This window comes from Dromaius novaehollandiae, chromosome 2, assembly GCF_036370855.1.
Source record: "Dromaius novaehollandiae isolate bDroNov1 chromosome 2, bDroNov1.hap1, whole genome shotgun sequence".
Taxonomy (NCBI): Eukaryota; Metazoa; Chordata; class Aves; order Casuariiformes; family Dromaiidae; genus Dromaius; species Dromaius novaehollandiae.
The window spans coordinates 161,077,666-161,335,918 of record NC_088099.1 but is presented as its reverse complement, the minus strand read 5'-3'; the positions used below and the strand labels follow the sequence as shown (position 1 = coordinate 161,335,918).

Genomic DNA, 258,253 nt, shown 5'->3' with positions numbered 1-258,253 from the left:
TTCTGGGGTTATTTTAGCTTTCCCTTCTTCTTGTCAGCATTTTGAGGCAGATGGGATTATATAGACTTTCACTCAATCTGAGGCAAAGGAGAAGAAAGGCGTGCCCAGGAACAAGGCCGCGAACCTATGCTCTCAGAAGATAAGTTGGTTGAGGCCCAGAAGTAGACGTCTACCTTGATTCAAGAGCAGGGAGCGAGCAGCTGCCCTGAGGCTGTGAGTGACTTCTTCACAAGCCTGGGAACACTCAACCGAAGCTGAGGAAACAGCAAATGCTCTTCTCCTTACACCAAGAAATAAAATGGGTTCATGGGCTCTGGCAGTATTTCTTTCCTTTTGCATGGCTTCGGTCCACCTCCCTTTAATCACACCTGAAATTGCTGAGTCCCTGAGCAATTACTGGGCTGCATACATTCAGGACATGCTTCCCAAAAGGAGTTTGGATGATGAAGATGCATGATTCATGATACTGATGGTGCGGAGACAGGCACAACACAGGAATGGATAAGGAAGAGGATAAGATTCCCGCATATGATACAGGGCACTTCAGGCTGCGTTAGGTACTTCTTGTTTCTAAGCACCGGACTACTGCATCTCCCACGATCATTAAAAAGTATAGCTGTCATTTCTTTTTTAAAGGGAAAGCTAAAAATGCAAACCGTACATTCATTGGCCCTGAAAAACATCCAGTTTTACCAAGATGGTTGCACCTATCATTCACCGGTTGGAAATCATTTTGACATTAACAGCATTGTTAGACAGATGCCAAAAACGAAAACTCACTACCATGTTCCATAAAGTCATTTTCAAGTCCTACCCTAACACTGTCATAATACCCACTATTAATTTGACAGGGGAGAAATTTGTTGACTCAAAGTCCAGAAGGGACCAACTTGACTTTGGATGTCATAGATTCAGGACTTTGGGGACTGATTCCAATGATTCATGGGCTTTTCTCACTCTGCCCTTTTTTGGTTTAACTATTCTTTTCTACTGAGTCATGAGGTGTAGCCTGTAAGTTTGCAAAGCTAAGGATTATTATTTATGGCCTATCATAAGAAGGTTTCAGTTCCTAAGTAGCGCCTTCAGGCTGCAATACTGTGGGAATTATTTCAGCTGTAGGGAAGCTGCCTCTCCATTTTCTCTGGGGCCTTTAGGCTCTGCATGGGATGTTTTCCATTGCTGCCACTCAGTCTGACTCACTGAACTCTACTGAGTCCATCACAACATGGCACACATGTCTCCGACTTGTCCTTTGAGGACCCCATAGAAAACTCTGTCAGAATGAACAGCACGTGTGCCCAGTTTTGAAGGAGAAATGAGTCTGAAGCAAAAGCCACCACTTACTGACCGTCCTTGTTCTAGCTTAATCCAGAGAGCCCTTTCTGCTGTCTCTTTCCATCTGTTTTGTTTGCCTTTTTAGCCTCAAATGCATCTCTCTGGCATGACATCCTTGGTCTGACTGGCTGCACTCCTAGCACCTCACAGAGCAGGAAACAGGAAAACATGGTGCTCTGTGCCATGCCTGAGGCACCACAACGCCCTTGGGGGCAGAGTTTCCCTCTCTATTTTCAGTTACTCCGAGTCATTCCAGGTAGTGGAGGTGAAAGGTCTCCTGGGAAAGCCACGTTTCTCTTTGCACGGTGGGGATTATTGTCCCCATCTTAAGAAAAGATCTCTGACCTATTTGAGGCATCGAGGTGGCTGCCGAGACTATAAACGAAGTGGCCAGTTTAGGAAAGCTTTCACATGTTAGAAGCGTCATTCGTGGTGTGCTGGGTCAGGGTCCTTGAGATGCAGCTGTGCAGCTCGTGACACTATGGGGTACGTGTCCAGCCTGCGTCCTGCTGGGTAGCAGTGATGGAGTGCAGCTTCTGGCAGGAGACCTCCTTGGCAGGGAACCACTGCAACATCTCTCCTTCCTCAGGATCCCGGGCTTACTCCTTTCAGAGCAGGGGAGGTCCTGGGCTGAGAGCAACGCCATGGCATTGAGCCTCCAGCGAGCAGACTCAGGAGCTTCAGAAGGGGAATGGGAGGGGGAGGAAGGCAAGGGAATGTTGTTACACTGTTAGCATCCTCTAAAGCAAGTCTGGTTGCTGCTACTGCTGCTGGTGAGAGGGGATGTCTGTGAAATCAGTTAAACCTGATGGGATAAAATGGTTGACAACAGCAGAAAAATCCCAACAACAGTTACTGCCCTCAGATATCCCCTGGCAGAAGCAGTAACACATCTCTCCAGGGCTCTACTCCTGCTGTCCCACTCTGTTGTTTTTTCTGTGTTCATTCTCCTATGGCATAGACAGGTCAATCCTGTTCCTTCATCCTTGGAGAAAAAAAATCAGCCTTGCCTACATGACAGGGGAGCTTGAACCAATCCCGTGTGTGCAGTTATCTCAGCAACCTTCGTGACCTGATTATTTCAGAAGACCTCTCCAGTTTTGTTTTGCTTTTTAACCTCAACTCGTATCATCTGCAAATGTAGCTCCAGCATGCCGCTGCCTAAAACAGGAAGATTTTGAATGACACCAGGCCAGATTTACAAGCTCCACTCCATGGTGAGAGTGGATAACCCTCTATTAAGGATAACTCTCCTATCACATGGCCATCCACACTGCGGAATTTAATCTGGGCTAAATTCCCATCTCATTTGAGCAAATCTCACGTGAGATAGTGCCAAAAGCCTTTCTAGAGTCGAGATCAAATCATATCAGAGCAACTTCATTTTCTTCTATGGCATATACTCTATCTCCCATATCCTCTAGATCTGTCACAGATCTGGTGGTTTTTTTAATCATTGTTTATTTTTAACAAACATGTGCTTAGTGTTGCTATTCTCCTTCTGATATTGAAGTGTTCAAAATAGTCTTTCTCATTTGTTGTATCAGTATCTAGGTGCTGTATCAGTTTCTAGGTGCTGAAATTAGACTGATTGATTCGTAATTCTCTGGGTCTTCCTTTTCCTCTGCCTCGGCATAGATCTGCGTCTGCAGTCATCTGTCTTTCTTAAGCCTCACGTGTTCCTCAAGGTAGAGGCTAGTTGGGCCCAGAGAGTTCTCTGATTTGAACAAAAACCAGTCTTATCAAAATACTCTTTTAGCTTCCCTTTTGCTTATTGTAGGCTGAATTCTTCCATCCCCGTCAGTGGTGTTAGTGTATTAGTCATTAGCTCATAGCTGTTTCAGTGATGACTAATATGTGAGAAACATTAACCACTTCAGCCTTCCAGGCATTATCTGCTTTCTTGCTAAGTAGAGGACCAGCTTCTTCCTTCATCTTCTTTGCTGTGATGAAATATTAATAGAACTCTTTTTGTTACCTTTCATGTCCCTTGCTAGTTGTAGCCCATTTTGTGCTTTGGCCTTTCTGATTTTGTCCCTACATGCTCCAGCAATTCTTTTATATGCATCTTTAGTAAATTGACCTAGTTTCCACTTCTTGCATGTCCTCATCGACCAGCTGTCTGATGTGTGCAATTGCCAGCCATTACCAGCACAGGCTGCGTTTCACCTCCAGTCTGGAGCTTGGGGGGACCAGAATCCATTACCAACTCCTTTTCACCAGGATGAGGCTACTAAGAAGAAAATATTGTAGGAACATTGTTTCTGCAAGCAAAATGAAGAGTAACCTCAGTATTATGCGCGGTTGGAGAAGGGGGTGTCTAAGAAAGAGTTGCTGTGTCATCAAATGGCAAAAGCTATCAGCCCTCTGTATTCAGTTACCAATGTCACTTAATTACACACTTTCCCTGAAAACTGGGACATTCTGAATTGGAACAGGGTATTGAATGGTCTCAGACATATACTAATGCGCAGAAATCCCCTCACAGCTTTCGTAAAAATACTCCTCTAGAATAAGCCAAAATGGCAGCACACACTCACCAAAGTGCCCAAAGCCTACATTTCTTTTGCCATCTCCCCAGGAAGCGCTCACAGGAGCTGCACACGCATGTTAAGGGGTAGCTGTTTCCACTATATTTTGCCATGGAGAAGCATGGTGAAGACAGTGCCGGAGTGAATTATCTGTCGTTTGAGTTATTGTCATGAACGATAAAACAGATGTTTCATACGCATGAACTTTTCCTGATCTTGGTCTGCAGGCTGGCTAGATAATGTGAAATGCTACTACAGCATGGAACAAGGAGTTGTAGTGGGCATATAAATCCCAAATCTAACTTCTGATGATATAATTTTTTCCATGGTTTATCCCTTAAACTGCATGTGCTAGTCCTCGTACATCCAACAGCATTTCTGTACCCATTCTCAGCTGGAAGTGAGACTTTTGGCAATTTATTTGGAAAACTCAATAAAATGTATACTCCTGCTTCCTCAGCTAACTCTAAGCCCACCTCCCCTTAGTCTGCTGGGGGTCTCCGGAAGCTTTCTGGGCATGATTGTTTCTGTTCCCTACTCCCAGGTGAGCACATTTACTCTTACACCTACCATTAGCATGCCCTAGGCTTTATAAGAGAAAATCCATCAAACACTTTGCACTGCCCCAGAGACACAAAGCAGCTATAAACCAGGCAGAAGCAGTTTATAAGTGCTCTGCCTCCCCAAAGCAACATAAAGGAGTTGGAGTACCCTGGAGAATCGAGTCTTTATAGACTAGGTTTTGTTGCATGAAAGGCAGAACTCTTAAAATCACAGACATAATGCTCAAAGGGGTTTTAGGAGATCATCTAGTCCAACTGCTTACGCTGAGGTGGGCTCAAGGTTAGAGGTAGGTCAGAACTGATGATGTTTGCTTAAGTTTTTTTTTTAAAAAAATGAAGGTGATTTCACAAGACATCTGTGGAGACTGATTTGCACCAGCACACGCAGGAGGGTTAAGGCCTCAGAGAGATTTGCACACCAAATCCTCAGCCTATTCCGTTTGCTGTATGATTTTCATACCTACTGCACAGTGGCTGACAAGAACCAACTTTTAGGACTCAAAAACTCTGGGGCTTGCCACACTATGTGGGACTGTGACCCCATACTTGGGAACCAGGCAAAGCTTGTCTCTGGCAGCAATGGTTGGGGAGAACGATGCTTCATTGACAGCTGCCTTTCCAATGAGCCAGAGGCCATGTAGCAGAGCTGAATATCCCCGTGTGCTTATGGGTTGATCTAAGATCAGCCTTAGATTATGAGATTACCATATTCCCTCAGCGCAAACAGAATGAAATGCGACACAGGTTTGGTATAAATGACTCTGATCTTTAGCAATTCCTTGCAGCACTTCCTCACATTCACCCTACTAATCATGAGGTTAGGGAAATACTGCTATAAAGATGTGGTAATGATTTGGATCGGGGCACAAGCGGTAAAATACTGCTCTGTTTTAGGAAAAACTGTCATCATCCCATAAATATGGTGTATCTGCAGAGTCTCTGCCTTAGCACATGCGGACCACAGAGAGGAAATTATGTTACATCATCATATTGTCATGTGCAGTTGGCAGGAATGCTGGGTGCCGTTCCTTCGCTCAAAGTTCAGATGAGAGGAACAAGGGAAAAGAAACAAGTTATAGGTATAGATGTACCAAGGTAGAAGGTTTTTTTAAAAAAAAAAAAACCCTACTTTTTCATCTGAAATAGATGGTATGATGAGGGAAACATAAGCCCTTCTTCCCCCAGTTTCACCAAAGTTCCTAACATGATCATGGCCTTCACATGGAGTTTATCCATGTGCTGAAATGATTTGCTGGGTCGTGTCCTAAAGAAAGCAGAGCCTTTTGGTTTTCTTTACCATATGAAATAAAAGTAATTGCAATATATGCCACAGCACTGTATTCAGTTTGGCCCTATATCTGCTCACATCAAAGCCCTCAGCAATGTGAGTAGGGGAAGATGTGTAAGACCACAAAAAGTGGAATTCATCCCATTTGCCATTGTAGGAGGTAGACCTGAACTAGCTGTCTGGGCTCCCATCACAGCCAGCTGAGTCAATGGAGCTTATGGTTCAGTTTATCCAGCCACATATAGGTGTGTGCTCTACAAGGACATGAACCCTCAGCTCCACCGGCTGTACTGAACGGCTCTCCAGCGACCACAATGGGAACCTGGAGTTGTTTGGTCAGGTATAGATTCACTGCGGAGATTTACACAGAGTGAGATCAACCCCACCTCACTGACTTTTATGGAATCCACAGAAGTCACTCTTCCATGGAACTGCATTTTTTTTTATTATTTTTGGTAGGAAATTCGGTACATGGTGAAAATGCAGCACTGATAGATGTGCAATAGTAGATGCGTTACCACACTGGGGTCTGAGGGACCAGCCATGTTTGACATGCTGGATTGCCATCATTAATGTAGAGAAAGGTGTCAAAAAGAGCAGAGAAAAATGGGAGAGTGAGAGCTCTTTTTCCTGCTTCATAATTTTTTATTGAACAGTGAGATATGTTTTATTAAACAGTGAGATGCACACAGTAATGCAATGGGTCTGAAATCTCTGTACAGCATCACGTAGGTAGATTTACCTTGTCCATTACCAGCAGCAGAAAGCAGGGCTATTTCTGTAGGTTTTAAGGCCATCTTGGCTTGTCTGAATTGCAGTCACAGTTGTCTCAATTGCAGTGAATTGGAAGTCACAGAATATCATCCATTGCCTGTAATGCGCTCTTGCTAAACGTCATGTTGAAAAGCATCCAGCCGTGCTGGGAGACAGCAAGAAACTGAGCTTCCACCACTCCTCTGGGTGATTTGTTCCAGCGATTTAATCAGTCTCCCTAAGGAGATACTGATAGTATTTGTGCCTAACTTAAGTTTGTCTCATTTTAACTGCTAGCCATTCTTTCAAGTGCAGCTTTTCTTATTTTTCATTTTCTACACGCCACCAAGTATTACCTCATTCTTCTTTTCTAATAACCTATGGAAACCACATTCTTCAAATCTCTCATTGTGAGATGTTTTCTTCCAGCTCTTTAGTTTTTTCTGTGGCTTTTCTCTGCTTCCTGTACAATTTTTTAGCAATTTTTCAAAACATAGTTGTCAGGCCAGGATATAGTATTCTGGTACACACAGCTGCTACAAACATAGGTAGAAATCACATCCCTTCTCTGACTCACTTTCTTCCTCTGAGTACGTCTGATGATCACATCAGCAATGCCATTTCACTCCGCATTATTCCAAAGGTTCAAGTTCATCTGTGTATCGAGGCTCATCCCTGCTTCGAGGATGCAGGTACAGTCTTCCTTCATCCCATCGGTCCTTCATCCCATCTGTGTTTCTTTGCACTCACCTCTGCTCAACTACTTGAATGGGTCCAACCCACAAAATGTTTCATCACCCTTTTCCTATTGCTTTGTCACAGGATAATTTACCTGTCAATCTTTGTGTCACTGGGAAACTTCAGATTCAATCCCAACATCCCTAATAAAAAATTTGGAAGGGGGTAGGATTTTGACCAATCCCTGTGAAATCCACCAGAAGCTCTATGGCTTGATAAAGTCTTCCCATCAAAAAAAAAATAAAATAAAATAAAAAGGTGAGCTGTCAGTTAAGTGATTATTTAATCCATTCAACAATGTGTTTCAGTGTTGTAAGGAGAATATTTTATTTATTTATTTATAGAATATTATGTGGTACTAAAACTCTTACAAAGAAAATCTCAAATATGTTCAAGCTATGCATTCCCTTTAATCAGTAGGTTTAATAGCATAAGCAAAAGATCAGTTTTGTCTGATAAGAGCTATTGTCCATATTAACATATCAGTAGTCATTAATTATAGTCCTAACCTTTAACCTTTTTATTGATTTATGAACATGTCTCCTACTTGATATGAAGGTCTGGCTGGCCTTCAGCCTATCTTTGGAACGTCATGTTTGTCCTCAGCAAATCCTGGCATGGAATTAACATTTTTCCAGTCATCTGTAATTTCCCCGAAACTGTGAGATTAAAATGAAACATCAGGGAACCAGAGATCACATCAGCTTCACTTTTAAGGTGCCTGAGTCAAAGCTATCCAGACCTGCTGATCCTAAAAAGAGTTGTTTCATGTTCTGCTGTACCAATAAAAGGCTCAGAAAGTAGTTTATCACCCTCATGTGTTATTAGTGTATCATCCTGCTTGCCCCCACAAACAGATTAGAAGCATGCTACTTTTAGTGTTACTAGGATTTAATTTGTTCCTGACACACTTTAAAAAAGACTTCTTTCTTCCTGTCTTTGGTCTTGTCAGATCTGGCTTCTATCTGATGTCTTTAGCTTCCTTTACCAATTGCCTAATTAGAGAGAAATCATAAAACACATTTCCATTCTTCTCCTTTGTTATATGCTGTTATTTTGAAATTATTTCTGATTGCTGTCTTTACTTGTCAAAGGGTCTTTTAACTAAAACTTTTTTTTTCTGATCATCTAAACACATTCTTCATAAATGAAGTCCAATTGTTATTCCTAATAACACTTCTTCTTTATTCTAGTGCACTTTTAGAGCTTTTTTTGTTGCAAGCCACAATCTTATAGGTAAACCTCATTACTTCCATTTCTACCACCAGTAACACTGCACAAGCGACAAAAAGAGTTGGAAACTTCAGCAGGAGAGTCCCAGTGTACAGACAGACTTCACTTACAAGTGCCAAAACAACACCACAAAAAAAAAAAAAAAAAAAAAAATCAGTGCAATTAACGTATCTACATGTGTGTTAAAGCACTTGCCAGGGGGTGACAGGGCAGTACACAGGGCACCCGTTTGGTCAGTGGGAGAATTAAGGCACAGGCTGACCTCTGCCAGCGCTTGCTGTTTGGCCACTGTCATTTTTTCCTCTTTGCTTTGTCCTTTGATTATGAACAGATAATTATAAATGCACTGTATAGCAGAGATCTACGCCCAAGCAAAGTCCAGCGGAGGTTGCAGATGCAACAACGAATCTGGTGTTCTTGACTATTTAAGGGTTTGATTTGCAGTGAAATAGCTTTCTTTTGCTTATTTCTGCCTGTTTGTTTGCTTTTTTAATACCCCATTTCCCACGGATTCGGGGTTATTGTTGTTTTTCTTAGTGAGGGAAGAAAGAAGCTTTCTTTTCATGTATTTGTGTTTGTTTGCTTGCTTTTTTAATGCGCGGCTCTCATGGATTTCTCCGTTTTTCGTGGGAAGAGAAGAACCCCACCACGCAGCACATCGGTGTCCTCAGCAGGCATCAGCAGCACAGCGTGAACCGCCAGCCTTCAGCACCGCAGCGCTGGGCGAGACCGAGCTGGCATCAACCACGGGCAGGAAGAGCCCCTCAGCCGGAGCGAGCCAGGTGTTGCGGCGTGCCGGGGAGCTGAGGCTCATGTGGTTGCAGAGAGATCTTGTCTTTCTCTTGCTGCCTCGTACTTTCACATCTCTGAAATGTATCCAGTACGTTTTGACTGCAAATGTGCCGGTGCTGGTGGGGGCCCCGCTCTGCAGAGCATAAATGCATGTGGTCACACATCCATGCTCCAGCATTGCAGCAGGCTCACAGAGTTTTCTGAAGAAACACACATGAAGGAAGAATGATGATCTTTATGAATTAATGCAACTCAAATGGATTCGTTTGGCATTGCATATAATGAAAGAAAAAGGCAAATCTCTGGATCCCAGACTTCCTTCCAGTGAAACTGCAAAGGGCAGCAGACAGCAAGAGTCTTGCTGCATTTCTCAAAAAGATTAAAATAATTCAGAAAGTCTGACAAATGGCTCTACATCTCTCCTCGTGTCACAACAAGGTCATGGTAAATAATTTTATTGCTCAATTCTTGTGCTACGTCACCGTCATGACTGTTTCTGAGCGTGTTGTGACATACCAGCTGTGAAGGCGATGCAGGAGACACAGGGAGCAAAGGAGGGAAAAATAATTTCCCCCCTGGGAAGCTACTGAAATTTGTGAAGGATTCCCTTGCAGATGATGGGATTACTCCTGGCAAGGCACATCCTCCTCCACAAAGCAATCATTGGGTAATCTTTTGGGAGCTGAGTGACACCAGCTGTGCCCTTCGACTCTGCAACACATTAGGAAACTATTAGAAACTCTGATTTCTGTAGTCATTCAAATTAATTACAGATTGAGCATTTTCATAGGAAATGTATACTCATGGCTGTATTTTCTGGCAGTCCTCAGCATTTTGTAAATGGGTCTTATCCTGAAAATGCTGGAAAAAAAGCTTGCATTGGAAATTCTGCTGAAAAGTTGCAAACAAGTCATCACCTCAAAGCCCCTTGACTGTTTCTTAATTTTTTTTGCTGAGGTCACTTGCTAACTCCTGGCACAGGGCTATTATCCTGTGTAGATGATTTCACTTGGCAGGATTCAAAATACGCATGGCACCGGCACAGGTCAGCATGACCTAATGGTTGACCCTAACCTCTCAGCAATGTACTTGCCTGTTTCCAGTCCTCCTTAGGGAATCTCAGGTGATACCTTGACACTGTCACATGACATACCCAAAATATGCTTTCAGGTCTCCTCCCTTGATATCCACATTGTCTAAATACTAGTTTTCACGTGGGCTTTCTTTTAGAGTTAACTAACTCCTCCTCCAATGCAAAACCTGGCTTGGTTCAGCTCGAAGATCCTTCACAATAAGCAGGATGGGTAAGACCACAGTGTTTATGGCTCCCACTGGCCTTCTCAGTCCTCCAACCCACGTGGTCCTCTGAGGCATGCAATATGTATCCCCAGTTTCATGACCTCAAGGCACCACTCAGATTGTTGCAGAGCAGCTCACACATTGTTTCGGACATTGGAACCAAAAATAACATATTTAAATTGGTAATTACATCTTAGGTCTACAGGGCACCTGATGCCCGGAAGAGACCAGTGCCAAGGGCTACATAGGTGCCAGCTCTGAACGATGTGGATACAAGATGTTCTGCACCATTTGGCTGTGGGCCCATGATCACCCCCTGAAATGTATATATTTAACAGTATAGATGTAGCCTGAAGTGTCCTTGACTTGGCTATGTAACTTGTAAAGTCTTCCTACTTAACTTCTCTGTGTCCAGCCCTCTGGGCTTAAGAAAGAGATTTTACCTTTCTGCTCCTCCTAAACTATTGAAGTTCTCCAGCTTTTAAGTTGACATATCCAAACAGGATGCCTCAATCCATATTTAATGCACCCAGATGACTGAATTGATTTTTTCACTAAGTATCCCCCCAGCACTGTAAATATACCATTTTCCATAAATGGTTAAAAAAAAAAAAAAGAATACCCATCAAACCTCCAAAAATAAAGAAATGACTGTTATTATCACAATGTGTAATGGGAATGTTATTTGAGATGCGTCATACCCTTTACATACTGCAAGAAGCATCCACTGGTGCTTGAATCCCATCACTTCCCTTGGAAAACAATCATGAAATCAAACCACAAACCTTACATTTAAATAACACTGCAGGCCTGGCTGCAACCCATGACAGTAATGAAAATTCTTAATTTAGGTCTCCAGTCCACCCCTGATTCCCTCCACATTGTTTAACTGTTACAGCATATGGCTCATTTTGTACTTACAGTGAGATCTCTCAGGGACTGAAGAGTCTCTCTAGACCCGAGCAGTCTGGAGGAGGTGAAAAAGCTTTTATCTTAGTTCTTGAACTTTATTACTTCTGTGGATTTCAGAGTTATCCTTAACATTATTTAAATACTGCATTCTTGGTAGTAGAATCTGATTTTTTTTTTTTTTTAATATTTGGTTAATTCAAGTGCAGTCTAAAAAAGGCAACGTCTTTAGCAAAATTGCTTTTTCTCCTATCACTATAAGATTGTCAGAAGTATGATGGTCTTCAAAGATAAGGCGTTGAACCAAATTCTTAGAAGACAAGGCTTCTGGGTTACTGGGTGACTTTGGACAATCACTTAGGTCCAGATTTAGCCCATCTAACTTTTGATTCCAGACTTTTTTATTGTCAAAGGAGGAGAAAGAAAGAAAGAAAAAGGGAGCAGAGACTTTCAGAGAGAGACTCATCCCACATGATATGAGAATTGCTCAGGTGGCTGACTTTCTTCTTTGATAGCTGAGGGAAACTAGACCAGCCGTGTTCCTGCCTGCGGTGCATCAGTCAAGTACATAAGCTAACTAGGATGTATTTTGACACAAGTCTCCGTGCAGCAAAGCGTGAGCTTGTCAATGCTGGGCTTTGTGCAAAGGGGAGCACTGAGGAAAGATTCACGAGCAAGCATGAGATGCTATGACCACAGCAGCTCAGCCAGACAGGTGCCCATATGATATGATATTCCTGTGGCCCTTGAACTCACACTGAGGGCAGGTCTTCCAGATCCACTGGCCCATGTGAAATGGCTTCACTGGACACTAGATCACATCAGTAATAAGGCCTGAGAAATTCTGAGTGCCAGTCTTTCTGCAGTAGAAGAACTGGGTTTGTCCAGCATCCAGCACACGAGGGTCTGCTCCATGTGCTATAATTGAACCACACCTTCATGTGAAAGATTGTCCAAAAGAGTGCTTAAAGGGTGGTTCTATATATTTTTTGAGACTAAGGCAATAGCTTGGTTCACACAGCCAACCTTCCCTATGCAGAAGTACGGCCTGCCTTGAATTCCCTTTGCGGGTTCTCCAAGGCTTGTAACACTGTCCTTGAGGGACCTCCTGAAGAGGAGTGCTGGTTGGCAGGAACCAAAACTATACTAGGATGTGTGCTGGCAATTAGACCATAAGCATGACCATGGGACAGCAGTTAAGCCTGTTTCCCTATTTTAATACTACAGATGTAGCTGTATGGACAAGTCTGAATGCAGCTGGATGTTCCTAAATCTGATGAATGCCTGCAAGTTAGCACAGATATTAAAAAACCAAGAAGGTCATACTTTATTAAGACCTCATGTTATTTCATGAGGCAGTGTTATTTCATGGCAGTTTGAGGCCCACATTTTTAAAAGACATAAGACAAAAAGAAGCTGGTTTGCCAAGAACAGATGTGTTCATTACCAGTCCATATATGTATCACAGATGTCTGTGAGGCAAAAAGCTATTGCTGCCCTGCAGCAGCACAGATAATTTATGTTCTTCTTCCACAGCTAACTGTTCTTCCATGATCACAAAATATTTCCTTCTCTTTCCTTCTTGGCTCTTCCCTCCCCCCCTAAAAAAGGCATTGGTTGGGATGCTTGGTGGGATGCAGGAATGTTTGTTATGCTGAAAAAGGGGACTGTGTTGGCTAATGGTTGATGTGTGGAGTGTAACTTTCATGTAGCTTGTCATCTTTAAACATTTACCAGCTGCTCCTCGCACAGGATGCTGGTAAGCACACAACAAAGGCTGTGGTGCTGAAATATTTTTCATTCTGGGATTTAGAGCGTCTCCTCTCTTAGGGCAGGATATAATAAAAATTAACCAATGCCTCATTAGGAAATGTTCAGCTCAAGTGGGAAGGCAAGCAGTGTTTTTGAACTGAACTGAGCCGCTGCGACAGGGTAGCTGAGAGATGCTCCTTTGCCATCTTCTCAGTGAAAGGGACTGAGCTGAAATGTAGACTCCAGGTTCAAAACTAGAATCAACATTGCCAGTTTGCATTTCTGAGATAAAACTAACAGGGACTAAAACAGGTAATGTCTTCCAAAATAAAAATCACTGAAGTATAGCAAAAGTACCCGCCTCGTCATGAGACAGGAGGTCCAACACAGACCAAGTGACGGAAAGCACTATAGGATCTAAACAGTTTTGCGCTTTAGCATTTTTTCTCATGAGGAGACCAGCTAAGGGCAAACCTTCTGTGTCCGCCTTTTATTCTTGGTTCTGTGGCATTGTTTGCTAGGGCTGGGATGGAGAGGTTTTATTGTTCTTGGGTTTCAATTTATTCAGGCAAGTTACTCATCTGTGATTAATTATATTTCTTATAATGCCACGGACATGATGTTCTAGAATATTTTTTCTGTACTGGTGTTCTTTTTTTTTTTTTTTTTTTTCTTTCCTGTGTGCTGAAGATGAATTACCCCTATAAAATCCTGGCTGGGATCTCATAGTTCTTATTTCAGACAAGCATTTATTAATCACAGTAATTTGCTCAGGAACCAGAGACAAAATTACACTTTGCTAAATATCATATATACCCAGAAAAGAAAAAAAAAGATACAGCTCCAAGGCCTGCACTGTTGGCCATGCTCCAAACACAGCTCTATAGTAATACAGTATCCCTGGGACACCATGTAGGATCAGTATGTGACAATAAACAGAGTCTCTCTCTGATAAACTTTCAGTTCCTCAGCAACACCCCCAGTCCCACCATTCACGCAAAAACCACAAGGCAAGGCCAGCATTAAAACTGCTCAGCACTCAGAATTTGGGGATGTTTTCATTTGCCTTCTAGAGTTTTATACAGACAGATTTTTTTGCCTTTTCAATCAAATCATGAGGGTTAGAAATGTTGTTTTAGTTAAAAAGAAAAGGCAAATCCTTGCAGAATCACATGACTTCCAAAACCGGCTTGTGAAGAAAAACAAGTCACAGGCCTTTTAATGAAATGATTCTCCTTCCATTTTTATTCTTATCCGTTGCCAGTTCATCTAATCCTATAACATCTCTTGCAAAATATTAATGACGAGAGAGAGAGGGAAAGAGAGAGAGAGAGCGCTCATCAGTTTGACCACAAAAATGGTGAGATGTCCAGGATAAGCTAATCATAGCCACATTCCGGTCAATGGAAAAAGATAGGGACGGGGGATTCAGCCAACTTCTTTTTTACACCTATCTTAGTTTGAGCATAATTTCCCTCTGGGATTGACTAAAGAGGGGGCCTAGCTCATTCTTCAGAATACATGCATAACAGATGCATAATCTAATTATTTTAGATGACCTGAATTCTACTCTAAATGCCTTCAACAGGGCCTCCGGAAGCCATCGAGCGCCTTGCTGTACAAAAGTGATCTGGGAAAATCCCAGCCTTTGCAAGAGGCCAGAACAGAAACCATACATGAAAGAACGATTCAAAATAGCCTTGAAGTGGGGCGTAAGCAATGCGCGTCCTCTGTGCGAGGCTGAATTCTGCCGTTGCATCGCTGTCCTGAACCTCGGACGATGCAGCCCGCTGGGAAACAGGGCTAAAATATTTCAGTTATGAAATTAGTTCCTGTGACACATGGACATCTTAGAAAAGCCAGACTCTTAGGGAATAGTACTGGAAGGGGACAGCATGCATAGGATGAAAACATCTCTAAGATGTAATGTTGATCTTCTATCCTGTGCAAACAATTTCTACTTAGAGTACACATATGTATGGATATCTTTGGAAAATAGTACCATTTTTACAAATACACAAAAGCTCTGCAGAGGACCTTCAGCTCCATCTTCACCCCAACCTCCCCCAGCCCAATGCTTAGGTATAATGAGAACATACACTTGCTTTTGTCACGCAAAGCCAAGCGATGCCGTGCCATAACAACGCGTAGTAATGGGTACTTCCGCTGCTATTGTTATGGTGGGACAGACACAGAAGCACCATGGTGAAAGGGCTCAATCCTAATTGCCTTGAAACTGGGTCTAGAGGGAACAGTTTCCTGACTAAACCTGCTGTGCTAATTATAGTCCTCTAAAATGAACATGAACTTTGACCCGCGTTTGCAGACATAGCTGGAGGACAGTCCTTGGCCCGGATCCAGGGACAACCTCCAGACGGGTGGGTCCCGGCACTCATGAATCACCACAAAAGCAGATCCTCCATGTGTCCATTGAATGGGATGAAAAAAAATGCTGCCTGAACAAAGAGGTTATGAATAAAAATCCCTAAAGCAAACAGCGTGGGTGGAAATGCACAAAGACCAAAAATGGCAAATGGACCTTTTGACAGTAAATTTGTCTAGCAAAACCTGGAACATAAAGATTGTTTCATAATTATGATACTAAACTGGAACAAAGGGAATCCAAGTTGGGACTTCAGACACTTTTAAAAATATTTTTGTTAAGTCACTGAGTCAGTTCTTTAGAGCCAATTAAGACCTTTGAAGAACTGGGCCACGGATCTCTCTCTCTCTCTCTCTCTCTCTCTCTCTCTCTCTCTCTCTCTCTCTCTCTTTCTCTCTCTGCAAAATGGACAACTTATACTTCTCTGTATGCCTTGTTTTTTGCAGGCTCCCTTCTCCCCCAGTCTTGTAACCACATGAAATAAAAATATGTAGACATAGATTTACATTTGCATTCATCAGCTTGTAAATACTGATTATCATGACACTCCAGGATTCAAAATAAAGAGAAAAATATTAATAATGCTTTAGGGAAGCCATTTAAATATGTCAATGTTTAAATTTAATTTCCTGGATATTTCAGAGGTAGCAAAGGGAGCTGAGCTTTCTTGGCTCCTCCGTGATTATCACACAACCCACAACAGTAGTTCAGCCGATTTTTTTTAGATCCACATACTTTTACTGAGATTCTATATTTGAAGGATAAATGGGAATTACCTTATTTAAAAAATTTGACTGTAAGAATAATATCCTAAAGGGAATGGATGAAAGAACAGAGTGCAGGTTTGGTGGCTGGCAGGGCATAAGAAATGTGGCTCTCATTTAGGTCAGCAGTGATGTGTAAAGACACTGAAAGTACCCCATAAATAAGTGGACAGATAGGCTGATAGATGCATAAAATATTGAGTGGGGGTTAAATCGTCTTCTGATTCCTCTCGTTTACTCATACTTTACATCCCCTTCTGCCATATCAGTCCTGGCTCTGAAACAAAATGTGTTGATGTGATTTATAATAACACTGTATTGATATAGTATTAAACACAGTCTGCATAATTACTCCTGTGTTTAACAAAACATTTGCAGTGAAATTCAGCTCAGAAGCACTACCTTATTATATTGTTCTGAAACAGAGTCAAAGATTTTATTGAAAGACAGTCAAAGAAACCCTGAACTGATAGCTAGCATCAGACTAGTTTTCTTGAATTTCTAATTTTGGCTTGTGACAGTATACCTCAGCCTTTAAAATGCTGTGGCCAGCTCTTCTTTTCACTTGATTTTGCTATTGCATTTGTATTTCCTTTTTTTATCATCTCAGTTATTCTCCTATTATGTAATGAATACATTATTTTGATTTGATTTATCAATTTATTAATGCAATAGGACCTAAGGGCTGACACTCCCTAGCACTCTTCCTTTTTCTATTGGCCCATCTCTAAAGATATTGTACAACATCAGAAATATAGGATGCCAGAAGGAAGACATTTTTTTGCTAAAATTTATGATGCTTTCTAAGCTGAGGTGTGCTTTGGAAACATGTGGTAATTAACGCTGATATTCTGGACCTTCTCTTCTCTCCATTGTGCTTCCTGCATGAAATATTTTCAGCACTGACACCTTTTTCCAGCCATGGGCTAAGTCCCAGGTTCTTCTTATCTGGCACCAAATATGGTCTACATAGACAATGTGAACATCTAGATCCAAGCTACTTATCCAGGCTCCTTTTATAGACAGTGGTGAGAAACAGGTACACCTGTAGCTCAGTTTCTGAAGCCAAAAACTGGCCAAGTCAGTCTTAGCCAGGAGCTAAGGCTGACCTATGAGAGATGTCAGATGCTGATGTCTCAGTCTGATAAGATAAATCCCTCTGCCGGTATCATTTCACGGAGTTGTTTCTTACTTTTTCCTGATACACAGACAACCCTTTCAGAAGTCAATAGTACCATTGTAAGATGGCAAGACATGTAAATCACAAAAATTGGGAAAATAAGGAAAAATATCCTCAGCCAGTCCCTTGGGGGGGGGGGGGGGAGAAGAAGAAGGAAAATCATCACTAAAATCATTCACAAGGATCTTGGGGAATGGAAGGAATTTTATAAAGGAGGATTTATAAATAGGCCTATTCCTGCCCTGCAACCACTCACAAGTCCTGTTTAGTCCTCCCTCTAAGACTGGCAACAACTTGCAGAAGGCAGTGTAACCAAGGTTGCATGGCAGATGCATGGTCAGTCACAGTGTTAAGAAGAGTAGGCTTTTCACTAACTAGGGTTTTCAAAAACATCCAGTTTCACATGTGTTGTTGAACCCCTTTAGGTACATCTAAAAATCCTAAGACTGATGTAGAATCATGCATTATAGATTATTTGATTCCAGCCAGAAGTAACTAATGGGATGTGCTAAGTTAAAATGGGACTCTGCTTTAAAAGTTCCCTGCCTTCAGCCTTCAGTAGAGGGGCTTGATCATTTTGTTAGCAGCCTCCAAAGCAAACCTCAATTCCAAAACTGTAATTGCCAGCAAAATTTGTCAGGGCCCTACCACTGAAAACACAGAAGATCAGAGAGTATTTGATTTATCAATGCACTATATCAGGTATATCTGACTGTGATTCGAGATTTTGCAAAATATTGAGCCAAAAGGGGATTACTGTCATCTATTCAAGTAATTGGATGACTAGGGGAGAGATCCAGAAATGGATCTTGTTTTTAGTAACAGGTTCTCTGAACTTGGCAGTGTAAAAAGCTGGAGAAAAGGGAATGTTCGGCTTCCAGGTTTCCAGGTTATGTTAGTCACACTGGAATGAATAACTCTTAAAATACCTTCTTGCAAAAATACAAATTTAACTTAGGTAAAAAATGAAAACTTTTTCACTAGTGTTAGCACCAAACATAGGCCAGAATAAATTTTTTACATCCTGCGTTTAGCACATGAGAAGCACACAAGGCACAGGTAGCCTGTCCAGTACCTGTGTTTTCTGGGTTAGAGAACAAAAGGAACATGCTGCCATAGGCTCGATGGAATTTCCATCCCAGCAGACCAGAAACTCATGTTTTCTCATCTTAACGAGAGAGAAAAAACGATCACATGTCTTGGAATTATGAAACTGTGGTTGAATTTCCAAGAAAGCTTAGCAGCTGTGATTCAGCCAAACGCCCGAAGCCAGGAATCGTGGTGTATGCACATTTGAGGAGAAGGAGAGAGTGTCTGGGATGCTTGTGGCGAGGAACATCTTCAGGCTCAGAGGTCAGAGGGGCTGCTCGGACAGCGAGACAGGCTACTCTGCAGTGTCGGGGAAAGAAATGTGGAACCGGGTCTCCCACCACAGAAACTACAGAGAAGACTACTCAGAGATGGACATTTCACAAAACCAAACAAAACCCCCTCAGTATTTCAGAACTGACTGATGTTGATGAGCTGTCAGACAAATTGGGAACCCTGAACTGTGAGGGTTAAATCTGGACAAAATTACAAGTAGCAAGAGCTATTCCCTCCTCAGGAATGCCCTGCCCAAAGCAAACAAATGACAACCTGTGGAACCCCTTTGTTCTGAGCTGCATCCGCATTTCCAAGTACAGCAAGTTTATCTGTGATATTTTCTGCTCCGCACTCATGGAGCAAGAGGAAAATTACATTAGCAGGCACAGTATAGGCATGTTGCTCCCACCCACTGAGCTAGAAACATGACACCTACCAATTCTGTTGTCTGACCTGCAACACGCAGAACACAGCAACTGGTACCCATCAACACTGCGATCGTTTCTTAAAAGGCTCCAGCAAAAGCTACTCCTAATCTTTTGCAACTTACAGGGGAAAAAGAAGGGATGTTTTTAAGAAATGTCTGATCTTAGCAAATCAAGCCATTTTCTGTAATAACCCACTTCTTTCCATTACCTACACTGGTTATATCTCTACTAGTGAATTAAAGGAGGCTGGGACCAATCTCAGGCCCTGAGTATGCCTTGTGTCCTTGTAGATAAGCTCTCCTGGCCTGGGGAGCAGAGTGGCTCTAGCCACACTGGTAGGGTCCTCGGTGCGTGCTGTTCCTTGCACAGTGTTTGGATGTATGTTAATTTGCAAGCGTCAAACCAGCCAGGGAATATGCTATGGTTTAAACTGGACAGCCACAGGGCATCATCCCAGCCCTGTTCAGTTGACTAGTACAGACTTTGCCATAGTGGCCATCTGCGCCTCACTTTAGGTGCCCTCAATCGCACTATACTGCCTGCCTAAAGTCAGCCCTGGGATGATCCCAGTTTCCATCAGTCCAAACCACCCATGCAGGGCAGAGCCCTTAGCTGTGCTAATGATGGTGTGAGCATGACCAGACACCCTCCACCACCACCCCGCCAGATCCTCAGCTGAATAACTTGCAGTTTGTTTCCACCTCCCTGACTGGGGAAAATGCCCTCCTACTTCTAGGAAAAGAGAAATGTCCCTTTAAAAAATCCACCTTTCTCCTCTGCTCTCCTCTTCTCTGCTCTTCTCTTCTCTTCTCTTCTCTTTTTTTCTCCCCCCTTTTTTTTTTGTTCCTGAAATTTTGGGGAGATGACCTTGGGAGGACCAGGATAAATGATATTTGCAACTTACTCTGTGAGCACATGCTGAATAAACAGTTGGGTTTTTTTGTTTTTTGTTTTTTGTTTTTTTTATGTGCTGAATACTTGCAGCTCTTTTTGCCTCCACACAGAAAACAACACTTTGGGCCTGGAGTATTCAAGTGCCCCCATACATATTAGGACCTTCCCTTACACTTCTAGTGATAAGTCTTGATTAACGGGATTGACTCTCTAGCAGAAAAGTGCCCTGGGCTAAACGTTTCGCTAATGCAGTGTCATGGCTTTTGGTGGGATGTGAGTTCAGCTCAGACTATAGCATGGAGACATGTCCATGCCAGTGTGAGTTTTCCGCTGGAGGATCTCAGCCTAGTTGTGAGTTGCTTATTCAGAGCTGGGAGCTGCTTCTTTGAACCCGAGACTTTGCAAGCAAAGCTTTGAACATGCTGTAGCTCTTCAGCATTAAAAAACGTATCAAGCAACCAGGTACTATAAAATAATCTGTAGCATCAACAACAGCTGCAATATCTTCCCTGGATCTGGGCTCAGATCATTAAAAAATACTTGGTCAGTGCATTCTTTTTCACACTATTGATGCAAAGAAAAGTGCCAAGCTTCTAAATGTCAGACTATTGCTAAACTCTGTGGACTTTAGGAGCTGCAAGTGGAGGAAAGGATCTTTCTCTTGCTTTCCACACATCCTCCTCCTCCCCGCATGTTTCCTCCAAGGATCTGGGACCAGATCTTGTTGCATGTCTGTCCGTGATGGTGCAAAGTGGTGCTGGATCTCCCCTTGTCCCACCTTGCTCCCCTGTGGTACGAGGCCTCCTACCCTTATGCATCTTCTGTGCAACAAACATTTGTAGTTATAGCTTACAGGCTACAACTGTACCAGTAAATTTAACAGTGAGGGGAGAAAATCCAGGGCACTTCATCTTGACTGTCTGTTATGTTGAATTATTAGAAAGGTCTTGGTCATGTTTCTGCCTCAAACTGAAAGTCTCCCTGCCTATTCCCAGGCATCGTTTAGCAATTAGCACAGCCCAGGAGCCATTTTCAGTAGATTTATTGTAAACAGCTTCCCTGTTTGGGAAGTAAACAAATGTAAAAGTATAGTTATGGGCCAGTCTGTGCCAGCTGGCCTCAAGACTATGTACGTTTAGCTTACTAGTATTGGCATAGTGCCAGAAGAATAGGACCAGGCCATGCCTAAAGGACCAGTTCTGCAAATAATGAGGAGCATCATATACCCATTATGTATAAGGGGTATATATAAAAATACCCATTATTGCAAGCATTTAGCTCCGTGATGCTATAGCACAGCAGTGCATCAGCCATCAGTGGCCTGTTCTCAGGGCAGCATGTGGCTGTATGGGCAACTTGTCCCATTTTTTTTCCACGGACTTCCCCCACCCCAAGTCACTTCAGGAAATATTTGAAATTTGCATTTTCTATGGTGTTTGCTGTTCTTTGGAAGAGCTTTTCTAGTCAAAGTAAAGGTTTACAGAGCTTCTCAGGCTGAAACCTCCTGCCACAGCCTTAATGGTAGAACCGTGACTAGGACCTCCACCACGAAGTCTCCTCAAACAGCCAGGGGTTTTTACAAGAAGGAGCACTTTGCCATTTCTTTCTCTTTCTCTGTCTTTTTGTGAAGCAGTTGGTTATAGCAGTGCTTTATTTGTCTTCACTGAGGAACCTTTAATCCCAAAGAACTCCAGAATGGTAGCTTGAGGCTTTTCAGACCTTTGAGTTTTTGGAAACAGAGGGAAAAAAGAGAAAGAAAGCTTCAGCTCTTCGTCTGAAGACTCTGTCTGACTCACCAGCTACTGGACAACAAGCTGGAAAGTTTTAAGCTCTCCTGACAGTTTTGGACATTAATAACTGAGGTGATATACACTTTTCTGAGGCTGCCAACAACCTCATCTATCACAAGCTTTAGACAGGAATCTGTAAATGATATTTTTATATCACTTAATGCTTCTTCTGCAGAGGACATTTTGCTCATTGTCAGAACTACTGGAATTATTCGCAAGAAGTCCCTGCAAAGTGGTGGGAACCAGCACAGGGAACTTGGCAGGGGTCTGTGGGAGATGACTTGCTCCACAGTCCTTCTCTGCTCATCCCAGTGCTGGTGCAGAGCCTCCCAGACCTGTAAGTGGGTTGTGCTGAGGAAACTCCTGCCGCAGAGCCATGCACCCAGGTGCTGTCTAGCAGAAAGACTGAGAGACCTTTTTCTACTAGGTGCTGTCAAAGTTTCCCACTAGCTACTGATGTTAACTGGTGTTTGGGGATTTCAAAGATAAGGACTCTTGTCTCAGCTCCCAGTGGCTGCAAGTTATTTCTATATTAATTATGCCTGCCATTTGTCTGCAGGGATTCTTCCAAAGCTGTGATAAAAATGGCTTTTCTAACATAGCGCAAACCCAGCAGGTTGAGATCACAGCTGAAGACAGAGCGCCCAGGGAAGTCTGCAGACATGGGGGACAAAACAAACGTATGAGTAGATCTGATGCCCTCTGACTGTGAGAGCTATGCAGATGCTGATGCGCAAGCCCACAGAGCAGTATTTGAGCCGTAAGTGGCACGGTAACGGTAACGTCTAACAGATGGTACCTTCTAAAAGCAGTGTAGAGTTCATCAATCATGGGGACCTGTTTGCACGGTATATGTTTTACTGAGGTGAGAAGAGATTGTGTATAGATAAAATGTATTTCTTCTAGCAGAGCCTAGCGCACTCTTCCCATCCAGGGTTTGCTGGGAGTGCTCACCTTGGGCTCTTGTTTCAATGGCTCTAGCAAATGTCCAGAAACATGCATGTCAGCCAAGCACTGCGCTGGAAGGGTGACATAGCAAATGGCTCATTATTTATGTCTCCCTGTGTGACTGCAGCAGTATTTCTGTGGCTTCCATGATGTCCCAGGCTTGGGCACTGCTGGGGGGGGTCACTCTGAAGAGGGAGTCTCAGTGCCACCGGGCCCGGCCATGCTCAGGTTCTTGCAAGGTGCCAACACCTGAGTTAGCGACCGTTGTGATCTGATATTGCCCCTTTTCCCTCTTGCACTGGTTCTGCCACTCCTTAGTCAATGGGGTGATGGGGGCTTTGGGGTTATACCCAGCTATTTCTAAATGCTCACGCGTGCGCCATCTCTCTCAGTAGCTTGGCAGCTGGGCTTGGGGGCCTGGCAATGCCAGCACATTTATTCCCCCTTCCCTGCCCGTTGCCCTCCTCAGCGAAGGCTTTGACTTGAAATCAGGCAGAGCTTTGCACTGATTTCAGTGGGAAGAGGCCTCAGCTCTGTTTGACCCTCTGTTTTCTTTTAAAAAGTACTCAAAACACAAATTCAGGCTGCTTTGAGGGCCAGACACTTTCTTGGCCAACTGCAAGAAGCCTTCCTGATCTGGCGGCAGGGCAGTGGTCAGAATTGCACTTGGATGAGTTGTTCTCCAACAGCATCTCCAATGTATTAGGCAAAAAAGTCTTTTCGTTTAAGGTCAGCTGTGATGCAAGCGTTTTCTATTGCAACATACTTTCTTCCACAGACATATTTATTATTTGGATGGGTGCAAATGATGAGTGTTGTGTCTCAGATGCCACTGATTTGTTTGTTTGTTTTTTTTCCTATACTATCACCATCAGATTTTATCTACTGCCCCTAAATGTTGCTCTCTGGGGCTGTGAATCAGCCCCTTTGCAAAGAACAAGATTCTTTCTCATTTAATTAGCACTAAGCTAATTCCTCAGGCACTTTTTAACCATATGTAAACACTATTCATCTCAAGTTTTTTTCTCTCTATTTTATTTTTCTATTCAAAGTGATCATAAACTGTGAATTAAATGTCATTAAATATAAAAGTGGAATAGCTCCAAGCGCCCTGCAGCCCTAGCACAATGGCAAAGAAGTGCAGTGCAACTGCAAAGTTACAAACCAGTAAAGGTTTTCTATTAGGGTTTAGTGCAGCTGAGGACAGCATCGCCACACAAGCCAAAATGACTGGGGCCTGGCTTCCTTGCGAAGTGCCAGTCACCTGGGGAGAAGAGGAGAACCTTGCTGTGACTTTGCAGTGCATCCTGGCTGCTGGCTGTGCACCAGAGGCTCAGCTCACGGGCAAAATGCAGGAGAAAAGCGGCGTGAAAGGCATATGGACAATGTGAAGAAACAGGATAGAGCAGGAATGAATAATTAGGGGTTAAAAAGAAGAGAAAAAGCAGCTGCAGAGGAGGAAGTGGGGGCAGAAATGATGCCGTACACTGGAAAACCTCAGCAGGCCAAGGAAAGGCTACAGATACAGTGCAGGACACGTCCAGGACAGCATTTCCTGCTCACTCGGGGCTGTGACTAAACCAGTATCAGCTGGGGAATGTGGATTTTCTTGCAACATTTCTATACTGGCAGAAGCCCTGCGATTATAGAGAAAAGGGGCTTTTTCTGGAGTTGTATGAACAATATATGCACAGCAGTGCTTTTTCACTAGTATAGGGTGATTTGTGTAAAGGGGCTGGCTGCCCACCTTTACTGGATAGTTGTTTCTTGCATTGCCATACTTCAAAACCTACCTGTGCTTCCACTCCAGTCCCTCTTCCTGCCAAGATGGAACAGAAAAAGAAATAAAGTCAAGCAACTGATAGCAGAAACCCAGGTAAGGGCTGCAACTCTCCCAGCCGGTCCTGGATTTGAGCAAGTACCTTGCAGAGCAGCAAGCAAGGCATGCTGAAGCTCAAGAGCCTGCTGAAAAACTGTAAGAGGTTCTTAGCTTCTGTGACTTGGGAAAGTTATAGCAGATGTTTATTATACTTGCCTAGCTGTAAAATAGGGATAATAAAAACTCTCTCCCTTCCCCTGCAGGAAGGAAAAAGAAGTAAATGCTCCATATTACAAGCTATAATGAAAAAAGATGGATTTTTTTGTCTGTGAAAAATACAGAAAATCCCTATGGTTGCACAGTTTCTGGAGCTACAGAGCACTCACCTTCCCTCAGTTTCCGCTGTTGGGCATTAAATGCAGTAGCTGCCCTTGAGATCATGCTGCACAACCTCTGGTGGACTGGTGCCATCTTAGCACCATATTAACCGATTTCAAGGTGAGGACCATCAGACAAGGAGGCCCACATATCCTAGCAGCTAGTGAGGGCAGCAGGAGCAGAGAAGGAATAGCTGAAGGAGGTGAAACGCTGATGCCTGCCCTGGGTCGCCAAGAGGTTCTTGTGAAGGGGGACATGAGGACCTCTGTCAGACCCAGCCTGATCAGCCAGAGGGACCCACATGCACACAAGAACAGTGAGAATAATAACAGAGAATAAATAGAATAAATTTCACCCAAAAGAAAAGTTTGTGGATTAAGGTAGCAGGTTAGATTTGCCTGGACAGATCCCAGGCACCCGATCCTTAGGAATCACCTGCTAAATACAGCTTTCGTATCACATCTCTACTTCATCGAAGCCTCATTGAGTCCTGGTCTGAGGCTCAACAGCCTTACTGAGAGCTAAGCATCGGCCACAAGGCCTGTTTTTAACATGCTAAAATAACCCTAAGGGGGAAGAAAAGGGGTGTAAAGCTAGAACCAGATTCCAGGATGGATTCTTTTTTTTTTTTTTTTTTAATTTTGGTAGAAAATGACTTCTCAGAGAAACTGCTGCTATAGGAGGGAGGGAGTTTATGGCATCTTGGCAAAGTAATACTCCATTCCCTCATAAAACACAGTCATTGCTCTGAGTGCAACTGGTATAAATCAGAGTAACTTACTGACTTTGGCTATGCTGGCATTTCTTACTTCAGCTGAAAAGTAGGCCTACAGCTTTTGATAGAAAGATCAATGCAAAATTTAAGAGCTTCAGCCCTTGTTCAGTCGTTTATTACTAGGCATGAATGGAGAGCAAAGTGACACGCAAGTGATCTGAAGGAAATACGTCTGTCAGGGTTTAACTGCTGTCTCTGCCTGTCAGCCCTTTGCTGCCTTTGAAAGCAGCCAGGCTCATGACTGTATGTTTGACTGTGTTGGCTGACTTGGAAACAATTTGTCAAGCTGATCCTTTAAGTGGCTCCATGGGAGTCTATCATCTCCTGAAGTTATTCTTCCCCTAGGATTCCCATAGATCTACACACACCCATTGCTTCATGATGCCAAAGGGCTTCAGTACTTGGCTCATGGTGCAAGTACTCACAAACCAAGAGGATGGAACAAAAACTGGAGTAAAAAAAGCCAGTGCATTAGAGTCAGAGAGGCTGGGTTTTCAGCAACAACTCTGGATGGCCTGGAAAAATCTTGTTTGATGCTTGCATCACAGGTAGCCACTTAACAAGTTATCTCTCAAAAAAGTATTGCCCCACAAGAGTTAAAAGACAGGTCAATGGAGGTAATAATGTGCTTAGTTCCTATTAGTTTCAGTCTGTGTTAGGCACTTAAGTAACTTTGTGAATTTGCACCAGTCATCCCACTCCTGGGAGAAGATGATACAGGACTCTCTTTCACACATTTTGAGGAGCGAGTAAGGAATTGACTGCCTCCTTTCCGGGTGCTTAAAAAGCTTTATTCACTGTGACTGAGTTTTGCCATAAGTTCAGAGCAAGCTCTTCGGATCCAGAATAAACTCCTGCCTTACCTAGAAGTTCTGCTCTTGAGGTACCTCGACAAAATCTGTTAAACAAAAGACTTTTCACTGAAAATCCAACTATTTGTTTTAATTGATGTATTTGAACAATTATTATTGTCCAAATGTAATTGTTTTTATGAGATGTTTGAAATCAAAATGGTAGCCTTCCTGTTGTTGATGTTTTATTGGTTTTATTTTTCCTTCTAATTTTTTTCAAAAATAAGAAAAAGATTTCAGATTATTCCATCTCAATTTTTGTTGTTTGTTTTTTAACTTTGAACCTGATTTGATCCTTAGCCTTTTAATACAGGGTGCTCCATTTGCTTTGCTATGGAAAGGCAATAACACTCTGTTCCATTTACTGATGCAGAACTGGAATGACATGAATGCACTTTTTGCACATGAGGTGTCGATCTGTGGGGGATGAACTGAGAATCAACATCAAGTCTCTTTCCTCTTCATCTTGGACTCTCAAGTCACTTTACACTGCTTAACACATGCAGACAATATCACTACTCTCGTTCAACGGATGGTGGGGGCACATGTAAAATGCTGATGTAAGCTGGTTGTGGCTCCACTGACTCGTTATTTATTGTGGTTGCAAATGTGGTTCACTATATAGGTATGTAGTACTTCTGTATGTGAGTACATATGTGATAATAAAAGTCAGTCATGAAAAATATTAGCTAACCCCCAAAACTTGCAGGTTATGTACATGAAACAAAAAGAATAGGCCAACTTCTTTTGATCTATTTTGCTAAAACATCACAATCTTCACTAGAAAAGCTAAGCAAAAGGGTAAATTCTCCCTTCACAGGCAAGAAGGAATACAAACTGTTGCTAATTGCAATGGTACTTTTCGATGTGAATATCCATGCACTATGAGAGAGCCAAGACTCCTTAATGAGCACTGACCATTGCACAGATGTTGGGTGGGGTTTGCAAAGCCATAATAGGAACTGGGCATCCAAATCCCCTGCAAGTTAGGATGATGTGACATACAAAATTCCTTAGTCAGCTTTGAAAAACAGCTGTAACATATAAAAATATCCATTCCTGGCTGCTTTGATACAATAGCCTAAAAGATACTGTCAGCTTCACTGACTTTTCCTCACTAGCCTTTCTAGAGATTGTTTGCCTAGGAAGCAGCCAGGATAAGCTACAGAGGCATTGCCTCTCTTAGCGTGATAGCAGAACACACGAGGAACAGCTGTAGGGAAAAGGAGATCTAAACACAACAATAAATACCAGCTTTTGTAATGACTCAAAATCTGCGCAGTGAAATGTGGTATTTTCCAAACTCAACCATATGGCCAGCCTCCTAAGGTCTGAATAAGTTTGGCAAGAATCCTGATGCAAAACTGTCTTACTCTCCTTGATGGCACATCAGATCTCAGCTGAAGTTCACTGAGTTTCAGCCACTGCTGGAACCAAAGGGTCTTTCCTGGGCAGCTGGAAAACTAAAAGAGGGAGCTCACATTATCGTGACCAAGGGCCACACTAGAAGATTCACACCTGTAGAGGCAGGAACTAGTGACCTCGCAGCTTTGGGCCAGATCAATGTCATGGAAATAGAAAGTTAAAAGCATTGACTATCACACTTCCTATTAACCTGATTCTCTCACCACCTGAAACTTATATAAAAATCCCTGCTAGGAGGGTGTCTCTATGTTTCAAAGACCAAATGGACCATGTGGAGGAACTCTGGCTTTATGATCATGTTTATTTTTCTAGTTTCATATAGGGAAGAGCTATGGTCCATAAATTCATAATTACTACTATATAAGCCACTGCTATATACTGTAGCTGGAGCAAGTTAGAGAGTATATGAGCCTGTCATATAACACAGAGCCTTGGCTGTGATGCTGTTACGGTGAAAGACCAAGTCGTTAAATTTAGCCAAGAGAATTATATGATGTGGTTGCCTGCAAAAGCAGGAAAACAACCTCGATGTTCCAGCTGTATGTGTGAAGTTCTTATGAAAACAATTAATGTTCCAGCTTTGCCATTTAGTCAGTTGGTTTTTTCCAACTCTGCATGGTAAAATCTTTCCAATGCAATACATTTTTTCTTGCCTAATATCTCCTGTGCAAAAGAATCACACAAAATACTATAGTCTAAACATTCAAGCCTTAAACTATGACATAACTCAGCTCTGTATACTGAAGGGTTCTGATGGCTTTTCCCTCTAAAAGGGTTCAGACGAAATGACTTAACTGGCATTAACTTGGTTTGTGCGTGTGTGTGTTCATAAGGTAGTTTCAAAGGATGTTTCACTTTCGATAAATTGTAGGTATTTCCAGTGGGAGGGAGGAAAGCAGGGTTCTAGTCAACATGCCTTTGTGCATTGTTTCACTACCACATCACTGAAGTCTTTGGTATTTCAGATTAAAGCACAATGACCTAAATAGTCTGAGAATGTATTTTTCTTACTTGCTAAGAGTTATACCTTACATGGGAGCAGAGTTGGCCTCAGTATCACTAAGTCTCCTGGCCTCTCTCTGTCAACCCACACTTGCTCTGTGCTACTTAAGCCTCCTTGTTGGAACTGACTGGGTTATTCCTCCCAGTGGGGTTCCCTGTGAGGAAGAGTAGCAAAGTCAGGATGGGAATCAGATGCACATTCAAACACTGGGTCACTTGTGCTGCTGCAAATGTCAGTGGTAACAACATTTTGGGCTTCAAAGATGTTTCGGCTTAAGGACCCAGGATGGAAGATGGAAGAAACATGGAATTAGATGAATACATGGGAAAGGGATCATGTGAGTGCTCTTCTCTATCAAAATGAAAGGAACTTGGTGGGGAGAGGGATTAAAAGAGGTACAAAGAAAGGACAGGATAAGCAACAGGGATGAGTAGGATACAGAGAGATATGGAAGGGGCATTTTCTTTTTAAAGGAGGAAATGAAACAGATGGCAATAGAAAGGAGCTCAAGGGCTCCTAGGAAACCCAGAGAGATATGGGATGGACCAAAGAGCTGCGTCTGGTGCAATGGGGTGGATTTGAGAGACAGCCACTAACGAAAACAGGATGTTTTACAAAATTTCATGCTTAAAAAGGGCTTTTTTTTTTTTTTTTTTTTTTTTAACCAAACTGACAGACAAGCTGAATACCTTAGGAGGGGTGACCTAAAAATCCATTCATACATACATACCTACCAAGTTTACCAGACAGATGAGACTGTAATTAGGAGGCTATTAGGCCACACTGTAATATTTAGCTCAAAATTAAAACCTTTTTTCAAATTCCAGAGGCATACCTTGGCTCAAGCTAGAGCTGAGCAGTGAGTGGGGAAAGATATATTTGGTTGTTCACAGACATGAGTCAGTACTGAAACCTTTTAAATCTGTGCTCTGATTACCAGCTCTATGGGCAGCTGATTAATATTGGGGTTGCTGGGCATAATAGTTCTCAGTGATACTCAGTTTTGTACATTACATTTTGTGCTGTATGATATTGTGATGCAGAAGACAGTAGGTTCACAGTATTATGAAAGGACCATCAGTGAAGTTTAGCTGAGCATTACTTTACATTTCCGTTTGGATTTTTTTTTTTTTTTTTTTTTTTTTATGATTAACATGTGAAGATTTAAAAGGCAATTGAGATTAATTACTTCTTGGGGAACTGTTCTGTTTGGAACGACACTACCAAATTCAGTGCATACAGCAGGGAAAGAACTTTTCATATGCATTTATATTGTAAATATGCACCTATATAAAATAATAAAAATGTATATTTAGAATTTACTAGGATTTAAATGATTTAGATATTATATTTAGTACCCTGATGTCCAAACAATAGCTTTTTAAGGTCTCTTTAACAGAAGTTTTGGGATATTGGGTTAATTCATTGAAATTGTTGGTCCCATGGCCCATTTTTCCCCTAAAGTGATTATTTGACTCAGTGCAATAATACAGCCTGGCATAGAGCTATACTAAGCTCATTTTCTGCAGACAATAGCTCATTTAACATCAGTATTTCACAGGGATTTGGCTAGTATTCTGGAGAATTTGATTTCTTGGAACAATACAGTGCAGGAATGAAGAACGTTAGCTGACAGAATGTCGCTTGTGCGTGGAATGAAAAATGGGAGAACCATTATATACAGCAAAGTGACCTAAACTTCGGACTTTCAGACAAGTTAAAATGCATTTGTATAATGGTTTAAAGAAGTGACAACATATTTGATGATTAATTAAAAATATATGTACAACAATAAAGATTCACCAAACTTTTAGAGTAAAGCTAAGGAGGAACAGGGTGCTGATACCATGGATATTAGATGATAGAGCTGGAGACTCATGCTATTTTAATACAGCTTACTGTTATAAGAATTACAAAAAGCTGTAGCTCAGCTCTGGGTCTTCCCAGGGCAGGAGATTTGTACATGACTGTGTGTATATATGGACACATGTATAATCATACCTGTTAGTAAGAGAAGGGGTTTTGGCAGGGTGCATTCAGTTTTAAATAGAATCTGTCAGAGTTCAATTTCCAGGAGCAGTCTCAAAAGAGGAAAAGGTAAACCCAGACTTGGCCGAGGAATCGCAACTGTTCTATCTATAATTACTGCAAAGAAAGCACACACTGTTGAGCTATATGATTAAGATCTGGGCTTTTAAAAAGTTCTTAAATCTTCTCTTTTTTCATTATGAGTTAGCTATTGTATATAAAGATAACAATGCTGGAAAACATAATTTCATTTCCCCGGCTTTGCTTTTTTGTATTTAATTAGTCAACAAGGTTCTGTGTTCTTCTGTTCTTTTTATTGTTTATTGAACAGGATGTGAGTATAAGAACTAAGAGTTACATGCACAGCTTTTCTCTGAGCAAGGTAAAATCTTTGGAAACCTGGATAAATGGCAGACAGCAGTAACTGTTCATTCACTGGCAAAGGTCCCAGGCAGCAAACAAAAACTTATGGATTATTTTATCAAATCATTTCATCACTGCACAAAAAATCTGCATCCTACTGAAATCAGTGGGAATTTTCCCTCTGGCTTCATGCAGCTTTGATTTCACTCCTTGTTCTCAAGTATCATGAACATGTGTGATATTCTGTTGTGCAAGTTATTGTGGCCATATGCTGCTGATTGAGGATTATCTGTTCCCAAATGATCCCAGCATTGGACTAACCACTTAACCCAAACTACCTTCAGAGCTATTAAAGATACCCCACAGTGCACTTTTCCTTACAATTCCAAAATGTTTCTGTATCACACCTTCCCCCTTCAGAAAAGATGGATGCTCCAAAGACAGCATATTCTGAAGCTTAATTAACATGTTTTGTATCATCTGTGTTTTGCCTTATCGTCTCATTCATACTTTCAAAGGTGACCACGAGCAGAGTATAGTATGTGCATGAGTCTTTCTGACCTCATGCGAACACACCCAAAGCACACTCACGAGTCCCTTCTTATGTCGGTCGTCCTGGATCCAGCCCCTCCACACTTGGACACGATTTAATTCTCTCTAGAATGCAAAGTCATGCTCCCACTCCTATCGGCAGCTGGTGATAGGATGAATAAGAAAAAGCAACAAATCAGATTAGCCAATGTAAGCCCCGTCAGCGGCGAGACTTCTCAGAGTTTCAGTGCATGCCTTTTTCTGGCTGGTGGTACTGCAGGTAGTAGTACAGCCGTTTGGGCATTTGCAAGAAATAAAGTCCGAGTACTTTAGTTTTGGTTTTGCAGTTTTTATTGATACTTCATTTTACAAATTACAGTTTCTTTTGGCCAAAAATAATAGCTCTTGGGCTTATTTTGTGCTATATTAGCAGTATACTTGAGATGCATATATCCTTAACTGTACTGCGCAAAGTCTACTTGTTCAGAAAGTACACTAAAGGAAGCAACTGTGTTCAGCTGGTGTGACACTGCTGCATGGACATACAACTGCATGACTAACCCACCCAATAGCATTTCTATCTGCTGTAAGCCACCTTTTCTCCCACGGGCTGGCTTGGTGTCTCCTGGGAGCTAAGCCTTGCACTGGGGGCTTCGCTAGGGCTGTTTTCTGCAGGTTTCTCTCCATTACTTGCACTTCCTGAAAAAACAATATAATTAGGATTAAAATAAATACAATATCTTTGATGCAGCAAGCTAGAAGGTATGTATTTTGTCAATGACACTTTAACAAGAGCCTTCTTATGCAGCTATAAATGTTCAGGAAGTTATTTTCCTCAGTTTGCAGTCCACTTGCAAACTGCTTTAGGGCAATGACAGATCACCTAATGCTAATTAATAATCATGCTTCCAGCAGGCTTCAAATAACCGCTACTGGAATGCATAAGAGTTTGCACAACACCTGTGCAAGACTTATTTTCTTTTTGGTGTGGGCTCATGACCCTTTCCTAAGAGGTAGGAAGTACAGGAAGCATTAATTTTTGTCTGTGTCTGGAACACATAAAGCCTCATGTACCCACCTCTGATCCAGCTCTTCTTCCTTATTCTTTACCTTTTTTGCTTTTAGTCTTCCACCCTATTTCAGAAGTGCAGTTGCCTCAACAAGACAATAGTGTGCCAAGAAAGTGTACCAATGGTGTTTATTTAATGGATCCTAGCCAGAGTGCTCTAACTGCTGCATATATGTCCCTCATACTAAAGGAATCTGTTTTCTAGAGAAGATTTCCAAAAAGAAGGTGTGAATAAAATGAGTAAAAGATGAATCCTAACCACAACATTCCTGATTCTGTCTTGACTCAGATCTGAACTATGAACACTGTTGCTTTGTTTGGACTCTTGTATGGCTACACATCATGTCTCTAAGCTAATGAAGGACATTTTCAGCTTTGCTAGCCTTTGAATTCTCTAAGCCTACAGGTGAGGTCCATTCTGGCTTAGACACACAAAATATGCTTAAATATCAGAATTTAGGCATGCAAGATTTCACCTTGCAGTCATTAAAGATATATTCTTCTCCCTGGCAACAATGCTGTTTGCCAAAGCACTTATTTTAGGAGGGTTGGTTTAGTTTAGATACAAGTTAGATGACTAAGTGATGTGGACTGTATCCTAGTCTACCTGTTTGAGGTGCAGTGTCCTCATACAGGGATTCACTGTTACAGAGTGCAATCAACTATGTTATATAAGGGGAATTTTAGCATTCAGACATGCTGTGTGAATGTCCATAAACATTCCGGAGCTTTTGTTTTTAACTGCATTTCATGTTGTTAACACATTCCCTGGAAAAAGCCATCCACAGCTTTTTCCACAATGGCCACTCTTCTTGTTTCTGGTTTTGATGATCCCCATGGAAACCATCATGAATCAGAATATAAAGCATGTCTTTGAATTCACACTGAAAAGCAACCAGTCAAACACCATTTCCTAAATCCAAGGCTTCCCAAGCACCATCACGTGCATAACCCCCCCAGCAACTGCCCCCCAAAATGCCTACTTTACAAGATGATTTCAAACAAAATTGCAACAGGTTTATAAATCACTTGTAACAAAAGAGATTCAGACTTTTCCTCATACTTTGTAAAGGCACGGCCAGTAAATACCATGAACAATCATTGCATTTATGAAATGACTTTTGATAAATTATCTTCGGTTATGACCATATACATTTCAATTATATGCCAAGTAGGAATGATGCTACATTCCATCATTAAATATTATAGTTTGATCATGTACTGAAACATGTACTTCACCTTGGACAATATTTTTATTTCATGGAAAGAAAATTACAGGTAATAGTTCAGCTGGATATATACATGACAGCTTCTAGATCCTGCAGTGAATAACCTAAAAGATATGCAACTTCAGCTGTCCAAGTGTTTCTAAATATTAGAGGCTTTATTTCAGAATTTTATTTTCAGTATATGTTAGATTGGATCTCACAGTAGCTGACTGATGAATAGTTCCCCCTCAGGATGGAGTGCCAGGCGCGTCAGCCAGAAAGGGTTTGCAAGATTGTTCTCTCAAGTCTATCATCCAGCATCAAGCAAGGATCCCATATGACTACCTGGCAGCTCTCCATAACAGACTGAGTCTGAAGCAGTCAGAGCCGCACTGCTTGAGCTCGGACGGGAGGTACAGCAAGCTACCCCAGGTGCAGGAAGGTATATGAGCCAACCAGTAACATGATGCACAGTAACTATTTTTTTTAAACAATCTGAAGATTTTAATCCCCTCGACTAAACAGTCTTGGACACATCCTAAATACCCACTTGTCTATTCCTGTTGCATGTGATTTTGGGGAAAAATGTAAGTGATGGACTTATACTGTTGGACTGAAACTGCTTTGGCGTGAACTTCAGCACCACCTTCTTTCAAAAGGAAATTGTGTTAGGGTGTTTTGCCATCAGAACCTGGAGTTCATATAATCCTTCTAGAAGAAATGATGGACATTAGGAATCTGAAATTCAGAGTGGACTAGGAGTGCTATCAAGGGACCCACAGCAGGAGTTTCTATAAGTCCTAAGCCTAATGTCTGGAGCAGAAATGGGTCCTGTGTGATATCTATTTAAGCAAAAGTCATATGAGAAGTTTCAGTATTCCAAGCTAAGATTGAAGACAACTGTAGAGGCAAGGTGACAATCCAATGTTGCTATGAGATGGAATTTTACAGAAGTGAACTGTGTAGCTGCATTACCATGGTGCTGAGCCCAAGCAAATACTGGCTTGGAGAGCAGGCAGGGTGAACTCACTTCTGCTTGCAGAATAACATGTTGACATATCCCTTCTAAAACCTCTCCTTATTAATCTATAAATCTCATACTGTATGGCTTGTTTTCCAACACTTGACTCATTTTTTCAGCTCTTTCAGTAGATTTCTCTCTCTCTCTCTCAGTTTTTATATTTAGTCCTAAGTTTTTGTTTTTGGCTACTGTCAAGGACAGGATATTGAGCTAGACAGACCTTTGGACTGACCCATACATGAATGTTGTGTTCCTATGCCAACTTGGATAGTTTTAAAACTTCTCCATCTCAAAAACGGTCTCCTCATGGTAGATGTTTTCCCACCTTTTTCCAGGATTTCCTATACATGCTGGGTGTAGTCTCTGTCCGTGGTGCTCAGTCAAGAGCCAATCTGCCAGTGCTGTGATTTCAACTCAGGATGGAATTATACAGCCACAGTTCTGTAAGATTAAGTCCTGAAAGATCTGGAAGCTATACCCAGGACTGTTTAAATATAAGAACATATGTCTGCAAACTAAAAATGTCTTAACCAGCAGAAAGACAGCAGAAGGAACAAAATGTCTGCTTAGAACTTGAAAGACACTGAAGGGTACCAAAGAACTGATAGAAAGGCCTACAGAAAAACCTTTAGTCCACTTTTGGAGAAAGTCCCTGAGTACTGATTCAGGCAATCTCTCAAACAAAAGCACTGATGCTTTTGTTTGTATCAGAACCACCAACTTGATGGCTCTGAGCTCTAAGGCATATATAGTCTCATGTCAGTTAAAGATCAGCTTCAGTCCATTTGAGGTGGTCTGCCAGAGATAGCCTGTATACCTTGGCTTCTTAGAGAGTAAACTTTATTTCCAGATATGCAACTTCATACAAAGCAGAAAAGGCCTGGACTGTGTCCAGTGTGAAAATGAAATGAGTCCTTATGCATTCTGTAGAACATAAAAGACTATCTGCTGTAAAAGATGTATGTTTAATGCAACTGTTCTTGCATCCTGTCAGTCTCAAGGCAGTCCTAACTATTTATCCTGAACAGTGCGAGATGTTTCATCTGTGAAAAGCATTTTTCCACACTGATATAAGTGTAATGTTGATAGGATCACACATAAAGGGAAATGTTGAACAGAGAAATTAGGTCTTATTTAATGACAGAAGAGACTCTGCTTACCTGTGGATGCTTTCAGTCTTCTGATATAATCAGACCAAAAGGAACAGTCTGCTTTTTTCAGTCCTTTAAGAGTTGGCAAAGAAACGGTGAACTCCTTGTAGTTATCACCATCGTCATTTGGCAGGAACTTAGGCCAGGGGGGCATCACCCCAGACATTCTTCTTGAGAAGCTATGAGGGTAATTTGGATTTCTAAGGGAACAGCAGAAGTGATTATTAGAAAACAATGACACAAACAATAAAATGCAGAAGGAGATTGGATGGGTCAAGGTAATGCATATTCAGTCTCTCTGACCATTAGGGTTCAAATTCAGCCCAGACTGATAAATTCTTCAGTATGTCTCACCTGACAGCCTGGTTCACTTCCTAAGCACTCACACAAAGCCTGTTTTGGTACACGTTCATCAACTACTTTAGCACTCTCAGCTCCAGAGCAACCAGAATTTCTCCAAAGAGCACAGAAAGTCACAGTACCCGCACTAGCTTCCTACAGACACTCCTTGTTCACAGGCATGGCCACAGCACAGTAAAGTTGAGGATTATTCTCAGAGCAGTTGGCAAAGGGTGCAGTATTTCTTCATGTGTTTTCCACTTTATCCGGGGAATAAAGCAAGTCGCAGACCAGACACTTCAGATTTGGGGCCCTAGAACTAAGCTCTGAAAACAACACCGAGGCTTGGTAGCCTCCATATATTTATGTGGTACTTGCAGGTGCTCCACAGAGATAAAATTCCTATTATTTCTAGCTAAGCCTCATACCATGAATCTTCAGTATCTGCTTGAAAACTTGGTCAGGCCTTTCTAACACTGTTGACAAAAGTCCTCTCTGTAGGAGTATAACTTACTGGAGTAAATGGAGACTACTTGAGTGAGGACAGAATCTGGCCTACATTCATTCTAATCCTCCAAACCTCCCCAACCGTAGCAATTCTTAAATGTCACATACTTACCCAGATTTTACAAAATTGGAGATATACTGCATAATTTGTAAGGAAAGGCTCTTTTCTTCCGGAGTAAATTGTTCTTCATACTTCGGGTAGAATGGCAGTCCAAATGCATACTGAACATCCAGCAAGAGCTCCAAAGCTGAACTAAAAAATATTTATATAAACATAATTCAAATCTTCATCATTTATTTGTTTGGGGGAGAAGGGGAACTAATTTAATTAAAAGAATAAAGCAGAATTTTAAATAATTAATGACCATTAATCAGATGGTTATGAGCTCTGGGGCTTCTTAAATCAGAACATAAAAGAAGAACAAGTGAAAACAAGGAGAATTTGCCATTAAGTCAGTGAAGGATTTTTAGCAATTTTTATGAGAGGGAATTGTGGAAGACAACAGGGCAGATTTGCTGAATTAACTGGGCAGATAAGAAACAGTGATAGAGGAAAAAAAAGCCACTTGGTTATTGCTTAAATGATTATTGAGTTTTTCACAGATTTTTCACTAAGATGAAATTCAGAAAAGATGAACAGAAGTAAATGGTGACATGGAATCTGGCAGCCATGTCGGAAGGCTAATTAAGATTTATTTCAAAGACTTGGAATAAAATACTGGCCTCTCTTGAAGGCAATTGGAGTTTTTCCGTTAACTTCAGTGGGGCCAGAATTCTGCCCCAAGTCTTTGGATAAGGAGAGATGTAATAGGAGATGTTTATGAAGATTTCTCTTAGACATAGTTTCAATCTAATTTCTTTGTTGGCTGAGTGGTTTTGGTTCCTGTAGTGTGTTCTCCCCAAGTTTTGTACGGCAGTCAAATCAAAGCAGACTTGAGAAAATTCCTTAGATCAGATTTAAGAACAATTGTTGTTTACTTCTATGTAACACTGAACACATATAATAAGAAATATTTCAACAATTCAGGGAGAAGACTGGGCAGGCAAGACAACAAGCCTTGTGGGACCCAGCAGTGAAGGTTATGCATATTAAAATATTGAAATTCCTAACATATCGAAGTCCTGCAGAAAAACAGATTAAATGTCAGGTATCATCTACTAATAAAAACATAACAAAACTGTGCTCACAACCGTGAACAAGACATTTCTGGTCTGCACTCCAGTTGTGTTTTACGTATCCCTTATTCAGACAAAGGTCCTACTGACTTGGTTAAATGCTGGTAACATCAAGGCAGACAGCAAGAGGGGACCTGAGAGAAGGAGCAGATGCCTGTGAGGGAGGGACAAATGAGTCCCAGATCCACCCAGCAAGATTGCATCTTCAGGGGTTGCAAAGGTTGTTGTTGAAAGGTGGCACAACTGAAACTATTTTATATCTTTGGACATGAAATGCAGCAGCACTGATATGACCCAGATGCTGTCTATAATTGAACAAAGCTTATATTTCAAATCATCATGGGCAGGTGGAATGAAAGCAAGATGACTCCTTTACATTTTAGGAGTGGTGGCACTACCCTCTCTCCAAAGCCTCTATTTTGAAAAACAAACACACAGCCTTCTAAATGAAATACATCTTTGGTTGTATTTTCCTTAGTCTTATCATAATACCTTAGTAATACTTTGTATCTGGAAAGTGAATTATTCACAGATTATTCACCATAAAAATGTAGAACTGAAACAAGATTAAAGCATATTTTTTCTTCCTCAAATGTTTATACAAGGATTAAGCAAGATCATAGTTTAATAATTTTGCTTTAAAAATAATTTGCTTGGCCCAGTACATTACAGCAATGCTTGGTGTAAGCACTGCAGCAAAAGCACTATATACTTAAAGGAGCTATTATGTTTTTAATGTATAGTCACTCTGGAGCAGAATAGATTATATAAAATTTGTTAAGATGCAGTGAAGGGATAAATGTACTCATTTAAAGAAATCACAGTAGGGGTGAATTTGGCTCTAAATCACAAGTGAGCTGGGACCCAGTGAGGGCTTGTCCCAAGTTGAGACTGTCTTCTCAGCCCTTTTTCTTCTAGAGGTGAAATCTGCCATGCTCATAGCCCAGACTACCATTCAGCAAACTCCTAAACTGAGATCTCATTAGGACTGAAATTATTCACACAAATGTAATGGGTTTGGAAAGAGGTGCAAAGTGGTACAACATTTTATAATTTCATGGGCTGCTTTCAATATTGCTGGTTGATGATACTACACCCTGGCCAGTGACTATCAGCAGTAAGAGGATGGGGAAGAAAATGTAAAGTGCAGAGGTACACATATGTCTGCAGAGATCAGCAGTGTACAACTGTGAAAGATCTAGATGGTAGCTAGAGGGAAAACATCAGGGGAACTTTTCCTTCTTTTCCTTCAGACTCTGACCATCATCCACTACTGCCAGAGAGGACTGCAAAGTGGCTAGAAATACCCAAACCAGGATTTTGGAGCCTTGTGGGAGCTCTGACGAGACAGAGTCCATAGCTCATAGTAGCACCAGCTAGTGACACCGTTTTCACTGGAAGAAAAGAAGAGTGGGAAGAAAGAAGGGAGCAACAGATCAGCATGTAAGCATGCTGTTGTACGCAGCTGAGTACTGCACGGAGGGGTTTTTCTATGCTGAGCTGCTCCCCACTGCACTCCCGATACCCCAGAGTGCCATGTAAGCACTGCATTAGTGTCAACTCTACATGGGGAAATGCAGAGCCCAACAACTTCTGGGGCTTCAGAGGACAGTCTGATAAAAAGGAGGACTGCAGAGATAATGACAACAAGGATTTTTTTTTTTTTTAAGGAAGAAAAATAATATTGACTAACTTCCCCTAAAGCAGTCCTTTTCAAGCAACAGACCAGTTAAATAAATGTCTGGTGAATGTAGTTACCTGTAAGGATTAAATTGTGGCTCCAGAGACTTCATGGGGCTAGGACTTCATGCAAGGGTGTTGCTTCAAATCTTCTGTGCATACTATTTTAAATTTAGGATGTCAACATTTTTAGAAACAGATTGATAGGTCTTCTTATGTGACAGGTTGACAGACTTGTAAACTAAGCCATGGAAAAGCTAAGAGCCAGATCCTACCATTTTGCTCACACTAAGTGAGCTCACTTTGAATGACATCTAGTACTTGACTTCAGAGGGAGTAATTACTGGAGGTCAGTTATCCAATGTACAGAAAAACAGGTGATAAAATCAGAAATTTTGTGGAAAGCATAGAAAAATTTAACTGCAGACCCTGAACTATCACTTACTGGGAATTTTCAGTATACAGTGCCAATACATTTAATTTGAAAGGTATCGGTTCTGAGGAAATTTTCCTTATGCCTAAAATGGAATTACCATTTAAAATGTTTCCAAGAAAAAAAGAGAGAAAGGTATTTCTTAGCCATTAGATACTCCACTTCGCTCTCTCTAGAACTCTGGCTACTTTTGCATATAAAAAAAGAACAGCTTCAACAGGGAAGACTAAAAGATGAGAAGCTCAGCATTTAGAGCAAATACCCAGGTTACGGGTGATTTGGTTCAAATTCTTGTTCCAAATTAAACAAAGCATAGATATAAACCTAGATTTCCCACAGTCAGAGTGAATTTCTTAACCACAAACTTTTGGAACAGTTAAAAAAAAAATCCTTATAATTTTTGTTTGCAAAATGGAATTGACATTACTAACTACCACGGCACTCAGAACAGGAGAAAAAGATCTGACAGACCACCGTGCTACTCTACATTAAGACTAAATGCATAATTTACAGCTGGAGCTGCAGAGACCTCACATTGTGATTCATTGTGTATTAGGACACAGATCTCATTCTGAACTTTGTCCTTGTTCTGGATCTGGCTAATTCTTTCATACTGGAAAATCACTGTGGATGATTAATGACAGACTATGGCCTATCACTTCTCTTTCTTTTTTCTTCTTCTTTTTTTTTTTTAAATAGTCCTTATTCTCATGATCAAACAGTTCCACTAATCTCAAAACCTTTTGAGTCACAATTTCATCTATTTTTTGTTTGTTTAATGCAGCTCTGGGTTCTTCTTAAAAAATCCATCACACACAGATACAAGCCAATGTAAATTAACATCGTAACTCAAAGGGCATCCTAAGCAACATGAAAATACCTAACTGCCCACTACTAATCAATCATTTAATTTTTAAAATAAACCTAACTCTGGCCAGAGTTAACCTAGAGCTACCAGTAAACTAGTGGGGGGGAAAAAAAGGCAAGCTGAAGAAGAATTAATCTAAGTCATAAGCAAACATACCAAATGGATGTTTACTTGCCATTGTCTTTTTAGCGGTATTGACCAATGATAATAAATATCTTAGTCCTCATAAAGTAGAGATAACTATTAATAGAATACTTTTCTAAAATATATGATTAGAACAGGAAACACATGTATAGCCACATGTTTCCATTTTTTGTGCTTTTAAGTTTTTTTACTGATAGCTAGAACCACAAAAATAGAAATTTAAACCTAGTAAAGAATCTGACACCACAACTTAAACAGTATGTGGGAGGAAATTAACTGATATTTTCGCTTCAAAATTCATTCCATCTTCATCTGCACAAACAATTTTGGCCATTTTTTTCATATTCCTTTACACACTCTTGTATATACTCATTATATTGCCCATTTCATGACATAAGCATCCCCTTTTTTCCCAAGGTGTACTGTTTTGGGCTTCTGTTTTTTATAAAAAAAGACTGATGTCTTTAAAGCAAATACAGACTAGCAGCCATATTCTTCAAGCCACAGCTTGCAAAACCTTGGCCCTCATATGATCTTCAGTTTACCCCAGCTTTGACTAGAGTTGTTGGCCAAAAAACCCACTGTCTTCTGTGATATCAAGCCAGGGCTCTACCTAGAGCTAGGCATAGCAAAAAAAAATTCCTAAACATACAACTTTAGAGGCTCAAGTTACCACCCTGAAGACACTGGCGTTGTTAGTCATAAATGCTCTACAGGGCAACTCCTTCCTTCTTTGATGCCTGCACAAACCTTTCACTTCGGTTAAAATATTGCAACCCATACTTCAGACGACAAAAAAGTCTTTTTTTCAGCTGCACTCATTATCTGAGAAGTGTAAAAGAAACAGTATGCTCAAGCTCACATTACTCACTGAACTCAGCAGATACTGGTGATCTGCAACAGATCTGTGAGACAAGAAAAACATTAATCCTTTAAATTTAAACTTTTATGAGCATTACTGTGCTCATTCTAATTAACTTTGTGAAAGGGTTGGTGGTAGAGGTGGGATCATGGTTTAGTTTTGGGTTCTCCACCTCATGTTCAAGACCCTGTTCAGTGTCTCCTAGGCAAGGACAGGCCTATCACTATGTAACTAGGAAAACAAAACAAAACACCTATCCATCAAGATTTAGCTTTGGGAAGAAGATGTCACTCTCACACTGACCGGATTGAACAGCCTTTGGCAAAATCCAGGCTCACTGGAGTTGATGATAAAACTGCTGCGCATTTCACTGGGGGTAGGACTTGATCACATTTATGATGCCACGCATCTGCCAGATCTTGCAGCCCTTTTTTACATTCATTTTCAATACATAAATTAAAATTTTTTTTTTTACAAGAAATGTTGAAAATAACAATGTGGTTGCTTGTACACATATCTGAATTCTTCACATTAACACCAGCAGATTTGCAGAGTGAGATCAAGGATCCAAGCCTCTTAAGAGGCACTATATCAGCAGTGCTGTGGGAGAGCGGCAGCCTTCCAGCACTGTAATGCACTTTGCCTGGACTATGACGTTCATTTGGATGATAAGCAAAAATATATATAAAAAAATTAAATATAACCTCACATCTTAGGAAAGGAAATGGTACGTGATTACAGCGAGAAAAAAATCAAAGCAATGACCAGATATTTATAGAAACCTAATGAGCCAGTGTAAGGCCTTGCGTGACCTCTACAGCTCTAGGGATGCGTTTGGCTCATTGTGTCTCCTCACATTACAAAGTTCTGCCAAACAAATGGGAAAAAGCATGTGAAAAACAGATGAACACTTTTCTTTCTTTCTTCTTTTCAGGAAAATCAGGATATATGGAAAAAGCTTAACTCCTAATGGGATTAAACTGCCAAGTTTATCCACCTTTGTACCAAAAAAGCCCTATAGATATATTTGACTTGCCAAAGTATCCTAGCGTTTTTTTGTGTCCTTTCCACTTGGTTTACTCCCAATACACACAATGTTCTACTTTGTATAATGGCTGTGCCAACTGAAGAAAATAAAACTGAAGTAGCAGACAATAAATTCAAGAACCTGAAAGCTCACATTAACTGAAAAAAAAAAATCACAGATTTTAATGCAGGAAGGAACCACTGTTAGCATCTCATCGGAACTCCTAAATAACACAAAATACACAACTTTATCAGGGAATTATTTCATTAAAAACCTAACAATAGGCATGTTGACGCTTGAGTGTATTTTTTTTTTTTTTAGCAGAAATTCATCCATTCATTCAGTGCATCTACTCTGGGGCTGAATGAATGGATGAATTTCCTTAAAAATGTGATTTGCCTATCCAAAGCCCAGAGCACCAAGCAAGGTATCTCTTTGTGCATACCTGCTAGATTACGGAAACGGCCTGACTATTGCAAGATATGTATTTTCAAAAGTTGCTTTGTATTTTTCTAGGTCTTTCAACTGAATTTTGGTTAACTTAAAGCTGATTTCTGCTTCTTCTGAGCTTGGTACTTTGCTTTACTACATTTGCGACTAATTTCCAAGATCTGAAAAATCTGCTGAAAGATAAAGGTCCCTAAACCACTCTATGGGAAATAAAAACAAATCATGTAGACCTCAAGCCTTCAGCAGCAGAGAAAATGGCTGAAGACTTGAAAATGGCATAATGGGTTGAATCCATGGGAATGTTGTTTCATAGCTGCAGCTCATAATGAAATAAATAAGGCCACAGGGACGAGAGGCAAGTCTAACAAGAACAACAAAACAAGAACTTTTAGGAGATGAGAGGGAGTACAGCTTTATAGAGAAAAGCGACAAGCTTTTGCTGCAGCAAGTGTATGCTACATAAGGTGATTACGGTGTTTGACCAGCTATGGAAGCAACGTCCATCCTATCACTCCTGTTACCACCTCTCCGGTGCCTCACCTTCCCTCTGTGTTTAGATGAGTTTCTTTGAAGGCCTGAGGCATAACTTTCTGTCCATCTCCACAGCACTGTGTTCACAGCATGGCCCCCCCCCAGCCTGCAGGGCTGTTGGTACTCAAGGGCTAACAACAGCCAGGGGAAGAGCCTCAACTTGACAGCATGTGGAAGCCAGATTAGAGAGCCAGAGTACCCTTCCAGGGATGTTGTTATTACAAAAGCAAAAGTGTAAAAAAAACTCCCTTAATTAAAGGGATATTAAGGAGAGGTCATACAGTCAGAATCTCTGTTATTAGCATAGCATATCTAATAAATAGAAAATGAAAATGCATATTTGAATGGGTTTATACACAAGCTTTTTTTTTTTTTTATGTATAAGTCAGATGTTCTTGCCCTCAGAGTTACAGGAATCATATAATGTGTTACGGAAATACAGTCAGCTATGTGCGCTTTGGCATGGAGCGGTCACTTAACAACTCACGGCAACATAGACAAGAGCGTATAAAGAGCCAGGAGGGAAAGAAGAATTCAACTGAAATGACTCAAAATAGACAGCAACTCATTAATCTTGGGGGAATCTGCCACACTTGACAAAAGCTATACCAAAGCAATTGTCACAAATGTTAATGACTGTAAGATACCCTCTCTTTAAGTCTCAGTTTAGACTTTGTCAATGACGTTAACGATGCTTTGCTGCCCTATTGCAGCAGATGATCTGATCCGCTCAGCAAACAAAACACTGAATTTTATCTATCATCTTTAAGAAAGCACATTTGGCGCCACAGTAGGACTTGGAAACTATGCTGAGGCACAGCTACATAGAAATACAAATGAAAGCAGAGCTACTTCATCTGTCTTTAACATGTGAAATCACCCAGAAATCTCTTTAGGGGTTAACAAGGAGAATCTTTGTACAGCTAACAATATTACCCTTGTCAAAACATACTTCTCCTATCACATATTTCTTTACTGTAACTAAAGCTATGCTCTAGCCCTCCACACTAATCCTAACCAATGCTGAGCAGTCACATTCCTCCTGCATTGTTTAGAGTAACTGTTTACTCCAAGGCCTAAGTGTTCTGAAAATGAGAGTGAGGAAATGGCATCTGGGTTATATATGTTTTTGCTGCAGATCATTAATGCAGGAGCTGGCTATGCATCACGCTCCTTACTCAAATAGGAACTGAAGACTAAAGCAGACACAGCACCATGCCAAGCTTGAGAGAAAGCTACCACGTGGAAGGAGGATATTCGCTTACTCTCTGCAAGTTCCATTTATCTACATTTATCTATGTATTTATCTATCATGGCTTTATAAGATTTTTCACATATGTTGTGAACGTCGATATAGAGCGGTCTTTTTAATCTTATCCCTGTAACTATACATGTCTGGATGGGTGTGTGCATCCATTTTAGAAACATCCAGCAGTCACACAAACTTTTGCTAATTGATGTGTACTGGAAAAATTCATCCCTGATTATCAGTTTTTTGTCGACTTTGCATCTTTGCAGTTGGGTCTGTCTTTACTGGCTGACTTCCCCCTCACTTTGTGTATTTTGCGGTGAGTAAGTAAGGGACTGCTCCATGTGAAACAAGAGGAAATGCCAGTATTTCCACATCTCTGCGTTTTAACTCTCTGTTCTTCTGTGACCCATGTGGGGAGACACACATAAAGGAGGAGAGATGTGATAGAGCAGAAATCACAGAATGTATCACTATCCTGTGTAACAGGCTAATTAGTGAATGGCCATTTCCACAGTCAGAATTTTTTATCTAACAGTAAACAGTCTTCCATTGCTGTAGTTATCTGAACACAGTATTTTCAATACTCCTGTGAGGCTGAGAAATAGTAGTTAATAGTAGCTATTATAGATAATATATAATTATCATCATCTTTATCATACAGATAAGAAGCACAAAGAGGTAAAGGCCCATATCCCATTTAAACTGAGATCTTAAGAATTTAGACACAAAGACCAAAAATTGTGATTTTTGTTCTTACCTTACCCTAATGCCATAATGGACATAATGCCATAGAAGCTTAGATTTTCCGTATCTCAGCAAACCCAGAAATGTTTCAATCTCAAAAGGGCCGAGAAGTTAATTTTCTATCTTCTGCCTATGCATGACCAGGAGTATCTAACGAGGTGTTCCTCCAGTTATATTGCACTGAGGGTATCTGATCTAGTATGTGTATCCCATATATACCCATTATGTGCAAAACATACTGTAGGCTGTTGCATTTAGCAACCCACAGAAATGTCTGTCATAGATAAGTACTACATACACTATTACTGCTCTGGAGAAGTGAGGAGAGATAAGTAGCACGAGCACAGGAGAAATCTTTAATGGGACAAGATAGAAGAGCAAATTCTCATCAATTCAAGGCCTCCAAACCAGTGACTATGAGTTGTATGAGTACTTATTTTAACTACTTTCAAATAAGATCTTATCAGAGATGACTGGGTCACCACCATTCTCCAGAGCAAGACAAAACTTGCTAGCTAATTTGAGAACACGTCTTTTCTTTTTATGCAGCTGGATTTTTGGCATAGCACAGCTCTGCTCTATTTGGAGCCTTGTAAAAGTCACTTATCTGAGCACAGTGGTAGTCAAACAGAGCACTGTGAACATTCCCGCTGGAACTGCCAACGAAATAATGGCTCCCCTAGGATCAAGTTCTTCTCAGCTTAAAAGAAAGTGAGTCTGTGTTACTGCAACATAATGGCCTTCATCTGTAACCTAGATCTTGGCTGCTTTTTTTCAAATGCTTTTTCACTATGCTATCAGGGGAAAAAAGAAACAAAAAAAACCCTAATAGTTTGTAGGCAACTTCACAGTATCAAATGGTGTCTGTAAGAATGCACTGTCCCTTCCCTGAGCTCTTCCAAACAATCTCAGCAGCTCATCTCTTCAGAGAAAACCTGAGAAAAAGGAGAGTCCCATAAGTCTTTTTTGGACAGGACAGGAAGCAGGGGGCAGACACTGTTCCTTCATACAGAAACATTTAGCAGATACTTCAAGTTAAGTATCTCTTACATGCCTTGCTGCCCGACTGTGTGCAGCTTTAGGACAGGGGTTGCTTCCTCTACAGTCTCTGATTGTCCTGGCTTTGAGAGTAAGGAACCAGGAGCTACCGCGGTATCTCACGTAGCAGCACAAAGTGCTAACCACTGCGTGGAAACTAGTGGCTCATCCTGACTTCTGGGAGGGGTTGTGTCTAAAATAAAACCAAGGAAGGTCAGCTTAATACTCTGTGGCTACCAGCTTGTTCTAGGCCCTGCAGAACAAGCCATTTACATCTGTCACTGGCGTTTTGGCCTTTCTCTCACTTAAAATATGATGCAACTTCTCCCACTGAAAATTTTTCAAGCAAGCTGCTAACATGAAGGATGACATAGATCCTGAGTTTCCAAATACTCACTTTCATAAATATTTTTCCTCCCATGAGACAGTCTCCTGGCTGATCAGAAGTTACAGTGCTGGAGGAAGGAATAAATCCCAGATCCTGTCCACACTGAAGACCAGTCAGTATAATTGTGCTACAACTGCACTGACTTCAAAAGGGGGCAGTGTTAAATTACGGTTGAGTTGTTAGAAAATTTTACCCCATTTACCTTAAGAACTATTGACTCCTGATGACTTAAAACACATTCTGGTCCTTTGCAGAAGATTTATCAGATACAGAGAAGAAATCTAAATCCCTATCTGGAACTGGCAAAGGTAGGTAAGTTGGCTGAAAAGGGAAACCTACTTTAGACATCTAACTCGAGGTGGCTCAGTTCAAAAACAAGTATTCCTATACAGTCAACAGGGAGAAGTAACTTATCAGAGAACAACTCTTCCCCTGGCCAATCTGAACTGTCCATTTGAGATACCTACATCTAACCACTTACTCCACAAGAAGCCCAAAAGGACAGCTCTGTTTTTGCAAACCCTAAATCCAAGAAATGCAATAAAACACATCTCCTTACCTGCTCTGTGAGGAGCTTTCAGGTACGTGGTACATGAAGACATTTCCTCTGGAGTCAGCAGCCCAGTGACTGGCCATGTTTATGATGGGACATGTGATAAACTGGTCACTGATAAAAAAGGAGGAGCAGGGAACGGACATAGTCACATAACAAAAAAAAAAAAAAAAAAAAAAAAAAAAAAAAAAGAAAGAGGCAAAGAGGCAACAAATAGGACTCTCTCTGTATTGATAGATGACTTTAAATCTTCCAAAACAGCACATATTTCCATCTTCAAAGTGCAAACCACATTCACCTCCTATAAGATCTGTACAGCTTAAAATCCATTAAAATTTATCTACAATTGCTTTTTATAGAGTGTTGAACAATGGCAATGATACGAAGTACACAGGATTTGGCATGTAAGGAGCAATCTGGCCAAAAAACAGTCCTTTCTCCCCTCTTGCCGTTAGTTTATGCAGGCCTAGGCCTGTATAAAACTCCTATTCTGGAATTAGCAGGTTGCAATAACATATAGTAAAAGGACTTAGGTATTTCCTGGGTTAAGGTTCAATAATATCACTTCTGCCTCTGGATCAGCGTGATTTTGGACAATTTCCAGAGCTGGGAGAAGGAAGAGACCTCTTTTCCAGATGTCCTGCAGGGCATCTGTCTGCCAGAGCTCAGCAGTACAGAACAGCCAGTGCAGCTGTCTGGGAGAGAAAGGTTAAACAAGAAGGGTACAGAGAGATAGTTAAATGATCGATTTATCACCGGGTACTGCAAAGCAAAGGTATGAGTGAAGGGATACACCACAAGGAAGCAAATATATCCAGACCTTCCGAGCTGCCATTGCCTCAAGAAGAGGTGCTGGGAGTCTGGAACGGGGGTGAGCACTAGCTGGGAAGAGTACAAGGAGTTCAAGAGGGGCAGCCACACAGTAGGACACTTTACTGCAAAATATGTTACTACGACCCAGGCAGTATTATATATATATACACACATACATCACCACCCCACGTTTTACATGTGCCCAAGGACTCAACACACTCCCTGGGTGTTTATATATCCATAACTATGTGAATACATGCAAACGTATCTGCTACGGAAGTGGAACGTTTCAATTCTGAATCTAGCGAACCTGAAACGCTAGCTGTTCCTTCAAATTTGGTTGGTAAAAAAAAGAATGACTGATGGCAAGAAACAACAGTGTCAGAGAAGCATAAAAACATGTTACTTTATTTAACTATTATGGTTATGAAAGCCACTACTGGGGCAGCTATCTTTGTGCAGCAGAGTTTATTTTAAGCCCATTTCCGAGACCACAAGCTATGGGCTGACTGACCACAATGCTCTTTGACAGTTATGGTTGACAACACCCATATGAAATGAAAGTTGCTGTTCTTCACATACCTACCAGCATGAGGCTTACAAGAGCAGATGGACTTTGAAAAGTCGGGAGTCTGCTGAGAGCATTAGTGCTCAAGAAATGCTGTGGGATAAATTCACCACTGAAAACTGTTTCTCAGTTGGCAGTACAGGGGAAAAAAGTCAACTATTTGGGGGAAATTAAAAACAAAAATAGTAACCATAAAAATGAAATGTCTGTTTCTTATAGGCACAGAATACTGCCCCCTTCCCCCCTCAAAAAAAGAAAGAAAGGAAAAAAAAAAAAGAAAAGTGAAACTTTATATCTGGAAAAAAATATCAGAGAATTGAAGCTAAAACAATTTTAAAAGTAGAAATGCTTTAAAACCGCACAATGAATATAGTTTATAACAACCACTTATGGCGCTCTATCATTCTTTATAAGCTTTTTAAAAATTGAGCAACTAATGAGAATTTCATAACATAAAACTTTTCTTGGGTTAAATATTTATGCTGGTGGTAGGTTTTTGTTAAAAAAAGAAAAAAACAAAAAGACAGAACTCTTCTCTCTTCCTACTGTGTAATATTGATGTAAGTAACTAATTGTGTAATTGCTGACTCCCTTCTCTGCTGGAGCTGGAGTCATTTTCAAAGTGATTAAAGCAAGGCATTATCATCAGTTGTCCTGGCTTCATTTCTGAGCCTTCTGCTTGCTCGTGGTGAGTCTTTAAGCCAACCACTTCTCTCTCTAGGGGAGTTGTTTGCTTCATAGGGGAAATAAGCAGGTAATTCTTATGCCCATAAGGATGCTGTGGGCTGCTCACAGGCTGAGTCAGAAGGGATATTCGTACACTGCAGTCCTGCTGCAGACAGGCGACATGCTAGCTGTCGTAGGTCTGTGAAAGTCAGAGCTAGCGTTCGCACCACGCAGAGCTCTGCAATGAACATGGGTGACAGAACGTGACAGCCCGGTGCTGTGATGGATCCTTACAGAGGTATCTCTGGATGGGAAGAAGGGTTAAAACTTAATCCCTTCAGTGCTTTATTATGGTTTAAAACCTCACTGAGCTGACCAAAAAATTACAGTCCCCATGGTTATCAGTGATGATGAAAAGAGATTCAAGATGAGTCCTAACTTTAGCTTTCATGCCCATAAACCACTGTGCTTTCAAGTTTTTTTTTTTTTAATACCAGAAGCCACAGGTGGTACCATCAGACACTGCAGTGACTGGTAGCCTGTGGTTGGGACAGGCTACGAGACGGAGCAAATGCAGCATGGTGCTAGACTTGATAAATGGCATGCAGCTCAACCCACAGCCTTCTTGCTTGTTTACTCCATGACCTCAACACAGCAGCACACCTGGACCACCCAGAAACATTCCCCAAACAGATTTGGTCACTGCTGTCTTGGATTGGACTTTTCTAAGGGAATCTTGGCTCCTTTTCTTTCCCTGCTCCCTGAGGCTCTCCTGGAGCAACAGCCTGTGACTCTAATGAAGGCCAAAGGGCTACTGAAAGCAGCAGCTCATCTCTAATGTCTCACAGACAGGCCCACAGTGGGGCAGAAAACTGCGGTGCTGAGAATGCAGATACCACAAGCTCGTAGCTACGACATCTCTTGTCAAAACAGGAGTGAAACAGCTTGGGTGGCACGCTAGGAAAACTCAGACTAGCAGGTTATAAAACAAACCACCTTGGAAATAGAAAGAGTTTTCAAAACAAAAATGCACATTAAGCAGAGGCAAGAAATGGGAAAGCGTTTTTTAATTTGTTTTCTGAAAATGTATTCCACTTAAACACTCAGCCCCAGATTTTGCATGGAGGCAGTGAAGAGGAGGAAAGGAGATTTCATCTCAGTTTTCCTCCTTTCACAGAAATGGGCACAGCCTCCAGACATCTCTCTCCACTCAAGCTACGAGAGCGCACTGGCTCCCAGGGCAGGAGAGAGCAAAATCGACAGCCTTCTCTGTAGACCAAACAGCATATCAAAGCCACCACGTGACCCAGGCTAAAGATACCAGCCAGTCTCTGTGGCCTACCGTAGGTGCCCAGCTTTGGTGTTATGATTGCTGTGGAGCCTTGTTTCAACAGGGCAATGAACTACTCATACTGACCGCTATCCAGAACTGCTGGACCTGAAGGCATACCCAGTTAACGGAGAGAGAGATCATGAGGTCCAAGTTATGCACATATAACAACTGGTCTGAACATGGCCCTAGCCAGGGACTCAATCCCACTGCTCATCCTCCTCCTCCTGATGGAAGACTGCCAATATTTCAATTCAAAGTATGGGAGTGTATAAACAAGAGGCTAAGCATCTGCTAACATTTCGTCACATTACAACTATTTCCACTGGATGAGGCTGGGAGGCCTTGGGAGTCTACGGTGTGTCCTAATGGATAAAGCAGGGGGCAAGAGCTGGAAATCATGTTTTCTCAGCTCCACCATAAGATTTTATGTTCCTACTGAAGTACTCTACAGCTTGATTCTGTTTTCTCTCACCATGGAAAACCACACACGAGGGGAGTAAAATACTGATTTGGTGACTTTATACACAAATGATTACACGCAAATGCAGAAATAAGCCTAAGGGGATTCTTCTGCCATAGGTTATTTCTTTGTAAAATAGAGATCAGCTGTGCACAGAACTGGGTTGAGAGCCACTTTGCCGAACATTTGCAAATGCTTCAGTTTTCCACTGGAGACTCACCTGTAGAAAGCCTGACATTAGGAAGAAATGTATTTTCCAGATTTGATAATATAAAACTTCTTATAATTGCTGAAATCAGTGTTTTCAAACTTGACCATCTAAAGCTAGCAAGTACCTAAATAACCATTTAAAAATAATTTAAAACTACTTAATTTCAAGGTTTCAGTATTTCTGCAATCTGCAAGAGTGGCTGCAAGGTCTCCAAATTTCTGACAGCTAGGAAAAGTATCTAACCATACAATTAGCAGCTGTCTTTGAACAAAAGTCAGTCTATTAGTTCTTCTGTTGTCACAGGGATGAGAAGGCTCAAGCAATAGTTGATGCAGAGTGTGCAAACAATCAAGACATCTTTGCTATGAAAGAGTATCCAGAAAAATATTAGTAGTTTGCTAATTCAAACATTTAAGAAGACAAAGGTCATTTCAATTTTTGTTTACTACTGACATTGGAAACTTCATGGAAAATGAAATTGTGTTCTTGTTGTTGCTCATTTTCTGCTCATTTGCATAAGAACATCTCCAGCTTTTCAGAATATAAATGTACACTTGAGATAAGCAAAGTAAACCTTGCTTAACCCCCGTCACATGGTTCTAATAAGATGAATTGCTTACCGGGTGGCATTTTCCAAAGCCCTAGAAAAGGATGAATAATCATCGGTTGAGTGTTCGAGGGAGTAATACCATGTAGCTGCATCTTCAAGGAACACGTTGGATTCTTCTCCTCCTAGAGAATTTTGCAAAGCCTGATAAAAGGCTGTTTTGCTGTTGCCTCTTCCTTGACTTTCTTCAAATTTCTGAGAGCAAAACACATGGAATTTACAAACAACAAAAGATGCATTTTTTTTCTGGAGCAATATAGGTTCAGATCTCCCTCTGCTGGAACGAGTCCTCTCTACTACAATCTCTGATCCCTAGGGGAAGAAGTAGGGCACAATCCTATTCCTGCTTTCCCAAGACAATCAGGACAAGCAGGATTGGCTTCCTCAAAATGTATTATAGGACTGACTCCCTAAGTTGCTAAGTCAAAAGCACAGATACAGTGCTGTGTGGATGTGGCTCTAATACTACAGAAACTTGGCTGGCTCTTACAGAGGTAGTCTTGGTGTCTTTGCATTGTAGTTCCCCAACGTGGTTGTGCCCAGTGCTGTCTTTCTGATAAGCTCTCTGCAGAAAAGCTAAAGGGGAGAGAGGGCATAGAAGATATTGCTCCTTTCCTTTGGAAATTCCAGAAAGCTAATAGACCATAACTTTGTTTCATGGCTATATCCCTCTGTGACTCTTCTGAAAAGGTCTATGAAAAATGTGGCTGCCCTAAAGCCTGTATGTAAGTCCCTTCTGGAATGACACCTGCCTTAGCCCAAGAAGAGTAAATCTCTTCTCCAAATCCCAAATCAGGTAACAGCCCCAATCTTCAAACTTCACAACCCTTTCCTTGCCTTTCAGACAAACCTACAGTGAAATGCCCTTTTCCCGAGGTCTTCTGCAGATGGAAACCTTTCCTGACAAAAAGGCATTTCACCCACAGCACTGAGCCCATGCCACTGCAGAATTACTGAGAGAGACCATCTCTTACCCCAGTCTGTTTACCTGATCCTATTTTTAATGAAGGTAAAGTCTGCTAGATTTTTTCAACGTATCTTTCTTTGAGAAAGCTTTTTTATTTTATCCTTTCAGATTTTTCACACTTTTTTTTCCAGACAGAATTTATTCCAGGTTTGGACACAGAGCAACTTCATGAAAAAAAAAAAAAAAAAAAACCAACCCTGGAACCTCAGCTTTCCTGTGGATCAAGTCCCTTCTAAAGATGGCAACTTACAGGTACACACTGGCTGAGACTTTGTATTTGAATTCCAGAGAGAAAGATCTAATAAACTGCCTGTATTATTTTGGGCAACCAGTCTGAAACAAAATAGATCAGTGTCCACTCAGTCAAGTTACTATAGATGCTTTTTGAATATATTATTTTGATGGCCCGCAGCTGGTTTTCATCACCCAGCTAGAAGAAACACAACCCTACACAGAAAGTACAAAGAGAATAATTACTTTTCAACAGATGCACAGAAATGAAAGATGGAAAGTAAGTCCCTTTCTGCTGAGGCCTAGGCCTGTCCTTACTTATGTACTCTAATGCTTTGCACAGTTCAATTAAATGACTTTACAAGGGATTTCAAAATACTACCAAATATCGCAAGGTCCCAAGAAATCTTGGCAATTTTCCTTGTATTTGTAATGAATTCTTCTTTAGCTAGATTTTGGCTCATACAAAGTGAAAACAGTCATGTCGTGCTAGTGTTAGTAAAATGGCAGTATTCGAAAAACGTCTGCAACTCACGCATGACACGTCATTTCATATGCACAAACGCCACATACGAAACTGCAGAGCACACTTGCCTGCGAAATCACTCAGTGTGCACACAGCAAGGCCACGCATATTTTTCTTCAAGAAATGGAAATTATCATTGAAGACCTGACTGAAAATTCACTGAATGCAGAAGCAATCTTTCCACTGGCTTCAGCAGACTTCAGGTCTCCACTAAGCAGTAGCATTGCTGCTCTCTAACCATCTGATGAAATCTCTTGTTCGTTGACTGATGCTGGTGGCTTTAGCCAGCAAATATGGTTAAGAAGAGAAGCTTTTCTGTATCACAACAGAGCCCAAGCTCTTAAGTGTAGAGTGTCCTGCAATGCTTTCATTTTCTTTTTGTCAGTGGATTTGGTACTTTATTCTACACCTGCCATGGATACTTGAAAGATAGAAATAGAGAAAGACAGAGAGAAATAAACCTCAGGGGACTGATCGTGTACCTAGGAACTGATTCTTCACACTCTCTTCAACTAGCAAGCGTCACATAATCGTGACTTTTGAAAAACCAAACGAAGGCAATAGTTCCTCATACAACGCAGAGTTGTGGACTAGTTCTGCAGATGAAATTTCACAAGCAAATTTATGGAAGAAAAGAAAAGAAAAAACAGTTGATGGTTTTTAAATACAGAGAGACTGATTCAGGTTAGGAAGTCCCTGAGCTGCAATGCTAGAGGCTCGAGAGCATGTGGCAGAAGCATCGCATTTACTTGCCCTATTCTTACAAGCATCCACTCTTAGCCGCTGCTGAAAACAACATTCTGCGTTAAATGGGCCTTTGATCTGACTCAGTGCGGTCGCTCTTAGGTTTTTTTATTGTGCTTAGGTACTAGTTTCTGTGATCTTCAAAATGCCCCCCAGATCCTGGTGACCTTTCTCAGCAATCACTGATAATAGACTGCGGACCCCATGAAGTGCTAAGTCAGCTAAAGGAGGACTGAATAGGCAGAGCTGGATGAAAAATAGCACTAGCATTTGTCAGATATTTTGAGATTATCATTCCCACCAAGCACAGAAATCCCACATTGGCAAAAATTCTGAAACATTATGTTTCAAGAGTCGTTTTGACTGCAATATGATATAATTTAAACATCTGACATTAACATGATAGTACAAATAAAGGTGATAAAGTGAAAATAAAGCCCATGAAACATTACAAAGAAAAAGCATTTTAATTTTTCAGAAACTGATTCAATTTGACCATTTTTCCATGTCTAATTAGAAAATATATTTCAATTCCATTATAAAATATATGACCAAGGGACATTTTCCAAATAGCAGTAGACACAGCAGCTGCTGCTGCATTAATAAAAACAGCTGCACATTATTTTTTAAAAAATCTACATTCTGTTAACTTTTTAAAGAGTTATGAGCAACCGACCTCAGAGTTACAGTGGGTTTTTCAACATGTTTTAGAAAGTAGGTGAGAAAGTAATTAAAGACAGCAGGCACACTGCTTTCCACTGCTCTGGTGATGCAAAGCCTTAACGGCTTTTGATAATATTCACAAGAGAAGGAGAAAGACCCCACTAGCAGTTCAGCAGAGGGCTTTCAATGATTCCAGCTAAGCTGCAAGATGAAACGAAGGGCGGATATCAGCCTGTTCTCCTCAGTGATGACATTTAACAGGACGTTGCACCCCAGGTCATTACAGTTAATATACATAGCTGCATACAACAGATGGCAGCTATGAGTAACTTTACCCATAAAAAAATTAACTGACTTTACTGTGGTGGAGGTGGAGATCTGGTCTGTATGGATCCAGTTGCTTACAAGGGATAAATAGATTATATTTCTATCTATCCGCTCCCCCCATGTCCCTGTTCCGGGCTCTACAGCCAGATAGATTTGTACTAAGAAGATAAAGAAAGAAAGGAAACACAGAAAGTGTAACTTTAATCTACTAACTAAAAAGAAAATTAACAATCCTTGCAATGCAGAGATTACCTAGTAGACCCAGAACGTATTGGTGGATATAAAAATCTCTCCACTGCCATACATGTATATACCGACAAACACACATACAGATCAGAATGAATGAATCTGTATATATTTAATGCCAATGGGAACCATTAGATCCTCCCACCTGAGCATCACATATAACACAGCAATAAAATTTTGCCCAGTTGGAAATTGAAATCAACAATTTTGGAGGTTTCTGCTCAGCTGCCCTAATCTATGACTGCTCAAAGCTAATATCCTGAAAGCCTGCCCTGGGAACTGTGGTAACAGGTTCAGCCTTAACAGCACCATATGCCACATAATAGTGCATTATGAAAGTCTTATCAAGCATAAGCACAGGCTTGTAGTGGCAGCACAGAGACACCCTGCACAGCCAAACACCAGTAAGCCCCACAGAGCAACACGGTGCAAACTGGATTTACCACCTCCAAGGCTGGATGCAGTCTGGAGGTTTTAGCCCCACTCATAAGACTTGACTGCTAAGAGTTTGTAAAACTGGCATGGGGCTCTAGTTCGAGGTGGTAAGATTTGCATCCTGTCTCAAGCAGCCTTGCATCTGCATGGCTAAAAGCATCTCCTCACCATTTACAGAACCAGAATTAAGAGAGCAAGCCCAGGCAGGATTACCTGAATTTGCTAGCACACATATTCCCAGTAACTGGGGGAACTGGCCAACAGGACCCAAGTTTTTTCCATCTCCCACACTCTGCATCTGGAGTCTGCATGGCTGGCTACACTGGAATCTGTTGTTCTGCATGAGATGGAAAAGAAGGACTTTGCCAGCTTTGCACACTTGCCACAGGACCCTTTAGCTGTGCCATTTATCTACCCAAGTACCTACATGGTTCTTCTCACTACAGAACTGGAATATATCCACAGTCACAGGTGGATTTTCTCCTTGTTGCAATATTGATAAGAGAAGATAGTTTTGCCCTTGGAAAGGTTTGGTCCCCTTTTTACAGGCTACGTTAAACAACTGGTGGCAGTCAGAAGCAATCTGAGAACTATATCTTGGTTCCCTGAGTTCAGCTTAATGCTCTGTCTACCAGCCAAGCCATCCCACCTTCCTCAGAATATGAGTGAAAACAGCTTTGGATTTTCCTGAACAGATGCAAGCCAGATCCACTTCAAGAGAAACCTTTAAATTAATAAGAGAGAAGGGGGAGATGCAGCACGGGTTCTCTCAAAACCTTCTTCTAGGTTGATTGTGGGAAATGGAAAGGAGCATTAGCCCACAGCACGATCCCTCGTGACATTCTGATGGAGGAAACAGGGCACAGACTTCTCGGTAACAACCACCACCCATACTGGTTTCTGCAACTGGGGTTAAATACGCCTGTGGCCTACTCAGGACTTCATCAGCTGAGTTTGATTGCAACCACACATCGTCACACCTATGATGCACCAATGCTCTTTGGCACCTGGAAAATGCATTTTTTTAAACAGTTTAATGAAGGAGGTAGTACTAAGATTTCCCAGCAATTAATATACTAGGTGCTCGGACAAGGAAGAAAACAGGAATTTTTAACCTTGCAGCACATCTTTAAGGAAACAACCTAGGACAGCAAGATGGACGATTCAAAGCAATCGTATTCCCTCAAGCCCCCGAAACCTAACGACACAGGAAGGAAGAAATAATAGGAAAATATGAATGAAAAAAGTACCAGGTTTCAGTGATAACATGAAAATGGCTTAAGGAAGTCAAAAGGTAGAAAACTAAATATAACTACCTACCACGAATATTAAGAATTTTCTGGAAAAGAAATTGGATTTATAGCAGTAGCACCAAGTGAGGTTCCTAGGTACTATTATAATGCCTAAAAAAGAAGTATTCTTCCAACTAAAGATAGTTAAAGATCCCCCTTGCCAAGGGAGATCAGAGGATCTCCAACACCAGGAGATTTTAAAACAGCTCTCTCAGGTTAAGGTAGATGTAACCATTTTTCAGGCATACAGTAACTTTTTGAATCTCCTTCCAACCATATTTTCTGAAAGCCTGTAAATAAAGAAGTTATTCCGTATTTTCTTTTTTTAAAGGCATCATTTTACTGTAAAGCTGTCAATTGCAAGTGTTTTTCCTTCTCATTTCAACCCGACGGAGCTGGCTGCTCACACTTGTGGGTTTCATTGACATCATGGTTTGCTGCATGGAACTTCTTCAGCTCCGTTTTACACTCCACTGTAGCATATGGAAGTAGTGGCAAGAGAAAGAATTTCACTTCCTAATCTTCATCACATGACTTGTACTACGGTTACTATGGTTTATTCCCCTCTTACAGGAACTGGATCATTATCTGCAGCTCTGCTGAATCAGAGTCCATTTCCCATACCTGATTTCCACTTCTAATTGATCGCAAAAGAGAAGGAGAATACATGAAAAAGAGCAGAAAAATTCTGATGGAGACTAAAGCAATATCAAATTTAAATGAGCCTTCTTTCAAAGGGGTCATTTTCTCATTAATTCTGAAGTGAAATGGTCTTTGCGTTACTGGCTACCACAAAGAGAGCATGGCTTTTTACTGCCTCCTAAGAGATGAGATCTCCACGTTTACAGAAAGATAGCAACAGACCTGCAGCTCACTTATCTAACCCTCAAAATAGTTCCTGCTATCTTAGAGTCTCCTGTTGACACCATTATCATACATCTGAGCACTCTGCAACATGCAATTTAATTCAGCAATGTTAAATGGGGAAGTGCTTTTGTTCCTATTGTAGAGCTGGGCAACTGAAGTAGAAGAGGTTGATATGCTGAAGAACAGACAGTGCCACAGGGTCCACAAGAAGATATAAATACCCTCCAGGAAGATCTTTATGCTTTTGAGGACTTTTATATCCAAAGCATAGCACAAAAACTTCACTTCAGCAGGTTATTCCCTGAAACATGAGCTTATTAACCCTAGCTCATAGACCAGGCAAATACTGTTCTTAGTCATACCTAGTCCTTGTTCAGAGGCATCTTTACAAGAAGGAGTACTTCTTACAGACTTGGAGAAAACTGGTTGGTACAGAAATAGTTAGCATGGAAAAGACTAAGCCCTGCTCCACAGTGAAGATCCTATCAGTGAAGTTTAATATGACCTTGCTTTTTTCTTAGTAGGGCACATCTGAGATTGCAATACTAAAAGGATTGAAAAGCCAGTAAAATGTGGTGCTGTGTACTAATGCAGGCTAAATCACTGTTGATCTCTCACCTCTTCATATCTCCCCCAGCAGTGTTAATCAATAGGTATGATAATTCCATTAATCAGCCAAAACAGGACTGGCTGATGATGGAGAATACCCCTGTGTATTTGTATGGAGTATAATTCACACACTGTAGAAGTCAAAAAGAATCTGTCCAGCCAGCAAAGAATTACTATATATATAATTTTATATATATGAAATAACAGCAATAGCATCAATTCCTTAACAGTGTGTCTCTTCCTACCTTAATTGCCTTAGCTCTGCTGATCAACCCATCTTGCTGAGCACTTCCAATAAGCAGATCAGCTTTTCGAAGCTGAGGACGCTGCAGGGCTTTAGCTAAAGGTTCCTGAAGGTAAATTCCATCCATCACTGGACCCCAGTACTGGAATGGTCCACTTATGGCTAGGAGCTAGGTTAGCAAAGAAGCAATAATAATGCAATTCAGTTAGCTTACCCTGGTCATTTCCAATTTACTTATGTTTCAGAGAACTGAACTGATGGCTTTAAAGAGGACAAGTGATCAGTTAACCTAAGAGCAAACTCAATTGGCAGGAAGCAATGCTTTAGCTGTCAGTCTCAATAGATGAATCAAGAGTTGAGCTGGACAAAAGAATGGATGGCCCTATTAGTCGTAAAAATGTTATTTTAAATTAGGGATTGGCTCAATGCTGTGCCTGACTGGAAAATGTATTGCCAGTAGGTGTTTTCCTCTGCTGGTAAAGAATCCATCTCCAAAACTGTTTGTACTGCAGCTTTCACAAGCTCAGTGTTGAGTCAAAACACTGATATCCCTTCCCACTTCCTTTTCTGCAAAAAAGTTACTATCAAAGCTACAGCGAGCCAATTCTCCTTAAGCATAGCATCCTCTGGCAGTAAAGAGAGGATTGAAAGAAGCCAAAAACTATATTTAGAACCATTTTAGAAGATACGATCAAAGCAGTGTTAAGAGATTTTAATCTAAAGAAGAATCAAGCTGCACATATTTTAGGCCAGAGTTTGGTGCATCGTGGACATTAGCATCATTCCACCAAAGCCATCATGGGTCCTCTTTCACAAGGATTCAGCCCCCAATTTATTTTTCAAGCTTTCTCCCAGCTTCCTATCTGTGGAAATTGCTTTTTAGTTCCTTGCGTAATGACATGTACATTGCTATGGCATACCTTAGTCTGCGCATCATTGAGGACACGAGCAGGCAACTGGCGAAGGCAGGTTACAATTTCTTCACTGGTGGATGAAGGGCATCCCAAATCCTCAGCCAGGACTGCCGCTTGGGTCTGTGCTCTCTTCTCAGTAATGATGGATGCTGGAGAAAAAGCTGAACCTCCCTGGAAAAGAAAGGCTCTCAGTCAATACATCCTGTCAAAATACCTGGTCCCCTAGTGCAGGTGAAAAAGGATGAGAAGCAAAATCTAGTCAGTCACTGAATGTGAAAAAAACTGGTGTTTTAAAAATAGGGAGCAAGTTCTAATGCTACAAGTGAGGCGAGAGGAGGAGAGGTTTAGCTGTTTCTCAGCTCTCCAGCTGACATTTTGGAAAACCTCTGAAACACCTCTATGTTAGGTCTATAACCAAGTCACAAATCATCCATGAAACAGCCTTCTGAAAACCTTGCTGGAAGAAGACACAAACATTCAGGCATAAAAAAGGTGCTGTGAGGCACATCATGGAATGAAGACCTCACTTTACAGGAGGAGACCAAAGAGTCTGGCTTGCTTAACTTTGAAAAACAAGGATTGACAGTGGACATGATCTTTATGAATGAATCAATGAAGAGCTATTCATGCCTTAGGACAACACTTGTACAAGGCCAAATGAGCACTACTAATCATACTGACTATGAATACATTTAGGCTAGAAATTCTAAGATAGCTAATCCAAAGAGAAGTAAGGGCCTGGAACAGCTATGAGCAGAAGCAGTGGAAACAAAAGCCTAACCCATTTTAATCTGGGTCTTGAGAAGTTTATTAATTGTGGTATATGAAATGCTATCAGCAATACCTGTAAACTGGACACAGTGACCAGGACCCATCTAGTTCTGAGTTTCCATGAATTTATTATTTACTTTATTCAGACAATGATCATGGCTTTCACTGAGCTATAATATACACTGATTATTGTGGTGTGCACTCCAAACTTCACATGTGGGCACAGGGCATGCTTCCAGACCTTACCCACTTCTTATTGCCAGCAGTGTTTTATATCTCAGCATCCCAGAGTTAGCTACGCTTATTGAAAATGATCTTGGGTTCTTTACTAGCACTGCTGCTGATGTAAAAACAGAAAGAACTGAGCTTGATTTTCACAACTTAGGCTGAAGTTCTAGGATTAAAAATTAATGGCAGAGAAATCCTACTTTGTAATTTAAAACTAGATATGGAGTTTAAGTTGCAAAAAATTAACCAAAACCGGAGCATGTCAAAATCAGAGCACCCACTACAGTCCAATCACTATACCAAACTCCTTTCCCATCTTTCCTGCAGCTGTGGCAGCATTGGAAGTGACTTCATCAAGAAAAGATGGTTATTGTTGAATAAAAAACACAAGAACTACTTATTTAAAATGCAGATAAATTAGCATAAATCTGATAAGATCTGACCTAGAACAGAAAGGCTGGAATAGCTGTGACATGGTTCAAATGACTAATTTCCAAACATTTACATCAGTTTACTATAATAACTGCTAAGATTAGCTTCCTTCTTCTAAAAAAAAAAAAAAAAAAAAAAAAAAAAAGAAGAAAAAAAAAGTAGGTGCATGATATGAAAGACCCTGATCTATTGAACTGATAAACTTACTTCAAACTGAACTTACACAAGGCATAACTATAAGCCTGAAAAAAAACCAAAAAGAGGAGCGAGTTAAAAAGAAATAGAAAACAAAAAGCAAACCCTCAATTTGAAATTGACTCAAAACTTTGAGCCTGGGGAACTCTGTGCAGCCCTGGCAAGCACCCAGGACATTTTTTTTTAATATATTTCCAACAAGTGAACTCATTGATACTAATAGCACACCGTTTCTCACGACTGGAGAAATCAGTTTCCAAAAATAATTAGAAAGAAGTTATTGTCTGGATGCAGAGACAGTCTTTTTAGCTTTCTCTCTGTAGAGCTTCCAGTGTCACTACCTTCCTGTAAAGTTTCTCTTCATTTGTTAGGGTTCTGGGAAACAGATCACAGCACAGTTATTTCTTAGCTTAATAACTGAGTTACAGGGTGGTTGCAGATAAGCAAAAGAGAGAGCCAAGATTGTTAATCCCAGAGCACCAAAAAAGCATCATCTCCAGTTTTAAGAGGGCAGAAGAAATAAAGAAAAAGAAATAAACAGCCCTTGGTATTACTCCTCTGTTCACCCTCAATTAGATGAGAGCTTGAGTGAGTAATGGGCTTTATCCTCATGTGGGCTTGTGGTGGCCTATTTTGTGTTTGCAAGGCACGGTATTTGCCTGCTGCGGACTAAGTGCGCTGACTCAGTTGTTCATGAGAGAGAAAGAAAAATATCCTTGATGAGAGCATCTCTGTGCGTGTCTCCACACAATGCAGAATGAGAACGCTGCCTTTTTGCCTCGGCCTTTGGAAGAGCATATTCACCAGAGCTGGGATGGGGGAGGCTAGGAAAAGGAAAACACTTTCCCCACATCGGCTCCACCAGACGAGTAGCCTCCTGGCTCTTCACTTGGAGCAAGGAATCGGGGTGCCACCTTGGAGTAGCAGAGAAATTAGATCTAGGATCGTGCAACACTACTACCTTTCAACCTTGCAAGCTTATTTCTTAACACTAGATCTGGAGGTGCTCAGTATCCTTTATCAAGTATCCAGTACCGCTGAGTGACGTGCATAACAAAATACAAACTATCAGAGGCTTCAGTTTCCCAAACTCTAAAAGTGGAAGAAGTTGCCTAATTAGAAGACTGAGTTTGATAGGGAAACAGAACATTAAGATCAGATGACACACGCGGTCACAAAATTTTCTGGGACCAGTGAAAGCATTTTAAGGTATGCTTAGTTCTGAGTGCATCTCATCCCAGGCATTTGAAAACCCATGCAAAATTTCCCTACCCCATTAGATCTCTGTGGACCAAAAGTCTGCCTTGGGTCAAGGTACTGAGTCAAATGGCAAGTGCAAAAGGGTCTGAATAGAAGCGTCCCACAAGCCCCCTCTGCAGGGAGAAAAGGCTGGACAGCCAGATTTTCATGTCATTGGACCTGACGCGCATAAGCTGGCTTTAGATATGGTTCAAGCCCTAAGAATAAGAGAAAGACTCAAAACTTCTGCAGATGTATTTCAGGGGTAGGGAGAGGAAGGAGACAAGAGACAGAGGGCTTGTTCGGAGCCTTGTTCTAGCTGCGGATATTTTATCTTCTTTGTATGATTGATTACAAGAGGCTTATTCACTCTACTTTTTTTCTACTTATTTCTTCTGTTTTCCATGGTAGTAGCCACTTCCTCAGTCTGTTTTTTTTGATAACATCTGCATTCAGGAAGCATGTCTTGCATTTGGGCTTTGAAAGTGATGTGAAGTCCAGTACTGTTACTCATATTTAATTTTGGGGAGGGACTGGAAGTGGGTGGTAGAGGAACTTAGGACATTATTCAAGGAGTTTAGAAGAAATAGCTTTATGTTCCCTTCCCTCAGTGCATCTGCAATTTTTTCCAAGCTTTGGAAACAAGGCTTCTCTTACCACAGAAATTAGGCAAGCAAAACTGCACAAGTTCTGCATTTCTCAAATTCACACCACAATCCAGGCTCATTGTTTTATCATCATCACCACAAAACTCAGGAACAAATAAATGAGAGCAGAAGCTGGATACTGCCCAGAATTAAGTTTCTTCCTTTTTGAGCCAGTAGTTTTCATATTATACAGAAATCTTCCCTAAATACCATAGCCACATTAGTAGGCAGGCTCAGAACATGTAGAGGATAACATAGTCGGACTCAGCATTTCTGTTGGTGTCTTTCCCCATAGAAGCTGTAATTTCTTTATGAGATTAGTCTCAGTAACCAGTAATGCATGAGTTGTGTGCTTTAAAAAATAGGGCTGTTTAGACAGATGAGTAGAGGGACTGTTCATTTCCATTAAATGACACTCATTACCACCAACACGACAGAATCATGAATCAGGAAACCAAAAATCATGAGATCAGCTCAAAAATACACACTGTGTTCATTTTGTTAGTCCTCTCTTTTTTAATTCTTCAAGAATCCTCCTCTACCTATAAACACGAGAGCTATAAATTACTTTTTGAAACAGCTGAGATCTTCACAAAGTCTTGCAGGTTTTTTTTTTAGAAAACAAACCTCTAAACAATACAAGATCTATTATAAAATCATTAAAGTTAGCAATCCTGGGGGTTTGCCACAGGGTACTTTTATCTGACCGTCATTTAAAAGAGGGCTTACATGAAACTCGAGCCACATGTACTTCTCGTTTCAGTTGTCCTCCTGGATCGACTGCTGTCATCAGAGGAAATTCTGATTACTTTTTTGACAATGACCCATACGACAGCATTCAGTATCAAACTGCTGAGACGTAGCTGCAGCCGAGCTGTGCAATCCAGAATAGCAATATTACATTCTTCCTCAAAATTTACAGGAATAGGGAGAATACAGCAACAAATGTGGGCAACTGTAGCTAGTGTAACAAGTGATGGTATTGAAAAAGGAAGGTTAAGCTTTCAGTACTGTTTAGATCAGAGACCAGCAGCTTTTCAAGCATTTCTTCTCTTTTCAAAATCAGAGGTTAAGCTAGCCAGTAGACATTTAGAAGCTAGGAAATGTAGCAGCTCACAATGCTCAGAAGCTCATGAATGATAATTGGTATTATATGAAGATGAATTCTAGCTTTGATATTAAGCTGTGGTCAGCTGAGTTGAGCCTCAGACCTCTTGTAAACTCTCCCGGGATACCCTGCCTCCCAGACCTGCACAGATACTATCCCAAATCTCTCACAGCTCGTTGGTCACATCTAACTGTATTCTCATCTAGGCAAACCCAGTTTTCCACTTCAGATGTCTCATGGTGCAGAAACTTTTAGTTAAATAGCACCCCTTGCTGTGATTCCAATGAGATGATAAATAAGAATGTACAGACTATTACTGCAGGCTGTGCCTCTGTCTCCTGACACATCTGGAAAAGACTACTGCCGTATGTGCTGCAGTGCTAAATCTCTTTTAATTCCTCTGAAAACTCATTTCTGCAAAGCTTTTCAAAAATGATTCACCAGAGATCTAATGATTAGAAACTTTACTGCAATTACTTTTTAATCACCCACTCTCTGTAAACACAAAACCTTCTTCCTCTCACATCACGATCTCTTGTTTTTCCAACCTGACTTGAAACTGCAAACCCTACTTGAACCACGTTCATCTCTTCGACGCATGTACTCCCTCAAGTTAACACAGGTCAGACAGCTATAAGGTTGCAGAATCCTTCTGAAGCAGGCATTTTGTTTGCCGAAAAAACACCAGAGACAATAGAAATAGCGATGATAATATCACCCTAAAAGTGAGATTGGGATACACCTAGTGAAAATCCAATCATCAAACCAACGAAATGTCCCAGCGCTTCTACTTTTCCAAATAAGACAAGCTGTAAAACAATATGTTATTTGTTAAATATAGTGTTCCTGGGTACCCAGGCATTCTCCAGGCTCAGATGCATCCAGTTAACAGCCAGAAGTATCTGTTAGACCATCTCGTTTGATCTCCAGGACAGCCAAGGTCCTTCCTGACTGCTGAGCTCAACTGCTTCCTATCACTTACAACAAGGCTTGAGTTTGGCTAAAATCTGATCTCACATAAAGCATCTAAGACAATGAGAACACATTCAGAGACACTGAGAAATGCGGAATGCAATCTCTTTTTTGCATTTGTGACTAAAGATAATCACTCCACGGACAGAAAATGGTACCTTATTTCTGTTTGAAGATGTCTTCAGTTTCAATGGTTATTTCTTTTGCTACCAGATTAGAGAGACTGTTTACATCCTGCTTTTTTCTCTCTGTAAAAATAAATATGCTGCAAATAGGTAACCAATAAATCTTCTTTCCATAAAGCTCGAAAGATTGCTCTCTAAAAGGCTAGATTTAAAATATTTTCAGAAGGTAATTATTATTATTCTTCATTTTCAGCCTTCTTATTTCTTGCAAAATGGCATTTCAGTGTCCTGCATTTCTTTTCCTTAGATGTCTAATTCTGCATGATGGCAAGTGCTCCAGAGTCATGAAGTTCACAAAACATCCAGATTGCAAGGCTATACCTGAAGACATTAATGTCATTTTTCAAATCTTTTAGATGTGGTCTGCCTGCAAGAACAGAGGAGTAAAAACCTTTGGGACCAACTCAAGAAGTTTCTATGACATGTAAGGCAGACTTGTGGCAAACACTAATGCACTAAGTGAGATAGGGAACCAACAGGTCTGTCCAGCAAGGCGAAGCAAGACTGAGATATAAATGGCTTTTCCTCCATAATCTACTAGAACTGTAATTTCCAGATAAAAATGGGGAAACAGAGTATCTTTCTTCCATCAACAATAATGCTTTGAAGAAGTAAAATTTATTTTTGTACACTATTCTTGGCAAATCCTTCTTTGCTATAACCAGAGGCAGCCCTGCAAGTGCAATGTTTCTCTCCCTCAAGTGACTCATTAAGGGTCTGTGTCAGGTTAGTAATTTAAATAACAGGATATGAATACTTCTAAGACAATATATAAAGCCCTACTGAATTCACTGCAAAACTTTCTTCCATTTAGATACAAACTTTATCTAATCAGTTACATTATCAATTAAAACAAGTTATCAGCTGAATGCTCTCAAAGGGTAAACTGGCTCCCATCATTGCACAGGGTAAAATATCCACCAGAAACAGGCAGAAATGATGCAGAAAGGGACAGTTTTATTTACCTCCCCTCACTGCAAACTCATCTGTTCCTCTGTAAGCATGGTACAAGCAGGGGATCAGGTTTGGCTTAGGTTTGTTTTTTTCCACTGGAGCATGTTCTCTCAGGAAAACCCAACCTCTTTGGTGTGCTCTTCTGATCCACTCTTTCCTGCTTTAGTCTGAGACCTGCCCCACTTGTCAGCGCCTCTCAGGATGTAACCTTAGCTCTTATAAAGGCACAAAGATGGCCTCAGGCAGGTATTAGTGAGACGGGTTATGGAAATACAGAGTTCTGCCCCTGCATATTCCCATGTTTGGTATGGACATCCCCCACCCCGAGAGCTTTCAGGAATTCAACAGACGTTTTACCTCAAATTGGCGAATGATGTTAATGAACGTGCACACCACGTCTCTGTGACTTGAAGAAAGCAGTAACGTCCTAAAACCCAAAGTCTAACCGGTGGGGATAATTATGCAGCTTTACGATAGAACCAGCTCCTCAGAGCACTGGATACAACATTGTCTTGGCTTTGGGTTATAAACTCAATTGCTAATTGCAAATAAACATATAAAAATTCCTCCTCTAAGTACCATAGCCCCAAATTTGGGGACCACTCTGGGAATTTAATCGCTGTCCCTGGTTCCAATAGCTCTTATATAACAGCTCCCACACTTGTCAACTTTTAGCCTTCCATCAGCAAACATTATTTTACATTATGTTGCTCATTGCATTGAACATCTACTCACAGTTACTCTGGTGTGAAGTCAGCTTGTCATTGTGGTTTTTCTTTTTTTAATCATATAAAGTGACTCACATGATTTTTTCAGAATACATCTTGATCATAAAAGCAAAGGGCAAACTTCCATAAATCCCTTCAACTGCTGCATTTATATCCCCACTGCAGTTTTCCTAAGTGGCTTTGGTCAGGTTATTTAACAGGTCAGTATCTTGTTCTCACCATCTCAGACACTGAGATGAGAGATCCTGTGGCTATTTTATTGCTTTGCACAATACTGATGTGAAAATATGCTTCATAGACAGGCTTTCAATCCAGTGTCTTTCATGGCTGATACTGAACATGCAACACTGAATTATCTGCAAGCAGCTGTGCTTTGAGGTGCAGAGTAAAAATATAATCTTGAATTCCCATTCAAGCTTAGTAAGATTGGAAGACAGTGTCGTGCCTCTCCTTGCCTGCCTGAAAAACTAGCAAAATTATGTAAAAAAACATCTGGGGACTAAACTTTACTGGAAAAATAAATAAGTAAATAAAGGAGAGAGAGAATATTTTTCTGTGTAGCTAACGTAAAACACTTTTACATTACGTTACATTTTATTTTGCTCAATTTTTATATCTGATCAAACCAACCCTGATGCAAAATGTTTCGAACTTCCTTGTTTTCCTCAGTCCATAGATAAAGTGTCTCAAGCAGTCACTTGCAACAGGAACCTCATCTGTTGCAAACACTTTGAGCCTTCCTTATTTCTCAGAGAGGAAGTGTGTGGCCTGTTTGGCAAATGCTGTTCTACATGACAGCGTGAACTTCACAACACACTCATTCGACCGGCTGCTCCTCGACCTGATCAGCCAAACCTTGCTGGCAGCATGCAAGCTGCATTATGACTACTGCTTTTTTGGAGAAATACTGCAAGCTGGAATACCATACCTAGCATTTAAAGGTAATCATTACTCTGATACATTTTAGATTATCTGCCTACTGGATTTCAATCCTTATTTATTTAAACGGGAGTTTTATTCCATTAACAACTACCAAATTCAGGCTGTGTGTTTGAAGTAGGTAGGTAGAAAGGCAGAAATAGAAAAGCCTGCCTGGAGCCTTTTCGTAAGGACTGGTGTCAAACATAACAGGGACAAGAAGTCAAGTATTTCTACTGAAAGCTCACATTAAGAGAGATGCATAGGACCTTGTGCTGAAGCAAACCTGCAGTTCACTATAAGCCAGGATACGAGAAATGCCACAGACAGCGTGGTGGGCTTTTTACTCAAAGTGTTAGAAGGTTGCATAATGTGGTATTTCTGTGCTGTTTTGTCGGGCTTAGATTTTGCATGCCTCTGTGAATTAGCCTGATTACAAGATTGCATTGTTCTTTCTATATGCAGAGATACCAGTGCCTAAAAGCTGAAAGGATGTACATTTTGATTACTGAGGAACACAAGGTAAATTCATGGAAAAAAAATACAATTTGTGAAAACTAAGCTGCCTTTTTTCCCCAAATAAATAAATAACAGGCTGCTGATGCTTTTAATTTCCGAACTAAAAGAGACAGCTGCATTACCTGTGAACTAAATTCTAAGACCTTGAAAGTATAGATGTTAATAGCAGGCAACAAAAATGAAATAATGTATGACGTATGATGCATGATAGATTTCCTAATTTCACTATCTAGTGTTCCCTGCAGAACGGGTTTACTCAGGTTCTTATTTTGCCTTTTTATTTTTACTTATATTTGATTTATATTTACTAATTCTCAATCATTTTGAATATAAATTTAAAAAGTTCTTACAAAGCAATGGAATTTCCTACGTATCATGCCATTTAAATGCTCCAGAAGTACGTTTTCCGAAAGAACAGACTCTGTGAGGGGAAAGTATTGCTACATGTTGTGAATGTAGGAACGGAAGGTGTAAAATTGTACCACAGGGTTTCAGGACCCACAATTTAGGTCAGCGAAATTCCAGCCTTGAGAGGTGACAGGTTCACATCTGCCGAAAGCTCTACCACTGACAAGCAGCACAGGAGGCAGGACCGGGGCTGTAGACATTTTCTCACCTTTCTTTTGGAAGGAAAAATCACTAAAAGCAAAGATCACTAAAACCCACTAGTTCTGCATTTGCAAACAGTTACGGCTGCCGTGACCTGCTTTCAAACAGCATATGCACAAATGGAAAGGGGAGGGGAAAAAGGGTTAGAGTTGGGAGGACTGAAAATGCAGTCTTAATGGTTAAATTCAAATTTTCACGCCAGCCTGAGGAGGTGGCCTGCGAGCGGGAAAGGTCACCCTCACACCTGCAGGCAGGGCTGTGCTTGGTTGCAGCCCTTCAATGCAGCAATTCCTCTGACATTAAACAGCAGCTGCACTCCTTCATGCAGGATTTTGGGTCCCTAAGAAAAGGTAAGCTTAGAGTCTATCAGCTCTCCTTGGTTCTTCGCAAATAACCCTCAGTGAACCATTTTGTTTGGTTCTGGCACAACTATCCACTCATACAACAGAGGGATGCAACCTCTACTCATCTCCCAATAGCCAAATTTAAGCGAGATGCAATGCCTGGAATAGATTCTCCATTTCTAAAAGAATGTCATCTATAAAACTGTCGTTGTTCCGCTATTCACTTAAATGATAAAAAAAAAATCTGCTCAGCCACAAGATGCTCTACAGCTTCCTGTAAGTCTATTTTTGCAGAATATCTCAAAATTCAAGAAAACCACCATACAGTTTGTCGTATAATGATGCAATGAATTTGTACTGTGCTGCCAACACTCTACTACGCACAAAGCTCTACTAAGCACAAACTACTTAAACTGTAAATTGTACTGCGTACTTAAGAGGCATGTGCATCACAGTTTAATATCGTTAGAAACACAGTATTAATTCATATACTGTTACCTAAAGCAGTGATATATCATTGCCAGGGAGGACTTTGAAAGAGTCTTCTATCTCCTCCCAAACAAAACTTCCTGTTTCTGCCATTTCCATCCCATTTTCAATGTCTGGGAGAAGAGCTGTACCTCACAGCATTCACTCTACTACCTTTGACTGGACTATAGGCACCGTTACTCTGCCCAAATGCATAATGACCATCGTCCTTGGTGAGGAAACTAGGTCTGACGTCTGTCATTTTCCTTTTGATCACTTTGGATACGTGAATCAACAGCATCAGTCAAAGCTTTCCATTCCCTTATTTTTTACTGAAAACTTCTGCCCTCAGTCTAGATAACTTCTTGAGATCTTTGCCACCTTCGAGATTTTATGCCATCAACTATATTACGCAACATTAAACTTAGCATGGAAAATGTTATGAGACAACTGTCACGCTAGTGACATCAAAGCCCAAAATGGCACTGCTCTTCACTATTACTGTAAGTCATTTATAACATTTTTGTTTTCCGTAAGTCAGATTCTTCCACCTTTAAAATAACAGCACTGAGCCACAGTCCTCCTTTTGACTTCAGAGGTCTACTAGGAGAAAAAGCTCACATAAAGCAACAGTTTCTATGATAGACATTTGCCAGACTAATTTCTTTTTCTCTGAAGAAATATACATTCAAGTAGGTACGTGCCTATTTTCCAGCACTTAACCCTTCTGAACTATAGAGCAAGCGGTTTAATTCCAAAGTGTGTATAAGTGAACGTTCAAAAACACTTCACATTTCTAAAGCAATATTGAGGTTTTAGACACCTGAATACCATCTAGACAAATGAAGGTACCTCGCTCAAATGTGCCATCCTTTTAGAAGTCTGCAAGTGCAAAATAGAATTTTCAGAAGTCTTTCCATCGTGTATAAACCCTACGTCTCACTTTCCAAAGTGACTTGGGGGCATTCAAAAATTGTATCCGCTGTATCTCCAGAGTAGGAGAAAAGCCGGAGAAAAGCCCTTGACAACGTTCTGCCACAATTCTGATCACTAGTAAGATGACTCGACCTCCCAGCCATAGAATAGCCAGATCCAGCGTAAAGGAGCACGTAGAGGTACACCTGTTTGCTTGAGGTTTGAGGTATTTTTGTTGTTGTTGTTGTTGGGTTTTTTTTTTTTTTTTTTGGTGGCTGATCTTTTAAGCTCTGTGGAGATCTCTATTGCCATGCCTAAGAAATTTTGCTAGCTAATTTGAATAGTAGCCAGGAATGTCTACAACAGCAGTAGCCAAAGTATTGGCTACAGTAATCCTATACCTATACTTCTTACTCTTGGTGGGTACAACTGGGAAAAATATTGCAGAAGTGAAAATTAGAAACTTAGGTGTATTTAAACGGAGAATGATTTGGCATCTTCTATCAAGAGAGATCCTTTCATTCACAAGTGAATACCTAAATAGTTTATTTAAATTTAAGGTTCATTTTTATTCTGCTTCTAAACTTCTTATATTAGACAAAGACAGAATTTTTGTGAAAGCCGAGTTCTGGCACTTGTCAGAAAGACGCTGGTGCAGATGCACACTACAGATGTGTCACAACCTAGTTCCTGAATATAGATAGTGAAAAAAGATAATATGCCAGTGGAATAGGGACTTCTAGAAAAGAGCCTTTATGACCAGAGCTAGGGAGCATGAAAACTGGATGATGTGGAGTCACACTGAAGTTTGCATTACCATTTGTAAGAAAATGCAAGAAAATCAGCGCTAAGAGAGCGATTCTCTTTCTCTTGAACTGTATTTTATTCTGTAGGAGATCTCACTAAGCTCACTGTAAGATGTAGAAAGTTTATAGTATTTTGCATGAGTTCAATTCCAACAATCTTATTCCAAAGGACAATTCTGTAATAGAGTCTCACTGATTGCAGCAGAACTGCTCAAGTCAGCACGCAGATTAGCATTGTCAGGCTAACCTATTGTAAGTAAAGAGAAGCATCTGAAAGGGAGCAATCATCTTTGAAATACTTAAGCTAGAAAAGACTGAGAGATATATATTGTATCTGAGTTCAGAGTTTTGTAAATACTCATATGATGCTGCTAGAGTATCTGTTATCATTTTCCCACGGCAACTACCAGAAAAATATACTAAAAAATTATCAGCTATTAGGTAATAGCATCACGTTATTTTGCTTTAACGTACAATTTTCAACAGGTAGCGCTTATTCACTTCTGCCTCTGAAAATATACAGCAGAAGGGTTTTGCTCTCTGCTGCCTATCAGGGAGAATTAGGAAGAGCACAGTAAAGCCAAAAGAAGGAACTTTCCCCTGCCAATAATTAGTTCCAGGATTGTCTAATGCAGCATTTCTTGCACATCCTTCATAACTTTGAGAAAGACTAGATCCTGAAGAAATTGGACCACTGGCTTGATGCAGTAAAAGTGCTGTGAGATCAAACACTTTTTGAGGCAAGGTGTTACTTTTTTTTTTTTTTTCTCTCATCACCCACATTCTCCAAGTTCCCAACTACATCAGAAGAAAACCATCAAACAGCAGTCTTAGTATTCAGCAATAAAACAACATAATACACACAGAGCTGAAAAACAGATTTGTCAACCTAACTAACTTCTTTGTAGCCTCAGAACTCCAAATGTTAAGAATTTCTTTTTGTGTATAAAATGACTGTACAGGCAGGGCTTTGCTGTGACTTCCTATTGTGCTGGGGCACTGGTAATGGAAACTTTTACTACATTACGTTCTTCTGAGCAACTTCCCTAGCTGTGGTTTTCTGCTATTCCCCTGATAAAAGCACCAAAGTGGTGAGAGTTTAGCAAATATGTAAAACTCACATGAATTTGAAACAAGAGCTTTCAAAAGCAAAACTACATAAAATTGAAGGCACCAAAACTGGGTCATTTTTTACGTGTTGGCACAGCAGGTGTTATTCTAAAGTTTAAATTCAATGTCTTCTTTGATTTAGTTCTGAAGAGCTTCGACAGAATTAGAGAGAGCAATGGGAAATACTATGAAAACGCCGCGAGCCTCAGCAGAAACAAGTGTGTCGAGCCAAACGGGTAAGCATGCATTTAATTTCTTCCAAAAGAAAAAGATGTTCAAAATATATGGTACACTAATGCATGAATCTTTCTTCATCCATCTGATGTAAAAAAAAAGCGAGCATGTGACTTTGCTGTGGGAGAAAGAGGGCATCCTGTAGACAATGTTTATTTTTAGGCATGTTCTAGCTCTTTTTCCCAGAAGTAATTTAATTAAAAAACAAATGTTAAGACTATTACTTGCTAATACCCCTTGAAAGACATTTCCTTCCAATTCAGAAAGCACTGACATACTTTGGAAACAGAAATACTGTATTTTGATGTATTTTCACGTGATACTTTATACAAACTTGTTCTTGTATTTTGATTTTGCTCAGTTTTAAGGTTAATGACCTTAATGATGTTTTGATTACACTGATCCTGAGGTCCACTTTTAGACACCTGCATTTATACCAACTTTCCACATTACTAGAGTTATCGGTAAAGGTTATACAAGACAACACACTTCATAAACTCAAGCTAACAAAAGAGGATCTAACACGTCTGTCCTATGCACCCACACATGAGAAAATCAGCTGGCAAGACCCCCGTAGTCTGGTAGAGATCATGTGTCTGAGTGGGAAGGGAAAAAATTCATTGACCTGCTACTCCGAACTGCAAATGAGTAGGTGGAGAGTAAGCACAGCCGTAGCCCTTATGTTGCAATGTGACGGTCTACTGGTACAAGGGCAGCACTGACTCCCCAAAAGTGCAGAATAGAAATTGGAGGGGAGGGGGGGAGGGGGGGGGAGAAGGGAAGAGATGTTAATCAAAATCTTGGATTTTTCCATAACAGATAGTCCAGTTACTCTGCTCTCTTTTAAGAGGATAGGAAAACAGTTTAGTTTCATTAGTGCTGGAAGGAAATCCAGCCCTGCTTCTAGCATCGCCAAGGACAGCCCTATAGCCTAGGTTCTAATAAAGCACAGACTGAACACTGTTAATGGCTGCTCGGAGGCACAACATGAACTGCCCATTTATTTATTCACAAGAAGTGTGCCGACGCTGATTTTCCCAGAAACGCCATCACGAATATCATAGTCATCAAAACAGAAGTACGCTTCTGCTCAAAGTGGGACCTTACGATGAGCTGGGGTGTGAGAGAAAGCTGCCGGGCTGTGTGTGAACTGCGCAGAGTTCACACACATGCTAACAGGCAGGATTTAGTAGGCTTAAAATCAACAGCTTCCCTTGCAATGGCGTAAGTAGAATATATGTCTAAAAGATACCTCAGCAAAGGTTGATAGCACAGAGATCTCAATGGGAGACTGCCTACGTGGGATTTCCAGGTTCGATCCACTTGCCCACTCCTACGTGTCTAGCACCTCTAGCGAGATGCTCTGTCACATCCTGCTTGACCTCCAGCTGCCATTCCAGAAGGGAACAAGGCTCCCATAGGTAGACCAGCGGCTCTGCCTGGGCCACAGGGATGTCCCAGACACTCTTGCACAGCTAAAATTGTACTGGATACCTATGTTCAAGCATCTGAAGACAGATTTAAATGCCAACATAGCTCTTTCATGTTTAACTCTTAGTCCGTCAGCATCTTTCATATGGTTTAACCATTGCTTAATTAAATTTAGGGATCCGAGCATCAATATTGTCATTTAAATCTAGTGAAAACAGATATTTGAAAAGGAACATAGTACTAAAAGCATGTATTGGGGTTAATCCAATGAGTTTGTAACTATCTGCCTTCCTGAGCAGATCAAACTCCAAGTCATACTACCAAACACCAAAAGTTTTCCCCCAGGCCAGAAACAGCCACCTTTACTGCAAGTCAGCTGGAGGATCCAATCCACAGACTCACAGCATTCCAGGCAATTATTGGGAAAAGCAGGTTTTATCCTGGCTCATTTCAGTAAGACAGAAAAGCAGTGAGAGAATAAAGTGAAAGGCTGCAACAGAAGGGCAAAGAAAGAAGACACAAAAGGAAAGAGGAAAGCAGATAATTGCATTCTGCATGCTAGGTCTGCAGTACGAATGCGTTTAATTGTCAGATCCTGATAAGCCTTTCGTGCTGCCCAAGAGCTGCATTGAATACATATAGCCTTATGCTTTCTCTTAGCTCTAGTGCACCAAGCTCAGTCCTGATAAAAGGAACAGTGCACTAGCTTCATTTCCCCAAGAGATACTTGGACTCCAAATATGACAGTACTCCAACTGAGAGCACGCTGCATGGGCATCCCTGACCTAATTTAGGTACAGATAACAGGGTAGCTACAGAAGCAAGGGGTTATCAGGAGTTGAAAGCCCTCCCACTCGTCTTTCCTCCCTTGGGACCCAAGTGAGGGTTAATCCTTACTGAGATGCACGTGGCTGCACCTGCGTAACTCTCAGTCCCCAAACTGGCTGCTTTAGATCTAATTTGGGTACAACAACACTACAGTGCAGCCACACCTTACGGCTGCGGCACAGACACCCTCCCAGACATGTGCAAGTGCCCTCCTCTTCCTCTCCAGGATGTGCCATGCAAGAAATCAAAAGTACTTTTGTAGAAAATAGAGCGGGGATGGTGCAGGGAGGTGAGCTTTGAGCAGGCTGCTCATTCCCACCCCAGACAGGGTCCACAGCAGTGCACAGCTTGTTCCTTGAGAGCAATGCACAGCCCGGGCTGGGTTTGGCTGCTCTGCCCATGGTCTCCCCCCACCTCTAACAGTGCTTCACAGTCCATTTCTGTCCTCTGAATGAGTCATTTGAAGCATGCAATATTCAGTCTCACACCTTGCAAGGCATCCAGGGATGTGAGTACCTGAAACTAGCCTGTATTTCATGTTCAGCTTTTACTCCTAAAAAAGAAAAAAAAAATCTAATTCAGTGGAAATAACCGTACTTAGATTTTTCCACACTAACTTTTGAGCTGTTCCATTTTAGAAGTAACCTACACACTCAAACTGTGGAGGAGAGGTTGCATTAAGAGTATTTCAGTCTTTTTTTCTTTTTCTTTATAAAGCTACTTAAAAGTGTGAGGTGCTCATCAGATCAGATCTATCAGATCACTGTGAGATTTGGATGTGGAGAAAGAGGGTAGTTTGTTTAGTCCCTGTTTTGAAGCTTCAGTATCTGAAAGGAGATAGTCTGGGTTTTGCAAGATGTTGTAGAGTGTGGCAGGGTTTTTTTTACATGACCAGAAAAACCAGTGAGGTTTCATTTAAATGCCAGTTAAAATGAGGTCTTGTTATTTGTGAAGTGGGAGGGTTGAAAGCTTTTGGGTAGTACAAAAGCCCTTTACTTTCTTTCTAAGTACACACACTTTCAGAGGTAACGTTTGCATGGATGTGGCAGCCAACATTACAATTAATTCTCTCCTTTTCAGAACTATAAACTAACATGCAAAATTGAAACAAGAGCAAAAATAAAGATGAAAGTGTAAGCAAAGTAACTACGGATGCTCCTAAGCAGAGAAAAAGTCACGTACCCCCCAATGCATAACGAAATGCAAACCACCGTGTAAAGCAAGGAAGGATGGCAGAAAAGCATTTGCTTTCCACTCTCTCAGTATGGAAACAAAACATTTTTTATATAACAGCATTGCTAAAGCCATTTTCACTAAGCTAAATCTATGTGAAGAAATTGCGTTCCACGTAGACCTGCTCTCTAACAATTTGCAATGAGAATTTAGGGAATGGCATTTTATCTTTACTCTGCAGGTCTTTCACACCGTACTTTATGGCATTTATTTCTTGTAGCCCCAAAAAAAGGTTTTGCTTTGTTGAAAATCATTCAGCACCAATACTTAGGTCTCATAAGCCTTTGCTACTAGGCAGTTTCACAGACAGAAATGTTTCTTAATTTTTAGTGCACATTTTCCTTACTGTTTATATTATCATTATGACCGCTGTAAGGATAACTACATGTGCTATCCTCCTCTTGACAATATTTCTTTTCTGCACGCTTGCATGTTTCCTTCAGCTTTCCATCGTTATCCATATATCAATGTGTGTTATTTACAAGGCCATAAGACACCGAGGCTGAAAACACAGGCCCAGTCTCAGCCTTCATTCTGGATGGTGCACCTAGATTCCACTAAAAAAAAAGACAATCTGAAGATGAATCTATATTAAACAAACCTAGTAAGAGATATAGATATGTGTCTATCTCCCTGGGTAATTTCTTTCTCTACTCCCCTGAAGCCATTTCTATTTTTGCACACGTTGAGCTGCACTGAGTGGACAAATATGGAGAGCTGACCACCACTGCAAACGCCCCGGTATATGGTATGACTAGCAAACAGCATGCGGTTCCTGCTCGAGGTACAGGGAAAGCACTGTCCCCCCTTGTGCTGGTAGATGGTGGTCCCACATGTAGAGGACTGGTATCCACTTGCAGCAAGAAATTTAGGCAGTGTTTTGCACGATCCTTCTTGCCAGAAGTTCTGCCAAAGAGCTCAAAATAGCCAGTGTTGTGCGTGGTGAACCTCCCATCTCAGCATTTTCTGCAGATTCCCAGCAAATGAAAAACTCTTGAATGCTCCATAGTTCCCGTCTTGTCCAAGTGATGGACAGGACGGGGACTATAAAGTGTTCAAGCACCCTCAACCCCTCAGGAAGTCACCCAAGTGACTTAGCATGTGTCCTATACCGGGCTGCAAGCCTCAAACATAGGACTCTACCCTCAGGTCCCCGCTGAGGGCTGCAGACAGCTCCACACCACAAAGAGCTTCGACTCACCGCAAGTTACACTTTTCTCTATAAGGCCATACTCAAAACCTTGAGAGGTCTACAATTAGAGAGATAACCAACACGGATGTTCAGCAGCATGTACGCTGTGCATCAATCTGACGTGCCCATGGTCAGGATTCAGGGCCTTACCTCAGAGCAGACAGAGCAAATGGAGGACTCATACCTCAGAGGAGTGCATTGGCTTATTGGCTATTCTTCAGTCATACACATTTTCTCCAGGAATTCTAATCTTTAAGTAAAGATACTGAAATATGAACCCCACTCATAAGCATGACTTCCCTAGGCCCCACCGGTGATATTTAACTGAGGAATTCTTGATCAGCAAGAATATCTGGCAGCTGAATTCTCACTAAAGCTTTAATTTCCATGCAATTCTCAGCTGATATAAAAGGCCTCCCCCCCTCCAAATTGCAGTTGTGTACAAATTCATTTAACCTCTCTTGTGGAAATGAAGATAAGAGGCATCATGTGCCATCTTTAGGACAGTTTCTATATAAGCGTGGAGATCAAATCTCACTGGCTGTTCATTAAGCTAATTTACAAAGCCGATGGGAAATGAACAATAACAAGCAATAATGACTTTTCTCATTGCCCTTAATCTAAACTACTTTAATATCTTTGAAAAATATCAGTGATGTTAAATGATGGAATGACTCAACACACATCTTCCTTTTCTTAAATGGAATGCATCAGCACTGCTCAAAATCGTAGCTGAAGACATTTAGACAATGGTATTAATCAGACTGGGTTACTTCCTAATACTACGGACACTTACTCATTTTGCTAGTTTCAGACTATGTTCTTTAAATATGGTAATTACTAGAAAAGAAATGTAAAATCACTTGCTTCTAATTAATCAAAAGCCTTTTTTTATTTCTAATATCTTTACCCTCTTCTTAAAAGCTATAGGCTCTTGAGGTTTACAGACTGACACTTCAGAGTGGTGTTTTTTTCAGATATGACCTACTATATAAAATATAACCAATAAAAGAAAAAACCCTACTTTAGAACTTTATCATTTTTAAGTGTCTTTTCCTTTCTTCTTTAACAGGTCAGGAGAGTGATTTCCTTGCTGTCCTCTATGATTATCCCTCAGCAGACATAAGCCAACCTATATTTCATGTAGGAGAAAAACTACGTGTGCTATCAGAGTAAGTTGATCCAATTTTTAAATTAGGTTTTATTATAACTGATGCGAGACTATGTTTCATGCATCTGGCACCAGGTGGATGCTGTGAATTTCATTTCTCTTGAACAAAGTGCTTCTTTTCAGTCTCCAAACTCTCTGTGGGAGATGAAGGCACACAACAGTTCCTATGCTTGAGCCATGAGATGGTCCATGTATAAACGTCAATGAAAGGCTCCTAAAAGCCTTGCTACATCCTGTGGATGAAGTCTATGAGAGCATGTACAAGAATGCTTCAGTTTTGTACAGGTTTTTGAGTATTTAAGCAAAATGAAACTAGTTTGGAGTCTGCAAGGAAAGATATTTAGCCACAGTATAAATATCCCTAGAGCTTAAGGATCTGAGATTATAGATTCTTCTTTGATCCTTGGATTCCCCTGACATGGTTGTAGAAGGTGGATTCAGATTCTACTCAAAATTAGGATTCAAACCCAAATTCTGCTTTGAAAAATGATTTTGAGAAAGTATCTTCTAATTTTAGTGGAAAACATAGAGCAAGAGCAAAAATAGTCCAAGTCAAGTAAAAAAAGAAAAATAATTCTGGGTTTCCCTGCATCAGCTGTGTGTATGGGCATATCTCTTTCTCTCTCATCCTTTCTCCCAAACAACTCCTTTGTTATCATCTCTTTCAGACATCTCCCTAATTAAAAAGGAAAGCAATAGAATTGCTTCTTCCCTTTTTTATTATTAAATGAGTCTGCATTTTTGGGGTGGGAGAGGGGGAGGGGAAAAAGAGAGAATGAACATTTTCTCAAAGATTTCCCAACCAGTTCCACTCAAAACTTTTACGAGCCCCAAAAGGAAGTAGTCTTAAGAGTATTAGTTCAGCCTGACCATAAGCATAATGCACATACTGCCACATACAAGAACAAGCACTTCCCTTGAAAAAACTGAAGACAGCAACCCTGGTATTCTTCTATGCACAACATGTATCAGTGCACAATCACCCCCATGGGCACTGTTTGCACAGCTTAAACAGAAATGAGGGATTTCGCTTCTGTAGCTTTGGCAGACCAGATGGTCTCAAGGGGAGACCAGACACATCCATAACAGAGAAAACCATTGAGGGTTTCTAAATTCACAGAAAACTTATTTAACCAGGGAAGTCTCAGAGCTTCAAATAGCTGGAGGACAGGAGTACTCAAGAGAAGCATCACAGATGCTTGGTGAATTCTCAGGCTCTTCTCAAGGCCCCTATGACCTAGTATGACCACTGCCAGCAACAAGGTGCTGGGCTATATGGAGCATGGGTCTGACCCAGAATGCCTGCACTTGCATTCTGCTGACAGTGTCCTCTCACTGCCTCCCCTAAACCTACAGGTCACAAGACTGTGACACTACCACTAGCTGAACTTTTTGCTGATGGAGCGCTTCCCTAAACCAGGGGAATTCTTCACTAGTAATATCCAGATATTTAAACCATGCTACAGCTTGTGTAATTCATAAAACATCGTACAATAATTGCCTTAGCATGGAAACTCCAGTTCAAAGCCCATCTCCTAACCTTCACCAGCTAAGGGCCCTCATAAAACCATATAAGTACATATGCCTGTATCAGTGGGAATTAAATGCATTATATGTTATATGCATACAGTATAGTATGATCTACTGGACATACAACTTATTCTGAAAGAACCAGGTTTTTGCAACAGCAGTTATTATCACATTCATCTGTTGTGCAGCATCAAGCGCTTCTCCCGATAGTAAAGGAGGGCCAAAGCAAGCCTTAATGGAACTCTCCTCTCCCTGCTTTGAATCAGCCCATGCAAAGACAAGGCACTCCAATGCCTCATGCAAGTAGGCATGGTTTGTCCTAAATGAAGGGCCTGTTCTCCCCTCCTGGGGTATGCATTAAAGTTAATAGGAACTTTTTGCATACAGACTCCTACTGCATGCAAGCTGTAGGTATAACATTTCTCAAGTCATTGAAGGAAACAAAATGCAGTGGAAGAACAGAACAGCACGGCAGGTATGATTAGAGCACAAGCGACTGGGAAGTACCATGGAGAGTCCAGTATTAGCACGCAGCATGCCCTCATCTTATAACTGTAGATTTTTAGCCCTCTACCAAAGCAATTATTTGTGGGAATTGAGGTTTTCAGGGAATACTGCTCACACCATACACTCTCTTGCAAGTGTAAGGTATTGGTGACAACCACATCCATAAATCATGCCAGCAACATAATATGTGGAATCTATGCAGAATATAGAACTATTCCCAGATATTTCTTGACTGCTGCAGGCTGGCAGCATTAGGTAAGTGCTCTCGCTCCAGTTTCTCAATCTCCACACTTGTCAGGCACTGTTCATGACCAGAGGAACAACTGGATCTAACTGGAACTGGTAGGGGATTACACTAGGTGACCTCCCAGCCTACGTGTTTCTGTGGCTCCTAGCCTCAGATGGATGTGCTGGTTTGGATTTTTTTTTAATCAGCACAGGTATTTTTCAGAGTTAGAAATATTACAGTTTGGAAGGAGGGGGGAAAGCTAAGTTTTTCAGTTTTTTTTGTTCTTAGAATTCTTGGTTCTGCTTGGGACAGTTGTGGGAAAAAAACAACTTAAACTTATAGATTATTCCGTGTCAGCTGGGAACCCACAGACAAAACTTGTGGCGCCCTGAAATTTCCAGCTCTGAACTGCTGAGAGTATTTTTCCCTCAGCATACACATTCTGGACCACAGCCCCAGCTGGTATAACTCCAGTAGTATAACTTAACTGTTTTCAACTTAGCTGTTTTGACATACTCCGAGAATCTGGTCTGCAGTCTGGAGATTATCTGGGAGCATTTATATGAATGCTCTTTCTGTGAAGATTCAAACACAAGACACTATTATTTGGATTCAAACTCCTACAGGAAGAGGTGGAGAAAACCTATCAGTCATCGTAGTTCAACACTGCCATAACCCTTCCATTAATCATTTAATGTTTTGCTGCATCCCTGTGAAAATTCTTACTCCCGTGGTCTTCCAAGACACTCAGAAGCTAAATCCAATACTCAATATCACAGTTAGAACCTAAGACCTATCAAGGAAAGAAAGCATGTGTCTAGTCACCTAGTTTCAGCTACAAGGCCTTTTCTTTTTTATTGGAGTCTGTTCAGCAACTCACTGAAGACAAGGGAAAGAGCACATGGTGAATCAGTTCCATTAGACTGAAAATACGTTTCCAGACAGACAGCATTCATTTTCTGAGCATCTCTACCCTGACATTACAGGAGTCACTACAGTGCCGTCTAGACACTGCACACTGAGACATAAGCTAGCTATCTTGGACAGCAGTAGTAGTCTAGCTGTGGGAAGACAGAGCACAGCATGGTTTAACCACTTGAGTATTTACCCTTCCTCTTTTAACTACAGAAAGATATTTTACTACTTACGCCATTTAAACGGAACAAATATATCTTACTTCTGTGTCCAAATTTAATCCTAACATAAGTTTAGCAAAGAAACTTTGCTAAACGAAACAACTTTGGGTTCATCTCCGAATATGTAGATTCAAGAATGCACCCAGAAGGTTACAGGCTAACCTGTGTGTCTTAACTCATTTCTAAAATGAGGGCAAGCTCTGAAACCACATATTACAATATCCATTTTCTTGCTTTCACACAGTGAAGGAGGCTGGTGGAGAGTCCATTCCCTCACAACAGGTCGAGAAAATTATATTCCAGGAAAATATGTAGCAAAGGTTTACCATGGGTAAGTGCATTCTTTTCCTACAGCCTTTCAACCCAAGGTACATGTGTTTCCCTGGTTAGAGTTACTTATTGTCATAATCAAAATGATGCTAACAGTAACCAGACAGACAGAAATTATAATTAGTAATAGCAATAAGTATCCACATCTCTGATCCCTTGAAATATGACAACATGAAATCCACATCTATGTTTAAAAGATATACACACACATATATATTTGAAAGGGAAAAATCCTAGTTTTAAATGCCTAGATATGTTTAAAAAAAGCAGCTCTAATGTAATGCAAAATATTTAAAATACTTTCACTCCTTGGGCTGATCTCTAACTTGAAAACACTGATAAAGAGACCCTATTTACAAAGAGCTTTTAGTATTTACAAAGAATAAAATTAAACCTAGACTTTTTATGAAGACCAACTAGAACAAAACTGAATCACTTATGAATGTAAACTCTCACACTGGAAGAGCTAAGGAAGGTTCAGAGGTTTGTTGTTGCCCTAGACGCCAGTCAGGAAAAACATTAAAGCACACACTTAAAATCTTTCTGGAAAAGGTTTTAATACCTGTTTAATTTTAAGCATAGGAACTGTGAACTTCTGTGGGATTTATGCAAGTGCTTAAATTTTAATATGCTTCTATACCCACCTGCAACAGAGATGCTTTCCCAAATGCGGAGCACAGACATGGTAACAAAAAGCTACTGTGTGAAATTTTCCCAAGACTCAGCCCTGACCATTTTGCCAATGGCAGACTGAATCAAATACACAAGAACATCTTTATTTTTGAAGTGCCAATAACTCCAACACCAGCACAGCAAGCTCAGTTACATCATTACTCACTAACTGGGCCAAAATAAAGCAATTTACCAAGTTATGAATATCCCATACCTAATTCACTTAGAAGACTGCACTGCAGCCTAGAATAAGCAGAACAACTGTATTTTAAGTCTAGATTAATAAAAGTGGTTAACATGACAAAAAGTTCACATTTCATCTCAGAGACCATATTTCGCAGCAGCAGACTTTCGGTATGCCTGGTCCATAACAACACACCAAACGCAGAGATGCTTTAGCCAACTCTGAGACGGTTCCCAAACCAACTCGATGGCATGCCCTCACATCATCAGCTTCTGGGACTCAAGCCACTGTCTGGAGGTTTTATCACATCAATCCAGACAGAGCAGCTCCCTGGGAGCTAGGTAACAGATCTCTAATGCCATAGACATGCCATCCATATGTCATATGGACATGTCCCCAACATCTCAGATCAAGGCAGCTTGAAAAGTTTTGTCTTCCCTAATAAGTCCAAACCTTATTCACTCTTCTCCTCCTCTTAGCCTCAAAAAAGTTAATGAAAATCCATACATGAAAAAGGAGAGCATGATTTTCTCCATAAGCTAAGGAAACATGCCTGGAAATAGTTGAGAGAATAACTACAGAAAGCCACAGTGTTATTTTTGCAGTCACTTTCCTGGCTAGTGCTGCACTTTCAGGACCACATGCTGCTCTCTGTGTCAATGGTGTCCAAATTTCAGGATTTGTTTTTTCCTGCTTCACAGCTGGTTGTTTGAAGGGCTGGGGAGAGAAAAAGCAGAGGAACTTCTACAGCTTCCCAACACCAAGGTCGGCTCCTTCATGATCAGAGAAAGTGAAACTAGGAAAGGTGAGAAAAATACGATTTTCTTCCCTCTTGATCTTGGGCATTAACACTTTTGCAACTTGTCATTCTCCTCCTGTCTCACTTCATATGCATCAGTTCAGAAACGTAAAAGATATGTAGTGAGATGTCAAAGTCACCCAGTACAGTATGCTGGCCTTCATCAGTCACCTACACAACGAGCAGTGCTGGAAACGAGGTTAGCGATGGCCATGGAAAGTTCCACAGGCATCAGCACAAACAAGACCCAGTTGTTTAAACATTATTATTTACTTTGGTCTCATGCAAAACTTATTAGGCAGTGGTGTTTTCGAAAAGGAGGAAAAGTCGCAGTTTTGCCTCCATCCACAAAAGATTGGCTGAAGAAGGTATAAAATACACACAAAGCAGTGGGGGTGGCTGATAAGTGCATTTCCCATGTAAGCAGGTGGTTCTTGTATTTATTTTTCAAAAATGATGCATTTTCTATTTTAACTATTTTTCCCACCATTTTTCCAAACTAGATTGAGCTAGCAAATCAGTTTGCCCATCCCAAAAACACACATAGTCACATTTACTCTTTGCCAATATATCAACACCTTTCAGCCTAAGCCAAAACAATTCTGATTTATGTTGCTACATGGGAATTGTACTGGTCACACTTTACACTTTCAATCTCCCATTGCACACTATGATAACTTTGCTTTTCCTGAAGCACCATAATGCTTCCTAATTTAATGGTATTGCAGTTAGAAGGGAACCCTAAATGATCTGATCCGATCTCTTGTATACCACGAGCCAATGAGTTTCAAGTAATATCTTTATTAAATTCAAAGAAGTTTAGACTCAATGCTCAATCCTTACCAATGATGCATAATCGTTTTAGAGAAGCAAGCAAACAGGAAAATCCAAGGTGTCAGCTCCTGCCAGAACTGCATTATCAGCTATCAACTACTGCATTATTGGGAGCTGATTAAATGAGACTCCAGCAGATGAGTCTGGTCCCCCACTTCAGAGAAAAGCAAACAACTTCTGTAGAGGCCTAGGTCCCTTACAACCTTTCAAAAAAATCCCACCTCAGCAAGAATAAAAGAACAGACACCAAAAAAAATATCACTATCCAAGGCCCTGACCCTGGACCCTTGGCTCCCTCCATTATACTTGAGGTGTAGAAATCAGAACGGCCACTCAGTTTGTTAAGATATTTCTGGGACCTTTTGGAACATGGCACCACACCTTAAAGATATGCTGGTTTTGTTCACTGTTCTCTCTCTAGAATTAGAGCCTAACTTTGATGCAACTTAGTTCTCCTGTTTCTGCAGGATTATATTCATTGTCAGTGCGGCACAGGCAAGTGAAGCATTACAGGATCTTCCGCCTTCCAAATAACTGGTATTACATCTCTCCACGGCAAACCTTTCAGTGCCTTGAAGACCTTGTGAATCACTACTCAGGTAAAAGCAATTGCAACTGCAGAAATATATATATTTTCCATAAGCAACTGTAAAACTATATATCAAGGGTCCACAACACAAATTATTGAGTATGTCTGAGACTTTCAACTACTACCACAGAACAAGTAATGGAAATAACTTTTGCTTTATGTCTTTGACTTCATTTTTGATCCTGATCACAAATATTTTACCTCAACTGTACAACTGAAATCAACCCGAGAACTCAGCTAAATAGAGACAGATAGGCTATGTATGCTGATATTGCATATCAAAGCGCATGCCCTAATGGCCACGTCATTAGACCTGTTCCCTAGCACTACTGACCCAAACCAAATAGCACTTTCCTAGACAATGTTCAAGTAGAACAATGTTCAAGTCACATAACCATTATTTGCAGCAGATAATTCTCAGACATTGTTAGTTAGCTAGTCCTTATTGCTTTCAATTAATAAGCCTGGATTTTATCAGTATAATTTAGCTGAAGAGATTCAAAGCTGTTAGCTCAAAGCTAGATTCAGATGTCATTTATACTGATAGTAGTCCAGTGGGTGACACCTATTTTAATGACAATATTTCAGATTTCTGGAAATGTAATCTGTGTAAGATGACTTGGCAAACAAGTGGCTGCAATTACAGAATATGAAAATGAGAAAATTTTAAAATGAAAGAGGAATGAGGACTGCAGTAAGCTTATTGCATAAAAGTTACAAGATAACAATGGGTTCTGTGCTTTAATTACTAACAGGTACTCTGTAATTTAAAAAGTGTAAAGCCACCATATTTGCATATTTCATTGGTAAATGAAATAGCCTCTTAGCCAAAGAGCAGTCTGAGAAACTGGTGGGGGGAGAAATCACTTTCAAGACATGCATGTTATCTGAGGAGATAAAAAGAAAGTTAAATCCAGTGATGAAAACAGAGGAGTGAGAATTTGGATAGGATATTTTTCTTTTTTTCCCTCCTTTTCTGTACATAAAAATAATAATAAAGCTTTACAATTCTGAAAAAATTAACAGTTTTCACATTAATGTTGTAAATGTAAGAGCAGATGTAGTAAGATTTAGCTTTCCTCCTGCCCCCACCATGAGATGCTGCAGAATTTCACTCTGAAATAAGTCTAAAACATCAGGTATAAAACATCAGCATTCCGCAATGATGTTCTCTATTTGTGCAGTAGAATATATGCAGTGTAAAGTGGCAGCAAAATAGGTGCACATACAGTCCACTCTGAGAGGCTGCATCCTGCATCTATTTTGTACTCTGTTTGCATGGCTGAGAGGATGGAAAGCAAAAGCAGAACTCACTAAGGACTCAGGAAACTTGGCTTTAAGTCCCTGCTCTGTCAAACTTCCTCCTAGACTTGAGGCAAGTCACTTCATCTCTCTGCGTCTCAGTTCCTCACTTGGTGCTGTGGAAAATACAACCCATGTTAAATCAAAGGGCAAAGGAATGAGGAAAGGAAAAAGCTGATCCTATGTCCTACTGTCCAAGTTGAGGACACCCTTTTCATTGACTACATCTGTGTTTATTGACTACATCTGTGCTTATTAGAGCATAACCCCCAGGAAGAAAAACAATGGATAACTACGGGTAAGGATTAACTTTGCACGGTTATTTCCCTGTCCAGAAGTTGCTGATGGTCTCTGCTGCGTCCTTACAACGCCTTGTCTCACCCAGTGCACTAACAACGGTGTTATGAGCCAAGTTCCTCCTGTGGTGATGCGGAACAAAAACTTCAACTGGAGAAGCATACACAGGTACCACATGCAACGCACACCATCAAAAACAACTTTTTTTTCTTTCCAACCTCCTATATACTTGTACTTACCGCACAGGAGAAACAGCAATTTGCTTCTCCAAGCAGTTTTAACTGGTTTAAGACCAGTTTTAAAACTAAGTCAAAACCTCAAAGCTGCTGATACCGTTCTAACGCATGAGAACTAGGATGTCCAGCTGTCCAGTGAACTGAAAATCTCAGTGGTCTAACTTTGAAAAAAATAAGAAGTATAGTTATATCATTTCTCCTACCCAGCTAAGTCTATGGGCACACAGCAGTTCAACTGGGACTTGTGTCCACAGAAACCTCTCCATCAAGGGGCAGGACTACGAGGCAGGCCATAATGCCTACAATCAGATCCACCACTAACGGTATACTAGTGTGCTACGGCTCCAGCTTGTTCAAATGATGTCCATCCACCTCCAAAGCAGCACAGGTGTAATGAATACACTGTCCCAGCATAAATCTTTCCTGTTTCTCTCCTTTAATATAGCCCAGTTCACGGTTTGTGAGATATCATGACTGCAACTAGAGAAAATAGGTGAGGTTTCAGAAACTGGGTGAAACAACTACTATCAGAAATACAAGCACCTCTTGTTTCTGAAGTGTAAGCTTGCCTCTATTAACTGCTTACTCTTCTTTCACAAAGTATATTCATTTTCTTACAAATGTAAGAAAATTTTGCATGGTATTGAAGCTATTTTTCCTATAGGTTGAGAAGACAGACAAAAAAGTATATAGATGTTATTTCCCTTTTCAGATGCACAAAAATATTTAGATAGTGCAGTTGCACTAGTGGTTTTGGAAAAATCACTAAGAGACAGAAGTGTTTGGTGATTTATGAGCCAGGAATTTTTTTTTTTTATATATAGCAAAGTTAACCTTGTTCCATTTAATAATTTTTTATATTACAATAATAGGCTCAGGTTAAGTAACTGAAACATTAAGCAAGCTTTGTTCTTTTAAAGGCTGGAGGTGACTGAAGATACTGAAAGCACGCTGGCAGCAATAGATGATTCTTGTCTCAGCTATGGCCTAAGGGAAAGTATCGCTTCCTACCTCTCCTTAGCAGGGGATGACAACTCTTCTTTTGCAAGTGCCAGAAAGAAGAAAACCCAGTCTCTTATATACACAGGAAGCAAACGTAAGAGTACCCTTCACTTGCCAACTACGTACTATGAAGACTGAACCTAAGACAATCTGAAAAAAAAAGAACTGAAGAGTTAGAAAAAACCCAGAGCATCCTGTGGTCCTGCAGTCCTTTGACAGCTGAGAAACACAAGCACACCAGCTGAAGACCAAATGCTGGCTATGCTTTTGCACTTCCTCTTCTGAATGTTGACCAGAGACCTTTTCTAGGGTCAGCTCAGCCACAGCATAGGCTGGGAACAGGCCTGGTGTACCTGAAATTAGAACCTGCTCTCAAACAAGATGAACGGAGAGAGACTCTTAGAAAAGAGCAAACAAAGCAGGGACTCTTCAGTATGGATGATGTCCACCACTGTACACAGGCGACTGTGTCGGGAAGGACTAGCTAGAACTTAAGACCTTAGTTTAAGTCTTACTCCAGTATTATCCACTGAAAAACACCTTCACAGCACCTCCCCACACTGAGAAGTGGAGCTTCTTTATTCTCAATATAGAATCATTTTCTGATGCAATATCACTGAAAATGAAAGTCCTCAATAAACCCAAGAAAATATCTAATATCTAGCATCCAAGGAAGATCGCATGATATCAAGTCTATACTGCCGTTTTTACCTTCTTGGGAGAAAAAAATAAAATAAAATCACTGGTTTTTCAAGTGACTTGTAATTGTGCTGCTCATAGTGGCCAGCTGTGTCAAAGAGGTCCAAAACCTACTAACAGACTTAACTCACTGAGAAGAGCAGTTCCTATTTAGCTGTGAGGTGAGAGTAAAGGCATATCCAAATGCAGAACTCAGCTGCTCATAGTCTAGCAGTTATTTAGAGAACAAATTTTTTTTTTAACAGAAATGTAAAAAGTGGTAATATCACACCTTACTGCCAAGGTAGGCTTGCACAGGTGCAATCTTTTATGTGTAGGACACCAGATTTTAGTATCACCTCCTGAAGACACCCAATATTTATGTATAATATTTATATTAATATTGACTTTTTTAATAATTGAACTATAGAGTAAATTAGCAAGAGCAGATATTACAGAGTTTTCTGCATTTCTTGTCTGAAGCAAGTTATATTAAACAGCAACAAAACATTTCATTAAATTGCTTTAGTGATTTGTAAATTGATTGCCTTAAATTTCACAGATCAGAGCGTTTTTTTCATATATCTGTATCATTTACCAATCTATACAGAAGCAGATAGCATGGTCCTTTGAACTGGATTTGCGACTGCCTTCTAAATCAAGTAGTCGCTCCCATTCAGGAGTGTAAAATGCGGCAGACTATGTACCTGAATGGAGATCTTTTTGATCAAATATTCTGTTGCACAGATTACAGTAACAAAGTGTAGACACAGAGGGAATTGGGTTTATATATATATATATATGTATATATATATATATGTATACATATATATATAAATACGCACACACATATATTTCCTGTAAATACCTCTTAACACAAATCTGTGTGCTCTTTAGATCTTACAACAGATCATTTACACTAGCAATGGAAATTCAGAGGTGAAACCAGTTCACAGCCTGCTTAAATATAGTTTGGAACTTTAAAGTGTGAATGTAATTTGGCTCACAGACATTGAACACAACAAAGCAAAATGAACTCAGGAACTCTAGGTGTTTGTATAATCTAATAATTGCTACTGATTGTTAATTTGTTATTATGGTGACTGCATTTTAACCAATGAAATATATATGCAGAGCATTATAGATTTCTAAATCATGACTTGTATTTATTCATTAAAATGATATGTTAGCTTTATCTGAATTTTGTTTTGTCTTTATCAAACCAAAAACCTAGCATATAGGAAATCTATTATAAACAGCCAGTCTTGCAATGATACTACTGGAACATATCTTTGCCAGGATATGGCAGCAGAATCCAAGAGCCAAAGCAACTAGATGACACTTAGAATACTTTAGTTTCCACTCTATAGAAAGGGGATATGACACATTTTGATGAAGACAGATTAGATTTTTAACTAATTTTTTTTTGGCTAGAAATGAAATAGAACTATAAGATTAGGACCTTCGGTAACCCTCTGTAGCAGTTGTGTTTACATACAGCCTAGATGCATGTCTAGATATACATCTAGCAGCAACGTCCAGTAGCTCTATAAAGCTGTATGCTACAATTTCTCTGCAACTATGTGACTGGAAGTGTCAGTCTTATGACCAGAATGCATGTGCTCATTATTTTCCAAATGTCAGTCTAGTAACATAATAAAGCATATGTTATTTGTACTAATCACATACTTTAGGACAGTTGCACTCATGTCACAATCGAAACACATATAGCATTATTTTAAAATATATATAACCTATATTTTGACTGCATGATGAACATTTACATGACCACACTGTGAAGGAGAGACATTTGGTCAAAAGGCTGGCACAGAGCAAGCTGTGGACTACTAGAACGGTTCACTTGGGCTCCTTCTCTTGGCGATGGTACCCTTGAAAAATGTGGTAGGAGGGAAGGACATTAGCTAGGGGAAATATCTGGACAGCTAAGTCACTTGTGGAATAATTAAAAATGGGAATGATGGAATAATTAAAAATGGGAATGAAAGGGATCCTGTGGAGTTTTCTTCTTTACCCCCTTGCTCTAGGGAGGATCAATGTCACCTAAAGCACTCCTGATGTACCTTTAGCATCTTCCAAAAACTGTCAGCGATGATGTTAGGGTGGCAGGCAGATGACTGGGCTGCTGACTAGGTCCTGGCCTGAGATTAAGATAATAAGACACAAGAAAGTCCAGCACATGACATGAGAAACTGCTGGAGGTAACACCACAAGGTGCGAAGGTTAAAAAAGTTATGGATAGGGCTTGGATGGCTGGATTCCACAGATGGTTAAGGGGAAGTTATGTGGGAAACAGCCAGACTTCACAAATAACTGAAAGAGTATATTGGGGACCTTTTGGGAAGTACAGTCCTGCAAGGCCAACAGCACCTACATAATTCTATAAAAGTCTGATATTACCTAGGAAATAATAACAGAAATACCAAAGTTGGGTAGGGATGAGGCAAAACTGGGACCAATGGAGAAAATGTAATTAGAAGTGGTCGGTTTGTTTGGGAGGGGATGAGGCTGGTAAAGAATAAAAAAGAGTAGGGGAAAAGGAGGGAGAAAGGGAATATAGAGTTTAGCTCATCATCTGACTGGGAAGATCTGGGGTCCCTGTCAGGCAGCCCTGCACCCGATTGCTGAAGTTTTAGTGAACAATAAGCCTGCTGTTTCCGGCGTACATGTGTCTGACCTGCTTCAGTGGGCAGGAGGGACCTGGCGTGTCTTCCCCAGCATTGGTGGGGGAAGCCTGGGAGTTCTCTTCCCAACAACGACGTGGAAGGCCTAGCACCTAACACACCATCCCTCCTCAGCCTCCCACAACAGAGGCAACCCATTCCACTAATCATTCCCTTTGCCGCTAGAAAGCTTTTTTTTCCCTAATATCTAAATAATCTATCAGGTCCATAATCAAACACAGAGTTCAAAAAAGGCTAACAACTATTAATTTGGCACTTTTAGAAATAGTACCTGGAGCTTGAGTGAGTCAGGTGCTTACATCCTATTTTGAGTAATGATGGATGCTCCCAAATGCCTAAGTCCCATAGTAAGTCAACAGTCCCCATCTATATCAAAGTTGCATTCGCATATAAATCAATCAAAAGATGAAGTCAATCGCTGTGCTGCTGCTGTTAATTGGGTTTAAGCCAGGATTATACTCTCTGAGCTGAATTCTTTTTTTGGTCACACTAGGGAAATATAAAATGAGCTAGAAAAAAGTTCCCCATCATAGTTTTGCTATGACTTAGCAGAATCTATTTTCAAATCTGTTCAAAGCAAAATCTGTTACAGAGCAGATAAAGGAATTCGGAGGCATTTCGCTATTTTAGGTGTACTTCTCATAGGCAAGCTTCATAAATCACACAGCTCTGCATGTTAAGAGACAATACCAGTTTTTTCGGTGCGAGGCAAAGACCCAAAGAAGTAGCACAAAATTAACCATTGCAGAAAAGCTATACTGCTTCATTGGATTTTCATTTAGGAAAGCTATATCTCTCATATATTCTCAGTTTCAGGATTCTTTGTCTGTGGTGCAACTGATTTTTTACAGTAAGATTGGGAGTACCCATGATAATTCTGATCTTGGAATGAAAATACGCAACGTTCCTTTACAGGGGGTCTACCTGAGAAGTCTGAGTAAGCTAACAGTTTCATACTGCATCACTACATGAAAAAACTAAACAAACAAACCAACCAACCAAAAAGTACCCCAAACAAAAAGAGACTGTGCTAATTTTTGAGCCACTGATATTACTGATTACTTTTTATTTTTCCAGTGTGTGTCACAAGAGAACCAGAATCCAGCATGACACTGTATGCATAAACTCTTAACATTGCTTTGAAACAAATGGGGATCCTGCTTTTGCTGAGACAGTACTCTGCACAGATTCAGGAAGAAAATTATTGTTACAAACATCAAATTAGTGAGAAGAATTGATGTACCTGCCTGCTCATTGCACTTGCCACCATTTCCCATGATTCTGTATTTTGCTGTAGGGGAGAAGTTCAAATCTTATTTTAAAGGAAGAAAAGATGTAATGTGGAACTACAGTCCAGCAGCAATGATGGACAAAGAAGTTCTTGCATCTCCTGTTCAGCAATTGCTCAACTGCTAAATTGCACTGTAACCTGTTACAATTTTTGCAAGGCCACAGCCAAAACCATTTCAGTGAAAGGGGTTCTGACTTCAGATAAAAAGTACAACAGAACCGTACCCAGAGAGAAAAGGAGTAATTTGCTGGTATACCTGCAAATTAACTGCTATCACAAGAGCTGAGTAAAACTCTGGAAACTGAGGGAGGAGCTGGCACTTGTAATGATGAATGACACCATTACAATACAGAAACCAACAACTATTTAGCAGTACATTTCAACAAATTCCCTTGCCTTCCCCACTAGGAGTGATGCGATTAAAATAACTTTATTAAGCGATGGAGATGAAAAAGGCAAGATGTATTTCCTGGAACAAGGACACACTGAAGAGCAGTCAGACAGTCAATAGACATACCATTATTTTCAAGGCAAGATTTTATTTAACTGGGTCCTGGGCTTTCTGGCCTAAGAGTTTCTTTCTTTTGCTCATATTACCAAATAAACAGTGCTAGTAGAGAGATCATTCTGTCCAAGCACAATTTCCTCCAGATACATAAACCTCTGCTGAAGTTTAAGCCTCACTTCAGAGCACATTACACTCATCCGAGGCTGCAAAGTTCAGCAGTAGTATCAAGGCTCCCAGAGCTGACCTAAAAGTCCTCAATGATTGATAGGAAGGGGTGTAAGAATAGGGATAACTTGGGGCAACTGTGAAAGGGTCCAAGCTGACAGCAAAGCAGCCCTTGGTAAATGAACTTTTGACTCTTTGAAACTTGCTTTTTCTTCTAAATGAAAGTTGTCATGAGATCAGATAAAAAGAGTGGATACTTTAAACAGGCGGATGTTTGGCTCATCAGTGCTAGTCTAAAAACTGCTGATCAACAATTGTATTTCTGGAATGGAAACTAACCTGCTGTACCTATAAGTTATGAAACAAGGTTATTTATATAACACACGAAAAACCACAGTGACGAAAAACAGATTCCTAATATGACTAAATCAATGACTGAGGTGGATCTGTTGTACAACCCTGTGAAGCACCTAACTCCTGAAGGAAATAATCTCAGGTGAGATGAAAATAGCTTTAGCTATAACAATCACATTAGTGCTATGAAGAGATGGAGGAAGTAAAACCAGCACCCATACTCTACAACTTCCCTTAATTCTGTAACAACATCCTTTCATTAATATCTTCTATTGACAAACAAAACAAAAGGAACAGGACCTACCATCAATAAGATCCTCTTGAAGAGATCCTTATCTGCCGTCTCAGTGAGCAGGTGAATGCTTGCAATGTCTGCCCCATTGCGGTCAGCTCCTAAAGAAACCTGGCTAGGATCTCCTCCAAAACTAGCGATGTTCTGCTGCACCCACTTCAGAGCTGCCAATTGATCCAAAAGGCCTGCATTTCCCCTCACCTCAGGAGAGCCTGTTGTGGGAGATTAAAAATAAGTAAATACAAATGAATCTTAAATGAAACAAACCTGTAAACATCTTAAGTTTTTGTTTAATTGCTACGGTTTTAGCAGCTCTTGCAGCTGAACCTTGATAAAACTGGCACCAGAGTTTAAAAGTCTGAAGTAGCCTCTTCCAGGATCATCCCTTTACAGATAGAGCCTATTTCAGTTTTTACAATTCCAAGCATTTAAAAGAGCTAGTATTCAATGCTCTGTGCCTTCTTTGGTTAGGATACAGTTCATGTGCCATTAACACCCACTACCATTTTTTTCTGGTGAAAGCAAGGGACAACAGATGTCAGAATAGCAAACACGGAATCTGAATTTGTGTGCCAAGCAAAGTGATCAGGAATGGGGCGGTGACCATGAACACTTATTCACCAAGTCCCTGAAATAAGTGGATATTGTGCCAGACTTCACTACCCAGACAACCACGAGATTTAGTTATTGTTAATTATATACCGTATGCAAGCCAAAGTAAAGGACTCCATGGTCTATATCAATACCTGCAAAAAATAATCTGCACCCATACATGGAGCTAGAATGCAGCTAAAAACAATTAAACATTAATCTGCTCAATTTCCAAAACTTTCAAAAACATCTGATCATCCCTTTCTCTCATTTTTTCCAGGAGGTAATACATCTTCTACCAGCCAATATCCTAGTAAGAGTTTGGCTAAAAATGAAGTTAAACAGACTCACATTCCTGAGGTCTGAACCTACGATTTATTGGCAAAGACTGAAAGGTTCACAGTATTCATTCAAAATCTATCCCAGTTTTGAAACAAAAAGATGCAATGTGGGAATTATGATAAATTCCTTTTTTCTAGGTCCTTCTGTTGTGCACTTCCCTCCAAATCAGGCATACTTTTTCCACTCATACTGCTTGGACTTGGACAAAGCCCGAAACAGCAGTTTCATGTTGGACCCTCTGTACTTAACTGAGATTCACTGAATGTCTTGCTCTCAAGGGTACAGCTTATACTGACACTATTTGATTTTGGCCCCTGGCACAGTGAGGTTCACAGTGGTGAACCTGTCCCATCCACTACCCAACAATGCATCTCCTGTCCTTTGCCTCTGCTGCATTAACAGCAAGCAAGAGAGGAGTTGGGAGCAGGCATTGAGTCTTCTCCCTTTTGTTTCTCCACCCATTACCAGTCCACAGGCGACATCAAGACAGGAATATCCCAGATCCACTGAAAACAGGAATTTTACACTTCACTTGAATAGATTCAAGATTTCACCTTCTCCATGACAATATGTATCAGTATCCTGAGCTGCTTTAGGAAGAGCATTGCCACCAGGTCGAGGGAGATGATTCTTCTCCTCTACTCAGCACTGGTGAGGCTGCATCGGGAGTGCTGTGTCCAGTTCTGGGCTCCCCAGTAGGAGAGAGGCATGGACCTGCTGGAGCGAGTCCAGCAAAGGGCCACAAAGATGATTAAGGGAGTGGAGCATCTCTCACATGAGGAAAGGCTGAGAGAGCTGGGACTGTCCACCTGGGACAAAAGAAGGCTCAAGGAGGATTTTATCAGTGTTTATAAATATCTGAAGGGAGGGTGTAAAGAGCATGGGGCTCAACTCATCTCAATGGTGCCCAGTGACAGGATAAGAGTCATCGGGCACAAATGCAAACACAAGAAATTCCACTTCAGCACAAGAAAACACTTTGTCACTGTGAGTGTGGTTGAACACTGGAATAGGTTGTCCAGAGAGGCTGTGAAGTCTGTTCTTGGAGATATTCAAAACCTGACAGACACGATCCTGGGCAACCTGCTCCAGCTGACCTTGTTTGAGTAGAGGGGGTTGGACCAGATGATCCCCAGAGGTCTCTCCCAAGCCTAACTATTCTGTCATTCTATAATATAAAGATGGTGAGATGCAGCAGTTTAACAACTATCACTCTGCAGGAACTTTTCTTTTAAGCCCCGTGACATACTGGTAATGTATTTCATTACAAATCCAGATGAAGATAATAAAAATACAAGAGATGACAGTTCATAAAAAATAAAATTAATTGTTCTTCCAGCTACAACAATTTTAGAGGTCGGAAAAAAAGGAAAAGACATTTTTGTCTGGTCCTAAAAGCATCAGTTTGCCTCTTTCTGCTGAAGCAAAGTCACAAGTGTTGTGTTTCCTTTTTACACATAGGATTTTTCTGACTTGGTTAACTTAGGCAGAGCTCTGAGACCTCTAGCAGTAATAAGATGTGTACTGGTTCAGATGATAACAGTGATAGTTTATAATGTAATTCTTTTCCAATTCAACCTTTTTAAAATAAGAAAAGAGCATTTCAACAAAGGCCAGATTCATTTGCCTGAAGACATCTGTCAAGGTACCTACAATTAGGACCCTGAATGCAAGGGACCTATATACTCAAAGGAATGAGAGGGACGAGAAATGAGGGATTCAGTCCCCAAGGGTGGACTAAATCACACCTCTGGAGGGTCCCAACAGTCTGCACTGACTATAGAAAACACTCCTAACTTCGAAGCTTCATTTGGACACCTGGCAGGACATATGAATCCAGGCTCATGTATCGATAAGTTGTGGCAATGAAATTCTTTTTATTTATTAAAAAAAAAAATTATTGTGCTTGCCAAATTCATTCAAATATTTCTCTGGAGTACACCTACTTGCATTTTTCTGCTTCCTACATTTCTGTTACATTTAAGCTGTCTGACCAAACATATAAAAGTCACATCACCTTGGATTTCTTCACACACATTTACATATATTATCTTATAATGTATAATCTCTCACATATATCCTTTGAAATTGAACTAGGTCTAATTGATAACAAGATTTGAATTATGTGGCACCATACTCTCTTTTTTCCCCATGAAAAATGAAAAATATTTAACTGTGTATTCCCCATGCTCAGTTATCATCACTGAAAAGAGTGCTTTCTTTTCAACATTAGCCAGCAGTAACCCGGTATTTCAAATGATAGGAGACTAATGCCAAGAGCATCTAATGATGAAAACCCCCTAGGAAAGCTTGAATTTGTATTAACAAAAGCAAAAACAAGTAATTTCAACACAGCCCCCAAGAAAGGAAGATAAAGTGATTATTTGCTCTCTACTTTTTTTAATCCACAATAAGCTGTTCATTTTTAATGATTTAAAATACTCTACATTCAAAACTAGAACACTTCCAAAACAAAGCAGAAAAGCCAGGAATAGAAACATAGCTGAAACTATTTGTTTCTTCCATTGCCAAGACCAAATAGTATGCTTTTAAAGTAAGGGTAAGCTCAGAAACTGGGGAAGACAGCAAATAGTGGAATAAAAAAGCTGCCACTTTGTGGACTACTAGGTCCGTCCCAGACAAAGAGCGATAGCAAACATGCATCCCGTATTCATCCATATACCTACAGTAATAAACTACCGAGGTATCACAGTGACTGATTTAAGAAGCAGAACAGAATATAGAGGAGACCATGTTATTGATAGTCTCACTATCAATATGTGATGTGTGGCATCACAATAACCACCACTACAACTGTCCTTCCAGCAGGACAGACAAGAATTAAACAGGCCTGGAAACTTCAACCTGCTGCCGATAGCTGTAGTTGCAGCTGATCAAGTGAAGCAATGAAGCAAAAACTTTCCCTGCCTTAGTTTTTATTGAGCTTGTTCTGCACACTGTGGTCAGTTCCCAGAGCTCTCAATCCAGCAATAAATCCACCCTGCATTGTTGAAAAGGAAAACTCATTTTAAGAATTTGCTTCAAGCCTCATAAGAGCTCCCTGGAGCAAGTGAAATCCATGTAAATGCTTTAGCCACAGGATGTGCTTTGCTACCAGTACACTGGACAACAAGACAGAGGAGGGAAATATATCCGGTTCCTTTTGTCCTGGCAAAAAACACAGCCAGGACAATGTACCAAGTTAGGGAAAAGATGCATGCACTAACATTCACAGTAGTTAGACCAAAAAATGCATGTCTGCCAGAAATCTTTTGTACTACTTGGGCAATAGCCCTGGATATAAATGTCATAAGCAGACTTTCTGTAGAAAAAGATCACATTCCTGGGGACCAGAGGAAAATGAAAAGAAATTGTTGTTCGGAATGAAGAAAACAATGTCAAGCATACACATTTTTTTTATTCTTAAACTGAAGAAGCAGAAAAGTGCTGAATTTAAGGATGCAAATCATTCTGCTTCATACGACTTCATGTATTCTCTTAGAGGAATTGGGCCTAACAATGTGACTGTCTTCTCTACACTCTTGCTCTCCAAATAACTGGCAACCCCCCTTAACTTTTTGTGGGTGCCAGAAAGTGCCCTATTTTGCAACTTGAATGGATGACAGCAAATTAAATTAGACAACCAGTACCTTCAGCAGAAGGAATTTTAACTCCCTGCAAAAGGCCTGTCAACATGAGATACCAAAACAACTGCAGGGAAAAAAAAATTGGTTTCACTACCATTCCTCCACAAAATTCTCTATTTAACCCCTTCATTTACAATTTTTCAATTTATGACAAGTCGGCGTCAAAAGATTCAACACTTTGCTTTGTTGGGCAATGAAATTGATATTGCTTATTGGCTCATAACCTTTCTTTGCCACTTCAGGGCCTTTAACATTCCTGGTCCTAATGCACCCACCATCCCAAGGATGAAATACTGCTCCCTTTGAAATTGATGGCAAAATTCCCATCAATTTCCAAAGGACTAAGACTTTCAGCAAGAAGGAAAACATCCCTAGAGTATCAGTAAGGTTTTGGGTTGAGACAGGAGTGTGGCATTGAAAGACTTTTTAGGGCTTTCCATTGATGTGATATTTTATCCTGCTCCAATGTCTCTTGCTAAGAATTTCCCTTCTTCCTCCAGGTCCCTTTGGAGCAGTGGGACTTTCCCACGCATACAGATGATACTGGAAAAGAGGCCAGAAAAGACTGCAGTTGTCCCTGGCTTCAGCTCAGCAGTGCAAAGAAAGAGGAGAAGGTCCCTGAATTCTCCCTTCCCAACACACTGCTCAAAGCTGCTGTAACTAACCATCTCTACCTGGAGGTTTGCAGCTACTTACAGTGAATTGCATTGACTCATGCACTGACTTTCAGGACATGAGTTCCCACAAAAATGAGGTTGGAAAGTTCATCCTGATCCGTAAATTATGTCAAACCATACGATAAATAATGCTATATAAGATTCAGCCCAGCCAGCAGTTTCCATTTAGGAAGAAACCCAGGTGAGATTCATAGGGCTGAAGGAGGTTAGTGGGTAATGCGTGGGCAGTGCTGCGTAATGGAAGCTTGCAACGCATGCATGTATCCACATCGCGTTTGGCTCTAGCCAAAATGAAGCCACAGTATCACTTTCATAAGCATCCGCTTTGCAGAAAGATGAAAACAGTGATTCTTTCCCCAGATACGTCTACTGTCAACTTCATACCTAAATGAATAAGGAGTTTGCACTGCTGGTTCTCTAATTACTCAGTGAGAAACAGACTTTGCTGGGAATGAGCTTCAAACAAATCTGGACAACAGAGAAGGGAAATGATGGCAAACAGCTGCAGCTGTGATGTCAGACTAGGCAAAGCTCGGCCGGTGTCACTAATAATGAATACACGTAAGAATCACATGACAAGATATGTTGGTCTGGTACTTGCAAACATGAAAAACATAACCTCCTGCCCAGAACTCCTTCAGGTGAACAGAGTTGATAGTGGCGAGGAAGGTTCTGTAAGGGAACTCTACAAGTCACAAAGAAATGGCACTAGAGGATCCAGCAGAGAGACCAAGGACGACACCAGAGGGAGTCAGAACAGAACTTCCAGTTGCATTTTCTCCCCATGGTTCTCTACCTTAGGTTCCTCTTTCCCATTCAGAAATGAAAGACGGTGGGAAGAAAAACGTTCCTTACATGCTTAAATAGGCAAATCTCATAAAAGCCAAAATGAAAAAACAAAAAACCAAAAAAACCAACAAAGATCAGATACTGCCACCAAAAGGAGACAGTAGGGAGATGTAAATGTCCATTTGCAGGTATACGTGCCCCTTTTCTGCAACATAAAATCCTCTTTGCTATAGGAATCTCTATCATTTTAATAGGAACTGGTATTAGCACGCAGTAGGAGAGCAAAAGTAACCTTTATACCAGAATACGGGGAAGGGATGCACATATGGAACAAATGATCTGATTGTGCTATCACATCACCAGGACAGTAAAAGGGGCTAAAAAAAAAAAAAAAATACAAATTAAACATGCCACATTCTTCAAGGGATATGTCAGGATGAATTACTGAGGAACCAGCCAGGTATCTTTGTGCTATACTTCCCATACCTTAATGGGCTTACCAACATTAGCCTGTAGTTATCCTTCAAGTCAAGTTCGTACTATACCCTGGCCATAGTTTCCCTACCCCCACCCCTTTTTTTCTTTCCCAAACCGATCAGTGAAAGGTACAAGTTTCTAAAGAGTGAAAACTAATATATTTGGGAAACAGAAACACTACAAAATGCAACTTGGCCCATAGTTGCATGTGTTCTGGAAATCCGTAACTTACCAGTACTAAGGAAGCCAAAAACACCAACCCGGTAGTTTGCTATCACAACAATGATGTTACTGATTGCAGCTAGGTATGATCCATCTATGGTTCCCTTTCCTGTCTCAGCATTGTCACTCCCTCCATTGTGGAAGAACAGGAGCACTGACATGTTTTTGATCTGCAGTGATAAAAAACAGGTTAATATTTTTATAGGCACCTCCTTCTGTAGGCCACTGATGAGAACACAAGCATCTTCCCTGTCAAAATTATCTAAGCCATTCACAGCTCTTTCATGGTGACCATGACAGCAGATCTGGCTATTTGTTAGAAACTCTGGGACTAAGTTGTCCATAACAAACTATATACTATCTATTTATATATACTATAATATATAATAAATATATATAATATAAATATATAATATATAATATATTATATATTTAATAGCATCCTGCACACTATGTCCAATATGGAGAAGACTTAATGGCACCACTGTGTTTTACCAGTCAACAACTCCACCAGTTAACACGAAGCAGACTGATTTGGCCCCAGAACATGTGGTAGGCTTGTCTTTACTGTAAGGTGTCCACTTTGAAGAAACACTAAGGCAAGCTCAAGAAATTGAGAAACTAGAGAAGGAAGAGGCCTGTTGGGTTGCCACATCCTGAGCAGGTCTAATTTGATATCTGCACAGTACTGTTTTCTACTCTCCAGTCTACTCTCAGCACTTTAAGACTCTGTCTTATTTCAAAAATTAAATTTAACAGGGCCTCCTCCACATCCCTTTCTCCCCCCACCCACAGAGCTTTTCCTCTGCTGAGCAATAGAGAGGACTCTGTCTCTGCACGGGTGGGATTCACCTCCCATGATGCACAAAGAAGGTCTGCCTCATGCTGCCCATATTATCGCTCCTTGCAGAACCATCAGTTTTCCATCAGAAATGGAGGATTTTTTCAAAAGCAGCATCACATGTGTGTGGACCCTCTCTGCACCTGCAGTAGGGCTGTGGCTGGGCTACATGACCAGCACAAAAAGCAGAACTGCCCAGGAGGCCTCAGCAAATACCAGTGGATTACAAATCCATCAAGATGACACTATGAAGAAACATCAGTGAAATGTATGAAGCTTTTTTTTTTCCTCCTTCCTGCCACAAAGAGCAGAAAAGCCTGTTGCAGCATTAGAAAGAGTTTTTCAAAGTGTAACCTCAATTTTTCATTCATCACTTTGATCCCATATTACTTCCTTTGGGACTACCCTGAAGGAGACTCCTCGTCTCTGCTCAGTAGCTTGTCATTCACACACTCACCCGTCCTGATGTCTGTTGCGGCAGCCGGTGGTGTTTTTCAAAGAAGGGCTGGTGGCCCCTCCAGCAGCATCAAAGTACATCTGAGGTTTGTTCTTTGCTGCAGCTAGAGGGCATTGGGCTCTATTGCTCTTATTTTCTGGAGGGAGCTTAGCTAAACACAGCAATTTCATCTGCTCTGGGAGAGGATGTTTCCAGCAAAAATGTGACTGACTATATAGAAGCAACAGCAGAGAAGCAGTGGTTGCAGCCTCATGCAAAAGTACAGGATAGGAGGCAAACTACCCTGAACTGCCCTTAATTTGTCAAGATTTGTACACTGAAATCCTACCTGCCCTCACTTATCTATCCCAACAGGCACTTCAGAGCCTTCTTATTAACACCACGAGGTTATCAAGAAAGCCCTCAGAAACGAGAAGCACTTAAACATGCCACTCTTCCTGGAACTTCCATTTCTAAAGAGAAATTGCCTAATTCATAAGGTCATGCCCTTGGTTCCCATTGCTACTCAACAAGCAGCACAGACGGAGGGAAGCAGATGGGGGAAAGAAAAAGATGGAAGAATCTGTTATAACATGAAAATTCATTATAAAGTACAATCAGACACAGACACTAAACTGGTGTTAAACACAACCTGCTCTGTCTCTGTCCTCTCAGCTCACCATGGTTAACTCTGAGGTTCAAAACGCGGATTTCCTGCATTTCCACAGCCTAAGTAACCATGACCTCCAGCTGCACTTTTAAGTCACATATTACATTACACTAAGCAACTTTACCCCACATTGCAGTGATGAAAATCTTAAGGAAGATGAAGACAGGAGAAAAGAGTTAAACAGAGCAAAACAAAGCCTGCTGCAACAGATAGGCAGCAATTCAGAAGAAAGATTTAGCACCAGACTGCACCTACTATTGCCAAGTACTGCACTTGAGACAGTGATTGGATGTGCAATTGCCATATTTAGCCTGCACTGAGAAATGACAGATCCCCCTCCCATGTATAACTGGGGTTTTAATCCCGAGGGATTTCAAACTCAGATCTTGTAGATCTGGGCATTTTAGATGAAAGCTGCTTAGTATAATTACCTTCCTATTTCTCATGAACCATTTTGACAGCATGACACAATTATTTCTATAGTATAATTGAAATACACCACACACAATATCTCATATCACCTATACTTATACTTGGTATCAAATAATTTTTGACTATACACTAGCTGCTGGATGCTTCATTTCAAAGAAAAGTAGATTTCTGCCATGCCTTGTTCTCAATCAAAATCAACCAACCAGTGCATTGAGATCTGTGAGGCAGAAGAGCTGTCAAGGCAGAAGATAAACAAGACCTTAACTCAAGCCTGGTGGAGTCAGTGGTAGTTTTTTCATCCACTATAACTTGGCTGTAGCCTCAGATGTAGAAATGTCTGCATCACCAGTACAAGACTCCAGCGTGGCAAACACGACAGCTGGGAGGAACTGGGTCAGCAAGTTCCCCATATCCAAATGCCAAAACTAGCCACAGCTGCCACATGGCTACTGATCAGTGCAGCATCTTGTTCTGTGCTTAGAAATGAAATGCAGTCATAGTTAGAAGTGTAAAATACCTGCAATCCCTTCCAGCTGGGAAAAGGTCAGGCAGCTCCTCAGCTAGCAGTAGGATTTCTTCTGGGGAGCCCAGCAGCTCTGCTGTGGTCTAACAACTGCAGGAGCTTAGGCCCCATACGCTAACCCTCAAGGGGAGGGAAGTTAGGCATCCACTGAGAAGCTGTCAGTCAGCTGGAAGTCCATAAGACTTTACAATGTTCACAATCATCATCTCCATCTTTCTCTAAAAGACTTAATGGGTTACTCGGCAGGGATATTTTTAACTCTTACTGAGGCAATTTCCAGCACTTCTAACACTATGATATTGCTCTGCAAGGAATTAAGTGCAACAGAGATGATGCAATAAGGATGGGAATAACACATGTGCAGGGGATGGAAGAAAGGTACACTTTCCACTCGTATTTAGTGGAGAATTTCAACTCTTGATCTTGCATTTGAACTTTTTGCAAATCAAGCTGAAACCCAGGTTTGCTTCGCTAGTGTGACAGGTGGTGATGGTTATAGGTGGAAAAAAGTATCTCAGAAGCGCCAGTTTTATTTGGAGGGTTATGTAGTATACGTAGCTATGGAACCAAAACGAGGTGATATCATTCAGCCTCTTCGATGCTTGACAATTAAAGAGTCCTTTGGTGGCAGGCAGCAGTTCTCATGTTGTGTTTTCATTCAGAATCAGAACACTACTGACTGAGCCTCTGCCTTCTCTGCTCTCCAGAAGATTTTATATTTGGTATTTACTTGTTAATTTAACTTTCCATGGGCTGAAAAAATATGACTATAGCTCTTTGTACATGAGTAAAAAATAGGGCTTACCACAAAAAGAAACAGGAAAAAGCCAAGCCTTCTGTTCCCAGCTACTTCTGCAAAAACAGGAGTTTTGGTTCTTTCTTATGCTAGGCTTATGGATGTTACATTCACTGACTTGAGTAAACCTAATTCTATTTTACACCTGAACAAAAGACAGAGGATTAAGTCCACAGTATTGCAAAGGAAAAAAGAAAAGTCTATTTGGTCTATCAGACAGGGGAAAATACAATGCTTTCAAATAAGCATCTGCTGTTTTGAAAGCAGCACTTAAATGGAGATGGCAAGCTGCCTGGGACAGTGACCTGAAGCTTTCAATAAGCAATGACTGTACTAAACTTAAAAGGACAGTCTGGTACTGCAGGGAGAAAATAGGCTGTTGGCCTTTCTAGTGATTTTAAAGGGCCTGAATGGAACTCTGCACACTATTGTCCACTCAATAGGTAGACCAGCTCTTTTCAGACATACAGGGTGACAGACAAGTTTCTTCTATAGCCATTGTCATCTTCTAAAAATTCTCAGTAATACATAAAGAAAAACTCTAGTCCTGTATTCTGGGTGCTTTCCTCAATGGGATTCATATGTTATTCCATGTCTCCTCCCAGCCCCCCCAAGAGGTTTGGCCAATTACCTCAATTTGGCCCTAACTTGAAGCTTTATTTTATATCTGTTTCTAATGAGAAATTCAAGATTTAAAATTTCAGAATGGTTGAGGTTGGAAGGGACTTTCAGAGGTCATCTAGTCCAGCTGCCACTGCCCAAGTGGAGTCACCTAGCCAAATGGCAACTTCTCAGATTGCACCGTTGGCCTAGTCATTTCTGAAAGGTCTATTTTTATGATCTGTGGGTTGGGCACAGATTTAGCAATGTTTACTACCCCCATTCCTCAACAGAACCCCCACAGATATTAGCAGGAGGATAGTAAAGATGAGGGAAAAAATGCTGTCTGCTGCACCTCGACTGCCGGTAGCTGTGAATGCAATGAGCTGTGCTGCATTCATTACTGTCTGCTGGAAAAACAGTCTCATTTCACTTCTGTCTTTAATTTCTCCTCCTTTGCCACCACCTTCCTTCTTATTTTCATTTCCTTCTCTGTATCTCTTCTTTCTGTCCTTTTAATTTTCTACCCCCTAAGTTATCCAAACAGGGCTCAGTGAGAACCTATAAGGAATAATCTTGTACTAGTAAAAACAAGAGAGTGCCTGATTTAACCTTGCTGGGCTTGGTGACCACCGCATGAAAAACAATCAATCACGCCCATTAAAAAGACTTTGAAATGAGGCAACGTTTAGCCACAAAAAGTCCTACTTATCTCCTACTTACAGTGGTGACAGGAACAAACACATTCAGATACAAGCAGTCTTCACTGACAGAATACGATAGGGCCTCTCCATCTCCTGGCTGCCAACAAGTTGCCCTAGAGACACAGATTGAGATGATTACAATAAAAAGACCTTGTATTCCTTTCCCACTGCTGCTATTTGATGCAGAATCGTTAAATCTGTGCACCTCAATCACATTTAGAATTATGTTCAACTATATTTTAGTGTGGTAGGTAAGAAATATGTGTGCTTGTATATAGACACACAAATGCACAAAACATGAATCAGTCTTCCAGATAACTGGCACCTCTTTAAAAAAAAGATTAGAACTCGAAAATAAGCCTTCAGATAACTATCACCTTACACAAGCAGCAAAAAATTAGCCACAGAAGGAGCAGCTCTGCTGAGGTAAGAGCAGCAGCACTGGGGGACTCCAGCACCAGCCTCCCCCTGCTAGCACCTGCACACCTATGCAATCTGCTCTTTCACTGAAGTGCCATTTATTTTAATTTCTAATGAACTGTGAGTTATATATCTAAAAATACAGCAAGATTTAAATTTTAATGCATTTTAAAAAAATCTTTGCTCTAAGTGTCATAGCACACCACTAACATTGCCCAGCAATGTTAAAGCAACCTTTCAACAGGAATTCAGCCAGCCACACACAGATCTTTTTCAGGCCATCATCTGTATGAGATTCATATGCTCAAGCTCTCTCCAGAGCAAGAACCAAGCGGATGACTTTTGCTGTTCAAATATAAGCTATTCTGAAGTAAGTTCCATCTATTTCACAGCCATATTTATATTGCACAGTGAATTATGGAAAGTATCACAAATTTTTCAGAAGGAATTTACAAGATTCTATGAAAAGCACAGTAATAACTTACAGAATTGTTTATAAATTATTGCTTTTAATTGCCTCATAAGATTTAACCTTGAAAATGTAAAGAAAGTTTCAGAAAATTTCTTGGGAAAGGAGGAAAAGGACAAGCTTTAGTTCAATTCTACAGAAGATTTCCATAAGGGAGTCTCACCAGATGGTAATATCACCCAAGAGCTTTCACACTGCAGTGGAGAAGCCCATCATCCCCAACTGAAATCATTTTAGCCTAAGCACAAATTCCCAGATAGGAACGTGGCCAGAACAACAGGCATAATGATGTTAATCATACATCACTCCACAGGGCACCTGTAATGATCGCGAGTGTTTTTTTGTTTTTACTTTTTCTCTGTTTTTTTTTAGAGCAGCTCTTCAAGAATCCCAGCACCTCCAGCTCCCAAGGTCTCCTAACACCATGACTGACTCTAGGGAAAGGCTGCCATCTGCTGAGGCAAGCACACAGCTCCTGCAAGAGCAAGAGATATTTTTGGAAGTCTTTTATCCACATCCTGGTGCAGGTCCAGGATGATAAATATGTATTTCTACTATCAGTAATGGCGCTGTGGCAATATGAACTTCTTGTATACACAAATGTTGTGCAACACAGATATACAGTCCTCAAAGACGTAGTCATCAACACCCATTATACACATGGAGACTGAGGCCCCTCTGATTTTTCAAGTGCACCTCTTTGATGATAAGCTTGAAGAGTGCTTTTTTTTACCTTAAATACATAACAAAAGACAAAGGCCAAGCTTTTCATCAGCATAAGGGATCACTGAAAATTCACAGATATGAACAGAGTAACTAAGATCCCTAAACTGCTTTGACAATCTCAGCCAGGCTCCTCATTGCAATACCAGGCAGGGTTTTCAAAGAGAGACCTTGGAGGCAGTTAGGTCTTACCAAAGGTCTAGCAACCTCCATGCTGTGGCTGCATACACAAAGAACTGATGGTATTAGTGGGTTAACCTTACACCACCGTGCACCTGAGGAAACAAGCAGCCACGTCTCACCAGATGCCTCCAAAATACACCAGCCTGTGTGGCTAATGCGGTTATGCAGTTAACACGCTCATGACTCAGGTGCAACCTGGAGCATGAGGCCACCAAAGGGCAAATGCTCTTTTAAGTCCCCAAGACAACAGCATGTCTCTTTCAACTCAGTAACATGTCTCAATTTAACTCAGAACTTAAAGTTCTTCACAGGCTTTGCTAGAAATTTGTGGTGATAAATCCCAACTAATGGAGTTTCACCCTCAGGGTGTGTTTCCACAGAAGCTGGTGGTGATCAAAGTCAGGGCTGCAGGGTGCCAGCCTCCCACCTCTCCTGCAAAAATTTAGCACATCCTCAGGCAGGTGACCTTTTGGTCAGATCAGCTAGCTATCTCTCTGGCTCTTCACAGGTGTGCAGACAGCACTGTGTCCATGAGGACTGCATGGCCGGCTGTGGCTGGGAGGAGAGCACACCATCTCAGTAGATCTCAGATCAGTATTAACTGCCTTGGAAGTACTTGAGTCACTAAATCTCAGCTCTCAGCCCTAGTTTCTAGAGATCCACCTGAAGGAGTTTCAGCAAGTCCTTCTACCTGGTTCTCTCATTTTCACTGTTCATCTTCAATCTCCTGTTTCTTGTTTCTATCACTTTTTTTTTCCCCTTGCCATTCTTCATAACTGCTAGGAAATGATCTGTTTTTTTTTAACTTAGAGGAATGTGATCAAGTTATCTCATATCGACTTCCTGTATATGTGTGCAGCATTGCTCACTCAGACTGGTTTTGTGTGTATTTTTTTTTCTGTGACATGGAGTAAGGGTGCACCATGAGAAAGACCCTAGAAAAAGTACTCTGCTTTCACATCTTGATTTGTGTTGTTGCTGTATTTCTGCTTACTGATTGGAAAAAAAAAAAAAAAGAAAAAAAGAAAACAAAATACCCACAGTCCTGACATGTTCCACAGCACAGATATTCTAAGTAGTCTCATCAGAATCTTCTTTTCTTTAAGAAATATACATAACTTTCCGTTTTGATTCTCCATTTCAACTGGAAATTAGACTTGTATCACAAGCCTAAATGAAACACTGCAAACATGCACAAAGGCAATGGTCACAGAGTGCATCCAACCTAAGCTCACTGAACACAATGTTGTCTACACACCCCTAAAGAGCCAAAGCCAGCCAAAAGGAAACATTAGACATAGGAATTTAGGAGGAATTTAGGAGGAATTTAGCCCATCTGGTAATACGGTTCTTAATGCATTAACAAGAATGTTTGGAACTTCTGTATTTTTCTCCAAGTCATTTAACAAATACTTGTATTTTAAGAGTTTCTGGACAGAAAAGTCTATTTGGGTCCTTCAGCCTGACCTCCTAGACCATAAAAGTTCCTGGTTAAATCAGAATTAAAGCATGCCTGTTTGATTCAATATTCCATCAATTTATGCCTCAGCAGAGGAAAATATGTATTTGTATAAATATTATAAGTATCTGTACAAATAGTTAGAATTAAAATGGATTGACAGTGGATGTTATGTGGGAAGCACGCATAGTTTCAAGGACTGAAAGCTGCCTTTTTTCATGAAGTACTTGCAGGCGTTAGTTCTTAGACAGAAAAGTGATTCTTTTTGCCAAACAAAGTCTCAAACCTGCATTTATCTGTACACTATAGGTTCTTTTGCAAGTAAGGACATGAATATCTTGGTCGTCACTCTGGCTACATTCACACACCTGTAAGAAACAATCAGTTCTTTCAGATGATCAAAGGACTTCCTTACCGAGCTGCCGTAGCATTCCAGGTTTCCACCCAAGAAAATGGCTCTGGAGGACTAAACCGTCTCTCAGCGAGTGGAGGAGCCGCATATGGAATCCCAAGGAATTGACGGATATTTCTCCACTCTGAGCCAATGCGGATTGCCTGGGATTTGCCTATCAAATCTCCATGGGATGGAATGTACACGGATGAGGTTAAATCAGATTCAGAAGTGGGCAGGAATAAATCTATTATAAAGGGCAGGGAGGAGAAGGAAAAATAATTTGTTTCAAGTTAGTATAATTTCAAAAATGCTTTCAGAAATGAAAATTAATCCTATTTTTAATTTTAAACATGGTATCTAATTCACTTCAGTAAATGGGATATAGGTAAGTCTGTGTTATCCTCTCCCTATAAAATATTTCATGCAGTGCTAGATATTAGCTAGTGGAAACATATATAACTAATACTTTCCAAACCTTTACCCTAACATTTCTTTCAGTAAGACATCACACAAGAACAAGAACGCATCTATAACATGGCAGAGCTATCTTCAGAGCTTCCCCTTGACTACAGAAGGCAAAATGCAAAACCTTATAAATATTTATAGCAGGTCAGAGAGAGCGCTTATTGGTCAGAGCTCATTGGTTTGGACTTTCACCAGGAAAAACTTGCACTTCAGTTCCTGTTCCATAATGACTATTTCATTATATGATTCTGAACAGCTTCAACAGGACACAGTGAATACCACCTATATCCAAACTCCCTACAGTCCCATGCCGGGTTACTGTTCTTCAAGTGGGAGTCATGTGTCCAAATGCATCTTTTAAGTCGGGCACATGTGCACCTTCTACATGCCAGAGAAGGGACTGCAACACTATAGGGTACCAGAGGCCCTCCATCACCATCTCTTGCCTTACATCGTGCTTGTGTACACTGTCATTTACTTCCACAAAAATTATACCCAGTATCTAAATTTTGGATCAAACATAATTGCTATCTGAAATTTAACTTTTTGCTGCCAGAAAATTGCAAAATATTATGGTTTTAGCTTGATCCAAAATCTTACATACAATGATTATCTGAACCATTGGCCAAACTAAAGAAGTGATTTTTTTTTGTTAATAATGCCTTACTTTAAAACAGAGCTAAGTGATATCTGGTACTACTATTAAAAAAGAATTTATTTGATAGGCAGGAATGAAATTCTAAGTTATGTGACCAAAAAGAAAGCCATTCTTGACTATCTAAACACCCAGTCTTCCTTTAAGCTCACAGTCTGTGATTTTGCTTTACTTGATAATAGTAAACCCCTTTTTCTTTCAGAAAGTTCAGACCTAGAAGTTTTTCACAGAATCCTCGGTGAATAGGAAAGGGAATATTCTTCTTTTCCCTCCATTATTGTTATCTAGTTTCTAATTACTTTAATAAACTGGAAAACAAGTCATCAGTGTTAAGCCAAAAGAAAGCAGCATTTTTTAAAGACAAGAAAAAAAACATACTTAGGTTTCCAAATAAGTGCATAGTTAAACAACAGAATTTTTAGTTATCTACAAAACTTCTCTTTCTCCCTTAAGTCATTTTGAGCTTTTCAAAAATATTAATTGATTTCAGAGGCTTCACAGATGGTCCTTGGAACTTTCCAACAGGCCTTGTGTTAGTCACAGACTTGAAAGGGAAGGACATACAGGAACAGAACCACTGCAGATGGAGAGGAAGGAGCTGAACTTTCATTAATGTGTTTTTGTTTTTTGTTTTTTTAACCATTCTGCACTTTGCAAAGTGTCTTTTGCAGACCAACCTTCCTGTATGATACTGCTTCAACGCAAGATTATAATATGACAACTTTGTGTTTTTTGATGAAAAGTATTTGGGGACATTTTCACATTCTGCTCGGCTTTAACTCCACTGAGACTGCAATGGATAACTGTCTAGGAGGCATCCACGTTGGTTTATGTCTGCTGAGTATTTCCTCACTCTCCCATTCATGAGAACGGTGCACAGGCCACCACATTTGAATTTCTTCTTCCACCACCCCTTTAACCTGCTCTTACCTTGTTTCCTATATACGTATGTAGCTGGTTCTTTGAGTAAAATCCGACAGCTGTGCCCTTGCAGGCTATGTGTGCATATCTGGGTATCGGGGTAAAAAAGGCATCTTATTGCTGATGGCTGGATTTCCAAGGAAACCACTGCACACAACTCATTCTTTGAGCAAGCTGTGAAGCAAAACAAAGAAAAGCAGATAAAATTTGTTTTCAAGATATTTTGTATGATGTTGTTATGAGATACTTAAAAGAATGGTTTTGCAGGTCAAGCATCAAGGATATGCTTATCTATAAAGCCGAATATTCAGACATAAATGTCCCCAAAATTCCCAGAAGTTTCTCCAAAAGAGTCAAAGGACAAAAGGGCATATTACCTTTAAAACTGAAAGAGATAGCTAGAGAACAGGTATCATAGGTTTTAGAAGAAGAAAAACATCTTCCAATAGAGTACTGAGGACCTCAACTGAATTCAAACAACCCACAGGGACAAAAGTGAACATCTCACTTATCCCACTTTGCACTTAGAGATAGGCACCCAAAATTTCTCCTTTTAAAAAGGTCCTTCAAACAATTTTAGGAAAAGGTAGGGGTGTGTGTGTGTGTGTATGTGTGCATCAACTGCACACGGTGCTCATCCTCATACAGTGAGGACCATCTTCTGCAGAAAGTAGGACCATTCCAAGGATCATCTTCTGCAGAAGGTGGGAACAATGACTTGACTTTTTCTGATTTCTACTCCTTTAGGAATGTGAGGATTTGACAGTCATATGAAGTTAATGAAGGACCATTTTGATGCAGTTTAGTCAGGTTCTTGCTTACAGAGATTGCCTTTGTTGGTACTATAAACCCAACCCCTGCTACACCCCAGCTCTCAGTGAACCTGCCTTCATGCGCCACAGCTATATACTCCTTTAATTGCTAGTAGGTGGTCTCTCATCTGCCTCACTCTTGTGGGTCCAGCTATACATAAGTAACTCTTAATTGTTCTTTATAAAATAATCCCATCATCCCTTTAAGGATTTGTTACAATATTTGCCAAATTGCCCAATACCTGGAGAAGCAAGAAGTTCTGAGCCCAAGAGGTGTCAAAACTACCCAACCACTGCACAGCACTTCACATTTTTGTTGGATCCTTCATTAGATAAACCAATTCAGATCTCTTCTCTCAAAGTCAGAAACACTGAGATGAAGTCATTTTTAAAGGTAATTGTATATATGTTAGAAGGTGGGGGGAGGGTGGGAAGGAACTGTTCTTGGTGTTTCATTCTCATGTGTCAGTATGTTCTACAAAGCTGTAGGAAAAACATTTCTTACCAGATAGACAAAAGTCTCTAGCAGTGGAGAAGTCATTGGATATATCCCTACTAACTTGCACAGCTTCAAAGTTTGAGATGGATGAATCCATGAGTACAGAGGACACATCTAAGGGTTGCCATATATCCAGATACTCTGTAAAATGAAGCATACAGAGATTACTTAAATCATTAAAAACTTCAGAGAAAATTAATACAGAAGGAAAAGCATTGTGGAGCTCCTTAATAAAAGACTTTCACCTTCCTTTGCATCAACTGAGAATAAAAAAATTTAATATTCAAAGGCTTCTGACTGGGGTGTCCAATGCCATTTTCAAAAATGTCATATAGGAGCAGGTTTACAAAGGTAGTCAGTTACTAAAGAGGTAGATCAGGAACAGCTCCAGCAAGGTTTTAGGCACGTAAATCCCACTGATTTAAATTAAAGGTATTTGATCAGAACTTAAGGCCTAATTACGTTAGAAGACATGGGCCCCCATGCTTGCACAACAGTGCCTAAGCAGGCAGACCAGTTAACTCTTTCGAAAGCAAGTGGGTATCCTGCAGACATCCAAATCTACATATAAACCTGACCCTTGAGAGACAGAGGCTGGTGTCTTAAGGTAGGTTTCATCTCAGCTAGTTTTAGTCACCTGTAAGGTAGATGTCTACATCTCAGTTAGTCAGCCTAGACTCCTTTTATGACTGCAGAAGCACTTTCTGGACACAATTTCTCCATCCTGTTTTAGATGTCTGCTTTAGGACATCCTGGGCTCTATTGGTTACACTGCCTAGATCTCCGTGTTGACTGTACAGCAAACCTGATGCGAGAAGACCAGATGGAGACGTCTACGTTGCCTACATCTACACTCAGACAGCAAGTCCCAGTCTTACAGCCTAAGTCAAAATGAAACAGCTTTTGCACATGTTATATTGCATCTTTGCTTCACTTAAAAGAACTTCACCGAACTCCCTCGGAAGCACAGGCAGTTTTCACAGATACATCTTTTTTTAAAGGATTATTCTGACCATTTCAGTTTGACCTCCTAGACAGAACTTCATGAGATTCTATGAATTGTTCTAAGGTCAAGAAGCAATTACATAATTAAGGTTTATCTCCCAGGCTTATACAAATAGGTAAATATACATACACATGTGTGTGTATACATATACACACACCACATGTGTGTGTGTGTGTGTGTGTGTGTGTGTATATATATATATGTATATATAAAATGCACGTTGAGTCTGGTATTCAGCAAAACTTATTCTGTCCTACAGTGCATGTCAAAAAAATGCCATATTCTTTTCCCACACATAGATAAAATATCTCTAGGCCTCTCAAGTTTGCACAGAGAAGTTTTTTGTTTTTTGGTTTTTTTTTTTTTTTTTTTGTAGAAAGGAGGCTATGGACCTTTAATTATTCCAGTTTCTCTCTTAAAAGAAAAAGGGCCCTAACGCAGCCTGCTGCGTCCTACATGGGAGGCTGGCGTTACCCTCGCTGTATAATTGCCGGGTGAGGACAGAGCTGAGTCAGCTGTTGGCTTACTATTCTTGGTGAACAGATCTTGCCTGTTATTTCAGTTCATTTGCCAAGCAGATGTAAAAGTTATGACTGTCCATTTCATTAAGGATTGGTTTTAGTCTTGTGAGAATGGGGCGATGTGCAGATAGCCAAAGTTTCCTTCCTCCCCCTCCTCATGGGAAGACAGCTGTGACCATACCATCCAACACTAAGTCTTAAGCTGAGGTTTGGGGTTCACAGAGTCAGGACTGTGGCACGCTCTCCCTGCAATCTGGAAATCCTGGCATTGACATACTTTTCCAGTTGATGAGAACCAAGACACAAAACAGACCACAGACTAGCCTGGCTGTACCGTTCCTTGGGCAAATAGGCAGGGAACAGCAACAACCAAATTAGATTTTAAAATTACTTTATTCTAAATAATTCACTATATAATTAATGACACAGGAGAGTTGCCACAGCTCAGGTCTCTGCCTTGATGCTAAAAGGCTGCTATTGCGAGGTAAATCCTTCCCAAGGAAGTGCAAGTGCCTGACATAGGTGATACCCAGAGGACAAGAACTGAGGAGCTACCACCATTGCCATGGTGGTTTCTTTAGCCTCAGAAACTTGGGAAGCTTCTTTGCTCTCACCCTTGCAAAAGATAACACCCAACGGATTCATGGAGTGATGAACCTACCTCCTGTAGCCCATATGCTTTCCCAAACAGCCCAGCCCTGACGCAGCTGTGAACAGGCAGCTGAAAGCAGCACTGGATTTCACTGGTCCTTTCAACACACTCTGAAATCGTATCACTCCTGTTATATATGGGGGAAATTCTTCCAAGAGATAGGGGCTGAAAGTCTCCAGCTATGCAGAAATAAATGTTAAATTGGTACTGTACTGTTATATACTAAAAGACTATGTGTTTACTTCACATCATAAAGTAGCAAAGTCATCATCAACACTACAAGCAGAAGACCTCTGAATTAGTAAGGGAAAAAAGATCCTGCACTCAGTGCCTGATTTATGCAACAGATCTACTGCAATTTATTTTTTGTCTATCCCTTAAGCACTGACTATTCACTTACTTTGGAGGAACATGGTGTTCTAAGTCATGTGGAAATTCCTACATTTCATGATGCCAATCATTTCATCACTATTTTAAATCCATCTAATCTGACCTCGTTATATAATTTCTTCATCTAACCTGAGAATTTGCAGCATTTATTTAGAAAGATGCTTAAACATGAAATCAAGTCCCTAAGTAATGGAGAATTAACCATTAAGTTTTCTCCAGATGTTGTTTGTCTGCACTATCATATCCCCAAATTTTACTCTTCCAGATTATATCTTGATGGTTTTTGTTTTCAATTAATATTTAATTTTTTTTGCAAAATACATAAGCAAGAGAAGAATTTTAGCAACATGCTTTAAACTATGTTTTTTACATAACAGCAACGCTGACATCCTGCACTGTGTCCAGTACTAATAACTGGTGTCCTCTACTGCTGGAATAAATAACCTGTCTGGGTTCAGACACAAAGCTTCAAATTACTAGTTATGTTCTTTAAGAAAGAGCTTTGTCTGAATTCCATTGCAAGTCAACAAGTCTGGGTGCATCAGTGGTTTTGGAAGATATTTTCCCTGGACCAAGTCTATTCCCATAGCTCCCCTGACTCACCAAATGACCTTGGGTAAATCATATAATTTTCATATCTCTCAGTTCCACCATGTGTCATACATTCATAGGCATTCTTGATGAGCTAAATTCTACTTTATCAGGAAAAGAATTCAAAAGGATTCCACAAAAGCAAAATAAGTTCCTTGGATTTACACCATTGACACTTCAAAGAAGAATGTGGCCTCCTATATCTATTTCACTAAAGTTTACCATTATTAAAATATTTTGAAGATGCTCAGAGGGAGCTTGTGAGTGCACATTATCATTATTAGGCACAGGCAATTTGTTCTACGTTTGCTCACAAGCTGCTTGTTTCCAGTTTCTACGTTAAAAGATATTTATTTTATTCTGATGACTTCCAGTGTTACCCCTTTCCAATCTTCTGCTCTGCTGATCCCTGATAGGACGAACACAGAAACATTAAAGCTTGTTTCAATGACAGGCCAAGTCCCTTTCACCCAGAGCCATCACCGCCATGGACAATGCCAGCTAGCAGTTAGCTGCAAGAAGAGCTTTTTGCCGCTCAGTTGTTTCCTCCCTCCCCTTCTCCCACTCGGCAGTAGATGCAGCAGCATCTGCAGGTCATACACACCCACTTCATCATAGGGGCAAAACAAAATTGTTCTGTGGCTGATCTAAACTTGTCTCATCTAGAAACAACTCTCAAGGCACATGGCTTTAGACTGGCACTACCCTACTGAAAATGCACAGTGCACCTGATGGGCTGGAAGACGCTTCTGGTTCATATATAGGTTAGACTCTGCCCTTCCAAACCGCATTCTGGCAACTGCTTTTATTGGATAATTATAGTACTCTGAATCCAGCCAGCCCTGTAACTTCTATTGCAAAATTATAGATGCCCCATACAGAGAGCTTCTCTCTTCCAGATGTTCTTGTTTGGGTAGGCAAGGTTGGGGACTGGATTTGCAGAAGGGCTCCCACTGGCCTCTCGCTGCTCCCACTCAAGTCACAGGATCACAAGACTAGAAGAAATTTCCTGGGGTCATGGAGTCCAGCCTCCCACTATCACAGGCAATTACGTAATAAAATCCCTTTCATAAGGCCAGCAAAAGTTTCATCGTTGATTTTAGCAGAAGCAGAGAGAGGTCAGTTCACTGGAAAATATGACATCTGATATAAGGAAAGAGAGATACAGTAGTGTAATAAAAACAAGTTAGATTTAGAAGAAAACTCATGAAGTGGTTACAGAGGTACATAAATCAGATTTCTGGATCCAGCATGTGTAATTTGTTTGAAAGACAAATTTTTATTTTAATTCTAAAGTTTGAGAGTCTTATTTATTTTCCCTAAGCCAAGCCAAAAACATGCTTACAGACTGAATTCATACGCTGTTTTATATTCTTAGAGTTTAAAGTTCTTTCCAATCAAGATTGCTAACCTGTCTGTACACCAGCAGTCTCCAAAAGAGGGGGGGGAAAAAAACCCACAATACATCATCAATTCAGACTGGACCTGCAGAAAATATACCCATTCTGAATTATAGTTGCTTCCCATTTTTGTCAGTCCACTGAGATTTGAATAATCCAAAGTGAGCCATTTTCTTAACCCTCCACATAATAACTATAATCACACCTCTGGGACAAGCATGTCTCAAACTAACAAACATGTCATTTATGGTCTTTAGCACCGAGTAACCTTACTGTGCTGATGTGAAATGCATGCTCCTGCCTCCTTCAGTCGTGCCGATTATAGTAAATAGTATAGAATAACAATATAAATGTACCAGATGTTTATCCAGGTTTAAAGTAAACTGCCTTTTTCTTTACAAGCAGGATAAAAAGCAGACTTAAGACCAAGGATAGGTTCTGCAGCAGAGGTCCTGTATGCTGTGCATGGGGCATTGTAGAGCGGTACCTGTAGCTTAGCCACAATCAAGTGCATCAAAGAATTGATGAAAAACACTGTCTTTGTTTCACAAAGAACTCTCTGACACATCCCCAGTATTGGGGGAAGCATGAGAACAAATGATGCTATTTATCAGCACACTCAGCTACATGAGCAACACAGGAAAATATATTTTGTAGAATAAGTTTCTACTTTCACAGCATCCCATTTCTGACTTGATATCAAGCTGCTCCTGGAAAGCCTCCCAATCTCTTCTCCTAGGCCTATTAGCATAACGAGAAACTTTCCAAACCAGTTTCAGAAGCCGTCAGGCAAAACACAAGCTTGTGGGCAGAGGAGCCCAGGGCAAGGCTCCTTTATGGCAAGTCCATATCCCAAAGGATAATATCCACTTGGCAAAGTATTTAACCCCCATTCTAGTACTCTGCTGCACATTGGTGGGATATGAGTGTGTTTATGGTCTTCGGAGAACTGTTGGGAAGGTGGGAGAGGACATCAGGTGCTCCATCCCCCTGAACTTTGTACCATCCTCCATCACCTCACTCAGGTTGGTTGGGAGCTAGACAGAGGGCTTCCTCAGCTGACCACAAGCTGCAGCACCTGTATATCACCATAAGCATCTCTGTTGTGACTGGAAATACCACGCACTGAGACGGCAAAAAATTTTCCGTCAGGCTATGTAGGAAAATCCCATAGCTATTGCTCAGTCCTGCCACTGGGGACTAATCATTGATCATTAGAGGATCACAGAAGGCAGAAACATGAAGGGCTTAACACATCATTTCATCCATGGTTTCTCAATAAATTACTTGATTTTGGACAGAGTAGGAGCTGACCCCATAAGATCCCTCAACATGTTTCTGTATACAATCTACAGTGGCAGGGACCACTTTGCCACTTTTTAAGGGACAATGTCTACTAGCAGTTGCCAAATCTAAAAAAGGCAGCTATATCCTATCTAAAATTAAGAACCTGAAGACAGACAAATGCTGACTAAAATTTGGACAATTATTGTATACAATTCATAAATCTCACAATAAAGTGTAAACACTGAAGGTGCACAACAGTGTTATTTCTCTCTTCCATATACCTGGCTCTCCATTTCACTTTAAGCACACATACTTCTTTCAAAAAAGCCAGGTGAGATGCTTCACAGATTCTTTTATTTTTTCAATCTTAATTGTAAGGACATAAAAAAAAATTCCACAGCTCAAATCCTAGTACACAAACTGTTTGAATAACAGTACAATACAACTGCAAGATACCAAGAAATAAAGAATTTCTCATGCAAAAACATTGCCTATCTTCTTGTGCCTTAACTGGCTGCAGAAAGTTGTATCTCAAACATAATTATAGGTCCTGACCATTTCCCTTTTTACACTACCATTCCTCCATACTCTCAGAACTTCATGGAGTCATTATTTACACACCAGCATAAGTAAATCAAACTACAGCATGGCTCTATTTAGCATTTTTAACATGGGAAGTCTTAAAATAACAGCTGTGCTCCCATCTTTAAATGTCACAAGGCATACCTGAAACCTGCCACAGATGGCTCCGCACTTGTCGTCACCACAGTATGTTAACTCCTTCAGGGGAAAAAATGCTCCAGATGTAACAAGTAGGACTTTCCCAGTCTGCTCAATGTATCTATTTTTCACGCATTATTTTTCAGCTAACAATCTATGGGGAAATCGTAACAGAAAAATAGGACCGTGCTCTGCTCCTTATGATAGAAATACAAAAAACAAATAAGGCCTGAAAACCACATTCAGTTAAATGCACTAGTGTTTAGTGACCAAGAAAATCTCTCCTACAGAGTTTATCCTGGTATCAGAAAGGATTTGGGGAAGAAAAAAGGAAAAAAAAGAGAAAGATTAAGCAATAACAAAACAAAAAGAATTTGGCCAAAAGGCATGAACTACAGCATGCAGCTCTTCGCCCTTGTGACCTGCAGCCACTACAGAGCACCTAATTCCCCCTTTGTGGGTTAATGGAGCATCTAATGAGTGATCAAATCCTCTAGCAGAGCTGCTTGTCAGGCAAATAACCTGGGGAATGCAAGCAGGAGGGAGCCTTGGGCTGGGGAAAGGGATCCCAGGGCTAAGGTGGGCTACTGTGAAAATCACCTGGCAGCAGGCAAAGAAGAGGGAGGACCTTCTGCCTTCTCTTTTTTGTGTTTCTCCTGAGGCTAGTGTGGCATGGGGCAAGGGGTTTTCTCTGTTTCCCCGGCGGCTGTGTGCTGCTCTATGACAGGGCATGAAAAGACGCTCCTACTGAAAATTACTTTTGCCCTCGCAGATTCAAAGGCCAAGAGGTTTTATGAGGATCTCTGTTCATGAACAGCTTCATAAACCCAGAGCAGGCAACTGAAGGAAATTGAATATATATTCTTGCTTAGTTTATTTAGGGGGCATTCCAGGGAAACATCTAAGAAATAACCTGAGTGAGCCCAAAAAATCTGGTCTCGACTTTCACCTTTTAAAAGTATAGTGACAGCAATGGAACTCCCCCTTGCATGCAACGAGATGAAGTGGGGTGGAAAGTGCCTTGCAGCCCCTCAGCTCTGAGGACTTCTGCTTTCAGTCAAATACTAGGATAAATTAAATAATTCTAACTGTCTGTTTCTAAGTTTGGGCAGTTAAGGGAAGGATTGGATAACCAAGCTTAAAACAAACAAACAACAGTGAGATCCTTAAACAATGTAAAAGTGAGACAAGTCCAGACCTGGTGACAGTCCAAAGATGATTTAGTAGCAGGAGAGCTGACTTTGCTGCAGAACAAACTGGCACACAGAAAGCTTTCTGAGCCATAAAATTATGTTTTTAAGAGTGTTCTCCAGCCTGGCTGTTTATGGTAAAAATGAAGAATTTTTACAATTTATAAAAATGTCGTTTTATCATCTCCAGGGCAGGGGGATTCTACTGACACTTCAGAGAGGCTGAAATCTGATCTGATCCTTCTGTAAGGGTCGGGAAGGTGGAGCCAGTATTAAACGAACTGGCTTTTTTTCTGGGTGTCCGGCATTCCTCAAAAAGAACCTTCTTCTTATCTTTTCTTCTCCAGGTTATACAATCCTAGCTCTCTCAGCCTCTCCTCACATAAGAGATGCTCCAGTGTGTTAATCACCTTCATGGCCCTTCACTGGACTCAATCCAGTAAGTCCATGTTTCTCGTGTACTCGGGAGCCCAGCACTGAACATAGCACTCCAGGGGGGCCTCACCAGTGCTGAGTGAAGGAGAAGGGTCACTTCCCTCAACCTGCTGGCAGTGCTCTGCCTAATACAGCCCAGGATGCTGTTGGCCTGCTTTGCCGTAAGGGCATGTTTGGCACATGTCAACTTTCTGTCCCCTCTAGGTCCCCCAAATCCTTCTCTGCAAAGCTGCTCTCCAGACAATCAGACACAATCCTGTACTGGTGCATAGGGTTATCCCTCCCCAGGTGCAGGACTCTGCATTTCCCTTTACTGAAATTCATGAGGTTCCTCTCTGCCCATTTCTCCAGCCTGTTGAGGTCCCTCTGAATGGCAGCACATAGCAATGGTTTATCAGCCACTCAACTCAGCTTTGTATTGGTTGCAAACTTGCTGAGGCTGCACTCTGCCCCTTTGTCGAGGTTGTTAATGAAGATGTTAAACCATTTTGACCCCAGTATCAACCCTGCAGGCACCACTAGGGACTGGCCTCCAGCTGGGCTTCACGCTGCTGATGATAACACTTTGAGCCCGCAGTTCAGCCAGTATTTAGTCCATCTCACTGTCCATTTACCTAACCCATGCTTCATCAGTTTCGCTACGAGGATATTATGGGAGATTGTGTCAAAAGCCTCAATAAAGTCAAGATCAACAATGACAAGTGCTCTCCCCTCATCCACCAAGACAGTCATCTCATTGTAGAAGGTTGGTCAGACATGATTTCCCCTTCGTAAATTTTGCTGACTACTCCCAATCACCTTCTTCTCCTTAATATCTTTGGAAATGGTTTCCAGGAGGATGTGCTCCATCACCTTCCCAGGAAATAAGGTGAGGCTGACAGACTGTAGTTCCCTAGATCCTCCTTCTTGAAAGCATGAGTTAGATATGCTTTCTTCCACTCCTCAGAGACCTCACCCAATCATCACAACCTTTCAAAGATAACTCACCACTTGTGGATGTATCCCACTGAGGCCCATGGACCTGTACATCCAGTTCGTTTAAATGTTCTCTAACTTCCTCCTCCCTCCTCCTCCAAGGGTAAGTCTTCCTTGCTCTGGACTTTCCCTCTGGTCTCAGGGACCCGAGATTCTTGAATGCTGGTCTTACCAGTAAAGACTGAGGCCTTTTGCACGTCCTTTGTCATCACAGCAGGCCCCATATTTTCCCTAGTCTTCCTTTTGTTGCTGAAAGACCTCTAGAAGTCCTTCTTGTTGAGGCTATTTTGTTCAATGGTCCTACATGCTTTTATTTTTCCTATCAAGAAGATGCTGCGTAAAACAAGAAAAGCATCTACTTCACGTGGGACTGAAAATAATAATGGTTACTTTCCTTCTCAGTCACTGATTTGCTCTACAAACTTCGAACAGCTAACAAGGCCTATGCTTTCAGAAGAGCCTGCTAATTTGGATTTCTTCACAATGTGTCAGGGGGTTGGAAATGCCACAGAGCTGCAATGGAGGAGTGCTCTGTACCCCAGCTCCAAATGGGATGAAGCAGAGTGCTGAGCATTCTGCCCTGAGCATTTCAAGTTGGATAACTAGAAACTGAAGCAGTCAAATGCAGCTGTCTATTAAAATGTAGGCTTTAACTGTGTTCCTAAACGCAGACTCTAGAGCAGACATAACATTAACTTCAGTATTTCACCAAACCTTCCGGTAAAATATTCAAATTCATCTTCTGATGGAAAGTTCTATATGTGCGCACACATACACACACACATTTACACACACACACACAAAAGTTCCCTTTAAATAATGACATTTTCTCACGCTCACCACCTGGTTACCACAAGAGTCACTACATTTTTTTTCCCTTGTACAAACAATACCACAATGCAGCAGCTTCCATGGCTGCTAACTTTTCTATGATGCCCAGTGCAAAAAAACCATTAATATGCTATAGCCTATATAATACATATGATCTAAAGAGTTTGGAAGCAATGTTTTTCAAAAATCTTGACAATCTCTGACAATGCAACAGAGATGGCAATCCGACCTAAATAATCACACTGGTAAGTCTACTATAAAAATGAGGCAGAACATAGGGACAGATGGTGCCCAGATGCATTTTGAATGCAGTGGTGCACACATTCATGATAGAGAAACAAAGAACACAATAAGTAAAAGCACTGGTACTAGTTTGACATCCAGACTTGTTGCTCTTCATAATTCAGCAACTTCTCCAGTCTGTTCTCCTCAGAACAACTGCTCTAACTCAGAATCCTGCTTCTTTGTGGGGGGCTCTATTCTCTTGAGCGGTTAACCAGACCTTTACAAGACTGCTCTGCTCTGCATTTGGAAAGACAACCTGGAAATGGATGCAATTTATGAGAGATTCCTACTAAGGTTAAGACAGGTACCTGTGGCTAAGTTCTGGACAGAATTCAGAGTAAAAAGCATGTGACATATAAAAGCATAATTTCCTTAAGTGTTGCTTAGGTCACTATTTTTCTACACTTAAAGAAAAACATAAAAGGCAGAAGACAAAATTAGCACTAACCTTCACATAGGAAGGAAGAAACTTTAAATAAAGCAGTTTTCTATGTTTCATAGGAAAAATAATTTGCAAAGGAATAGAATTGTCCAGCCTACATGCTAGCCCGCTAGATCGTTCAGGCATTTCAAAAAACAAACAAAAAACAGCCAAAAAAACCCCCAAAACCAAACCACACACCCTTACTTATAAGGATAGGGAGTTTCCTTCTGTTACATTAAAGTGATTATTACAAAACATATTCTACTAATAAATACGAATTGTCTGAACACAATCTCTGCTGGTTACTGTGGATAAAAAGATAATCCGGTTAACAGTAAATCCTAAACTCAATACTGAGAATGCTTTGCAAATATTAACTACCTCCTGTAAGCTAAGTGGTATCTCATTTAAGGAAAAAGACAGAAGCAAGTGGATTAAAAGACTTGCTCACGATCCACAAGATAATCAAGAGATGGATGAGAATCCTCAATTTTAGGATTCTAACCCAAAGGTCACTCCACTATCAGTGCTGCTTTCCCAGATTGAGTTACACAATGACTAGTCAACCTCCTTCCTTTCCGTTACACACGGCATTTACCAGACATGCGACGTATTTACGAAAAAGACACATGAGGGAAGCCTGTAGCTGTTGATAATTTGCATACATTTTTAGGGGGCAATAAACACAAAGCCCTGAAAGATAGCAGTTAAATTTCATTTGTTAAGAGGATCCACCAACTTTTAAAATAACACGTACAAGTATTGTAAGATTCATTTACTGCAAGACTGAAATAAATTTTCTTCCTGATTAAAAAAAAATGTCGTAGCAAGCTTTCTCTTCAAAAGTGGCACTCAACACAATTCAAATATGATGCTTCTTGTGACTCAGCTCTGAACAGTCCTTAAGATAATATTCTCATCCTTGCAGAAAATCACCAAAAAGCACTACAGGCAGTAGAGTTCATCATTGCTCTACACCAATTATACCAGTTATGGTATGAAACTTCATTAATTTCTAGAGGAATTTTGTTTTCTATCATCTTCCTTTTTATACGTGAAGTTTTTAAGGCGAAAAATAGATTTGCTAAATTTGACTTTGCATCTCTATTGCAATTGTATTCAGTTGAAAACGTGTTGTCACTCCTTACGCACAGCAAAATCTGCAGCACATACTGACAAACATTGCTGGTGGTTTATCTAATCTGACATCCTGCCCCTGACAAGCACCAGATGCTAAAGGAAAGGTGCTAGATACCCTACAGTAGACAATAATGCGGTAACTGGTTACTGGGGAAGTTCCCATTGACTGATCTTTGTCACTAGCCATCGCATTTAGATATAAAGAGCTATATCTATTTTAAATCATAGCCTGTGACATCTACTCTTACAAATGATAAATTTCTCCATTAGTCCTGCCAAATATCCAGCCTCAGTAACCTCTTGGGGCAGTGAGTTTGAGAGAGATTAGGCCAGCCTTATGTCATATTCCTTAGTTTAAATGATATACAATTAATAAAAAGAACATACGCTGCAACTGAATGAATAAACCTGGGACGACACAACCATTACATTATAGAGTGATCTGTTACCAACACACACAAAATACAGGATGTTTCCTTTTCTTTGGCTTAATACAGAAGTACACTTACCACTTTCTGGCCTGAAAGGTAAACTAACAGGTGGACACAGGTCAATCATGGTGTTCTTCAAGTCAGCTAAAAGTAGAAAAGAAACATAAAACATCTGAAAACAATTATGCTTGTAGGTTTAAAATCTAATCTATATTTCAGTATTGCGAATATCACTTCTGGGATATGAAAGTTGCATCTTCTCCCCACAAAAAACATCAGTCAGGATCTGAGGATGCCTTGATATCTAGCCCTTTTTGACTGGTACACCAGTATACCAATCCATGCTTCCCTCAATTTATGCATTTATAAACATTCCTACAAGTACCCTTGTAAGGTAGCAAGAACCATGTAAGGTTTTGGGTTTTTTTTTTTTTTTTTTTTTTTTGGGGGGGGGGTCTCCCTCCACCATGCCCCAGTCTACATTTGGTCTCCTACATCACAAGAGACATAAGACTTACTCTGCTTCTTGATAAGGAAACCAGAACTTCTCAATCGGAGAATTAAAAAAAGATCGTTTCCAGTAGGAAACTTTTAAAAGTAAAATTAAAAAAAAACTTCCATATTTTCACACATGAAAGTCCTCAATTGCTAATGTTTCCCTTGAACATTAGGTACGTTTTGTATCTTTAAGATTACAGATAAGAAGTTTACAAAATATGAATGCATGAGGGAAAACACTTTGCTTAATTAAATCAGTTATAAATCACCTGAGACAAAAGTAAATTACCATCTCACAAAAGCTGAAGACAAATCAGATTCTTTGTCCACTTCTTCCACTTCATACTGCCCATGTACAATAAGAATTTTTAAAATTCAAGAGTTTAACTGTTTACATTGACAGAAGTGAAGAATTAGGACAATCCAGAACTCTCTTTAAAATATTACTATATGATTTTCACTGACTGAACTGCAACCATGCCTATATGTACCGAGTCAAATTGTTAGTGAGCGGAGCTGTGCAGTCAGACAGCTCACAAGACAATTTAACGTATTATGAAATGCAGAGACAAGTCCCTTTCTACAACAAATAACAGTGGACTACAACCGAAGGCCCTGCTTTATGCAAACCTCCCACCAGCTACAGTAAATTCCTTCTTCAGATTTCACTCATTTTCCCTTTCAGGCTCAGAGCTTTCATCGTTCCTCTTCCTGGTTCCCAGAACCACAACACACCAGCACAACTGATACAAATTTTTGTCTACAAATATCTTTATTTGCATAACCATCTGTGCTTGCTACATGCTATGGTGGAAACACATCTGAAGCTTCCTTACTAGATAAGGAAACATCACCGAGTCTCTCCTCACGCTCCCTCTTTTGCATGCACTGCTGGTTCAGCTTTGTCATCCCTCTGTCCATGAGGTCAACAACATCCTTTATTTTTAGCTGTTTCTTTGCCAATGAGAGGAAAAATGATTCCAAGAAGTAGAAGGGTGTCACCACCTCTGCCGTCTCTTTGCCTTTCTGTCGCTGTTCCCTCTTACCCATTTGTCACCTCTCACTCCCCCTGCCCACAGGCAGGTCCCAAAAGAACTTAAGTACAACTATTCTCTTGTACAGAAACAGGCCCAAAAGGAGAATCTGCAGCCAAAGAGTCACAGAAAAGGGGGATGATCCAGAATTGCACTTAACATCTGCAGCCCCCTTCAGAATATCAGTTGTCTTTGCAAACAAGTGAAGATCTGCTCGGAAATGCACCTTGCCTCTACTCTGCCCTGTCAAGCTACTGGCTGCATCCAATTAGGATTACAGTTACAATTCCTGTGATCTAGCCCTAGACCATACAATATGCTACAGTGTGGGTTCTGAACCATAGTTTCCCAACAGAAAAAATAAGGTAATCCAACTGGTAAAAATCTTTTACTCACTTTCACCCTCCTACTTCACAAAAGATGTCAAGCATTGGAATAGTAACCCCCAAAGGGTAACAAACCATTTAGTGGTAGTTTGCTGTCCATGGAGGTGATAGCTGTACAGGACACAAACACTATACTGGCACTTCACTTTTAGGGTCCATACTCTAGCACACGGTTACTGTTACATCTACAGACCTCAGACTGTGCATGTGCACCACTCCTCTATCATGAAATTGGATGCTTTTTTTCATATTTTACTTCCTTAACAAAAATGAAATAAATAATACTTAATGGCTCTCTACAGACAGAGAACTATAATAAATGACATTTTCATATTACCTGTTAGCTTGAGGTTTTGACCTTTGCTATTACTAACTCAAATTTCTTCCCTTCATTTATTTTTATTTCTCTTGGTAAAATAAATTCTTGAATTAATAAAAAATTTTCCAAGACAATTTCTATTTCATACACTTTTAAGTTCTCGATGAAAACCAAAGGAAGAGAAATCATTTGTCAATAGATCAAAAATGTTTCCCTTTTTTTTTATTTTTAGTTTTATACCTAGCAGTAAGTTGAGGGGCCGGGGTTTTTCATTATTATTTTTCTTCTAATGAAAACCTGACAAACTCATTGAAATTTTTCAAAATAATGGAGTCTTTTTTTCCATTATGATAAATAAAATTCACTTTGACCAGTTCTGATTATTTTGATTCCTATTCAAGAAATAGCCTTGCCTCTCATAACTTTGCTTTTGTTCAAACACGTGATGTCTTCTTTTTGCTTGAATGATACAGTGCTACATTAGACTGTGGTATCAATCCTTCTTTTACCAAATTGGCCAAAAATTAATTTTAATTTTCATAACAAAAACCAAATCTTTGAAACAACCCATCCCTGCAGACCGGTAAGCCACAAGCCAAGCAGTGAGAAACAAAGAACAAGCCCTTGACTAAGACTGTGGAGTGTAACAAGTGAGATTGGTCCCAAGTCTCCCATGCAATCTAAGAAAGTCAATTATACATCTCTTTGAAGTATTTCAATTTCTTATATGTAAAAATGGAGATAAAAATGCACCTTCCCCCCATACTCAGTTGCCTTTTCTATTTCCTTTGAAATATCCGATGGAAGGCCTTTTTCTTCCTGCATTGATTGGAATCCTTACAAAATGGGTCCACCATCTGAAAGCTGAAGTTTCTGTACACTGAAGCTAAATAACAATGTGTGGAAGTTAGTCAAAAATGCCATGTCCCCTGCATTGCTTACCAGGCTTTTGGTACCAGCCAAATGGATGTATTCTGACTGCTGCATCTGGCCCAGTACAGTCTGAGACTTGCCAAGCACTTCTTGTGTCCTCAGCGCACATCTGGATTCCCAGGCTGTTCAGGGTCAGGCACACAATCCTTCCCCCTGCCAGGGAAATACATAGTTTTAGAAACAATGGGGGCAAGTTTTATTTTCTGGATAGTATTCTACAGAAAAAGAATACAGCATGGTTCCACTAAGTATTAAAAGAAAATTCTACTGACCTAGAAAACAAAGGTGGAAAGATACCTCAAAGGTTGTCATTCAGGGCAAAGTCTGACTTGTTGAAAATAGTTTCAAAAAATCCCACTAGTTTAAATGGGAATGGCATGGGTTCTGATGTTACAACCCACTAAGGTCCCTGGAAGTATTTCCCTTGAGCAAAAATTTGCAACATCCTGTTCCCTAATCAGGACCTCTTCTAGTATAAACAATCCTTTTTTTTGGTTAATGCAAGTGTATTGAAGCATAGCCCTTTCAAAAAGATAGTATAGCTGTTTCTCTACCAAAAAAATAAAAATAAAAAATAAAAGGAAGTTGGAATCACAGTGAGTATCTTTAATAAAGATTTATTTTAGCTCATGTTAAAATCACTAATGAAAGCTCCCTTGACTATACTAGTGGCAGGATTAGATGTCTCAAGATGTTAAAGAAATACTTAATCAGATATACAATTTACCAATTTTGGATGGTCATTTACCAACATTGGATGTTTTAAAATCCTTGATGTATTTTAAAATTGTTTAAATACACATAAAGTCATATTTGGTTAAGACTTCATATTCACATCGCATAAGGGTATGAATGCATTTTTTTTTGTATTTTCCAGTAATTACAATCCTAAACACACTGGACTAATTTTACAAGATATTGAGCAATTTTCACGGATATCAGTGAAAATTTTGACTGACCAGTTCCTTTACAGCCAGTGGAGAAAAAAGCAGCTCCAGAACAGGATTCAGTCAAAGCTCTGAAAGACCCTGTAGGGGTGCCCATATCCCTCTCTGTTGATTATACCAGGGAGCATATGGTGGCAACATCCTTAACTTAGCCATCTCAGACAAGTGGAATGTGTTTTTGTTCAACTTTCTAATGACTCCTAAGTCACACATACTTTTAAAAATCTGATTCCCTCAGTCAGAGGGAATGGGAATACTACATGGGACATCTTAAATAGCTAAGATACTAAGGGGAGGGGATAGACAACCTCCATCCCTCTGCAATCCTTCTTCCCCAAGTGGAAAATCAAAATCTGGGAGCAGAGAAGTTCAGACATCTAAGAAAGCTAAAAAGATGAGATATCCCAAGGCATCCAAGGATATCAACTGCTTCCCCTGCATTTAATTTCAGTAACATTTAATTTCAGTAATATTTGTGTTTCTAAATCCATTAGGCTTTAAAAAAAAGGCAAAAAGAAGTCGGCCAACATTTTGGAGGAGGGTATGATAAATGAGAACTGCTCTCTAGAGTTTTAATGGTTTGAGTACTACGCTTTTAGAGTGGCAGCCATTTAAGGACCCATTTCCATGAAGTTTTCTTTGCATGTCCTGAGATTTTGAGCACATCATTGGGCTGAACTCCTAGAAAGGGTTGATAACTCAAGAAGTTGCTGCAAAGATGCTTTTAAAGTGCTTTTCTTATCCTTGTCACAGGAAGAGAATGGTAAAATTTGGAGTGAAGAAATACTAAGATGATTTAAAATAAAAATACAGCAACAGTGAAAAATACCTGACAGCTGGGAGTCATTAAAAAACCCAAATCCTGTGCAACAAGGGTCAGCATCACACCAACGCTCACACTCAAAAAAGCTGGGAAAGAAAAAAACATCATTAGTTTTAGTATCACTAAAAGGCTATCACTAACCTAGAAAGGGGAAGAGAGGATGTTGTGCAAGGGGGGAGACACTAAGAACATGCAGAGATACCTTTTGCAATAAGAGTTATGGTTCTTTGTACTGTATAGGCAAGAGTTCAATACCTTTCCTGTTTGTAGATAAGTCCCCATTCAAACCACATATATTTGTGAGACTACCTCTAATAATTTAGAAGAGTATTTTGATATCTGCCATAAATATCAGCATAGTTTGATGTGTTATTGCTGACACACATAATTGGCCAATAAGTAATTTTGTAGCATAAGTATAAAGTAATTCATGCAATTGTTAATTATATGCATTATTATTTATACCTGAATTATAAATTTCCTTAAAATCGTATGCTTTTTCTTCTCTGTCAAATACTGTAACATAATGCTGTTCTTGGATCAATATGTCTGATTCTCTTAATGTGCACAGCATGGCCTTGGTATTCCAGGCATGATAAAACCTCCAGTAAAGACAAAGGAATAGTCATGTCCTACCCATCAGAAACAGCTTTGCTGCTCATGTCAGTCTTATTCCTCACTGAGATCCCTGTTACTTTCTGGAATGGTACACGTGTGTAGAAACTCTTCACAGAACTTTCTAGAGTTACTGGGAGGAAAAAAGAAGAGAGAAAAAAAAAAGAAAATTTCCTTTTCCTTCTAATTTTCACATACCAGTCAAGTAATCACATGGTAAGGGCAAAGGTTATGTTTCTGTGCTGCAATAGGCTCAATCTATTAGCAGCTATTTTTACACTACCGGAGTAAACATTTGATAGTTAAGCCTGAAGATGAACAAAATCCTTCCAGCAAAGGCCTTAACAGTCAAGTAAAATACATTGCCAAGGAATGACCTGTAGCTCAGGGCTTCAGCTTCTGAGGTCCAAAGGACCTTTACTGTCATGACTCCCTCCCACTCAGTCCAAGGGCTGACGGACAATTTCAGATTGGGAGAATCCAGTGTGTATGTTCATGCATTATTCAATCTGTTCTGCACTTTGGGCTCCCCCCAGAAGACAAGATTTTATAGCTTAGTTCAGAGGACCCTTGGTTTTTGCAACAAAAGTATAGATCCCTGTGATAACAGACTTGCTTGTCTCAGTTTCCCCTCAAGAGCTCTATGAGAAAAATCACTGTACTCCAAGGGTTAAAAGACCAGAGGTTAATTAATATTCATGTGTTTATAACTTTGTAGTTGCTAGATAATAACAACAACAGAATGACATTCAACAAAAACAATGCATTCAGCTAAACATACTTTCAATTTTCTTATTGCTTAACTGCCAGGGAAATTTTAATGGTAGAAAACGGGACTGGAGGCATCCTAATGACATTCCCATATTACCCACATTATGAAAAAATCTGAGATCTTCTGGTACATAGATTATTTAAGCTACACTTGGCCTCCCTAAATTGGGGATAACTGCATATGCAGAACAACTTGGCCTTCTCTTGCACCATCACTTCCTGAAACTCATTCTTATATTCAGATTTTCTATCTCAAAAGCCACACTGGCTGACATTGCCAAGGATACAGCACATATAATACATCCAAATCCCCAAACTTGCCTATTTTACGATATGCCATTTGTGGTTGCCAGGGTAGTACGGCGCGACAGTTTTCAGGTATTTGATCAATGTTATCGTCACAAATCTGAGCCTCTGGATACAGGATACACACAAAGTAAGTGTCTGTGGCATTTTGAAGATCTGCTATTTGACAAAACTCTTCTTGAGCACAACCTAGAAGGCAAAGGCACTGAGTATTAGAAACACAGCTATGCTTCTTCCCCCTCTATCCCTCTTCACGTCTTTACTACAATAATGCTATCAATCAGTAAATGACTGTTAGTGACAGCATTCATTAGTATTTTTATATTGCAGGGCAAGATTATAATACCTAGTGAAAGACTTCAATTAATTATTATTCCCTTATTATCCTACAGAATAACTGCCTCCAGGATTCCTTACGTGTGAGACACCAAAGCATAGCCTTCTCCGCTGAATACTTCTGCCTGAAGACCCAATACTGCTGGTGAGGGAGAGAAGAGTTTTGGTCACTTCGTATCAGGGTGTTGTCCATTAGGTAGAAAAGATCTTTTGTGGAATCTAAAGATGCAAACAAAAACAAAAAAAAGCTCAAATCTGCAAAAACTTAATTACAAGCTGGAATTAGTTAAGGATATAAGATTCTTCATCTCATGGTAAAACAGCTGCAACCATTTAGTACAGTTAGTGTACAACAGTTAGGTTGAACCAAACTAGTTTTATTAATCCTAAATACAACAGTTTCCTTATGTTCTCTTGGGAAGTTTTTCCATCTCACAGGGCTAAACACTTTCTTAACAGGCTTAATATTTCCTACAGTCAATTAACATCATTTCTCCTATTTATGCTCCACAGAACATACTAAATAATTCCTTTCTGTCCCCTGCCTCTGATTTTTAGATGTGTATGCTGTTATACCTGACCTGAGCTCCCTCTGAACTGACCTTAACTATTTCGGGCTCTTTTTATATCAGTCTCTCTAAATAAGGGTCCAACTAAAATATTCAGACAAATGGACACTCTTCACTGATCTCTTGCCAATTTCTTCATAAACACCTTATTTTTTATCACATGCCATCAGCATGTCTCATCACCAGTTGGGTGATTTCCTGTTATGTAATACTACAGGTATTGAAATAGCCAAATGAAAATGAAAAATGGAAAAGCAAGACACACACAGTTGCAGCTGAAATGCTGAAGCATCTGCTGACATGCTGGGAATGCACAGTGGCTTTGCATTTTCTATCATAAAATAATATATATTACCATGTGCTCTAAACATGATCGTGAAGTAATAAAAGTTGTGTAGATATTTTACCAAATGTGTCCATAACTATCTCTTTAAAAAAGGTGACTTATAAGTCTTGTTACCTCTCAAGACTTAATTTCAAGCCTTCAGTTTCTTTTGAAACAGTTTCTGTCATGTCCCGCACCTAAAGCATGGAGGAAGAAGCTGCATTCCTTACATAACTAGGCTTTAATGATATCATCAGCTGCAGCAGGCAAAATGGAGAACCCTGAGGGCCTGCACTCATGTCTTGGCAGGTAAATGCAAGAGAATTTCACCCAATACATTAAGTGCAGTTATTTCTCATTTTTAAGTCTAGACTTTAAAATACCACTAATTGTATGGGAGTACCACTAGGTAAGTGGGAATTTTACCTTCCATTCAAACTGCATAAGCAAAATCAGGAATTCACTTTGTGTTAGCATTTTAGGTGCATTAAGTCATATGCTCAGATATCCACAGAGGCTTCTCAGCAAAGATTACAGTTGATTAGAGATGAACCAAGACACTCTCATTAACCTCCACTGCTCTTTCTCTTGTGATTATGCTGCTGAAGACTCAAAGGAGCTCTAGTAACTTAATAAAAATGACTTGGGATACACATTAGTGTAACCAAGAGCAGACATTGGAATAAGAGAGGAGCTAGAGAACTTAACAGACCCCTCACATGCAACGTGCACAGAATAAATGCCTATGACTGCAGTTTTGCCCTTAGTTTCCTTTAAGGATTTTATTTACAGTCATGTTGTCTGTAGCTGTCAATATGCCCATGTACCCCAGCTAAGAATTTGACCCCTGGGTTTATTTGAAAGTTTCTCTGAACCAAACAACATTTCCTGAGTCTTTACAGTTCAGTAAGCCAGAAAGAATAAGCTTTCAAAGAACATTTTAACACTCTCATTTCTAGCTTAGCTTGGCCTTAAAAGCAGATGGACATGGGAGAGTAAAAACCCAGAAAAGCAGGAGCGCCTTCCAGTAGACTTACATTTTGAATATCTTTCTCATAACTTGTGTCCTAATTCCTACAATAAGAGGAAACAGTTTAGCTTGACAATACCTGAATTATTATGATACATATATGACAATAAATGATATTCTCTGGTTAAATTCTGCACCTCGCTACGCTATCTTTTGCTTCTTTTTCTGCTTGCCCTTGCTATAATACCTGGTAACATCAGGTCATTCTCCATCTCAAAAGCAGTAGTATCACATGCAGAGGTTTTAATCCGGGTGACCATATCAGAGCCTAGAATGCAACAGGAATTAAAGTTAATATTTACTCTGTTTACCTTTCTTCCACAAGACAAGCTCATTCTTCGTTCCTTAACATTAGCAAACACTTTAGAGTAGAAGCGCATCCATCAGGAAAATTCCTTAGGAAATTCCACCAGCTGATGAATCAAACATGAGTAATATCATCTACATGTAACCCCAGGCAAAACCAAAGCACCCTGGATGATGAAAGCAAATGTCATATCTATAATTACTATGCATTCAGCATCAGGGCTCTAGAAGCTCTGTGTGTATTTCTAGAGCAGTAGCACATCATTTATGGAGGTCCTGCTAAATAAAATAAGTTGTGACATTCAAACAGTAGGCTTGCTAAAAGCAACTCAAGCTAATAAAGACAACACATCTAGTTACCTACAAAATGCCAAATTGTTACGGTACCTGGAGACTGAGACAAAGGCAAGTGTCTCCATGATACCATCTTTCACAGACATTAAAAAGTATAAATCATAATTTTTCCTCAGATACAGGGATTTACACCTGTGTCATGAACCTGACAAAAGCAGAATTACTCCAGGTAACACCAGTCTGCATTAAAAAAAGACTCCAGAACAGCGTCTCATTTTGGATAAAGTCAGAATGATACTTTCAGTTTAAAAAGTGGTATTTATAGATTACTTAGCTGCCACCACCCGTTGTGCTTCATCATAAGCTTTTATAATCAGTCCTGGGAGATAACTCACCTCTCCACAGATAAACGTGCTGGAAAGTGGTAAAATTTCTCTCTCCCTCTTCTGCCAAGTTGAAAGCTAACAAAGAAAAAAGTTTTGTTATAGCAGCCATTAAAATTAAACAAATAAAGAGTACTAAAATGCTCAGAAATTACATTACAAGCACATCACTAGACTATGTATCACCCTATTTACAATGCAACGACCCTGAAGGAAGAAACACCCAGGCACTCCCATGCTATTTGGCATCCCAGGATGCCGAGGCTTAAATCCATTTTCCAACATTGCTTTTTCTGTGTGAGGCTGAGCAAATCTTTTTGTCTTTGCTCCAAAGTTCATCTTTATTTCAGATTATTAGCTTGAACCTGCATGAATTAAATGTTGGAAGTGTTGCAAGGTAATGTACTAAAGCAACACATTCTTAACTTTCATTACCATTCCTACAGTAAAGTATGAAGGAGTCCATCTAACAAAACATCTATCTGATTAGGGTATTTTTATTCCCTTATGATTTTACAGATATGGATTTATTTGAGAAAAATCCACTGAAGTACAGGAGTGGACTGTAGAAAAAGGCAGAGTCTATAGAAAAAAAAAAGATCAAACAAAAGCAATGTAAATTAAGAACTAATTGACATACTTCCACTGAATATTTGTCCTCCAAGGGTGAAGGAAAACATCCTCTCTTTTTCGTCATAGCTCACACCTTTACATATTCCATCTCTGACAGACTTTGCTGTTGGACTCCAGTCATTTGCATTGCAGAGCAGTACATCTGGGTAACTCACCAAACTACACAAAATGGTACCTAGGTTCAGAAAAAAGAGTTGTATCTCTCCAATAATGCTTTCATTTTTGATTTATTTTTTTGTAAACATAGTGCTTTTCATCCAAGCATCCCAACACTTTCTATAAATGTTAATTGAATCTACTTCAGTAAGATAGCTACTCTTGTCAGTATTGTGAGTATTGCTATTCAAAAAGAAAATCAGAGCCATACTTTCAAACTGGAGCACTAATGTTAGATATTCATACTTAAAACAAACATTTATAACTTGCTTCTCGGAGATTTCAGGCACGTACTACTACCACTTAATATACTATTACTATTATCTGATAATGCCCAACAGTGTTCTAGGCACTTTATAGCACCAGGAGACACATGTTCAATATTTTAGCGGTCTTACAATCTTGGGCTCTGAACCAACGCAGCATACACATTTTAACTGAGATGGCTTCCTGGATTGGCGCCTGATTTCCGTCAGTACAGACGCGAATCTCCCCAGCATTGTAGCATGAGGCTGGGGAACAAGCACCATTTGAAACCAGGTGTGCTGGCACTCCGTCTGTGCCTATAACGTCTAGACATAGTCAACTCTTGCTCTGTACTTGCTGCCGCAGTTCAGCCATTTCTATGGTTTTACAATGCCCTCCGATTTTTTTTTTTTTTTTATGCGCTGGGTACATGAGATGTTGAACACGCTACATTTTTTTAATAAAATGCTAGTCTGACTAATGCCTTTACCTGAACAAGGAAACTGTGATTTGCAAATCTTCAAGCTAACCATTAATTGCTTGTTCTTCTGCTTTTCAAACACCTTAACAAAATGAACTAGATTGATGACTCTATTAGTCCTGATTTCCATAGAAATAAGCCGAACAACTAGAGTAATAACTGAGCTAGTGACATTGAAGTGTATAACGTTTGTTCGAACGCTTTGTTAAACCTATTCCTGGTACGTAGCACCATTACTAAAATGACAGGAGCCAAAACCCTAAGCAATGAGAAACAGAAATAAAACCTAAACATCAGGAATTTTAACCCACAAATATGAAGCAGTAAACTCGCTATATCGCAAATAAAACTGCTAGTACAATAAGAAGGATTGAAAATATCAAAGATTGTTCATCTTGACATTTTATAACAAAAGTTACTTAAAAAAACCTGCCAAGAAAATCAGTCCTGGTAAAGATACTTTGTTAGAATTTCACTAAAGACAGAGACATTGTGCCTCATGCACATGACTCGTCTCAGTAGTTGCACCACCAGAAAAGTCACAGCTGAAAACGTGCATAAACCCAAGAATTATATTTGATCCTGAACAAATACATCTACAATGCATGAAGACCGACCCTGAAGAAAGTAATAAGCTATGCCTACGGAGTTAAGACTGTAGCATAGATGCATGGGGAAAAATAAAGCTGTAAAAATAACCTTAATTTGAGTATTTTCTAAAAGTTGGTGATGTGATCCGAGATGCTGGAGTTTGTAAACCAAACACTGTCTGAGGGGAACCATCTTCTGCAATAATTTTACCGATGTCCTTGAGCAAGTAAGGCATTTGTCAATGTGAGAAATGATGACAGAATCTGGAATTTAATTTGAGAAATGCATTGGTATTTTCATTTATTTCTATTTGTTGTGCTTGGGGAAGGAGGATGATTTTCTTTCTTCTATTTAAACATACCTATAGTGTGTGTAAGGAGTGACATGAACATGTATATATAAACATGTAGATGAGTACATGGAAGAAAAGAACTATGAAAGCATGGCAAATTCTTACTACTAGAAGAGACATTGTTTTACTGCTGGAAAGATGGAATGGGTAGGAATACTTAATCATTTTAGGGACTTTTGTTCACAGAACGCTTCAAGCACTCTGTCAATTCCACTCCTTCCTGCTTTATGTCCTAGCTAGACACCCAGACTGAGGAGATTATAGTTTTTCCGCATGCAATAACCTGACATAATGCCCTGTTTAATATCCTCTTTTCCTGCTCCAGAAGGGAAGTTGGTTTCCATTTACACTACAAGCAGTCTGGAGGTACTGTTAATTCCCCAGTCAGCTGAAAGGCACCAACTTCTGGCAACCAGGCCTAGTTAAATAAAGAAAGGAGCGTTTTTGGAATGATTCCACTGATCCCAATGCAGATGTATAAAGCAGGTCAAAAGAAATATCTTTCCAAAATGCTTTCTATAAGCAGCGTGAGAAGCTCACTAGTTCAGGTCTTTCTCTCCACACAGCAAACATCTGAATTCAGGTTAGGTAACTATTGTCCCTTGCAAGTGAAAAACCCCATGCAGAGGAATGGAGAAGATAGAGCTGTTACAGGTCAGACTCAGGCATTGCTCACATTCTATCTACACCAAAAAACATCCATGATGTAGAGGCAGGCTGCTGGCACTCCAGCGTGATGTAATCCCCAGCCCCACTGGGGCATTCCAGCCCCAGAATGAGTTCTATCCAATGAGTTTTTTTGCTTGCTTGTTAGCTCTAGTTCTCTCTTGCCTTTTTTTTTTTTTTTTTTTTTTTTTTAATTTTGCATTGTTTATACAATACCTCCATCAAGTGCAATCTGACTCAGGATGAAGCCATCACAGCAAGAGTCCCTGCTGCAAGTCTGCCGACAGAAGAGCTGCACGTCAGTCAGAGATGTACTGGCTGCTGAGAGAACCAGGGAGCGATACACACCAGAAAGCACGTTCTGAAAATTAGTCCTTTCAAAGATCTTGAGTCCAGATGAGTTAAATTCTTGTCCTGGGTAGACAGAACAGGAAAGAAACGTTCAAAAGAGCTCAGAAGGAGACATGATGCTTTCAGACTGCCTGCAAACTGAGGCTGGTTGAAAGTTTTACGGTAACAGTTCAACCTTAAAAATCCTTTTTCTGAACTCTGGGTTTCAAACGAAAGATAAGATCACCAAAAGGTTTGGTGGAATTATATCTGGGTAGTTCATTAGAACACATTGCCAGGGTAGGCAAAACAGTTTGTTGTACCAGCAAAGAGCTCCTAATTTGACATACAGAACTAGACTGATCATACTGCACTTTCAAGTACTACAATAAACCACACCCAGGTAGTAATAACACAAACTTCTCTAGTTAAAAAAAATAAAAAGCCTAATTTGGCCAGCATAACCACATCTACAGTTATGGCTTCTGTGGACTACTTAAGAGGACAAGATTCATCTTATCCTGTATCTATCATCAGCCTCAACAGAAATCTAGAATAGACCTGGTATCAGTGTTGATTATAATGAGTTCAAGGGGCTTGTCTTATTTCAAGTGATACTCAGCTGCTTATTATTTTTAATAATAAAAATAAATAGGAAACCAGTGACAACAGTGTGTTTTGACTCAAAATCTGTTATTCGGTTGTCTTATCTTGGACTTTGGCATACAGCCCAAAGTTGGGCACACAATTGATGAAACATGCAAAGGGATCAACCATAGTAAAGATAAAAAAATCAAGCAAACAAAACACACTCCACAAGCTTACAACATTCATTAGTTCAGCTGAATCACTTTGGGACTCACTGGAGAGCAGGGTATTTCTCAGCTGGCATATTAGTAGACCAATGAACCTAAACTGTTAAATAATGTAGAAGCTGGTCTACAATAATGCTTTATATAGTTAAATAGCAAACTGTTCAATAAAGAAAAAACATAGTACAACAAAACATTATATAAAATAAAGATGCACTGGATAGAATTTGAGTTTTTGTGGGACTATCTGCCAAAAAAAGCTGTCAGAATGGCTCACAAAAGCAGCATTCCTTATTTCTAGGAAACAAGCCTGAAGGGAAGATTTCCTGAGGTTGCTGGGCTACTGTTCAGTGTTTAGCTCTGAAAAGACTTTTGTCCTCATAAACAAAGATGATCTCCTCACTTTTCATCATCATCTTATATAGAAATAACTACAAGCTCAAGCACAGCAGTTTAACATCAGACCACTGATTTGCATCTCGTACCTTTCTTCAAATAGACCATCACTGCATCCCCCTCTTGATTTCGGATGTTAAGCAGGCAACTGAGACGGCCAACACTAGTGGCAGCAGAGTTCTCCAAGACACCTTGCACCTGGGACAGAAAATAGATATGCACGATAAATGCAACCTAATTGATTTCCTCTCCTAAAAAGCATTTTCCTTTCTTAGTCAGAAACAGAGAGGGAGGAATTAGTGCACACACATTAGAGCCACCACAACTCCTTCAGGCCCAGGGCTGATGTTTTTTATTCTGTCAGACGGACATCTCAACTCTTCAGTGCTACTTTGCTGTGCATAAAAAGTAGCGGACAGGAAGCTGCTAATGAGATGTGCTAAAGAGTATATGATTCAAATCCTAGATTACAAGAAGGGATTAAGAAATGACTGCTTCAGGTAACCTGATTAGTGACCTAGACACTTCTGGTTTTGACTATTCAGATTAATCCCCCCCCGCCCCGCTTCTAAATTAGCCTGATCTGACTGTGGGAGTTCAGCATGTTTTAAAAAACAAGTGCTGTGTGGTGTTTCAGTCAAACACTGAGGAATTCAAACATGCCTTTTGGGAAATTCTGGGTGTAGTTCTCTACCAACTTGCCAGTGATTTATTACTACCATAATCAAAAGTGGTATCCAAGTAAGTCAGGTAACAGCCTGCTATTCTTTTGTGGTGCCTTCTACTTAAACTGAACCTATAGCATTACGTTAAACACACACTTTTAAATATCATCATATTTACCAATTCAGATGTAGTGCAGTTGAAGTTGACTTCAGCAGCACTGTATAATTCGCACAAAACTTGAGTATCAGCAGACGTTATGGTTGCAAAACCACATGCTTCTTCCTTCTCACAGTCTGAAAAACAGAAAAAAACCCTTACGTTTCTTAGCATTTCACATATACAATATCAGCTACATATTCCACTGTTTAGTGTCACCTATTTTTCATACCCATATCTAACTGCAAGCACATGAGTTTCACTGGGTGAATGAACTTTAGCTTTCAACTATTTTAGCACCAGCATAAGTTTTTAAATCAACTTTAATTGATAGAAAAGCTTGTTTCAACATTCTTCATCCACTGATACAAACAGCTGAGTTGGGTCTCACCACCTACTCAACTGTTTAACATCTGCTGGATGATTTGGCCTGAGGCAGTCAGAGAGCAGCCACATGAACCACTTTGCCATCACGTCTGTGCAAGACAGTAACTCCATGGCAGACAGATGGTGACACCACTACTTGCTCCCACAGCTCTGCTCTTACAGCAGCATGCGAGATTGTTTCCCAGTCTCTTTAGTACAAAAGTCAGCCAGGTTAGACCAAAATATCATCAGAAATCTAAACAAAGCTGTCCGACTTTGCAGGGGAGCAGAGATGGAAGGGCTAACCCTTACCATTCAGTAAGCACCTCAACAATAACATTTTAAAAGTAGAACTGCCAGGTGAATATAAATTTATCTCTTAATTCCCCACAAAGACTTTGCTAAAATAAAAACCAGCCTTAACTTAGTTCAGCATAGCTTATAATAAAAAACACAGGCCATGCATACTGAATCAGATCGCTTGCCAAAAGGGCATCTTTCCCTCCCTGAGTTCATGCTCACAGTCCACTCATCTTGGTGTCTTGCTTTTGAGGGTCTCTAGTTCATGTTATTTCAGAGGAAGGTGCAAGAAACCTTGCAGTAGGCAGCTAGGGGATGATCTGGTGCAAGAAAATAATTCTAGTAACATGCAAGGCTTCTCAAAATCATCTGTTAGCTTGAGAGCTAGCTACTCCAACTAGACTACAGTATGTGATACAAAGACACTGACTTTGTCAAACTTCGGTGACTTCTGTCCTGAAGAGAGGCCAACTGTGTTACTACCGTCAGGGTGTTATTTTGAAACCACTTTTCCTCTCTTCAGAAATCTGAGCATTAAGAGACATGAGGCAAGCATTGATCCAAAGCACCCTGAAAGCAGTGTTACAATTCCATTAGCTTTAGATGACTTTAAATCAATATAAACCAGAAAACATGATGTGTCCAAATGTGCTATAATACATACATTGTAAAGCTCTGCATAGGAATACCTTTGCACTCAGAGTATCTGACATAAGCAAAAGTGATTTTTCTTTTACTTGCCAGTATTTGCCACTACTTTGAGAAGGACTGAAGACTTTGGTTTTCACATGTGCTGAACACCTAATCCTTCCTTTGCCTGCACATCTGAAAAGTTATATGAATATTTCCTGGTTTGAATCTTAGCCCTCATCCACACTGCAAACTATATCAACTGGTTTTAAAGTCAGATGATTTGCCTAAAGCAGTACATAAAGTGAGAGGACTTCTGGAAAGAAAGAGCAATCTCTTCCCTGAACCAAGGTCACCAGAAGTGTAAACAACTTGCAATGAGTTGGTGCTGAACTGCTAGAAACATTTTTTGTCTAGGAATATAGTTGTTAGCCCATCATATAAAAAGATTCTTCTCAGTGATGGTTAGTGTTGTATTCACAGATTTGCTGAGAGTTTTCCTCACCTGAAATGCACTGCAAAACTGGACTTTGCAGATCTCCTCCAAATGATTGAGACTGAAGAATTACAGCTTCTTCTGACCCATAAATCAGTTTGGAGGCAGGGACTCTGTCAAATTTTCTGAGCACTGAAAAACAGATACTATAATCAGTTCCAATGCTTCAGAGAGACAAGGAGACTTTAGCTAGAAAGAAAGAAAAAAATAAGATTTTTGTAGGCTTGCTTATTAAGTAAACTCATCTAAATTCACTGACAATGCAGAAAGCAGCTGGACTGGGGATATAATTTCTACTCTGCCAAAATGTGTCACAAGATCTTTAAAAAACAATTAGTCAGGGGTGCATCGGGGGTTTATATTCCAAGTGAGACTTCACTTCCAACAGCAGACCAGCCATCTCCCATTACTTGTTCATGGCACACAACCAACCGTTGAGTCAATGGAGATATCAAAGTTCTGCAAAACAGTCACTGAGATAAGAGCCACCTCCAACAGAAGTTGACTAGAACCAAAATCTAGGAGCTTTATTACTTGTGTATAGCAGCATAACACTGGCAGTCCCCATTAGCTTCAAGCTCAGGGATATATTCAAGGCAGTACAGCCCTCATGCTCCTTTTGGACTCATTCAACCTTTAGCTTCAGACTCACACTTTATGTGCCAAACCCTGTTATCTGCTCTCTCTGGACTGGACCCACTACACCTGAATGTAAGGATGTCCAACAAGCAACCTACAAGCAACGCTGTTTATAAATTGGGAAAAGCTCGTGGGGTCTAGAGATGCAAACCCCACAGGTCACTAAATGGGGTGAGGTATCTGATTTCAGCTCCGGAAGGTCTGGTCCAGTCTGTGCCCTGAGGGGGTCCTAACACCTGGCAAAGGCACAAGCAGTGGCATCACCACCACCCTGCTCTGATTACAACTACCTGTATTAAAAAGGTTTTTCTGGTACAACGTGTCCACCAGCCGATGCACTAACATTTGTTCATGAGCACAGCATATAAAGGAGAAAGGAAGAATGTGTTGACTTTCCACCATCCCTGTGTTGACCAGATCGCTCCTCTAAGTGCTCCAAATGAACACAGGCTTCTGACTCATTGCCTCCAAAGCATGGCCTAGACCTAAAAGACTTAAGCAGCAGGAGTCCTGGTCGGATTTCAGCCTGTGGGAGATATCTGCATATGGAAGAACTGGAGGCTTATTCCTTCTTTCCCTTGTGCACATGGACACAGATCCAGCAGGAGGATCCCATGCCTGACTTTCTCCCTTAAATGTCTGGATAAATCACAAAACAAAAGTCAAGGATAAATTTTTTAAACAACCATTTGTACTCTCACAGCAAAACAGTCAGAAATAATATGAAGCAAATGTCCACTGTTGTCAGGGGCTGAGTCAGCAGGTGCTTTTGATAAAACTGTCATTTCTTTGGAAGGAACATAAGGGTTAGCAAAACATTTAACACACACACACACAAACACGAAAACCACCCCTTGCACTCCAGCTCATCTGGGAAGAGGACTGAATAATTATGTACACAGAGCTGGAAGCTTTTTCCTTCCTAAAAATATATAGGAGCCCAAAATATAAGCAGGAGCCTAATTCTGTACGAAACTTCCTCCTACATCTGCAATTTGCAGTGATGCCTGGTTAAAAACAGAATTCACAGGTCTTCATAAAACTGGAAAGAAGTATTTCTATGTTGTCTGCAGGTTTTTTTTATTTTTATTGTCCTCATCTTTATTTTGAATTATGCCTTAAAAATGATATTTTTAAAAGCTTAAAATACCAGGCCCCCATTTTCTCTCCTACAATAGGATGAGAGAAAAGTAAAGAGAAGATAGAAAGCGTAACCAAACATTAAACAAAACACTAAAACTACCGGAAAAGCTGCTTTTTTTTTTTTATTCTTGAATTTCATTTTTTAGTTTAAAGTAAGATGAAAAGAAAAAGCTACTTTGTTAAAAAAAAACAGAAAAACAAAAATGAATGAAAAATATTCTACCAGCTCCCATTTTCATGAGCTTATTAGTTCACCACTGCCCTCTTCTCAAAAGTAATATAGCTACTCAGCTGTTTCACAAGCTCAATGTGTAGCAGAAATCCTTCTTCATCCCACATGACAGGCACAAGTGTTACTGAGGAGCAAAGCTCTAGGTCCCATCCCTGTTATTATGGCAAATATCAAGTGTGGCTTAAAATATAAGAAGAGTGAGAAAAGTAAGTGTGAGTATGGGTTGTTACAGCTTTGCACTGTGCATTCTTAAAAGGAAATTCTTCCTCCCACTGCAGTCTCAAGAAACATAGAGCAGTTGGGTTATTTATTGACCCTACCTCACCACCAAACTCTTTTCAAAGCAAGATCAGTCTTCAGACCCTGCTGTCTTGCCATATGCTGAATTTACTTAAGGGAACTAGAAAGGGCAGGAGGAAAGTAAAAATCATGTTTTACTTTATAAAATGCTTTCTGGAAGCCCAGAATGCTCTTGAAACAAACAATTAAAAACTACTCTCTTAATTATCAGAAAAAAAAAATCGGTCCTCATTTTTCTTGTTTTTTTTAACCCCTAAACTGTCAATACTTTTAACTTTATTTATTCGTCGTCAACTCTTCCAGCATGAGACACAAAACAAGCACAGATATCCACAAGTGGTCTTTCCCAGACAGAGTAACAAACGCTCATGCTGTGAAGACTGGGGTGGCTGTCAGCAGGAGGGCTCAAGGTAAGTACCAGCAGCCCGATTCTGCTGTGACTGAGTCCTGTCTCCAAAGAAACATCCCAATTGCCCATGACTGACAGCACTGAAGGTCAATGCCTTGCCTTCGTATACATAGGATCAGCAAATCTCTGAGCCCACTACATTTAACTGAAGATAGTTTTGCAACCTCTTCACAGCTAAGGGCTTTCATTTCATGCCCTTCCACTCAGCTTATTTGTCATAAGACACTGCCTAACTCAGAGCACACCATGACATCAGTTTCTAAGCTGAATATTCCATTAAATCCAACTCCAATCATCTGATGAGTTGTAAAATCTTCTTAAGAACTAATCTGAGGCCAAGGCAAAAGCTTTGGGGCTGAGAGGCATAGTTAGAACTTATTACAGACAGTTTGGGAACTGTTTGATGGATGACTTCTGTGGTTACTAACTTATGACTGCAGGAGCTACACCCAGTTGATCAAGCTCTCATTTTGTTCTATTCTTTCTTTGGATTTCCAGTGCATCACCTGCTACCCTACCTTTGTGTTATCTGTTTTATTTCATGTCACCTGAAACCCAGTTCCATTGCAGATAAGTATTCAAGTACTAAGTTGGTAAATGTTTTAAAATAATTTTTAAAAATCTAATGGTTAACTTCTTTCCAACTATTCCTCGCTGACAACTGGCATTTCGTAACTGTGTTCAAGCAGAAGCAAATTTCCCCACATTGCAAGGATGTGCTCATCCAGTGAGATACCGCACAGCAGCAGCCCAGACAGCGACGCTGTGCCGTGGCTGTGAGGTCATTCTCAAACACAGCCTATTTCACATGAGCGTGCTGATGAGTGATAATTTTACAAGGAAATCCATCAGTCTGCTTCTCTCCCCTCACATAACTCTTTCACAATTCCAAGCAGAGAGTAGGAGATCATCATATATCAGAAGCTGTCAGCTATCTCAGAGTGCAAGAAACCTGCTTCTTTCTCTTCCCTTACAGGAAATAACTTCCCCAGTGTCATCAAGCAACACAAAACTGAGGAGAAATGTGGCTTAAGGAGAAGGCCGTTACTATAAGAAAGTGAATTCCCACAGCTTGGCAAGCCAGCTGTTCTGAGCAAAGAGTCTTTTCATCAGGAGGATTCACTTATTTGGGTCAAAAGGCATCCAAAAATTCTTCTGACACTTACCTAGGCACTGGCGGTCTGTAAGCAGATCATCTGCTTCAGTCCAGCCCAGTGCTGTTCCAAAGCTATCAACGCAGAACCATTTCTTGGTGTCAGGGTCTTGCTGGGAAGGTCTATACTGGCCATCTTCATCACACTGTAAACCCTGCTCATTGCTCTGACAGTAAGTGATACCTGTTACAAGTAAACAAAACAAAACAAATAAAAGTGACACAAAAAAGACAGTTTGATCTTGCTGTCACCAGGATTCAGTGCACCAGTAGGACAAAAGTGCTCCAAGTACAGCACAGACTTTACTTAAAACTTGAGCTATAACTTGCAGTTTTATGCTTTGAAACACGCTATAGTCTCAATATTTTGCTGTTACTGTAATTCATATTTCAGCAATTTTTAGGATTCTCTGCCATGAATCACATCTCCATTGTGCAAAGTATGATACAGCAAAGTAGTACAGAGGAAGAACAGTGTTTTCAAACAGGTTTGTTCAGTGCCGACTGCAATGGAACCTGAAAATGTTATGAACAACAGCACAAGGGGCACTACATCAATTGTTGCCTTTTTTTGTTCATTTTTTTAAATCCTCCCTTTCAGGGCAAAAGGTCCTCAAACTCTGTTGTTAGAGCATGAAGAGCTTTGATTTGAATTAGTGGCATTTTCCTGAATACCAGTGCTTTTAAAGATTTAGAAGCAATTAGACATCTGAGCTCCACAGGGAAGAAAATCTGGAATTTTGAACAACAGTCCAGGCAGTCGTAGAGGACCTCAGGTGCGATAAGCCTGATGGGCTTCCCCACCCTGATGCCTGCAGGGCTTTCCCTCAGAGGTGCTGCTGAAGCAGGGGTGGTCTATGTGTGTATGAAGGAACCACCAGAATTTACTCTGGCATACCAAATTGTCCCAACATCAGCATCGCTTTACTTCAAAACATGGAGCTACGAGCTAAGGTAATTTGGGAAACCTCTACATGCAACTCAACCAGCCTTAGCACTGAAGCACAACCTCTGGGAGGAAAATGGAATAAACAGAAAGAGCAGAACACTTCAGCCCTCCGACCTTCCTGTGCTGTGTTCCTGAGTCAATATTTTCCTTTTTCACATGGCAGCTAATTCAAAGTCTTCAGACTTCACCCAAGGAGTGAGTGTGCTCTAAGTACAGGAGTCCAGTATGTACACTGGAAATAGCTGATGCAGAAATCTCAGCCTAAAGTCTTCTTCAGCCAAAAGCTAACTGATGGTTGGATAAAGGGTGTATTACCATAAACCTGTTTTTCATCTCACCTAACACATGAATTAAAAAGAGCAAAACAGTTTGTTTACTTGTCGATGCTATCAAGAAACCTAATCTCACTACTTATTTTTATTTTGACCCAAAGGCTAATGCTGCAGACCAAATTAGAATTGGACTTCCTTTGTAGAACTGTGTTCAAAAATAGCTCATGTAAACTCATTTAAACATCACCTTTAGTTAACAGATCAATGAATAGTTGCTTTGTGAAAAGTACTTGTACTGAAGCAGGGGAAGGAGCTAGACCAGACTTCATCAGTGATCAAGAAAACGCCAGTAAACCTGCATAAGATGTTGCTAGCTGATACTGGTGAATACCCAAATATCATTCCTCAGGACAATGAACATGTCTTAAAGAACCACAACATCCTGGATGAGACTGACCACTCATTTCTCATGCATTTTTGGTCAAAACACCAGACAGTTTGTTCTGTCCTTGAAAAATGTCCAAACGTATGCAGAAGAAATCATATCCATTCCAAAAAACCCCAGGGGGAGGATCAGCTTCCCCCTCACCTTCTTTCCCTCACCTTGTTTTTTTTTTTTTTTTAATTTACATATGAAAAAAATCCACTAGTTATTTGAAGGTGCAACACAAAGGATAAGTGAAAAAATGAGTTCAACTTACAGTGTTCAGTGCTGAATGCCCCATAGGAGCTGGTAGTTTTGCCCATAGGACACTTGATGCAAGAGGAACTTGCTGCCTGATACTGATAGTAGCCAAGAGGACAGGGAACGCATTCCTCATCCTTGAAGTGACTGCCTGGAGGACAAACAACTACAAAAAGAATAACCTTATTACTCTTAGTGAATCCAACCAGTTCAGACATTCTCACACACACACGTATGGGGGTATCTATCACCATGGTAGACTTGCCACAGACTTCAAACCCTTAATGTACATATTTTTAAGTGGGATAACACAGGTAAACACTCCTTAAATGTTCATCAAAACCCAATGACTGGAATATAGAACAAGACCTTTCATTTTCAGATCACCCTCAAAACGTTCCTAAGTTAGTGCACATCAAGCTCTTGGGGAATGCCAAGTCCAGCCCTCACTTCTAGACTGAGCACTGTCAGATCCATTTGTACTAACATAATGAGCTTTGTGGATAGATTGTGAAATATAATGAAGGTAACCTAGCTGCAAATGGCACAACTACTACAAATGTTATAGACTGAAACAGGAAGACTCCTATGAGCAGAAATTCCAAAAACATCATTCAGAAGACCACCATATGGAAATACTTTCATTCTGAATTTCTGGTAATGAAGCTGTTGGTAAGTAATTCCAAGCTCTACAGTAATGGCAGGATTAAAATCAACTAGTTGTGCACATGACAACCCCAAAACAAAACAAAAAGATATTTTTAAGCTGCACAAATATCATTTGCAGAACAATTCAAGAGCATTATTTCCAGCTGACCTGTTGCACATTACAGAGAAAACTCTGTCTTCTGGAAGGTCATGCAACAGCATCTTTCCCTCCAGATCATTCAGATGAACATTAAAGCAGAAGAGTCGCACACACATTTGCAGGACAATATATTTACTTGTTATTTCACAGCTGCTTTCCAGATGTAGATTTCCTTCAAAACACTATCAAATATTTTGGGACTTTGACAAGGGGCAAAACTTTATTTCTGTTTTTGCCTTATATCTTGACAGCAGTTTAAGCCCATATCAGAAAACAGAACAACACTAATGTAAAAATTGGCCCTCTCCACTATAACCCTTATGATAGATTGCTGTTCTGGCCAACATGCTGGAATTTAAATTAATTTAACTTACTGGAAAGCCTAAATGATAATAGATTAAAAAGACAGCTAGTCTAAAAACCACCACCTCTTCCTTCATCTGCTCTAAATGGTCCAGTGGGAGAACCCAGGATTAGAGACAACTGTGGGACTGAAAACTTCCTCCTAAGCAGGTATCACGGCAATTGCTCCAAGCCTAACACATATCGAAAATCAATTACAGAACCAAAAAATCCTGGATGAAACAGACGTCTCCTTTCTCATGCATATTATTTAATACACAAGAGTGCTTGATACATTTTAAAGACATTTTCCAATGAATGTGAAAAGGATCATGCTCATTCCACATGACCAACAGTAGAAGAAACTAAAACGAAAGGAGTAATGCATGCCTAATTTGAAGGCAGAATTGAAAGGATGAGGGAGACATTAATTAAAGCAATTGGAGTTTAAAAAAGAACAAATCAAGCTTTTCAAAACTTCCTCCTCATTTTGTAGTTACAGTCGTGATGTAAAAGTAATATCGGTGTCTCCTATCACACTGCAAGCAAACAAAGCTGCCTTTTGTCTCATACATTAGATTAACAGAGCAAGTACAAAGAACAGAAAAAAGTGTTGGTGCAGATATCCATGTTTTCTAGAACCTACAACTTTTGAAGCCATATATCACATCCACTATAACATATACTCAAAATAAGTATGTAGAGGTTAAGTTTGATTCTGGAAGTCAGACAAACCAAATTGTGCTCTTTCAAGCTTTAATATTCATACCTTTTACAAAGATAAGAAGCTAGATGATAACCTTAAGGCAAAACCTCAGGGCTAAGCAAAAGCACTGGACCCAAACTTTGTATCCCTAAAATAGGAAAAGGAAAAACAGACAAAAAACACCCCCACCCCCCCCTTACTCCTGCACATGAGATTTGTAAGGGACACCACTCCTGACAGGAGCTTCATTTCACTTTAGGATAAGCTCTCACCGCACTAAGCATGCGGCATGCACAGCTGCACACAACAAGAAGTATCACAGCTGATGACTTTCCAACACTTACATTGCTCTTTCTTTCCTCTAGGATACTGGGAAACTTTGGGATATCAGAGTCTTGATCCAGATTATTACAAATGAAGTTTAAAGCTGACAGCTCAGCTATAAATCTAGCACTTTATTTGATTTGGGTTATTCTCTTCTCAAAGCAGTTCTGATACAGCTTACCAAGCATTCTAAATAATAAAAGAAAGCATCAAAGAACAATATAATAAAACAAGGATAAGTAACAAACAGGCTTCAGGCTTTCTTCCTGAAATAAGTGGAGGGAGGGGTTGAGTTCATAAAGCTGCCTCCTGGACAGATTCCAGCACACTTTTTTCCACTAGCATCTTAGCACAGATAACGGCCTTTGTCCCTCTAAAATATAGCTAAGATAAATCTTGTACCTTGAACTGTTAAAGAACCATATTTATAAATACCTAGGGGTCAAGTCACTCAGTGTAACACCGAGACAAAGAAGAAATGTCAGACAAGAAAAACTAACACACTGTAAAAGTTAGACATTTTACAGACAGGAAAACATGAAAGTATTAGGCAACAATAGATACAAACATAACACAACAGATGAACAGATGGAAAAATACATGAGAGATGAAGAGGCAGTTACACGTAGGCTGCATGTTTCTAAAGGAGAATACTAAGTTTACTGAGATCACAGGAAAGCCACCACAACCAAGAGTTGATCCTGCCTCCTGAAGCAAGGGAATATGTTATTTAAAGGGAAATAAAACCAACAAATCAATAAGACCAGGATCTGAAATGATACTTTACTCTCAACAACAAATTATCATTATTCCCTATTATTGGTAGAGAAACAGACTTAGCCGGGATAAGTGACCAGATTGCATACCCATACTGCAAACTAAAAAAAATCTGTGTCATAGAAGGACCTGGAATAGAACTCATAAATCTCATTTTTAGAATACAAAATGCATTCCTACTATATAAAACAGGATCCAGCAGCATGCTTACAGTAAGCATTAAATCTCTGCCAAAGGTTAGACCAAACACCGTCTCCTTTCTGCATTTTTATGATAAACTATTCTACCAAGAGCCTTTTTCCTCCAGTTAGATGGTACAAATATGTGAACTAACTTACAAACCAAATGAATTGACTGCTTTCTAGAACCCCGTATTCCAGGCATGAAATATTTGGCATGATCCAATCCTTTGTAAGCTCTTTTGCTCTGAGTGATAAGTTTTACTTAATAATAATAATGATACTTTTAATCAGTACAACACTACATCTGGTTAAGTAACTGCAAGTTGTTACATTCTCCGGATTCTCCGCAGGAACTAACCTTTTTCCTCATAGCACGTTTACATAACGAACATCTGAAGTGGCCCAGCCTACAAAAATGCACTGAAACTGCAGTTAATTTGCCTTTAACGCTCCAGGTTGAAAACTGCAGCAGTTCAGAACTGATTCATGACTTGATTACTTTTAAGTCCCTGCCTTAAAAGTATCAGTGTTCAACCACAGCTGGAGGAAAGAAATGGCTAGATAGAGTTAGAAGATCTCCTGATTAGTTTTAAGTTTTTGCCCATCAGAAAACAAATACTTCATACACGATGACACAGTTCATAATTTAACCTGATTAGAATCTCTTCTCTAGGTGATCATGGTATTACTAAAGCAAATACAGCACACACCATTCTTGGTATCTGCTATTGCTTTTCCCCTGTCAATAAATTCATTTTAATAGTAAATCCTCAAGAGAAGGCCAGGATAAACCATAAAAGGAATAACCACTAGTATGAAGAATGTACCCTAGTATAATTTATTCCTTTCATATGGAGATGCGGAATCCACCCAACTCTGGCACTTAGGTGTCCAGCTCTATAGGAGGATGATTTAGCCATTCCACAACCACACCCATCCTCCTAGGGACTACCAAGGGACCTAGATGGCACCTACAAAACTGTACAGCTGAACCTACACCAGACACCGCATAAACTCTCCCGGGGGGAGAGAACAGGCATAGTGGCTAAGCACAGAAAAGTTCTTAGAATTCTGGGCTTTTATCTCAGAGTCTTTTGTCAGGATTCAATTCACATAACGTTTAAAACAACAAAGAAGCACAAAAGTCTGCCAGTACTCCAACTGACAGCAAGGTAAGACCTTCAATCCTCAACATCTGGCACTGTGCTGTTACTTATTGCATTGTCTGTTTTCTTCTCTTTTTTAACATACAAAAAGAGTCAAAGGGTGACAGTTTGAGAAGTTAAAAAAAAGGAAAAAATCCAACTTTTAATTCCAGCTACTGAGTTAGCATCATAAGGAACTATTATTACATCTTTAATGAAAGAACATTAAATAGGACAACTTGATAGTGAAATGAACAAAAGATGCTGTCAGTGGTATCTTGTGTAGGAAAAACATGCCATAATTTATTCTGACCTCTGAGGTCACTCTTATGAGGCACTAATGAAAAGGACAATGGGAGAAAGTTATAATCTCTTTCCTTCAACATAAGTTTATAGTGGAAGTCAGGCAGCAGTCAAGGCTTGTGCACAAAGAGGTAACTTCACTTTGGGTATATCGACACTGCAACCATAACAGTGATTGCACTGCAGCTTGGAAACATCTGAGCTAGTTTTATACTCACTTTCTCTTAACTGCAGTAATGCATAAATATGCAACGTAGCTGCAAAAATCCACAAACACGGTATGTTCAAACTGAGCTTCCCTGACTTAAGCTAGTTGGTTTTAAGTTTACAGAGATACCTTTACACTACAGCATGTGTCTTTCCTCTTTTGGTCTTATTCAGATCCCTTGACAGCACCAATTGAAAATGCTTCATGTATTTATTTGATTTTGCAACAGGCCAAGCATCAGAAATCTCTCCTAGCTAAAGAGAACTACCATACCAAGCACAGCACTAAGTACTTCTGTGTTTTAATTTGTTTTTAGAGTCTCTAAACCAGTTCTCAAAATTTAGTTGCACAGTTGTGAAATTTCCCCAGCTGAAAATATTCCCCTTTCTGGAGAACTGACTGAAGACCTGCTGTTGTTGCTTTTATACCTAGAACTTGTACACCCTGCCCTTGTTCCTCAAAAAGCTAGTCACACTCACTTCTGTCATTTTGGGACTTACTAAGATATAAGGTCACTGAGATAAGTGGGCAAATGGGAACACTTGGCATTGCACTATAGCAGGGTTGATGGTGATAAAAACAGGAGTAGGGCTGTTAAGGTGAAGGACCTTTGGCAGAGTGACCTGGTATACAAGAGTGCTAGGAACAGCCACAGGGATCCTGTAGGTTTGGCAGCTCTGAGCAGGATGTTGACAGAAAAGCAGCCCATCACAGGGAAGCAGACTAAACACAAGGAAAGAGGATGAAAAGAGAGCAGAACTGCAATCAGGTCTGGGTGTTGGCCAACACTGAGAAAGGTTCCATCCGAGTCCTCTCATTCCAGCTGTCTGGGACATAGCCCAGGAATTCAGTCTCAGGACTTTTGCCATATCTGCAGCTAGGTTTCTATTCTGGGTAATGTATCATCATCTCAAGCACTGACTTATATTATGTTTGTAGAATCTTCTCATAAAGAATCACATACAACACAGAAAGACCTAAACCAGACAGATTCAAAGAATCCTACGAAATGTTTATGAAATGTTCTATATAATGTCAATCCCGTGATGCCTGTTTCTAAGTCATTGGTTCAAATCCACCTGCAATGAAGAATGAGAATGGTAAGAGCAGCATTAATTCCCATCCATCCTAAGATTTGTCATTCACATTGATGCTTTATGTTTTTCACATATTAACCATTAATGGAAGTTCCTCGATGATTTTCTAACTTTACCTTTACACTGTTTCCCAACAACATCAAAGAAGGTAAAGCTAAACAGAGACATACCACACCCTTGTGAATTTGGAACAGTTCTCCCAGGAGAGGAAGTTCTTTGAAATCCACTTCTACATCCCAGCTGAACTCTCGGAGACAGATCAAACTCTTCATCCCGGGGAAAATCAATGAAAGAATCAGCTATGAATTGCTTGGAGTCCAAATATAGCAGAAAACCACCCTCCTCAATCTGTTTTATGAATGCTCCAATGAGATTTTCTCCAACAATTGCATTTTCTAATGGGTGAGAAAAAACAACAAAATACGATGACAGTGATTCTCAATGGGAAAAGGAATAACAACACAGAGATAGATGAACTTTAAGATATAAGTATACGAAGAAAATACAAGCAGGTTAGCAAGGGCAAACAAGAACGTTTCTGTACAGTGCCTATCAGATTAAAGTCCTAATAGTTGTATCACAGAGGGTGCTGAAACAACAAACAAAAAAGTATATATTCAAAAACTAAAGCATCAGAAAACAAAATTCAATTTGAGTTTCAAAATTCAGTTTCTGAGTTACAAAATTTAGTAATTAAAACCACGATTATCTGACATTCAGATTTTATTTGTTCCTGTTGTTTCAAATAGCTGCTACTTTTTTAGGTTTTTGATCATTTTTGAAGGCCAGCATCTGTAACATAATAACCATCAGCTTCCACCACAGTGCTGATGTTGAACATATCCACCTATCCAACAGACACCCCTATTGCAATAGCTGAAGCTGGCATTCAAAGCTGGAAAATGGTGAGCACCTTTCCTAACTTTCTATAGTCCTAGTTGTCCAGACAGCTTCCTTTTCCTGTGATGTGCATTAGGGCAGTTTCCAGTGTTAGAGCAATTGCAAATTCTCTGGTTCAGCCAGAGCAGAAATACTACAAGGAACAGTGCTCTGAGAGGATTTTGTTCGCTAATCCACTCTGTTTACCCCTGCAGGGTTTACAGCTTTGATAGAAATCACGGCATGTTTTCCTGCTATAAATTTGCAAGACAAGGCCTTCCAGTAGCCACGGTTGATGGGCAGCCCAGTAACCCAGCAAACAGGAGGTGCTGGAGGAGCGCGCTCCATCCTTTGAGTTTTGTGAATACACCAGTGGCTTGGGGTGCTGAATTTTCCAGGAGAGCATGTTACACACGTAAAGCGAGCGCCTGGAATGCAACGCCTGCATGCTGCGCAGACATCATTTCCCGCAGCGTGACTGATGTGTCCAAGGCAAATAGACCAGCGTACCGCCGCCCTCTCACGTGGCTAGTTTCCTGGCGCTGCACTCGAGCCCGCACGCACCTCTCTTCAGTTGAGTGAGGAGACATTTTCACAGCTAGGTACGAGCCTCCGGTGACGCAGCACAGCCCGGCTGGCTGTGCTGAACAGACAGCAGCGTTAGGATGCTTTTTCTGAAAGATCATTCTAGACCTTTAACACTCAAAGTATAGTGCTGTCTCTGTCTAAATGTTGGTCCACAGCTGATGGACCATAGTTGTCATGTAGATGTTACTCCCCTCTTTGCAAAGCGGGGGACATAAGGTGTTAACATTTATGGGCTGAAGAAATGAATAGACCTTGTGTTAAAGCTGACAGCTGTGTCCTTATATTCTTAATATTCTCTCTCCTTTAGCTTTCACCACTCTATCCTTCTGCTGCACTGAAACACAATGTAATCAGCAAAATAATATTTAGTTTTGTTCAGCCCGAGGCCAAAATAATATTTAGCTTGCAAGGAAGTAATTGGAGATGCCACATAACCAATAGCACTTTGCAAATGTTTTTGCCAAAAATCATCTCATAATTGAAAGCAGGAATAAGCAGCTTAGCCTTTTATACAAGCAAATATCCTTCTGAATTGTCTAGTAACTATCTGTAGCAGAAATAAAAATAACCTTGAAATGACAGCTGAGGGAATTCACATATAGAAAAGCAGCAAATAATCAAATCAGTAAGAATCCACTTGTCTGTTGAATTTCCTTTAGTTCAAAATTCTTCCCTACGTTGAAAAAGTTCTCAACTCTGTCACGTATATTTGACTGTTATATAACCACACAATGTATCCACATGTGTATACTATCCTTTACACACAGGTGTATAAACAGGTGTGTAATTCTGACATACATATTCTAACATACATGCATACATATTCATACATTGCAAGTAAAAATTTAGCATGGTCCATCAAATAGGCTAGCAGCCTCAGGAAACTCAGAAGGTCTCAACACAGAACAACTCAGTATCGTGCTGGCTGTCCCAGCCACGAACCAGCGGGTACATCTTACCCAGCATCATCCAGCATCAAAAAAGAAAATGTACGACCTTGGGTCCCAGAAGCAGCACAGCTGCCTCAGTTCAGTGCTTTCAACACAGCTGACCAGCTTGGGGTCACGGTTCCCTGCTGACATGGTGCCTGGCTCCTGCTCCAAGATGAGCTTCCCAGGACCCTCAGCATGCTCAGCACATATCAGCCATGCCAATATAATACTGCTTTCCTGTTCCCCCCCCCCCCTTTGGCTGCATAATTTTGGCAATTTAAGCTACCATGTATCTCGCACTTTGTTAAATTTACTGTAAGTCGTCTAGGATTGACAAGATTTCTTACTGGGCATTGATCCAGAGCCCAGTATACCTCTAGGGACTTGGACTTCTGGGTGAACATTTTTTTTTCTGGTACATTTTTTCACCTACAGAAATATCCTGCAAATAGTTGCACCCTGTGTTCTGCAGTGGGAAGAAGCCTGACTTAGGGTCTGCTGCTGCTGAATGAAACACTGATTTCCACAGTAAAAGGATCAGGCCATTTTCTAGAGCTTATTGGCCAAATCAGAAAGCAAGAGAAAAAAAATGAGAGAGAAAAAACAAAAAAAGTAAATCTGTTCTTTTTTTCTTTAAGAAAAATTTAGAGCACAAAGCTTAAAATATCTAGTGTATAGAACAGGGATCTCCTCCAATTCCACCAATGGGAACTGTCTACTAAATGTTCAGCCAGCCAAAGCTTGTTTTAATAGTCATTAGTATTTTTGCCTGTTGAACAGGAGAGGGAGAAACTGCTGCAAGTGTTCCTCAAGATTGTAGGCCTGGGATCTAAGCTACAAAGGCAAATGGTATAAGTTGCTCCAGGAAGGGATTTGCATGGCCTCAAAATTTAATACATGGAAATGTCTGTAAGAAAAAAAGTAATAAAGAATTCACGAGTGATCTGGATCTGAGGCTAATTATTCATTGGAAACATATGCATGCTGTGCTTCTGTTTAGCAGTTTTTTTTCTCAGCTACTTCACAGAACAAAAGCAAGACTTCACACTTATCTATAAAGAAGCTAGAAAAAGAACAAAGCTATTTTCATAATGTTGATTTTCAAATTAGGGAGCCATTTTGCATCATCAACATGCAAATATATCAGTGATGATGCAGAAAATACTTCAGATAGAAAAGACTCAAAGCTGCTTTAGAAGGTAACAGAGATTGAGTATACAGACAGCAGGTTCACAGCCCACTGGGAGCAGCACACCAGTTGCCTGATGTCCCCAGACTAGACTCATACTGTCTCTTCTTATAGCATACAGTCATTCCCTGAAAAGCAATTTTAGCTCTATAGGAAAATTATAGTGTGAAGAGGGGTCAAAAATGTAATGCCCTTGATGCAGAACATTTTCTAAAGTAAACTTTAACATCAAAATCAAATATGCTCGTACTTTGATCCACCTTCTACAAACCACTTAATATTCATGTTTCCCTTATAAATGGTGCAACTGAACGGATGTAAACATAAACAGATCATATAGCCAGTAACCACACAACCACTAGACCCAATGTCCGAGTTCTGAAGACTTTTGAACTCCATTCCGACCGGGCAAAAACTGCTGTAGAGCGCATGTTTCCACATCCCAAAATTAAAGGGAGGAACATGTGCAGGCAGAGTTATTTATATTTAGTGCTGGGAACATCATTACAAAGCCATAGAACTAGAGAAATGCTGGCACAGAGGGCATTTGAACTTGAAATATATCTTGCAGTTCTTCTAGTTTTTTAACAGGAAACACGGACTGCTTTGGAAGAAGTTTGTTACACTATCTCTAACTTGCTTAGAAGGTGTGGTGAAGATCTATCAGTCAATGGATTCTGTGTACTTGTTCTAGGACTTCTGAGATACAGGGTCACTTTAGTGTTGAAGGCAGCATAATAAATAGAACAAGAAAAAATAAAAAAAGCGTAGAAGAAATTAGTTACATTTTTGGCAGTAAGTGTGAATTCTGGTTTTCCCAAGTCCAACCCAATAATTAACGCAATCTTTTTTCCTACTGGGGACCTGCCCAATGGAAACTAACATCTGGGACAGTCCTGCTCATGCCCAATAAAATAATTTCAATGTCAGTTAGGGAAGTTGGGAGAGCGAGTCCTGTCTGAAAGCAACACCTCCTTTCCACTGTGTAGTTACAGCCTGAAAATATAGCAAATATACATAGAAATATAGCAATGCTGAAAGCTCTAAAGCACAACTCCAGCATTGCAAGAAAAGTGTCTTTCAGTGAGCACCTATGCTACCTTGTCAGCATCTCCTAAGAGCAGATAGAGGGAAGAAAAATAACTAAAAGCAAACCAAGCTTCATTCACAGAAGCATCAGAGGAGAAACCTACCAATATCATGCAAGTCAGGGAGCGAAGTGGCAGGGATGTTTCCCAGCTGAGTCCTCCAGGTGACATTCACCCCCAGGCGGTCCGTGCTCAGACATTCCACGTACACCGTGGAGTCGTCGCACACAGAAACCGACCTGGTGTTTCCAAATGCATTTACCTTGAATTCAAAGTTAAGTGAAAGTAAGGTTAGTGAACCTAGAACCTTCTTGTTGCTGCCTTTCCCTGTTTATTTGCACTGCTCTGCTCAAGGCATACACCTAGTAAGAAGCAGTGTTTTCAGAAGGGCCCAGAAAAACAGAAGTAGAGCTAGGAAAATGTATTTTCAGCAGGTCATTTACTTACTGCAAGAATAATGAAAACATTCATTGGTTTGAGTCAAATTCAATCATTCATTTTCATCAAAACATATTTTTCATAAATATTGGACTGATGTGGTATGGCTTCTATGGCTACAACTAAACTTATCTGCTGATGTGAAGACAGCGAGTCCCAGCATCCTGTTTTCCCAACCATCCATATCGGAGTGCTGCCAATTCTGACAGATTTTATAGTGTCTTCTTGTCTTCCCTTTCTTTTGTAGATGCAAAGTTAAACACTCTTCCTCCTCCTCCCCCCCCCTCCCCCCCCGCTTTTAATTAACAGAAAATAAGGAAGTGAAATTACCTGGAGGTCACAGAAACCACGAGCCTTCATCTCATCTAAAATAAAAATCTGGAAGGCCTGGAGTAATCCTGAGTAGTCAGAAGTACAAGTCTTCTGAGGAGGTAGTAGTAGTTGAAAGTGTGTTTGAGCTTGGACTGTCTGAAATAACTGGAGCTCTAAAAAAACAAGTGGAAAGTGCAATTATTAGCCTATTTAATATAGAAACTAAAATTCAAAGTTGCTTTGGGGAAAAGATGACATTGATCTGAATTTTGATCTTGCATTAATAGTATTTCCTGTTACTAGATGGGAGCAGTAGAGCCGTCAGTAACAAATAATAAGCAGCAACAGAAGTGCTTGATAAATATTTATGTTTTGCATTAGGGAAAAAGGTAGATGATGTAGTTACATAATAATAAAAAGGTATTTTACACTGGAGCACTAACTTTCAGAAGGATAAGGAACAATCTGGATCATTAATGATTATTTTTAATAACTCTTGGCAGATGGGAATTTCCAGAGAACTAGATGAAAGCTGAAGTTATGCCAATACTTATAAAAGAAATAGGAAGACAGGATTTGTTGACCTGTCAACCTTTACTTCTCTCAGGCAAAATAATGAAAGAGCTGATAAAGGACCTCATTAGTAAAGGAATTAAATGTGGTTAGAGTAATTAATACTAATTCAGCATGGAGTTTCAAAAACATAGCTTCTCAGATGTATTTGGGATCTAGCTTTGGGAGATAAGTTTGGCAGAATAATACTGCTGTTGGCATGGACATCGACAAGCACCCTGTGATTTCTGATGGACAACCAGAGTAATGCAATCAGCATGGCACACAGATAAATAAGGAACCTGTAAGCTAACAAGTCTCAAAATGACAGCCTAAGCAGGGTCATAACTGAGCAGCTCTCTCTCTTGTGAAGTCAGAAAGAGTCACTTCTGAGCACCATATTTGCTAACTTTTCTTCCAGTGATTCAACAAAAGAAAACACAATGGCAGACTCTGCAGATGACACCAACCTTGTGGATGCTGTAAAAAACGACAAGACTGTATCACTGACACAGAGCAGTATGAACTGTTTAGCATACCAGAGATAAACAACAGGCATCCATACATTTAGGGAAGAAAAAAAGGACACAAAAAACCTAACTCATTGTTAAAGGATGAAGGCTGCCCTGAAAACAGTAACTCTGAAAAAGCTTGTGGGGAATAAAAGAAAGATGTGATGTTCTAGCAGACAATCAAATGAACATGAGATGTCAAGGCATCTCTATGGACAACAGAGAAACAGAGAATTACTTAGCCAGAGGAAAAGTATAAATTTCCAGACTCCACAGGAATTATGCTGATCCCAGGCTTCTTGGGCCGTTTGTTATCTCAGATTCGGCACCACACTAAAGCTGTCACACAGCCTCTAGACGGCTCCAGCTGGCTCTTTCACCACTAGCCTGGGGAACTGGCAGAGCTCGCTCTCACCCCCCTCTCCCATGGACACGCGCTGCACTGCGTATAATTGCCACTGCTGGAATACGACGTCCAGGCCACAGCCCCCAAAACACCCGCGGGGGAAGCCCAGGGCATTCCAAGAAGAGTGGTGGGAACGACCAAAGGACTGGACAGCCTGCTTCTTGCCAAAAGGCACACAGACCTCTATCTGTTTAGTTTATCAGAGCTGACCTGACAACAGTCTGCAAGTGCACACATAAGGAACAGGAAATAAGATTTTTAAGAGTGTGGGTAATTATCCATTAGAACAAATCGACAAGTGTTGTGGCAAAATCTCCATTACTGTGAAGTTTATTCAATCACCATCAATTGCGGTTTTTTTGTTTTGTTTTGTTTTTAAATTCCCTCTGTCCTTAAGGTCATGCTCTATTTCAGACAAATTACTGAGGGAAGTCCCTCAGCTTGCATTAAACAGAAGCTTCTGTTAGACTGCCATGTGCTCCCCTCTACCCGTATAAATAGTTACTCAACTGCCATCAGGCAAACATTAAAGTTACTTCAGAACAAGGTACAGAAATGTAGCAAACATGATTAAAGGGCAGAAAAAAGTCTCAGACTGAAATCTGAAGTTCAAAATTGTCTACATTTGTAATAGAGGACTGTGAATACATTAGAAATGCTTGAATACAGGGAATTTCAAAAAGGGAGATGAGGAGTAGCTGCAAATTTGGTATCAAGATCTGTATTTCTCAGAGTCCAACAGTGCTAAGAACTGCTGTTTTGATCAGAACTTATCTCTATTCAAAATAATTGAAAAGGCCAACATTAATACCTGATTTCATGAGCTCTGAATAGACAGCTGATTCTTCGAACATTTGAAGGGCTTTTTATTCTTAAAAGAAAAATGGTTTGAAAAATACCACAGAGCAGCCAATGAAGACTGCAACAATCCTAAAGAACAGATTGCTGCAGAAGGAAGCAGAAGTAACAGTGACTTGATTATGCGAGTAAACAGTCAAGTTCTGCCAAATTCAAACATCTGGCGCTCATCTGTTCTTCCACGACTAAGTGGTTCCATCAGAACCATTTCATGATGCCAGCATCTTTTAACTTGCAGAAAAAAATCTGCATATACACTGAATGTCTATTTATAACTATGTTATTACAGAAAAGTGGGACTTTCTGGCATAGGAGCCAGGTAAAAGACAGATGATGATGATAATGGCAGAAAACAGGACTAATCTACTAGGACTTAATTTAGAAACTCTAATGTAATTGCTGTGTCCTATCATTGTAATTCACATGGCAGCTTCATGATGAAAGTAGTTTTTAGGATACGTATTTGCTTTGTGCTGTTCCCAACCCACGGCGGTTTCCACATACTCTGGCAGGCCTGAGGGAGCGGGGCAGCCAAGACCCACTGCCGCTGCCGTACGTCACACTGAAACGACGTGCTCGAATGGGCGCTGCGGAAGCCTTGGCGACACACCAGCCGGCACTGCTGAACGCTTGAAGTTTGCCCGGAAACGTTTTCACAAAACACAGCTCCATTGAGAATAGATGAGGCACCGAATGGCAAAGCGCACTGGGGACCTTCAGGAATATGAAAAAGGGGATACATTAGTATCAGTATATGAAGCATTCATAGTAAAACGTCCTCGTAACCTCCGCCATCAACAGCAAAAAACGAGGCAGTGCCCTATGCGTTCCCCACTGATATCAGCTTGGATCCTGTTTGATGTCAGCATGATTCAGCTTACTAAAGCTGATGAAGAGGCTCATACTGGCTTTGATGGGTAATGCATTGGGTCCAGAAAGCTACGTGCATCGTTTATAAGAACGGATAAGTATAAAGCAGTCAGAAATATATTTAAGCAGGAAATGAGAAGAAGGTTTCTAAGCATCAGCAGAGTGAACCTTTACAAAAGATATCCACTGGGAATAGTCAGGGCCTAAAAGTCAATTCTTTTTGGAGTGGACCTTGAAATGTTTAAGACCAAGAACTCATGACTGTGGTGGCTCCAGGAACATCAGTACATTTCTGGTAACCCAGCAGGTCTCCTAACTGTAATATATAGCTTTGGAGTGTAAAGTCTGCATCCAGACTCGCTCTGCATCAATACACTCGTCAGCCCACTAGTGTACTATAAAAGACAGTTTGCAGGCTAACTGCAACATTTAATTTCTACTGATCAGTACAAAACCACCACTTTACTCAGCATTAGCCAACTCCCAACCTCATTAGTGAATAAATCTTGTAATAGATAAACACTTCTGAGTTCTCGAGTTACACAGCATAAAGAAAGAAAAAACAATTGCCTCAAAAACAAATATTAAAAAACTGTTTTCATATCCTAAAATTCCTTTGCTTGCTACATATAGATCATCTTCCAAGTGCCAATACCCAAATCAGACCCAACCTCCTTAGTCACTGGAGAAAGACAGACACTGCTGATGGTTCAGATCTGACCAGTCTCTCTCTTCCCTTCTAATGGAGCTTGTGGAGATTAACTACTTGAACTGCCACTTCAGTTAAAGCTTAAAATGTGGTAGGATAAACCTGGGATCCATTGAGCTACAGCACATCTTTGCTTGCCAACCCTAGACATTACTATGTCTAATTAAAAGACTTTTAAATAATCTCTTTGATTTACCAAGCATATGCTATTTTACAAGTGTCCTTTATAAAACGTGTTCTGTAATAACTTTGTAAATGGGGCGTTGCATTCCTCCTCTGTTCACTCAGCGACTCTGGATCCAGTCTCTTTATTTAAGATGGAAATGTGGCATACTTGCTTAACAAACTTTTCATCCAAAACCTCAGGAGGTGTATTAAAAGATATTACTATAAAAGAGATAGTAATACTTATTCTCACCAATGTAAATTACATCAAGTTCAATTCCTATTAATATTTCTTTATATAAGAAGTATATAAAAGTCAGTCTACGTTCACCTTTATTGCTCCAATACCCATGTCTGGAAGGTCAAACCTGCTCTCAGCCATTTGCTGCTACAGTCTGGTACTGTCTGTTCCAAAGAGTTGGTGGTATGAACTAGAGCAATAATCAGCCAAAAAAACAAAAGTGATGGATGGTTTCCTGCTATGGTTCATAGGTTTCAGTTCAAGTCCATCATCAGCCAGCCAACTCAGCCAGTAATTTGCTCATTTAATCCCCTCTACAGACACCACCTCCTTTTCTACTGTTATCAAGCTGCACCATTTTGTTATGTTTCTTCCCCCATTTTCTTGGTCCTGCTGGACTGAACCAGAATTGTACTGAATACTGACACTTCTTTCACAAGTGTTTCTAAACTTTCCGTTAAGAAATCACTGCCTCCAGGAACTTCTTTGGAAAGGCCTCTCCCCTATCTCTGTCAGAGTTGCGGAAAATGGGCATGAGGAAGAAGGCGCCTGTGGGGACTACTAGGATACTTGGCATCGGCTCTCTGATGCATGCCAAGGGGAAAAGTTGGATCCTATCTCCAATGGAAATGATTAATCTAATGAAAACCTCATTGCATGCACTGGGCACTCTAAAGTTATTACTTGCTGTTTACAGCTGTCCTGAAATTGGAGGAGAAATTTACTGTATTTTCCCACCACAACAGCTTCTTTCTCTGAAGGTAACATGCCCTAGATAGTGAAACAGTTTCTCCCCTTCCTTTTTTCCAGAACACTTAGTAGTATCCAGGACTACAGATATAAGCTGGTTAGACTGAGGGAAAAAATAACTTTTGCCTCTTTACCCTTACTCTGTAACCAAGTTGTTTAGTACAAGAAAGTTTTACTGCCTTTCCAAAATCCAGGAAAAAAAAAAATCTTCTATGGTATATTTCTTAAGCCTCACCATGCAGAAAATAGCATATATCTCTCAGTAAAGCTCTGTTTCTACCATATTTTTGAATCAGTTAACTTCTCTCTGAGACTTTTAAAAATAAAAGGTCATTAGTCATTCAGTCACTATTACTAGGAAAAGACAACATTACAGGATCCCAAGAAATATCAGACATGCAAGTAAAACGTAAATCATCCTGGAGTTTATCTCAGGGTATACCTAGACCCTGTCCTAGACCATACTCCATAAAATTTGCTTGGAGTTTAGGGTGAAATCCAGAAATGAGCTTTCATAGAAATAAGAACAAAACAAGAATTTAGCATTTATGACTAGTTCTGACTTATTCCTGGCATACTAGAAGCTCTTCCACTTTTCTTTATTCACCTCCAGAGTCTGTCAGAAAGTCAGAAAGTGAGTGCAGCGTGCCATGTTGAGTTTCTCCAGCTGGTACAAACAAAACCGTAAATATAAATTACAGAGTCCAGCGTCCCACAGAGAGACCAGGTCACAACCTGAAAGCAGGATGGCAGCAGCACAGTACTTGTCAGACTAATTAGCTCTGCTTCTCTGAAGAGCTAGATAGCTCCACTGAACTGCTAGGCTCACACGGCTACACTGCTATAGCTCTGGAGCTAATTCGTTCAGAGCGCGGTTGGGTATCTCCATACAACACTACACTGCAAGGTGCAGATATGACCGTGTGATCTCCTTGAGGCTTCCCACAAAATCCCATCTGTATAACTCCCTATGGGTACAAGAAAGTTCAAGGAAAACAGTGTTACAGGTTGGTTTCCAAGAGGATTGAGGAGTTACCTATTTGATTAAAATGCATTACAGCTAGTTGGGCTAACACAGTCAGGTATCTGGTTGGTGAGCACATGTCGCTCCGCAAGCAGCGCAAAGGGAAGCTTGTGCAACGTTTTGCCATGTGGTCTAGTTTTCTCAAATCTACTGATAGCCCTCATTTAAAAAATAACAGAATTATGCACACAGTGATGGGGCACTAACTCTGGTGCTGAAGGTTTTTCACACCTCCAGTTTCTATTAATCATTGAACTTTGGAGCATAGCCTGAAGAAAGTTTAATTTGTTCTGCTTCACTTCAGCGATTGGGGTGGGGGTGGGGGGGGGGGGGGAAATCTATAAAGACCATTGGAAAATAAATTTATCCAGATCTCTCCCATTTGGATATCACGCTGGAAACCATGACTGAATTCCTGTTCTTCACAGCTCTGGTCATGCAGAAAATACTCTGTGGATATATAGTGTTTTGGCACAACCCTTTCATAATTCTGGTCACAAGCCAAGAATAGGAATGGCAGAAACACACATTTTTTAAATTTTATTTTAGTCACTTGAATGGCTTTTAATCCCACAGCCAGCTCACACTGGACCACGTTCAAGTCTGTGGCAAAGTGTACACATCGACTTTTTAGCTAAGTTTAATAGCTCAACTGTTTCAACTTTTCCTTACTCATAAAATATGTTACTAAATCAAAGATCCATTTCCCTTCTCCCTTCTGCCTGACACAGCACTTGAACCCTGAAGAAAACTGGATATCATGCCCAGGTGGGTTTGAAATCTCAGAAATACTGTTGTAACACAAAGATAAACATACAACTCAAGCAAAAATCTCTATAAGTTTCTTTGTTCAGACCGTTAAGTCCTAATATGGCCAAACACTAGACAAAGTTATGACCTGGATCCAGTTCCAGAGGCAAATTGCTTCCAATCAAGTTGCCTCAAATAACAACTCACTTTCACATGCAGGTCTTCCTCCACTAACTCGTGTCCCTGGCACCTCCTCTCCATTGTCAAAGACACACCAGCAGCTCTCTTGATCTTGACTGCACTGTGTGGGCGAGAAGATCCCACCATCTCCTTCACATTGTGGGATGTAGCCTTTGCCAGTTTCTCGTAAACTAGTTTTGGACTTCAGCATGTTACAGAAACTAGGACCTTAAAGAGAGAAACTGATTGTAAGACTCAGAACAGAAGACAACAAACGGATCATCTGCAAAAAATGAACTACAATAATGCGCAGAATTCTTTAAAACACTTCAACAATACTACTTGCAGGCTGCCTCTGTATAAGGAAGATAGTTGAGCAGTCATGAAACCATAATTAAGTTTGAATCACTGTAGAATGTGAGGAATTTTACTTCCACTAGAAAATATACAAATTCTTCTAACATATTAAAGTGCAGGTTAAATGAATTTGAACAAGTAGGAAAGACATACAAAATATGATACTGATATTCATTTTGCATTAACTGGATCCTTTCTTGCCATAAATTTGACCATGTATAGGTTAGACGCTGATATTTTAAATTAAAAATCAAATCCATCTTTTTAGTAAAAATTTCTGAGCAAGGCCATTGGGTTTTAATAATATTATTGTTTGCATTTAGAAATAGTCAAAATGTCCCAGTTTAACACCTTCAAAACAAAGGGTAATGTGCTTGAAGAACCATCCACACACAAGTAGATCCAATGAGTCCAATCCTAGCTTGGAGCAAACTTTCATCTACTCTGCTGTAGATGTCCTGGCAGACTGAAGCCAGGAGGTTATTCTCCCAGATTTTCTGTGAGAGATGTAAAGCAGAAAATCACTAGCTTAAGAACTAAAGAAACAAACCAGTAAAGCTGCAGACTTTTGGGCTGTCTGTACTGCTCAACAGAACAGAGCCAGGTAATGGGCTTACACATTGTCCTATCCATACTACTTAAACAAAACAAACAAAAAACAAAAACAAAAAAAAACCCCAACAACAACAACAAAAAAAAGCAAGCCCTGGTGGTCTTGGTCTTTTGGCCGTCTTGCAGAAAGTGGCAGATAAAATGGGCCAAAGAACGTTCCCAACAAGTATGGGACTGCTTATTTGTTTGAATAAGACAGCCTAACCATTTGGGTGTAAGCTGTGCCACATCAGTTAATTTGAGGTGAAAAACGGATACAATGAGTCAGTAGAGACATGGCCCTGATCGCTCAGAGAACCATAGGAGAGCAGGCCTGATTTCTCAGCAGGGATAACTGTTTAATTGCAGCTCAATCAAGGTGAAAGGAAGCACACCGACTTGAAACAAAGAAGAGCTGACACTGCCGTTCAAACACGCTCAGAGACAAGAATAGGTCACCCCCAGTTCTTCACAGCAGGGATTCATAAGCATTTTGAATCAACCCTGTCTGTGAGGCCCCAATACTTCTTGCACCATATGTCTCTGAAGACACAGAAAGGTAATATAGCTTTAATTTCATTCCACAGAGCAGGTCTGGACCATGTAAAATGGACTCACTGAGTGCACATGGCTCACTTCCCACCACTCAGGATCCACTACCCTAGAAAATTAGTCAGTGAGCCCAAAGAATTTTCTGTGGTGGTAAGAAACTCAATGTAAAGAAATACACAAGAAGCCTGCTCAATTTGTCTAGATCAGTTTATTTCTTGAGTTAAGTAAAAGGTAACCGTTTCTAGCTATCCTTTCAAAGGTAACATTCTCGTATACATCATATCGCTAAGGAATTAAACTGTAAGCCCCTAGCATTTTCACAGGCAGCATTCTGAAAAGAAAAGTAAATGTGATGCAAGGCATGAGACATTATCATTGGTGTCACAGGCTGTGGGTAGAGCATTACTTACACTCAGGGCTGCTGTCTGAATCCTTGCTGCCACGCTGAAATACTTCTCCTGACACAGGATCTACACACCAAACATCTGCATACGATCTCTGTAGCACAGCATATTCTCCTGTCTAAGATGAATCAATGACACGTCATTGCAGAGCAATGTCTTTTGTGTACAAGCATACTGGAGTCAACATCCCAAAAACTTGGTTAAAGTATATACTTTGGATTATATTTACATTTGTGGACTAATACAACACGTTGACTGGACAAATGCCTAATTTAATACACAGAAAGAAACAGTACATTGAGATGAACTTCTGGTATAATCATATCCAAAATGGTTTGAAATGGCATTCTGTTCCTTGCCAGTCTCAAAGCTCCATCCCCCTCACTGCCATGCCTGTTGGGAGCATCATAGACACTATTCTGGGAAGTCTGTATCTAACTCCCTCCCATCTGAATATTTTCTGATAGCACAAGAAGAAAAGGTTTCCCCTCAAAAGGCAGTCAAAGAAGTTGTGCCTTTTAATCATAGCCCTGTGTAAGAAATAAGCAGAGCCACCCTGTATGAGGGAAGTGTGTGCCAAGACTAAGCTTCTGGTCCTGGTCTTTGCCTCAGAGCTACTTAAATTCTGCTTTACAGAGGGCAACACGTGCTTTTTGTTTTGTCGCACCCTTTTGTTTCAGGTTAATATGAATGCACAGGGATCCTTAAGGAACACAGACTGGAACAGTACGGGCCTTTGGCATGGCATAAGCAAAATGAAGGAAGCTCTGTTTCTTCTTCCCTCAATCATGTTAAATCACCTCAAGGCAGTAGGGGACAAACAGATCCGCTGCAGTAGCGCTGAGCTTTGAACCGCTCTGTCTCCAGCTGGAAATAAAGGCATTGGCTCGAGATCGCTGACATGATGTCTGGCCTGTAAGAGGAAAAACATACAGGTGTGCTAAAACATAACCAAGTCCTCAAACCTAACCTGGAGAGAAGAGGTGCACCCCTAACTCCTTCACACATCTCCATTAGACAGTGCTACAGAGTCAGGCAGGAAACACCTGATCAGTGTTTGATAATTGCAGTAAAGGGTCCATTCCCACATGATTTAAGCCAAAAGCAGAAATGAAACAAATTTGAGGCAAAATGAACATAAGAATAAAACAACTTTCTCTTTTCTTACTAAGGTTAAAAACAAGCCTTGCACCACACCACATGATACTAGTATTTTCAGTAAAGACTAAAATCTAAGAACAAGTAAGGACAGACATTTAGGGAATAAAAACAGCTTACACTTGGGGAGTTCTGCTGAGCGTGAGATCAAGGAATCCGTGACATAACGTCCTCTTTCATCCACACACCAGCAATGACCTGGCCAGAGAAGAAAAGCAGCCTTATTTTAAAATGTTCTATTGCAGTATTCCTTGTTCATTTTGTCAGGTTTTGTGAGGACTTTGACGTTTAGCAGCACTACAGAAAGCAGCAGTAAATTTAAGTCATAGCTCTGCTATTCAGAGATAACTGGACTATGCTTGAAAGCAGTGATGGAAATGGGAACATAGAAGCCCTATCACCCTCCAGCATATCATCTGCTCCCAGCAATTTGGTATCATCCACAAACTTGTTGAGAGCGCACCGCATCTAATTGTCCAGGTCATCAAGGAAGACAATGAACAATACGAGCCCCTGAACTTATCCCTGAAGAACATTACTACCTGAGAGCAATTGTACTTTGAATCACTGATATTTGAGTCCCTGTGAGCTGCCCTTTGAGCTCTTCCCTCCAGTCAATTTTCCACCCACCTTGTATTCCACCTATCCAATCCACCTGTCTCCGGTTTGGCTACAAAAATACAGATTTTCCACTTCTTTATTAGAATTCTACTTAGCTTTTCTTTGCTCAGACAGTTCAGAGCATTTTGCTAATGATTACTCACCTGTGCTCTCATAGCACTGAGTTGGCTCCCAGTTCCCCAGGCCATCACACTGTGGGATGTAAGGATGAAATCCCAGCTGTGTTGCTTCCCCAGCAGAACCTTTTAAAGTAAAGTGATTCCGCCAATAGAAATGCAAGACTAGAAAAGGTAAGTAAGAGAAAGATATTAGTATTCAAACACAAAAGGAGATATTTTTAAAAAGCACATTTGCAAACACCTGATTGTTTCCTGTACTTTAGAGGGAAAAATAACAAACACTGCAGGTACATGAAGGATGACAAATGTCCAGATCTTATGTGTGTGTAGTGTCATACATATATGACCAAAATCAGCTTGTGAGTAGGCAGGTTAATTGCACCAACTCAAGTGCTGAGTTTCACCTGTTTTCAACAAAGCTGAATTTGATGTGGAGTGCTTTGTATATATCATGGGCCTTAACCCTTTTAATTAAAAGCTTTTATTTCCCTTTCACCTACCCGATTCTGCAGCCAGTTGGAAAGCGTAGTCACTGCCCAATAACAGCTTTTCGGAGACCAGGATCTCTGACTCATAGGACCAAGCAGAACGTAAGAGGTCATTGTTTGAGAGTTGTATTCCCTTTGCCATTAAGAAGCTCTCCCCAAAAGGGAAGTGGGAACTATTGGATGCTAGGATGAGTTGCTCTGTCTCCTCCACAAATTTCATGGCTTCCTGCTTAACACTTTCACATATACCAGGGCCTGTGGAAGGCAAAGGGTATTTTAGTGCCCTTCATCTAAATTCGATAAAGACTTGTGCATGCAAACTAGATGGTCTTTCAGTTAGCACCCTCTGTTTCTTCCTGCACTCATGAAACCTTGTCATCCTGCAATCAATGAGATTCGTCATTGCTTAGCTATATGACAACAAAAGTCAAAAAGCACCAAAAGACACCTTAACACTTCCCAAGTCCCCAGACGTAATTGCCAAAGCCACAATGGTATTAAGATATCTTCTTCTCATAGGTTACACACAGAGTTAATATATCGGTATAGATCTGCCTCTCAGTCTCTGCCATGAACAGTGGATAAACAGGAAAGACTGAGAAAGGAAACAAAATTCTATCCCTTGGGTCCAGAGTGGCAGCCAACTCTTTGCCCGCCCTTTCCATACTTCTGCCCTTTGACTCAAATATGGCAAGTCCCAAACTGAAACAGCTCACTTAAAGCTTCTCTGCTAAAACCACTCCATGCTAATCTTCTTTGTGCCCTTTATTCCTCATTTGTCTACAGAACTGACTTCTCCTGCGTTCTTTTTGCATTTGAAAGTTTACCATTCATTGTCCTGTCTCTTCCTCCTGGCTGAAAAATTACTATGTGACAAGAATCATTTTACTGACTACATTTCTAACATAATTCATCTGCTGAAGTAACTCCAAAGAGGGTCCAACAGCTGTGAGGAAAATGGTCTAGACAAAGGGCTTACCAAACTTCAGTGCTGGTCTCACTCTTCAAGTGACTTCTAGGATATATCGGTTACTCTTTTGACCAAATAATAGCAAACAGTAAAGAAAATTCCTATCGCCTCATTTTAAAGCACTCTCGAAAACTGTTTACTTTATGATTAGCCTAATAGCAAATTTTCCATAAAAGTCTTCATATATATGCTGTCGACTTTAAAGCGTCCCTTGTTGCCTGGCCAGCAGACCTTCTGCAAATGTATTACATTCATGTTCCAAATTACAAAATCTACACAAACTTGATATCGAACTCTGGAAGCTTGCCAAAGCTGAGTGACCACTTCTTTTCCAGAAATGAGTTACCCCTCCTCTGCTGGCTAGCAACAATGGCCATATCAATGATCTTTCCTCGAGTCATTCTCTCCCACTTTGCAGTACTTGAAAAGACTCCTTTTTTTGTGGTATAAAAACAAAGATGAGAAACACTTACTTACATGCAGATATTGTTACTTACATGCTGGGACCTGGTTCACTTTTGCTTTTGTTCCTTGCAGTTCTTCTCCTTTGCTATCAACACACCAACAATCACGAAGTTCAAAGTGGCTTAATGGAGCACTGAAATCAGTGTAAGCTCCTGGGTAATAGGTCAACTGCCCATTCAGAAGCTGCCAGAATATATATGGATCCAGTAAAATGTTTTCAGATGCATCTGTCACATTGCCTTCCAGCACTTCAGGTGGCAGATCAATGAAGGATGAATACTTGGTGAATGCTGGGAAGATATTCTGGTGCCTAGCCTCATACAAAGCTTTAATAAAAGCTGAAAATCCTTTAGAAGAGGCCTCTTTATATCCAATTATCACATTCAATAGATCGGCAACAGGCTGAGTTTCGCCTTCATTATTCTCCTCTATCCACCTTTGGTACCACTCAAAGGCTTGCTCAGGAGGGCCACTGCACTGTACCTGCCTCCAGGCACCATCAGCATCACACTGGGGGATGTAAATGCTGGAGAGCTGAGACAGAGCACTTGGGTCTGACAACAGGAGTTTCACAGCATTTAGGAACTCCTGACCAGCTGTTACTTGGCAAGCGCTTGGGCCTGGGGAAAAGAAACATGCACAGTACAGCTTATCAATACACCAAAGGTATACCCCTGACGTGAACATCCTTGCTTTCCACCGTTACCAATAGTTGATCATTTGTCCTAATACTAACAACATTTTTGGCCCATTATTAAGAGGACGTAATTCTGCTATGTTGAACCAGAATGAGATTTCCAAAGGCATGTGAGCACTGAAAGATGCATACCAACATGATTTTTAAAAACATCTGAGCACATTAGGTGCCCATTGCTCTTAGTGGGGGGATAGGAACTCAATTCCACTAAACACCTTCCTGAATCTGTTCATACCAGCTAGGTATTTTCACATACACTTGAAAATCTGACAGCTAATCCTTATTTAGCCAGTCCTTGCCAGAGCAAGGATTAAAACCTTCTGGCATCATTAGAACTACCCAAATAAAGGATAATGCAGATTTTGTTTTCCGTTGGACTTAACAAGAATTTTCAACTACTATTGTCCTCACTGCCTGTTCTCTTTCAAATATGCAGCTGCTTATAGAAATACTGTCTTCCAAAATGCATGAGTGAATTTGTTTCTCTTGGAAACCTTGACTGCCAGTTCCAGAACCAAATCTCATTTTGCCACCAAGCAGCTCTGCAAACATAGCAAGATGTAGGTACTCATCTCCTTTAGCACACCAGACCATTATGAACCTGTTTATTTTTGACTGCACTCCAGATGGGCTGCTATGAATAAATCTCCTACCAGTTCAGAGCACTGCAATAAATTCCCCACTACTTCTGAAAACTGCTATTGAAAAGAGTGACTTCACTATCATCATCTACTGGATACTCTGCTATTGCTTCCAAAGTGAGGAGCAGGCTTGGCTCTTGGTCTGTCCCCCACGTTGATGGGTCATTTGTAGTTCACTGAAGTTCAGAAAACCATTAAAGAAATACCCTCACAGTCTGTGTGCCTCTTTCTGCACTGCATTATATTAATAGCAGAGCAGAAGAGCCAGTTGGTAGTTTGCAAGCAAAATGCAATGCTAAATTAGGCTGACAAGTAATTATTTTGTTTGTGACTCACTTCTCTAGCTCGACTGCATGATACTTATGAGAAACTTATTAAGCCTTTGAATCCCTCTCCTATGTTCAGACTTCTACAAAGTCGTATCAAGTTGAAGATACATTTCTGATAAAAGATTACAAGAGGTTCATGAATAAGGCACTGAAGTTCCTCAGCTTTCAACACAAACATAAGCCAGTGACTGTGCCCAGGTTATTTGGTCTTGGAAGCAAAAGAGCTTTTTCACATAGCAAGGGCAGGTCAAAGGAGTGCATTCATTTACACAGATGCTCCAGGTCTCATGGATATCAGAGTTGTTACACACATTAGCCACACACTTCAGTGGAGGCAGAACTCAATGCCCATTAAGGTGATGAATTCAGGCTTCTCTCTTTTGAGCATGCCTGCCCTACGTACCAAAAGAAAAGGGAACTGTCTTTAACATTTGCAATATCAAAGTTTACATACACTCTATTTCCTACTATTCCCCTCTAACTATAGAGTTCCCTAGAGCACAGTTGATATCCTTTGCTGGCAGGAGACAATACTGCTTGTATACATTAACCATGCATTTCCAAATATAATCAGATATGAAGAAATAAATTATGCAAAACCAACAAAATTAAATTATGCAAAACTATACATCTCTAAATTCCTAGTCCTCAGGACTTACATTGCATTGGCTCTCCAGCTTCTCCTTTTATTTTTGGAATAGTCTTGCCTTTCAAATCAACACAAAAACAATTTGTTCCATAACACTGGATTGGCAGAAAATCTCCATCCTTGGTACAAGAGGGAATAAAGAGATCTGATCCTGCAGGCTGGCTTTGTTTCAAGTTTTCCAGGCTGCTTCTTTGCTTTTCACAATCAGTGGGACACCTTGGATGTTTTCCTTGAACTCTTGAGCCTGGAACTTCCTTATCTTGAGCATCCAAACACCAGCACTCTCCTGCATAGCATTGAATTTCCTCATACCTCCCTTCTTTGGTGCATGTTGGAACAAACACATCCCTTGGATCCTCGCCACAGTCTTTAGATCCCAATGCTAATTTCACCACTTCACCTAAATCTTCAGCAACGCTTTTGGGGACAGAAATCACTTGTTGAAGAAAGGTAAAGAACTCTGGTAGTTCCAGGACAGAGGCAAGGAATTTCATCCTGTTCTGATTGTCCTGTAGAGTTATCGTACGACCAAAGCTGCTCATAAGAGGTTGACTCAAAATGGAGCTGTTTGATACTTCCAGTGGAAGTGCCTCAGCTGATTCCAGAAGACCCTGTCCATTATCCCTCTCTGTCACACCTTTCTGTAGGAAAAACTGGCCAATGCTGTATTTCCCACTAGTGCCAAGTGCCCCAGTGAAGTTAAACTGGATCAAATTCTTCAAGAACTTTCCTCCAAAGAGGTTTTCTTGGAAACGCTTTGGATTAGCAGTAAATTGCAGCGCCATTTCAGCCAGTTCCCTTGATGGAAACATTCCTGCAACAGCTTCACTGAGGGTAGATTCTAGCTGGAGAATCTGGCTGGCATACCTACTTTGTGTGATCGGGGATGACAACCCAGAGTCCAGAAACAGCTCCCTGAAGGAAGGAGGGCAGGGTCTTGAGAAGCCAGCTGTTTTCTCTGACTGCACATCTGGTGTGGAAAATAAACTGTGCTGACTGAAATATCCAGCAGGGCCATAGAAGATCCTGGACAAGGCCTGTCGTCTCTCAAAGATGCACACTTGTTCTTCACCTAAACAAAGTGGGCAAAAAAAAAAAAAAAAAAAAAAAAAAGAAGCAAGTTTTAAACCCCCAAAACCTGCTACTATGAGAACACCTTTCACAGCAGCCTCAGCAGAAGCCACATAAAAAGTGTAGTTTAACCTATCTCTAGTTCCTCAACTAAATGCCAGGCACGTTGATAAAGAAGTTTGGATTGCTGCTGAGTGCTCTCTATAAGTAAGCTTGCAGTCAAGATAAATTGAAAAATTGAAAGCAAACATTTCTTCACCATGTTTGAATTTTCTGCTCTGTGGTCTTTTTCTGGTTCTATTGTTTTCAAGTGTAAATCCTCGTTCTTGTTCCTACTGCTGAAAGTATGCACAAAGTCTTTTTAAAAATACATCAGCTCTCTGTTAGCATGCCTGCTTCTAATAGAAACCATAGATAATTCCAGTGCAATATGTGAACTTAAGAGAGAGAAGTACATTGCAGACAAACAAGAATAATTATTTTAACCAGTGTTCACTACTGAGAAATGTATGGAGGGTTCCTACCTAGATCTTCAGTTTTACACTGAAGCATCTATTAGAAGATGTTTGAAAAGAAGTTTCATATAGAAGTTTCAAATGAAGTTAACAGTAATAAAATACCAAGGACCAGGAACCTCACTTCAGCTCAGCCCTGGGCCTTTCAGTCTCTGGCCAAGGTACGCTGTAGGAGTACCAGTCTCCAGCCCTGCCTCTAGCCCCAACTCCTGGATGGACTCCGGACCCACGTTATAGCCTCATCTCCAGTCTTGTTTCTGGCCTTGTCTCCTCCTGCTCCTGACTGGGCTCTCTGGATGGATCCTGGACCTGGTACTTTACTTACGGCGTCTGGGCCTGTTACCACCCGTCTCTGCCTGCCATGTCCAGACCCGGCAGGACTGCACCATGTCAGTAGGGGCATGGCTTGTGCTGGGGTCACCGTCATCTCTTGTCCCTCAGGGAGAGGGCAGTTGGCCCTCACTGCTCCCTGACATGTTAACTGTGGTATGAAACACATTACTCAGTTTGTTACATCTTCAGAGGACAAACAGTGGCAAACATGATAACTTAAAAAAACCACAGAGCTTGTTGAAGGAACCCAGCAAAAAGTCTGATTTCTGGTTCAGACAAACTTGTAGAAATAGTAAGAAAGAGAATAGAACAGAAATGAATAAGTATAATGTACTGAGGAGGTGCCAGTAAAGGTTCTGTAGAGAGAAGTTGCATCTTATAAACTTATCACAGTTCTCTGAAGGACTGGGCGAGTAAAGCGTGATCAGTTCAGGATACTGGGATTAACAAAGACTTTTCTGCAAAGTCCTTCAACAAGACAGATGGAGACGATGACACCTCCATCATGGGTTAAACAGCGAAACAAAGAGTAAAGACAAGTACCAGTTTCACACAGAGGTGGACACCTATGCATTTCCATCAAGGTCTGTGAAGGGATCCACATTTGTAACTGATGAGTAATGAACTGAACAAATTTGCTAATAATACCGAAAAAATGTCAAGATTACAGATGATGGCAAAGACACGTAATGGAAAGCAATTAGGCATTACAACAGCAAAGAAAATTCAATGTCAGAGAATAGTTACACACATAGGAAAAACAATCCTACGTATACACACACATGGATATATTTACGTACATTCACACATAGCAATGCCTCCACATTAGGGTACAAATCATCACTGAAGATGGATCTCTGAACACGTTAACTTAAGGCTAGAGATCAGAAAAGGAGAGACTTCGTAGATATAAAAGACAGACATTGAGAACAAGACAGACAGTATCATTATGCCACTGACAATCTCTGGACTGCATGCATCAGCTTAAAGTGTGCGCCATGTGGTTACCTTTTCTTGAGACAAGATCAACAAAATTATAGAGAAGGGAGACAAAAATAATTTGAGGACAGAATAGTTTCTGCAGGAGGAAAACTATTTAGTTTAGAAAAAAATATGATAAAGATTTTTTAAATCTGGATTCTTCACATCATTCGTAATGGACAATTATTATTCAGTATTTCTCAGAGAGCAAAAATTATGAGGGCCCAGATGGAAAATATGAAACAACCAAAAAGCAGAACCCATAACTACGACTGTGGAACTCTTTGCAGAGGATGCTGTGAAGGATAAAAGGTTAAAGAGAGACTAGGCAAATCCCTGGGAGATGACTCCATAAACACAATGGTCTGAATTCAACCTCCAGTATGGGAACTCCCTAGCCTGCAGGCAACAGGGAAGATACATGTAAGAGTCATTCTGCATTTGCCCTGTTTCTCATACTTTCTCCCCAAACGCCACTGCCATCCCTGTCAGACAGGATGCCAGATGAGCAGCTTCAGTCTGCTCCAGCATGGCTCCCTGGGGGCTTCCCCCATCCCCATTTATTCTACATTCAGGCAACATAATAAAACAGTCAGGGAACCCTGTTAACAACTCCAAAGGCATGATTTTACTCTCTCAAAGCTTGTGCCAAAACCTACTACGGCCTACCCAATAACTTTGGCTGAAGAGTCCATGTTAAGCAGAGTTGGATGCTAATTATGCCAGTCCAATAGCTAGATAATCTGATAAGCCAGTACACACAAAAGCAAACAGGCTTTCTGGGCTCTGACAGGCCATTGCTGTCTCATCTAGCCTCTTAGATCTCATTTTCCCTTTTTAGTTCCCTTTTAGAGCATAAGCCATAAAGGTTGGAAATCTTAAGAGCTACTCAAACAGGTCAGCAGGTAATTTGAGTCTTTGTGATCATCATCTTCTCACTCTCCTTTAGCACCCTTGTCCTGCACTCCAGTTTCTGGCATGGACTCACGTGTTCCTCACAGTGGTTCCTTTGTAAAGCCGTTTTCTACGGGATGTGCCCCTTCTGTTTTCAGCATCAGTTCTTGGTAATAGGGATGAAGAATATTCCCTTAGGGACCAGTGAGTTAGTGTAAACCTTACACAATCCTAGAAAATGCTAATACAAAGCAAATACAAGATCACAGTTTTTAAATGCCCTCCCTTCTTACCCACTGTTGAACAAAATCAAAGCAGAGTGAGAAGGAATAAACAGCAAAGCACTGCTGGAGTGAATTTACTATAGGCCTGCAAAGGAGCATCGCCCTATCAAGCCTGTCTGGTGCTCCAGGTCATACGAGTACCTGACACCCTCCCTGCAACGACCTCTCTGCCTCATACAGAGCTCATACTGCTGAGTGTTAGAGAACAGAAGGTATTCAAAAAGAAACAAAACAGAGCAGAACAGAAGGGACACACACAGCAACACAGACTCCAGCTATATCCTCATGAAATACCTTCTCAGGAGTTAGTCCGCAAAACCTCTATAGGAGTTTTCCCTGTTTAAATTTCCTGAGTCTGCCAATAAAAGCTGCAAGCAGCCTCAAGCCATGCCTCAAAAAAAAAATCATCAGGAGGGGTCAGCAAAGCATATTCAAAGAGAAAACAACAAGCCCTGACATATGGCAAGGCCTCTCAGAGGTTTCCTTGCAATATCCTTGGTGATCAGCCTCAGAGGCATGCTAAAATTTTCACTTTGCAGTAAGCCTGTCTGTGCCTACAGCACTTTGAGCTACTTGGAATCGTGACACCCAGAACTGATTCCTTCTTTCTTTATCTAAATCATAAGACCATGTCTAGTAGACAGAGCAATTAACTTCCCTGAAGGCTGCCTATGTTAAGACCTTGTGCCCCACCCCTCCAGCACAATCCTGAATATTTAGGTATTCCTCTTCAGAGCAAAGGTTTCTGAACTACTCTCCCTCTTCCCCTCTGGCCCTTTGACATTTCCACTGTCATTTTCCATTTGGGGCACTGATTTGATGGTGTATTCTTAATGAAATCTCTCTCAAAGTGCAAACTCATATGCCTTTTCCAAATTGTTTTTTACTGGATTTGACAACTTTCATGGCCAAATACGCACTCAGAGAGATAGGAAAAAATTGCTCCAAATGAGAGAGAGAATCTAGAAGGTCAATAGCATTGCACCAAAGAAAGGGGATAGTCACAAATGCCATCATCAGTTTCCTTATATTGCCATAGACGCCGTTGTGCCTTAACCCCCCCAGCTGCTGGAGTCAAGAGGTTGTAAACAAGCCACAGATTCCATGGCTGCAAAGGAAAACCTGAATGTGTGGAAAATTAAAAGGTTAAAGAAAGGTCAGAAAGAAAAATAAAAGTAACATGATATTTAATAATTTATTCTGACACCATGATTCTGAATCCCAGCACAAATTTTGGATCCCAATTTTTCAACACCAGAATTTATGAAAACTGAGAAGAGAACTGGTTCTTTGTGTTTTTTCTAAAGAGAAAGTTCCTACAGCAGACGAAGTTTGGGGAGATGGAAGGCCCCTCACAGGCCCAGCTTGAACTAAAAGTTAATGTGAACGGCAATGGCGTTTGCTATCTCCTTTTCTCTTCCGACATCTTCCATGGGCTGCAAGGTAGGCCTCTTGCAGATACCAGCTGGGAGAAGGAACTGAGGGACAACAGCTGGTAGTTGCACCACACTTGGACAACTACTATCAAGTTATTGTCCTCAACTCTAATTTTTCCAAGAAAAAAAATGAATGCACACATAGACTGGAGCAAGCCAATAACATCAGAGGTGTCCTCACAATATTTCCTTTTCCAAACCTAATACATACCACAGACTAGGGGCTGTCCTTGTCTCTTTGTGCCCTGGATCTCTTGCCCCTTGGAGTCCACACACCAGCACTGTCCTCCCCGCTGACACTGCACTGGTGTGTAGTCTCCATCAGTATCACATGATGGCATGTAGGCATGCTGGTAACGAATAGCTGCATACCGTTCAACCTCACATTTTGAGGGGCCTAGAAGAAAAACAGTATGTATTAAGGAGGGAAATATTCAAATGTCAGAGCCCACCTCTGCTTGATCCCATTGCTTGCCTATTTTTTGCGGCGCCGGGAGGGGGAGGGTAATTTCCTGTCTATTTTCAGTGAAACCTCTCAAATACTAGCCCCAGATGGAAATTCTCCATCCTCTTTCCACCCAGAGAGCTGGCCCCATGATTTTCTGCTGTAGGTGTTTGTTTCTGAAAGCTAAACAGCGATTAAAAACTCCACACATTTTTCAGCCATAGTCATAGGTAGAGAGAACATCATCTCTCATTCAATGAGCCATGCTGGCCCTTAATGCAAATACAAAGCTGGTCAATGGAGCCAGATGTGAAACTTGGGAGACTGAGATATAAGCACAACAGATAATGCTCGGGCAGTGACAGGGCAAACCTCCTCCCTTTCCTTTGTACTTGGCCTTGGGAAAAAGAACTTTTTTTTTTTTTTTTTTTTAAATCAACTGGACAAACATAAATGTTTCTGGAGAAAATGAGGTGTTGTTCCAGCAAAAGGCTCTGAACCTCTGACTTTGGAGCTTTGAGTCTGAGACCATCAACTTCTTTCGCACCCATCCATGGGGAATGGAGGATTTCTGTCAAACTGGTCTTAAAGGCAGAGAAGCCAAAGCTTCATAAGCCAAATTTTATGAGATGTTATGATCTCTCCAATAATAGATTCAGCCCTTCCAACAGAAACTTTGGTTATTTATATAAACATAAGATCCAAGGGCCTAAACATTTCTCATCTTCAAGACCTTTTCAACTGCATTCAGCTACTGGGCTGAAGCAGCAAGAGCAACCACATCAGAACCTACTGTCTGTCAAGAAAGTCCGATAATTTTCCTGGCAGCACCTAACATGCACGGCTTCAGGTGATAGTGTAAAATCACCGTAATTCACCAAAGCAGCTGCCACCTGTGACTAATGAACATGGTCACATCTCCACCTTGTGGCTGTTATAGCTTAATCTTTGCTTCCAACCACTGTTTCTACCTACAGTCAGAGCTTATTTCATAACACTGTGCAGTAGGAGGAGGAAGAGCCTTTCCAAACCCAACACCCCCCCCCAAATGATTAGCTCATCTCAGAAATATAAAAGTTGTATGACCTACACAGCTGTAAGACTTTCATCAGTATCTGCTTAGTATCTCTGGGTGACGAAGCTTCTTAGCAAGGGTTAGGCACCAGTTTCAGTGGAGTTTGGCTGGAAGGATGAAGTGCCACACAAGGGATACAAACTCTTCTCAAGCAAGGCAATTCGTTTGGGCCCCTGGTGTAGGACAGTGAAGGAAGGAACTACTTTCTCTCCTGTCCTGCAAAGTTCATTGTCAGTAGGCAGTAAAATTCTAATTTGGCCCAAGGTGGGAGTGAACAAACCCCAAAACAGATCCATAAGTTCAGCCCCGCTGGGTAAGTCATTACAAACTCTTGCCCAGCCTCTTGGGGATCAAGTGTTCTGTGGCTAACCTAAGATCCTTTCTACTTCTTATTGTACAACCATAAAAAAGGGAGCTTTTTCTCAGGCTTTCAACTTAATAAGTCATCAGATCCATCTCTAGAATCTCAACTAAAAAACAGGCTGTCACACCCTAAAGTAAGAGCTCATGGGCTTTCAGCTAATGTGAACTTCAGGTGCTTGGGAAAGCTTTGATCAAAAGACAGGTGCAATCTGCTGGTAAGAACATACAAAGCAGAGAGATCAGAAGCTAGCTGCAATTCAGGGACCTTGATTCTTGCACTGGGGCTGTGATACTGTATGCTTTCAGTTCAAGAGACTACTAGAACAACTCTCCACAACAGCAGCTGTCACATATGAGCTGCAAAATTGTTGCCCTATTTACAGGGCATCACCCGCTGCTACTTACATCTGAACTTGCCAGAGGTAGCCAGCTGAATCCCCAAGAATCGTCTCTGCAGGATCCGATATACACTTGTCTCAGTGAATATGCGGGCAGGCTCCAGTGCAGAGAAAATCGTATCGTAAACTTCATCAAGCAGGAGTTCCAAGCCTAGAAGAGAAAGCCACTTTTAGCAGAGTCTGATTTTAAGAGAGAAATCATCTGCCTCATATCAGAGTGGCAGAACTGGAAACCTATCAGGACAAGAAAACCAGTCCTCCAGGCAGACAAAACATGGACTTATATACTGCATAACCCTAATGCCCAGTACCACACAATGCACTGTCATTAGCTTTATGCTTTGACATCTACCAAAATGAGCACAGAAGGAACATACAGTAACTCTAAGAAGCTGGCACCATGCTTGCTGTGCTTGGGTTATGATCAGTTTGTAGTAGCGCAAAGTAGTGATATGCTGTGCAAGTATATCACTATCAGTTGTTTCCAAAAAACAGTTCCTAATTATTTCGCTTGTGTAACTGTTAACTAAATGTAAAGAGGTGCAGTGGTTTCTGTGAGTGCAAAAACTTTTGAACAACTTCTCATTCTCAAGTTCTCACCTACCTTTTTTTTTCTTTTTTTCTTTTTTTTTTTAATAGAAATATTTAAAGAGCTTGTAGTCCCCAAACTCCCCATCCCTCTTTCTCAGAAGAACTGTTCTTCCTTGCAAAATGTCCCATCAACAGCTAACATGTCTGAAAGCTATCTTGAGGTTATGAGAAAAGAGCAAGGACCATCTGAGCAAGAAGGAAATTGTTCAATCCCCAGGCCCATTATATTCCCCTTCAACTGCTAATAGGAGTCACTGAATGTGAGACAGCTTCCTAATGTGGACAGGGGGAGTAAACTGAGCCATCCTATTTGACCAACCCAAAAAGGACAGGGCTAGCTGCCATGCAGCAACTCTAGTTCATAAGGGTGAGATTCAGTCTGAGGGAGAGAATTTCACTAGGGAAGAGCATCCTTTCCCATGGATACTACAGAGGTCACATTTGTTGCCCTGTATTCTTACCTCTTGCAAAACCGCAACTGAAGGCTTTAACGAAGCTGAAGACTGATACTTAATATTTGCCCTTTTCCTAGGGAATTCAAAGTTAAAGCGTCTGAGCCTAGAAGGCACTTACCAGTGTCTGCTAACTCTCTCCCCAGACTGTCAGCGCAGTAGCAGTACCCAGAGACCTCTGGGAACGTTCTCTGAAAAGAACTGAACGTCTGGAACGCCTCTGGGAGCCTGGAAACAAAAGCAGCTTCTTATGGAGAGCTTGTGGTGGCCTTTGATGACAACAAAGAAGTATCTGTGTGTCCCTTCAGGATCTGTACAGCAAGGACCTCTGCACAGCACAGAGCCGTTAGGAATTGCCTGGGTCTACTTACGTCAACCAGACTCTGACATGATCCAGATGATAGTTTTTCATCTGGCTAGCAAGGCCCAAAGCTGTGCACTAAACATCTCCCACACCAGCAGAGCGTATCAGGTCTTGGGGTCATCTTTTACACAGCAAGACCCTTTTCTTTACATATTCTTCTCCTCAACAGAAGGATATCAGAAGTGCCCTGTTCTCCTGGATAACACGCACACTTTTAAACAAAGGACAACAAGACCTCTCTTCAGATTTCAAATCCTTCCTAAGCAGGTACCCAGCATGTAACATTCATTTTCAATTCTGCTCTCATCTTTGAAAGCCTATCGAAGAGTGCAAAGAGAGGTCTGTTGGTTGAATGCCATTACAACACCCATTCACTAGCTTCCACAAATCTGCACAAGATGGAAGAGTGCCTAGACAAACAGGTTCCTTCCTGTTTATTCCTCCCTACATGCAACGTGTGCTTTCTGCAGTGAATTAAGCACAGAAAGCTGATAAAAAACACTAATCTTTTTCATTCTGAGAGCACAGCTCAATGGATTAAACAGAAAAGGTTTTTAACATGCTACAAGTAAGATTGACTCTTACTTCTGGAGATCAAAGAGATGCTAGATTCCAGTATAATATGCTGGTAGTGACAACAGCCAGATTCCAGCAAAGGAATGATTTAAGAAGGAAACTTAACAGGGTCAGAGTTGGAAAAAATATAATAAATGTGATCTTAACTGATACACTCTAGGGTTTCTCCAAGCAAACAGAAGATATTTTTTTCTAGATTCAGGCAATAGGGCCAGTGGAACAATTTTACCATGCTCCACAACAACCAGATCATATCACAGAGACATACTCTTACGATAAAGGCCTGTTTTCTCAGCTGCATGTGGCATGTACGGGAAAATCTAACAAAAGGGAAGGGGGGGGGGGTTCTGCCCAAGACATTCACAGAAGTAAATAGTCAAAGTAGTTGTTTTTTTTAAAAAAAAAAAAAAAAAAAGAAAAGGAAGAACACTTAATAGTAAGGGTAATGGTCTTGAACTACTGGAAAAGCATTAACATGTCAAAACGGTTTACAGCAACCTTGTGTACTTCCTTCAACTACCTGGGACTGTGTACCAGCCTCAAGCCAAGTGCCATCCCACCGCAACCTGCTCTAGCTCTAACTGCTGCTGCAATCTGCTCTAAGTTGCTCTAACACCTGCAGTCTGCAGTCTACCTGAGAAATGCTGTACTGCTGACATGGCTTGCTAAAGGCAATGAAAATTTTCATACTTTAGGACACAAAGGGACTTCTGTTGGCATCAATGAAAAACAAGATATAAACAGCCAGATAGTGTCTTTCTCTGGTCTTCTACACATGCACGGACATAAATGACTTGGGGCATTTCAAGAGCTTTCAGCTCCCAAATTATCATGCACTGGTCATTTCCAAGTCAGGAGTATGACCTGTTCTCTTCTTGTGAGAGCAATGCCACTATATTCACAAGTAGCCTTCTTCACTGCTCATATCCTTGGAGCTCATCACCTCAGCATCTCAACACTTAATTTAGTGAAACAAGACGCTAGGCAAAAAAAACATTTCTGCATGCTGCTTTCTTTTCATCCTCAGCTTTATGAAATCATACACATAATTATATCACTTTTAATGTGGGACTAGATGTGCAGTCATATCCTGTCACCTTGCTAATTTTGGTTCTTAGTTGAGCGTATAGCTAAATAAGAGGCAAAAGGATATAAATTAGGCCCACATAAACATAAGGATGGAACTTCATTTGCCTTACTTGGAAGGCTCACTTCCTACAGCTTTTTTTCTTTTAAGAGTCTCTTTTTAATAACAGACCTAGAGGTGGGTAGTGATAACGCAGAGAACCTCATCTCTCAGACTCAGTTGAAACAAATAGCTGAAGCAAAGATGGCTATATTTAATTTTTGGATTATTAAGAAGAGTGTTTGCACTCAAAAAATGGGAAAGTAGACAAATGTAAAGTTGTTGACCTTTTCCTCCAACCATGAGTCTCTGCTTTTGGCTTCCAAAAAAAGATAACTCCTCACTGATCGTCAAAACAAAGTTTGCCAGTATCCCTTTTTAGCTTTTGAACGTGCAGCTCGAGTTGCATCTACCCTTCTTATTGACTGCAGAAGCGGGTGAACAATACCAAATCATGCTTTTTATGCTACCAAGAATATAATACATCATAGGCCTGAACCTCTGGTAAGCTGGGATAAGACACTGACCCCGAGTCTTTAGTCTGATCAAAATGATAGCAAGAAAGAAAAAAGCTCTCCTTGATTTTTGAGTTCCCAAGCTCTCTTACCTATCTGCTACAAGGTCTCCTATACAACTGTACAAAATAAGTAACAGCAGCCAGGGGATGGCAGGAGATTTTGGGTCATCTTTCTTTCCAGAAGTCTTTCTCTTGGAAAACTCTTTGCTCTATTTTTTTTCTCCATTCACTTTTTAAAATATATTAATTTATTCTGGAATACTTATATGAGTGTGGGGAGACAATATGGGAAGGGAGTTAGACCGACATCTCTAGATTTTGAAAATCAGTGTTTGGGGCAAAAGAGAGTTGCTTCAGTGGTCACAAAATGAACCCAAAACTTTTAAAATACCCTTTCCGCTATAGTCCTTTGTTGTGGAACTTAGTATGCAACTTCAGCTCTGTGTTGTGGCCTCCTGTTTACAGGACGGGATAATGACATTTCCTTATCTTGCAGAAATATTGTGAAAATATATTAATAGCCTGAAACAGATAGGATGGTAATGAGCCAAGTCAATGCCATAATTAGAAAGGTAGACAGCTGGAAATGAAGCAGTCCTGCTTTGATTAATTACATGATGTGGACACAAGAAAAGCCCTATCCTGCAGCCCCGTTCCAGGCAAACCTCCCAAAGGGAGCAGAAGAATGTTAAATTAAAGCATTGCTTTCTTCTCTGTAATTGTTCTTTTAGAATTTCTACACTCCACATGCCAACAAGTGAAACAGCCAAATTATTTTGCTCTTGCCAAAATAACCTCCCTTGAAGCTCTGACAAATTTGCACTGTGCATTTGGGTCTGCCTTTCATTTTTGCTTAAACAACCACCCCCTCAAAATGGCAAAATTGATACTTACAATAAAAAGCTTTTGCTATTGTAGAGTCGACTCAGAATGAGACATTATATTTACCCCATTGCCCTCCACTGGAGAAAGGTATCGATTGAGACAACTCCACTTTGTAAGAAACCAAAAGATTTCTCTGGATTGTCTCAACATCTGTACCAAAAGAAACTCCTCTGCCCGTGGTTCCCCTTTACCAGCCCTTTTCCATGTGAGCATTAACTTCTGATTCCTCCACAGGACAACAGCTTCCTGTTCCCATTGCATGTTTCCTCTGGACAATCATTCGATACAACATTTTAAAAACTCCCGCAGCCTGCTCCAGCCACTAGAAGCCAATCTGTATTGCAGCAGCCCCTCTTCAACCCTACTCATTTGCCTATATGAATAACTCCGGCTTATGGACTATGTAAACTAATGTAAACTATGTAAACAAATGAGCATCTTCCGCTCTGTCATGTGGAACTTGCTTTTCATCTGTTGCCACTTGGCTCTCTGTCCATATGTTTTCATCTCCCACGTGGAGTTATCTTTATCTCATTTATACATCTGAACCTCTCTCCCCCTTCTGCGCTTATCTCATTTGTTGTTCTGTGTCAGTCTGGAAGGTAGCCTCAGATACTGTTGTACGACATTATTGGAATGTGGTATCCACTGATATGCAAAGACATTCTGATTAGATTGCAGGGATGGAACGTCAGGCTTTTCTAGATAATTAAGTCAGAAGAAAGAAACAAATTCTTTATTGGGTTCACCCATCATCAGGAAACAAAGACAGACGGGGTCACAGAAGGGCTTCATGTGAAAAAGTGCAGTAAGATACTGACTTGAAGAGATAGGCAAAATTGCATTCCTTTTTTCAGAAGCCTATGTTCTTACCTGTTATAATTGTGAACGAGATCAAAAAACATCATATCTGTAGTGTTGACAAATTTGCACTGGACAGGGAAAAATTCTCCATCTGGTGAACACTGTGGTGGGCTCTTCTCCCCAACCCCATGAAGAATGCGACGGTCTCGGATCTCACAGTTTCCTGGACCTGATTGGAAAAGGGTATTGCTTATTGGTGTTTATCTTCCCATGAATGATCAACCAACCATCCTGTCATTTGGAAAGAGGCTCAGATCCATTACGCTGAACACAGGAACCTACGTGAAGTGCCTTGGTTTCCCTTTATAGCCAATGAAAACATAGACACTTGATTTAGATTTTTCATTTAAGCACCTATAGTTACATAGGATGAATGTGATCTGCTAACCTTTCACTCAAGCCAAACCTTCCATCCCCACAAAACCCACCTTTTTGTTGAATCCTACTTACACTGTGTTGGCTTTCCTCTCTGCCTGGTGCCATAAATCTCCATTCCTTCCGGGTCTACACACCAGCACTGACCCAGCTCCATATCACACTGCACCGTATCAAATGCCCCTGAATCCAAGCACTGAGGGATGTAGGAGATGCTACTGCTGTTGATGTAGCGACGCACCAAGATCCTCTGCTTTTGCAGCTGGCAAAAGGATAAGCCTATTATACCAAAGAGGGGCATCGTTAGAAGAAGGTACTTGCTGGGCACTAAATCATTTAAGATAACATCAGAGTATTCTTACAGCGGCAAGTTCTGAGTCTGCCACCCAAATGGCATCAGGACATTGATGGATTTGAGCTCATGAAAATCAGTACACAGAAACCGCGACAGATGGGCTGAAGTTTTCTGGCTCAAAACCCAATACAATAACTGGATCTTTCATTCATGATCTATATTCAGGTAACCTTTATGAACAGGGATTATCCAGGTGTATCAGGTTTTCATCATCACCTCCAAAGAAAATCTAGAGCTTTCACAGGAAAGATCTAGTAAGTTACAAACTAGACTTCTCTAAAGTCCAGAGCTAACCCATTCTTGATTTCAACAGTTCAAATTCATGGCACTCTGAACAAAAATAGAAATGTCTGACTTACAAGATACGGGGTATCCATTCTGTTTGCTGCCAGGTACCTCAATGCCATTCTCATCCACACACCAACAGGAAAGACCATTCCTACTGCACTGAACCGTTCTGAGGAAGAATGCACATTACACATTTTATTCTGTTAGCTACAGAGTCCTCAGTCACTACAGGACATAAACATGCAGGACAAGTACTATAAAACTGCAAATAATGGAATCAGAAGGATGGCATTTTTGGTGGCTCTAAATATTCTGGATCTACCCAATGGCAGCTCTTTTTAATTCCAGTAAATCTCTGAAGTTTTCAGTAACTGCAGAAAAGCAACTTGAAGTCATTCAGGAAGAAAGTAGATTGGACAGAATCCTGCTTCTCAGGATTTGAGATTCACTGCACATTTGGGGACCTTTTCTAAGCCAAATCTAGCACAGTCTAGGTCCCCCATCTTAGGCAACAACAGTAAGATGACACTAAAGAGCATTATGCTTTGCACTCCCCCTCAACCTCAGCTTTAACTCATTAACTTCTTGTATCTTCAAGCCACACAATTTTCTAACTCACTGCTCCATGGACTCCCAAGGAGCCTTCTGGTTCTTTTACTGACTTTAGAAGGAAACCAAACTGTGCCACTTAAAGCACTGTGAATAGCTTTCCCCGGTCAGCTTGGCTCAGTTATGCCAGCTGGCACGCCAGCCACGGGTCTTGGGCCCCGGAGTGTGCATGGTAAGGCAGTAGCTGCATAATGCAGTAATCTGTACCAAGTATTTAACACACAAATACTACTGCCAAGATTAATCCATTAATCTTAGTTTAACCTATTAACCCAGAGATTATTTCCAGCAAGAGAGATTTCATTCAGAAGAGGCTGGATCTGCAGCATGGCTCAATGAAATACCTTCAGTCACCCTCCCCCTCCAGTCCGCTGATGCAGAGTCTCTTCAAAACCGAAGTTGAAGCTTTCATTACTAATGAAAGATCACATACAAAACCAGCAGAATAACAGCCAGGATGAATTACCTGAACTGGCCATCTTCTGAGCACTGAGGAATATAAGTTTCTCCTTCTGAAAAAGCCTTTTCCCTCTGAAGTTCACATGGTCGTAAAGGCTGAGAATCTGTCTGGTACTCTGAAAGCAGCAAGAAGGTAGAGACATAAAAGCAGTTTCACTGTGAACCTACTCTTATCAAAACCCCATTAGTGCCAATGTTATCTGGAAAACCCCCAGGTCCACAGTTCCTCCCTGGTTATTTTCTCATGACTCCTCGTGTGCGTTGCTGCACAGGGCAGCACAGAAAGGAATGGAAGAACTAGCTGGGGTGCCAGAGGCACGTGATGAAGGTGCTCTTTCTACTAGCTCTTTCTTGAAGCTAAGTCACTTACTATTCTACAAAAAGGAGAAGGTATTTCTACTTTATTTCATGAAAGACTTAGAAAGAATCAATGCCTAGTAGTTAGCATTGGACATTCACGTTAGGAACACTTTTCAAATATTACAAGTCATTAATTGCTGAAGCCACCTAGCAAGAAAACAGTCAACCCATCAGTTCTTAATTCCCTCGAAAATCAAATTTAGATGCTGTTTGAGAAGATGATAAAATTCAGTAATTCCTTCTTTACAGAACAGATTAGTTGATCTTACAGTCTCTTGTTCTCAAAATCTAACAATTTCTGTCACAAATTTGACAAAGTTAGGAGAAAATACTAAGAAAACTATGGAACAGAGTACCAGTTAACTTAAGTTTGTGTCACTTCACTAAAAGCAAAGAGATACGTGAGCTAGGGAAAGGGCTAGTTAGAATAATGGTAGGACCCAGGAGTTCTGGCATGGGATTCTGTATTTGAGCTAGTTGTTTGTACTTCCACTATGGTCCTCAGAGATGTAGCTACTATAGTCAGAGAAGATGAGGTAAGTCAATGTCCACAGATCAGCATTGCTTTAGAACAAGATTAAGTACATTTTTACTTCCATTGATTAGTTTTCCATCAACTATAAAAACAAACTAAACAAAAACATAGATGCAGTGATTTAACTGAAGGTTCACCTAATCCAGTATTTGGTCAGGGTCACCACAGGTCTAATAGTGCAAATACGTAACGAGAATCCTGAATACTTTGCAGCCTTCAGTAATTTGCAGCTCATGGACTTCTTTAACCAGAGATGGTTGCTGTGCACTTAAGAACTCTCAACCATTTCTCTGTGAGTTCTTACTGTGCCCCATAAGACCACGTAAAATTTTAAAAGGATTGTAAAAAGAGTTTACGTTAGCTTGCATATAGACATCCACATTTAGACAAATCCCACACTATTTTGATCTCTAACGTGACTCTGAGCTAGGTGCTCTGGGATGCGTGGACATCCCTTCCATGGTGGCAGAGAGACTAAGGCATCTGAGTTAGGAGATCAATGAGTGGTTCAAATTGCTTTTTATGCAGAACTGTCAAACTCTTGTTCCTTAAACAGACCAAGAAGAGAACTAGGGGCAACATTCTAGTAATTTAATTAGTAAACTTCATTAGTAATTAAATTACATGGTGGGACGCACAAACAAATGCCATACTCCTAAGACCTTTGCACCACTGTAACACCACCCAAGCTTCTTCTCTGGCCCAGGCCATTCTTCCAATTTTTTTCACCCCCCCAAAAAAGCTTACTGAACTCAAATAACCCTGACCTTTGACAGATCCTCACTGTTTAGGATTTAACCTGGAACCTAGACTCAATCTGTATATCACACAATAGCTAGGTAAATTAGTAATATGCAAGATTCAAGATCCTGTTCCACTGTGCGACACACAAAACCATAGCTACCTTTGTCTCATTTTTCACTTAGTGGGAATAACACAAAGAGCAGTGCAAAGATCACAGGAGCACAGTCGTTACTGGACACAAGCAAAGGGAAAGAATAAATGTACTTACCAAATATATTGGCTGCCACTATACTAATAAAGCAAAGAAGGATGTAAAATGGGATGGAGCCCATCTTGCGATGCAAGAGCTCCATCCCCTTTTGTCAACGAGGCAACCCTGCACACAACGCAGCCTTTACCTGTCTTTATAGCAAACATTGTTTGGACAAGTTCACTTACGAGCTGGTAGACTGGCTACTAAATGGGTGAGTGACGCACATGATGCTTCTAAGTAAACCACAAGAGGACCATTCACCTGGAACTGCCCTAGCGGTTTTCATCAGTGAGTTCTCATCCCCTCTCCAGGGAGCACTACTGAACCCAGTCATCTGAAAGTAGAACAAGGAAACACACACAAAGGGCAGCTAGGAGGACTTAGTTAAATCAACATGCAAATTAATCATACTGACATTGCCCCAGACAGAGCTTACACTGTCACCTGTGCTGTGGTGCACCCATCTGCACCGAATTCAAGGAGAGATCCTATTCCGTGAACAGGAGACTGACTTCCAACTGAAGTCAATGGTAAGTTAGAGGCCTAAAACGCCTTAGCAGGGTCTTGACTTCAGGCACATTCATGAAGAATAATGCCAGCACTCAAGAAATATATGCTTAAATATAAGCTGAAAGCTGCCACAATCTACATTGCTTATTTAGACCTTGTGTTCTTTATTTGACGTTGGCTTCAACTCCCACTTGTCCCACACACTCGCATACAGCTCCAAAGTAGCTTCACTTCTGTGGTTTCATCCTCTAGACATTACATAGGTATAACAATTAAGCAGATCAAGATAAGTATTACTTCTATGCTTCTAGAGCATCATGTCTTGCCTGCATACCTCATGACAGTTAGCACTCGCTTGTTCAAACCTTTGCACCAGCAATTGTGAGAACTCATGTTCACCTATGCAAAGCTAATTGGACACCCAGGCCCAGAAGAATGAGCTGAGTAATAATGAGGATGCACATCGGAGGCCAGACTTAGGAAAACCACCAAACTCTTGATTTAAGAGTTTGATTTTAGGAAAAAGTGACAGCAGCACACTTACTTGCAATTCATGGGGGCTAGAGAATCAGACAGTCTAGAAACAACCCTACTGAGGGTTGTAGAGTCTCTGTCCTTGAAAATGTTCAAAACCCAACTGGACAAGGTCCTGGGCAATCTGCTCCAGCTAACCCTGCTTGAGCAGGAGGGGTTGATCTCCAGAGGTCCCTTCCAACCCTAGCTATTCTGTGATACTGATACCCTTTCACAGACCAAAGCTATACATGTGCTAACAGTGATTCAAGCATCATTACGCCTAGGTTGTAGACCATTGCAGTGTTACAGTGTTTGATATATATGGTAAACATGATCGCAAACAGCATTACGAACTTGATTTAGCATTACTAGTCTTCTTAAAATGAGAGCTGGACTACGTTTAGATTTGACTTTCAACCAACCTACTTTGGACTTGAGGAAAGTCAATAGTCAACAGAAAGATCCAGCTAAGGAAATACGAAGAGTACATTCTATGTAGATGACTGACAAAAAAGGTAACTTTCAAAAGCATTAAAAATATATACATACATATACATGTACATCCGTACACACACACATATATAACTCCTGTAACAGGCCTGATTAAGCAGACATAGAAAGAAAGTGAGCATTTGGATTAGATAAAGCATTTGTAGGGAAATGTACATACAGATTAAAGGAATAAGAGCAAACAAAGAATATTCAGTACTAGTAGTAGGTTGGCTGAATTAGGAAAGATAGAAAGTCTTACCACGAAATACATTTTTGACTGAAGTATGTTTCAAGATTCTCAGGTTTGTGCCTGACACCACTTTCTGCTAGGACTGCTACAAGAGAGCAACAAAAGACAACACATCCCAGATTCCCAGGCTCTGCACGGGCAGCAGGTTCACAGGCACAACGGTATGTTTGCAAGCAACTGAAATGCATATCCAAAGGAGGCATTTATTTAATTCAATTTTCTAAAGTTAGCTTAAACTAAATAACTAAAATCCAGGCTATTTGCATAGTAAATGAGGAGAAAGAGGCTTTTTAAGGTAATCATTCACTTTTTTCTTCAGTAGTTACCACAAGTCATTAGTAGCTGATAATGGACTCTGGCAGGTAGGACACCAAGGAGGTCTCAAAGGGTTATTTTTAACAGAAAGCAGCACAGATCTACAATATCTACATAACGTTGACACTCCAGATTACTTTTATTTTCCTCAAAAAAACACCTCTGAATCACGCAGGTGAGAAGAACAGTCAAGTCTTAAAAGTCTTTTCAAAAACAAAGTGAAAGAGTGAGTTCTGCCAATTGGCATCACGTAAGCCACTTCTAGACGTGCGTCAGATCAAGATGGGCATCGCAACAGACCCAAGTTCAATGGGATGCAATAGCCCATGGATTAGAAAAAAGTAGTTTACAGAGCAATATGCCCAATCCACATTCTTCAGCAGTGGAAAAGGCACTTGTGAACTACGGCTGGTCATATTCAAACTAAAACTTCTCACTACATTATGTCCACTTCAGTGAAGGACCAATTGTATTGACCTCTATTTTTAGCATGTGAGAAAAGATGGAACAACCTCTTAAATAGTTCCTCAGTGGTGAAAACAGAGCCAGTGGCAAAGATCCTTGTTGCCAATATGGTCTAGAGCTGGGAATGAGGGTTTCATTTGTTATGAAGATTAGAAAAAGCAATACAACCTGGACTATAATTGTTGAGCAGCTGTCCTGGAATGGGGAAAGAAAAACGTCAGCATGATGAAGCATTTTACTGAAGTCACAAATATTAAGGGAAAAGCAGTCCAATTATTCAGTGATACCTTAAAATTCAAGACATTCCAGTTTTGCAGACACTTTCTCAGTAGAAAATACGGTTTGTGAATTGCAGTGTTTACATATCGAGAAGCCCAAGGGCAATGCTTTCTGCACGTGAACACAAACATACATACCTACAGAAAAGTTGCTCTCACCCAAATGATACTGGGAAATCTACCTTAGTTTAAGAAATGAACTTAAAGGAGCCTCCTGCACAAAGCAGAGAGTTGGAAGCACAAACTTTTGAAGAACTGAAAACATTATCAAATTATTTCCGTATTTTCTGTATTTTTAAATAATACACTGCTTTTCTATGTTAACTACATCACAAATATTGGACAATCCTCTCCCTTATTTTAAGAAAATTATGTAAAATCCTACACAACATTTGTGTATGATTTTGTGTGTATGACAACTTTTATAACAGATTAGGTGGAACTGTCTTCCACTTGGTACAGTACTTCCTAGGTATGAGATACTCTTAATTTTCTCCATATGATTTTGGCACTGATAAGTGCTTCACAAGGTCTTGTTAAAGTTATCACCACTGATGAAATTTTAAGAAGTCCTTAGGTGATGCAAAATTGGAAGATGACAAGAAAAAAGAACAGCCCCACTAAAAAAATAAAAGCTTTGGTCATTCCATACATTAAACGATTTTCAGACTGAAAGAATGATGAGGAAGTACCAGTAACTTGTACACTAACCTAATGGCTAAGCAAGAAAAGAGGGCAGAGGACTGCTCAATTTTTTTGTTGCCTTTGGCAACAAAAGAACTTAAAGCCCATGTAAGAACATTTGAGTTTGCCTTTGTCCCTGCAGAAATAAAAAATTTTTAGGACAGGTGAAATTGCTTTTTCTTCTTATATATATATCCATTGGCGATAACATACAGTTTTACACTATATATTTAATAGCATCCAATAGTACTTTCGCGATGCAAGGCAGAAAATTGGATATACTCTTCTCATGGTATCTAAGATGTAGCCTGCTTTGAAACTCCAAGCAGAATTTAGTTCTGCCATGAGCAATGGAGTGATGCATAGATTCACACATTGAATTAGATTCAATATTTGATAAATGAGAAGTAATCCATGGGAGAAAAGACATCCTCAGCCACACAAGCATACCAACAGGGTTCTGGTTTTGGGAGGACAAAATTACTTTTGTCTTTTAGACTATGTAATACTTAACTTTCTCTGAACTGAATACAACAACATAGAGCCAATGAAATCAGAGAGCAAGTTCAAAGAAAAAAATATTTCTCTCACACAACAAAACTGTGGAATTCATTAGACCACCTGGTGTTGTGGAGGTCAAAAGATAAATGAAGAAAAAAAGATGGATTTAACAGAATCTGCTCTCATAAAGAACAGATCTATCAATGATAAAACTGACAGTCTTCATAAAAATTCTGGTACAGGAAAAACCTCAGTTTTTCAGAAATGAAAGATACATTAAGCAGAAGACCGATTTGTACAGATCCTTTATAGTCAGAATATATTTGTGTCTGTTCACTTCTGTCAAAGATAACTGTCTGGCTAGATCTACTGACTCAGTAGACTTCTTCATAAACAATTCTGCTAATAAGAAAACAAATTTCAAGTATTACTCTAAGATCTGAATTTGGCCTGTTTCTTTTAGATTTGAAAGAGTGTTTCAAGATTCTGGCTTCAATAATGACTGAAATATCCCTGTGTTTCACAAAAAAAAGGAGAAATTTGTTTTAAGACCACACCTAGTTCTGCTAAATGAAGAGCCGAACATTTTCTCTGTATTAGTAACTCAGTTAGATCTTGCCTCTCATAATTTCATTCAACAGCTGCTTACCATCTATGCCCCAGTCCACAAGATATTTAAGACAAGAACTTTCTTAGCATTAGTTGCTTATTTATTTCCTACAATAGAATCCTGAAAAATGTATTCTAATATTGCCTACAAACAAAGTATCACTAAGAACAAATTGTTCTGTAATGACATTGTATGAAGATGCAAAACTAGAAAATAAACCTTAGAAGATAGATGTCTGCCCACAGAAAGAGATCAACATTGTGAACAAGTTGTAGAAAGACTTTGTCCTTCAAGAACCAAGTGTGCTGCAAAACTCAAAACTGGAAATTGTTAAATACCAAAGCAGCTCGAACAGAAAAATATTCTAATTGCCCTGTTTCACAGTATCATAATATCCATGACTGAATATAATTTACTGAGTACATTATTTGCCTAGGGAACTGAAGGCTCCGAAATGCTTTAAGATGTACACATAACACTCACTGGCTTGTTGAAACTCAAGTCCACTGAATGTGAGCCCAGGCACGTAATCTCAACAGACCTTTATTGGGAGTATTAGAATGCAGTCCACATTACTGCTGTTATAAAAAACAAACCACAGAAGAAAGTACTTTGCTTCTCTCATGGAAGATTTAATAATAGTGCACTGCTGCCTCTCTCAGACTGTTTAGTGACAATACACTGACGCATATGGCTACAACTGAATGGAGATGGCTGTTGCAAGTTTTAAAGAAAACCAGGTGCTGTTCAAAGTAAACAGCAGTTGAACTAGCATTAGCTACTAGACCCACAGAAACTGTGCTGGCTCATCTACAGCTTACACACAGACCTGGTGTGTACATATGGGGGGCCTGATTTGGGAATTCACTCCTGAATAGGTGTATTTTTTTTTTTTTTTAATGCTAGTTCATTTTCTGCACAGGCTCTCCAATTTTTTCGGACTTTTTTCAGCTGCTCAGGCTGGTGCAGAATGGCTGCCAAAAGCACAGTCTGCTTTTTGTTGCAGTGTATTTTCACCATCATGACATGCTCTATATTTTTCCCCATATATAAACATATATACACATAGTGGATAACACTTATTGCTAAAAACAAGCCCCTACATCCAGTGCTTAGGACATAACATAGCATATTAAAAACCATTACCGAAGCATTTCGAATGCCCTCTATGAAATGACTGTCAATAGCCACATGGATATGGTACAAAAGGAAAAAAAAAAACTAGGAGCTAATAAAATATGAGGATAGCAATGGGCATTTACAAAGTGATTGTGCGTCTGACCTTAATAAGCACAGTCTAAAATTAAGCGGCACAGATTTCTAAGCATTAGAGAGAAAAACTGAAGTTCCAGTCTTTTAAAATACCCTGGCAAAGATGGTCCCTTCTGCACATGAATGTAAAACTTGTGTACATCTCCTTTACACATCATTACCTCTACGTGATTGGCAACAGGGTAAGGATCTGAAGATGAGCTGACTGCATACTTCTTATTATGAAGAGTGCTTTTTTTTTTAAAAAAAAAAAATCTAGCTCAAGTTATCCAGGTTCAGGATCTGTTTCTGATTTTTAAAGTTTCTGCAAAGAAAAAATAAAATAATTGCAGCTTGCCTTTACATACAAGGGAAAGAATATACTGTTTTTCAAGACTTTATTTTTTTATTATCTCACTGTGAAGTTCTAGTGCCTCCCTTAAATCACAACTTTGAGTTTGGCAAGGAGAAGTACCAGAGGTGCATTTTTGTTTTAAAAAGCCTTTCAGGTCTAGCTAAGTTAGAAGTCCCATGGGAGCAGGGGAGATCACCATTTGCACATGATCAGTAGAGACTAACTGGAGAAAAGTAGCAAAACTACGTACGGAGTTTGATCACTACACACACAATCCAACTGTACAGAGCTCCCAGAATACACTCGAGCCTGAGGACAAAAAGAGCAGAGCAGACCCTTCCCTAGGGAGACCTTCCCACAGCAACCAGAAAGAACTGGGGCACAAAAAGAAAGGAGCGAAAACCTCCAGGCATCACGGAAAAGGATGGAATGAAGAAAGCTGAAGAACAAAAGGAGAGACAGATGCAAACTGGAAGACAGACAAGGAGCACAACTTAGGGATAAAATGAAGAGTGACAGGCAGATGTCAGTCCTATAAGGGGGCTGCATCCACATAAAAAGGATTTCAATTCTTCACTGCCTAGCAAATATATGAGATCTACCAGAAAAATGGAACTTACTCTTCTTAGATTACTTTAAAGAGAATGACAGGCTTCTACTGCTGTAAGTTACATCTGCTACTTCCTAGTTGAACAAAGATCTATACACCTAAGGTCAGAACATCTAATATATGGGCCTTACCCAAACCACAGCTACCCACAAGAAGAGGTGATAGGAAGCATCTTCCAACCCATCCCCAGCCATACGACTTGAAGTACCTCCATTTTATAACCAAAAAACATAGGCAATCCTCATCCTGTGATATGTGATCACATGACCAGGACCATGTTTCATTTATGACTCTAATATGTATGTCCTACTGCCATCGTTACAACTGAAAATGCAGAATTCCTGATGCGGATGCCTACGTTACAGTCACATGGAGAAGGGTTTGAAATGAATCACTCCCAAACACCTCCATGAAGAACTGTGCAGACCCACCTCAGAAAAAAGTTGGGCATCTAAAGACTCTAAAAGTTTGCCACCTAGCCCTGTGAAAACACAGCAGGGTTGGGTACAATGGCACTTCCCTTTTTATTATTGTTAAAAACTCAAAATAAGATGAAAGTTGCAAACTTAAAAGTTCCATATTGTATTTTTATATACACGTATTGGAAAGAGTCATTACATCATCACATACTTTTTCACCTCGGAGAGGTGAAAGATTTTCACCTCATGCATTGTGTAGCATAGGTAATTGCAATCCATCTCCAGATAAATGATGATGTAAATAGACTGCGTGCAGATCCGTAACTCATTTACCTAGGAAGCTGGAAGACACAAGGAGGATGATGCCTATAGAAAAAAAGATTCTCTTAATAAGGCCAACTAAAAGGCATACTGGTATGAACCAGACGACACAGGGTTTGACTGGTGTATATGCAAAGCAAGCAACTAAGTTACATACTGTACACAACACTTAGCATTGTTATGGCACTTGACTTGTAAGTGCTTAAAAAAAACAAAACAAACCCAAAAAACTTTAAGAGCATCCCAACATTTCAATACTTGAGAAACTGGGGCCATAACTAACGTTCACATGTTGCAGACTAACGTCACAATTTGAGAAAGCAAACTCAAAAGTTCATGAAGCATTCAAGCAGTACACAATGTACTGTAGAACTGTCCAAAAAGAAAATGAGACTCTATTTCACATAAGATATGAATGCCTGCACGAATTTTTATAATACTTGAGTACATAAGAAGAGAAGATAAAAAGAAATACCGAATAATTGCTTTGTAAGTACAGCCCATCCTGGATAAGGCAGAATCGTCAGGGATAGAATCATGCAGTCATGTAAATTTAGAGACTGTTACATATACAAATGGAAGACAAATTAAAGCTGCAAGGCCAACTTTAATTTTGACCTTACGACAATTTCCTTTTCAGGATACTATTCTTACATCTCTGCACTAGGAATGGAACCTCCTTACTCCCACCTGAAATCCTTCGGTCCACCTCCACCTTCAGTTACATTTACAATTATATTACACCACACTCATGCACACACATTGCATAATATTGCTATACTGTATGCTGTATAAATTATGTAAATACTCCACTTTGTTTCAAAGTAATTCATCTGTGTTTACGCTTCTCTTATACAGTACACAGTGCCACATTCAAGGATATGCAGCAGGTGAATTATATATAAAAAAGTCTCACATATCAAAAAAGCAAGTAGGTCACTCAACAACTACTCATATTGTTCAAGCAGTTATTTAAGCATCCAACTATATAACATATCAGGGTATTTTATTTAACAATTACCATTAAAATGCCAACAATTCCTCAGCTGTTGTATTCTTTCTGTATTATGAAGTTGCCAATCATGATTCCATAATGAGCTTCCAAGTTATACTTATCACACAGATTTGCAGTATCTCCTGTAAGACTGATATGGCAAAACTTTTTAAATAGCAATTGCTCTAAAACAGGGGTTTACATTTTGCTTTAGACATCAAGAGTGATAATTTACTTCAGATAGACAGATGGCAAACATCAGAGTAGGTATATTTTAGCAGTGAACAAGCCATGCTACTTACTTTCTCCATAATGGTTTTATCATGAAAGTTCGATACATTGGGTGCAAAAATCTTTCCTAGATAACCCATCTTTGGCACATTTTTCAATTTTACAAATCCTCAAAAGGCATTCCAGGAATTTATGATTTTTGATGGTCTGTACATTATCTCTTTTTTTTTTTTCTCCTCTTCATTGGTAGTAGATCAGGAAGGAAAGTGGAAAATGTAGAGTATGCAGAATAGTTTTAATAAACAGTTTTACATACAGTACCTTACATATAGAACAGTGTGTTTGCAAATTTAAATAATTTTTGAATGTACAGTGGCTTGTACTCTTATCAAAAGGTAAATTCAAGTTTACTGTCTATCGGTTCTAAAATGCATTTATACAGATAACTAGAACTGATAAACAGATGTGAGGCATAAAATGTTCAAGTATCTTAATGTAATCAGTTAAATAGCCTCCTTTTAACAGTCATATTTTACAAATTTCAAAACCTGTACATACATTATTTTCAATTTTAGAAACTGCTTGTTAAAAGGTAACATTTCATGTTAACCACCAGTTCTTATAGTCTATTGTAATAAAACTAGACATGTGTAGATATAAATGTATATGGTATGTATATATGTACATGTGTATCTATACACATATACATACACATAGAAGTATGTATCACTGGGTACAGCGGCAACTTATAAGCACAGAGAAAGTCCTGGGCTCAAAATCCAGCAAGATCTAACAGAGCAACTAGGTTGCCTTTGGTTTCATGATGTTTCAATCACTGAAGCAGACAGTTTTTATAAAAACATAATGTATCTTGTGATATTTATTCTAGTGGTTTAGTAATTCACAGCCACAGACATTTTTGCTGCTCTTGTCATTCCTCATCCCAGCTGAGGTTGATAAAGTTTCAGAGGGCTAACATGAAAACAGAGCTACCCAGGACAAAAATTGTACTTTGCATCCTGAATATTGCAATAGAACATAAAAAAATATAAACTAGATACACTTTTGGATGGATTGCTGGCACCAAGTAGGACTTTGGAAAAAACCTTCATGTAAGTCATACTCAAACTCTCATCCCAGTGGTTTTAACGTTATTTGGCACATTTGACAACTATTTGCCACTTATGTTTTAAAGGAGCCTAAGGGTGCTGTAATAAGGATTTCTATTTTAAAAAATACTTTAAAAAAGGAGACCATGACAAGTCATTTCTTTCAAAGCCAAAGCTAGTACGTTCATTTACCCAAACATTCATGAGAGAAGAAAATAACAATCTACAAACTTTTCTTGTAGAGAGGATACAGAGCTCTCTGTGTCTATCTTTCACTAGCAAGATAAAAGGAATTCATTAAAAATGCATTTCCCAAGGACTGTTTTTAGTCATCCCACTTCTGTGAATTTGGAATTTCCTGCCAAAGGTTTCAAAATAGTAGCACTGTTCTTCGCAGAATTTTTGTTTGTTCAGCTTTCTTATATGAGGAAAATGCCTTGTTTATCACGTTAAGATCACATCAACATTTTTCAGTGTGTAATATCTTATACTTTGAAGCTTGGACACCAAGTATTCAGATTTTCAGTATAACAAATTCCTTAGTCTAGATCTCTTCTCCTCTCTCTAAAGCTTCAGGCTATTAAGGTAATCAGCACAGAACCAGATAAATGCTCAGCTTTTTGCTGTCTTCCTGTCAGTCTTGCAGCTAATAAGAAAATTCACTGTAGAAAGCCTATTTTTATTTCTTTATTCTTCCTTTTGTCATACAGAGCAAAGTGTTGCTATTTGTTGTACTTTCCCCATGTCAATTAAGAGCTGTTTGATACGTCGCTTGAGCTGAGGCAATCTTGCAAGAGGATCTGGTGGCTCCAGTTCTCCAGTGAAATCAAGCCAGCTTTCTAAAACTACAGAAGGAAAAGGAAGAAATTAATTAGAATATACCTTGGAGCAACATAATTTTCATAACAACTAAACTTATTTCTTTCATGTCCTGTCTTTAATAAGAAGGGGAAATACAAGGGTATATATACTGAGGGTGCAATCTTTTATCTAGCATAAGAAACATTTATTAGGGAAATTTCAACTAATTTAGTGTTTCTCTCACACAATCCAGATACTTCGTCTGACTGGACTGCTAATACAAAAAGGTGCTTGGGGGCAAATTATAGCCTTGGCTGACAATTCACTGTCTACACACACAAAAGAACCCCTATTTCAAGGTCTTCTATCTATGATGATTGGTAACAGAAAAAGTAACCCTTACAAGTAAGGATAAGTGAAGTCCTAGGCTCACTTCTGTCACTTTAACAGACTGGTACAGGTATAAGGACCAGATCACTGAAAATTTTTCCAGTCTTTGAAGTTGGTTTTTTTTTTTTTTTTTGAATGAATTTATATGTTTGTAAAGACAGAAAAGGAACACCCTAACACTGTTATTCTAGAAATCCTGCCTAGTACATGCAGGAATATTGAAGGTAAAACTGCAACTGGGAAAAAGATGACTTTGGTTGTCAAAATTAATGCCTACACTACATCCAAGCTTTCCTCATTTCTAAGTAAGTTTTAACAAATGGTGAGTGAATAAACTCATGTCCTGTAATATTTATAACTGCAGTAAAATCTCATATAAATGTTCTCATTTTATCATCTTCATCAGAAGTCTGATCTTTCTTCTTGAAACGAGTTATTTACTAATACACAGGAAACCAAAGATGAAGGCAGAATGAACCCATCTTTCCTCCTAAATATTCTCAAATACTAGATAAATCAGGCGAGAAAATCCTCCCCAGAAGAGCTGCAGAAAAATCTGATAATGTTATGGTCCATCTCTGAACAAAAAACTAGACAAGTTACCTATGCTTTCTGAAGTCTCTCTCTTATTACATGATTCAAGCTAACTTTTCAGGGGTCCTGAGCACTTACCTACTTTACTGTGTATTTGACACTTTTGGAAAGCATGTGTGTGTGCGCATGGCCGGAGCAGAGGTAATGGTGGTACAAGCTCTGGTTTTAACTTTGGGTACCCAAATTTGAATACAATTTTTGAAAATCCATCCTCACTGTCTCAGATCACCTTCAATACAGTGGCTCTGCAAGATGCTGTTACAGGTGTGTTAACATTAAGAGTTAAAGAAACGTTATCTAATATCTGGCAATGCAGTTACCATCAACTTCCTTTTCAATCAGGTCCATTCTGCTGGTGACTTCATTCTGTACATTCTCTATATGGGTAAGGAGATTTAGCTGCCATTGAAGATGCGTGTCCACTTGTTCTTCTGAGCCTTTTTTTTCATTACAAACAAACACAGTGTTCCCTTCAGCAGAATTCTTCTTCATAGGTGCAACAGAAAGAAAAAAGTTGCCATTTAAGAGTGCTTATTTTTGTATCTCTGCTGCTGATTTCAATACTTGAGTCACATGATAAACGATGCCATTTCAAAATTGTACTTCTCTCTACTTCACAAAAAGCATACTCAAAAGCCATGTACCATGACACATCAATAGACTAAACCAAACAAAATGCAAATTCCATACAAATGAGTATGCACAGCACTGGGGAAGTGGAATAAGAATAGGGGGAGGTAAAGTTTACCAGCTCAATAATGCAGGAGGACAGACTGCATTTGTGCTCTGTTTATACAAATTATAACTCAAATCATGAAGTGCTGAACTGCATCAGTGAACCATCACCAAAAATGTGCAAAACCCTACGGTTTGTTGCAATTTTAGTCGTGAAATGAAGGAAAATTGCCTAAAACACAGTAATACTGAAGATGTGAAAAGTCTACTTATTTTGTGCAAATCAGCTGCCCATTCATATGTTGATTAAAGACTTCTCTTCCTACTGCTGCTGTGATCCCAGGCAACCTCTCACCACAAGTCTGGGCCAGAGTTAAACATGTTTGGAAACTGTTTATAGCCAGTAATGTACAAAATTATGCACACATGAAGTAAACGCATGTTAGACAGACTGCCTTCTTTGATATACTTAGTATCTCCACATCGTCTTCATCTTTCTGTATTTCATGTATTTAGGCAACAACCAAAAGAAGTGTATCTGATCTGACAAATCAAAACGTTCAGCACCTACATTAACTAACAGCATTGGCAGTTTCAGTTTTGTAGCCTCTATGACTTCATATCCAACGAAGCTCTTTCACTACTGATTATTCTATTTTAGGAACTAGCTACACGGAAAATGCTGGAGTACCTGTACTTAGACTGTATCATGGTAAATGCCAGAGCAAGGCATGCATTGTATCATGCTAATGCATTACTCTGAAAAAGTGTTCCACTAAATCTTTTTCCACATCACATCAAAACAGACTTAGCACCCTCTAAAAGTATCTCTTCCCCCAACCAGGAAGAACAGGAGGCAGAAGAGAGAGGGACAGGAGAGTGGGAACTGGAAGATCTTTAGATACTCTTTAGCCAAAAAAAAGTCCAAAAAGCTTTGTTTACTTTTAAGTCTTAAAAGCAATTAAAAAAAATTGAACTTGGATGGTCTCACAGGCAGTTGCACAAGCGAGTCCTGGAAAACATGTATTATTAATACTCGCAATATTCACTAAAGAGCTGAAGTATACTCCTTAGTTACTGAAGACAGATATTAAAAGCCATAAAAGCCTCTGAACTCATAAAGCCTACAACTAAAAACTTCTCTCTCAAGATACCAAGTTTGTCTCTTTAGTGCTTTTCACTATTCAAACTATTTCACTGATGTTTAGATGGGATGTTTCCAACGTAAACATAAGAAATGCCTTATTTCTTACAATTTTCGGGATCTCACATACACTCAAGAGAGAATGCCATTTTTCTCTTGCTGTACGAGGACTCAAGTGCATAATCCTAAAAACAAGAGCATCTATTATACAAGCCTTTCAGATGCACATTACAGAAACTGAGACAAATCTGCCAGGATCTACTCATGTCTTTCAGCCCTGATAAATTCACAGTCAAAGATGATTATAGATTCTAATAATCTGCTCTAACACACAGACTTTTCTAAGCACTTCTTTTTTTTTTTTTAATGACTTCTGTATTTGTTTATCCGAATGGCTAGTCTACAGTCCTTGAAAAATAAATTAACTTCAAATTAGTTAATCTGAACACTCTTTATAAGACATAAGAAGATTGCAGCAGAACTACAGATCAGGAAAAAGCAAAACCGTACGGAAAACCAGAATATCAAAGGCGCTGCAGCAACCTAGAACGGAGAATGTGATGGCCAAATCCAAAGTTTGGCAAGGAGAGGCGAAGAAGTTTCATAGAGAAGCCAGTTCATGTTACAAATGGCACTTCAATGTCAACTTCAGCATGTTTTTAAGGTAGGTACAGACTGGTTCATGTAGAAACCAAGGAGCACTTTTCAACACACAGTAAGTCAAGAGAGAAAGCCTATCCAGGCACCAAGGCTGACTACTGACAACAGAATGAACTAGGGTGTCCCAAAAGAAAAAGTACTCGGACACTGTCCCAACAGATCCCTTCTCGATTTAAAAAAGAGCACCCAGCTCTTTAGTTTTACGGTTTAGGCTCTCAGTGAAACATTAATTCTGCTTCACTGTCCTTATTTTTAATTCTAATACACACTATTTACAATGACGAATTATGCTATTGTTGGAAAGAAAATGTATTTCACATAGCTGCATGTTTCCATACTACACAAACTGAGTATAATCATGCAGTTCAGTATACACACAGGTATCTCGAACCGGAATGAGCCAAAATTTTCCATTCAGGCTACACAGCTTACATGCCACATTTAAAACTAGAGTTATAAGAAAAAAAACATATCTTACTCATTTCTTCCACACCAGAAACTGTACTTCGAAAGGGGGATGAGTTGGGCGATTTATTTTCACACAGTTGATATTGCAGAAAATAGAAAGGTTTGTTTTACTTTGCTTTTGGTTTAAAAAAAAAAAAAAAAAAAAAAAAAAAAAACCCACACACCTCTCAACTAAGACCAGACTAAAAAGTTTGAGCCCTCCTCCACAAACTAATGGATTCAAGCAGTTAACACACAACTGAGAAAGAAAGGTTTAAATGACTGGGTATAATCCTGACCAAAGACCTGTGAAATATATTTAATTAAAAGAAATATGCAGTATACAGGACTTAAAGTTCCATGTGAATTGAAACCAGCTTAGCTGAGAAGTCATTACAACAAAGAAACTCAAACCAACTTGTCCTGTTTTCCTCTTTTCCAGAAAACCACTTAAGTGTTGTTTCAAGCTCCCTCCTTTTAAGCATAGGGTTTTGACTTTTTTCCCCCTCCCAAAACATTGGAAAGGAACAAGCATAAACAGTTTTAGCATAGGCAAAATTTTAACCATACTTTGCAATCCATCCACCAATTCAAACCTGAAACCATTTCACTGTAATGTAACTTTGTTCCCAGTTATATTTACCAACATATTTAATAGGAAACACCAAGTTTTAACAATGAACATTTCTAAATATTTTTATGTATTTGAGCTTTATCATAATGAACATACTTTTTTAACTAAGAAACTTCACAGAGGAAGATTAATACTTACCTGATCATTCATCCCATCATCTTTAAAAGAATACTGTAAACAATTTTTATTCTCTGAATGAAATTCCTGATCTTCCTCAAAACTACTTGTATCTTCATCATCTGAGCTCATAGGGTCACTGACTGCTTTGCAGTCCTGACCAAAACTCTGTGGTTTTTGGTAACTGTGCTCACTTGTGATATACGTTTCTTCCATCTTTTGGGGTAAGCTAGGTGGCTGTTTATGATTTTGAGCGTGACACGTCCTTTCAATTGGATTAACAGGTTCTGGCAAAGTCACTGTTTTTTTCTCTACCCCAAGAGTTATTTGTTCTTGTTCTTTTCGCATCCCTGAATAAGCCCAGAGATGAAGGTCGGGGTGATGCTTATTTCTGTGGGGAAAAAAAAGGAGGGGAGGGGGAGCAAGTTATTAGAGAAGTACCACTTAGAGCACTGAACCATTAAGCATCTATTTCCACTATTAATAAGCACCATTATCAAGCATATAAGTCAGCATTCTTAGGGGACTTTTCAATTTAGTATAAATCCAGAATGATCCTTTAATACAGCAGTCATCATATAACAAAAAAATCATCAATAAACCAAAAATATCAGATCTACTCAGATGCCAAACTCCTAACTCCCACTGAAGCTGAAACTACTTCACATCTTGCACTGCAAGTGTTTAAATATTACACAAGCAAGAACATTAACATAGGAGAATAATGCATATAGAGTAACGGTATTATTAGTCCACTACCTAAATATATAAAGATGGAGAATATTCTAATACCTACTTTAATATCCCAATCTTCAACTGCAGTCCATGCAATATTTCAGTTACACCATATACATCTGCCAGTAGATGATGTGTTGACACAATCTTTTTGGCATTAAGATGAGAGTAGTTTTCTTTCAAAAATGATAATCCACACATGTGTCCATTGTTTAGCCAGTCTTTATCATAAAGATATTTGGCACTCCATCTCTGACCTGAGGGTAAGCAATAAACAGATTGAGGGCCACCTAAAACCACGGTGCAATTTTATTTAAAACTAGTGTGCTAGAATTATATGCTGTACTCTCCAAATGTCTCCTAACACCTATGAGAGGAGGAGTCAAGATCTATTTCATTAATATGTGAAAATTTAATTTTCATGGATTTAAAAGAAACTTTTATCACTTATTACAAAAACAAAAGTAAATCTCAGGTCTCATGACCCTTCCAAATGGCATTTGAAAGGAACAATCTAATCAATTCTGCAAAGTACTGGATATAAAAAAGCTTGGTAGTATGAATCTAACTGCAAAAGTGAATTTAAATTGGCATTTTTTTGTTCAACTGTTGTAGCTTACTTAAGAAATAACTAAGATAGCATGAGTTAGAGATTGTCAGAGACTAGATTTTATATGGACATATCAAAAACATCTGGTTTCTTTTTGAAAAGACAGTAAATATTTGGCTAAATACGTAAGTCAGTATCTATTTCCTAGACAGTAGGAGAAGGTCTTCATGAAGGGCAAACATCTCAAGATTGTCCTACAGCAGAGTCCTTACATTCTCCTTTGAGGTATCTTGCACCAGACATTAGACAGGATATTTAAGTAAGCAGGCCTTAGGTCTACATTGCTATGGCAATGTCTACGATCTTATCCAACAAGCGTGAGTGATATTTAGCTAATACATCTACAGTAATTTAACCATTATGAAAAAAAAGAAAAACGGCAACTTATAATGCTGATTATGCTAATAATATTGTTTACAATGAGGAACCCAGACAAACAGACCACCTAAGACTGCAGTATCTTACACTCAATTTTATATCAGACTATCATCATACACAGAACAAAGGATAGGTTGATGGCAGCCCTTCATACCTTTGAGGATAATACCCTATCTCCTTTCTGCCCATTATCCCAATACAGTTTAAAATACTGACATTGTGAATGACCTTTTTTCCTGACACAGAAAGAAAAGTAGTAATGGTTAGGAAGGGAGAGAAGATAAAAGTCAGGGACATAGTCTCTGAATAGCAGGGGATAATGAAGTACCTAGTACAGTGCAGGAAAAGAACACAAAACGAATTAGTAGTTTTTAATAAGAAAAAATTTGACTGCTCAAAGAGTATAACACATGAGTAATTATCAAACAAGACTTTATACCACAAATCAAGCCTGATATAGGACAAATGGAAGAGCCATATGTGTTTAGCTCTTTCCTAAATTTTCCTCTCAGAAACATTTAGTGAAACCAGTGCTATTCTATACTTCAACAAACTAGCTTCAGATATGATTTCTTAAATTCTGAACAAATGTAAATTTGAGTGTATAGTTTCACTGTACTCTCAAAAAAGCCAGACTGGTGGAATGGAAAAATCGCCAGAAGACACGTATCTGCATTTGTATCACTTGTCAGAAGGAATATGCAAAATTTTCTTCCAAATCATGGTTTTCCTCCAAATAATTGTTAAGAAAAGTGGTTTCATGGACAGATTTTCTTGATTTAAAAAAAAAAAAAAAAACAGCTTCTTTATCAAATGTATTCAGTTTATAACTAAACAGACTTTTCCTAATTCTTACTATTTCAAACCTATCTTGGCAATCTTAAGGTCAAGATGTGCTGTTTGTGCAATATTATTTTCCATAGTAAGTGCTGTTACATGTTTTGCATATGTAATTATGCCTTTATTATAAAATTCTAAACAAAAACAAACATTACAAGTTAAAATTAATATGAAATGAGATCTACAGAATTAAGTGTACTCTGCTAATGAGTCTTTTTAAAGAAATTTAAATGAGTAGATGCAATCGCAAGCACATGCAGAACAGAGAACTTGTTTTGTACAGAATTACTTTTCAGAGTACAATGACATTAAAAAGTCCTATGGGTTTAGGGGAATTAAGTTTGAACAAGTAAACCCAAGGTAATTAAAATTCTGAAGTATGATTCAGCATGCTTGAACAAGATGTTACCAACAGGAAAAGTAAGCGCTATTCAGAGCCAAACTTAGAAACACTTGCCCCAAAGAAGTATGACATACAACACCAAGCAGACAAAGTTGTAATAAGTGAAAACAATGCAGAATATCTCTGCTTATAAACCCTACATAGACAGCAGCAGATAAAGGTGGTTTACTCATACCTGGTGGATCTCTGCAGATATAACAGATGTACTGCTCTGGAATGCTGTCCTCTAACAACCCCATGCATACACTGTGTTGCCAACACAAGCACTCTTCACACTGACACCAAAAAGAAAAAAAGGAAAAAAAGAAAGAAAAGACTAAAACTAAGATAAGTGGATTTACAAATAAGAAGCTACTTCTTGTTTCATCAAAATGCAAGGAACGACAGTTTAACTTAAACAGCTGTTTGAGTAAGATTATTTTATTGGGCAATTTGTGTTTGGGTATGCAAAGGCATAAAGCTAAAAAGTAGCTTAACTCTAGTTCTGAAAGTCACCTCAACCACAAATTCCAGACTGGAGACAAAAAATTGAAGATGAAGATTGATAATATTTAATAATATTTTATTATGACATTCAATATTTTAGCACCTAAATATTTAAGAACTGAAACATAAGACAGAAGAATAATATTACAGTAAAGTAGAAAGATAATGTAATACATTACAGCATAACAGTGAAAAGTAGAAAACTCTTCAGTTTAATTATTTATATTTACAAAGCATCTCTCCAGTGCGCTAGAAAGATGTGTTTTTAATACCGCACCAATGGAAAATCTAAAAAGAAAAAGAAAATGAAGAGAAAATGAAAGAGTAGAAATAAGAGAATAGGAGAGCAAAATAGAAGTGGTAAGACATGAGAGCCTTGAAATAGCAAACCGGTTGCTCTTGATGAGACAAGGAAGGAAGAGGAGATAAGCGATCAATATAAGGCTGGCACCGGACTTTAGAAGTGGGCAGGAAGCTACCACCGAGTATTCTTTTCCTTTCCATTCTCATCTCAGTGTTTGCCTGCATTTTTAATACTTGTCATTTTATTACTGAAAGCCTCTCCTCTTTGCTGACATGCATTCTGAGCATCAACCTAGACAAAACACAGAAACCACCTTTCCTCTTGTCATACCACTACAGTTGCAATTTCCTCTTCTCTCTACAAAGATTTCTACATCAGTCCATTTTTCCATATTACCACCATTGCTGATACTCCTGCTTAATTCTTCCAATACACCACTGCATTCCAGTAATGCTTTCCCAAGGACAGTCGTTTTATCCTTTTTCAAATCTTTATGTCATTTCCAAAACACTTTTCCAGTCTATTAACCCATGACAGCCATTTTTGCCTCATTCAGTTCTCAGCTAAAAAGGCTTCATATTTTCAATAGAAGTTGTACTACATTAATAGTTACATACAAACCTGTTCTTTGAGTGCAAAAAACCACCTGATCTTATTATTGACAACTCAGTTCTTCCTCACTGTTGACAGCATCCAATCTAAGTGCTACAATATGAATTCCTTGAGACAGGGAGTTTAAATTATTCATTATGAGCTAGGAATTGCCCCCCTTATTGTAGTACAAACAGCAGTAGCTGCAATCTATCAACACATGAAAATGTTGTGCAGACACTGTATATTCTTCGAGTGGTGATAGCTCTCTCCCTTTTTTTCTATACCAAATTAAGTTAAATTCTTAGCAGTTTCTCAAACAAGCTTGTAATTTCCAGTTTGAGAACGGTCACTCTGAAAACACACATCAGATACTGACAATATTAATATCTACATGGCAGAGATCTACACCAAGCTTCACTAAGCTAGAGATGATTATATTGCATACAGCTGAGGTGAATTTACAGTGAGCAGAACGGTCTCTACAACTGGAACTGCAAAATGCAAGGACCAAACCTGTTATAGCAGAAGTGTTGGTATGTTCAGGATCATCTGTGGACATAAACGATAATTTGTGCACAGAAAAGCATGTATTTTCCCAACTTTATCAACCAGCTATATGGAAAAACAGTTACCTTTCCTTATAAACCTGTTCCATGTATTGAATTGTTAGAGGAAATGTATTAACTCTATCATAGAGAAATAGTTGTGCATACACAGGATGGAGTCACACCAAGAGCAGAATATAGAAGTATTCTGTTATTATTGTTCACCATGTATTTATAGCTCTCTACATAACTTCAGCCTCCAAACTTATCAAAAGGGTACCCTTCACAATCACAAAATTCACACAGAAAATACAAGGGGGGGGGGGGGGGGGGGGGAATCTTTACCTGAATCATAAAGCCATTTTCTTCATCCAGTTCACAGATGCATCTTACAATTTCATTGAGAGCATCATCTTCATCCTGAGACTCTTCAAAATTAGTTGAATCAAAATCCTGATTGTATTCATCACCGCTAAGTAACAAACTCTCTGTGGAAGAATCATCCAAGAACTCCACATCTGAAAGGTCTAGTAAAAACAAATCCATGTGAAATTGCGTGTGCAAAGAAATGCAATACTTCACAGAAATACAGAACTCTTGGCAGTAAAAAAAATCTTAACCTGCACATAGTCAAATCACTCACAAATGCACTGATAGTAGGTTAGGTTAGATTTCTTGATGAACTCTGCTAGAAGCCTTTAATGCAATGTGATCACCTCAAATGCAGAGATAACAACAATTAATCAAAGCAAGCACAGTGCAGAACAGCTTGGAAAGTGCAAGTATTTTGATTTAAACAGATGAAATATAAGTCAGCCTCCATATTTATAGACAGAATCCAAAACACAAAACAATTTGCTTCCTTTCGGACTCTCCTTTTTAAGGAATTAAACCTACAAACTGAAAGTTTCAGTTCAGCCAACCTACTTTCTCCACTAAGGTCAACAGATAAGATAGCTCTTGGATACTGGTATGATGTATTCTTCTCCGAGAACATGCTGCGCAAAGTCAGAGAGCTCCCCGAGGACCGTGTTAACGGAGAGGAGCACCTGTCCAAGAACTCAACAGAACTGTCTTCATAATCCGAATAATCTGAAAAGTTAACATCAAAAGATTAACTGCTGTTGAAGTAGTAGAGCAAAATTTGTCACAAATGCAGAAATTATGAACAGGTAAGATGACTACAACCTTATACTCAAAAGGAAGGAATATCAACATTTAGGTATGAATATGATGAAACTGTGCAAACATGAACTGGTAAACGTGCTTCATAACCTATTTTATCCAGAAGCTTCCAGTAAAAGACATTACACGACAAGCACTAAAATCTTCCTCTTAACTTCCTCCCTGTCTCTGTATGTACAGAGGAATAATCCTTTATTTAACATTATATCACTGTATAAGTAAAGAAGATCTCTCATATTCCCATTGCTGCAATTCACCATCTTTAGATAAGCTCTTTTTCCTTAAGTCTATTTGTAGCAGAATGCTACAAATGCTACCTACCTGTAGACTATACTAGTGGGAAACAGTCTCAAGAAACACAGTTACAAGCCTGGGGCTGGAGAGCATCCCAGGAAAGCCCAATAGTAATCAGAGTTACTCCTCTTATAAATTATTGCTTTGGAAATAAATGAGTAATCAAGTTTCTATATTTTAATTCTATGAAAGTATTCCTGCTACCACATGTATCTACAATTCTTGCAATGGGTTCCACAATATGCTTCTCTCCTAAACACTTTCCATAAAGCCATCGTCAATGTTTACTTTTTCCTCTGTCAAGAACAGAATCGTTCTACTACATGATTCCTAAATAAATTTGATTGAAGTCAGGATCAGATGATAAACAACGCTCTACAACACTACTTTGTGTTGTATTGCTATCAACCTCAATGAATTAGAATGGTATCAATAACAGAAGCTATACCTACCCTCTACTTTATATGGTTTGATATGAAGTCAGCCACGCATACACTCACAGCACTGAGGGAAAAAGTGGTGGGTTTTTGTTTTTATTTTGTTTTCTTTTTTTTAAGCCTTACGCAAAATTTAGGATTCAAAGGGGATGAAGTATGCCTCACACTTATTTCTGAAGTGCCTTGAAAGTAGAGGGAGATAGTCCTGGAGAAGACAGTTTCTTTTGATAGATCATATTTCAGGGAGCTTTTTCAGGATCAGACACCGGAGCAAAGATTTGCAAAAGCATTTTTCTTTTTCCTTAGTTAATGATTCCAGACTGAATGCCTCTGGATTCCTAGAAGTCTGTTTTTAAGAGATGAATCTGGGTAGAAGAGATTACGCTCACATTTTTTCCTTACACTCATTTCTGCATCTGGATTTAACAGCTCTATTTATTCGGGCACTATGAGGTATAGAATTTTCCTCTAATAATTACAAGCATTGGATCTGTCCAATTTCTCCCCAAAATATATTTTAAATTGTATGCCAAGTCAGTCTTTCCTGTTGATTCAACTAAATTTCAATATTTAACATGCATTGAAGCTTTTGCATGTTCAAAGATGCAAGAGAACTCCTCTATTTTACCTCTTTTTTAGGAAGTACGTGAAACAAAGTTCACAGGAATACTGTGCAATAGTTGTTCCAGTTACAGAAACTAAATTTGTAAATTTAGACACATTTCAAACATGTAACTTAGTACCTATTAAAACAGTTCTATTCCAAAGAGCTTTTCAAATGTTTCAATCATTATTTTGCTTATTTCTATGCAAGCATTCTTCACAAACTTTTACACCAATAGTCAGCCTGTCATTATATTCAGAGTATACAGGAATGCACACTGTTTTTTCTTACACTTATGAAACTGTATTGACAGTGTGCTTCTGAGGATATTGCTGTACACAAAGTGGTGACACACTGCTTTTGAGCATCTTCCTAAAATGGCAGGGAAGTACCATTACTTCTGTGGGGAGTAATAATTCAACCTCCCACGTCTTAATACCCACAGACAAAGCAGCCAGAGCTACTTAGGTTTTGTGGTTGTGATTGTGTGTGGTGTTTTGTTTGTTTGTTTGTTTTTTTAAATTAATGAAATGGCTTTTGGATACCTAATATTTAATAGCATCTTCTTGCAAATGCCTTCCCAACGTAAGCAAAAAAACCCTGCCAATAATTTTCAGGTAATAGCCTATACTAAAGTTTACAGTTTAAAATTATAGTATCCCAATATACAGACAGTGAGATATGCAAAATCTAACTTACTGCAGTTCATATTCAAGTACTGCATTATTTGGAAATATTTTCAGTACAAGTTTTAGACAGACAAATGCTTAATCACTCTACAAATCTACAAGGCATCTTTAAAAGTCTGTGGTCAAAGGTCCACATATGCATCAGATTTTTCTACATGCTTATGAGGATTTGTTTTTTTTTAAAGAAAAAATTCTTTGTTTGATAGAATTTTAATTTTCACCTTCCCACATTTTCAGAAATTTCAGTCAGAGGCACTATAACTGATATCTACTAAAGCACACTCTCGAGGTACATGAGAGCAAAAAAAAAAAAAAAAAAATCTGATATGTATGCTAAGGACAATCTATGTTTTTGAATATTTAAATATATTCTTCAAAAACAACAACAGTAAGATAAAAATAAGAAGTATTGTTTTAAGTTCTGAAACACTTCTTGAGGTAAGCTGGTATAATACACAAAATTTCAGTCTTTGGCAAAAAGAAAAGACAGAGTTTGAGTTTGCATTTCCCCATGCTGTTATTTGTATTACCATAAAGTTACAGCCAAGATTGCACTGGTAAACCTTGACACCAAGGAATTTGTAACTTAACTTTATAGGAGATCAAAAGCCCCAAGAAGGGGAAAAAGGATAAGAAATAAAAAGAAATGGTAAGACTGTACTGGTCAGCAGGATAACTATATCATTAAATTGGTATTTTTAAATATTAGCACAAATTCTATGAAAAATCTGACAAGGAGACTTATAGTAAGGATGAGGCTAAAAAGCCACATTCTTAGTGGAGTATTATTCAATCAAGGAAAAAGCATGAAGCGATGTGAAAGTTTAAAAGAGCACATGGGTAAGGTGGAACAGGCTATTTAGAGCCTCATATCTGAAATACGAGTTGTTTTTGTTCTAAAAGGAAAAGGAAATAAAAGGATGAGTGATACGGTCGAAGTATAAGCACAGGGAAATGAGCTGAAGACAAATGGAATCAACATCTGTCCAACGGACAAGGTTGTTGCAACAGAAATACCAACCTCAACTGTTAAGCATCAACTGTTAAGGAGAGGCTGCATCCTACACAGTAGACCTCAGATTTAGCAATGGACTAGATGTGAGAATAATTTTAAGGTGCAATCAAGATTATGAGGAATGTTTATACAAAAGTTCAAATGAAAAATCTGAAGAGAAGAAAAGAGCATACCTGCACATCTTTTGAAGGAAGAAAAAAAATTAAAATGCCTATGAGATCTATCATTTAGAGACAGGCTATAAACACAGAAATGGGATCACAGAGTATCCTTTCAACATTAAGACCAAAATCTTATTCTTTGCAATTTCTAAAATTTTAGATTCATACTGTTAGAAACAAGTTTTAATATTTAGCGATTAATGCCAAAAATAAGATCCACTGGTTTTACTCATTTTCAAAAAAAATACATATTAAACTTACCATGCTGTTTAGATTTCTTCTTTTTTTTCTTCTTCTTTTTCTGTTTTGATTTATGATCTTTCTCCTTTTTCTCTTTTTTCTCCTTTTCCTTTTCTTTCTTTTTACCTGAAATAACAAAATAAGTATTTTCAAACAGCAGTGACAATTAAATTCAAGATATTATGGTGACCTACTCAGATCAACCTGATTCAATTTGCTTGATATCTTAGGTGTTAGTCTCTTATTAATTGATGGTAGAACGGTACATTTTACAATCTTAAGTATTACCAAATGAGATATTGAAGGAGAAAAAAATAAAACAAAAAACAAAAAAAATGTTTGGGCAGAAGTTCTCAAACTTTTTAAAGACATAATTCCAAGCTAGAAAGATAGTGTAGTCTTAAAAACACATGCTACACTTAGAAAAAGCAGGTGAAACAGACTCACAAAACTGCTGATGCTGTCAGCAGTTTCTACTAAACAGCAACATCTTCACATAAATTTTATTCAGAATCAGTTTTATGTCACATATTTGACATTGCTGTTCACTTGTAAGCACTACATAGGTACTTTATCTTGGAAGAATTCTATTTACTCTGTTAATTCTTCTCAGATGAAATGCATCCCACAACATGTCATTCCATACCCATTTTCTAAGCAATCAGTTGTGAGATAAATAAAGATAAAAAACTGACTTGTTATGGATAGTAATCCTTACCTACTGACTTCAAGGAGATATTTCCTGCATAGAAACTGAGTCTTATCTGCTTGGTAAGTATAGGAACAGAACTTTTCCCTCCTGGCAAAAATAATGCTAATTCACATACGAATTCTTGTTCATCTATAACCATAATTTTTACACAGGGAAAACCAAACCCCTCTGAATTAATAAGGACTTTTGTTCAAGAATTGCCAAGTGTTTTGTCAGTCACACTTGGCTATTTTCTTTTATTTTACCTGTCAGTACACAGAAATAAACGCAGTATCACTAATTCAACTAAAATCAGCTTTGATTTGGGCTTCTTACCTGGGACAGGATGCTACAGTCCTGTCACAGATACTACCTGAATCCTTCCAAATCCTTGGTATTTGCATTTTCATTTTTTCTTATAAAACTATTCCTTCACTACAAGGTTTTTGTATATAAAAACTGTAAGAGCTAAAAAAAATTTGCACCTGGGGCCTGGAAATATTTGTATACTTTTACATTAACAGTTCAAAGACATCAAGTAAACTGTTAGAGCTGTCTATATTACTACTCTTTCAAAGCCTTCCCTTTCTCCCAAAACTCTTCTTGCTCTGTACATACCATACGTTGAGGAGCTTTTCTCTTCCAGTTTTCCTTTCCTTTCCATTCTCACTGCACCTGAAAATTGAAGAACATATGACATTAGTGCAATGTCTGGCTGATGACCTGCTTTCTTGTATATATCATCAGATTGCAAAAAGTCCTATTGGTACATAATATTAAGAAACATACAAGCAATACATTGATTTTTAATGTCACTTTACAGTTATTTTTATTGTCTAAAGCACTGGAAACAAAAAGCATTGTAGTTTACCAACTTCTGAATGCTTGTCCTTCTCAATCACGTTCTTTAATATTTTCTCCTTCAGACTCTCAAAACATTTCTCCTTTATGGGCACAGAGTACTGTATCTCTGTCCCTTCAGAGCTCACTGATGTGGAAGACCGCTTTTTTTTACTATTCCCTTTGGGTAACTTTAGACTATTGGTTAAAGGCATTTCCAGATGTAAGGCATGTACATGGGACGAGGGTGCTGAAAACAAGAAGACAAATTTACTAGGCATTCAGTAAAGATTGCAGCCAGATCACTGGCTGGGTCAGATCACTGAAACGTCAAATACTGGTAATATCATCACAGTTAACATATAATTACTGCATACGAATGCCTAGATCTCAGTCTTACATACAAGATGTTACATGCCAAAGAAGGTTTCTTTATCTATTTGGAAATTTATATTCACTTTCTAAACAGTAACATTAAACACACTTTGCTCTACTTTTAAGCCTTTTTGTTTCCTTTTCTTTTTGCTGTAGTAGAAACCCATGTCAACAATAAGCATAGAAGTGCTGATATTGCCAAAATTCTTTTAATTATTTTTTTATTATGTGAACAGCTGGTATTGCCAAGATTATTTTATTATTGTTCTATTACATGAATAGAGACTAAGCCCTTCTACAACGTTTATGGTACTCAGTATGAAATTTACACTTCAGCTTATTGCATTTTTATTGGTTCAATAACATTTATCACTCACTGTCTTTCATGTACATATTCAATATACATTTGAATTACATGCAAAATATTATGAAAAATTATCAGAATTCAGTATCATACTCATACTGACAATTCTCTTTGTGCACTATTTAGTAAACCTTGGAATATTTAGGTGGGGTTTTTACCACAATGCGTATTAGGAAATAACACAGCTGAGCTAACGCCAAAATGACAGTTTTTCATTCCTGATATTTATAATCAAATAGGACAATGGAATTTTCAAATATTCAAACTAGAACTAAAGCTATTTGTAAAGAACATTACCAATATTGTTCAAATCTCTGCAACTGTATTGGTCCATACAGCGAGAGCTTTAAGTCTCATCTAACTATAATCACATAAGGCATCTCCAGTGCCTCTCAGCATATAAGCCCAATAAAAAGACTGGCATACAAAAAACATTTGCTGGTGAAACTGTTGAACCAAAGACAAAAATCCTGAAGGAAGCCTGCTACTGGTCAAGACGTTAAAGACAACAAAATACAAAGCTGATCTGGAATAGCTTTGAGCTCCCTCCTTTACAGTGTTGAGTAACATAAAAAAAGCATTTAAATAAACACTGTTAAGATAATTTGGTAAGTTTGAGAGTCTTAAAAAGATTCTGGAAGAAGTACTGATAATGTCCTGGGGATGGCTCTCTAAAAAGGCTTTCCAGGCTTGGAAAGACCAACCCAACTCTGTTATGAATATTACTCTAGCTGCTAGGCTGCCTCCTCTCAGGAAAACAGGTAAAATGTCATAAAGTGAGAAAGCTGCATGGGCAGCAAAAGCAACAGGAGGTAGTATATTATCTACCACAGTACATAGAATTTTTAAATGCCAGATGTTCTCAGCTGCAAGATGCACGGCATTACCAGGCACCACACACTTGAGCCAGCAGACAGAAGCAGCCACTCATTCTGCATACTGGCTTTAAGACAAGATGCGAGCTGCCTGGCCACACCTGAGGCTACCTGTGCCTTTTGGTAGTTGAATGGACCATCTCACCTAAGACCATAACCCTTTCAAGTCTATTCTAACATTCAGCTTCTTGCTCTTTTCTATATCCCAGTGAGATAAGTCCCCTTAATATATTTGTCACGAACACAAAACACTATCCACATTAATTCTTATTTGGTTTCCTAATTAATGGTTAACTCTACTAGAGGACTGAAGCTGTTCTGCAGTTTGCAGAGCAACGAGGATGTTTTTAACACTTCAGAAGAAAAGAGTGACACTTCTCCACGTGACCATGTTATCAGGGTCTCGTTCTGCTGGACCACTTCTAAAGAGAGCACAATAGGACCACTCAAGTGCACATGAGATAATTTGGTTGGGTCACTACTATTCTTATGAAAAGTTCTGAGAACGCTTTATCTGAACAATCGCCAGAAAAATTTAGTCTCGAACTGTCTATTCAAGTGAGTTACTGTTTAAACTTCATTATACAAAACAGTGACAGCAGAGAACATATGAATGTCTGAGGTCAGGATTTAATCACAATGCAAACTTTAGTATCTTAATTTTTAACACAAACACATCTGATTTGGAGTAGTCAGTAACTAAATAACAGACAAGGGTTTGGGGAAACATTCATCATAGCAGAAATCTGCTACAGTCACACAACCAACCATCTAAATGACACCACTGTCTAAACTCCATCTCTATAGCAACCAGAAAAGAGAAATTACTATTATGCCTGCATAGTCTGTTGTGTTAATCCTGGCATTTACTAATTAAATATTACTTAATGTTAGTAATATAAAGTATATAAAGTTATATAAAAGTAATATAATGGAAATCATTATAGATTGATAATCACAATTTTGATTTTACCTAAATAAAATGTTAAGGCCTGCAAACTCTTCAACTTTCAAGTGCATAGTTACTATGCCTTGCAAGTAGCTCCAAAATTAAATAAAAATTAAATAAATTGAATAATTAAATAAAATAAATAAAATTTAATTAATAAATAAAGTGGACAATCACAGTCTACAGACCAGGAAACTAATACAGCAAGACAAATATTAATTTATAAAAATAGATTTTATGAAGGCATTACCATATTTCTTTTTTTAACTGTTATTTTTCATTGCCATTTTATCCCTGTTTGGGAGTCTGGTGTACCACCTCCACACAGCGAAGCGTGGGAGGTCTGCAATTAACACTCAGCAGAAAGAAACATACTTAAGACTAGACTTGAAAAAACTAACGATTATGTCATTGTTCTAAGATTAATTTTATTAACCAAAGAAGTTACAAAAAGAGTAATTTCAGATCCAAACCAAATGCAAATCAGAAATTTCCTGATTTCAGACACTTTTGTAATGTTACTTTACAAGGGCTGGTAAGGTTAGAGTGACACAAGCCCCGCTGGCGTGCAGGCAGGTGTGTAACGATGCCCTGGTACAAATTCAGTAGCACAAGAACTGCTTTTAGCGGTATAGCTTACTTCAGTTCAACAAGCTATACTAAGTTATCCCATTGTGAAACGACTACCTTTTTACACCGTATGCCACCCTGTGGCTTTGGATGTTTCACCTTTCCTAACAATAAAAATATTATTACCTTTTGTACTAACGCACAACTTGGGGCGTAACCAGCTAAGTCTGGGTTCTACCAGGAAAAGAAAGTAGTGTAATTGTTCTTCAGCTTTTGAATTTTCAGTGCTTACAATGCTGATATCAAAATACCCTTTAAAAACACATTATGGATACTAATAGACCCTGCAGAGAACAGTGCCTCTAGGAAGCACGAGGATGTGAAAGGTTCTTGTTTGCCTTCAAACAACAACTACCCCACAGAACCAGCTAGAAACTTTAGGGAAGGCAGTATGGCAGAAGGCACTGAAAACAGAGTCCAGATTAGGAAGTAAAATTGACTGGCAGGAGATATTAAGGGTAGCAAAAAAAAAAAAAAAAAAAAGTCTGTAAACTAATAAGAAGTTTACTTTGTTAGAGTCTAGATACTTCTCAAAGGCAGGGTAACTAAGAAAACTGCCAAAAGCTTATTAAAACAAAAAATTCTTTCTCTGAAAACTCTATACAGCAGTGGTTTCTTGGTCACCCGGCAGTAAACTTTAAACTACGTACGAGTATACAATGATTTTTTTCTTTTAGTGCAAGTGTGAATTTTTTTTCCAATTTATTCAACTAAATGTTACTCTGGTAGCAAAATCATCTAGACTGAGCTAGAACAGGGAATAGCAGCTAATGCCTAACAATAATTTTTTCTTCTGCTTAAAATTTAAAATTCAGATCGCTTGCTGAAATGACATTTGCCAAGTATATAACTGTCAAACACACACAAATGGCACAGAGCTACAGAAAGTAAGAAAAATGACCATGAATTCAAAGAAACGGACAATTACAAAAAGATCTGAAATTCATGTAGTCAGCAGTGTTTTGAATGTACGCAGACTGATCATGAATATGAAGTCTGTAATAGGCTCAGTGATGGAAAAAGCAAGTCATCTACGTTTTAAGCAGTTTGACAAATGAATTTTCTTAATTGTGTGCATTTACAACATCAGGCATGCAGAAGTGGGTCCATACCAGTTTAGCCAAAGCAGTACATCAGTTTAAAAATTAAATATTAGCGTACCAGTGTCACCAGAACAATGCAGTAGTTCCATGCAGACTGTAGACTGAAGAAATTGGTTACAATGCTCTTGTACTGCCTTTATAAAATGACAAGCTGTTCATTTTGAACAGCAACTTTGTGAAGGAAATTGTGTGTTAATACTGTAAATTGCTATATACATTTCTGCACTTCAGTACAGAAGATGATCTATCTTCTCATGCCTTTCCTTTGAAAGGCACCAAGCTAGTAGCTTTTGAATAAGAAGTAATTAAAATCCATTATTTTTGACAGTGTAAAATTATTTTTTCGACTGGCTCAACATGTACCCTACATCAGAAGTCTATACTTTCAAAGCCACGAATTACATCTCTGGGTCTATACAGTACCGAAATAGCACTCTTCTAAATAGTCTAAATAATACTTTTCTGCAGCTACCTTCAGAACAGTCAGTGATCATGATAAGTTACTTACGGCTAATTATTTCGATTACCACCATAATGTCTGAAACTATCTATTGTTATGTACTAAATTTCCCAGGATTAAGACCACAAAGTCTGACTCGAGCACACTTAGCAAATTACATGGTCTTGTCAAAATCCAGAATACCAGACTTCTACACAAAGATTTGCCCGAGTTGCTTCAAGAGAATCTAAAGAAATCTAAAATATCTTAAGTTGAAATGGATTTAAAATAGTTTTCAGATTTAAAAAAAACCAGATAATTAGAGAGGAGTCTGCATTTTACATCAGAATTCTCAAATTGTGGCACAGAAGAGCAGCACAATGTATATGCTGAATAACACAATATTTTAATTACACTTAGGCAGCCAGATGTTTCTCCATATGCAAGTAAACAGCTATCACTATCTGCAGTACTTTCAAGCATCACCAAGGTTGAGAAAGAAAAACTTCGGGAAACCCTCCCTTTATATATTAGTTCGCCAAATGCTACAAATGCCACTGTTTAAGAGGTTCATTAGGTAAAAGAAATTATAAAAGAATTGATTCTACTTGTGCTATTGAAGTATGGAGGCATTCTGTGTAACTGGGCATGCTTAAGTACCTTTAGTTAAGTACCTTCAGCCAAGGTTCCAAGTGCTTCCAGTTTTTCATTCTAGACTCGAGCAGTAATACCAGACAATTTTATTTTAGGGCATGGCTTTCCCTGACAAAGTGTTTTGACTTGTCAAATATTTTTCAGTCATAAATAAAGGGGACTATAAATAAAGCATGTTATTTCTTTGGTTAGACTCAGCTGTGGCCCAAGCCCAAAACCAAGCTCAATCAATAAAGGGGTACAATGATATTCATTGATGCAAAAGAGAAGCGGCTTAGAAGCAGACTATTTGAATTCCAAAGCAGTCCCGTGAGGGAAGCAAGCACCAAAGTAAGCACCTATGCATTAACTTATCCAGAAAATAGACTCAGAAAAGCCAGAATCAGTTAAATTTGCAGCAACTGAAATGAGTTCTAATAAAAAAGCAACAGATCGTAGTCATGTGTTTCTTTTGTGATCTTGTTCTCCAAGTGGGCAAATATGAAGCCTCCAAAAGCATTCTCTTAGCGGCAGAAGACATGAGATGAAAGGGCTTTTGCAGAAGGAATTTTCTCAGGAATCTATGATTCAACTATTAGGCAATATATCAAGGGGAAGCCAAGACTGCTGCAGTTTCACTCAACAAATTAAGTAATTTTTTAAAAGCTTAAATAGTTCATTAGAAATCCCTGTCATCCTTAATTTCACAAATTAGTTAAGAAGATTAATATTCCTTTCTGTGAGAAAGGATATTTACAATCATATAATTCAATCTACGCAATACTGACCTAAGAGTCCTACCCAGCCTTTTCTGCATTAAGTTAAGCAACTATGCTGCAATTCAATAAAGCAATCAACATACAGAGTCAATGGGAACATGTGTATGCAGATACCCAAGAAGAAGCCATATATTTTAAACCTATCAAATATTGCAGCTATATTTTCACTTAATACAAAGTTGCTACAGTTTTTCTCCTAAACAAGACAAGTTATCTTTTCAGGATGGCATAAAGTTACATATTTTAAGGTCATGCTCCCCTCCCTTATTTTGAATCGCATTCATCAGAAACTTTCCCAGCACTGTACAGTAACTTGATTTTCCTCCTAATTTATTGAACAGCTTTCTCATTCAAAAAAAAACTCTAGTGAAAGAATTCTGTCTTGGAAGCCAATTAAAAACAAGTATGATGCTCACCTACGTAAGAGGCTTTTTTAAGAAGAAAATAAAGCATGTGGACACTTAACATTCAGTGTATGTCAAGGACCCGCTTTTAGGGTCCAGAAATTAGTATGGAAACCCTTTCTCGAGTCTCTCATTCCTTATATCCAAGTGATTCACTACCCAGTAAACTGATGAAGTGAGATGTAGCGCAGAGTTCCAGTACTGGGCTCTGCACTAACTTTGTGAAGGTGAACCCTTCCATAATCTATACAAATCATAGAGGAATTTTCAAAAGTATTTTCAAGTAATATTTCTTAAAAGGCAAATAACAAAATTTCAACTGCAAACCAAAGCAAAGGTTTGCAAAGGAATGCTGACTGATTCTGAAAAGTCTAGCAAGTTTTAAAGCCGAAGCCACAAGATACATGAGTTCATCACATGTATTAGTATGTTAGTAAACAGCTATATAAAATAACTTAGAAATTTTAACATTAAAAAAGCCTTTAGAAAGAAATACTACTTTTTATATGCCACTCTTTCTCAGTAGGATTAAATCAGATCCATCTTGAAGTGGTTAGAGAAAGTGCCAATGCAGTTCAAAGCTGGTGGGAGACAGAATCCAGATGGACCCCAGGAAGAGGAGTAAGCTGGAAGCCCGCACGAAAAAAGTCTATTCCTTCTTTTTGTGTGATCAAATACACACGTTTTAACCCTATAACTGTAAACTAACTGCTTGTAAACTGAATCTCTTTACCTGACGCTGTTGTAGCTACTCTTCCATCAGTTACTGCTTTGGAAGAAAGATATGTAATCATCTGAATATCTTCCTTTTCTTTATTGGGGTATTCATTACGGAAAGTGGATTCTGCGGATAATGGTGCTGTAACTTCGGAACTACGGCTTAAGTCAAGAGGGAGACATGGTCCACGCTTCTCAAGTGACATATGAGCAACATCAGGTACTACATAAAAGAAAGAATGTAATATTAAAAAAAAAAGATACATAGGCCCAATAAATAACAGTTTGTGTTGTGGTGTTACAGAACATATGAACAGCATAGAGCTATAGCTACAGTTAGTCAAAAAATCCCATTAGATGAGAAACATCTAATCTTTACGACTTAATTTCTCTTGGGCTGTTCTTTATTAGATTAAGATACATTACCCTCCAATTTTGATGGCTGTTGATTTTGAGCCCTGATGGAGAACACTTTTCCATCAGTAACTGAAGAGGGAGAAGAAACTTTTTCTACAGAATCATCAGGCAACGAGCAAGTGGCTAAACGCTGTGATCTTCTCCTCCGCTGGCTATGTTTGTAGGATCTAGGGGAATTCACTGGCTGTGATGGACCTAAAAAGAGATCTTTCAATGTTCATGAAGCAGAGATATACACCATAATCTTACCGTAGTATTTTAGAGATCTAGAGATGGGGAGTATTTTAAATAGCTCTCATCTGTAAAACTAGTAACCACAACAGAATTGGTAAATAATTAAAGAATATGACTACCAAAAAAAAGTTATGCTTGAGACATGATTTCGGTTTTTGCTTATTAAACATTTTTAGTGCATCTACTTTCCCACTGATAACATGTATTTACAAAAAGCAAAACCATCCAAAAAAAGCCATGAGAGTAGACCACTTTTAAAGGAGTAGGGCAATAGGGTTTTGCAGTATCAGATCACAGTTAAATAAATGATCACAATTAAATATCTAAAAAGTCAGGAATATTATTAGCATACAACTTTAAAAATAAATAAGCAAAAGCAGTGGTTTATATCTGATCTCCCCATTTTCTGCTAACCTGATATCAATACCCCAACTATACTTAAGATGTACACTGCCAGTGCATGGCAAAGCAAGAAGTCTCAAGAACCTCAAATTTAAAGAAAGGGGGATTGATATAGGATATTACAGGCCTGATTCATTAAAAAAAAGAAAACCATGCACACAGACATCCCTAACACTCTCCCCTTTCACATAGCTTTATAAACTGTACCTTGGAAAAATATCAACTCATATATTATTACACAGCAAATCACTTTTCTCATACAGACAGTTGAGAGTCAAATATGTGCAGATTCAAAAATAAAGACACAGCAAACATTAATTAAATTTCCATTTGAGTTGGTCAAGACTTGAAAGCCACTGCTCAAAAAACAACACTAAGAAGATCTAAGCTATTAAGCTACCAATTTTAAAATTAGATATTGCTAAAGAAAAGTCTAACTTCAGTCAAAAATGCAGACATCCTGAAGGATCCTTACTTACCATTCTCATGGGGGCAAGGACATTATTAAAGTAACGATGACTGATATTTTGTGGGGACACCTAGGGATACAATCTAAACCAATGTTTCCTGAATAAACAAAGATGACTGAATTTGCTCACCTCCCTCTCCCATTCATTTAAAGTTATCTGTGAGAAAAGATCAAAAGAAACAGTTATCTCCTAAGGGAAGATATCAATTAAAGGCCAAAGGGGAACACATAATGCAGGTAAATTCTTCAGTACTTATTTTAATCACTACTCTAGAAGTGAGCCAGAAGTCTTAGCTTTTGATTTACAGTAACCCATATTTATTTTAACTCTAGGCCTCATCACTTAGCATTCTTCTGGCAACAAACAGCCTGTTTTACAAGATCTAACTAAAGACTAAAAACTGAATTCATTCTCAACAAAAATTATAGAAAAATTCTACCTACATTGGCTTATATGAAACATTTCAATATTCCCCCCAAATAGCATAGTCAAGGATGCAGCACAGATTCTTCCCTTTTCTTCTGCCAACCGGTATTCTGGTACTTTGCAAGTCAATCACACATGTCAAGAGGCTGAACACCTATGGTACCTTTATGAGCTACATAAAACAGATCTTGTCATTTCCTCACCACAGATCTTGAACTCGTCTTTTCTTTCACGTCATATTTGGAGAAGATATCACATAAGGTAAGGAATACTGCAGTTAATAGGTGTAGCATTTCAGTCCGCTGAAAGCGGAATTTCTCAGAAAGGGAAAGATGCACAACCAAGAAGCATGTCTTTTCTTTTTAATGAATCAGGCCCCTTCAGAGGAGAGGTTTGATTTTTCCTCTATCACTCTTATTATTAATGTGGAGATTTAAACTATAGTGGAACTCAACCACTAAAAGCCAGAAGAGTACTGGAAGAGTAATTCGTACACTTTAGTATGTGACTTGACTTTTTAAAATATTGAGCTATCCCTAATTCTCCACTTTGACTTTTTTATTTTTTTTTAAAGCAGACTCATTTTTAAAAGCAGATTCATTTTTAAAAGCAACACTGATTTACAACCAAAAATATTTTTCTGTATAGCTTATAAGTAATTACGGAATTTTTTAAAATGTCTGTGCTCACTAGTTTTATTTATCACAGAAGAAGGAAGCTGAGAGACCAGCGTCAAATCCTCGACTTGTATTAACTCTGGGGAAAGTGGTGATTTAGGGGGCTTTATACACCCAGAAGAATCTCCAGATTCTTGTTTGCATTTCTTGCTGCGAGCCTTTCCTGAAGACAAAGTTGAGGATAACAGTGCAGGTTTCTGAATGCTGGCAGAACTGCTAATATCAGCTTCATTTTTTTTCTGACTTTGTGGTTTAGGTGAAATCTCCTGAATAAATAATAAAAAATTGATACTTTTATTTCAGTTTCTTCACTGTAGTTCTTGTATTCTACTTTGAACTTTTAAAGCAACTTTAGTATTCAAAACACATTTTAAAGCAACAGTTAATGTTATTTTCAATACAAATGAAAAATAGATCCAAACATATCACAGTCAACTCATCTTTTAAAGGGGCACTGTCAATTATTTTCAGTATTCAGAACACCTTCTTTTCTCACTATTTGAAATACCTACAAAAAGCCTGAAAACAAAACTACGTGCTTATATCCCCATTCAGAAAACCTACCAACATCTTTTTAGTTTGTCTCTTTCATATTCAGGGTGGCAGCAGCATCAATGAAGTCACAAAGAATAATTTGGAGAACACTGTTGTTAAAAGTTAGAATAAATATGCTGATCTAAGATGATCATAAAAAAAAATTAAAGTTGCCTTAGGAAAACTTTCAGTTTTTAATTAGGTGCTTGAGACAAATTTCACTTTTAGAGAAGAAACTGAAAAAGTTGACAATGCTCCTTTAAGACAAGTCTGAAAATAATTTAAGAACTCCCAAATATTGAACATGCTCTCACACAACCCCTTTCAGTGCTGGGAGTCTGGATTTCACCATATAATGTGCTTGTGCAAACACATGAAGAAATCACAACTTCTAGCACCACAGGGTTAACTAGATTGTTAACTGCAAGGGAAAAATGAGCAGATAAAGAGTTAAAACACTTTTTGGAAAAAAAAGTGATGCAACTTCCCGATAACGCCAGCTTTCATCCTTTTTCTCAACACACACAATGAAGTACTATTTTTATACAATTCACATGCATTGACAGACATTAGCATTGTATTTTTAGCTAGAAGGAATTTCTTCCAATTTTACTGGATAAGCTGTGCAAGTGTTACAACTTGCCCAGTAATGGCAAACTGCAATATCTGAAAGCAATTTCTTAAATCTGTCCCCTCTCTTGTCCCAGTTATATCACACAGCACAGTATCACCTAATAAAACCGTAATTATCAAAGCAGAAAGATATTTCTAGAATACTCTACTACTTTATCCAAACTAAACAGAAATGTCACCTCTTGATGATTTGAGGGTATTATTCAGGTTTTTTTGGTATAAATAACAACTTTATTTTCCACTGAAACATGGAAAGTTCCAGTGGAAACCAATATAAATGCATATTCTATGTACACAAAAAAGGCACCCTTGAATGCTATATGAATAGCTTATTGGAAGTACCATATAAAGATCCAGTGCAAAATGTCCCATTCAGCAGACATCAGTACTATCTTGAATAACTCCATTATACACATGTATCAAGTGCACTTTATTCATTTAAATAAAATATTCCGTGAACTGTAGAGTATACCTATGCTGGTTATAAGAGGTATTACCAGAAATTAATTAGAGCCATAACTTGTAAATAAACAATTTTATTGTTCATCTTCACAGATGTGAAAGACATTACTACAGCATCCATTACTTTCAAATTACAAAGTTATTTAAACAAGATTAAAAAATTAAATTAATATTTTGATAAGGTGCTTAACCTTTTAACAGGACAAATTAACATTAAAAACCTTAAAGACTTAATGCTCTTCATTCTAAGAAGGTCTTGGTCAAAAGGAAATATAGCATGACATACCCTAATACAGTTAAATATACTACTGTATCTGCACCTAATTGTCTGAGGTTTCAGGTTTAAGACACCTGTAAACTAAAATATATATATAAATATAAATAAAATATACTTCCATCAGCAAAGTAAGTTTCTGGCTATTGGGCTGAATACTTCTACCATGTTCTGTATTACATTATTAAAAAAACAAATAAAAAACCCTCAAGATATTATACCCATCTAATTTTATAGCAGTAGCAGACAAAACCTCTAATTAAGGGCTGTCAGCTTTGCTATTTGAAAATCTTTGGGGGGATTCTATAACTTGGCCACTTTAATTTGAACATGGGCAGGAACTTAGTGAAGAAAAGCTTTAAGCTCATAATTCCCCCCCACACACAATCATTTAAATATTTGTGGGGTTTCTGTTTTTAGACAGAGGGAAAAAAAAAACGCGAGAGTTTGGGATTTTAGATGCCTCTTTAAAAGAGCTTAACTAGCATTTCCAAAAATGAGGTTTTTCAGACCATTAGCATGTAAACAATGACAGAGACATCTGTATTTTTATTTCTAATCAACAAAACAGAAACAGCTGAGTTACTAAATCTAAGAAATAACAAAAAATAACAAAAAGTTTTTAATAAATATGCACTGTAGTTTATACTGTTGCATACACAGTCTATGTAAACCACAAAGTCCCATTCATCTCAATGGGATTCTGCAAGGTAAGATTTACATTGTAATGATTCCTCCAGAAACAACATGCTCTCAGCCATTTCACAGTTTTTTGCACATTGAAAATATTACACACAATAGCAACAAATCATAGCATCTTTAATATGCAAAAATTTGAGAAATGGAATGTCATGTCAATACATTGTAAACCTTTATGCAAAATATCAGTCAATGCATTGGCACCGCAGTGGCTCAGTTAGCCGTTACAGTGACAGCATTAAAAACAGAAAACAAAGTTCCATTGACAGCACTCGTATCCAATGTGGTATCAATGGAAAAAAAACCCACAGCAACGCAATTATATATCAGCTCTAAAGAACCAGTACAACGAAAATATCAAAGGAAGTTTGGGGTACGGACTGCTTATAGAGTGTGCCGGGGCTTAAGAATAGAAGTGCTCTTTTAAGAAGTGCATGAAGCAAGGCTATTTTATTTAAACACTGCCATTAATGAATGAAAATGAATACAAAAAAGGTGTATTAAAACTACGTTAAGGCTCTGATTTAAACCAATGCAAAGCAAAAATGTCCAGCATCAAGACTACTTTTCATCCTCAGCTTGCTTTACCGTGTTTAAGCATTCAGCCCTTTTAATATGCACAATAATGCACAGCTGAGTCAAGCAATGCCTGAACACAATGGAATAAGCCAAAGACAAAGTAGCAGCCTTTAGGTCCTGCAAATACGCAGATTTAAAAGTCAGACCCTTAACATTATTTAAAAGTTTCTTTTTTGTATTTATTAAAATACACACTCTAGCAAAATGTATGGCTCATTGAGCAGTTCATAAAACACAAACAGTCTACAACACCAATTCTTACAATATAAAAGAAACTCCTTACAAAAGAAGTTTTACTTGATGTCAAAAAACCCTGTTTCAAACACAAATTAAATTTGTGTAAGGGTCTTCTAAGCCAGTCATGATCGTAACTCCAGCCATAAAACTGGACCTTGGGAAAGCGGTCTCCTGATTTTTGTTACATGGTGACTTTTTGCTTTTGTTTTTTGTTAGTTTATTTTCTGATATGAAAGCTCATTACTGAAACTCAAGTTAACTCTGTGGTTTAAGACAATTAAAAACTGTACATCTGGCTATGAGGAAATGTAAACATAAGATTGAGTTTCAGTTCCCTATTATATATGAAGGGGTAAATTTTAGTGTTGTAGGTACTACACCTCCATGGCACACTCCAGTGGGAACCTTGCAAAAGAATCAAACTCTACCATTTCATACCTGCTCCAGGACTGGAGCTGTTTCTTTGTTGCCTTCCTTCTTTTCAGCACCATCTGCAACAACAGCTTTGGATGCCAATAAACCTTAGGAAGAAAAATTGCAAAATTTTTATTTAGTAAAAGCTTGTGAGGAATTTGGAAAATAAAACAAGATGATGAAAGAAGAGATAAGATGCCCATTTCCAATGTAATTCTCTCTGAAACACCTCCACACAAAGCTAAACTTGGTAAATTGGAAGGAACAAGTTTTAGGATGTTCCCATGATGGTGAGCTACCATGAGAGGTACTTTTCTAGCACTTCCACCAGGAAGACAAAAAAAAATCAAATCAACAGTCATAAAATAATGCCTCACCATTGTGAAGTGCTTGGGCTTTAAAACCAAGCTGATAATCCTTAAATAAGTTTTTGAGAAATCCTTTTCTTCCTCCCCACCTCTTCTGGGTTTCAACATGTTCCCATAAGGCAAAAGTGTTTAGAATATTGGGGGGGGGGGGGGGGGGGAAGTGATATTTTGGTAGAGAACTGCCAAATTTTTCAGTGTTCCACATGAATTACTAGTCACTTATTTCATTTATTTTTTCTGTTAGATTAAGTCATGCTTTAGTTTACTGGGTGGGAAGCAAATGTTTAAAAAACTTTCAGAAGACCATCTTCACAACAAGAGGTGCAAAGTACTATGATTTTATAGCTACAGAAATAAGTTAACTGCAAAACACAGAAGCTTACTTAGCCCTATGGTATTAATACAAATATTATCTGAAAAGATTTTAATTCTGCATTGGATTTCATAAAAGAAGATGCTCTTGCATGCAAATTAACCTTTGCAACTCTAATGATCTTTCTTAATTCTCTGACTTTATACATGCTCTTTATTTTGACCACTGTCACAAAACGTGAAGTAATTTTCAAAGTTAAGTGAAATATATTTTTATATATTAGACAGTGAGATACAGGCTAGATTTCAGCTTTTGAGGTTCTACAGACAGAGTCTAAAAATTTACTATCAGAATTTCAGTAACAATAATTTCTTTAAAAAAAATCACTGCAGTGCTGTCCTGCATCTAACCTTTGCAGAAAAACGAAAAAGAACATTACACTTGGGGCAGTATTGCACACATTTGACGACATGTAGGAATAAGGTGGGGCTAACCTGCACAAGGGCTTTCTTTACATTTTCATGTCTGCAGTAACAAAAATCTCCAATGTAAAAAAACAGATTAAGAAAGTACCTGTTAATTCTTGAAAATATTCCCAGATGAACTGAAATACTGTCTGCACTAACATACACCTGAAGATAATTTCCTGTCTGAGAGTGCTCAAATACATCTCAAGCTATAATGACTCATTTATCTACTTTAAGGGCTTTATTTTTTCTACCTAGAAGTTCACGGTTCAGAAAGTAGAACAACAAAATTGACCTAAATTCTGGCAGGCCTGTGAATATAACAGTCCTCCTTATTTCCTTCTTCATCAGGTATCTTGCTAACCAAACACCATGTCTGTAGAAGACAAGACAACTCTACAAGCACCAGCACTACCACTGGACCATCTCTGGTCCGTAACAGAACATAAGAAATAAAAAGCATGATATTAATTGTTCTTTTAGATAATACTGTAGTGGGAGACGGGGAAGCAAGCATTCCAACAGAGGCAAAAACTAGCTGGAGAGAGACACTAATATCTTCTTAACCAGAGATAACTTTCGCCTTCTGGAAACGTAATTTCACCCAATGGTAGCAGCAGCAGAAAAAAAAACTGAGCAATATTTTATTACCTGGTAAGCAAAGAACACCAGGTGCAGCTGCCACCCTTGCAGCAAGCAGGAAGAATGAACGAACATTCAATGAACAAATACTGAATGTTGAATTTAAAAAGAGTTCCCTTCAAACAGCCTCCTACAGCCAAATTATTTGCTCTACTTTTACTTCCCCAATATAGCCATAAGCCATTTGGTAAGTGAATGTTTTCTAACAGCTATAATGCTTTATTATTCTCTTGTAACCGTTTTGATGGGTACACCCATCATAAACATAATCCCTAGCCTTCCTTCAAAGCAAGAAGTAAAACTCATGCTGGCGACAAAAAAAAGTATATAACGTATATAACGTTCAAGTATAAGAAATCAGCACATAGCAAGAGGAAGTGTGATCATCAGCAGTTACATTTTCAAAATACTCCATCATTCCATGCAGCAATAAAAAAATTACACTATGATCTGCAAAAGTAGGGTGCTGGTTCGAAAACAGTTCATACATAGAATAACTACCAAGCATGACAAATTCTGTCTTGGAATTAAAGGATTAATTCACTTTCACTGAATAATCTCAGTTAGTAGAGTAAGTTTTCATGGAGACAAATAGAAACTGGTTTTAGAAAGATAACTCAACAGCTGCAGCATTATGTCGTCTAATTAATCAGTTTGGTCTATATGAGGCCGTTTGTGATTACTGTCACAACACTTCTTAGGACAGCAGGATCTTTCCATAAGCACAGAAAAATATCATTTCTGGAACTACAGGCTTTTCAACTGCTTTTGGTATCTTCTGCTACAACTTATCCTCCTGCTGCTTCGCGGCAATTAGGTTGAGATTTAATAAAGGGAGTGAGCAGTATGAGCTAAGGAGAGTAGAAATGAGACTGAAGCGATCAGTCATCCAAACTCCATACAAAAGAGGAAGCCTTCCAGGAAAGGAAATTCTGGAGACTGAAGGGTCTTTTTATTAAAAAAACAAAAACAAAACAAAGAGCACTGCCTTCATACCATGCTCCATTTTGACCCATTTCATTTGTCTACTCCTTTAGTGTGAAAAGAGATTGAAAGAGATTGAAACTGAACAACACTTACAAGAAAACTAAATGTTCTCAGCTGACTTACAAAAGGTCACATCAGCAGAAACAAGTCTGCAAAAACTCATCAGGCAGTTTAGTAAATAAGGTTATTTTTGCCTTATAGAAATAATTGACTTGTTATATGAATGACCTAACTCTACTGTATCTACTAGGAAAAATCTCCTCTTTAGCACAAAAGAGTTTGTCAGACTTCATGTTAAGTTTTATTTATTAGAATTATGAGAGGAATGCATTTCTTTCTTGCTTTCTGTCCAAGAGACCTCTTAAAGGGGAGCTTCACAACTTCTTTCCCCTAGCTTTTGAAGTGTGCCCTGATACTTTCCCAGTACAGGCACAAACGTACTACCTCATCCTAAATACCAATGGATCAATGCTCACAACACAATTTGCTTATTAGGAGGGGGTAGAGGAGGAGAGCTACAAATAGAAATGATTTCTCCACATTTGTCTAAGTAAATTCCTATTACATTTTGGAATAAAACACATACAAGAGAGAGATGGAACTACTGCAGCGAGTCCAGCAAAGGGCTAATAAAATGATTAAGAGATTAAGGAACTAGAGCATCTCCTGTAAGGAAAGGCTGAGAGAGCTGCGACTGTTCAGCCTCCAGAAGAGAAGGCTTGGCAGGGGGCGGGGGGGGGTTAATTTTATCAATGCATACAAATATCTGAAGGCAGGTTGTAAAGAGCATACTCTTCAGCTGAGACGAGCGACAGGACAAGAGGCAATGGGCACAAACACAGCTCTGTCTGAACAAAAGGAAAAACTTCTTTACCACGAGGGTAACAGAGCACTGGAACAGATTACCCAGGGAGGCTGTGGAGCACCCCTCCTCGGAGATATCCAAAAGTCATCTGGACAGCTAACGCTGCTTGGGTAGGGCGGTTGGACTAGATTTCCACAGGTCTCTTCCAACCTCAACTGTTTTTTAGCTCTACATTTTATAGCTCTACATACGTTTTCCTTTAATACCCTTGAGTTATAAACATAAGGAACATACGCTTTGGATACTGTCAAACCCTTTTAGCTCTTCTTTGTTTCAATTAATATCTAGGCTTCATACTTCTAAATCACATACTATAAACTCTTTTCAGCAACTGTTTTACTTTACAACAAACTGGAATAGAATGTTTGATTTTCCCAAACCAACGACAGCATTAATTTACAGTGGTGGTATGTAACTCATGACTCTTAGGAACTTGTGCAAACACCAAATTCACCAGATAATGGAGAAATGGAGCAGGTGGAGTTAAAAAAACACACACATATGCAAGAAATTGATCAATTCAGAACTGTTATCTTCCTATAAAGTTAAAAATACAAGTCAAGTCAGAGACTCTTCTTTGAATTTACAAACAAATTTGATTTTATCACCACTTCTAGATTCCTTTAAAAGTCCAAACAAGAGACTGTAGTTAATATCTGCCCGATGAATGTGCTTTTATTGATCTACTTGAGTACCTTATATGTACGCATGTGTATTTCAATGCATTAAAAAGGAATAAATATCTTAACAACAACAAAAAAGGAAGTTTACCAGTGATCTTGTTAAGACGAGCTCTCTTTGCCTGAAACGAGTTGCCTAGATTACTTTTCCTCTTGTGGGATAACGTGTTCTCTGCCTGCACAAAGGCCATCTTTGGAACATCCACTACAGGAAAACCTACTGTTAAATAAAAAGAGAAGTCTAGTAAGCTCACATTTAATAAATATTTAACAAAACTAAAATATTTTAATATTTCAGAACCACTATTAGAATACAGTAATTAAAAAACTTTATAGTTACTAAAAAAGAAATGGACACATTCTAAAGATTTACAGTATCATAAATTGAAGCATTAGATGCAAAATACTTAAAAATTGCAATTTTTACTCAGTATTATGAGAAATACAGTACCAGACTTAAAATGAACAAATTTTTATCAACCCAGAAACAGAGCTTCAACTATCCCTGAATATGGAATCACCACCCATATTGGAAAAGTTATCTTAAACAATATCTAGAAGTATCTCACAGTTAACAGAAGATCCAGGTATTGGAAGCAGAACGCACAGTAACGTCATTCAAAAACCTATATTTCGTTCTTAAGGGTGGACAGAAGTTTTGCAAAAAGGCAAAAGGCGTAACTGCTGACCCAACCAGATTTCACTGAAAAAAACAGTTTCCTATCTGATTAATGGTATTTAATTAAATAATTTATTAAATTCATTAATTAAGAGTGCTATTTCATCTTTTATAGAATCTGTTTTTACCAAATGTGTCACTAGATGTAGGTTCTTCTTCCTTTTTTTGGACTTCCTGCATGATTGTAGAGGTTGAAGTTTCTTCCTTTTTTGAAGGAACTTTTAGCCATTTTCTCTCCTCTTTATCTTTATTGCTGTTTGCGCTGGTTCTAGGTTTACTTCCTGCTTTGTTCTTGGCTGCTGCTGCTGCAGCAGCTTTGACCAAAGCTATCCAATCCTCCAAAAAGGAAAAAAGGTAAGTATTAAAAACAGTTTGAGACTCAAATAAAAGATATTTATATACCCAGTGCAATTTCATCTAGAAATGTTCCAAAGCAGTTGAATTTAGTTTTATGACTAGTACTCATGGAGTGGCAAAAGGAGTTTCCCAAATTGCCTATATAAACTTGAAGTATTATCAGTATGTCATGTGGATAAAGAGCAAAAGAAAAAAACCTTCAAAAGGACACTGTATACAGAATTCTGGCTGCACTAGTTCCCTACCACCTCTTTTACATCTTACAGATTTAGAAACTCAAGAGCTCCCAAACCCAAACAAACCACTGACTTTATTACCTTTCTAGCCGTGACATACCTCAATTTCACTGCAGCTCAAATTTAACTATTATTCAAAATTACAATCAACTTTAAGCGTGGTCCAGACAACTGCATGACACATGGACAGAGCTCTTCCTGAATTACATTCCTAAAGCACTGACAAAGCTTTTATAATTATACTTGTGTTTCTACAGTAACTACAGATAGTATTCTTTTTGTATTTTATTTTTCATGGTTTATTCAATAATTTCAGTAAAGCTCTCCATAACACAACTGAATTTCACAATCCACATTTAAGGTAACTAAAGAGTACCATTTGGAAAATGGTTAATTTGATCATACACAAACATCCAGGGAGTAAAGAGGAACCTAGAGCCAAATTCATCTAACCTTAGAAATGTAAATGAAGTCTCTAGTCATCCTATAGTCAATGGAGAGAATTAAATAGCTCCAGAGGCAAAGTCAAGCTCTTTCCATTAGTCTAGAGTAATCAGAGCAGATGTCTCCCAAGTGTCAGGGATCAATGCGATTACAAGAAATTTGGCTCAACCCTTTTTATTAAAATATTTTTTCAAATATTCTGTAACATCAAGCTCCATAGAGAAATTATGTGTAATATAAAAACCCAGAGCAATGTTCACATTCCACCAATAAGTATTAAGTATCTGAATACGTTTTTGAAGAACAATTAATTTACTGCAGAGATTTGGCTCCAAGAGTGTTTTAGGTTTGTTGCGCCAAATATAAGAAAACCCCTTATGATAAGAACTCCATTTTTGTCAGTTTTTTGCATGAGTGCTTTAAAAATAGTACAACTTCCTTTCAACTTTAAACCATAGTTTATCCTTGGCTGTTTTCTTATTGTTATGTTATCATATGAGATACTTAAAGTACCTTCATTTTTATAACTCATTTCATACAAAACACAATCTTTTTTTTCCTCCACTCAGTACATTCTACAAATCTTTCAAATTTCGGTTCTACTGAGGTTTCTTTGCCTTCTTTGATGTACGAGGAGAGCATAACACAAATTACAGAAGTGTTACTTTTTCCTGTATTATGCTTTTCCTTTTACAAAGCTCAATATACCACTCACTGCTTCGCACAAGGTACCCATCTATATAGTGTCAAACTACACACTTTGAAACCAAAGCAGTTTTGGTTCCTCTAAAATAAAGTGTTTCATCTCCAAACTGCCAAAGCAAGATGCATACGCCCAGTTTGGCTAGCAGGAAAACAGTTTGGAAGCGCTTTGCACAACAGGCAGCTCCCAAAGCCATTTGGTGCCCTGCCAGCCATGAAGAGCGTATCTAACTGCTAGCTGGAGAATCGATCAAAACCACACGAGCCTCTTGCTTGACCAGCCAAAAAAAGAACACATTAGCTCTGGTCCATCCGGAGCCTTTCCCATCCAGCAGGTCAAAAAAAGGATTGAGCTTTTTCTGCTGGTGGGGAGATAGGAGACCTGATGGTACGGTTGTACTGTGCTCTGGCCAAGGGATGAAGAGGATCAGTAACATGGCTGGAGCTTAGATTTTATGATATGAGCAGGGAGAAGAGGAAGTGTGCCCAGTATCAAAGCAGCTTCTTAACAGCTTTTCCATTTTCAGTCAAGTTAGGCACCCTGAAGTCAGAAGCTTTCCAATGAGGATTTCAAGCTTCAAGGGGCACGTTGAAGCAAGTATCCCGGTTGAACTGTAACTGTTCTTGTGCAAAACAAAGGCATTTTTGTTTTTCATTTCATTGTTGGGTTACTTTCCTTAAGACATGGAGCTTACAAAGGGTGGCAGGACACACACAACAATGAAACAAGGTTAAACATCCAGAAGCCAAAGCAGAGAGATGTTATTTATGGTGACGTTTATGCTTTTTCTCCTAGATTATCTTTCAAAATATAAAACTCAATTAAGAGAACTGCCTGGAAACTCTGTGGGTCCATTTTTATACTGGCTGAGCAAAACAGCTATACACATTGAAATGACAGAGAATTTCTGCTTTTTAACCTTTAACTCCTTCTGAGTGACTATCCAGCTGCACAGCTCCCGACCTGTGAGAACTACCTAAACATCTGGGATGCTAAGGTGACCACCCTTCTTTTGAAAGATTCAGGAATTTCTACTTCAAAAAGACGTGATTCTTTTAAAGATGTGCTTTTGCCTTTTCTTTTCTTTTTCTTTTTTTTTTTTTTTTTTAAGAATTTTTAGAAAGTTTTAACAAAAAATGGGGGAAGCTAGAACAGCAGGAAACTAAATCAGAGAGAACATTGAAATCTCTCTCTAGATAGGACTGTTGTAAGGCAGTCTACTCTGACATCCACAATAGCAGGATACTAAGTATCAGAGATATTGCATAAACCAGTCATAAATCTTTAACAGCAGAATTTTTTTCTGGTGCATTCAGTAAACCCAAAGCCCAGGACCCAAACAGGAGAACATTATGAAGGAATAAAGTAAAATTCTCCTAAGGTAAGTTTTCCGTACTTCTCCCTAGTGCTCCGACTTTGGCTCTTTTTTGCTGTGGTTTTGTAATTCTTTACCAGGCTCACATCTGACCTGATTTCCCCCTTTCCCACAGTATCTCACCACAGTGAATGCTTGTCACTTATGTATATAACTTTTTAAAAAAAGCTGATCTTCTTTCTTTTCCCCTTTTCCCTCCTAAAGTTCATCTTTTAAGCAAGCAAAGATAATTGGCAGGAGAGAAGTAACAGGACACTGTAGTTAGAAGACAAACCTTCACCTTACGGTTACTTCGGAAAATTGTCATTATGCTGGTTAGATTCACTAAACCAAAGCATAGGAAACTGCACGATCAAGAAATTAGCATTAATTAACCAACACCCTTACACATCGATTGGCAAAGCAAAACCAAAAAGCAAAAAATTTTATTTTAAAGTATTCCGTTGCATAATCTTAAACCTGCAACAGTAGGAAGGCAAAGGCAGGATCATTTCTAAACTCCAACCCTTGTGCCAATTCCGGAATTCAAATAGATCATTCTCCCTTCACCAGCCTACAACCACCACCTCTTTGCATCTCTGTGGTACTACCACTTCAGCTGTTTTTCCTCTCCTGACACATCACAGTTCCCGACTCTCACACACTCATACATGCATATACACAAAGCACCAACCACCTACTGACTGTCTAATCAAGACCGGACTCCTTACCCTCACCTTTCAGATTCTAAACAGTCTGCCCCACCTACATCTTGGCTCACACCATATCCTGTCATATCTTCTTTTTTCCTCTGTCCCCATCGCAAATTCATGCTTTTTCCTCAGCTTCCTCTTCCTGGGTGCCAAGTCCCCTCCCTCTCCTTCAAAACCCTCCTCAAAACTCACTTCTTTTGGTTCGATTTCCGTCACTAATCTCAGCTCCGGCGCTATCTGCTCCCTCTCGCGCGCCTAATTACATCGAAGATAAAACAAAAAACATGAAACAGAAAAATTAAGTTATCTGAATACTTCATATGTGCTCTCACAAGGGCAGTCTCAATATCCCCATCTTATTTCCTTTTCCCTCTGCACTGCTTTAGCCATATTTCTGTGTTATTTCAATTAATTTGAGCTTCTCCGCAGAGAAACCTAGCCCATAGTCTCCATACATTGAACTACACAAATACTTTCATTGTTAAAAATAATTTTTTTGCTTTCTACCCTCACAGCTAACACTTATAAAAACACACATCTGAAACTCAAAAATGGAGTTTAAATGTTAGTGTCTACAATCTCTTTAAGACACAGTAAGCTCAAATAAAATAATCTATTTCCTTTTGAAAACAGTATACTGCTATTGTTGTCAGCATCCTTAAATTTACTGAAAAAAATAAATGTGCTTAGTATAGGCATTTGACTCGGGAAGCAATAATCACTGTTCTTTCTCTCTTGGTCAGATGCAGTCAGTCACTCTCTTTTAATAAGACTGGGAACTGAAATATTACTACTTGCATAAAAATTGATTTTTACATGCTTGTTTATAAGTATTTTCTACCACCAATATTCACTAACAAATAATTAAATAGTCTATATCCCTCTTTGTCAGAGTAATGACAATTCTGCACATGTAGCACATAACTTCCAAACCAGATCTTGCATTGTTAAGCTTGCTAATACTCTAGAATTTAAAGAAGCTTCTTAAACACAGACACATTGCTTGAAATTTATTTTCCTTTGGAAAAAGATGGAAACAAACTGTAGGTTTAAGTTAGGCATGAAATGTCAGATCTGCCAACTGCGCTTTCTCAAATCAAATTATATTCTTGGCTTTTTTGGGCTATAAATCACTTTTAATAAATGTCTTCACATAGCATAATAAGGTAAAAACCTGAAAACATTAATTTGAGTTCGACTCAAATGTTGGCTTAGACTAAACACAGTTTCTGATTTTCAAACAAAATCTTAGATTACATTACTATTAAAGATCACAAAAATATTTTGAAAGGCAAACACTTTTGCCATAGCATAACGATGTAGCAGATGTTGCAGAAAAAAGGAGCTTTGTCTTTGAAAGCTACAGAACTTTGTGCCTATCTCCAATTTTGCACAATGAAATACCAAGTCTAATATCAATTAATGTTGCAGGAAGCATATCTGGTGCTCCTCTTGCTGCAAGACAGCCTTGAAAAATTTAATTCCATCAAAAGAAGTGTTAAGTTTGGCCCACTTTTTCTTTCTCAAGACTTCATTGAAGCCACCTATATTCAGCCACTGGGATGCATGAACCTGATACCATCACTGTCAAACACTAAAGAAAACTAGAAATTGTAAGATGAGCTGGGCTGCCACCAAAAGTATCTGGACATCAAAATGGTAGCTAACCAGCATCTGTAAGAAAATGAATCTGTTTTTACATTTTAACCTGAAAATGCCTATGGCCTAAGAGTAGTAACTCAGGACTAGACACAATATGGCTACCTACAAAAAGCACAGGACTGAGAGGAAGAGACTCCTTCACATTATCACAGAAGGGCTATTTTAGTCCAGTCACAATCCCATTAACCAAGTTTTCCTTTTCACAAAGTCAAATGAAATACTCTAGCTTCCTAACTTACTGTCATAGTGAAAATATTAATTGAAATATTATACACTGATTTGACAAAATTATTTTAACATTGCAGCAAGTTGCCACTAGTAGCCTGAATATGGACTTCAGTTTAATCTCTTTAAGGAAAGGTGGTTTAAACAGTGCAAATGTTGCCTGCACAGTGTTCCAGCGCTCAGATGTTCAACTCTAATATACAGCCACCTGCAACACAGAGGAGGAGGCCAGGACACAGAACTGTTTTCAAGACAGTTCTTGTCTCCACCTGCCCTCGTTACATGAGCAAAATATGGGTTGTTGCAACAGTAATTGTGAAATATCTGAGTTTTGTTTGCCCCAAAGAAAATTTGGAATAAATAAGAATAGTCTTTTCACATTTCTTATATCTCAGTTTCAAGCAGTTTCAGTGGAGTTACTTCTCATTAATTATGAAAATACAGTTATCATGCAAAATAAACTCCATATAACTTTCACAGAACGCATATAACTGGTTTTGATGTTGGTTTTATTTTTTCGGGGAAGTAAAGATACAGCTAGAGACTAAATTATATCCTCTATTTCGCAGCCTGCATCCACATCTACTCAGCATCTCTTCTTTAAGAGCAATGAGGACAGTGTCACAGGTAAGAGTAATATTTACCTGTCTGAACCCCTGAAAGTTCAGATACAGGGGAGGAAAAAAAACAATGAAACAGTGATGTTAACAAGAACATGTGGGCAAAAACCTATCACTGTAACAAGCCAAGGGGGGAAAAGGGGGCGTGGAGGGGGGGAAAAAAAAAAAAAAAAAAAAGATCACCAGCACAGACTACTGGCAAGCTAAAGCTTTTTCCTGACAGGCCACAAAATAAAAAAAGAAATTGTCTGGGTGCCCCTGTGCTTGTAACCTCCACAAGACAAAACTCTGGAAAAAGATTAGTCAGCAGTGTACAGCATCTAGACATTTCAGATAAAGGCAACATTACTAGAACAGCACACACTCCAAAGCATCATAAGCATCATCCATAAAACTGGTGAAGCAAGATAGTGAAGGACCAAGAATAAAAAGACTAAAACTAGTCTAAAAACTAGATCAAAACTAGTTATGCTAGATGATACTTCTACTAGCTTTCAGAGCTCAAGGTATTACAAAAATCAATATAAGAACTAACAAAAAGACACCTAATATTCTTACCTGCCCTTTTGCATCCTCTGGCATAGATTTGATATGCATCCTCTTAAGACATCGAATCACACCATCATAGAACTGAACTGTGAACGTTCCTACAAAAGAATTGATATAATCATTATAAATAGTTAAGAAACAAGTATGCCTCATCACTCTGTAATTACCAAAATGTTTCATAGGCTATAGGAACAAAGTCACTCAATGTTAACTACATGCAGGATCAAGAATTTTAAGAAAAATGAAAAACTCTGCTTTTATACTGTCGGTTTTCATCCACTTGCACAATTCCAAGCGAATTTAAGCTACCACGTCACTTTTCTTCATACTACATTGATTGATGCAACATTTAAGCTACCACTACAGGGAAACAATTCAATTCACAAAAAATGCTTGTTTGGTTTAAACTACAGTAAAAACTTTGAATTCATTCGATGTTCATTAAAAAAAAACTCCATTGTGAAGCACTGCATCTAAACTAAGTTTTTCTTTTAGTTCTGCATTTCCATTATTCTACAATCAACAGAACTTAAAAACACTTATTTCCTAAAACAATTAGGAAAATTTAAATACGGCAAAGTTAAAACACCAACAGTACAAAATATTTATAACACTACGCAAAGGATATTTTTCTCATTGCTGAGGAAATATTCAGCATTTTATCTTCTAGGAGATATTTCAATTTTTTAATTTCATACAGATAAAAGATCAAATCTCTTACTAAATTTGGTAGAACAGAAACATATTCAGCAGTACATTGAGGCTACAAAGGAAGTTTTTATATGCATGCCACTTTTAAAGTGGACTACAGCTATAGCACAGCATATGAAAACAGTCCTTACAGATGGGTCATATACGAATACATACCCTCTTTATTAATTGCTTCAATCTTTGCAGGATAATATCGACAGTCTGTCCAACGAGCTAGGACTTCTTCTCCAGGTTTAAAATCCTATTTTAAACAATTTTAGTTATTAATATTTTAAACATTTAGATTTCTTCCTAAAAAGTCTTAAGCATTGTGCACTAGAGAGATTTAATGTAGGAAAACAAATGTAACAGCTTACCAAAAAAAGTCAAAGCCAAAATAAACGTGCCACTTACAACAAATTCTTCATCATCTTTCAGCCCTTCTTTCCTTAATGCTGGTCGCTCCAAGGGTCGCAACCTATTGCTGTCCCAGTAAATCCACTCATCATAGCGATGACTCCAGCGTTCAAAATGGACCAACATCTTCCCTTCTTCATAGTCTATCTTCTCAATACGAGATGGATACCTTGAATGATAAATGCAAACTGATAAGTTCAAAAGCTTTTTCCAAGCCTTTTTTTTTTTTAAATATACACCAGTACTTAGAGAAATCTCCGAGTCTGAAAAAGATTAGGATGTTAAACCGTTAGCAGGATAACATTTAGTTCAAAAGACAGCTGCACATTATTGATATATCATCAGCTTCATCATAGGTGATTATATACAGACATAAACCTGAAACTGTCAGACTAAGACTGCTTGAAATTGATAACAGAAGTCTGTGCTTAGCTGTTTTAAAACCTGTGTTCATTTAAGGCAAAAAACTATGCGGATTTTTGTTTGCTTGGGGGTGGGAAGGAAATCAACTAGTTTTAGATGTACATTCATTACCCTTAACATATGAAGTGTCTCACCAAACTGTTCCATTGATTTCAGACAAATACAAGCATCTAATCAAAACAAGTCAACTGAATATTTCCAGTCTAAACCACTTATTAATTTAAAGATCAGCTTCAATGATTTCACTGCCATTAAATCTGATTCACAGTACTTATGTTTAGCAGTCACTTCTTTGTAACTGCATATCCACTAGAATAAATATGCCAATCTTAAGATGTGCATTTTACTCTCGCAAGCATGGTATATACTCAGAGCTAATCAGAACTGAGCTGAAAACAGAACAAATCTTAGGTATCCAGCTTTGTGGCTGTGGCAGGGATGTAATATGGATTCAAATGACCTTGTAGTTTAGGCACCATAAAATTTAAATTACACTTATAGGAAAAATGGCAAGTTTCTTCATCTTCAGCAATTATTATTATTATTCTGTCTTACTATTTCTGTGAATTATTTCACAAAACTGTAGTAAAGTATCAAGGCATGAACTGGTTTTGTCATGCTACTTCATGCTATGAAGTACACAGAAAACTGGAATGAGGCAAAATTTAGCTCCTCCTCCTCCTAAGAGTATTACAACAGATCCAAAGGCTCAAAATCTCCTACAAAAAATGTAAATTAGTTTATCAAATTTTCTCCAGTTTATATTCTGAGTAACAAAAGCAAACTGGAAATACTTTCTAATGTCCAAACACAAGTAACGGTGGAATAGAGAAGGTTATGGATGGGCTAAAGTTAATAAAACATGCATTGAGAAGAAGTACAACAATAAAAAGACAACTTCACTTTTGTTAATAGGCAATGCATTCTTCTACCAGAATGCCACTGTTGAGCAGTAAGAGGGCAGAGCTTGGTGTGGTACTCAGTCCTACCACATATGCCATTAGCCAGGAATACTATTGACATATACAGGAATCCAGGCAACACTTTCTATTTTACAAATATTTTCTCTTCAAAATATTGAGGCTGCTGACAAAGTAATCTTTAACACTACATTCTGATTAAGATATAGAAGTTCAAGAAGCACAGGTTTTCCTTCTTTCCTGATGACTATTGGGAAAAAGACATTAAAACAAAAAAGTGCCACACTCTCAACTTGCTCCTTCACTCTACTCATTTTCCAGTCCTGCTTCTTTAGGAGCAGCACTACATAGAGCTTCCCGACATCTAAATATCTCAGACTTATCAGAGTTGCAGAGCGAGAAAAACACTCTCTAACCTGCTAGGTTACTACTGCAATTACTTCAATCACATCTTATCCTCACATCAGAACGTACAAATAGTACACCTCGTTACACTTCTCTCATCCATACATTTCAGAAATGAAAAACAATTGCATAGTCATTCCTTAAATTTCTAATTTCTTTTCATTGAACTTTAAGAAAAATCAGCTTCCCAGATGCAAACCGCACTCTCCACTAACAGCCTATCAAAAATTCTTTTTAAGGATAAGAACTCCACCAGACTTTTCAGAGAAGCAACAAGAGTGACCCCCTAATGCCTCTAAAGGAGGCTGACGACAACAACAACAACAAAATCAAATGAGGACGGTGAAATTGATATGTTGCAACAAAACTGAAAACAAAACTGAAAATCAAAACCCAAATCCACTATCAACATTCTGGTTTATTAACTTCAAGCATGGTTTCAAAAAAATAAAATAAAAATGAACCAAGAGATGGTTTTCCTAAGTTCCAATGATGCTTTCTTCTTAGGAGTTTTCAGGCCACTATTCCTATGAAGTTAACCAAATGTAATCTTCTTAGTTTCTTGGTCTTCCCAAGTCTTCTGATGTCAAGCTCCTTAAAATTACACACCAAGTGTGAGAATAAGCAGAAAGAGCAGCCAAGCAGAGGAAAAAGTTGATTTACTGTTAATACAGGAAATACATGAGTAAGAATGTTACTTGAAAGGGTTCTGACTAGTAGAAAAGGATGATACAGAAAGCATTTAATAGACCAAAGGAAGGGAAAATACTAGAAATGCAAGAGGATAGGAGGTTCCACTTTGCAACAATTAAAAACAAGAGCTTATGCCCAAGCACTGAAACTGGAGTAGTGAAACAAAGGACAAAAAAAGATGGTGCTCTTTCTCCCTAGAGGAGGAACGTTCAGGTTAATTAGAGAGCAGCAAGAAGGTGATGTAAAACTAAGGCTACTTTATGGAATTCAGGGACATCAACCAAGGAGACATCTTTTTCTGGGCATCCAAGGGGTAATGGGCCCACCAGAGCACTATCTTAGAACAGTTCCCTTGGCACATTTTAATTGTTGTACAGCTGGTAGGTTTAATCATCTGGTCCTCAGCAGCAAAATCAGCATTCCAAGCACTGCATATAGAAGACGACAAAAAGGATAAACTAGCAAAATACAATAGAATGCCTTGGAAAGAGAAAACCAGGGTGGGGGAGTGAAATACAGAATATAGCTTATAGACAAGTAAATATGAAGATGATGTCAAGGGAAACTCAGCAAGCCACGTATCAGGACACTAATATATTTCAAAAAATTAAAGAACAAACCTAGCGTCAGTTAATAAAAGATGCAAAGTATTCAATCTCATCAGGGATCACTCAGCAGGGCTAAGCAAAGCCAGCACCAAGTGTTTAGTGGTTTATTTTTTAACAATATCTGCTAATCAAGTTGTCTAAAAATTTTACAAAGCTAAATCTTATGAGAATCATGTCATTATTACAAAACAGCTTTATTCCAATAAATTAAGCTTCTTAAATACATTATTAAGCTGACCAGCTGTACAGTGCTTGCAAGATGAATAAAACCAAAACCTGCATTCAACCCCAATCTTTAGAAATGGAAGATTAGCTAATCTCTTAACCACCCAGGCTATATATGACTGGTTATTAAGTAAACCAAAAATAACTTTGCATAGATTTAGCAACAAGATATTACACTCAACATCCACTAAATTTAGCCACACAATGTGCCACAAATATGTATAAAGAGTGATATTTTATAATACTAGTCCCACAGTGAAAAAGAACAGGGTAGCTTTTTATTCTTGCATACATACTGCAGAATTTACCTCTGCAAATTTTACATTACACAAACATTCTTTTGGTATTATGGTTTTTGTACTTTTACTGAAAACAAATTCATAAATTGAAAATTTCTACAAATATTTCAAAGGCAGGTAGGTATTTACTGCGAATAAAAGAAAAAAGGCAGCAAAAAAAAAGTTCATATTAAAGTTTTAAGAACTCTAATAACAATGCATGCAGAAATGACAAAAAGTCCTTCTTGCTTTTCTTTATTGGGTAACATTTGCTCATGTCACTAAAATTTTGAGAATCAAAAAACCTGTTCTTTTCACACTGTACTCAAGCTTTCCTCATTAGAATTTAGCAGGTTCTTCTGTTAATTTTCAAGAAATAACTAACTTTCCATCCAGAGCTGCACTAACAGATTTGATATTTCATATTATGTATACTAAAGCTTTTGTTGAATATAAGCAACGTTGATGTTTGTTCTGTTGGAAAAAATTAGTATGAAAATGGTTATGTCTGTTAGAGAAGATGAATTATATGAAGAAGTTCCTTCAATTGCAAATCTACAAGCCGGCATTATGAAGAAGTATAACAAAGGGGAATCTAAACATGCTTTACAGTACTGAAACGTGATGAAGTCTAAAGGCAAGATACCTACCAGTCAGGTTATTCCCCCCGCAACACACATCTACCCCCAGTACTCCACACTAAGAGATTTGCCAAGATTCCTCTAACACAAATTGTAAAAGGGCAATCTAACAAAAAATACACTTTTGAAGATTGAGAAAAAGGTTTTTACCTTTTACAGAAAAAACAGCAAAACAAAAAAAAAAACCCCACAGCATTCCTGTTCAATAATGCAAGTATTCTTTTAGTGAGAAGGACCAATAACCTGCATGGTTTTTTTTTTTCATAGTACCAATAGTGTGCAAGCATGATGAAAGTTATATTTAATAATCCCAATAAAGTCTCATCCAAATTTCAAATTCTTTTTAGAGAGCAGGAAAATTGTCAGCTGATAATATCTGCTTAATTTACATTAAGCTTATTATCCATTCTCAAGTTCCAGTGATCCTGACCCATGAGAATTACCTAACTTTGTTTGTAAAGCTGCAAAATTCACGTAGCTTACATAACTTAAATGAGGTAGCATTGGTCAGACAACCATGCTCAGATATGCGAGCAGGAAAAGCGGTAAACATCATAGTTTTCATTTCTTCACAGTAAAAAGAGATCTTCAAACACCCATTTTCTCCAATACAGTCAACAGACATTAATGGACACGAGAACAATACTTTGCATTTTTACATTAACGTTTTCCATTTGACCCCTGAAAAGTGATCAACAAGCAGTGAATTACCCTGTGAAGCAGGAAAGCAACTATTTTAAGAGATCGAAAAACGGATGCAAAAACGCTAGGCAAAATGCCTAAGTCCACACCTACAGAAAATCCAGAAACAGACACACATTTCCTGAATTCACGATAAAAAGTCTTTCCTTCCATCTCTCAGAGGATATAATACTAAACGCATTTCATTCTGACCTCTCTGAAAATAGTCTTCCTGTATCTGTAAACTCTGCAAGCACTTATTTCTACCTCCCCACCTTTTAGCCTTCACTATATCAATAGAAAGCAGAATTTTCACATTCCTCCTTTCAAATATCAGGCTGTCAGGTATCCCAGTCAACTGAAATTCAAAGCAAGGACTATACAAAACAGTACTTCCCAAAATCTTAAAGAGAAAAAGCTTTAACAGGTATCTCCTCCATATTGGGGGGGGGGAGAGGGGGGAGGGAATCCATCTAGACAATCAAATACACCAAACCAAAGTACTGTTATTCTGATAACTAACCTACTTGAGTGACCAGTTTGAGAGTGGAAACAGCTACAAAGGTCATGTAACTATACTTTCTTCATTACCTAACTTATAGTTTAAATTTTTATAATCAGTTATAAAAATCCATAGGCAGAATAATCACTTTTTCAGAGCAGTATTTGGCACAAGTAAGGGTTTTCTATGGGACAATCAGTAGCGAGCTGAAAACAGCAACAGCAAAAGAGATGTACCTTCAAGTCCAGAAGTACATCAATTTTAAACAAACTATATATCATACTCCTGGGAGGTAGCAACTTGAGAACCAACCTTGCAAATATACATATACTTGTAGATACGTGCAGTTTTACTGCTGTTTCAACATCTTGAATACCCATTTGTGTTGTCAGTGACATGGTGTAGGGTGTGTATGTGTAAGGGGCCTCAGGATGTGCGTAGTCCAACCTCCTGCTCAAAGCAGTGTCAGCTGTGGGATCAGACCAGGTCGCTCAGGGCTTCATCCACCAAGACTGGAGACAGCACAAACTCTTTGGACAGCCTGCTCTGCTACCTGACTATCCTCATGGGGAAAAAGTTTCTCTTTGTATCTAGCCTGAATCTCTCCTGTTTCAATTTACGCCTGCTGTCTCTTCTCCTCCCACCATGCAAAACTGAAGTGCGTGGCTACATCTTCTGGATTACCTCCCTGTAGGTGCTACTGGGTTCCCCCCAAAACCTTCTCTTCTCCAAGCTGAAGAAGCCCAGCTCCCTCACCCTCTCCTCGTAGGGCACATGCTCCAGGCCTCCAAGCATCTTTTATTTGTTTAATATTTTTCTTTTATCAGTCAATCCCACCTTACCTACTATCTGATGACAAATGATCACGTGGATACTGAATAGAACTGCATTTCATAGTTCATTTTGGCTGGGTTTAAATTTAACAAGTGGTACAAATCCATTATGTTAGATGACCTCCCTTGTAACAATACACTGTTTTTCACTTTACAAAGGAAGTAAATGCAGTTACCTGCACAATAAAGCAAAACACCAAAAATAAACACCGTTTGACAGCCTCTCCTTGCTGATCAGTCTGACCAGGCTTTCTTCTGCTCAGTATTTGTACAAGTCAAAAAACACCGGTGACCCAAGCACTGTATGCAAAAACTTTCTCATTAAAAAACAATGGTTTCTCCAAACAATAGTGAAGGTACACAATACCCTCTCCAAAGTTTAAGGAACCCATCTAACAGAACAGCAAGTTTCATGACATGCATTCCAGTAACTACTACACTGATGGAAATTTAAGAGCTCCAGAAGCATCTCAAAGCAAAAAGCAGCAGGCAGCACTTTACTAGAAGGTGTCTTTTTTCCTAGAAGCATTTACTGATAAACATTTAAAGTCATTATGTCATGCAATCTGGATCAGTGCTTAAATGACAGCAAGTTTTCAGAAAATGAAAAAAAGAAAATCCTTTTATAAACTATTTTTGAGCAAGTGTTCTCATTTGCTTGTAGAAAGAAAGTTGAGTTAAGCAATATTACTGCTCTTCAACTTTTGCTTTGTTAGAAACAAAGAGAGATTTCATATAAGTTAGGCAACTATTTTCTTTGGAGTATGTTCTATTTCTGCATGCAGCTGAGGGGAACGCGTACTGCTTATATATAGAAACAATTTAAAAAAAACTGCCACCCCCTTATGCAACAGCTAGACAACTAAGTAAAAAATAACAGACTTATTCCAGACTCTGTCATCCTAATAGCAACAAAACAGCAGGCTTTCTCTAACAAGCACTGCGGTTATTTACATGAACATTACTTCAATTTACTTCATTTCCAATAGAGTCTTCTTTTTAATGCTGCTGTAACTGCCAAATTTTAATCTTAACTTCCTGTTCCTATATACAGTATCACAGAGGTTTACATTCACATAAACTAGACCTCTTCTGCTGGTGATCCAGCTGACAAGTCAATTCCTGGAAAGTTCAGAATACATTCTATTCTGCCTGAAAATATCAAGTACTCAGCTGTGCAATTTGCAACATGACCCATGCAAATCTAGACAGGTACTCCGGAACTCACAGGTGAGCCTACCCTTCGGAAAGCTGGAGGAATCCAAAAAAACTTATATACTGGATATTCAGTGATCTTGTTCTGATACAATTAACCTGAAGAAATTTCAAATATTAACTTTTGTTAGCTTACTATATTAACCAGTTACCTTTAGTCACAGGAAATCCTATAAGAAGTCAGTTTTAATAAAATTACTTTATTAATTTTATAGCACTATTCAAACAGTTTCATTATCCTCACATTCAGTTAAAGACTCAGTAAGCTGAAAATCCTCTCTACAGTAGTAAATAAGAAGTGCTCTTTAAACCATATTTTCCTTTAAAGATCTGCTTATTAAAACAAACACTTTTATTACAGTTAAAATAAAAGCACAACAGGTAAAATGTGCCAACAAAGCTGGGCATTTAACCCAACATTTTCTACAGAGCAAGAAACTGTTGGAGTAAACATATGCAATTTGCAAAATGCAGATTTCTGCAACACGTAATTTGGGGTTAGCAGGATCCGACATTGACATGAACAATAACATGCTCAGTTCTGTAAGAACGCAACAAAAGGCTTTACATTTTCCTAGTCCTAATCGATCATTGATAGTTGATACTTAGGCGGTTTTTCTTAGCTGCTATCTGTGTCATCCACTTTAAAAACAGACAGCATTTTTTTCAAACTGAAACAACACAGCCAACACACCCCATGAAATTAACCCATTTGTGTTAACTAAATTTTGACTAAGAATTTGTCTCTCAGAAGAACAACTCCTTTCACGACATCTATGCTGTGTAACGTGGTCCTTGCGTCCAGAGATTTGCAGCTTGTAATCTTGACTCTTACTCACGGTATGCCTGGCTAATGCAGAGTCACAATTTTAAGCTCTACATTCCTCCAACTGTTCAATACAAACATGATCATACTTACCTGTTTAAGAAACTCTGATTAAGCACGTTTTTCAAAAAATCAGTTTTGTGTACCTGCAAAGTCTGATTACTGAGTACAATATAAATACACTTGCATACCTTCGAACTAAAATAAAAGTAGTCTTTGGTCACTCAACTTTGCCACATTAACACATCTGATCATCTTGCACATGACGCTGCATTCCACACTACTCTGAAAATGCCTTTTGCTTAATACGACTGCATAAGAAACTAAAGAAAAAAAACACAAAAATGTTTTGTTTGATTTCTGGAGAGACTCTTTTCCTAAAATCTAATCATTTCAACAGATTTAGTATTTGGACTCTCAGAGTTCATATGTGAAACGCAATTACTGTCTTATAATCAGACAACATAACTTACAGCACACACAAAATAATTTTGTTCTTAGCAAACACCACAGTGTCTTCCATACCATTTTTGTAAATAGTCCAGTGCCTCCAAACGAGCACCAATCTCAAATGTGATTCCAGGACGATTTGGAGGCTTTTTACTCATCTTGATATTTTCTTTTTTACTACCTTTAGAGAGAGAGAAAAAAAACATTATTAAAACACAATGTTGTTTTCAAATGTGTCACTGATGGCAAATACATGACAGAGGTTGGGAACAGATGCAAAATTAGTATAGCACATTACATTCCTATTGCCAGTTAGCTGCTCAGTTACCAGAAGTTAACAGAAAATCTACCAAAGTCAAGAAAAAGCATTCAAAAAAATTCACACATTTGTATTCAGATTTCTTTCCCTGCCTAAAGACAGTCACCAATCTGAAGTCTAACCCTGGAGCAAGAAGATCCTGGAACAAAAAAACTCTGATACTGTACTATATACTGTATATATATATATATACACACAGAACTATATACTGTACTCCCTGACATCCTTTTGGAACACCATCATCAGAGCTCCCTAGAGCCAATGGGTTTTCTCTCTTCTGTTGTGGAAAAGGTCATAAACAAGAACAGAAAAAGAAGTGACTTACAAAAAACATAAATGGCAAGATGGCCATGGCCTAAAGGACAAGTAAAAGGAAATTAGGGGAAAAAAAAAAAAAAAAAAAGAAAAAGCCATGTTTAAGCATTGTAAACAGCCCTGAGTCTCATTCACGGTTCCGGGGAAGTTTTATCTCTAAGTGCCTTAATTTTTTTAGTTCAGCTACTACTCAAAAATTATTTTTCTGGGCTACTATTACCTTTATTAGCATGAACTTCTGATCTACTCTTATTTTCATTACTGTGAAGCACGGAGCAGTTCAGAGCTGAACGCACCGGCTCCTGTGGAAAAGAAAGGCTGCCAGAGCGCCGAGCCGGGGAGGACCTGGGTCCAGCCCACGAGAAGGGCAGCACCACGATCCTGTCTTTAACCGCCCTCCCGCGCCAGCGCCAGGGCCGGAGCCCGGGCAGCCCCGGAACCCCTGCGGCGGCCCGCGCTGCCTGCCGAGGCGCAGGACACAAAGGGGTCTTCCCGGGCCGGCGCCCCCGGCCGGGGGCTCAGCGCTCGGCAGGCCGCACCGTGCGGGCAGGAGGGGCCCCGGCGGCGGCCGCGGCGCGGGCAGGGCCCCGCGAGGCCTGGGCGCCCTCAGGGTGGGGGCAGGGACCCGCCGGGCGGGGGCCCGCGCCCCGAGCCGCCCCGGCTCGCTCGCTCGCTGCCCGCCGCGCTCCTTACCGCCTCCCGCGACTCCCAAGGCGGCGGCGGGGCCGTCGCGGCCCGCAGCCCCGGCGCGGCGCCACCTGCTCCCGCTCGGCGCGGGGTGTCCAGCGCGACGGCCGCCCTCACAGCCCCATCCTCCCCGCGCCCCGCAGCGCCCCGCCGCTGCGTCACCACCCTGCGACGGCCCGCGAGGCGCCGCCCGTCGCCGCCATGCCGCCGCCACCGCCCCCGGCACGTGACTGCGGAGCCGCCGCCGCGTGACGCGCGCGGGGCCGGGCGGGGCGGAGGGTTGAGGGGGAGGGAGGAAGAAGGGGAAAGCGCGGGGAGACAAAGGGAGGCTGCTGCGCGCATGCGCGCGGCGCTGCGCGGTGATTGACAGCTCGCTGGAGGCGGGGCGCGAAATTGGGTTTCAACGGCCGTTAGCGGGAGCGGCTGCTTGGCTGGCGGGGGTGTTGGTGAAGAGGCCTTTTGCTATTTTTTGTTCCCTCCTCCCTTCCCCCCCGCTTTTTTCCTCATTTCAAGGAAATGGGAGTGAGCAGGAGAGACTGAAGGGGGAATGAGCTTTGTGAAAAACAAATAATAAGAAAAAAGTTTGTTTTCCAGTCCCCTTGCTGCTGTCTCAGGCCCATGTTGGCTGCCAGGGAGTGAGGGTGTTGGGGTGTCCCATGGGGATCACAGGATCTGGGGTGCCTCTTGCTCTCCATCCCACCTGGGCTGGGACATAGCATGAAGGGATGATGTGCTTAAGTCTGCAAAGCCAATAAAATGCAGCTAATATCTTCCACAATAAAACTAGTGAGGAGTAATTTTAGCCAAGGCTTTTTTTTTTTTTTTTTAGCATGAAAAAGTCTTGGATATATAGTCTTCTATCTTAAGAACATGAGGCGTGTGTGACTGTGTTGCCAGTCTGCAGTTCTGATTTAGTTCTGAAACTTATGTCCTCCCTTATTCAGGCTTGACAGAGAAACAAAAGTATCATATTATTCCAGCCTGTTTTGTTAAAATATCCACTTGGATAGGGAAAAGTGACCCTGTTGATCTCTCCAGGACCAAAAGGCCTTTTAGACATGAGAACATTGCAAAGCGGAGAGATGTAGGTAGATTTCATTCCTTACGCTCCTCCCAAAATGTTATGTTTAATCCTGTCGCCAAGCACATGTCTTTAGCATTGTGACTATTATGCAGACCATAAATTGGAAACCAAACAGGATAGATTTTATCTTGCCAGTCAGTGATTCACAGAGACTTGGAGGGGGAAGAGGAGTTCATGATCAGCTGAACATGAGCTCATGGTGTGCTGTTGATGCTAAAAAGACTAATGCAGTCTTTGCAGAGCACATGTACATGGAAATACTGAGTGGGAGTAGAGAGGCGACATTATCTCTGTACTTGGCACCAGTACACCATTATGAGAGAAACTTACAGTTCGGAAAGACCATCCAAAATCAGACAGGTTCAGAAAAGGTCTGGGAGAATGATCT

At 39.5% G+C, this 258,253-nt stretch overlaps 3 protein-coding genes across 9 annotated transcripts; 1 reads left to right on the top strand and 2 right to left on the bottom strand.

Annotated features, from left to right (window-relative positions):
- Window positions 1-31,490: 31,490 nt before the first annotated feature.
- On the bottom strand, window positions 31,491-194,402 carry TG (thyroglobulin). Its single transcript, XM_064507891.1, has 48 exons — window positions 193,655-194,402; window positions 191,755-191,863; window positions 190,751-190,848; window positions 190,112-190,315; window positions 189,671-189,830; window positions 185,451-185,557; window positions 184,294-184,437; window positions 182,217-182,402; window positions 176,502-177,563; window positions 174,208-174,795; window positions 172,753-172,995; window positions 172,277-172,414; window positions 171,633-171,710; window positions 171,155-171,267; window positions 170,361-170,472; window positions 168,478-168,678; window positions 164,266-164,475; window positions 161,452-161,606; window positions 160,789-160,945; window positions 156,178-156,402; window positions 150,132-150,281; window positions 148,223-148,393; window positions 144,343-144,465; window positions 142,563-142,678; window positions 141,809-141,917; window positions 140,398-140,595; window positions 137,697-137,864; window positions 137,069-137,134; window positions 136,261-136,341; window positions 134,231-134,368; window positions 133,829-134,002; window positions 132,758-132,869; window positions 132,128-132,207; window positions 130,361-130,504; window positions 127,260-127,325; window positions 114,910-115,044; window positions 113,602-113,766; window positions 111,573-111,795; window positions 107,923-108,016; window positions 102,912-103,071; window positions 96,169-96,368; window positions 61,289-61,453; window positions 60,370-60,537; window positions 53,231-53,412; window positions 48,566-48,673; window positions 37,526-37,666; window positions 36,577-36,767; window positions 31,491-32,817 (listed from the first exon to the last, which is right to left on the bottom strand). Exons 1-48 carry the CDS (start codon window positions 193,737-193,739, stop codon window positions 32,696-32,698), a joined length of 8,325 nt encoding a protein of 2,774 aa, XP_064363961.1. The 5' UTR covers window positions 193,740-194,402; the 3' UTR covers window positions 31,491-32,695.
- Window positions 69,497-92,045, top strand: SLA (Src like adaptor). 2 transcript variants are annotated; one of them, XM_026113684.2, is made up of 9 exons: window positions 69,497-69,682; window positions 70,125-70,181; window positions 74,573-74,666; window positions 80,421-80,520; window positions 84,166-84,252; window positions 85,809-85,912; window positions 87,208-87,339; window positions 88,967-89,096; window positions 90,085-92,045. In XM_026113684.2, exons 3-9 carry the CDS (start codon window positions 74,606-74,608, stop codon window positions 90,302-90,304), a joined length of 834 nt encoding a protein of 277 aa, XP_025969469.1. In that variant the 5' UTR covers window positions 69,497-69,682; window positions 70,125-70,181; window positions 74,573-74,605; the 3' UTR covers window positions 90,305-92,045. The 2 variants fall into 2 exon arrangements, with proteins under 2 accessions (XP_025969469.1, XP_025969468.1); XM_026113683.2 differs by lacking the exon at window positions 70,125-70,181.
- An 8,315-nt stretch (window positions 194,403-202,717) lies between the features above and the next one.
- Window positions 202,718-257,057, bottom strand: PHF20L1 (PHD finger protein 20 like 1). 6 transcript variants are annotated; one of them, XM_064507888.1, is made up of 22 exons: window positions 256,788-257,057; window positions 255,536-255,641; window positions 246,758-246,929; window positions 246,521-246,605; window positions 245,663-245,751; window positions 242,790-242,852; window positions 238,919-239,126; window positions 238,203-238,331; window positions 233,814-233,896; window positions 229,971-230,223; window positions 227,758-227,955; window positions 227,348-227,554; window positions 220,095-220,313; window positions 219,842-219,898; window positions 218,554-218,658; window positions 214,835-214,999; window positions 214,253-214,434; window positions 212,154-212,253; window positions 209,809-210,004; window positions 209,034-209,403; window positions 205,656-205,821; window positions 202,718-204,395 (listed from the first exon to the last, which is right to left on the bottom strand). In XM_064507888.1, the coding sequence occupies exons 2-22, from the start codon at window positions 255,616-255,618 to the stop codon at window positions 204,253-204,255; spliced, it is 3,273 nt and encodes a 1,090-aa protein (XP_064363958.1). In that variant the 5' UTR covers window positions 255,619-255,641; window positions 256,788-257,057; the 3' UTR covers window positions 202,718-204,252. The 6 variants fall into 6 exon arrangements, with proteins under 6 accessions (XP_064363958.1, XP_025969464.1, XP_064363959.1 ...); XM_026113679.2 differs by having other exon boundaries at window positions 227,758-227,943; window positions 256,788-257,054; XM_064507889.1 differs by lacking the exon at window positions 242,790-242,852 and having other exon boundaries at window positions 256,788-257,056.
- Between the last annotated feature and the right edge of the window lie 1,196 nt (window positions 257,058-258,253).

Bases quoted from the DNA above. Each gene is read 5' to 3' on its own strand.
- PHF20L1 (XM_064507888.1), bottom strand. From the start codon at position 255,618: ATGAGTAAAAAGCCTCCAAATCGTCCTGGAATCACATTTGAGATTGGT. The intron at 239,127-242,789 runs GTGAGTTTTGAG...TCCTTTTTGGAG, and splicing joins CGGAAATCGAACCAAAAGAA to GATTGGATAGCTTTGGTCAA. The intron at 220,314-227,347 runs GTAAAGAGATTC...TCTTGTTTTCAG, and splicing joins AGTAGCTACAACAGCGTCAG to CACCCTCGTCCCATGTACAT.
- TG (XM_064507891.1), bottom strand. From the start codon at position 193,739: ATGGAGCTCTTGCATCGCAAGATGGGCTCCATCCCATTTTACATCCTT. The intron at 142,679-144,342 runs GTGAGGAAAACT...TCTGTTTTTCAG, and splicing joins AGTTTTGCAGTGCATTTCAG to ACTGTGAGAAGGAAGAAGCA. The intron at 36,768-37,525 runs GTAAGTATGTGA...CTGTTCCCTTAG, and splicing joins TCCAATTTTGTAAAATCTGG to AAATCCAAATTACCCTCATA.
- SLA (XM_026113683.2), top strand. From the start codon at position 74,606: ATGGGAAATACTATGAAAACGCCGCGAGCCTCAGCAGAAACAAGTGTG. The intron at 80,521-84,165 runs GTAAGTTGATCC...GCTTTCACACAG, and splicing joins AAACTACGTGTGCTATCAGA to TGAAGGAGGCTGGTGGAGAG. The intron at 89,097-90,084 runs GTACCACATGCA...GTTCTTTTAAAG, and splicing joins AACTGGAGAAGCATACACAG to GCTGGAGGTGACTGAAGATA.